Source organism: Dysidea avara, chromosome 7 (genome assembly GCF_963678975.1).
Source record: "Dysidea avara chromosome 7, odDysAvar1.4, whole genome shotgun sequence".
Taxonomy (NCBI): domain Eukaryota; kingdom Metazoa; phylum Porifera; class Demospongiae; order Dictyoceratida; family Dysideidae; genus Dysidea; species Dysidea avara.
In genome coordinates this window covers 14,565,048-14,809,138 of record NC_089278.1, presented here as the reverse complement: position 1 = coordinate 14,809,138, position 244,091 = coordinate 14,565,048, and the positions used below count along the sequence as shown (strand labels likewise).

General features: G+C 38.1%; 14 protein-coding genes, 2 long non-coding RNA genes and 1 pseudogene across 23 annotated transcripts; 9 read left to right on the top strand and 8 right to left on the bottom strand.

Moving 5' to 3' along the window:
* The first annotated feature begins 796 nt into the window (after positions 1–796).
* On the top strand, positions 797–2,732 carry LOC136260308 (inter-alpha-trypsin inhibitor heavy chain H5-like). The gene is made up of 6 exons (XM_066053994.1): positions 797–986; positions 1,044–1,154; positions 1,266–1,427; positions 1,483–1,686; positions 1,778–2,260; positions 2,316–2,732. The coding sequence occupies exons 1-6, from the start codon at positions 866–868 to the stop codon at positions 2,555–2,557; spliced, it is 1,323 nt and encodes a 440-aa protein (XP_065910066.1). The 5' UTR covers positions 797–865; the 3' UTR covers positions 2,558–2,732.
* Positions 2,733–20,740: 18,008 nt separating this feature from the next.
* Positions 20,741–24,059, top strand: LOC136260816 (collagen alpha-2(IX) chain-like). Its single transcript, XM_066054688.1, has 3 exons — positions 20,741–20,990; positions 21,461–22,385; positions 23,189–24,059. Exons 1-3 carry the CDS (start codon positions 20,817–20,819, stop codon positions 23,908–23,910), a joined length of 1,821 nt encoding a protein of 606 aa, XP_065910760.1. The 5' UTR covers positions 20,741–20,816; the 3' UTR covers positions 23,911–24,059.
* Positions 24,060–24,797: 738 nt separating this feature from the next.
* LOC136260378 (dual adapter for phosphotyrosine and 3-phosphotyrosine and 3-phosphoinositide-like) lies at positions 24,798–32,845 on the bottom strand. The gene is made up of 8 exons (XM_066054091.1): positions 32,680–32,845; positions 31,300–31,416; positions 30,825–30,961; positions 27,981–28,138; positions 27,473–27,520; positions 25,762–25,824; positions 25,296–25,381; positions 24,798–24,992 (listed from the first exon to the last, which is right to left on the bottom strand). Exons 1-8 carry the CDS (start codon positions 32,793–32,795, stop codon positions 24,863–24,865), a joined length of 855 nt encoding a protein of 284 aa, XP_065910163.1. The 5' UTR covers positions 32,796–32,845; the 3' UTR covers positions 24,798–24,862.
* A 2,612-nt stretch (positions 32,846–35,457) lies between these two features.
* On the bottom strand, positions 35,458–41,074 carry LOC136260377 (inner centromere protein B-like). 2 transcript variants are annotated; one of them, XM_066054089.1, is made up of 9 exons: positions 40,896–41,074; positions 40,320–40,417; positions 39,932–40,109; positions 39,650–39,741; positions 39,546–39,595; positions 39,059–39,235; positions 37,669–37,772; positions 35,914–36,636; positions 35,458–35,784 (listed from the first exon to the last, which is right to left on the bottom strand). In XM_066054089.1, exons 1-9 carry the CDS (start codon positions 41,010–41,012, stop codon positions 35,521–35,523), a joined length of 1,803 nt encoding a protein of 600 aa, XP_065910161.1. In that variant the 5' UTR covers positions 41,013–41,074; the 3' UTR covers positions 35,458–35,520. The 2 variants fall into 2 exon arrangements, with proteins under 2 accessions (XP_065910161.1, XP_065910162.1); XM_066054090.1 differs by having other exon boundaries at positions 37,669–37,769.
* A 1,743-nt stretch (positions 41,075–42,817) lies between these two features.
* LOC136261032 (protein rolling stone-like) lies at positions 42,818–49,382 on the bottom strand. Its single transcript, XM_066054996.1, has 2 exons — positions 49,158–49,382; positions 42,818–43,823 (listed from the first exon to the last, which is right to left on the bottom strand). The coding sequence occupies exons 1-2, from the start codon at positions 49,269–49,271 to the stop codon at positions 42,993–42,995; spliced, it is 945 nt and encodes a 314-aa protein (XP_065911068.1). The 5' UTR covers positions 49,272–49,382; the 3' UTR covers positions 42,818–42,992.
* LOC136261033 (uncharacterized) lies at positions 49,376–52,266 on the top strand. Its single transcript, XM_066054997.1, has 3 exons — positions 49,376–49,529; positions 51,795–51,960; positions 52,005–52,266. The coding sequence occupies exons 1-3, from the start codon at positions 49,454–49,456 to the stop codon at positions 52,219–52,221; spliced, it is 459 nt and encodes a 152-aa protein (XP_065911069.1). The 5' UTR covers positions 49,376–49,453; the 3' UTR covers positions 52,222–52,266.
* Positions 52,267–52,636: 370 nt separating this feature from the next.
* On the top strand, positions 52,637–67,628 carry LOC136260465 (protein sidekick-1-like). 2 transcript variants are annotated; one of them, XM_066054197.1, is made up of 21 exons: positions 52,637–52,762; positions 54,725–55,057; positions 55,113–55,496; positions 55,552–55,842; positions 57,703–57,987; positions 58,033–58,320; positions 58,374–58,652; positions 61,323–61,610; positions 61,923–62,222; positions 63,127–63,405; positions 63,450–63,731; positions 64,615–64,914; positions 65,004–65,297; positions 65,353–65,697; positions 65,775–65,881; positions 66,237–66,459; positions 66,518–66,614; positions 66,665–66,947; positions 67,003–67,039; positions 67,091–67,235; positions 67,292–67,628. In XM_066054197.1, exons 1-21 carry the CDS (start codon positions 52,711–52,713, stop codon positions 67,548–67,550), a joined length of 5,151 nt encoding a protein of 1,716 aa, XP_065910269.1. In that variant the 5' UTR covers positions 52,637–52,710; the 3' UTR covers positions 67,551–67,628. The 2 variants fall into 2 exon arrangements, with proteins under 2 accessions (XP_065910269.1, XP_065910270.1); XM_066054198.1 differs by lacking the exons at positions 63,127–63,405; positions 63,450–63,731; positions 64,615–64,914.
* A 1,727-nt stretch (positions 67,629–69,355) lies between these two features.
* Positions 69,356–95,313, top strand: LOC136260467 (protein sidekick-1-like). 2 transcript variants are annotated; one of them, XM_066054199.1, is made up of 21 exons: positions 69,356–69,475; positions 76,672–76,989; positions 77,035–77,418; positions 77,473–77,763; positions 77,978–78,262; positions 78,310–78,597; positions 78,654–78,932; positions 82,406–82,693; positions 85,453–85,752; positions 87,105–87,383; positions 87,437–87,718; positions 88,583–88,882; positions 88,955–89,248; positions 89,303–89,647; positions 89,713–89,819; positions 93,374–93,596; positions 93,655–93,751; positions 93,802–94,084; positions 94,140–94,176; positions 94,231–94,375; positions 94,715–95,313. In XM_066054199.1, the coding sequence occupies exons 1-21, from the start codon at positions 69,424–69,426 to the stop codon at positions 94,929–94,931; spliced, it is 5,094 nt and encodes a 1,697-aa protein (XP_065910271.1). In that variant the 5' UTR covers positions 69,356–69,423; the 3' UTR covers positions 94,932–95,313. The 2 variants fall into 2 exon arrangements, with proteins under 2 accessions (XP_065910271.1, XP_065910272.1); XM_066054200.1 differs by lacking the exons at positions 87,105–87,383; positions 87,437–87,718; positions 88,583–88,882 and having other exon boundaries at positions 94,715–95,307.
* A 3,931-nt stretch (positions 95,314–99,244) lies between these two features.
* On the top strand, positions 99,245–102,569 carry LOC136260471 (poly [ADP-ribose] polymerase tankyrase-2-like). 2 transcript variants are annotated; one of them, XM_066054206.1, is made up of 9 exons: positions 99,245–99,479; positions 99,537–99,644; positions 99,704–99,808; positions 99,862–99,960; positions 100,008–100,106; positions 100,159–100,201; positions 100,252–101,637; positions 101,695–102,254; positions 102,305–102,569. In XM_066054206.1, the coding sequence occupies exons 2-7, from the start codon at positions 99,588–99,590 to the stop codon at positions 100,608–100,610; spliced, it is 762 nt and encodes a 253-aa protein (XP_065910278.1). In that variant the 5' UTR covers positions 99,245–99,479; positions 99,537–99,587; the 3' UTR covers positions 100,611–101,637; positions 101,695–102,254; positions 102,305–102,569. The 2 variants fall into 2 exon arrangements, with proteins under 2 accessions (XP_065910278.1, XP_065910277.1); XM_066054205.1 differs by having other exon boundaries at positions 99,245–99,644.
* Positions 102,570–104,483: 1,914 nt separating this feature from the next.
* LOC136260470 (cytochrome P450 4B1-like) lies at positions 104,484–116,138 on the bottom strand. Of its 3 annotated transcripts, none has more exons than XR_010703552.1 (12): positions 115,921–116,138; positions 111,609–111,756; positions 109,463–109,507; positions 108,953–109,080; positions 108,778–108,899; positions 108,665–108,727; positions 106,991–107,186; positions 106,283–106,370; positions 105,781–105,883; positions 105,627–105,728; positions 104,608–104,672; positions 104,484–104,559 (listed from the first exon to the last, which is right to left on the bottom strand). XR_010703552.1 is itself a non-coding variant. In XM_066054204.1 (11 exons), exons 1-10 carry the CDS (start codon positions 116,116–116,118, stop codon positions 105,659–105,661), a joined length of 1,161 nt encoding a protein of 386 aa, XP_065910276.1. In that variant the 5' UTR covers positions 116,119–116,138; the 3' UTR covers positions 105,190–105,311; positions 105,627–105,658. The 3 variants fall into 3 exon arrangements, 1 of the variants encoding a protein (XP_065910276.1); XR_010703553.1 differs by lacking the exon at positions 115,921–116,138 and adding an exon at positions 113,113–113,246; XM_066054204.1 differs by lacking the exons at positions 104,484–104,559; positions 104,608–104,672 and adding an exon at positions 105,190–105,311.
* Positions 116,139–122,834: 6,696 nt separating this feature from the next.
* LOC136260468 (ultra-long-chain fatty acid omega-hydroxylase-like) lies at positions 122,835–172,923 on the bottom strand. The gene is made up of 15 exons (XM_066054201.1): positions 172,711–172,923; positions 158,878–159,025; positions 155,924–155,965; positions 155,754–155,881; positions 155,576–155,700; positions 149,505–149,567; positions 146,738–146,867; positions 139,987–140,043; positions 139,803–139,890; positions 127,484–127,586; positions 127,301–127,431; positions 125,950–126,014; positions 123,588–123,670; positions 123,080–123,145; positions 122,835–123,004 (listed from the first exon to the last, which is right to left on the bottom strand). The coding sequence occupies exons 1-15, from the start codon at positions 172,897–172,899 to the stop codon at positions 122,905–122,907; spliced, it is 1,518 nt and encodes a 505-aa protein (XP_065910273.1). The 5' UTR covers positions 172,900–172,923; the 3' UTR covers positions 122,835–122,904.
* A 10,356-nt stretch (positions 172,924–183,279) lies between these two features.
* Positions 183,280–236,998, bottom strand: LOC136260469 (ultra-long-chain fatty acid omega-hydroxylase-like). Its single transcript, XM_066054203.1, has 15 exons — positions 236,751–236,998; positions 228,772–228,919; positions 215,584–215,625; positions 215,407–215,534; positions 215,229–215,353; positions 214,514–214,576; positions 212,186–212,315; positions 209,349–209,405; positions 209,152–209,239; positions 191,889–191,991; positions 191,706–191,836; positions 191,439–191,503; positions 183,770–183,852; positions 183,506–183,571; positions 183,280–183,449 (listed from the first exon to the last, which is right to left on the bottom strand). Exons 1-15 carry the CDS (start codon positions 236,919–236,921, stop codon positions 183,350–183,352), a joined length of 1,500 nt encoding a protein of 499 aa, XP_065910275.1. The 5' UTR covers positions 236,922–236,998; the 3' UTR covers positions 183,280–183,349.
* Positions 197,213–201,374, top strand: LOC136260771 (uncharacterized). 2 transcript variants are annotated; one of them, XM_066054630.1, is made up of 12 exons: positions 197,214–197,763; positions 197,813–198,291; positions 198,340–198,501; positions 198,550–198,636; positions 198,684–198,960; positions 199,014–199,451; positions 199,503–199,646; positions 199,705–199,875; positions 199,926–200,107; positions 200,271–200,641; positions 200,694–200,895; positions 200,943–201,374. In XM_066054630.1, the coding sequence occupies exons 1-12, from the start codon at positions 197,400–197,402 to the stop codon at positions 201,264–201,266; spliced, it is 3,201 nt and encodes a 1,066-aa protein (XP_065910702.1). In that variant the 5' UTR covers positions 197,214–197,399; the 3' UTR covers positions 201,267–201,374. The 2 variants fall into 2 exon arrangements, with proteins under 2 accessions (XP_065910701.1, XP_065910702.1); XM_066054629.1 differs by having other exon boundaries at positions 197,213–197,763; positions 197,813–198,501.
* On the bottom strand, positions 201,238–202,271 carry LOC136260772 (uncharacterized). Its single transcript, XM_066054631.1, has 2 exons — positions 202,032–202,271; positions 201,238–201,859 (listed from the first exon to the last, which is right to left on the bottom strand). The coding sequence occupies exons 1-2, from the start codon at positions 202,254–202,256 to the stop codon at positions 201,284–201,286; spliced, it is 801 nt and encodes a 266-aa protein (XP_065910703.1). The 5' UTR covers positions 202,257–202,271; the 3' UTR covers positions 201,238–201,283.
* On the top strand, positions 217,932–222,510 carry LOC136259729 (KRAB-A domain-containing protein 2-like; annotated as a pseudogene).
* Positions 236,999–237,255: 257 nt separating the features above from the next.
* Positions 237,256–241,406, top strand: LOC136260472 (uncharacterized). The gene is made up of 3 exons (XR_010703554.1): positions 237,256–237,366; positions 239,935–239,984; positions 240,040–241,406. It is a non-coding gene; the product is annotated as an uncharacterized lncRNA (long non-coding RNA).
* Positions 239,867–242,479, bottom strand: LOC136260473 (uncharacterized). Its single transcript, XR_010703555.1, has 3 exons — positions 241,010–242,479; positions 240,879–240,943; positions 239,867–240,253 (listed from the first exon to the last, which is right to left on the bottom strand). It is a non-coding gene; the product is annotated as an uncharacterized lncRNA (long non-coding RNA).
* Positions 242,480–244,091: the final 1,612 nt, after the last annotated feature.

Below are 244,091 nucleotides of genomic sequence, written 5' to 3'. Positions count from 1 at the left end.
TCACTTAGAGTAACCATTACCTATTGCTCTCAACAGTTTTACCACTATGTACATAATTGTTTTGATCACTTTTCTACATCCTTTGTTAATGGTGGATTAAGGAAGTATTGTTATACCATAAACAGCCCCCCCACCTATAGCTAAAAGTTGGTGAACAATGTCAAGGGGATGAAAAGTTTGTCAAACTAATTATGCAATCAACAATAACTTGGTGATATTTGAATTCACCTTAATTTGCCAAACTTTAGCCGTCAGTATTATATATGTACTTCAGTAAACACTGTACCTGGGTGAAAGACTCCTGTTCTGCACCAATTAATGCATGCATTCTCAGATAAGGTTACATATGTCATAAGTATGCAGCAAAACCTGTCTCCCTATGTCACCACAACAAGGCCACTTGTCTAAACTGGCCATGCATTGTAAAATAAGTCATTTGTGCACAAGTGACCTACCTTATGCAGCCATCCAATAAGGTCAGCAAACTTTTGTTCTAAAGTGACCAGAGTATATATATATAGGCAGGTTTCCACTGAACTTTGTACTAGTGTTATCACTTCCAACCATTTTATCCTCTACCTACCTGTTCCATAGTACCACTGCATTATATCCGTCAACCAGCTGCTTCTGTTGATAATGTCTTTCCTTATTCCTCAAATTTCTTACAACCATACATGACTATTTTGTAAGGCTTACAAGAACTAACAAAGTTATTGCACTGAATACACTGGGTGTAGGAATAGCATGTCCTTAGCTGTAAGGTATCATCATGCACTATATATTGATGTGCTGTAACTGACATTATCAAAACTCTGTAGCAAACGTGTTAGTTGTTTTGGATGGTGATTTTGTAAATTTAAAGGAGATGAAACTTCTTCTATGTTTGATACTGGCGGTGTTTGTCACTGGGATCAATGCCATCAAGGAGGTGCATGCCATTGAGGAGGTCAATGTTCATCCTAGCCACCACCTTGCACATGAGCTATGTAAGGAACAGACAGAGATATAGTACTATATTCATTTTTTAAAATTGTAATATATAGTCAGGAGGCAGGCAGCAAGTGAAGAAGATTGCACTATCGATGACTGTATGGTAGATGATGGCTGTATCACAGAGGAGTCATACCTGGCTGGTACTGTTGACTGTTGTTATGGTAAGTTAGTCTTTAGTACCCTTTACCAAACTATCTGTTAAGTAGCAATTCTAGCAAAATATAGCTGAAATTTGCAAGTCAACACAATATTTTGCAAATTTTATTTTTTAGTTGAGACACTACAGATAGGATTCACTGAGTCCGAAATGAGTGTATGGGAAGATGATGGAATGGTGACGCTCACTATTCAACTCAATGAAGCTGCCTGGGTGACTGAACCAGTTACAGTAGTATACTCTACCTCACAAGCTGTTGGTGATCCAAACCAAGCTAGTAAGTGGCAACTGATGGAAATTGTTCAGATTATTTCACTTTGTGTGGTTTACAGCTAGTGGAGATGATTACACACCTGTGAATGGTGATGTTGTGTTTGCTATCGGAGAAACTAGCAAACAAATTATGATTCCAATTTTGGTGAATGAGCCAGAAGGTGAACCTGATGAACGTTTCCGAGTTGAGTTGAGTACTGACTGCTGTGCTGAAATAACTACTGGAATTGCCATGGTTATCATTAAAGAGCGTGATGCTGGTAGTAAGTACAAATATTGAGCTTTATCCCTGCATATTTGCTTGAACTGTATACATGATGAACCAAAGTAGATTGTATTTCGTTTTTGCTGCAGTGAAGGGAGATCCACATTTCACTGTTCCATTAATGTCACAACAGTTACTGTGTTACTCAGTACAAGGATATCCAGGACTAACATTTAACTTGATCAGCAACAGTCACATCACCATCAATGCCATGTTTATAGACAGTGTAGAAGATGAATCAGAGGCAACATGGATTGGAAAAATGGCAATAATCCCACGTGGTGGTGATGAGAAGTATCAGACTATTGTGCTTGATTCTGTTAGCCAGGATGTCATCATTCAGGAACAGGGTGAATTCAAGGCTGCTATGGTACAAGAGATACTGATTCATAGCCACAATAATATCACTGTTAAATGTACTAGAGGAATGGTGAAGCAAGTTGGTAACCCAGTTGTTCGTGTAGTTTACACCAAACCACTAGCCTCATTTGATGTCACCTTCCATCGTAACCACTTGGATGTTGACTGGAGGATACACGATGAAATGATCCAGAATTCTCATGGACTAATGGGTAAGTAGGAACATTACATTGTGTCTGTACTTTATTGCAATTAATGTGTATACAGGTCAGTTTATGGTGAAGGGAATTGAAGTAGACCCAGTGAAGGAGATGTTGATCAGGCCAGGCTTTGAGTCTGTGCCTGTGAAGAGTACCGCTACTTGGGTGTACAATGAGGGCCAGACTAGTAGTCCTTGTTGGAGGGCCATGAATGTTGGTCATCAAGGTGAAGGACTACTTGAAGGAAACATCTTGGATTACATTGTGGGTGACATCCTCGAGAAGGATTATGTTTTCAAGAAAAACTGAACACTGTGACCTTACCTGAATGCCTGAAATGGATTGTGGACTGGAACTATTTTATGTTTACTTTGCTTTTCATTTTTTATTTGTTTTAAATTTATTTAGGTTAGGTCTATGTGTGTTACTATTTACAGTTATTAAATTCATACAAAAAAATAGAGGATGTGCTTCACTTTGTGCATATATGTGCCTATTGCTTCCCTATACACATTCCAATCATAACACTGTTAACACATGTATTATTTTCAATGGTCTTGTTGAGTTATAAGCAACAGATCATTTGTGAAATCCTAGAGTGTCCAACTCAATTAATTATGTAGGTATGCAGACATTTTAGTCAGTGATGACTGATGTACATAGCATGATTCCAAGCCAGTCTATGCACATATTTCTGTACCCATACAAAGTGTGCCACCAGTTTGGGTTCAGGTGTTTCATCAATAGCTGTGAAAAGTTTGTTCTAACATACACAGGTCATACAAGATGCAGTCAAGTTTTGTATGTGTGTCTGTACACCACACACACACACACACACACACACACACACACACACACACACACACACACGCACGCACGCACGCACACACACGCACGCACACACACACACGCACGCACGCACACACACACGCACACACACACAAAGCAAAAGCAAAGCCTTCAGCTGCTACTAAGCAGTCACGCTGCCCAGTGGCCAGCACTGGAACACCGGCCTGTGCGCTACTCGGGTGCTATGAGTCAGTGCAGGCATGCCCTCCTGGGGCAGGACTAGTAACCCGTAGGAGGCTGTACCATGTCTCACAGTTGAAGGTGTGGGCACCCAAAGTCCCACCTGGACCTTCAACTGCTATATGAGACATGGACAGTTGAGCATCTGCTCAACACACACACGCACACATGCACGTACACACACGGCGCACACATACACAAACACGCATGGTGCACGCACGCATGCAGACACGCACACACACACACACACACGCACGCACATGCACACACGGTGCACATACATACACACGGCACACGCACACACACATGGCGCATACACACTAGTGTTGTTCCAGTATCAGCTAGTTATTACAGTTCTAGTTCCAGTTTTGGAACCATAATCTTTAAAATTACAGTTCTAGTTCTTGTTCTGGAACCATAACCTTTAGAATTACAGTTCTAGTTCCAGTTCTGGAACCATAATCTTTAGAATTACAGTTCTAGTTCCAGTTTAGGAACCATGACATTTACTTGATATTCTAGAACAACACTTATTTTAACTTAAGTATTACCAAAATCCCATAATGAAATATGGAGACTCACTATTAAGTTATATAAGCTAATATGCTACAGGTTTACTTGTTTCATATATGTAGCTAATACTGTATAGTATGTAGCCAATACTGTATAGTACGTACGTAGTTATCAGCAATATTACACTAACAACTATAACCCTAACACTCTATAGGGTGGTACTAAAAGACTTGTAGCTACATGTAATTATCAAACACTGAACCAGATATAACATGTGACTGAGCCAGCATTTTGCATTCTGTTCTAATATTATAGCTAATCAGTTGTTTCAGGCAGTTTTTAGCACATTGATGTATACATGGTTGTAATACATACATCTTTTATGAAGTTATATACTACATTAAGTGCTTTTGTCTGCAGATAAATTCTGGTCTTATAAGAACATAAAATCTCATTGGCAAAGCTGTATGGTTATGACCAATTCCAGTCCCAGTATTAGTTCCAGTACTTGATAAAATTTCTTTATAGTTCTAGTTCCAGTCTTGAAGAAAGTAAAATTATAGTTCTAGTTCCAGTTCCAGTTCCAGTTCTAGAACTGGAACTGGAATAAAAAGGGCAGAAACTGGAATTATTTTAGTTCCAGTACTGAGTACTGGAACAACACTAATACACACACAGAGTGCATGCGCGCATGCGCACACATATACACAGCACGAGCGCACACACATACGCACACACATATGCACACACGCACACACACACACACACACACACACACACACACACACACACACACACACACACACACACACACAAAGTGCACGCACGCACGCATGCGCGCACACACACAAAGCAAAAGCAAAGCCTTCTAGCATGGTCACTCCAGCTGTAACATCAATGGGTACCTAGGGGAGTAAATACCAACTGTACGTGTCTTGCATAGTGGGTGAAGGTCCAGATGGCACTTCAGGTGCCCACACCTTCACCTGTAGTCCTGTTCAGTTCCCCAGTTGACACCAAGTCCCCCATTTAGCAGTTGGGTAGACTGGACAACTTCATCAGTTGCAACACTTTAGTCATACTTGTTTGGGCATTGTTTTCTGCAGAGTTTTTTGTACTGATTCATGGTAATATATATACTATGGCAGCTTGTTACAATTGTCATGTATATAGCTCATACCTACGGTACATAGTACTCAGGATAGCATCCTTTATGTGTTGTCTGCAGGCAAATCAACCCTATATCCTCCACCTACCATTTCCTTAACACCACCACATAGTCATTTAGTGTCAGCCACTACTGTTGTTGGCATCTTTCCTTAGTTCCTTAAATTTCTCACATACATACATGACTCTCTAAGGCTTACAAGACCTAACAGGTTTCCACACTGAATACATAACTTGGCATGTCATTAATTATTATTTAGTACAACAGTATAGTAGAGATCACAAAAGCTCAGTTGTGTTTTCCTGCCAAATCAACCAGAAACTAACTTTACATTACCTTTGGAAAATATCTTATGCCTTCAAATGGCCCATGAATGGTTACTATGGAAAAAGTACTGACTACTGACTGACTGACCTAATAAATGACTGACTGAATGATAGGTTGACAGACAGACAGACAGACAGACAGACAGACTGACTGAATGACTGACTGACTGACTGACTGACTGACTGACTGACTGACTGACTGATTGACTGACTGACTGACTGAATGACTGACTGACTGACTGACTGACTGACTGACTGACTGACTGACTGACTGACTGACTGACTGACTGACTGACTGACTGACTGACTGACCTAGACAAGCATAACTCAAATCATAAACTAAGAGAAATGGTTATTTTGGATGCTAGTCATTTGTTAACTATGCGGAAGAAAACTTAGAGCAAAAGGCTGATGTAGTAAGTTCTTCTGCACAAGTTTGGAAGATGCATCACTTCTGGGCTGGCTGTGGTGTGATCAATGGTGGAAATACAATAAACTGATACATCAAAATATGCAGAATGACCATGCTGAAAAAACCAGAGCCAGTGTAAAAATCACTGGAGTAAATGGTCCACATTAGAAACACATTGCTCCTTTAAAGCTGGGCCTGCATTTCATTGTGCAATTCTATAGTCTAATAATCTACATCAGGCATCATGTTTGAATTAGGCATGTCCTCCTGGGGCAGGACTAGTAACCTGCAGGAGGCTGTACCATGTCTCTCAGTTGAAGGTGTGGGCACCCAAAGTCCTACCTGGACCTTCAACTGCTGAGTAATAGTTAATAAGTATTTAAAGTATATAGCCTTATATAGCCTTATGATCTAATAGCTTAAACAAAGGAGATCATCTCATTTAATTTGTGACCATCATGTGAGTGTTAATTGTTTTTTGTTTACTTTTATATCTACGAATTAAGTAGTTCTTGTTTACCACTGTGCTAAAAAAAATTAAAAAAATTAGGAAGAACTTGCAATGATGCTTGGTGTGCTTATGTTGCACACTCATGTTTACAGCTTATATAGTAAATTGCAAACTATATATATTATGTACATGGACTACCAGCGGCGGAGGAAGTAGTTGATATGAGGGGGGGCTCCGTTGAGCTGACCCAGACTTATTTCTATAGTTTGGTAAAGTGAGACCAAAAAAAAAAAAAAAAAAAAGGTCACAGCCAACTCAAAAGAGCTTTCCACCTCACCAGCTACCATTTCTAGCTGATAAACTACATAAAAATCCTTACATAGCTCGCTACACACTGACTACTTTATTAGAGTGACTGCTCTATTAGAGTATCTCGATCTTTATCACGGTTTTCAGCCCCACTCCAAGAAAGATAATTTCGGTGTGATATCATTCTGAGGGGGGGCTAAGCCCCCCCCTCAGCAGACCTAGGGGGGGCTTTAGCCCCCTAGCCCCCCCCTTTCCGCCGCCTATGTGGACTACCATGCATATATGTATGTACCATCTATCAGATGGGTTACTATCAGGTGAGTTACTATCAGGTGGGTTACTTTACCTTGCAGTTTAGCTTAATTGCAATTACAGATATCAGGGGGTATATCAATGGTACAGTAAGTGTATTGGGTATAATTGATCACCATCTTGTCAATAATGGGAACTTGATACTTCACATATATAATTCAATATGCTAGAGTCTTCAAACAGTCTATGTTATAGGTATTATTGAAATTCCTTAACTTCTGACTATTGATAACAGTGACAACAGCTATCTAGAAGTTCCAAGGGATGATGCTAAACTCTTTACAACATTAGCATCTTGAAGGTTCCAATAAGCTAGTAGGGGATGTATTTCAACCTATAGAAATAGTTACTTGAAATTATTCACTCTTGAACGAGCATTATTTTGTTCAGAATGTTGGCACAATAATAATTTGATATGATAATATGATATAAGGCATACAGAGGTCCGTTTACTATATTTATTTTTTTAAATTAATTTCCTCCCTAGGGATCTACAAGGGGGGTTACAGAAAGCCATGTGGTCTAAAACTTGCTACAAATCATATTTCCTAAAATAGCTATTGCTGTTTTTATATTTTACTTAATTACGCTTGCAGCTTTCACTAGTTACCTAGTGTTACCAAGTTACCTAGTTACCTAGTACCTAGTTAATACACTGCAGAAGGAGAGAGGGTGTACTTCAGCATCCTAAGCACCTTCTAAATCCATCCCTGATTGTTGCATACAGCTTTCATGAGTTAACATAATTCATCTTAGCACACATGAGTAAATAACTAAGAGAACTTTTCCAGGCGGATCCAGGATGGGGCATTTGAGGCAAGTGCTCCCCCCTTTGGATGAGCCATAATTCTTTTGATTGAAGTGTTAAATCAATTTATATAAATATGCATAGTCACCTGAAACCAAAGTCAAACTATCAAGGCAGCTGTCATATATATATATATATATATATCAAAGCAGCTGTCAAATTGTCACCCAGTACCTTCGTACATACTAAGTGCCTATAAACATAATTATCATGTTGCTGATGTGTAAGGCATTTACAGCCTTTTAAACAGCTTTTAATTCACCACCCCCAGCCACTGACATACAACTTAGCCTGTTTGTGCCCTTCCACTTGTATCCACCCCTGACCAGCTTGCACTAAGCATAGGATCAAAACTATATACATGCAGATATTAATTCCTCAACCATGTGTGGTCAAACTCCTTATAGATAACTATATCTGCACAAGCTGTGAAAAAAATGGTGCGGCTTCAAAAAGCCTGGGTGAAAAAAAGTTGTGAAATCAAAAGTGGTGGCCAAGAAATGGCTGCAATGATATTAATGCTTAATAATGCTCACAACCATTATTATATAGCATTAACATCATTGCAGCCATTTCTTTGCCACCACCTTTGATTTCACAACCTTTTTCACCCAGGATTTTTGAAGGCAACACCATTTTTTGTTACAGCTTGGCTGTTTTTGTGTGGGTTTCACTTCTTTTTGTACTTTGGTCCAAAACCAGCCTATGGCTGAGTTTGGGGTTTGCTTTTACTCACATTTCTTCTTATCTATACAGACACAATGATGATCATTGAAGATGGACTTACATATGTATTGTATTGCACATTTTCAATATTTGGTAATATAGCACACATTTTTGAGGACTTTTAATAGAACGTATGTAGAAGTTCTAGAACACTCTAGAACTTCCATTGGTAGATTTACTGTGTGTGTGTGTTTGCGTGTGGTTTACTTCAATATTTGGTAATATTATTCTACTACTCTAATAGAGTGCACATTTTTTGAGAACTAATAGAATACACATAGAATGTTCTATGAAATTATCCACACAAAACCAGCCAAGCTGAAAAAAATCCTTGGTGAAAAAGTTGTGAAATCAAAGGTAGGGATCGAACATTAACATCATTAAAAAGTGGCTGCCGCCTTTGATTTCACAACTTTTTCACCCAGGCTTTTTAAGGCTGTATCTTTTTTAGCTTGGCTGTTTTGTGGATTTTACTTCTTTTTGTACTTTGATCCCAAAACCAGCCTATGACTAACTGGGGTATTTCCCTGGGTACTGTAATTGTTTTGGAAAAAAATGTGTGTACGTATGTGTGTGTGTGTGTGTTGTGTGTGCAAGGGCGTAGGCAGGGGGGGTTCGGACGAACCCCCCTTTCAGAAGCAGATTTTTTTTTAAATTAAAAATCACACCACATCTTACAGCCCTGGAGCTCTCCGGTAGCTACTTTCCAACTGGCACTCTGTACTACTCTTGAGGGTCACATCACATTAATGCTGAACCATGCAAATCATATCTATTGCATCACGTGATCAATTGCGCACGTGATGAATGGCGGGGGTGAAATGGCGAAGGACTGTTCAGCAGACATGCCAACTCTCACGCATTAGGCGTGAGTCTCACTCTTTGGCTAGTAATCTCACGCTCTCACGCCTAACCCTCTGTTTCTCACTCTTTCAGCTTAGTTCTCACGCATTTCTCACGCCTGATCTGCTTCGTAATTAGCCCTGTGCTTAAAATTGGGCAGACCTGTGCTTAGAACATGCGACGACCTTTTTTTTTTTTTTTTTTTTTTTGGTCTTCACTACCAAAAATCCTGGAGCTGCACTTGAATCTGGTCCACACTGCTGGTAGTGTTTGAGGTCTCACTCCTAAAATTGTTCAGAGGTTGGCATCTCTGGTTCAGTGGTTGGTTGAGGCATATTACAAGCTTAAGGCAGCAGCTGCTAAACTTAGTGGTCGTGTTATACATGTGTCAGGTAAGCACGAACTATTGTTGATGTATATTTACCTGATGAAATGTTTTATTTATTACATGTTGTTGTCACGTGATGTCTCGAACATATTGGAGTACAAGCCAAGTCTGAAGTTATTGACCATCAACAGGAGGACCGGCCGAGAATAATGTATATAGCTGGAAAGAAGTATTGCCAACTAAGGGCCGGACTCGAGTGTGGAGGGCTTCCGTGTGCTAGGAAATTGAAGTTGGCTGTCAGTATGCTGTCTGGAAGTGAAGATTACAATAGGTTTATAGTTTCTATAAGCTGCATAAACAGCAGTGTGTAGGTTTTAGCTAGTTAGATGCACAAACACCTTTCTATGTTACTGCCTAAGGCTAAGGGCACATTTTGTGTATGCATCATTTTCGTTCAAACATGGTCGAGGGGAAGCACCCATGGCAGGCCTTCCCCTTAAGACATTCGGCCGCTCGCATTCGGCCACTTTAAATCCGAACCCCCTTCAAAATTATCCTGGCTACGCCCCTGTGTGTGTGTGTGCATGCATGTATGTACGTGTGTGTGTGCATGTGTGAGTGTGATGTTGTGAAGGCAAACCTTAAGATGACTGGGCTATTGGATACTTGCTTCGCAGAGATCAGTGGGACAATCTGTACAATGATAAACAGTCAACACCATTTGAGAGCAGCTTTGCCAATGGTGCAGTGTACGTTAAGTACAACAGGACCTTCTGTAGGGAGCAGAATATGGCCAGACACACTGCTAATTTTCAATGGTCATAAGACTATTATGATTCAAGAGAGAACAATGTATTGAAGACATGGGAATGTAAATATAAGGCAACACAGCACAGCAGTGAATAGACTTTTGCTGCTATATAATAGCATCAAAAGTTATCAGCCACCTAATATTAGCATAGATATTATCTATGAAAACCAGAATATGCTCAGTGCTGTTTACACCTGGCAATTTAATTTATAATTCCAATACAATTAGTATGGGTTGAAGCAATAATACCACATTGCATACAGGCAAAGGTATTTCAAGCTCTGAATCCATACTGTGGTCATTTAAACATTAAAATGATATCTGATTTGATATTGACATAAGCTGTTAAATTTTAGTTACCTATATTTTAAAGCCACAATTTACAAATAAAGTCTGGATAAGGCCACAAAGGATTACCACAGGAGCCATTTCAAGCTAAGGACAAGGTCGTAACCATCCGATACACTACATAATCAGGGGAATTCGCTACATTTAACCACACACACACACACAATAGCTAACTTTCTTGCTTGCTCACTCACTCCACACACACGCAACACGCACAGAGTAGCGCACTTGCTCGCTCACACACATACATACACACATGCATGCATACACACACAAACATGTACACACACAGTGCATAACATCACGGTACAGTACAGAGCAGCATGTACTACACAAGAAACACAGCAAACTTGTGTCAGTGTACAAACATGCATCCTGTCAATGCCCTTAATAAGTAAATTAAATCTATGGCTTATTGTACATGCCATCAGTGCTGAAGGCATCATACACGACAATAATACCAGCAAAGTTAGTAATGACCATAAAGAAATCTATACACAGGCAATCATTATGCCAATTAAGGCATATGCTATAAGGGTGTTTTGCAAGCCTTTAATCATGTCCCTCTCTATACACCCAAAGTTGGTAATTGAGGCCAAATATAAAGTGACTGAATTGTAACTACAACTCCCATGCAGTGAAATGCATTTAATTCATGCAATACATCTTTCCTGTCTCCAATGATCTCAGTGTTAATTCTGAGTTAGCTACCCATGCAGGGGGAGGTGGTACTACACATAACTCATTGATAAAAAAAAAATGTGTTTTACTTTATATCGAATTCAAAGTGTTGTGAGCCCATGTGACAGTAATAAAACCTTAAAATGTATTACAACATCAGCTCCTGGAAGACTCTGCTGGAAGACTATTTTTTTTTAAATGGACAACACTACATAGCTATGACATTTAGCAATACTGTATAGACCTTGTATATAGATGACTATAACACACTCATGAGTAGCAGCTTAGTTAATTAAAACGAACATGATAATATATTAAAATGTCTCTTCGATACATGCAATACAATGTCAGGTTAAAACAATTGTGCACCAGGCACAGCTTATATAGATAAAATACAATAAAACATGTTGAATGTTTGTTTAATCTAGTCACTTTAAGCCTGCTTGAAGGTGAACTCTCCGTTGGTGATTTCTTTGACATAGTAGTCAAGCACTGATCCTTGGATCAATCCTTCACCTTGGTTACCAGTATTCATTGCCCTCCAACATCTGGTTGTAGCCTTGTCTTCATTACCATCCAACCAGTTGACTGACTGCACAACTGGGACTGGCTCTTGTCCTGGACGGATCATGATATTTCTTGTTTTGTCTATCTCAACTCCCTTCACCATAAATTGACCTGTGTAGTGACATCATTGTATGGTAAATGTTGTTGTTATGCATCCAGTGACCAGGCAACACAAAATGCTCAATATGAGTTGTGTATACCACAAACAAACACCAAGCCTACTACCAAATATACCATTTTGTGTCTAGAATTGGCTTCTATACAATAACATTGTAAGTACTTTTGTGACTTCACTGTAACTATTTACATACCCATGAGGCCATGTGAGTTTTGGAGAGCACTCTCCTGCATTTGCCAGGCCACATCAAGATGATTGCTGAAGAAGGTCACATCAAAGATGGCTCTAGGCTCAGTAAAAATCACTTTTACAACAGCATTGCCAAACTGTTTGATCAAGCCCCTAGTGAACTTGACAGAAACGTCACTTCCATTGATGATGATCTGGTGAAGTGCAGATGCCTTGAACTGTCCCTGCATGTTTCCCTCCATCTTCACTTCCTGACTAACTGAATCGAAAATGATTGGTTGAGCCTTAACATTGCGTGGTATGATTGCTAGTTTTCCGATCCATGTAGCCTCAGTAGCATCATTGATGCTGTCAATAAAGAGAGCATTAATGGTGAGATGTTTGCTGGAGATCAGGTTAAAGGGAAGCCCAGCATATCCCTGAATGGAATAGCACAACTTTTCCCCAGCGAGGAGTGGAACTGAGAAGTGAGGGTCACCTTGAGAAACTGCAAGCAAATAATTATATTAAATATTGCTAATAGTGATAATGTTGGAGTCTTACTATATTCATCATCATAGATATAGATGGAGATGTGATCAGGTTTCAGGATAGGACAACAGATCAGGTTCTTCAACCAGAAACTGAAGAACTCACTGAACTCATGATATGGGTTGTCAATGAGGTAGATTGTGATGATGTACAATCTGACATATTTAGTGAACTTGATGGTCCCATACACTGGATGATAGTCTTCGCCAGCCTCTGAATAAAGGAAAATATTATGATTTATGCTATGCATGCCAACTAATAAGCACCTAATCAGCCATTGGGGTATCAGTCTATGGGTTAGCTAGCATGCATAAAATATTATACAACTGGAGGACCAACTAGATTGATTGATAACCCATGACTTACTGGCTGTTCCATCAGCAGTTGTGTAATTGATGGGGATTTCGTTTACTCCTTCTGGGAGCTCTGAGTCTAATCTAATGGTGACATTAACTACTTCTTCATTCTCTGCATACTTCTCTTTGGATGCAAACAGTGAGATTTCAACAGTAACTGTAAGTTTAAAAAACACTATGTGAACATTAGAAGTTACGTATATATGTCACAAGTGTATCTTGTGCAACAACTAAACCACACAATCATCCACAACAGTTAGTGACTCACAGTCTCGTTCTGTAATAGAAAAAAATATGCTCAAATTAACTGTACACAACAAGATATGCAGCAATGCTTTTATAAGCAATACTCACTTTCAATAGTGTGTTTCTCAGCAACTTCATTGCTAGGAGCTGCTACTATGACAGTAAATAGACACACAATAGCTAAAAGTCGCAGCATCTTTGGTTCTCTACAAGATATAGTTTCTGCTCCTTGGAGAAATTCACTCAACTGAGGTTGGAGGCTTGCAGCTGGTCTTTATATACACTGCAGAAGTAGTGAATGTGTGTGTTGAGCTATGATAATTGCAGATTTCAAATCACACAGAAACCAACAGTTTATTTAGTTCTCAGCACAAGCAAAAGCTATAATAAGTCAGAATCACCAAAACATCACCAATCAAATTGGAAGCCATGCACAGCTGCTTGCAGACTGGAAATTACTTGTTAATGTTATTGAAATAATTCGTGACTGTAGTACAAATACAGCATATAGCTATAATCACAGGTGTGTGTGATACGCTGAGTTGATAATAATAGTACATGTTCAAATGTGAAAGTTCTTAAAACTGATATTCTTATAAATTTGTAAACACAAACCTTATCTTTTCTATTTTTATTATTTGCAGATTGTCTATATGTTTGCCAGTTCAGCAAAACAATCATGCATAATGCAAGAGCTAGCTCACACACAGTAGTGAAATGTGTATATAGCCTAAGTGACATATCACAGAAAGGTACACTTTTCAGTAGACACATATTCACTAAACATCTCAGTACATACTCTAATACTGCATATAGTATTGGCATATGTACATATCACAGAGACACTGATCCTACTATTTGTACTGCTGTTAATAAATACTGAATCATTACTGAGTCATTGTTTTAATCCTTTCATAGTTAATTGGTGGTGATTGTCTGAGGACACACACACCTTTAATACAGTTATAGACCACACTCATGTCCTTGTCATCCCAGTGTATGTGCTAGCAACACAGTCTAGATTACCATCTAGTGCGATTTGTTATGCTACATGAATAGATAAAAGTACATGTGTATTGGTACATTTCCCTTAATAGGTATAGCTACATACTGTGCGAAATGTGAAGAAAAATTGATGCTGAATGTTAATCTATAAATACTGTTAGAGTAGTTTCATGTACATAATCCTAAACTTACTGATATTAATCACAATTTACTCAGAATCAATATGGTGAACTCAGTGCAGGACTTGCATGTAAGCCACATTGAAGACTAGTACCAGTTCAGGCCTAGTCCCTATAGCTAGTGGGAAACATGACAAAGCCTTTTGCTGATAAGAAGACAGAGCAGGAAAATTTGGGATCTTAGTGGCTGTGGCTCCTATGGTACATGCCTAGACTACATGTGGTCTCACCGCTAGCCTGGGATTTTTTCTATAACATTCAGATTAGATTTGATTGAAATTTAACTTGCTGTGCACATTTACAGGAATATCTTCCTCACAGGTCTTCATACTTATGACTGTATTACTGCATGGCAGTGTACTTGGCGTGGATATCCCTAAATATGCCATGTTACATAACCATGCATGTTCATTGTGGTTGTAGCTATGTACACTTGTACAGTGCACGCTAGGTAGCAGTGTGGACATCTAATGCAAAAGACAGGCATGTAAGTGTTTAATATGTACAGGTGTGCTACATATTTCCATTTGATATGGATGTGTGGCCATATTAAATCTAATGCAGATCTACAGTATGTATGTTAGTAGATACAACTGAGGCCTTTACAATACATAATTGATGGAACCTCTACATTACTGTACAGTGGACTATCAAGCCATGTCTGACAGATCTAATGTGGATGTATAGCTATTCAGCATTATGGAACTCAGTGACAAACTCGAGGCAGTTACTTCAAAGACTTCATTATGAACTCCACTGATTGTGTGAGCAAACATTATAGCTAGTGAGAATGTTGTGTACAGTCTTTTTTGGGGTATGTTTATGTTTGTTTACAGTCTGATGTGAATTACTCAGTTAAAATATTACTATTATAGGTGGTGTGTTATTTTGTTCTCATAGCACATACACAAACTAGTTTAAAGGGTGCAAATGAATTAATGAAGCTTAAGCTGATAATCTGTACACTATATATACATATAATATACTTCTCTGTATTTAGGCATATTTCTTACGGTGATAAGATTTGATGTAAAGAATTTATTAGACTGTTCACTACCCACTACAGCAAGTTCAGCTGGTTTCCTTGCAGTCATACTCAAGCCACAGTTTTAGTATAGGGCACTGAGTCACTACAGCAGCAGCTGAGGATATTTCAACTTGGCAAGAGCTAATGTCACTCATCACCAACCGTGGCTTCCAGATGAATGCTAGTAACTTGCGCAATACATACGAACATTTCCAATTCTACTACAAAAAACATTGTATTATTTTTGTTTTGCAACAACACCAACCATTATGATGTTACGCTTAAAGCAGAACACAACTCATCATCTTTTCAGTTATGTATTGACCTGATATATAGTCAGAGAATTAGTATGTATGTGTACTTTAATATTCTAATATGCATACCCAGGATTTATTATGGACACAAGTGGAATGTCTATGGCACTGACAATACCTCAATCAGCCACCCAGTTTATGTCCTGTTCAGTTGTAGGTTTTGTATACATATATCTGTGGTCAGTCAAGGTTTGTTCTCAGTGTTGTAATGACATAGAGCCAAGTGTGGTGCAAGAGTCGTATGTGTAGGGAGGCATGCCTATACCATAGAGATGTTTTATGAACTAGGAAGGTTTATAATCACAGCAAGAAGCATACCTCCAGACTTTATCCTCTATAACATCAAATTTTCAAAAACTTTTCTTAAAAATTCCATGGGTACATATGTATTTGTGTATGTGGTCATGTGTATACATACATGTGTCAGAGTTTACACGAGCTCATAAACATTGTGAAGTATTTGTAGGTCATAATTTATTTTCTTAATCTTATCCTGTCTTGTAAATTACATTAGGTCATCTGTCACAGCCTTAAAGACAACTCACATACAACACAAATTGTACACTCAATGAGTATAGCTATGTACATGTAGCTATCAGTGTCCACTATTGGGCTCTGTATAGAATGTGCAACTGGGTTCTGTTTCTGTACTACCAATACATGGCCTTTGTGGTCTTCCCACCTTAAACTGACTTCAACTATCAATCAGGAACTCATTGATTACTAATGTACCGGTAGTAACTACATATTATATAAGCTGTATTCAGTAGTTGTGCACTAATGTGAATGAAAATGTGCTGTTGTTTGGTCAGGATTATCAGCCTCATAGTATCACTTACAAAATTTATGGTATGTTATTATTTTTATATGCCCTAAGACATCTATTTAATTATGTGGCATGTTTTACTACTATAGCCATACTGTACTGTAAATTATTACTATATAAGTACACAAAAAATGGAATTAGCACATCAATAAAAAGTACTGAAGCAAGCTGGAGTATATAATATAGTGCATGATATTAAATCACAGTAAAACAATAAGAAGTGTTATATCCCTACTGTGCTCTTCTTATGGTATCTTGAGCACAGTAGGGATATAACACTTCTTATTGTTTTACTGTGATTTAATATCGTGCATTACTCCAGCTTGATTCAGTACTATTAAACGGTGTGCTATGGTCTCCATTCTAGTTGAAAATTCCATTTTTTGTGTACTTGTTTGTTAACTTTTTTTGTAAAATAAAATTATTATGACTGCAGGGTGAACCCATGCATACCGCATCAAAAGAAATGGCATCGTGCTCCCCAGCTACCAATTATTGTCTGAAAAGTGAAGTATCCATTATACTTCGTTATCAGCTGTGTTCAACTAACCCATTATACAGCATTATAAATCAAGAACTGTTCGAAAAGCACCTCTGCAATCAAAGTAGCCACTATGAAAAATACAGATGATTGCTGTTATGAAGGGAAGCCATCACGTGCTACTACCAAATCGACACCTTCCACTGTCAGCTAAGATGAATGGGGCACAAAAGAGGACACTGGTAAGTCCATGAAGAATGCATTGTATGTACTGCAGTATGCCACCTCTTGGGCCGAAGCGATGTCGAATGAAAAAATCAAGCCCGTAGCCTTAGCTGTTATTGAGTTACGCTTGTTTGAAGGCATCAGTCAGCCAGTCAGCCAGTCAGCCAGTCAGTCAGTAGAAAACTCTGTTTAATAATATTTTGTAAAAAAAAATTTCATAGCAGCTTGCTAAAAGCATTTTGTGTAGGTCTGATGGGCTTAGTTTTACCTAACCAATAGCTACTGCCTCATTGTCACCAAAAAAGGAAAATTGAGGCTGGTGTTTGGGTGATGTTTTTTTCGTGGGCCACGCCTACACCTTTGTGGTCCCTACTATACAGTACTATCGTACTGTATGATAGTCATCAATAGTGGATTCTTTTATCCACCTGTATCATATCAGATATATATATATATTATGGTGAAGGAAGATGGTAAAAGGTGTAGGTGTGTTTCATGTTGGCTTTGAGACCCAAGATAACAATAAACTATATTTCAGAGAATCCAATGCATTATACAGAGTGTGTATGGATAATGAATAGTACTGAGATATTTAAGGAGGACAATGTACTACTAAAGAAAAGGAAGAATTTTGGACCATTAGGTCAAGTCCATGCATGCATACATATTTTGCTATTTCTACTGGTTAATGGTGTAATTTGTCCGTGTGTGTGTGTGTGTGTGTGTGCGTGTACATATATGTGTGTGTGTGTGTGTCTGTGTGTGTCTGTGTATGTTTGTTACAGTGTATGCATAATATTATTTTTGTGTGCAAGTGTAGCTATGTGAGCATTACTGTATCACTGTGTATGTACATGTATGTTTGCCATCCAGCATCCATTGTACTGGTTTACAGATGTGCATATATTTTTGTAAGCATGTATGTATACTAGTGAAGTAGCTTAGCAAAATTGTTACAGGGTGGATAAAAGCACCATTTTTGGCACACAAGTTCTTTATGGTGTACTTATCAATTTTAGAAGGGGTAGCTACCCACCATACCTAACTATGTGTGGGCTTAACTTAAAAAAACAAAATGGCCAACAAGTGGCCCCATGAATATGGAGTGAAATGCACTTAGTTTTCCAATTGAATTATATTTGGCATCCATTGATTCTGTAACGATTTCAAAATTTGATGCTAAGCTACTTTACTATAAAATGCCATCTCTCTAGAGTCTATATGGAGACCCCCACTTCTCAGTTCCACTCCTTATATTATTCCATTTAGTTGGGGCTTTCCTTTATCTTCTACCAAATACTTCACCATTTCAGGGGCGTAGCCAGGATTTTTTGAAGGGGGGTTCCAGCAGCAGCATTGAATTACCAGAAGCAGGGGTCTGGGGCCAGCCGCTGAGAGACTTTCAATATTTTAATGAATCAAAACTCAGCAAATTGCTATATTTTATGCAAAAAGTACATTAATTATAATGCATATAAGTGCCCCTGGGATGAAGGTAGTACTAGATAAAGCCACCTAGTGGAAACAGACAGCATAACACATATATAGAGACACATAGTAATCTGTAAGTGATAGTTATCTCACTGTGGTATGAGCCATGAATCCACTGATATAAATGGAATAACTTACAATCAAAACAATATAACTATACAAATATGCATAGCATGAATTCATTTTGCATAACACAAGTGATAAATTACTGGAGCTCTATATCTTTAAACACTGCACACCAAAGCTATAGCAGTATAAGGTCATGCTAAGTTTTGCATTTAATGTTAGAATGTCTGAAAAATTCATATGGACATGGATATATTTACATGCATGTTCTATTAGAGTATATACCTGACTGCTCTATTAGACTATATCGATCTTTTTAACAAGTTTTGAAGAGGCCTAGGGCTCATGTTACCTCTGTAAATCCTTCTCTGAGAGATGAATGCAAGCTTTATCAATTGTTGTGCTGTGCTATACAGTGGCGGATTCTAGGATTTTTAAAAGGGGGTTTCTGTCGAACCCTCAGAAACCCCTCTAGATCCGCCACTGCTATATTACTCACTCATTTTGTCCTGCCACACTAAATGGTGTGTTAGGATCAAGTCTAAATTTTACAGGGGGGAGTTCCTGGACCCCCCGGAACCCCCCTCCCTACGCCCCTGCATTTAATACTCTCTTCAGCAATATGTCACTGTGTCATCCCATCACCATTCAATGGAGTTTCAGATCAACATAGCTACACTATATAATGTAAGGTAACTGCTGAGCATGTTCAATTGGATGTTCTGCATTAAAGCTTGTTCTACAGTACTGGCCAAACTTTCTGAATCGATTGTGATTGTTTTATTAGAGTACATAGCACTGTATGTCCTATTAGGATAGTTGGTAACAGAAACATGGTGGCCATCTAAAAAATGTAGCCATCCCTAAGATGTCTAGAACTTAACTCACTAGGGCACTAGGTTGAAATGATACATTGTAAGGCAATGTTCATAATGCATATAGCATACATACATTACAATTATCACTGTAAAATTATTTAAGCATGCTGATTACCTTCATAGACAGAGAGTGGATATAATGATTTTAATTATAAATTTTTTGGTAAAATATAAATAAAATTTCAAAAACGTTTTATTTTGTGTCTGCAAATTATGTTAATTATGCTGACAGTAATTTTTCAAATGATAGCTGATACCAATAATTATGACATAAACAAGTGTCTGAACCTGCTACCATTGCCCCAGGTATACAAAGAGAAGTTTTCTAATCCTGTATATTAAGACCACAGTTTAACTGAGCAGCTTAATTATATGTCTGCCAATGGTAACAATCACCCTCCTGCACTGCGAAAGCAGAAAACCACCAAAATGGTGCCAGGCATCGTCATTGTGATCTATGTGCAATTCCTAATACCTCAGTGAGGACTTGGCAGTTACTTTCCCACTGCCAAGGGCACAATCAGCTGTATATCCTAGATCTATACCAGGTGATGACTTAATCACTAGACAACTTGGTAATCTAGACAAGTGTCAATGGTGCCACACAGCCTGGGATCTGGAAGTCCCTTTGCATTCAACCTATACAACATGTGGGACTTCTTGTATGTTGTTGATTAACTACTATCTTTAGGCACCTGCAATTAGCACTGACTCAATTGACGCTCATCCTTCACCAGTACTACCAGTAACCTGAGCTCTTGCTGCATAAGTCCAGTGCCTAACTGGTAAAGTAGATAATAAGTTTTGAACTTTGAATTTAATCAAACTGGCTAACTATTTTACACAAATATTTTCTCAGAAATATCATGCACAGAAGCTCCACAAGTTAAACGGTTGCTACACAACACCCTCAAAGTAAACAGTACAATTATGTTGAACAAGAACATTTTCTGTGGTCTAACAGCTGTCCATTGTCACACAACCATTAGCAGTTAGTAGACACAATGTTAGCAGCTCCCAGCAAGGATGTTGTGTTGGGAACAAGTTTAGCACTGTCAATAGTTAGTCTAGTTCTACTGTTTGGTGTGACTTGGTACTTCCAATCATCACTGGATCTACTACAACAACAAGTAGAGCATGACAGGGAACTGTTGTTGAAGTTGCAAGAGAAAATTGAAGTAAGGAATAATATTAGACCTAGCAATTATAGCATTCACCTATACCAGCATACTATTGTGATCATTGATAGCCATATATGTCTGTAGAAGTAGACTAATTGATAAGTTTTATGTAAGTACATATGCAATGCTGCAATTACTTCAGTATATTGAAGAGATTATTAGAATTCTGCAAAGATTTTAATCTTATTATAGGCTGCATTGCATGTCTAGCCAATTTCAGGATGTGTCACAGTGAGCATGTATTCATATTACATGGGGTATGAAATGTATACTGATAAATTAAAATTTGAACATTGACCATGAAGTTTAAAAAACGTCCTTCTAAAGTTGTAGACATTTAAAATGGGAAAAGCATGCATATAGCTAGCTAACTTGACTAATGGTAGGGAAGTTGTAAAGCCATATATTTATGGAATGTACACACATTGATATTCATGACTGACATGTGCCCACTGGCTATCCTCTAGTCCCACACCCATACAAGCTACGAAGTTAGACATATTGCCAAGAAACAGGCTGACAATTGTACATGTCAAGATGGACTACCTGGACCCAGAGGTCCAAGGGGGCAAAGAGGAAGCAGTGGATCTAAAGGATCCAAGGGAAACATTGGGCGACGAGGAGAAAAGGGAACTATGGGAGAGTCTGGACCCAAAGGAGATATGGGGCAGACAGGAAATAATGGAACGATGGGAGAGACTGGTCCTAAAGGAGACGTGGGGCAAAAAGGAAACAATGGAATGATGGGAGATGTAGGACCAAAAGGAGATAAAGGTGAAATGGGAACTATGGGCATTAAAGGAGATAAAGGAAATAATGGAACAATGGGAGAGACTGGTCCCAAAGGGGACATGGGGCAGAAAGGAAACAATGGAACAATGGGAGATGTAGGACCAAAAGGAGATAAAGGTGAAATGGGAACTATGGGCATTAAAGGAGAAAAAGGAAATAATGGAACAACGGGAGAGACTGGGACAAAAGGAGACATGGGGCAGAAAGGAAACAATGGGACGATGGGAGAAGTTGGTCCCAAAGGAGACATGGGACAAAAGGGAAATAATGGCACATCAGGACTGATGGGTGAGAAAGGTGAAATGGGCATCCAGGGAGCATCAGGAGGTAATGGCAGAAGAGGACCAAAGGGTAATAAAGGAAGTAGAGGAGCTGGTTCAAGAGGTCGTCCTGGAATAAAAGGTGAAAAGGGAAATAATGGAACGATAGGGGAGACTGGACCCAAAGGTGACAAAGGAGAAATTGGAGCAATGGGAAATAAAGGAGAGAAGGGAGATAATGGAACAATGGGTGAGATGGGACAGAAGGGAAGTAACGGCACAACAGGACAGATGGGATTAAAAGGTGACATGGGAGAGAAAGGTGAAAATGGAACAATAGGTATGTAAGAGGTAGCTGTGACAGTGCATTGTGTTTGGTGCTGATATGAATGTGGTTGTGTACAGTCCATTTAGATGGGTATAAAACTTTTGTGACTTCATGAACTGTTATGTATGACATCACATTATTGATTGTGATTTACCCCATTCATATGAGTAATATTTCACATAAAAATTGTTGAGTAAAAGGGTTCACATACCATGCACATAGATGTAGGAACTAGATGGTAGCTCAGCCTCTTTTATCAACTACACATCATCGGGAAACTTTAGGAATTAATCGAGTTATACTTGTAAATAGTACAATACCTTTGATCATGAGCCATTGCCACATTCGTCCTGCCAGACATTAGCAGACTGATTAAAACATTGATGCATCCAGACTTTTACTTTTAATGTCCCTAAGCAATAGCTTTGATACTGTTCAGTATACAGAGTACAGTTGTGTAATATTACATTCACAATGTCATGGCAAGAAATTAGATTTATTAACAATGCACTAAAACAAATATATTATTCAGTCCTGAAATACAGACTCAATTAAGTGACAATGTACTCACCACGTCACTCTTACAAACTGTCACAAAATATCCATGGCTGCAGCTCAAAGGAGACAGCTGGTTTGGACAATAGAGCAAATCCATCCACATGTCTCATACTACTGATAATCCCCATACAACACCGCTCATTAGAACACCCAAAATTAGCATAACTCATGCAGTCAACAAGAGCATCAACTATGCAAATGTGATTGTCAGCTCTTATCAGTTCTGTGAATACACAGTTATTATAATTTTGCTGCAGGTGACCCAGGACCAACAGGGAGTGCTGGACCCAAAGGAGATATTGGACCTCCAGGGCCTAAAGGAGACTCGGGAGCTAAAGGGGAAGAGGGCATCAAAGGAGACAAGGGGGATATTGGACCAACAGGATTGACTGGCACCAAAGGACAGAAAGGTCAAAATGGTATTACCAATGGTGATCAAGCCTCCAGTGGTGGAGGAACTGTCTATGTAAGATGGGGGCACGATAGATGCCCACTAACTGCAGAAACGGTATACACCGGAAGAGCTGGTGGCTCATTTTACAACCACAGAGGTGGTGGCAGTGATCCACAATGCCTTCCTCAGGACCCCATTTATCTCCAGAGGATCAATGGAAGCCTTAGAGCATACATGTATGGAGCAGAGTACGAAACAATTGTGGACATTAGAAATGTTGATGACCTAGATGTACCCTGTGCTGTCTGCTATGTACCTCAGCGCTCCGCAGTCTACATGGTCCCAGCCAAGTATGTCTGTCCCAGTGGATGGACTAGAGAATACTACGGATATCTGATGGCCAATTACTATGACTTCTTCAGAACTCAGTACACTTGTGTTGACATCGAATTGAAGGCCATTGCTGGTTCAGCATTAAACTATGATGGATATCTGTTCTACCCTGTGGAGGGAAAATGTGGATCACTCCCATGTCCCCCTTATGACGACTACAGTGAGCTATCTTGTGCTGTCTGCACTAGGTGATTCTTCAGCTGCTGTAAACCTCATATTAGGTGATCTTGTCCACCATAAAAATAGTGACAATTGTATATTGTACTACGCAAGACATAGCACAAACAAGAGAACTCATAGAATTATGTCTGAAGTCTTTCTAGATTATTCAATGAATATTAGCAAGAGTTAATAATACAGTTATCCCATATTGCGTCATTCACTATTTTTTATAACTGAAAAGGAAGCCTTCTATCAGCACCAGCTGCTTACAACTCTACAAAACACAGTCCTCACAAAACCATATAATATTTCAAAACTGCATATCTACACTAAATTGAAAAATGAAACACTAAACACAGCAGGGTTTGTTATGCAGTCTTGTTAACTCATTCACATACACAATACTTAACAGGTATTCTTACTTGTCAATATTTTAAATGTATAAAAGTATTAATGCAGAAATGGCATAATGAGTGGCAGTGCTAGGAATACTATCATAGATGTTGTTTTCATCTCAATACCAGTCATTCTGGTTGGATTGATTACATCTGTTGCTAGGGAGTTCCTTGCCACAAATACACACAATGAAATATCTTGTAGTAATTACACAAATTCTTTACACTGGCATACTGGTGGGCCAATGGCACAGCCAAAACTAGAGTTAACCCAAATACAAGCCCTGGTAATTATGAAGAACCACATAAATCTTGTAATCTAATTCTGTTCCAGAACAAGCACAAGGCTAGATACATGAAATGTCTTTCATTATTTTTTTTACTGTGTAATAAAAATACGTGTCCACAACATTCACTAAGCAGTACAGAGTAAACTACACACCCCACAGCAAAGCAAGAGTACTATTGATAAAAGTACTTCACTGCTCGCCAGCCATAACTCAGACAGACTGTTAGACCATATTATCAGAGCAGTATGATATACAATATTGCAGTACATGTACATGAGATATATAACAGTAATAAATTTATACATTCTCTGAAAAAGTATCACCAATAGAAAGTCTTCTTGTTTTAGACATTATCAGTGATAGCCATTGGTCACAGTCCTCAGGTGTGTCCGCTATTAAGTAGAACGTCCTCCAGGGGAACGTGATACTAGTAGACAAGAACAAATACATCATTTATGAATACAATACATTACACTGTACACATGGGAGCTATATTTGAGGCATTCCTTTAAGTCCAAAAGTGCTACCATTAAAAAGTATTGAAATTCAGCTGAGTTGCCAAAATGTGTTGGCACACATGTCTGAAATCGCATACAGCCTGGCCATGGTGTTAAATGAAATAGTAAGAAGCAACTATACAAAAAATTAGTCTGCTCTGCCACATATCAAACACAAACTAGTGATTGTTCTATTAGAGAGTTTAAGAGTATACACACATCAGTCAACTTACCTGATACAATTTTGTTTGCCTTTAGTATGATCAATCTTCACATCAGTTGCTTCCTTCAAGTTTAGTTTTCTCACAGGCTCTGTAGCCTGTAACACATTCAATATGGCAGTAACTGATATAAAGTGTTGTATGGTAACTAGTAATACCAGTAGTTCATTTGCTATAAAGTAGTTATGCAAACATTAGTACTATAGGTGCTCCATTACAGAATTGGCTCCAATATTTAGTTTAGTTTAAAGAGTCAGCTTTAAAGTAAAAAAAATGGCCTAACTAAAGTTAACAAATGTAGGTAATTTAGGATAACAAGTGAACGTTACTAGTGCAGGTCACTGGTAGACCCTCAGAACTGTATGGCAAGTAGTCATTAAATGTATGCACTGACAATTAACTAGTGGAATACTATGGTGATATCATAGTCACACTGACAGCAATAGCTACTGATGTACCATATATGGCATACACTGACCTGTCGATTCTTGTAGTAAGAGAGATAGTCATTTCTCAGAACAAACCAACGAATTTTCCAAGTCTGTGTGAGAAAATGGTAAATTAAATGTAGCGAGCCCAGAGAACTGGTGGTTATTGCTATAATCAAATATACTATAAACGACGAAAGTAATTGGCATGACTTAAATTTGGTGAACCAGCAAGCAAAGCAGCTTGGAGGATAAAAGTTAGATGAATTTGTATGGAGAACAAATAGAGAAAATTGGCACATAAAGTTTGGCATATTTCCTTCGATTCATCAAATTTGTCAAACGTCACACCAAACTTTCATCATTTACGGCACTATAACTTAATAGTTCAAGAATATGACTTCATTGAATAACAGTCACATGTTTGTTACATGATTGAGAATAAATATTGCCATAATGAGCTGTGAGCTGATTAGAATTATGACTATCTAATTGAAAGCAACAATGGATGTTTCTTTATGAGGAATAATATATTGATACTCTACAAAACTACATCAACTAATTTTGACTGTAAGGCAACACGTTGTGATTGGTGGACTTTAAATAATGAGGTCTGCAAAAAAGCACTTAATGTAATGCACTTTGGCATAATTATACATCGTATAACGGGAATGATTCGCGGAAGAAAACATTTGCAAATGATCTACTATTTTCTCATTTGTGAGAAAACGTTCGCAACTTATTGAATAAAGTAATTAAATAATTGGGTGCGTGCCTACAACGGATAAGGGAACTCTCGACTACTGTTGATTTCAGTTCCGTTTGAACACTTCCGTCCGCATTACAAGTTCCATGTTACGTTAGAGGTAAAGCTAAAACCTTAGCTGTGGTATTGTAGTGTCACACTGATTTCTGGTGAGCGGTTGTTACGAATCTGTAAATATTCTTATGGCTTCTTATTTTTAAAAACTGTCACAGAATAACTCGCGGTGTGGACGGAATGTTCAAACAGAACTAAAATCAACAGTATATGACATGCTGCGTACTACGCATACTAGTAGCCATGCATGATTGCTACTTTGCTGGAGAAATAGGAATGATAATGAATGTGGACGATAGGCACCTAGCCTTGGGGGTGGCACTAAAACTGAGGCCAAGAAGACATGCCATTCTGGCACAGTGAATCGCTGGGCTGCAATTATATTTACCCCATTTCTCTTGCATGAGTAGCACTGACTTTTTCCACTGTCACTTAAGTTTGCATCTCTGCCATTCGAATTTGAATCAAATGGTCTTGTGCCTCACTGGCTATACTGTCACGCAGCTTAGCGAGTAGCACAGTGAGTAGCTACCCGCTTATGTACTCGTATGAATGCTGCATCAATTGATCCATGAAAAAAAAAAAGGTTTCTTAATTGTAGAAAAAATTTAGCAAGAAAACATTCGCAAATGCATCTAAAATTGTGAAATTTGCAAATGTTTTCTTCCGCGAAACATTCCTGTTATACAGTATGTGACTGGATTTGTGAAAAGGGGTCTTCCACACACATACAATTTACCAACTTTGACAACTTCAGGTTGGAAAATGTCACTGACTTGAAATTTGGTCAGTGGTAAATGTGAGTAACAACGTAGTTTAATGGGTGGAGAAAGTAACTTGTATGTTTCTTGAAATATAAGTTATGAGTTCATAGAATTGGATATGTGTGGAAGATCCTTTTTCTCTAATCAGTCACAATAGCTATATACTAAAGTCATTACCTTACGCATTCTGCCAACTTTAGTGAGATAGCCTTCTCTTGAGGAAATCTGAGTAAGAAAAGTGATAACCTTAACAGATGTGTATACCATACAGCATATGCAAGCGTGGATTGTTTAATCAAATGTACTTGAAGCTTGAGCAGTTTAACATAAAAAGGATGTTTACAAGCTCAATAAATGCAATAATTTGATTGACGACTGTGCGGTATAACAAACACATAGTTAACTTTTTGTGGCCTTACTCATTGTATGTAAATAAGTGTGTGTTGTGTGTGTGTGTGTGTGTGTGTGTGTGTGTGTGTGTGTGTGTGTGTGTGTGTGTGTGTGTGTGTGTGTGTGTGTGTGTGTGTGTGTAGTGGGTGTATCTTGTGTTTGTATTTTAGACTTATGCACTACTATAGAAATGTACCACATCAAAAGTAATAAGCCTGATGAATTTTGAGTTGTTAGGTGCAGAATAACTTTGAGTGGTATAACAAAACAACTCGTACAATGTAACATTACTAACCGGAAATGCAACAGACTGTGCAGGTTCAGGACGTTTCATTGAGGCATACTGAGCTCCTCTGTCTGTCAACCTTGTCACTGTGTGGGTGACAATGTCAAGGTATAAGTGTTCTTCATCACAATTCCGAGAGTAAGGAAACTTCAGGTGAACAGTAATACCTATAGGGAAGAGAGACCTGTTAGTGATTTCATATAATAATGACATACCATGTACAATTGTGCAGAACCAATTGCAACTGCAGTAAAAACATACATAGCCAGCAATCATTTTACAGCATCATGACCTCATTAATAAGACCACCTCATAAAAACGACTATGTCGAGTAGGTCTCAACCATAGCTAAGGTGTAGTGCTTCGATGACCTCATAATAAGATCACCTCATTATAGTGACCATATCAAGTTGGTCCCAAACATAACTACTGGTGTACTAAAGGTGTGGTCAGGTGGTAGAACAATAATCACGTTTATAGATCGTTGATCAGTATTAGAAAACAAGATAAAATTTAGAATTTGGAAAAGTCTTAATGGCTTCACTATTAAAAATGTGTTGGCTAAATGCATGTTGCCTGTTATTTCTAGCACTGCGGCTGGCTTGGTAATTGGACAACTACCTCTACTACAATTACTGTACTACTAGTAGGAAGACCTGTATACCAGCATTTCCTAAAAGGAGGCCTATCAGATCCTTCACAGGAAAAAGTACCAAAATCTCAGCAGGTATCCAGAAATACATACAACTACAAGGAAAATTTAGGAATTTCAAGTTTGATTAGGGATCAAAGAAAAAGTGGGAGGTCACTTACACCTGCAGATATACTAGTGGACATTTAATCCCTACTTCAGTCTATACCCATGACTGAATATATCTTCAGGTCTATAGGTGACCTCCCTTGTTTCACTACCGTAGACTCTGGTTATTAGGCGCATGCGCTTATAACTTTAGGAGGAATTATTTGTGAAATTTACTATGCTTGTTAAGTGCATGTGCTTATAAATTACGATAAGGAATTTCTGCTAGGAGGGCATTAGTTGTGCCCACTACATTTTTCAAGCGATTTGAACACCAGTAAATAGTCTGCTTCAGTCGTGGAAACAGAAATCCTTAGAAGTCAGGTAGCTACAGCTATAGTTATTACAGACGGTAGTATCTGCTAGACATGGGCCTGGCGAGGCATCAAGTGTACTGTGACATGTCTGATTCATTCTGACAATTTTTTTGCTACAATTCTATGTAGTACGAGGTTGCAGAGGCGATTTCAACCATAAGCGCTTAACAAACAGGTGTCTAGCACAAGTATACCATATGTACTTAACAGGCAATATGCACTCATAGATAATAGACAACCCTACCTGGATTGGAAGCACACATATAGTGCCCATACAAAACTATGGTTTTATCTGCGTTTTGCGCCTGAAGTTTTCAAACACTCTTTTTCATTCGAAGATTCTGTTTTACTGTCTGGATACAACTCGGTTGCTTTAACTAGTAAGTTTAGTAGATTGTTTCTTGGGTGGCGATTGGCCTACCACTGGTATAGGCACTTTCCGTATAAAAAGTATTTGAACATGTTTGTGAAAATGGCGGGGTGAACAAGTCTAGTTTAAGGCTGATGCTTATTACTAACTAATGCTACATGTACTGGTATGTGTTTCATGGTATATTCGCTCCAGTTTAGTCAAGTTCACAAATCCCGCCTCTCGTATCAACCTTTCGTGCTTGTCAAACTTCTAGCTAATACACATCAGTACACCCACTATGAATAGGCCAAACCTTATATTCCATATTCCAAGTTTACTACTCACCAGTAAGCAAAACATGTTCTTATAAAATCTACTCCCGGTACTGTGTACAGACAGTATAAGGGGCGCAAAGCGCGGATAGATTAGGTGGTGCTTAGAAGTTTCCAATCCAGTATGGGGTGTCTATTATCTATGATGCACTTGATAACCATGTGCGCCTAATAACCAGAGTCTACGGTATGTACCATGGTATTTGCTAAAAGGTACCTGTTGGGCGTCAAACAGTGAAAAAATCAAACCCGTAGCCTTAGTTGTGATTTACGCTTGTCTGAAGACATCAGTTAGTCAGACTGTTGGATTTGGATATACCTAACCAAGGTGCCATGAAGGTATTGTGAGGCTGGTTTTAAGGGGGCCAGAAAAGCCCAAACCTTCGTGATCCCTAATATACAGTACTATCGTACCATATGATAACATGCATTGTATAGGTGGTACCAACTTCTACTACAAATATGTACTAACACTTCTTAACTGGATATTGCATGCATTTTTAGTACAGTGACACCTGTCTAATCAGATCATTGTATAGTCACCTGGCTATTGCAATAATCCAAATGCGCCATTTCTACACAAGGTGACCTGGCTATAGCCACATTTTGGCCCAAAGGTGACTGGAATAGGGGAGATTCCATTGCATCATATAAAAATCGCAAGCAAAGACTCTGTAGTGAAGGATTATATGCTTTAGCTAATACACATGGTGATAAAATAAAGTAGTGCTACACAGTTACAATTTCAAAATTATTCAGACTTTGTTACTCAACCAATACAACTTCAATGGCTAAATACTACTATAATTATAAGACTCATCTAAGGCACATCACTATTATATCTACTACCAATCTCACTAGGGACATAAATCAGAATATTTTTGTTGAACACAGAAAAAATCTCAGACCCTAGTGGTGATTTGATTCTCTGGTAACATGCAGCCTAGAAGAATTAGGAGCCACAACAAGTGGAATACTTTCTATGCACTCAATCTAAAAATATTTAAGAATTCACAGGGCAAAAGATTGTTCCAAATACACAGCAAGTCATACCTGATTCTCCACCTATGACTGGTTTCTCCACTTCAAAATGTCTCCTTAGTTCTTTGACAGAGTTGAAAGCGCTCTGGCCAAACTTGTAGCCATCCTTGGTGTGGTGAAGATGAACATGCTGCACAGATGCTGACATCCTACGAAAATCGTGACATAAAATATTACCCTGGTCATTTCATTACCTAGCTATATAGTGGAACTGGTCCGTGTTTGACCATAAAAGAGATTGTCAGAGGTAAAAAGTGTATGAAGCCGAACCTGTTGGGATCAAAATAATTGACCTTATTACGGAGGGAGTATTTCCTCACTAAAGAAGTTTCACGCACTAATACACTGTTGTAACAGGATTAGCAAGGCCATGTACACTGCCTAGAATATTACATACCACAACAATAGAATTAGAAACCTGCTAACACACAGTAACTACATTGTCCAAATAGAAATGAAGTAACATCTGTCACTGCTAATAACTTACTTGACTGACAGAGCATATTCGCCATCATTTGAAGGACGAAGCAGATAGCTTCCCTCAGGAGCATTGTCAATCAACATACAGTCTGCAGCATGTCTTGATAAGTGAGGATGGAACCAACTATTATAAGAGATTATACGAATAGTAATAGATTTTTTGAAGGACAGAACCCTTGAGGTTTGACTTTGTTAACATGCAAGAAAAACTCTAGTAGTACCTTATAACAGCATGAAAACTATAATGATGTGTCCCCAAAGCTTATACAAAGACTATGGTAGGAAGACATAACATTTACCATGTTTTACGTGTAGAACTGAAAGGAATTTTTGGTGGTTATAAAATTGCTTAATAGAAATGTTCATATGGTATGGATATTGTAAAAAGTGTATGTATCATTGCTGCTACTTGGAAACATCAGTTTACTGAATGTGCATATAATAAAAATTCCAAGCATTACTGTAAGTCACCTAAAAGTATACCAGAGCAGTTCAGTCATTCTTAAATGCTGTGATGGCTTGCAGACATTTAACCAGTGAGTTTTAAGGACATAACATGCCCACTCTATACACACACATGGCCCAACCACTCCTCCATTTAAAGACAACTGACACCACATCAATTAGAAGGTGATCACATCACACGTGCCCATCCCAACTATCCATACATGGTAATCATTATGAGTAAATAGTCTGGTCAAGATTCTTGCATTATGATCTACACAAGAGATTTTACTGACTTCAACTCTTTCGAACACCTTTGATTGTCAACTATAAACACGTAGCACACAGTGACACTTGGCTACATAAGTAGCAAGTCCTTAGTTTTGGTTTGAGCTAACTTGGTCCCATTATTTTACAGTGCACGTCGTACGTAGTCAAGTGCCACAATATGAGTGATGTGACACCCATCATCTTGAACTTGTCTACACTGATTGCTGCATAGTGTGTTATTGTCTCCTGACATGTGACCAAATCACTTGCTTGTATGCACTAATTTATTACAGAACCTCAACACTGTCAACAACTTACAGTCTCCAGAAATTCAGACACACTATAGCTAGCTATGTACATGAGCACACTATCACAAGCCAACAAAATTTGCCACATTCACTTTGAGGCGTTCTAACCAGCCAAACCTTTTGACCTCCAGGAAGTCTTGTTAACTTGTTGCGCCCAGAGCCTCGCCCAATACAGTTTGTGGCGGCAGCGCGTGGAAATTTTACATAAACTACTATAATTATGCAAGGTCTGCTATTTGTCTTTTTTCAGCTTTTTAATATAAATCATAACGGCTGAACCAAATGTGCTAACGCGAGTGCTGACATGCCTCATACCATAAAGGATCTATGACCATATCAACACATGTTATAAACAACGTGCTCACTCTAAGTCCATCATCGGGTCAGCCATTTTGTCTTTTGAGTTAGATGGTGAGATGTTGAGATTGTCTACATCCTCAGAAAGTGGTTTAAGTATGATTTCGCCTCCCCCACTGGCCATAGGCCAAACGACACACCTTTATAGTTCAGTAAAATATTTCTATATGCGCGTGCACGAAACAAAAAGAAACAAACAATGCGTGTACGCCTCGGTGTACACGAAACAAAAAGAAACAATCTCGTGAATCTCCCCGTGAATCTCGTGCATATGTTTAGCACAATATCTCGGCACAACGCAGAACGTGTAGATAATTTATAGCAAAGTATGGTAGATATGTGTGTGCAGTTGTGTCAATGCTATGCTGTATAGGTGAATGCTAGTCTCGTGCCCAGACCGCTTTTTTTCCGTTTTGTGTGGGGGCGGAGAGGTCTGGGCACGAGAGCTATGTAATGAGTCGGGTAGGCAGAAGCAATGGCATAAAGAGCAGTATCGGTTACTGGGTTCACAGGTAATACGCCTATGTTGGGTTGAACCTGGAATATTATAATCACCAGGTCAATTGGGCCCTATACTATTTATAATCTACATGAATGATGTTGTTGACAATATAAAGCACAGTAAAATCCGCCTCTGCGGATGACATTATATTATATAAGGAGATCATGTCAGTAAGTGATGTACAACAACTCCAAGAAGACTTGCAATCCTTACAATTATGGGAAAGTACCTGGCTACTTAAATTTAGCATACCTAAATGTCATGTCTTAAAAGTCACTAGAGCCACAAAACACAAGGTAATATCTGACTATTACCTGCACGACACTCCGTTACAAATAGTTGAGAATTGTAAGTACCTGGGCATTACTATACAATCAGATCTTAAGTGGTCCAAACATATACACAATATTACTGTTAAAGCCAGCCGTACCTTGTCCTTCCTAAGAAGAAATCTTAAATAATCAACACCTTAAAGAAACTGCCTAGTTTTCCTTTGTCCGACCACAATTAGAATATGCAAGTATCATTTGGTTGCCATGGCAAAGAAGAGACTTAGAGAAGATTAATCGAAGAGCTACAAGGTTTGTTACAAACAATTTTTATCGTACTAGCAGTAACAACTAGATACTCATAGACATAACTCCCGTTTGTGCTTCCTTTTTAAGATCATTCATAACTTGACATGTAGTGACATCATTTCATCTAATACCACAACAACAGCAGAATCCACCATCACAAGAAGATCTCACGCGAATAATATATTAGTTCCATTTGCAAGAACAGACACTTATCAGCACTCGTTCTGACCTAATGCTTGTAATATCTGGAATAACTTACCTAATCACTTCAAAGAAATTAGTAATTAGTAAATTACCTCTATTGAACAATTTAAGAATCAAATTAATCAATTGTAATTGCATAAATCCCCCCCGTGTAAAGTCTTTGCTTGCGAAGTTGACAGTAATAATAATAAAATAAAAAGATTGAAATAGTAAAGACATGATATCTGAGTGTTAGTGCTAACATGGTGTGTCACTGCAATAACTATTTGGTGTTGAGTTGTTAGCAGTCACATGTCACTGATGACACATGTCACTGATGACACATGACCAAGTACTGCACATGGTGACCATAATCACTTAGTTGTCAACTAATGGAGCCCTGAAGCCATGACAGTGGCTATGTAGTTATCAACTTGAAACTGCATTAGGAAATTGTTCCCTAGTTTGGTAACTGAACCTGGTACAATAATGTCACTGTTAGTCTACCCAAAAATGACCAAAGTTTCAGTTGTTCCATCTTACTGCATGGAGCACTTTTTAAAGTTAATATAGTGCAAATTAGTAATTTAAAAATGAAGTTGGGCTCCAGTGATAAGATGTAAAGAAACAAGAAACCAGAATGATGGTAGCTACTCTAAACCTCTGGAGTGGGTGTACTGGCTGCACCCTTCTTTACCTTAGAATCCTAGTGCCATCCTAGATTGAAAATTTGAGATACTTTAGTCAAATACTCTGATAGAATGGTCACCACATGCAACATCGATAAAAGTAAGGTTTCTCTTATAGTGTTTTTCATTTTGCTATACAGCATGCCTATGACATGCTGACGTGACTAAGCTTTCAAGCTGAACCCTGATCGAATACCCTTTAGTTACCATAACAATACTGTTACATCTGCCAGTTTGTATTTGGATTATAAGAAAATTGCCACTCACTCCTAAACCAGAAAAAAAGCAGTTTAAACTAAAATTGTGGTACCCTTTTGTTGACAGGATCTGCCCCCCCCCCCCCCCCACTGCAATCAGTACCCTTTGATGTAACAGTGCTAGCCTTATTATATAATGAAGTTGTAGTTACTTTTGTCAGTGGTGGATCCAGAGGGAGGTGTGTTCCCCGCCAAAAGAATACAAAACAAAAATTTCTTACAAAAGAACAAGACTCTAATGGAGTAGTCTGTCAAAATAATCTAATAGAACAGTCACTGTATGTGGTATCATTAAGACTTGGCTTGCAAATTAAATGCACTTGGTCCCTTGTGTATGATTAGGCCCATAAATGCAGTCCACTTAGAAAGGATAATTTTTATTACATACCACTACATCACAAGTTTCAGTCCTGAAACACATAAAATACCTTTAGCTTCTTGGGGGAGGGGGGTACACTCCCCTTTTACCAACTCCCTGGATCTACCATTAGCAAGTGGCAGGTCTCACTATATCAATGTACAACCCTCCACACTTGTACCAACACTCTTTATGTACACTATTTGTTGCAGAGGTGGGTATATTTTTATTGTGTCTTAATAAAAATAGTGCTCTTTAAAAATATACACAAAATAGAGTCTTCTATTTTCTTTTAGTGCGAACTTTTTTCTTTGTGCTCTTTTTACTAGTGTCCTTAACTGGTACGTATTGAAAATAACTGTATGTCCAAGGCCGTGAGATGCCTTGTCCTATTCTGAAGCTTAGCAAGTCCATGTTCATCCTTCTGTTGTGTTCTTCTCTTTTCTTCTGTTCCTCCTCGAGGTGTCTTCGTAAGTCGTTCTCCATTTCACGTCTCCTTGCTTCTTCAGCTATCAATTCCTTTTCACGTCTCTTTCTCTCTTCCTCCTGAAAACAAAATCATTTGTTGTAATGACATGAACAAGGTGTGTTGCAAATACTGAAAAGCATAGTTTGAAGGTTTAGTTTCAAATTTAGTACAATAATTATCTATCAAAAGTACATATTGGGGGTTACCTCTTTTATTCTCATCCTTCTCTCCTTTTCTTCCTGTTCAATTGCGTATGTAGCTTCTAGTTCTTTTGCTCTCCTAATCATCTCTTGTAGTTCATCTTGTGATTTAGTCTCTTTGTTAACTAATGCTTCATCGTCTGCTGACAGTTCAAGTCCTCCCTGTCTCACTTGTAATCTCTCCAGCTCGCCCAACTGAGCTACTTGCCCAGGTGTGACGTATTTAAACTGCTGTCCATCCTGGTGACTGTCATTGTTCAGTCCTTCCATCAACTCTTGCTGCTGCTTTAGTTCTAGTTTTTGTCTTTCTATTTGTTCTTGAAGTAGCTGGTTTTCTTTCTCTTTGAGTAGTCGTTCCTCTTCAAGCCGTTTCTTTTCCAGTCGTTTTTGTTCCACCATCGCACGCCTACGGTCAGCATTTGCCGATGCTTCTCTCATTTTATGAGGACTTGTTGAAACCTTGTCTTGTTGCTGTAAGAAGCTGACAGGCTCACTGTACTGGTCAGTCTTTGTATCATTATTCATTGATTTAGTGACTTCGTCAGAAAGTTCAACTGCTTGTAGAACAGTACCTTTGTTCTTGTCTGTTGTTGAGGACTTGCGCTTCTGTGTTGGTGCCTTTTTAGTGGTTTTCTTTGGAGTCTTCTTCCTAGAGTCACTGATGTCTGGCTTCTTACTAGGAGACTTGCTAGTAGGTGGTTTGGTTAATGTAGGCTTTGATTTCTTTGTCTGCAAGTACACACACAAATGAGGTTAGTGACTTGGATAAGTGTATAACATTAAGATTGTCATCACTTGGCTAGTTCATAGCTTACCCATGGTCCCTTTTGTATTAGTACACACTTCTGATATCAGGACACCTCACTTATATTATAAGGACACAAGACACTTGTCTATGTCCCATTTTGTAATAGTGTATCGTATTCTGGGAGTCTGCTCGTGAACCAGCTGAAACATCTTGTTTGTCCTTGTAGCAGCTGCTGTTGACATCAGTTAAGACAAGTCACAAGTTTCATTAGTTGTAGTAAGCCATGTTCTACAAATTAAGCTATTGTAATCTACAAAACCTTGTTGAGGTAGTGTGCCCCCTGCCTTGTTAAGGTAGCGCATGCTCCCTGACCTTGTTGAGGTAGCGCGCCCCCTGACCTTCATTTAGGACCGGCGGTTTTTAACACGGATAAATGGATAAATACGGTACATACGTCAGTATTCTCTGCAGCTAATTTTCTTGGGCATTACTTTACACAAATTAGCTAGCTATTCCACACAACTGTTGAGTCTACAGCACACAGAACTAATGATCAGAACTTACATCATATCTCTCCAAAACTCTCTGCATTTCTAGAGTACTTGAGCTTGCTACACTAGCATACCTAACCAGCTAAAGTAATAGTGTGTGGTCGCTAGCTCTTGCTACACAGGCTATGTAGCACCACTCAAAAGGACAGTGCATGGTAGCACAATTCTAATGTGTTTAAAAGAGATCTGTGCACTGAGTGATTAGCACATATAGACAAGACCAACCACAGAAACTTTTCAATTTATATCATCAAAGGATGAAACAGCAACCTAAGAAATGTATCACTATATCCCACATTACTGACTAAAGAATTCAAAGACATTGAAACATACCACACATGAAGACGGACAATGTACATGCATGCAGTTTGTGTGCATGAGTGTGCACACACTATATTGCTACTTAAATTATTACAGTACATACTGTTGATCATATGTAACACACAAAGCTATTGTAATAACCTTTGATGTTTTATCCCTGCTGGCTGCAGTGTTTGTGATTTGTGTCTTCAACAAGTTCATAATATCATTAGTAGCAGTAGCAGGAGTGGCCACACTGCTGTCTGCTGTGAATAAATACCACATAACACTGCACATATTGGGACATCCCTGGAGGTTTCAACACTGGTCCTAAAGAGAAATTTAGCCTTTACTTTGTATTATTCTGTAGTGGCTTGTAAAGAGTTCATGGTCTCTACCGATATAGGAATGGTACCGACGCCCGGGTCACTGTGATCTTAATTTAAAAATGTCTTGAAGTAAACCTTATCTATGTTTGGGACCTACTTGATATGGTCACTATAATGAGGTGGTCCTATTAATGAGGTCACATACACGAAGCTATGTTTTGGATCTATTGTGGTCAGAAAGTAGCAAGAGCACATCAAGCATATAGAACATTTAACCAAAGAGTTCATACTTATGAACTCTTGATTTAACCACATGTAAAGTACAGGTGATGATATTATAAAATCTGATAGTTAAATATTTGTGGGCTAGCCCCCTACACCCACAAAAATATTTATTTCTCAAATGGTCAACAATTGCCTTCTTGAAATATTTTTTCTGTGACATCAGCCTTCATTGAACATTCCTTAAGTAAATACATTTAGATGCTCTGTACAATCTTTATAAACAGTGGGCAATCCTTAAAAGGTGAGATACAGTTGTTAACCTAATCAATTATTCATTGAGAAACAATAGTAATTTTGTTGAACTAAAATGGATTCTGGAGAATTATTTCGCTTCCAGTAGAGCTGCAGGTAGGCTCACTATATTACACACTGTATGGCTAACACAGAGGTTACGTCTTCGGCTGCATGTATCCAATCAAATTTACAAAAAAAACTTTTTTGATTAAGGAGGGAAGTGATGTATGTGAAGGTAGGGTTCTGGGTGTCCTCAAGTGTCTACAAGTTCCAAAATGTTTCAAAGCTGTGATGGCTCTTCTGGACTATATAGGTGTAACAATTACTCCTAGTGATGATGTTTGAGATTACTCACACTCCTCAAAGAGACAACATCAACAAGATCAACAATTGACAAGTTCTACTAACATTAAAAGGACAACAAATTAACACTTCTTTGACCTCCATCAATAACACACCAGCTTCATATTATCACCAGGTGATATTGATTGTAAACACATTTGACAACAACACCAGTCAACAGCTATAGTGATGGAAATAATCATCCAAATTTGGTCCATCATTCTAAAATGTTTTTTGTTGATAAAATGTACCAAACAATATGATTGTGTTTGGCCAAATATTTGTAACGATTTAAAGAAATTTGTCACCAAAACTACACTAGTCACTAACATATAAACACCTTATACAACAACATAAGCTACCTTCATTGTGTAGTTTAGACAGACCAGACTGCACACGACTGGTGGCCTCACTGGAAGAGTCAACCACAACAGAAGGAATACTGCTGCTAGCTGCTGACTGGCCAATTCCAGAGTCTCTACCATCAGTAGGTAGTTTATCTTCATCCACCATTACTACGTCTCTTGTCATGTCCACTGCTACAGTGTGTTAAATAAAAACCTGCTAATGTGGACACTATAGGACAACTATAGGATATGACAAACATAAGAAGTACTCTAAAACTGCTTAAAGATTTTGTAATTTCTTTCAACATGCAAACACGCATCCCTTACAGAATTTTATGTGATGCAATGTAATACATGCATGTACATTACACAGAGTATAGAGTCTGCAAATAATGATCAAAGTTTTTGCAAATCATGCACTGTTCTCACCCTACCGTATATGGGAGGAAATGGTAAAGCCCACCAATATGCCTCCTAATGTACTGTACACATGAACACTCACCAACTTCAATATCTTCAATTTCACAGTCCTGCATCTCCATCTTTGATCGCCTAAAGGACAGGCACAACTACTACAAACAGACAATGACAGGTGTCCATACATACCGAGTGGATCTTTGTAGGCTATCCAGGTAGACATTAGTGAAGTGACCAGGTTGAGTTATCAGTTCCATATCACTGGCTTCATCATGGTATTGCTGATGGGGTATACCGTATTCAATAAATTACAATAAAACACTAAACAAAATTATGGCTGATGCACACATTAATGTAGCACACTACCTTGCACTACACCACACACATACCTGCATGTATAAACACTACACATACTCATCACAGAGCAAATAACACAAGTAATGTTCAGTACATATTCACCATAGCAACAACCTTAGTAACATCGTAGTCAAGTACATCTTGCTTCAACGTTTTGGTGGTGCTCAATCTTGCTAACACCTCTTCTGGCATCTGATAATGTTGCTTGGGTGTGGCTTCTCTCTCTGATATTTTACAAGCCTGTCCAACCACCATGTCCTCAGGTGCCGTGAATAGCACCATAGCTCCCCTCCTATAAGCAGTTAACATGTACTACACTAAACCGATAGTGTCTTTTTTATGGTGAATCTCATACTCAACAACTAAATACATACTTACAAAGTGTCTTGATTTTCCATACTAAGAGATACTTTAGGACCTCAACTAAGTGTTTGGGATTTTGTAGATAATATTCCTCAAGTGTCCACATTAACAGGTTCTAGTGTACACCTAATTCACTCACCTCGTAACATATGTTTTAGGTAGTGCCAACTTCCGAGTCCGTAGTGGTTTACATGATCTCCCACTACCGGTTGGTGTTGACTCTAGAAATGGCTTACCCTGTACAAAATAGTATACAACATACATGATATAAGCATGTGGGCTAAATGATTTTCTCACAAGATGACAATTTCACAAATTTAAAATTCTGCATGTAACATCTTAAGAGATGACTGTACATGATATTATTTAAGCAAACAGAGCTCTTGTACTTGCTGCTCCATGAATGGTATACATGCAGCTAAAAACTAAATTTGATTGAAAACCAACTCAGTCACATGTGAACACTAAAACAGGGTTAGGATATCAACAGTTACATTTTGTCGATTAAAATTTTTGTGCTCAAGGGCTAGACTAGTGATTAAGTATTTTGCTAAACAATAAAGAAAAATTTTGAAACAGCGGGTTAGTACCTGCCCTGTCAACAAAGGGATTCTTAGCGATCAACTAGCAATAGGGTGGGGCTCTCAACACTAAATAACGTGCCAACACCAAGACCAAAACCATACAAAGGACAGTGGCGGCTATTTTCACTTACCGAAATGGAGAAAGCAGTTCCGGTATCGATACAGTCTAGTTCCACTCCACCTTCTAATAGTCCTCTACCCCTGGCGATCACAGACAACACTGGGGAGTCGTTCGAGTAGTCGTACATCTTCTCCGCTTGTTGCCAGGGGAAATAATAACGACATATCCAATTTAACGCGCATCAACCTACCGGATATATCCGGATACAGAAAAACTCCAGTTACTCTGCATCATGTGATCATTAAAAGATACACCTACTAGAATCACACTAGCAATCCAACACTATATCAGATGGGAAATTATCCAGTAAATGAGCTATATGCTGAAGGCCAGACTGAGAGTCCGCTTTGTCCTCACTGAGATACTGACTCCATAAACATTCTACCATACCAAGACACCTGTGACTGAGTGAATGAGATTCGGTTATCTGAGCTAGCTAAGTTTAGTGCATGACATAATCTGCACAGGAAAAAAATGTAATTTTTTCAGACGTACTGTGTTAGTTTTTTTTCCTGACCAGATTTGCGATTTGACCCTTTTTGAACTTTGAAGCTTCATACATTGCTTAATTTAAAGCTAATTGCCTGAAATTTTCTATAAGTGCAGGTACAGTATCTGGTTGCACTTGTTCTGATCTTGTGAACCAAGAGCTAGTTAATCAGTATAGCTAAGGAATATGGTGTTGTTTCACTAGTGCTGGCATGTAGAATGTGTGGAAAAGGCCGTACTTTTTTGCAAATCCTGTCACATTTATCAGTAACTTGTTGCTTCTCTCTGTGTCTAGCTATTAGAGCACTATACTTGGTCACACGAGAGGATTTTGCTATATGAATTGCAAGTGCACCATGTAAATTACAATTATAGCTAAGACCATGCATGCATGAATGAGATAACAAATGTGTCTCACACATAATGTGTGCATGAGTGTTGAGGTGTTTGCAGCCAGCATGCAGTGGCCACCCTGCACAAAGCAGAGGGGAAATGATAACAAGTTGAGTAGTGCTGTCTGCATTATGAAGGATGTCAACTATAGCAACATGATGACAGTTCTCATTAGACCATGGGAGCAGCCTATAATATTAATATTATATGATTACCAAAATCTAGGAAACAAAGTGACTCCTATACCTAGCTAGTCTATAATTTTATGATTTCATGGATGGTATAAACTATTTTCAATATAATTATGTCTTTATATGGCTGGCCAGACGTTGTAGCGATCCAAATTAAACCTCAAGATTTAGCTGACAGTATTACATTTCATTCATTATAAATTATATTATTCATTAATGCTAATTTTGAAATTGCGTTATGAATGTTCTAGTAAATCTGACTGCTCTATTAGAGTATCTCAATCTTTATGTATAGGATTTTAAAAATGCTCTCTCTTAATCCGTGTTTGAGCCAAAATAAATGTAAGCTTCCTATTATACTGTACGTAGCTGTACTATTCTGCGTGCATGGTGTTCCTGCTGCAAGCCCTCAAGTTAAAATTTCAGAGGGGTTTCTGAAATTTAAACATGCCCCTGTATTATTATTTAAAAGGCATATATACAGCCTGCACCTTACCTTACAAGTATAGTTATTACTTATAATGCATAATACGAGAATTTAGCCTATCAAAATTGTTCTTGAAATCATTTGTTGTAACTGCATTGACCTCCCCCCCCCCCCAGGAAATTATTGATATATTAAATGAATTCTTCCTAATATCTCATCTTGACCGTAATTTAAATAGTTTTAAATCGTGACCTCTAAGGGTTAGTTGAAAGGGTAAAGAAGTTATAAAAATCTACATCATGCTTGTTGTGCATTAAATTATATATGGGGTTATCATGCCACCTCTGCATCTTTGATATTTCAATGATGGAAACTTCAAAGCTTCTAGCCTTTCCTAGCTAACACTCTCCATCAGTTTATACTTGTGTAAATACAATGATGACATGTAAGTGAATATGAATCAATGACAGAATAATACAATTAAATGCAGGGATATGTACAAGTCTATAGTGGGATAATATGTATATACAGTAGTGACATATGAAGAAGCATATATACAAATACATTACATTACACTGAGTATAATCATGTGTGCAGTGTAGCCTAACTACAATGATGTCACTTCACTTCCACTGTGTGGGGATAAGGCTGAGGAATTGATGAAAGCCGATACTGAAGGATTACCTGTGGACCCCATTTCTACTTCATCTTCTCTTACCTGCCACACTGCACACTTATACCAACAACAGTTATACCTCAATGCTACGTAATCCCTTACTAATAGTATCAGAGTGAATATACAGTGAACTATAAATGTGAGTAAAACCAATAAGATAGCCCACCCAATGGAACTGCCCAATTCATTTCGATAATCTAATGCAGCATAGATATAGTCTCTTTCTTTGTGATCAGTGCCACCACTTGCTGCGTACACACCAGTAAACACAATGTAAACTAATGAGTACACCATTGGAGCATAAAAGTGTAATAACATAACGGGGATCCTAGCCATCACAAGGTCAATGATCACGATGATCAAATTGATCCCATGTATGTGCAGAGAGTACACATCAAAGTCATCAAAGTCAGGGTCAACTGTAGTATAGTACCCAACTGTGACCATGAAACTAGTAGTAATTGTGATGGTATAGAGTACCCACAAGATCTTTACCATGTAATCCATTATAGTAGATGTGTTAGTTGATGAGTCATTATTCCTACTACTCCACCACACTCCAATGTAATACTTGCAGGTAATTGTTGTGATCAGAATATGAGTAATGACAAATGTGATGTATGCCCACACAGACAAGAAAATGAAAGTTTTGCCACCTCTTTCTTTACTAATTGATCTGTTGATAACATATGCTATTAACCAAACAACTGCATAGGCTGTTGCCAGAATCCGACAGGACACAAAAATCCACCATCTTATCCACTATAAGTGACAGACAACACATGCCAACTAAACTGAGAAACAGAATGATGATGATTTATTACAGCATGCAGATACCATACAATACAAAATTTGGTGGGAGGCAAATTCGGTGAACATGATATTTGCTAAAACGTTCTTGTCTAATTTTTAGTGAGCTAAATGATACAAGCATTCACCAAATTATAATCTGCCAAGTTCTATCTAGAGTGACATTGCCAAAATAATTTCTCCCAAAATTTCGTATCATATGGTAGTTATTTCAATAGTACTTAATAAGTAATAACCAGAGCCTACGGTATACTCTCATAATTGTCTACTATAATAGAGTGAATGATCTATTGTTATAGGCAGAAACTTTTGAGGGATTCTTTGGTTTTAGGTTTGTTAAAATATTTTGAGGGTGTATGCATAAAAAATGCAGTACATTGAGTTTGTAACTTTGATATTTTGTGGATTTGATAAAACCATGAAAAGTGAATCTTTGTCTCTTCAAAATTTTTAGACCTTAAAGTAGCACTATCAGTCAATAGTATCTTAACCTCGCACTTGGGCTCCCAGGTTTAAGCCTAGGCTGAGTTTTGTGCTCAACAATTCAACCAACTCTGTGCTCAAACTTTCAAGTCTGCTCAGACTAGCAAACCCATTCATTGCAGACCTATTCAAGTGAGCTTTGTTATCCAAACACCTGAATGTAAAATGACTGTTCAATTAGAGTATTTCATTGTCTACCTTCACTTCTTTTGGAGCATAAATATGGGTGTATTTTATTACAGGATACAATGTAGATAGAGAACCATGACTGTACATGCACATGTGAGAATTGCATTGAGGTAAAACCCTTTACATTTGCTATTAGTGTTGTACTGATTCCACTTTTAGGCAAAATCGATATCCAATATATTTTACCGATAGCCAACACGTTACACTCGTGCATACTCCACTAAAAGTAACAACTAATAAAGCCAATGCTGTGAGGTTGTGCACTTACCTCAACTCAGTTGCTCGTCAGACAAGTGGGCTAGGGTTCCAACCATCATTGTTTGTTATTGTGGTTAGTACAAAACATAAACAAAACGTGCTAGAGCCTTTGACACCAGCCCTCCAGTGGTACTGCAGCTGCTGAAGCTGAATAGACTAATAATCTGCTGGCCACAGCCCATTACAACTGATTTCCAATTATGGTAAAAACAGCTACTTATCAGCTTCTATACTGATTACTGATCTGATAACCTGTACAACTCTATTATGCTTGTATTCTCCTGAATGATATACCTTCACTGCCTGTACCATATATATGATGTAAAAGGTACTTCTATGAAAGTAACAGTAACTGTCAACTAATATCTAGCTGGAATGTCAAGAACATAAGTAACACAACCAACAAAGACTTTACATTGGACCCTTTGTCAAATGTTTTACATTACGTCTTGCTGCATTCCAAATTAAATCCTTTATCTCTTAATTTGGCCAACTTTTCAAAAATCAAATCACTATAACAGTCTAACAGAAAAATGCAACATGAATCAATGACAAAAGGTCCAGCATAAAATGCTTGTTAGTCGCATCATTTATTCCTGGATAACAGCTCTTTCGGTTGCTAGTTAATTTCGTAGATATACATTTTTGAACAGCCAAGTTGTTTTTACATGCCCATTTCTGTGAATCAACGTAGTGTCACACTCAGATAGTAAGAGGAAAGGCAGGTAATCTATAAACAAAGACTCTAAGAGTGCTTAGCATTGATCTTGTGGTTAGTAAGGTATCTCATTTCTACTTGCCATATTTCTTTTAAACTTTATAGTGTAGTATCAATTGTGTCCAGGTAATGTTGTTCAAAGTTTTTAAGAGTTTGACTTGCCAACTTTATGGAAATTATGGTGAACTACAAAATACACTTTAATTTCCGTATCAATAAAAGGTTTGTTGTAGTATTATGTTAACAGTGAAATGAGAGATTGATAATTAAAACACAAAATTAACATCTAAGATTTTCATGAGCCACATTTAAGGTGAAAACAGTTACCTGGCTCAATAGTTACCGGATGCAGGGAGGATTTTTCAAGGTGGTTTACAACAGCAACAATAAGTTACCAGCAGTGGGTTTTTAGGGGTGTAGCACCCAGCCAATGAGATCTTGATGTACAAAATGCAACAGATTATGGATGAAGCAATATTGTGATAGTTCATATTTTGTATAACTTCCTGGGACACAGCTATGTGACTATAATCCTGGTCTAGAAATACAACAACAAAACAAATCTGTAAATACATGGATATTGATATGAATGAGGGTTTATGACCCATCTGTACATCATTCCCTGAAAGATAGCTTCACATTACTATAAATTGTTGTACTATACTGCATGCTGTTACTCATTGATTTTCGTGCAGTCAAGCTGTTCTTGCTGAAACCTGAGGAACCTAAAATTCAATAGGAGGGTTTCTAAAACCCTTGGAAACCACTCCTCCTCCCTACACCCCTGGAGAGTGTAAAAAAAATTGTCCAAGTTTATCAGCACTGATTCACATCTTATTAGGTGAGCAACTTACCAGTATAGAGACAAGAATTATTTGTCTGTAATATTGGCTTGTCGTGCTAAGAAAAGTGGTGACTGGTTGATACAATTAGTACAGCATACAAAGCACACTTGGCATGCTTTATCTAGGCCCCCTAATAAAGAAAAAACATTTAGCCTTCTGAGATGAAGGTTGATATTAATTTCGACTGAGTTTCATTGAATAAGTATATTGCAAGTCATTTCAAGTTGAAAGAAAGCATGGATGACTCCAGGAATTCGACGACTGGTTTCCACTCCAGACTTGGGCCTAGCTACATAGTTTTATAGTTGAAATTATGTAGAATGGAAAGCATACACTACACATTAGTGTAAGCACACTAGCATGCAAAACATGTAATATAAGGGAGTCTTGGGGCATGCTCCTCTAGGAAAATTTCATCATCTGAAGTTGAATTTGAGAGCATTTTCAGCAGTCCATCAAAATCATGTTAATAAATAACTGACTATTATATTAGGGTGATTGCTCTATTAGGGTATATCAATCTTTGCTTACCTGGCTTCTGGAAATCTTACCCCAAGAAAATTATTCATAAATAGTCTCTAGCAGTAGCAATAGTTCACAACATCACAGTATAAATGCCACAGTATGGTTTAAGTCTAAGTATATAAAAGGATGGGCTATTTTAGTTGCCTATACTGACTATTTACTCTAAAGTGCACTGCACTGTTTTATTAAAGTACAAGACTACTATACTAGAGTAGGTAACCAGCCAGTATATGAGAAATAAAGGCTGTACAGAGTCTATATTATGACTTCCACAATTTGTTCTGAGTGTCTTACTTGTGCTGGTTTGAAATGTGTGTAATGGGTTTCTGAAGGCACTATAAATGTCTCTCCAAATTTAACAACTGCAAAACAGTATAGCTGGCCTCCTAGGAAGAAATAGTGAATCCCTTCAAGACTTGGCCATACAAAAATGAAGAGCGGCCTTGAGGTTCTTTCTACATAATTCTCATAAGAAAACAAGATCAGCAGAAGATTGTTCAGTAGAGAAATATTCTACTATATATATATCAACCAAGTGGGACACACAAAAATGTCCTTTTCATTGTACTTTGCCTGTATTATATACTTGGATACATGCAACATACACACTGCACTGTAGCTAGCTATTTGCAGGCATTAAATTTGTATGAGAGGATTAGTTGTTGATTTGCAGATGTAGCTACACTATACACACATGTAGTATTTCTAATGAGTTACTGTTTCATTGTACTAATTGTTATATGTTGAAATCATAGTACACCAGAGACATTCACTCTCCCAGTCCTGGCATAAAATTCAGCTGTACTGTGCAATTGTAGTACCACAAGGAGCTTGCACATATACACACCATAATACATGTATATATAAAGGTGCAAATAGCCTCTGAAGTGACCATTGGAGAAAGTAGATTGCTTGTTGTTAATATTTGGTTGCTTGTAAAATGACTGCATGGTGTTACAAGTGTAGGTTGTAAGCCTTAACAATCAATTGAGTGTCTGCAGGAGTGAATAATAGTAACCAAACAGTGCTGCATCATGTAGCCTCTACAATACTTCTCAAGGCCATCAAGAATATAGATGGTGAGTCATGTATCAGCAATTTTTTTCTTCTTTTGGTTAAATATATCATTGTTGGCCACAAACTTAAGCCTGAGTCTTATGATTGGGTATATCAAATTTCCTCTTTATATACCTTAGTCTTAAAACAGTAACACAACTTGGCCAGCTGGTAACACAACTCAAACTAGCTTCTCAGTAAGCATCAGAAATCATCCCATATTTTAAGAGTGCCGGTGACTTATGCAACTTCAGTTAATTTTTGACATTTAAAAGAACTGATTTAGCTATGACATGCAGAGCAGCAATTTTCAGATTACAGTTACCACTGTGTAGTAGAGCTGTGATCTGGACCAAATGTACATAACCGATTATTGGCTCCCTATAACCGATTGATTAACCGATTAATTGGCTTAATGCTTATTTTTACATTTTCATTGTCATTTTGTACATTAACAGTGTTTTCTTAATCAAATGTGCTGTTTGACATAAGAAGTAAGGGGAAAGAGTGGCTTTGTGATGTGTAATTCCTAACAAACAAACAATAAACAGCCTCCTTGCTCACTTTAGTGCATTCTTCATGACCAAAATTGTAAACAATTCTGTGGTCATGTGATCCAATTGTATAATTGGTTGTTGTATACATAGCCCGATTATCAATCACCCTCAACAATATCCGATTGATTAACCGACTATTGCATAACCGATTCACAGGCCTACTGTACGTGTAGCACACGAGGCATTGATATAGAGCCAAGAGTGAATGACATCACTAGACACTGGCTACAGCGATATTATGAGTGGTGATGTAAAAAGTATGGCAACTTACAGTTCCTTATACAATGCAATATAATATACATAGTTCTACTACTGTTACTTTTGTACATCATTTATTGTTAGTGATTTGCCACTGATGTGGAGAATTCACAACTCTGTGCTGCCTGGATACATTACTCCCCCAGTAAAGAAAAATCTGTGTCCAGTGGCTGTGTTGCCTTTAGCTTTATTTTCAGAAGGGGGGAGGGGAGCTAAACAAAACTAAACAAAAAATCCTCTACTGGCCGGCCATGATCTACCATGATGCACTGCAAAACCGCTCAAGCCTAGTTTCCGCGCTTAAGCCAGCTGCTAAAGGATCCTACCTCCCAATTTTCAATGTCATAGTACAGAGTTGGTTTAATACAAATTCATACTGTACACGGAACTCACGTACTTTTCTAGGGGTTGCAAACACTGTAGCGTCGTTATATCTTAAGCTGAATCGGTGAAGACTGATTTGCTGTTTAAGCAGGTAATAAAGTGTTGAGTTGTGTGTATCGCGGCTCATTCTGGCATTCAGCAAGTACAGTCACTCGTCTTCCAGGCCATCCAAGGCTCGATCCAAGGTCAAAGAAACGCCTCACTGAACCCGGCGTGATTACCCATTTCCGGTTTCTTCATTTCCTGTTGATTTTTCTTCGAGCACGTGACCTTGTGAAGAAGGAGGCAACCTGGCAGGAGTACTTCGGAATGGGATACACAAACAGAAACTTGAATAGTAATCTTCTGATGATATTCGCACTTATACATATTTTCTCAGCACAAGGTACGTATGTATTTGGGTCTGTTTGTGCGTCACTGAGACGAGGCCGGAGGGCGTAGTTAGCGTATTGATCATTCAGCATTGAGGGATAAAAGAATCTTTCCTTCGGTTGTAAGGTTGTGCAAGGAAACGATTGATGATAATGATGCACGATACCACGATCTCGTACACAGTAGTGTGAGTGTGGCAACCGCCAGTGCAAATCAGTTGTGGAACAAAAAAAAAACAAACTTAAGTGGCATACTACTACAGTTGAAAAGTCACAAAGGCTAGTTATATCCTGAAAGAGATACTCTGTATTGTTCAGTTTCATTGGACGTACTACCTCGCTACATCTTTGAAGCGGAAAACACTGACATATTCAAATCTCTGCTACGTAACTATTATTTTGCAATCAATAGCTAACATTATTTATTATATTATATCTGTGTATATTCTTCTGTTTGTGAAGTTTTCACAGTAAAAACAAAGCAAACAAAAAAAACAAGCAGTCTAGATGGACTGCCCCTCCTATATACCATTTCAGGCAGCGAAATCAGTGGCACGTACTGAGGTAGCTAGTGGACAACTATTAGTTTTACAGTATGATAGTAGAGACCACTAAGGTTTGGGCGTGGTCCATGAAAAAACATCACCCAAAAATCAGCCTCAATTTTCCCTGACAACAATGCCAGTATTGTTTATAGGTAAAACTAAGCCCAAACAAGCCTTCAGATCGACGGAAATGCTTTCAACAAGTTGCTTGCTATGAATTTTTTTATTAAACTGAATTTTCTAGTGGCTGACTGACTGACTGATGCCTTAAGACAAGCATAACTTGATAATGGCCAAGGCTACGGGCTTGATTTTTTCACTGTTTGATGTCACTTCAGCCGGACATGTACCTTTTGGCATACCGCAGTACTTACAATGTATTCTTCATGGACTTACCAGTGTCCTCCTTTGTGTTCCATTCATCTTTGCTAACAGCAAAAGGTGTTAATTTGGCGGTAGTGCATGATGACTTCCTTTCGTAATGGAAATCGTCTGTATTTTTCATAGTGGCTACTTTGATTGCAGAGGTGCTTTTCGAACAGTTCTTGTTTCACAATGCTGTATAATGGATTTGTTAACAATGAAGTGTAATGGATACTTCACTTTTCAGACAATAATTGATAGTTGTGGCGTGTGGCGCCATTCTTTCCTTTGATGCGGTATGCGTGGGTTCACCAGTCACAATAATTTTTTTTTACAAAAAGATTAACAGACAAGTACACAAAAAAAAATTGGAATTTTCAACTAGAATAGGGACTATAGCATATCAATAAAAAGTACTGAAACAAGTTGGAGTAGTGCACGATATTAAATCACAGTAAACAATACCATAATGGAAATGCACAGTAGGGATATAACATTTCTTATTGCATTTAACATCATGCACTACTCCAACTTTTTTCAGTACTTTTTGTTATCTTTTATGGTCCCTACTCTAGTTGAAAATTCCTATTTTTTTTGCTACTTGTACCTTAGGTACTTGGCAACACTGCTTTATTGGCATTAGCTATGTATTCTCTTGTATACACTGTCAACCCTTTTATACCATTCAGGCATGCAGATGATATTAGCAATGTTTGTGTTGCAACCACAATTGCATTACCAATCAGGTCACAGCATTTTGTTTAAATAAATATTTAATGATGAGTGCAAAATGGCTGTTAAGTGTACAAAAAAGATTATGAAGCTGGTATAGATGTTGGATTAGAATTTTATATAGTATATGCATGACTGTATAGATGTATATGCTGTCCAGTTTGGTAACGCTTGTGCTGCTCAACTGTTACTCATTATCCCCACAGATCAAAAGGTATTTGACTCATCTCACACAGCTTGTGTACAGCCATACATTATCACGTGTATACAGGCCATGATATTTGTAAAGCTGTACAGTTGCACAATGTACTGACCCTCTTATAGCAAATCCTGCTAAATCTTCAAAGATTAAGACACATAAAATGTCAGCTGCATCAAACTACTCAATGTACACACTGCTTAGCTACTCCCTGACCAGCACCAAAAATCATAATCACTTTGAATTTCAACATCCATGGCTTAATTCAGAAATTGACATATGATTGTTAGAGATTGTAACTAAAAGGAAGCTAGTGATCCCTTCTGTCTAATATCAAACTACATGCTTGTTCTCAATAAAATGTTATAGTTAATAGCTATATGCATGGGCAACTTGTAGTGTGTTGTATAACTCACTTAAGGTGTGTTGTCCTCTCCTAGTGGCATTGACTGCTGAAACAAGCGGGGGTACACAATCTGGCGCAAGAAGTTGTTACGATGCAGTCATTGCTGTTGGCCTGTCAATGGTGCTTATTTTGTTCATCATCGGATTTGTCATCTCTTTTTCTATCAATATCTACTTTGCTTTCCAATGGAAAAAGATGAGGTAAGAATTAATAAAGTTGCTATTTATTTGGTTATCACTTATAGGTCAAGTGGTGATCAAGCTAAGGTGGTATATGATGGAAACCTAGCAGCAGTGAAGTGGTCATCAGACCCAATTTATGAGAGTGCAGATGGTGTTGCTATTGTACCTAACCCATCATATGGTGATAGCATAAAGGTCACCACTGCATACAGTAACCCTGAATTCTACATGAGCCATGAAAGCAAAGTGAACGATGACATTTATGAATATGAAAATTAACAATTGTTTGTAATTCAAGAATAATCTTTGCCTGCAGTAACTTAACTTGGTCTAGCTAGTTAACTTGTAGATGTATCCTTCAGCTGATGGTACCCTCCAGCTGTCCAGTACTTGACAGCCAGTGCTGTGGGTGGTAGGCAAGGGCAGTCCATCTAGCCTAGGAAAAAAATAATAGTTGTATTCTTCAGTTTATATTGCATGTGACTGAGAGCTATTTTATCTGACGTTGATGGATAAAAAAATAGCTAGCTACCTAATATGCCCACTGGTTTGGTTATGATCATCTCGTTCGTTGAAAAATTCGTAGATGATGCACATCTTGTGACTTCCTGTAAACAGTTTTCGTTTTGCAATTGATTGCATCATAAAACTCATGTCCCTCTGGTGCGGCCGCCCCTTCGATTAGAATCGAAGGGGCGGCTGCGCCAAAGTATCCGGAACAATGCTACGTGCTACATTGTAGCCACGTGACTTGTTGACCGGAAAAGAATGAGCAGTTGCAGAGGTTTTGTCGTCTTCGTTCTGTTGCTTATCAAGCAAGGTAAAAGAAGTAGCTTACCTGTCCTGAATAACTATTACACACCATGTAGCTACGTATGTGTTGATTGCGTGCTCAAGATAACGTACGTCATTAGAGGGAGTGGTTGATTAATGGAAAAGGAGGCTATGGCTTCATGGTGGGAACATTGTAGGACCGGTCCGGATCATCGATAAAACACGATCACAACAGCTTTCTTATCACACACTACACTGTATGTTTGATCGCGTTTTATCCATGATCCGTACGTCCTTAAAAGGATAGTTATAAAATTACCCTATTCGTGGCTGTGTGTGTCCTGTCACGGAGGTCCGGGTGAAATCGGTCCGGCCGGACCGATTTTGGTTGACCAAGGCCGAATATTTTTGGCATCCAAAATTGGTCTGGGCAAATGCGAACTGATTCTACGAGAAGACTCTTCTATTAGGATGGCTGACGGCTGTTCCATTGGAGCCCTTAGAATTCCCCTACTGATGACTATAGCACTTACTTGATTTGTTGACTGTTCTGTTAGAGCCTATACCACAGTCGAGGTCAGATCATAGGTGGCTCCAGGATATTGGTGACTGGTTTCTGATCAGGAGCATATAGCTATAGACTTTTGGTGAACTCGGACCAAAAAAAAAAAAAAGAAAGAAAAAAAGAGGTACTGAACTGCCTGCTGAGAATAACTGCCCTCCACTAACTATAATAAACTGATAAAGTACATAAAATCCTTATTTATAGCTATACCTTGCTACTCTACTTCTCAGTTCTCACTGTGACTGCTTTATTAGAGTGATTGACTGCTTTATTAGAGTATCTCGATTTGAACGTCTTATGCCTTTGCAAAATCAATGCTAAATATACTTTTAGCTGCTTAAATACACTTGACCGGTTTCTGGAAACATCAGAAATCCCTCTGGAGCTGCCCCTGCAGATTATCTTTAAATTATCAAAAAGTGAGCAATTTCACAGTTATTCCTATTTACTGGTTATCAAACCAACCTCTATTTTGCATCAGTAATTATTCAAAACTCTGCATATGTTTTTCAATGAAAGTTGATGCTGCAATTTTCCCTTAAACCTCTATTAAGTGCGTCTTATATGTTTTATTGTGATTTCGTAAGTCTGTGAAATGAGAAGGTGCATTACTTTGAGGACTTGTATTTTAGAGCAAATTTGGAATGTAGGTTACCAAAACTGGAAGGTGTTCGCACGTGTCCCATTTGAGCATGGATGAATGAAAGTTGTTAACTGGATGGTGTGGCATGCCACCTATTTTAGCACATTACTATGTGTCTCAATACTATATCAAATGCAACTTAGTATTTAATACATATATGGGTTAAAGCTGGTTAACTGACTTAGTTCTGTGTGACCATAGAGTTAGATCATCATACAGTACAGTAGTATCAAATGTACTTTCAATGTAACCCAAAATGTGTTCCAATAAGTTACTACAAAATTTTTAAGGTTTCTAATGACTGACTAACAGACTGTCTGATGCCTTCATAATAATGTAACTCAAATACTATATATGGTCTTGCTTTTTTCACCTGACATGTGTCTCCTGCAGTAGGCACAATGCACACATCATGGACATACCTTTGTCCTCCACTTCACAGTGCAAGGTATTCATTCACAGGTATCAGTGGCTTTATTGTTGCCTATTATAGCTAGCAGGTACATTATAGGTTTCTATGGTAATTATAAAACTTGTGTGGTGTAACAACATACTGTATGATGTATCCTAATAGTATGCCTGTATGAGTTGTAGTGTATAGTTTGTGCTATCTAGTTGTTTTACAAGATTCTAGTTATAGTGATGGAGCTAATGCTATTACATGCACTATGGATAAAGCAATTAGTACTTCAGATTGTGATCTTACTAACTTATAAAATTTCAAATTTTTCATTTTTTGTTATACTATACGTACACTATACATGTATAGCTAAGTTTTAAAGTAGGTTATGTATTTTTAGACACTGATGCTCAGTATACGGCCTATATTGAGAGAAACCCATCTTTGTCAACATACCCACTGTTTAGCAGTCTTACTCTTACATGTGTGGTGTCACCAAGTCCATCTGGTTCAGTTTCGTATAGCTGGATAACTGATGAATGTTTCCAGACTAGTGATTATAATGGTGGAAATCCTGCTTGTTTCCCACATGGTCAGGCATCACGGAGAGTCACTGGTACTAATCTTAGAGCAGAGGATGCTATTGATAGTCTGAGATGTAGAGCAAGGTTTACTGTTAACTTTTTTCAAACCATAACTGTAACAAGCAGTTCAATTACAATCACCATATCTGGTAAGAATTTGATTTCAAATTTGTGCATCATTAACTTTATTGCTTCATTCTCTAGGAACTGCACTGATTGGAGGTAGTAATGCACTTAATTCTGCAAATGTTATTCCAAACAATGGATATGTAATCGAGCCAGGCTCACCTGGTGTAATTGCTCGCTGTGTCACTGGAGAACCTCCTGGTACTGCTGGTATTAATTCATTTCTTGGTGGATGGTTTCGTGATGGCTCCCAACTACCTGTTGATCAAAGTTGTTCATCTGGTGCCCCAGTAGAGACACGTGGCTCCAGTGTTAGTGAAGGTTATATTGGATCTAATGACCTCTATCGATGTGGCAGCTCATTTACAACTTCTGAGGAAGGTGTTTATGAGTGTATGACTGTTGCAGGTGGCTCTGTTAATACACAGACTCTAACACTAAATGTCTATGCAAGTTCAAGAAGTGAGTTTAGTTTATTGTTGATTCACAGGTTTCAACCTGCCTGCTTATTTCTTAGCATCTCCAACAATAGACACTCCATCACCATCTCACATTAATACTGATGCTGGTGTTTCAGTGTCACTAACTTGTAGATCACGAGGTTCTGTCCCTGACTCATTCACTTGGGGACAAGATGGGTCTACGTATGGTAGTGGCACTACAACTGCTGAGACTTACACTTCTTCCAGTGCAGTATATCGTAGCACATATACTATCAGCAGTGCACAAAGCTACCATACTGGAACATGGACTTGTACTGTATCTAACCTGCTTGGTAGTGATAGTGCAAGTATAACACTTCAAGTAGGTAGGTATACACCATGTTGTGTGTATAATGCATTCTATCATGGTCATGTGTCATATGAGCATGCACTGACTTCAAACCTGTTATATAATACAATGATGAAATGAAGTAGTGTGTGAGTAGTGGGGTAAATAAAATTCTAGGAAAATGGGAACTGGGGAATGACCAAACTTTAAGTGTCTGTAGTGTTTTAACTTGTTAAGCAATTGCCACCTGATATTGTAAAACCTATGTTTTGGGTACAGTGTACATTCGCCGATAAATACTGTCATATGTGCTCACATTGGAGTAGAGGGTAGGAGCTGGGCACAGACTAGCTGGTTTTAAAATGGACTGGGGTAGTCTCAGATCAAACTGCATTCTCTCTAATAGTATAAGAGTACATACTACAGGTTTGCAAAGAAGGATAATCCCATAGCATTGACTCCAGTCTTATCAATACTGTAGAAGAATTATAGGATTTTACACAAATAGGATGATTGTTTCAGAAACAGAGTGATAAATCTAGTGTGAAATTGTTGGGCAAGTAATGTCGTTATACTAGTAGTAGGCTATGGAGGTATCTCTGTGAATATTTTGTGTTCGTGTTCATAACTTACCACCATCAACAAAACTGATTGCAACTAAACTTGGCTACAGGTAACATGTGTTTATGTAGTCTGTGCATGCCAAATTGTGAGTGATTTGACATAGCCACAGATTTTATATGGCACAAACTGATGTGGAATATTCTAGTGTTGTGTGGTCACCGTTTACGAATACAAACATTAATTTAGTTGAATCAGTGCAGCGTAGAGCTGCAAGATCTGTGACCGGTGATTATGGCTTTACGTCTAGCGTCACAGGGATGTTGAACTCACTTGGATAGACATCTTTGGAATGTAGGTGAGAAATCTCGCAGGTTATCATGCTATTTAAAATTTTGCATAATGAAATTTCCATTCCCAGCCACCACCTTCCTATGTCAATAACTACATGTACAAGAGGGAAAGATTCAGACAGGTGTCAGCTCACTTAAACGTTTATTCTCACTCATTTTTTCCTGCCACTATTAAAATATGGAACAGCCTCCCAGCTACTGCAATTGAAGCAAGCAATATAGATGACTTTAAGAAAAGAATTGTAGACTATTTTTGTATTAACCCAGCTATAGGCTAAAACGTTGTATACTTTGTGCTTATGTATGTTCTCTTGTGTGTATCTGTGCTTTATACTCCCTAGTGGAGGTCTGCAAAGTATCAATAATAAATAAATAAATAAATAAAAATATCTGGCAGTGTTAAAAAATCACATATGGGACAACATCATGAATTTCTGACAGCAACCCAGCAAGACCATCAATCTGCAAGAAAACAGTCTTACTTACCTAAATGGCTTGTTAGAAAACATGCTAGAGAAGCAGACAACTCCTTAATTTGGCTGCAAAACATTTTCCTCAGGTGGTTTCAAGACAATTTCAATGTGCAATCATTCAATTGTACTCGAGGAGGGCTTATTTATGCAATTGTTGATTGTTGATTATGAGAACTAAGATTACAAGTGTTGCACTTGAAGAAATGGCTAGAGATTCAGCTATAACAAAGTTTTGGTATGGAACTGAAGTTTTTCAAGCAAAGTCGTGCTATGCTACTTCAATCAAATCATGTTGTTGTAAAACCACAGAGTAGCTAGAAATTTCCAAATAATTTCATTAAACAGTTTAGGAGCTACAGCCCAACTAAGTTGGAATTCATGAAGTTACCCCAGTGACGAAGTTACCTCCATTTTACCCCTTATTGTTTTAAAATTTGTTTTTGTGCCAAAAGTGGTTGGGTTTCAAATCAGGTCACAATCATATACAGTACATGACTTGTGTCATTATAGGTCCAACGTTACCTTCTAATGTTGGAGCAACAACATTGGGGTCTCGTAGCATTCGAGTTACTTGGACACCATCCACATTTGGTGCCATTCGCTATCGTATACTCAGTTATTTGCTATCATTTGACTATGTCGGATATTTAGAGGTCAGTGGTGGTAGTCAATCCAGTGTGGACTTCACTGACTTAGAAGAGAACACTGGGTATAGATTTTCAGTCAGAGCTATAGGAAACAGTGATGTATATACTACTGCAGTTGGTGATGCAATGGCTACAACACTTACAGCTGGTAAGTATTATCAGTGTATTATTTTGTATATTGATATTTCCATAGCACCTAGTTCACCACCACAGAGTGTTACAGTTATGGCTGTTGACCCATCATCTCTCAGAGTAACATGGCAGCAGCCACCAGAGATTGACCACAATGGACCACTGACAGGTTATCAGATACGTTATGGACAAGTTGGAAGAAGCACATCAACTGTATCCACCAGCTCCACCTCATATACTCTAACTGGACTAACTACATATGTGCAATATACAGTACAAGTGGCTGCTGTAAACAGTGATGGAACTGGACCATTCAGTAGTTCATTAACATCACTATCTGGACAAGATAGTATGTTGTTTTACTCTGTTGTAAAATATTTAGTTGACTTTATTGTTTTATAGTACCGACTGTACCAAGATCACTGACAGTAGATGGTGTTAATGATAGTACAGTTAGTTTATCATGGATGTCGCCTAATCCATCCAATGGTATCATCACACAATACATGATGGAGTACAGGAGATCTGTTGACTCATCATACACTAGTGTAACATTATCTGCTACTACACTAATGTACACTGTAAGCGGATTAGATGTTGACACTGAGTATCAGTTCAGAGTGAGGGCATCTACCAGTGTTGGGGATGGACCATTTACTGATTTAGTTACTCAAGAAACAGGTATATTGTCTTATCACTTACAATGCTATAGAATTAAATTCCTAACAATGATGGATAAAATACTGTATATCGGCACCATGCAGGTTGTAAATACCAGCTCTATCCCCATTGTTTTGCTCAGCATGATAGTTTTCATCTGCTCCCAGCTAATGGAGGGTAATTTTGAGTGACAGTATTTGTCATACAAGTTAATGGATAATGCATTAGTTATCTCAAGAAATTAGAGCCACAAACACCTTGACTGATTGAAAAAGGCAATGTTGTACAGACTTTTCAGCTTCTATTTGAACACCTGAGTATTCAGTGAACCATACAAAGTCACTCCAGGAGTGCATCAAACTCTATGGACGAGGGAGCATGTAACTCTGTAAACAGCGAAATTCAAACATGGCTGCCATGTACTACTTAAAAAATATTTCAAATTAGGATATTATGCGGATGCGCATACTCAAGCATGTCACATTTCTGCTACAATGAAGTAAAGCTATGGAATGAAGTTCAGGCTTTCTACAGACTTTCTACAGTTGCACTAATCACACAAAATTACTCTGCTTGACCATTCCAAGCTTTACCTTCGACTCTACAATCTTCCAGCTTTGCTACCTTCACATAAGATGATGGAGTAGCAGCCCATTCAGTGTAAATCCCTGTTGTGTCAGTGTAAGAATGATGTAATCAATTATATACATAGTAACACTGGACGCCATGTTTGAATTTTGCCAGTAGTATTGGTAGTGTATGGAGTTACACACTATAGGATTCGATGAGCTCCTGGTCATGCCATAACCTCTGCAATATGCATGTGTTTAATAGAAGCTAAAATTTTGTATACTGACAACAAAAGAGGTCAGAAAACTAGCAACCCAGGCTAGTATGGTTAACATCCATATGTGGTAAAGCAATGCCATGATTATGCTTTGCTTGTGCTAGACCACTGGTGCTTGCAATTGGTTATGATTCTAATGCAGCCATTGGTTTTATCCAATCAAACAGTACGGTAAAGCTATTTAGTAGGGTTCTCCCTAAAATGATGCTAAAAATGCAGTGTCTAAAAGCCATCTTAGAAATATCTTAGATGACAAAAATCACTTTTACAGAATGGTCTTAAAAAAACCATATTTTGGTACTGCCTGATCACAGTCTCAGGCAATGAAGCAGCACATAGCCACCGTTTTACACCACAACCAATAGCAAACTCATGAGTGGGATATATCTTTTGTGGTTCTGGCAAATGTCTGTTTCCTGCACTTTGCTATTACTTTTATCTTTCATTAAATGGTTGTTTTCTTCATATCAGGAAACCATACCAAGGCATTAATTTTCCATATTGACACTGTCCTCAAAGGGGAACATCATGTTAGACACTATGAAATTATTTGAGGTGATGTGGTATATCTTGCAATATTGGGTAGAAGCTAAGCTGGGTTTATAAATGATTGCAATGAACCACACCTCTTAAACAATCAGAATATACCACCATACCTCTAATAATCAGTACTAAGGCCATGCCTCTAGCTCCGTATCAAACAGGGTACTGTACCACACCCCCTAGTTTAATCTGCTGCAGCGAGATCGAGATACTCTAATACAGCCACATGTATATTTTATAATTATACTAAACAAAAAAACTTGATAACTAGTGCAATAAAATTATTACTTTTTAAAAAAAATAGGGTTCCAGCGATAAAAAGTAGTGAAACAAGCAACAATGGGTTATGAAGGAAAATCCTGTGACAATGTGGTAAAATCTCTACTTTGGCATTGAAAAGGTGGTGAAAACATGCCAATTTAGGGATTTCTCACATTGCTACAATGGCAAGTTGGGATTTTCCCTCATAACTACTATCATCTCTTGTTTCACTACTTTTATCACTCGAATCATTTTAAATTAATAGTTTTATGCACTATTGAATAGACCAGAGGATCATATACCGTATATCAAATAAATTTGATGGTGAACTAAATTTGGCGAATTAGTGATTTGTCACTAAACCACCAAATTTAGATTTCGTCAAATATTATTTTCATACCTTATGTCCTAGCATAGTCCAAGCTTTTGATGGCAGTTGTTGAAACAGGTTTCACAAACCAAGTATGACTTCGTAGACACACCTTATTTAGTTGACACACCTTATTGGTAAGTTAGCACGGTTCTAGCATGCAAATGGGTGTGGCTTACGGACTAGACTAGACCTCATACTTGATTAGTGGGCGTGGCTCCACGTAAGCTTACAGATAGCAACAGACATGAATTCATGTGCAGACATTGATAAATGGGTGAGGCTCTACGTATGCCAAACAATCCTGATAAGTGGGTGTGTCCCACAAAAAATTTGCAGGATCCAGATGTTCTTTAAAGATCCAGACCCGGTTCAGTCATAAAAGCAACTAGACCAGACTGGTGCATGCAGTGATTGAATCCATAACATTTCAGCACAAAAGGATCATACACTACAACATGCACACTTTGTCCTTATACCACTCACGTGCACCTCCAATTTTTCAGTAAGAGCATTTTGCCAAATTAAAGTTTCGCCAACTGCAATTTTATAGCAAATCGCCAAATATTAGTTTCGCCAATATTAATTTTGTTGTTATACGGTAACTATATACCTTTACAATACACCATCACTTATCAGTCTTTACTAACTACTTCTTATACTATTTCAGAGGGTACAACACCTACAAATGTGATGGTGATGATACAACAGTCACCTAGTAGAGTAATGGTAACATGGGATCCACCACCAGTTGATGCTGACATGGTCACTAGTTATATTGTGTATTATGATGGTGTGGAGACTTTTGTGAATGATGGAAATGTGACAGTGACAATGAGAAGTGCTACAATAGACCTACCAGAAGAGTTTTCCACTTATCGTATAACAATACAAGCTATGTTTGGTGAAACATTGGGAGCCCCTAGTCAAGTAGTATCAATAATGACCTTATCATCTGGTAAGTCATGAGTTGTCAGAATTATAAAGTGTACGTTATATGTAAGTATATCGATTTCTCTGTATTGAAAAATTACAACTGTCTTGGTTAATTATAATAAGGCAATTTTCTTCTGCATACAGTCAATCTCAAGTTGGTTACAGTTTCTTTCATTTGTGAGATGATATCACAATTGCTAATAAGATACCAGTGTCTGCTTGCCTTTCATTGTTCATTGGTTGATTTTTATGTGAATTTTCTTGTACGACAACCAACATGACAACCTTATAGTTTAAGCTGTAGGCTTAACTGTTACATGCTTGTTGTTTTCAGTTCCTGATGGTCCCCCACAAGACATCAACCTAACTGGTGTTGATCCAGCAATGTTATCAGTGAGATACAGTAGACCACTAGTAGAACATGTTAATGGTGACCTCACTGGATATATGATCAGATACAGTAGAGTGGGTAGTGGTGAAGTAGAAGTGATGAGTGTAGTGAATGGTGACAACTTGTCATCACTGATATCAGGATTAGTGGCTTATGTTAACTACTCAATAGAAGTAGCTGCTAATAATATTAATGGAACTGGACCATTCAGTGATCCTGTGTTTGGATTATCAGGACAAGATGGTAAGGATTTGATTATGAATCATTATTACATTCAGTGTATTTGGTTGTACTAATATAGGCATGAAAGTATTTGTTATTTTGCAAAATAGTATATAGAAGTAAACAAAATTTAAGAATTTTAGGGAACGTAGAAATACAAAGTAGTGGAGCAAGGGAGGTTGCCTACACCTGTAGATATACCAATCTGCTTCAGTCATCAATACATGCTAAAGTAGTATATGGATTAAATGTCCAATAGTATATATCTGCAGGTGTAGGCATCCTCCTCTGCTTTATATTGATACTTTTTGTTTCTACGATACCTAATATTCCTTGTTCTAGTTTATTTGCTTTTTTGCAATATAATTAAACCCACACATACTGCATTAAAAAATGTTGTTCTACATGCATCAATTACTGAAAAGTGTTTTTGGCATGTTGCACAGCATTTCAAAAGAAGAATAAAAGTGCCTGTGCAATCAATCAAATCACTAATGGAAAATGTACATCAGTGAAAGGAAATGGGACACAAAGGAGGACACATACAGCGGAATGCCAAAAGGCACCTGTTGTGTTTACTAGTGACAAAATCAAGCCCATAGCTGTAGCTGTTATTGAGTAATGCTGATCTGAAGACATCAGTCAGTCAGTTGGTTGGTCTGTTGGTCAGTCAGTCAGTCAGTCAGTCAGTCAGTCAGTCAGTCGGTCATTCAGTCAGTCAGTTGGTCGGTCAGTCAGCAGAAAACTCAGTCATATAAACAAAAAAGCTAGTTTTTGGGAAATTTTTTGGTAGGACTCAACCCAAACTTTCATGGTCTCTACTATACAGTATAGTGTACTGTGTGATAACTGCCTAATTGTATAACACACACACACACACACACACACACATATATATATATATATAATATATATACCATTATAGTACCAAGTGTACCAAGATCATTGACAGTAGATGGTGTTAATGATAGTGCAGTTAGTTTATCATGGATGTCACCTGATCCAGCCAATGGTATCATCACACAATACATGATGGAGTACAGGAGATCTGTTGACTCATCATACACTAGTGTAACATTATCTGCTACTACACTAATGTACACTGTAAGTGGATTAGATGTTGACACTGAGTATCAGTTGAGAGTGAGGGCATCTACCAGAGTTGGGGATGGAAACTATTCTTCTGAAATCTCCCAACAAACATGTAAGAAATTTAATATGTGATTATTGGATATGAATCACCTACAGATGGTGCTCCTATAAATGTTGTTGTTGAGGTGACATCAGCTCGTATTGTTGTGGTGAGATGGGATCCACCCCCAGCTAATGCCGACTTGATAAGTGGTTACGTTTTATCTTATGATGCAGTGGAGGAGTTTGCCAGTGATGGTACTGCAACATCTTCAACAACTGTACACACCATTAATGATCTGGAAGAGTTTGTGAGTTATGACATCAGAGTACAAGCTGATTTTGGTGGAGTGGCTGGTCCTTTAAGTGTTCAAGTAAGAGTGATGACTTGGTCAGATGGTAAGCAATTGTGCATAAAGATAAGTACAGCGATCTTGGTGTAGCTACCATTGGCCGCTGCTTTGTTAACCAAGATACTGAGCTTGAATTAAGAGAATTTTAGTACTACATGATATCGTGATGCTGTGTGAAGGTCCTAATAGAGAAATCACATTTTATTTCAATCATGTGTGCCCAGTGTTGGGAGTAACATGTTACTTATGTAACGTGTTATGTAATGATATTGCTTTTGTGGTATCTAAGTAATATAACGAAATGTGCTGTAGAAACAAGTAATATAACTCAAGTTACTTTACTTACAAATGTAACGCGTTACCTAAGTAATATAGTTACTGTAACGAATCTAATATTATGTAATATTATTACTACGAGTAATGAAGTTACTAATCTCATTAATAATCCACTGAGTAATGCCAAGCCACAACGAAGTAATGTAGCCTACTGAATGAAGCTTATTCACCAGCTCCTTACTTATAACCAAGATTTGCACATTGTCCAACAATGCAATCATGTCACGTGATAAGGTGGTAGTTTCACACATGACAGCTTAAGGCTGTGGACACAAAGTAATATAATATGTAATATTATTATAGTTACTTTATTTTATGGGTAATGTGTAACTGTAACTAAATAGTTCAGTTGCAAGTAATATGTAATATGTAACTAGTTACTTTTAAAAAGTAACTTTCCCAACACTGTGTGTGCCTTACTACAGCTTTGCCTTTCCATACAACATGTTCAATGTTTGGCCTCATCCATTTTGAAGCCTAGCAGGTGCTCATCTGCCACTGTAAGCAGTCACAAAACTAATACCTAGTATGTTAGAATAATTTAAATGTACTATTGCATGCCGCACAATATGATGTGTTCTATATACATGTAGTTCCTGATGGTCCCCCACAAGACATCAACCTAACTGGTGTTGATCCAGCAATGTTATTAGTGAGATACAGTAGACCACTAGTAGAACATGTTAATGGTGACCTCACTGGATATATGATCAGATACAGTAGAGTGGGTAGTGGTGAAGTAGAAGTGACGAGTGTAGTGAATGGTGACAACTTGTCATCACTGATATCAGGATTAGTGGCTTATGTTAACTACTCAATAGAAGTAGCTGCTAGTAATATTAATGGAACTGGACCATTCAGTGATCCTGTGCTTGGATTATCAGGACAAGATGGTGAGAGTGTTTGACTATACCTTGTGAATACATATTATTTTTTTATTGCACAAATCATGGTGTATACTTATATATGTAATTACTTACAGTTCCCAGTTCAGCTCCTCAGTTGCTGACAGTTGATGATATCGGTGCTAGATATTTGGTGATATCATGGACAGTACCCAGTACTCCCAATGGTGTGATAACACAATATGAACTACAATATAGGGAAGCTAATGACACATCATATAGTGGACAAAATGTTAGTAGCAGTGACACATTGATAGTGGCTATTGAAAGTTTATCTCCCAACACCTTCTACACTCTTAACATAAGAGCATATACTTATTTGGGAGGAGGACCGTTTAGTGATTCTGTAAATGTGACCACACTTCCACAAGGTAAGCTGTTCAGTAAAGCAGTTTTACAAATTTTAATACTGTAAAAATTCCACAGCTCCTGATCCTGTTTCTAACGTCACAGTACAGTCAAGATTGTCATCTTCAATGTTAGCTGTTAGCTGGATGGAGCCCTATGTACCCAATGGAGTCATCAGTTATTACATTGTTTTCTATTTGCCAGTTAATAATACCTATGGTCCCATTATGGAGGGTACAAGGAAGAGACAACTTGTAGAAGATGGAGAATTTACAGCAAACTTTAATGAGTCTCCTGGTACACTAACTAACCTCAATGGATCAGTAACATACATGATTCAAGTATCAGCTGTGGCGATATTTAATGGAGTGGAATTGATTGGTGATCGATCAACAGCAACAGTTGGTACTACTGCTGAAGGAGGTAATGCTAGCTATAGTCTGTGTTGATGTGATAGGTTATTGTAATGCATGCCCCACTCTGTGTGTGTTCTTGTGTAGTTCCAAGTGCTCCTCGTGCCCTGAGCAGTTTGAATGTCACCAAATTTGATATTGGTGTCACATGGCAAAGACCTGATCCTCCCAATGGATTCATCATTGAATATACAGTAAGTAGAATGGAACTAGAACTAAGCAATCAAGGCCCATACCTTCAAAATTTTTATTGGGCTTTCTCTGGTGAACTTTGTGGGTTTGATGTGGTACAGTTATACTCTTTTGTGATATTTCAACACTTCTTAAAATTATGTCACATATGTAGTGCATTGGATAGAGTGATTGTTATATTAGAGTAGTTGACTACTCTATATGTGCAGAATTGTGGACCACTAAAAGTGGGTGACTTGTCTGATCCCACCAAACCTTCCAGACTATGGGGGCTTATGACAGCTAAGAATTAGAAGACATTTGTGTTTTGCACAGACCATCAAACTGTTAATTACTGTCCTCTGTTTCCCTACATAGGTATTTTATAATGTTAGCAAGACGTACCTGAACCAGTCTACTGGAGCAATGGAACTGTTTGATGACTATGACATAATGGATGTGACTGCTACCAATGATATCACTTACTCAATTGACTTCACTGAACTATTCCCAGGCACACAACATCAGTTTAGTGTGGTAGCCTATACCAGTGTGGGACCTGGTGACATAGCAGAGTTATCAATAACTACCTTGCCTGATGGTAATCACCTTTATATCTGTTTACCATCATTATTTTGTTGACTGTCTATAATATGTAGTTCCTCCGGATCCACCCACCCCACAAGTGACTGACACCACAGACACCACTGCTAGTTTGATAATATATGAGACATCAAACATTAATGGAGACATACAGTAAGGTACAGTGAGCTACAGGCCAGTTGTACATTGTACTGGCCACACAGGTACTATACTATAATTGTTCAAAGAGACTACATGGGTTTATTACTGTATAATGTGAGCTCCCAGTACAATGAAGAAGTTGCAGATGTAGCCAGTGATAATGGACAATCGTACGGGTACATTAGTGGTATAGTGGCAGTCAGTAATATTATCAGTTATCCATACTCTTATGAATTGGGGGATGGGAGTAGGTCAAGTTACGGAGGAGTAGATTACATTAGTGTTCCACTAACAGCTAACACTACACATGTTGTAGTGGTGAGAGCACACACTGCTGATGAACTGGTAACTACTGTGTTGTAGTATTTGTGTATCTCTGTTATATGTAATCTTTATGTAGTATGCCAACAGCATGGCTATTGAGTTCCATACCAATGGTGAGGTTCACATAGAGCTTACTGTACTGTGAATGTTTGTTTGTGTTTCAGTTACAATACATCGATTCCCTCAATATGGTGAGTGCGATAACAGTCCTGTCACTGCTGTGGCCACTCTACTAGCTGTGTTTGTCATTGGGTTTGTGATATCTGCATTGGTCAATGTATTCTGTATGATGCAGAGGAAGAAAGCTAGGTAAGGATCGAGTACTTGCACAATGATGTATATACTGCTCTATGATCTGTTGATAGATATGATTTTAACAACACTAAGAAAAGTGTGGATCAAGTGAGGTATTCTGTTACCACAAAACAAAACAATGATTGTGATGAAGCAATTTATGAAGATGTGAATGATAGCAGGCGTGTAGTACATGTTGCCACTGATGGAATAGGAAAAGACACGATCATACCTAATCCTGCCTATGGTACTATGAGTAAAATGGACATGAGTGACAACCCTTCATATGTTACGTCTGAACGTAACATGGAAGATAGTGAATATAGGTAGCTGTACTCTAATGTATTGCTGCATCGTAAATTGTACAGTTGAGTATAGTACGTATTTGTATTATACTTATACCTATAATCGGGTCACATACAACCAATTACATACACCAACATGACAACCTACCCATAGGGCATGTATAAACAGTGCCACTGCCAGTATTCAAAGCAGTGTGTATGCCATGGAAATGATACACATGCAAGGGTGTTTAACTGGTATCAGAAAATCACAATACTAAAACAAATAAAAAGCAGCTCAGTTACACAGAGCTATAGTGGTATATATATGTTGTAGGTGTGAGATGTTTCTGAAGATGATTCAGTCAAGAAGTGTGCATAATATGGTGTTTGTGAAGGCCAGCACAAACAGAACGTTATCCCAAATCAAGGCAATATGGGGCCACTGGTAGCTAAGTGTCAGTACATCAGTGGTGTGGTAATGTCACATTGATGTGTACACACTATGTGCATACACAAAATACTGAGCCATAGATGACATACTGGAGATAAACATTAAATCAGTAGTGTATGCAGCAATGTATCACTGATGGTGGAAAATCATTTCTATCAGCAAACCTGATGAATGATGAATCTGTCATGCAGCAACTTGGGACTTACTGTGCTACCTGGAAACAAGACTACATATAATTGTGAGGTAAAGAGACACCAGCCACAAACTATCCGTAGTCTGAATCAAAGTCAGTGTGGTTCCTAATTTCCTACTTTGCAGGACATGTGTACTTGAATAGGATACTCTGACTATCATTAAGATACTGTACAAATAGGTACATCAGTAAATGGTGAAGGCATTTCAGATAGACTCATGCTCTTGATTGCATATAGATAATGTGTAATGAGGACATGTTGAATTAACAGGACCAACTTCTATAATTCTGTTGAATGTTCTATTAGAGTAGTTAGGCGATTGCTCTATTACTACCGATCTTGTGCCCTTCCAGCACTGATTCATGCAGTATTCCATTCTTGCATAACCTTTAGCACAAATCCCAAGGCAAAGTAAGTTGTCCACAATGGCCATCATACAAAATAAACCAAACTAAAAGCATCAATTCCACAAACTAAAACCACTTCATCTGAGTGTGAGGTGGTACCTGGAAGCCTTTAAAATAGTCATGCTGTCTTATATGGTATCATCATCATGTTGACCCTGAGAAGACATATCATTCATGTATACCAAATTAAAAACAGTGACAGACCCAGTGAACTGGCCATGTATACCAGCCCCCAAGTAAAATAGACCATGAGTCTGGCAATATGTTCAGTAAATAAGCATGCACACTGATAACAACTAAGTTGATGGATTTCAACTTAATTGCTGAGTCACAAACTTCTCCAGAATCTTTGCAACTCAGGAACCATAGAGATTGGTACAAAATTGTTTGGATTATGTTTGGGGTTTGCAAACTACAATTTGGTTAGTAGTTTAGCAATTTTAGCAGCCAAAGAACCCTTGCTGATATATATCTCTATATAGTGCCATCTAGCTTTAGTCCAACTGATCAGTGAGTTTTCAACAGTGGATACACAGTAGCTATAACTATTCAAAGTTTAAAGCACCTTTGGCTGTTTTGGTAATGTATAGCAGAAATATTAAACCATGGTGACATTCGAATAGCTAAAGGTCACCACTTTCATACCATCAAAATAACAAAAAGATGATGTTAGCCATGCTGCCCATGCATGCAGGAGCTAGTTATGATAATTCTATTCATTCGTATCCTTTATTAAATATTTTGTGGAGTTTGTGGTTTCCTGTAAACAACTTTCGTTTTCATTTCTCGATTGCATCATAAATCCTATATACCTGTGTGCGGTAGTATCATGAAACGTCGTCGCGTGATCTCTCCCTTGGAAGGATGGGCGTTTGCAGTGCTTTCACAATCTTTGTTCTCTTTCTTCTCAAACAAGGTGCGTGTACACGATTTGTATAATCACTGTGCATACACTTTTTGTATAGCTATAGTAGTGGTTGAAATATGTGCCGGGTGAGGGTCGAAAAGGTGAGACCCTTCCAGCGATTTCACGTGACAACAGCTAGCTACCTTGTAGATGTTTCTGCTTCAGCATTCTGGGGATGTAAACATTAGAAGGCATTTTTTGCGGGACTCGTGCCTGTGGCAAATCACTCGTGGCCGCTCATGTTTAAGCTACAACTATATCCGGCTTCCCGTCGGTTACGCTAGTAGCTATCCAGGGGCGGTGTCACAGTGATATATGTTTCCCCGGGTAACGTGTTTCCCGCACACATATCCCTAGGGATCCGTGTTTCCCCGCACACATATCACTAACTCGCTAGCGACCTACAAGTCACAGTGATATGTGTTTCCCCGGGTAATATGTTTCCCCTTTATAAAGTCATGTGCATGCAACGTACGTATAGTGTTAGCATAGGCGCGCATGCACTTTTAATAATCATAGCTAGCCATATACCTCTATATACAACTAATACTATAATTATACATGTTGTTGGAGGAAATCAAGCCATGGCATTCAACTATTATTATTATTATTATTATTATTTTATTATTATTGATTAGCAAAACCCATTGGGTAAATCGCTAATGTACAAAAACAAAATTTTAGTGCTAACTATAACTGCTAAACTGTGCTGTGATTTGGCTATGTAGCTATAGCATCAGTTTAATAAAACAGTAGCTACAAGTACATGTATACAATAAAATACTATCTCTAGCTATATAGAGTAAATCATGTGATTGCAGCTATGTATAACTAACCAATGTAGCTATACAGCTTTGGCATGCAGTCAGTCATTATTTACCCCCTTGCCGGTTCTATCTGGGGTTCCCCAAGGAAGTATTTTGGGACCCCTACTCTTCATTATTTACATGAATGATTTTCCATCTTGTGTTACCATCAGTAAAACTTTACTATTCATTGACGACACCAAGATTTATAATACTGTTTGTAGTCCTGGAGATATTTCACTGTTTCAAAATGATTTAGACTCAGCAACTTTGTGGAGTACGAGATATAATATGTTCTTTAATCCAAAAAAGAGTGTCCACCTATATTAATGCAAAAGTCATCCGAGTCACTAATTACAAAATAGCTCAGTGACACACAGGTTTTAACAAATAGTTCACATAAAAATCTCAGTATTATAATATCATCAGACCTATCTTGGGATCAACACTACAAAACATAATCCCTAAGACCTACAGAATGCTAGGACTGCTCCATCTCAGCTTTAGCAAGCATCAAACAGTGACAGCCAAGAGAACTTTGTATATTTCCTTAGTGAGATCGCAAGTTATGTCCTGTTCAGTGATTTGGAAACCTAACCATATCAAGCAGGGGTGGATGCAGGGGGGGCTTCAGCCTTCATATTTAGGCTTTACTTGATCAACTTATATGATGCTGAGAATTATAATGAAATTTTGTCTTAGCATATTAGCTAAATTATATGATCACTAATAATACAAATACTCATAAAACCATCTTATAAACATCTTTCCAAGGTATTATCAGTGGATTTATGCTAAAGTTTATGCAACAAGGACCCGGATCAGTATTGGAGGTGTACAAGATCGAGATACTCTAATAGAGCAGTCAGCTAATTACTCTAATAGAACATTCATTGGAAACATGTAGTTGGTTCTGTTATGAAATTTTTCCAAATCTGCCTGCACCTATACATAGCTACAATGAAGTGCATTGGTCTGTTTAAAGGGCTTCATTCATCCACTTGTGTAGTTAATATGTATGGCAATACTTAATTCAGGTACACAATTTCCATTGAAAATGCTCTCAGATTCAATCTTGTATTGTTCAAATTTCAAAATTTTCCACTTTCAACATTATTATTCTAACATGCACCTATTCAGTGTTGTGCAATTGTGAGAGGGGTGCATCATGTACTTGGTTGTCTGTACCTACCCAAACTTTTCCATTAGCAAAATGCTTCAGAGAGCCATACCTATAATCTAAAGGCAGTACTGTATATATAATCTACAGGCAGAAAATATTATGAATTTTATGTGGGGATGTCTCCAAATTGCAGTATTTTAGCATCTATTTTTCAAAAATTTTTTTGGGGGGGCATGCCCCCAGACCACCTAGTTCCAGCATGCTCTCTACCCAAGAGATTAGTACCTTGAGTTAGCCCCCCCCTCCCCCCTTTTATAAATCCTAGATCCGCCCCTGTCAAGGACATCACACTTATTGAGCAGGTCCAGAGAAGAGCAACAAAGTTTATTGTATTAGCTTATATAGTAGCTATATAGCTAGTTAGCTAACTATAGCTATATACATGCAATATGCATGGGTGTCTATTAGCTAGATATAGCAATATATCTACTGAATGGTTGGATTGCGTACTGTTTGCAACTAGCCATAGGACCTTGGAGTTACTGCACGATGGCTATATCTTAGTGGGAAACACGGATCCCTGGTGATATATGTGCGGGGAAACACGAATCCCTAGGGATATGTGTGTGCGGTGAAATATTTAAAAATCGCTACGGGAAACACATATCACTGACAGCTTTTGGTGGGAAGCACGGATCCCTAGTGATATGTGTGCGGGGAAACACGGATCCCTAGGGATATGTGTGCGGGAAACACGTTACCCGGGGAAACATATATCACTGTGACAGCGGATCCAGGAACTGACAAGGGGACAAACAAATTCAGATCCGCACCACTGAAAAGAGGAAGCCACTCTGAGCAGCTCATAGCTAGCAGTCTGTTAGGGTTGATGCCATACACATGGCAGCAAGTAAACGATCTGGTACCTCTCAGTAATGTTTCACTGTTGAATTTACCATTTATAGGCCATTGCAGAAGGTTGTAAAGTCTTTACTGTTACAAAAGCTATGCATTAATGGCTTGAGTACCTGCCAAATGATTTAATTCAAGGGGTATAATTCTTTACTGCCTGCCAAGCTAATAGTTGCAAATGACCATTACACTTTCTTTTCAGCTATGTTCAGCCTGTTATATACAGCATTACAAGTGAAGAACATTTCAAGAAGCACCCCTGCAATCAATCTAGTTACTACAGAAATATGGCAATTTTCATTACAAAATGTATAAGTCCATAATGCATACATTGCATGATGTACTCTGGTATGCCAAAAGGCAGCTGTCAGGTTGAAGTGTTGTGGAACAACCTTAGCTATATTGTCTAAAGGCATCAGGCAGGCAGATAGACTGCTGTATCAGAGTGACTGCTCTATTAGAATGTCTATATAGTGTATTATTGATCTGGCTATACAACTGATGTTGTAATGAGATCTTAACAGCAAACTTAGCATTTTAAGTAACTGTAGACATTGTTAATTGCATGCTATGTATAGAGGTGCATAAATTTGTTGGCTTTAACTGAGAAGTGGCCCCCACTTGTGGGTTTTATATGTTGTGATATTTCATGCATATGTCTAACTGCATGAATGATATTAATGTGACTGTCTTTTAATTGCATTTCAGTAGCATGTTATGTACAGATATTACATTTTTCCAATTCATCTAAAAGACAGTATAGCATGCACCAAAGGTTTTCTTGTGCAATGGTGCTATTGCATACATGTGTACAAATTAAGGATTAAGCAAAATGTCACAAAGCAATAATACAAGACCAAGAAACAAGTCATACAAAAGATGAAAGCTTAATTGTAGATCTAAGTACTCTCCAATGCAAAAAGCAGCAACTTTATTAAAGCCATACAGTGTACAATGTTAAATGGTATTCTAATGCTACGTATGTTCACAAAGAATGAGCACTGATAAGCATTGTTGTGGAGTTTAATTGTTGTGTACAGTTAGAATTGAAACTGTAAAAGAACGTAAATTATGATAAATACTGTGAATTGTACAGCATTATCTATTTATATAGGGAAGATAGAGAATTCAGCTGTCTGTCTGTCTGTCTGTCCATCTGCATTCCATTTGAGTTCATGCACTCTTATCACTAACCGCTGCATGTATCAAAGTTTTTTTGTGCCAAGCAAAGTGCTCATCATCTAAGAGTGAAGTCACATTTAAATGATACTTATAACTGCCATCGTTTGTTGTGTACAGCACTTTGAATGCAAGGGTGTAGAGCAAAACTCACTGGGATTCTTTCTGTAAACTGCAAGTACACCTATTTTATTCAACTAATGCAGGTGGGGGACAGTTACTGTTGTTTCCTTGAGCATGAAACTTTGCCCCCATTGCTCCAGCATTCCCAGCTGTAAACTGGGAACATAGTGTCTATTGAATAATCAGGCCGCAGCTGAAAAGCAGCTTACTTGGCTGATGCTGTCATCCCTGACACAAAATCAAAGTGCACTTGTTTGGACATGAGAGTTCAAAGTTTTTTTTGGGGTGTTTGTCATCAGCAAGCCCTTTTTTTACCCCTAATTTTAACCTGCTGGTGTAGAGTCTGTAGACACAAATTGCTAGAATTGATACGAACTCCCAAGAGATTTCCGAGCTATTGGAGACTTGTTGATGCAGTAGGTAAGATCAAGAGTAAATAATAGAGGGAGGTAAGATGATGTGGTCTATGTTTCTAGTAATCATCATATTGCACCATATGGCATCATATGACATCACAATTCAGTGTAAGTTGCTACTTCACAGTTTACCTGCTGGGCACATATATAAATCATCTTGTTAATCTTCTGATGGTAGAGTGTCGGTGGTGGAATAATGGAATATCATGGAATATCATCTGATGGTAGAGTGTTGCACCACAGAGGACAAAGGGTAGAATCAGTGTAAAAGTATAAACTGGTCCTAGGACTGATAGTCTGATTCTTGAAGCACACCAGTTGTAAAAAATAGAATATTTCATTAATCAAACTTTAATATTTATCATGTTGCTGGCGTTTTTGCCATTAAAAGCTTTTGTAACAGTTCTTAAGACTTCAAAACCTTCTGCAAAGGTAAAATTAAACAGTGAAAAACAACAACAGCAACTATAATAAACTGTAGCTAGCTATGTACTGGTTACCATCAGACTGGATTCTGTTTTTTTAACGGTTAAAATATGAACTTGTTTGTGCCCCATCTTTGCTGGCTCCTAGATCCACCCCTATGTGGGAATAAAATCTTAATAGCTATAGTGATGGGGTATCACTGGTAATCTGTCAAATTAGCTGCAATCCTTTTGTAGAGGTACGTGCAGGTAACAGTCTGTCTTTAATTTCAAACTAGATGAGGTGATATAATAAAGGTCACCACTAAGGGAAAATTTAAGTTCTCAAACATTGTAGTCACTGCACAAAGCACTATAGCTCATAATCAGTATCATGGACAGTTTGCAGTACAGACAATCTGTATCGTGTACTGTTAACTGCTGTTACTGTTTGTGAGGGCTTCTTGTTGGTGCTGCTGCTGCTGTTGCTGACTGCTGGCTGCTGCTGCTGGCTGCTGCTGCTGCTGTTGCTGGCTGCTGCTGCTGCTGCTGCTGCTGCTGCTGCTGCTGCTGCTGCTGCTGCTGCTGCTGCTGCTGCTGCTGCTGCTGCTGCTGCTGCTGCTGCTGGCTGCTGCTGCTCACTGTTACTGCTACTGGTTTCACTCTAATTGGTACATGGATTACCAATGTTGGAAGAAAGAATTGTCCCATTTGGAAAATTGAGCACGAATGAAAAGAATTGTGTTACTGTTTTGTCTATTAGTAACACACTAGTATATCATGCCCACTTTTTTGTCAGCATGACATACTACTGTCTGTCTCGATAAACACATTAGTACATAACATTTAGCACTTAACGATGTTCGATTTAACTGACTTAGTACTGTTTGACCATGCAATTAGACAATATCAAGAGTTCATTAAACAGTACTGTTTTAGGTAGGGATCACTCCAAAAGTGATGCAAGTCGCCTATGTTGGAGGTTTAGTTAAGTGGTCACGATATGCACCTTATAAACACAAGATCATGGGTTCGATTTCAGCTGGTGACTTTTCTAGGCATTTTAGATGTACTTTATATGCACGCACATCCTCATTTTGAGGCTCATGCATAATTAATAATGAATAATAAAATAAATAATAATGCCGCCTTTAAAAATCATCCTAGAAGCATCTTATACAACAAAAATCACTTTTGTGCAATAATAGTAGTCCATCTAACATGGAATACAACATAAAAACAAGAAAACACTTACCGGTGACCGGATATAGAATTTTTTGAAAAATTGCCGAAACTTGTCTGCCTCACTGCCTGACGACGGTCACAAGCCTAGAGACCAAACAAAGCAGTGTACGGCCACCATTGTACGCCACAATAACAAACTCACCAGTGGAATGTGCCTTTTGGGGTTCCAACAAGTGTTTCCTCTGTGCCTTGTCTTTCCTTTTATCTTCAATCAGGTTAGTTGTCTTCTTCTTCAAGCATCGAAATCATATCGAGGTGTTAATTTTCTGTATCTAAACTTTCTTTTAGCAGAATATTTAGACGCAACAGAATTGTTTCAATTTCAGAAGCGCTTTAGTCCCAACGCTACTATAAGAGGTATACTAGCTAGATATCTGCAACTTCGTGATTGGGATTCCGTTTGCGATAGGTTCACGACCACACCCATAAAATAAAGATTTAGATGGACTAATAGCAATAGAGCACGGAGGCCACACCTCTTAACAATTTAGCTGTTTACTTAACAGTAAACAAGATGACCTTACTCCTTATTGGTCTAGCTAGCTACACACCCCTTGTCTGACTCAAGATACTCTAATACAACATTGCTCTAATACATTAACATATTCTAATAGAGCAGTCACAAGTTACAGTTAGCTGTGCTACAACAAAAAAACTACACAAACTAGTATTTTAAAAATTGTCAATTTAAAAATGAAGTAGCAATAAAAAGTAGTGAAACAAGAGATGAATGATGGTATTGCAGCATAGCTCAGTTAGAAAGTCCTTACTTTGGCATTTAACGAAATAGTTGTTATAGCTAGTGTGTCAGAGTAGGGACTTTCCCACCAAGCTATGCTGTAATACCATTATTCATCTCTTGTTTCTCTACTTTTATTGCGTAGATCCCTACTTCATTTTTAAATTGATAATTTTAGTAATATTTGTATAGTAAGAACTCTTGATTAAAATAGGTAGCTACTTTGTAAAGTAAGTTGTGAATATAGTGTACTTCCAGGAACTGATGCTCAATACACAGCCTACATTGAGAGAAACCCATCCTCGTCAACGTACCCACTGTTTAGCAGTCTTACTCTAACATGTGTGGTGTCACCAAGTCCATTTGGTTCAATTTCGTATAGTTGGATAACTACTGAATGTTTCCAGACTAGTGATTATAATGGTGGAAATCCTGCCTGTTTCCCTCATGGTCAGACATCACAGAGTGTCACTGGTAGTAATCTTAGAGCAGAGGATGCTGTTGATAGTCTAAGTTGTAGAGCAGTCTTTCAAGGCACAACTGTTACAAGCAGTTCAATTACAATCACCATATCTGGTAAGCAATTTGTGCATTAATTATTATTATTATTTTATTCCTTAGGAACTGCAATGATTGGAGGTAGTAATGCACTTAACGCTGCAAATGTTATTCCAAACAATGGACATGTAATCGAGCCAGGCTCACGTGGTGTAATTGCTCGCTGTGTTACTGGAGTACCTCCTGGTACTGCCGGTATTAATTCATTTCTTGGTGGATGGTTTCGTGATGGCTCCCAACTACCTGTTGATGAAAGTTGTTCATCTGGTGCACCAGTAGAGACACGTGGCTCCAGTGTTAGTGAAGGATATATTGGATCTAATGACCTCTATCGATGTGGTAGTTCATTTACAACTTTCGAAGAGGGTGTTTATGAGTGTGTGAGTGTTGTGGGTGGCCCTGGTGTCACACAGACTTTAACCCTGAATGTCTATGCAAGTTCTAGAAGTGAGTTTATTTATGTGTATATACGATGTTTTAATTCATATACTTATTTTTTAGCATCTCCAACAATAGATACTCCATCACCATCACACATTAATACTGATGCTGGTGTTTCAGTGTCACTAACTTGTAGATCACGAGGTTCTGTCCCTGACTCATTCACTTGGGGACAAGATGGGTCTACGTATGGTAGTGGCACTACAACTGCTGAGACTTACACTTCTTCCAGTGCAGTATATCGTAGCACATATACTATCAACAGAGCACAAAGCTACCATACTGGAACATGGACTTGTACTGTATCTAACCTGATTGGTAGTGATAGTGCAAGTATAACACTTCAAGTAGGTAAGTACACAATGTTGTGTCTATATGTGCTATTGTGCTTGTCATGCCAAAAGATGCGCTTGTGTTGATCCTCTAACAAAAAGCTTTACAACGTAATAATGAGTATAAAGTTGATCTGATCTTATGGCATCATAAAATACATGACCTATAAGCACATCTTGCAACATACTGATCACAAATGATAGTGTACTTGTTACATGATGTGTTATTCTAGGTCCTACGCTACCCTCTAATGTTAGAGCCACAACACTGGGTTCTCGTAGCATTCGAGTTACTTGGTCACCATCCTCATTTGGTGCTATTCGCTATCGTATACTCAGCTATTTGCTGTCATTTGACTATGTTGGATATTTAGAGGTCAGTGGTGGTAGTCAATCCAGTGTGGACTTCACTGACTTAGAAGAGAACACTGGGTATAGATTTTCAGTCAGAGCTATAGGAAACAGTGATGTATATACTACTGCAGTTGGTGATGCAATTGCCACAACACTTACAGCTGGTAGGTATTGTCAGTGTATTATTTGGTATATTGATATGTCTCCATAGCTCCTAGTTCACCACCACAGAGTGTTGCAGCTACAGCTGTTGACCCATCATCTCTCAGAGTAACATGGCAGCAGCCACCAGAGATTGACCACAATGGACCACTGACAGGTTATCAGATACGTTTTAGACAAGTTGGAAGAAGCACATCAACTGTATCAACCAGCTCCACCTCATATACTCTAACTGGACTAACTGCATATGTGCAATATACAGTACAAGTGGCTGCTGTAAACAGTGATGGAACTGGACCATTCAGTAGTTCATTAACATCACTATCTGGACAAGATAGTATGTTGTTTTATTCTGTTGTAAAATATTTAGTTGACACTTATTTCTTTTTACAGTACCAAGTGTACCAAGATCATTAACAGTAGATGGTGTTAATGATAGTGCAGTTAGTTTATCATGGATGTCACCTGATCCAGCCAATGGTATCATCACACAATACATGATGGAGTACAGGAGATCTGTTGACTCATCATACACTAGTGTAACATTATCTGCTACTACACTAATGTACACTGTAAGCGGATTAGATGTTGACACTGAGTATCAGTTCAGAGTGAGGGCATCTACCAGAGTTGGGAATGGACCATATACTGATGCAGTTACTCAAGAAACAGGTAATCCATACAAAAACAGCCGAGCTGTAAAAAGAGTGCAGCCTTCAAAAACTTGAATGACAAAGTAAAAAAGGTGGCGGCCAAGAAATGGCTGCAATGATGTTAACAAATTTTAATAATGCACACCCAGCCATAAACTGTGTTTTTTAATCTTATCTACAAATACATGAAGAGTGAAGTTTCGGTAGTATTGTATTCCAAACTTTGTTTGACTAATTGCTAATTATTTTTGTAATACTCTAATAAAGTGCACGTTTTTTCGAGGATTTCTAATAGTACAAACATAGATTGTTCTAGATGAAATTATAAACTTTTACTATTGAGCAGATTTAATCTAGTACTGTCATTAATAAGGTAAATTTAAATGAACTGTTTAGCTAACAACAGTGGCTCGGTGGTGAAGGGTTTCAGAGATAGGTATGAAGGTCTCTGGTTCGAACCCTGGACAAATTTTTTGACATTTTTTGTGGCCGTTTAAAAGTTATTGGTGACTGTACTATTGAAGCATTTTTACCCCACAATTTTACACCAGGTTGGTTTTCTTCTTGTAACTCTGTAGCTGTCGTTGCAATTTGTTTTAAGCTATGAGTTACGATACACAGGCCAATTTCTGGTTTATCCTGTAAATTATTGGTCTTTTAAAACATAAATAACTCTGTGAACATCTATCAGATTTGTACCAAATGTAGTGTGTAAATTAAGCCAAAATATGTCCATAAGGTAAACCAAATTTCAAGGTGATCAAGGTACTCTTGTGCATTTTATAATAGTTTTGTGAAGTGTGTGAAAAATCAGATAAATCTAAGCCCCTGAAAAAAATAATGTAGTACTTAAGCCAAACTTTGAAGGCTCATATTTCACAAATGCACAAGGCAAGTTTGCTCAAATTTATTATGTGGGGTACTAAAGGTGAAGGGCATTTGTATCATAAAAAGTATTCCATTTGGTGAAGGGAGAACAGAATTAGGTATGCATGAAAATTGTGTTTTCTTTCTTCCTGTCAATACACCCACAGTATAGCACACTGGATTTCTTGGCCGCATGATGCATTATTGTGTGTCTTAATGTATGTACAGACTACTAAGAGTTACATATTACTTTATTTCCATCTAATGGATAAGAATTCTTGGTCTGACAGTAGTGCATTCATTTGCCATTCAAAAGTGTACAAATTTCTTATTGCATGTGAAAAAATTAAGACTTACCAATAGGCTGAAAAACTAGTGACAACTTGCAGCCAGACTATGCTTTTATTGGCACAAATCCCTGATCAAGACACATGGTAGTGTGTCGTGTGGCCAAGAAAGCTGGCGACCACACCGTGAGTATATTAACAGGAAAAAAGAAAGCAGCTTTTTCATGCATGATAGCTCCATGGCCCCTTCTCCAAAGCACACCATTTTTGCCCCCCAGATAGGGTACGCCGCACAGCAAATTTGATTAAATTTGCAACAGCCATTTGAGAGATATGGGCGTTCAAAGTTTCATTTTAATTTTTTCTTTTTTTCTTCTTATGCCATACTGGGGCTATGAAGGCTTCAATTTCTTTTCACACACTTGTAAAAATTGCTATAAAATGCAAACATGTAACTTGATTGCCTCGATCTTTGGCACAAATGAAGAGCGTGTAATGGTGGATTCACGTACCAAGTTTGTTGTGAATCTGAGGAATATTCAAGGAGTTATGAGCATTTGTTTACGTAAAAAAGATCAAACTTCTGTCATGGCTACAGGGTAAATCGAGTATAGAAATAACTTGAAAATTGGTGTGTAGATAGGCTGATCATTGTAGCAGTACCTTTTGATAGTTTGAAAAGCAATAGAGTTACAGCGACAAAGTTATAAAGCAAAAACCAAGTAAGTGTAAGATCACAGGATCGGGATACTCTAATAGAGCAGTCACTGCGGGGTAAAAAGGATGTGCAAAAAAAATGTTGAAAATAAAGCTTACCAGAGTTCGAACCAGGGACCTCCATACCTAACACCTGCATCCTTAACCACTGAACCAATTGGTTGATCACCTCACTTAATTTCTGCTTTATAAATGAAATTTCTAGTTGAAGTCGGCTTATATTCAAAAATTTGTAATTTCATAGATCTACCAATAGAAGTATTAGATTGTTCTAGAACATTCTATGTATTTTCTATTAGAAGTCCTCAAAAAATGTGCACTCTATTAGAGTATTACAATAATATTATCAAATATTGAGTTAAATCATGCCTGTCTTCAGTAATCATCATTGGGGTAATTGGAAACGGAAACTGGAAACGGAAAGTGGAAATGGAATACGGAAATAGTCAAATCGTCATATAAATATACCCTAGAGTGAAACCCTTGTTTATTGGCCACCTCTTAAAGACCACCTTCTTATAAAGACCACCTCTGTACAAAGACCACATTGTAATTAGATCTCAAAGATGGCTAAGGACCACTTTGTGGTCACCTTTGATAACTAAGACCACGTGCACCCTCACTACATGGTAATATTTGGCATGACTCAAATCAATGTCATCTCTTTGTCCACACTTCACTCAAGTCATATACCATCATCGCTTAGTTTGTACCAGCATAGATAATACTATGGCACCGAATGTGTCATACAAAAATATTCCACGCAAGTGAAATGTGGCTGGTACACTGTATTAACAAAGATCTTTTTACCTGTTTTGATAAAGTGGTCTGATATATGATGTTTGGAACCTAGCTATTATTGAAGAGGTGGTCTTTGCAAAGAGGTGATCTTTATAAAAGGTGACAATATCTAATTATAAAGTGGTCTCTGTACAGAGGTGGTCTTTATAAGAAGGTGGTCTTTAAGAAGTGGCCGCTAAACAAGGGTTTCACTCTAGGGTACATTTATATGACAATTTGACCATTTCCGTTTTCCATTTCCACTTTCCGTTTCTGGTTTCCATTTCCACTGTTTCCAATTGCCCTCATCATTGTATCTACATAGAAAAGAAGAATTGTGAGTAAAAACAAACCTCAAAGTCAGCCATAGGCTGGTTTTGGGGCCTTATAAAGTACAAAAAGAAGTGAAATCCACACAAAAACAGCCAAGCTATGAAAAAATGGTTCGGCCTAAAAAGCCTGGGTGAAAAAAGTTGTGAAATCAAAGTGGCTGCAATGATGTTAATGCTAATAATGGCTGTGTGCATTGTTAAAATTTATTAGCATTAACATCATTGCAGCCATTTCTTGGCCGCCACCTTTGATTTCACAACTTTTTTCACCCAGGCCTTATAGGCCGCACCATTTTTTCATAGCGTGGCTGTTTTTGTGTGGATTTATTTATGGGCTATAGACTGAGTCAGGGATTAAATGTCCACTAGTGTACCTGCAGGTGTAGGTGACCTCCCTTGGTTTGCTACTTTTTATTTCTTATCAAACATAAAATTGTTCCAAATTTTTCATTATTTTATAACTGACGTGTGTGGTTACAGTCTATATTATGTATTTTGTATTATTTCAGAGGGTACGGCACCTACAAATGTGATGGTAACAATACAACAGTCACCTAGTAGAGTAATGGTAACATGGGATCCACCACCAGCTGATGCTGACATGGTCACTAGTTATATTGTGTATTATGATGGTGTGGAGAGTTTTGTGAATGATGGAAATGTGACAGTGACAATGAGAAGTGCTACAATTGACCTGCCAGAAGAGTTTGTCACTTATCGTATAACAATACAAGCTATGTTTGGTGGAACATTGGGAGTCCCTAGTCAAGCAGTATCAATAATGACCTTATCATCTGGTAAGTCATTGGCTTTCAGTACTACTGATTCCTGTATTGATTTGTAACCAAAGCACCAATGAGGCTAGCTTCTATGTGAATAATTTATGGGTTCTATATAACAAAGTTCATATACTTTATAGCTTAGTCAAGTGTTGATGAGAACAGTTAAATATGTGCATGGGTGGTTAACTATTAATTTTCAAGCAGATTCACACTTTTAAAAGTATTCTTGGCCATGTATCTTAGATAGTTCCACTTTTGTGGTGCTTATACATTAAGTTTTGAGAAAGCTGTTTCTAAATCCAATACTATAGTTTTTGTATAAAATTCAAAGCCATTTTGATTTCCCTACTGCTACCACAGATATACGAAGTAGACATGTCATCTTTTAAAGAATTTTCTCTGCTATTAACTGGCTGTTGAGTTTAGAATCCTCCCACTGGGTAGAAGGAGTCTTATTTATTTATTTATTAAGGCTTCAATAGTAAGCACTGAAGGTCTCTGGTCCTATAGCCTGGTTTAAGATGTTATAAGTAGCTATGTTTTAAAAGTTGCAGAAAGGAAAAAGAATCCTTGACTGGATCTGGGTAGCCTCAATGCTGCAGCCATCCAATTTATGCTGAATGGTTACAGGAGTTTGCCAGCTAGTGGTCAGGATATTTAGTCCCTGTTATTTTCATATATTTGTATCCATAAGAACCTTAGAGAATGACTTGGACAAGGAAAGGTTTAAAAGTGCTGCAATTAGCTATATCTAAATTTGCTGTATATCGTCATATCCCTATAGACAATATCAGAGTTATTCAAGGTTATCACCATCCTTGGAAATGCTGAGATTTATTCTCTATAGTTTGACAATGTAGCTACCCAGTGGGGGTGTTGGTTGTGTAAATTTTGGAATGGTTTTGCAAGAGTCCTTGATACTGCTTAAATACAAGTTCACCATCGAGTGTGAGCCTTTGTGTAAGTGATGCTGTTGAGATCCCTCACTGTCTCATCATGTCTACATTGAAGTATCATTGAACAGTAACGTCTCCGGATGTTTATTCTCTTAATCAAACAAGTACAATGGGTTCTCTACATGCATAAAGGTGCAAATCCAATACCAGTAACCTCTAGCAATCATCACTTCATGATGAAACTATATGTCACATGATATTCCATACATTGAAATTATGAGAGAAATTAATAATTGGCAAGACAAGTCCAGTATAGAAAACTGCCATAGAGTAGTAGGAATTGTGTGAACAGTAATATGCCTCTGTGTCTCCATACACAAGTTGTCTCCTTGTCCTAAGGGTGGGTGTACATTAATTGCATCAATGACTATGGTACTGCTTAAGTGAAAGTTCACAGTGCTCTCATGCACAAGCACTCAACTTGTCTGTAATATGCAAACAAGCATTTCAGTGTTCTTATACATAATCTACTACTGCAAAGGTTGTAAAACAAGAAGTCAGTATAGTTGGTATTTAATCCCAGTTAATAGAACTGGAACCCACAATTGTTAATACTTAACACCATTGCACATGCAAACGGTAATCATGCAATCTCTACTCATGGCAGAAGAGGCACTATTTGGAATTGCTCATACTGAATTCATGTCATAAAGATAGAAGCTGTTACAATAATGCCAAGAATAGTTACCCCTCCACTAGGCTTGCACCAATTATACCGGCATAATTCTAATAAATAAACTAGTGTCCATTTGGTTCTACTTCGGGTACTTAGAGATAATGAGTTACTCTCTAGAATTCCTATGGATATAATTACATGAAAATAACAAGGAGAAAACATCCTGACCACCTGGTAGACTCTTGTAAGCATTCGAGCGTAAATCGGATGGCTGCAGGTTCGAGGCTACCTAGGTCCAGTCATGGATTTTTTCTCTTTTCTCCAACTTTTCAAACACACCTTAAGTAGTTAAAGTCTAAGTAGCTAAAGTCTTTGAGCAGGCTGTAGAACCAGGTGTCTTACAGACCTTCAGCACTTGTGCTGTAAAGCATTAATAAATAAATAATTTCAAGCATAGTATGTTAGCAAAAGCATCAAGCATTATGCCAGCATAATAGGATGATTTTCAAGATTTTAAATTAAATGTGCAATGCGCGTGCCAAAAATACAGTAAAACATGAGCACGCTACACCTTAATACTGCATTTCATATCAAGAAAAGGTGCAATGTTATTATTTTTATTGTTTCTTGGCTGATTATTTACACTTCATGAAAAAAAAAGATCAAGATACTCTAATAGAGCAGTCATTTACTCTAATACAACAATCAGGAAAGACTGATATACTCTAATAAAACAACCAATTCTAGAGCTTTTGAAAGCATAATGTAGCATAGTAGGCTGGATTTTTGAGCACTGCTCTAAAGCATAATAGGCTATTTTCAAAGCATAATTGGCTCAAGCCTACCCTCCACCTGCTCTTGACTAATCACTGGCATCCATCCTCGCTCAACCAATGTAATCATGTGTGCTAGCACACTTGGTATTATTTCACATGTACATTAATTAGTTCACATTTTGGGCACCCAGGGCATCAAGTTGCTTGATAAGATTATGTACTACTATAGCAATAGAAATACAGCAGCTAACTTCCTCACTACAGGTGCATTTAGCACCTAGCATTTGGCAATGTCCTTGGCTGCCCCATTTATCCCCAAACTATACACAGCTCTAATGCATACCATATAGCAGTAGTGCATGCAACGTAGGATGTTAATACGTATTGGTTAATATGTATATTCATTTATATCATTTATTGCTTCAGTTCCTGATGGTCCCCCACAAGACATCAACCTAGCTGGTGTTGATCCAGCAATGTTATCAGTGAGATATAGTAGACCACTAGTAGAACATGTTAATGGTGACCTCACTGGATATATGATCAGATACAGTAGAGTGGGTAGTGGTGAAGTAGAAGTGATGAGTGTAGTGAATGGTGACAACTTGTCATCACTGATATCAGGATTAGTGGCTTATGTTAACTACTCAATAGAAGTAGCTGCTAGTAATATTAATGGAACTGGACCATTCAGTGATCCTGTGTTTGGATTATCAGGACAAGATGGTGAGTGTTTGATTATGAATCATTATTACATTCAGTGTATTTGGTTGTAATAATATAGGCATGAAAGTACTTGTTATTTTGCAAAATAAACAAAATTTAAGGATTTTAGGGAACGTAGAGATACAAAGTAAGGGAGGTTGCCTACACCTGTAGTATATAAATGTAATCTCCACTTCAGTCATCAATACAGGCTAAAGTAGTACCGTATAGCGGAAATTTTTGGCGGGAGAAAATTTATGTGAATTTGGCGAGTATGCATAGATTTGCCAAAATTTTACTTGCCATTATTCTAAACACTGAAGGTGTAGTAAACGCTGTTCATCAGTGAGTGAATATTGTTACAGCGGTGAGTGGTTAGTCTTCCACAGGTATCCCATTGAATACAGTATGGTTTCAGACTAATAGCTCAGGAAGATGGGAAATTCAGTTTGACTCGAGCAATTCAGCTCAGTGCCCATGCACATGCCTTGCCTAGCTTTCCACACGTGTTCCAGTCTTGATTACTGACTTAGCGAGCTAGTGCATATTGTTTTTATTACAGCTAGCTATTTGCATAAGAGTGCATCGATTCGAATGAGAGACATTGAATTGTGGTACTTTGTCCGTAGACATAGTAAAACTTCGTTGCCAACGCTCTCAGATTTAATAAAATTACATAGGCAAAGTAACGTCATGCATTCGCTAAAATATTATTTGCCAATTTCTGCCAATGATCAATTTGCCAAAATTTTCTGTCGCCTAAATTTTCCGCTATACGGTATATGGATTAAATGTCCAATAGTATACCTGCAGGTGTAGGCATCTTTCTTTACTTTATATTGCTACTTTTTGTCTCTACGATACCTAATATTCCTTGTACTAGTTTGTTTGCTTTTTTGCAATATAATTAAACCCACACATACTGCATTAAAAAATGTTGTTTTACGTGCATCAATTACTGAAAAGTGAAATGGTCATTACACTTTGTTTTTGGAATGTTGCACAGCATTTCAAAAGAAGAATAGAAGTACCTGTGCAATCAATCAAATCACTAATAGAAAATGTACATCAGTGAAAAGAAATGGGACACAAAGGAGGACACATACAGCGGTATGCCAAAAGGCTCCTGTTGTGTTTACCAGTGACAAAATCAAGCCCATAGCTGTAGCTGTTATTGAATAATGCTGATCTGAAGACATCAGTTAGTTGGGCAGTCAGTTAGTCAGTCAGTCATCTCGATCCCATAAACAAAAAAGCTAGTTTATGGAAGAAATTTTTTGGCAGGAAAACCCAAACCTTCATGGTCTCTACTATACAGTATAGTGTACTGTGTGATAACTGCCTAATTGTATAACTTATATATACCATTACAGTACCAAGTGTACCAAGATCACTGACAGTAGATGGTGTTAATGATAGTGCAGTTAGTTTATCATGGATGTCACCTGATCCAGCCAATGGTATCATCACACAATACATGATGGAGTACAGGAGATCTGTTGACTCATCATATACTAGTGTTACATTATCTGCTACTACACTAATGTACACTGTAAGTGGATTGGATGTTGACACTGAGTATCAGTTCAGAGTGAGGGCATCTACCAGATTTGGGGATGGAAACTATTCTTCTGAAATCTCCCAACAGACATGTAAGAAATTTAACATGTGACAAAGTAGATTATTAGATATGAACCACCTACAGATGGTGCTCCTATAAATGTTGTTGTTGAAGTGACATCAGCTCGTAGTGTTGTGGTGAGATGGGATCCACCCCCAGCTAATGCCGACATGATAAGTAGTTACGTTTTATCTTATGATGCAGTGGAGGAGTTTGCCAGCGATGGTACTGCAACATCTTCAACAACTGTACACACCATCAGTGATCTGGAAGAGTTTGTGAGTTATGACATCAGATTACAAGCTGATTTTGGTGGAGTGGCTGGTCCTCTAAGCGTTCCAGTAAGAGTGATGACTTGGTCTGATGGTAAGCAATTGTGCATAAAGATGAGTACAGCAATCTTGGTGTAGCCGCTGCTTTGTTAAACAAGATACTGAGCTTGAATGAAGAGAATTTATAGTACCGCATGATATCATAATACTGGGTGAAGGTCCTAATAGAGAAATCACATTTTTATGTGTTACGGCTTTGCCTTTGCGTACAACATGTTCAATGTTTGGCCTCATCCAGGTGCTCATCTAGTCTCGCGTGCCAGACGGTTTGTGTGGGGGCGGCAAATAAACCGTCTGGTCACTGTTGTACACTTTCCGTGAACTCACTGGAATGCAATTAGATTACATCACGGCATTGTTTTGCGCCAAGGATGATGCAATAATCGTTCCAATCACCTCTTTGAGCAGACTAAGACAATAATTGTACTGGTAATGTCCTGGTGACGTATTCGAAACATTGCTGAATGTCTTCCTCGACAATTCTGTCGTTTCACAAATCCGTAGCGAACCACGATCGTTCTTATACGAACGCTTTTAAGAGCCCTGTACTAGGGAAACAAAGATCCTAAGCCCATGGCGTTGTTAAACTTTTGAAAAAGTGATCTGTAGCCGAGATTCAGTTCTTTATTACACTAAGAATTTGAATTATTAGTGGTTGTTTCGTCACAGAGTGCGCGAAGCGATCTGATTGGCTCTGCCAACATTCCGGCAGTGGTCCCAGAATGTGTGCAACAGTGACCAGACGGTTTATTTACCGCCCCCACACAAACCGTCTGGCACGCGAGACTAGTGCTCATCTACCTTTGTAAGCAGTCACAAAACTAATACCTAGTATGTTAGAATAATTTAAATGCACTATTACATGCCGCATAATATGATGTGTTCTATATACATGCAGTTCCCGATGGTCCCCCACAAGACATCAACCTAACTGGTGTTGATCCAGCAGTGTTATCAGTAAGATATAGTAGACCACTAGTAGAACATGTTAATGGTGACCTCACTGGATATATGATCAGATACAGTAGAGTGGGTAGTGGTGAAGTAGAAGTGATGAGTGTAGTGAATGGTGACAACCTGTCATCACTGATATCAGGATTAGTGGCTTACGTTAACTACTCAATAGAAGTAGCTGCTAATAATATTAATGGAACTGGACCATTCAGTGATCCTGTGTTTGGATTATCAGGACAAGATGGTGAGTATTTGACCATACCTTGTGAATGCATATTTTCTCTTGCATATATATTTATGCAATCATTACCTACAGTTCCCAGTTCAGCTCCTCGGTCACTGACAGTTGATGATATTGGTGCTAGATATTTGGTGATATCATGGACAGTACCCAGTACTCCCAATGGTGTGATAACACAATATGAACTACAATATAGGGAAGCTAATGACACATCATATAGTGGACAAAATGTTAGTAATAGTGACACATTAATAGTGACTATTGGGAGTTTATCTCCCAACACCTTCTACACTCTTAACATAAGAGCATATACTTATTTGGGAAGAGGACCATTTAGTGATTCTGTAAATGTGACCACACTTCCACAAGGTAAGCTGTTCAGTAAAGCAGTTTTACAAATTTAATACTGTAAAAATTCCACAGCTCCTGATCCTGTTTCTACCGTCACAGTACAGTCAAGATTGTCATCTTCAATGTTAACTGTTAGCTGGATGGAGCCCTATGTACCCAATGGAGTCATCAGTTATTACATTGTTTTCTATTTGCCAGTTAATAATACCTATGGTGCCATTATGGAGGGTACAAGGAAGAGACAACTTGTAGAAGATGGAGAGTTTACAGCAAACTTTAATGAGTCTCCTGGTACACTAACTAACCTCAATGGATCAGTAACATACATGATTCAAGTATCAGCTGTGGCGATATTTAATGGAGTGGAACTGATTGGTGATCGATCAACAGCAACAGTTGGTACTACTGCTGAAGGAGGTAATGTCTGTGTTTATGTGATGGTAGTCTGGTGCATAACGCACTTTATGTGTGTTCTTGTGTAGCTCCTAGTGCTCCTCGTGCCCTGAGCAGTTTCAATGTCACTAAAACTGATATTGGTGTCAGGTGGCAAAGACCTGATCCTCCCAATGGACTCATCATAGAATATACAGTAAGTAGAATAGAACTAGAACAATTGTTACATGGCTAAGCAGTCAAGGCAGAATTGTTAGTGGGATTCTTTTCAAGGAAAAAGTGGGCTATGATATTTAATGTGGTCCAGATATGTTTGTGGCCGGTTTAAGACCATGCCATTTTTTCTACAAACATTGTTCCAAAGATCGTGCTTTTATTGAAGTGCTGTAATCATGTTGTGCATTGGAATAAGGAACTGATAATATAGTTGACTACTTTATTTTTAGTATCTTGATTCTTGATGTCTTGTTAAGTATCGTACACTAGTAAATGGTGGATGGTTAATAGAGAGTTGTTTGTTTGTCGGGCCTAGAGAACATACCATATAAGCAGAAATTTTGGCGAGCAGAATATTTGGCGTTTGCTTAATAATTTGTATTTGGCGTTTGCTTAATAATTTGTATTTGACGTTTGCTTAATAATTTGTATTTGGCGAGAGTTTAATTTGCCGAAATGCAATGTGGAGTCCCGTGTGTGAGCCCGCGTGGTAGCAAATTGTATAGCTGGCCTCTCGTTTACAAAGATGTATGTACATTTACTTCGTTGGCCCGCACACTGGAGAGAGTTTCATGTGAGACGGAGAATCCATGACAATGTAGCAAAAGGAAACAAAGTGATTGGGAACATTCTCCATGCCAGTAGCTAGTTACGATCCGGCTCTGCTGCACGGTTCTTGAGGAGTATCTTCCTCAAGCGGTATCTTTGTTCGGCGAAATAGTATAGGACCTCCTTAATTTGTGATATTTATACAGACAATCGTAAAATTGTTTGATTAACTGCTGGCTGACCTCCAGCAGTATGTTGATCTAGATACACCACCTTGCTTCTTGTTTGATCTTTCACCTGTTCAATCGGTTAAAATATTAGAAACAATAATGTTCAGATTTTAATTTGGTAATTTTGTGAGTGAGTGTCTGCCAATTTTAATTCTACGCCAAGATTTCTGCTCATACAGTATGTTGCTGATCTAAGGGGGGGATGGATGGGGTGGCTAAACAGCCACCATGCATGACCTTGCAGCAACATGCAATATTTTACTGAAATGATCCCATAATGCTTATCACATATAACAATCTTTCGTTATTACGTTATTATGTTTAGCTATATTTACATATTATTTGTAATGTGAAAGAAATCACAATCAGATTCCAATGCTACCTATTCTTACAAGTATACCAAAAAAAATTGGAATTTTCATCTAGAGTAGAGACTATAACCTTGAGCACACTAGGGATATAACACTTCTTATGGTTTTACTGTGATTTAATATCATGGACTACTCCAGCTTGTTTCAATACTTTTTATCGATGTGCTATGGTAGTTGAAAATTCCAAATTTTTTGGTGTATTGCTTGTTAACTTTTTTTGTACAATAGAATTATTATTACTGGTAAACTCATGTATACCACATCAAAAGAAAGAAATGGCGCTGCATGCCCCAACTATCAATTATCGTCTGAAAAGTGAAGTGTCCATTATGCTTCATTGTCAGCTATGTTCAACCCATTTCACAGCGTTACGAATCAAGAACTGTTCGAAAAATACCTCTGCAACGAAAGTAGCCACTATGATAAATACGGACAATTTCCATTACGAAGGAAAACCATCATGCACCACCGCCAAATCAACACCTTTTGCTGTCAGCTACGATGAATGGGACATGAAGAATGCATTGTGCGTACTGCAGTATGCCAAAAGGTGGCTGAAGCAATGTCAAACAGTGAAAAAATCAAGTCCATAGCCTTAGCCGTTATTGAGTTATGCTTGTCTGAAGGCATCAGTTACTCAGTCAGTCAGTCAGTCAGTCAGTCAGTCAGTCAGTCAGTTGGTCGGTCGGTTGGTTGGTCAGTCACTAGAAATTTCTATTTAATATTTTTTTTAAATTCCATAGCGACTTGTTGAAAGCATTTTGGGTCAATCTGAAGATTGTTTGGGCTTAGTTTTACCTAACCAATACTGCCTCATTGTCATCAGGGAAATGGTTTTTGGGTGATGTTTTTCATGGGTCATGCCCAAACCTTTGTGGTCCCTACTACACAGTACTATCATACTGTATAATAGTAGCTAGTAGCATTATGCATTCAACTTTAAATGAATTTATGAAATACAATGGGCAGTTCTGCAGCAGTGTACCACTATGTGGAAGAGTTCTTAGGGGTCTGCTTTTGGGTTGAGTCAATTTGCTTTATATACCCATAGCAAAACACCTTAGGCTTGATGCTATGTAGTGGTGTAACTTTAAAAGACTGCACTAATCAGAAGGGTAATCTGTAGCAATAAATACCAAGTGATAACACAATTTGAGATCCGTCAGATTCAGAACTCTAACATCGTTGTTAGTGAGGGTAATTGTGAAATAAAGCACACTTTGATGGGAAATATAGCACACTTTGGCACAGTATGGAAAATAAAGCACTCCTTTCCCCTCTGAACTTAGATGGTATCATACATTGATATAACTTAGCTCTAATAATCTTTAAGGTGATATTTCTTCCTGTAGGGTATGTGATTAGTAGGAGATGATAGTCCTTCAGTTATTTAAAGGAGCAAACCTAAACTATCATCTACTACATATCACATGCAACAGAGGAATGTAGTATGTGCACAGGTGTTACATCATACAGAAGCTGTGCTATTGCTAACCATAGCATTATCCCTTTTATCTTATCTATTGTGCCAGCATGATTGACTCAGGCCTACTATCAGATGAGTTATAAATCATTGTAAGATCTTCAGTTACAGGCAGCAAGAGCTGCATTTTTTCAACTGCATCAACTTCTATCAAAAGTCCATCTATTTAATCCCAGGAGCACCCTGGCTTTATCCCCTTACCCCTTACTTCTAGGTTACAAGTGTTACAGAATAATCATAAGTAGCTATATCCTTATTACAATATTTGAAATTTCCATTTCATCACAGTACAGAAGAACCCATAAGGAAGGGATACATGTGATTTATTTGTTTTTAACCACTGCTGTTAACTCATGATTACCCTGTATTAGGATTACAAAATAAAAATGATAGGTGCCAAAGAGCATATCATATGCTACTCATATTGTGCTGCACACTGCACAAGCTAGATAATAGCACTGTCATGATCAAGCTCTTCAGTTCTCCTCAGCTGAAGCACTGCAAATTCAGAACAGTATGAGAAACACCTCTGCAACCGGTCCATTGATTTCATGATAGTCAGCACATTTCAAATTGCTACCCAACTTATGTGGTATTAGCATTAACATCACTGCAGCCATTTCTTGGCCGCCGCTTTTGATTTCACAACTTTTCACCCAGGCTTATTAAGGTCGCACCTTTTTCACAGCTTGGCTGTTTTTGTGCAGATAAATAATTACATAGGAAGTGTTTGGGGTCACTCTTACATTTGGGTTTGATTATGCCCTAACCAATATTGGCTGGCTGTCATGAAGAAAAAGAGTGAAGCTGGTTTATATGGGCAGGAAAGCCTGACCAAACCTTCATGACCCTTACTATACAGTACTACAGTATAATTGCTATCTTCTGTTTCCCTACATAGGTATCCTATAATGTTAGCAAGACGTACCTGAACCAGTCTACTGGAGCAATGGAACTGTTTGATGACTATGACATAATGGATGTGACTGCTACCAATGATATCACTTACTCAATAGACTTCACTGAACTATTCCCGGGCACACAACATCAGTTTAGTGTGGTAGCCTATACCAGTGTGGGACCTGGTGACATAGCTGAGTTATCAATAACTACCTTGCCTGATGGTAATCACCTTTATATCTGTTTACCTTCATTATTTTGTTGACTGTGTATAATATGTAGTTCCTCCTGATCCACCCACCCCACAAGTGACTGACACCACAGACACTACTGCTAGTTTGATGATATATGAGACATCAAACATTAATGGAGACATACAGTAAGGTACAGTGAGCTACAGGCCAGTTGTACATTGTACTGGCCACACAGGTACTATACTATAATTGTTCAAAGAGACTACATGGGTTTATTACTGTATAATGTGAGCTCCCAGTACAATGAAGAAGCTGCAGATGTAGCCAGTGATAATGGACAATCATACGGGTACATTAGTGGTATAGTGGCAGTCAGTAATATTATCAGTTATCCATACTCTTACGAATTGGGGGATGGGAGAAGGTCAAATTATGGAGAAGTGGAGTATGTAAATGTTCCACTAACAGCTAACACTACACATGTTGTAGTGGTGAGAGCATACACTGCTGATGAACTGGTAACTACTGTGTTGTAGTATTTGTGTATCTCTGTTATATGTAATCTTTATGTAGTATGCCAACAGCATGGCTATTGAGTTCCATACCAATGGTGAGGTTGTGTATAGTGTTTGCATTATATGATGTTCTGTATGATATGCTTCAGTTACAATAATTCGATTCCCACAATATGGTGAGTGTGACAACGGAGCTGTTGTTGCTGTGGCCACTCTACTAGCTGTGTTCGTCATTGGGTTTGCAATATCTGCAATGGTCAATGTGTTCTGTGTGATGCAGAGGAAAAAATCTAGGTAAACGCAGCATTTGATGATTTGGTACTAGTACAATATTATTATTGTCTGTTTGCATGCACTAAATAAAAAGCCAGGTACCAATGAAATAAACGCGTATTCTACCATGTTTTAAACATAGTTATTCACTTTAAATCCATGCCCAGGTTCACTGAATACTAAAGATATTTGGTTAGTAAACTCACTTGGTCTGGCTCATGTCTTTGCACTTTTGATAAACAGTTTTCAGTGCTAATTAAAATTGTGGTAGCTAGGTGGTCTGTTTAACAAGATTAAAATATGCGGGCTCACATGAACATAAACAGATTATAATTTACTTTAACACGTTGTATTTGACAGATATCATGTTGAAGTTAAATCACCACAAGCAAAGAGTTCAAGCAGTGTACAAAACGATGAAGCCATATATGAAGATGTAACATATGATATCAATGGTACAACAAAAGACACCATCATACCAAACCCAGCCTATGGTACTATGAGCCGAGTAGACATTAGCCAAAATCCTTCATATGTTATGTCTGAACAAAACACAGAAGATGGTGAATATTTGTAATTGTGTGCTACTATAATGCTACATCCATACATTGTTGTGTTGTACACATGCACAGGCTGGTGTATTCATTATTCTATTTCAGGTGTGCTAAATGGTAAAGTATTTTGAACAAATATACACACCAGATAGCAGCTAGACATAACAATATAGAGGTATATTTTCAAGTGGTGTAATGCATTCTGATATATGATCAGTTCATGATTTCTGAATACTGTAAATCTAGCTATATGGCTGCCTATTATTGCTGCTTAATGTGTTAATGTAATCTCTTCCTTGAAACAAGGAAACAAGCCAAACTGCTCCTTGTTAAACTGCTTCTTGGAAGCGCAAAGAGCTTGACTAACCCATATAGACATGTGCTGTAAACTAAATATACAAGGGCATACAGTAAGAAAAAGAGCATGTTTATCTGATTAAGATAATTGGATGCCTTTCAATCTAAGTCACTCTTTACACCATCAACTGTACTATACTATATGATGTAAATACAAGAGTACCTTGCATATACAGCAGTGATTGTTACATTATAGTTTTAATGGTAGAGTTACAATATCCGGGTATAATCATACTATCTCCTTCCTTTCAGTTTGTATGGAAGTCTAGATTGTGTATATACACAGGTTTATTCAGTAGTAGTATCAGTAACTATTGACTCATATTGAGATAGGGTTCAGTCGTTTATCAAGTTTCAGTATTCCAGTTTACTAAAATCTGGGACAGTGATGCTGCCACTAGTAATTGTCTTTTTCCAGATGTGATCATGAACCACACAACTTTCCTCCTCTAGATCTTTTGTTGTTACTCACTGAGCTGGTATTGTCTGTGTTACATGTAGCTATGAGAATTCTGTGTGACTATACTATTGGTACTGGTATTAATTTAGAGAGCATTTCTTAAGAAGTATTTCCTGTTTAAACCTAATCAGGAACTTACACATTCTCAGCTAGACACATCCCATGTAAACGGATAACCTTATAAACTCATGAGTGTTTATCCATCTATAAGGAAAATAAGGTTTTTGTCATTACAATAACATTTAGCCACACATCATGACCACCAGAGAGAGATGACTGAATGTACTGGGTCACAATGATGATGTATGTGAAGTGTCAAGTGAGGTCATGATGACACTGTATGACTCATTGTTAATGCATCGTGTTGTATTTTTACTGCCATCCTATTAATTAGTGGTTCAGTTAAAATGTGTCATATGACATTCTAAACTCAGCTAATATAAGCCATGTATAGTCAGTCTATTGATGTAAAGTTTTGTGAACCTATACTACAAATATAAATTACTAAATTCATGAATTTAGACTGATTAAATGACCTTCAGTACATCCAGATACATGTAGAAGCACAGTTAAAGTGATCATTAGCACAAGCACTTTGTCATTTGTGGAATGTATACTTTGTGGGCTCAGTTTCTATGTTACCACATTTTAACACTAGCTATCAAATGTCTGAACTCACTGGTGCTTCCCAAAGAAACCTTACAGCAAATAAACAATAAAGGGTGATGTTACTATCTATAGACTTATAACAGCTTCCTGATAGCATTCCTACCTGAGACAGGTTGCTGTTGGCACAATAGGCCTGAAGCCTCATAAAAGTTTAGTGGGTTTTTATAAAAGGAGTCACACACAGAGCACTTCAGGTTAGTGGTGTTTGTGTTGCTTACAAGATGGAGTGTGTAGTGGATGTACAACTGATCTATGCTGCCAAAGGTCGTGAGGCTAAAGTACCAGCAGGGTATACTAAATTAGATACTGAACTAACCAAAGGTTCTAAAGATAAGCATGTGTATCTCTGTTACAAGAAAAGTTGTACTGGAAGACAAATAACAGGCTTGAAGGTATTATCATCCAATGACAAAAAGGTAACTCCTCCTACTGGATACACTCTACTAAAGGACAAGCTCACCAAGAATGACAAGACCAACCTTCATGTAGCTTACACTAAGGAGGATTCTCTACCCCCAATTACTGACATTATGGTGCTGATAACAGGCAGTTCCTTCATCTACCCACAAGACAGTTGGGTACGGATTGACCAAAATTGTAATCTGACTGCTGATGGTAGATACGTTTATGTTTGCTTTCGTCGACATAAGGATGTCTGAACACTTGTATATATAACTGCTGCTGTATATAATTATGCTGTTATAAATTCTGCTTCACTGGTGTGTATATGTGGTGATGTATGTCTTAGTGCTGTAAATTAAAACTGTGAAGAATTTTATTAATAATAATATTTAACAATTAATTATTGTAACAGCTGTAATATTTTGTGTGCACATACTGGATTGTACAGTGTACTTGCAATCTCGTACTTCTAGAGTAACTTGCGTTGTTACTTTATACATGGTGTGTACTGTGTAGCTAGTTATGGCTAGCTGGTTATGGCGTTTTGCTTTATGTCAGAATAATGGGCTGCATAGTTCAGTACAGCAGGTTGTTGCAAATAGCCTGTTGGTTTAGCTTGTAGGTTGTTAAACATTGCAAACTAGCTAGGTTTGCTCACAAAAACTTTTGCTGGACAACTAAAATTGTTATATTTTGAGTGAAGAGTTTTACCAAAACTATTCTTGTCATATTGTCCCAGTATACAAAGAAATACACAAAATTATTACTCAAGAGTCTTGCAGATTTTAGCAATCACAGAAATTTATGCTAGAGGTTGTTTTGACTAGCTGCTTCCTTGTCAAGACACATAACCCATTGTACCACCATTATAACCTATCATCTTGATCTGGTGTCCTAACAAATGGGAGGTCTATTCCAATGGCCATAATTAGATGATAGATCCCAGGTATAGATAGATATCCATGGTGATCTATAGATTTGGTTGTTGATTTGTAACTTTAATATACTACTGATTACATGTGGGAAAAATCTGTTGCTACAGACTGCGAACTTTACTTAGTGTATAGGATTGCTGGACTAATAAATGTCACCTTCCTTTTGAGATATCACTCACATCATGTTGATGTGGTTACCATAATGCAATAAATTGTTAATCGTTTACCATGAGATTCTTGTAAAGTGATCACAAGTTTACTATGGTAGTAAAGTGAAGTCACACTGCACCATACAAAAAGTCAATGGAGAGACTAATTAGGAAGCCACTGTTGTGAAAGGTGCAACAGTGCATTTTGGTGACTATGGAATGAGGAAATAAGAACAAGGAAAACAGGATAATACTGTGGGTTACATACTCAGCACATAATATAAGTGTTGTGTTGAATTTGTCAGGTGGTAAATCAAGTGAGATTAACTGTGAAATATGTATTGTGGTTGAAAACATTTAAAGTACTATTTGTTATAATAGTCAAGTGGTATTTGTTATGCAAGTGGTAAACCTTAAATTGTGTTCAAAGTTTCATTCAATCCTGAGCCTGTGAGACACTTTGAAATACATGCATATTTGCAATTACAAGTTTAGAAAATATGTTCTCCAGACGTTGCCAATCCTCCACAAGCCTTAAATAAAGTGGTCTATACCATCATCAAGAGTTCATAATAATTTTATTTAAGGCTTGTGGAGAATGTCTGGAGCACATATTTTCTTAATAGTTCATAATATTATTATGAACTCTTATAATATTATTATGAACTCTTGCCATCATGTACTAGCTAGGATGTCATCTTTGTGTCAATTTTAAAGCAGTTATGTGATTCCTATATTGTGCATTAGGAGTCTTCAAAATGAAGCAGCACTCACTAGCTCAATTTTTGGAAAAAATAATCTTAAAATATCTGCTAGCTGTGTTGTTGTTGTTGTCAGTAAGGAATGTAAATTTCCTATGGAAGGTTTAATTGCTGATGCCCACGACAAATATATAGTAGCTTTATACAGAATCCCCAACAGGGAAATTCTTTCTGTTGTATAACTACAAATTTGCACAAAGTGAAAATAGCAAGTTCATATGTGAAGATATGGCTTCAATGATAATGATTTAATGATTTCAAGTGTATAGCATCAAGAGTTATCACTTTTATTAACTCTTGGTAGGATGATACAGTGCTTTATTACCCTGTTACAGTATTCTGGGCTGTCACTAAGGCAAACCATTAAATGCATTGTAGCAGTATAGTCATAATGCTCACTATGCTGTAATCATTTTGATCTGAAATGAGTCATTGGGAACATGTGGTTCATCTTACATAGCCATGACTTTTGAATAACCATTCAAGCATTGCCACAGAGCATAGCAGTTCAAACTGAAGTCAATTGTAACAATAAGTTATAGACCGCCATCAAACTATCTACAGTAGTAATAGAATCAGAGTATAGCACTTTAATACATTCTCATTAAGGCTCAGTTGTAGGACTGGATTATGATACATTGGGATTATTATTATTATCAATTTTGTCAAAATGACAGGGCCGTACAGAAGGACAAGCCTGCAAACGTACTCCCTACAATTAAACATACATACAGTAACATTAAATGCACACGAATACAATAACTAAGATGAGACAGATAGCTAGTAACAGAGCAATATTGGGACGGATCAAGTATACTCCCTTCTAAAGGTTGACAAGGTATGCATTTACTGTTTAAGTTTCATGTCTTGCACTATCTGGTTGTCATGGTTATAGAATGAATGGGATTTAGCATGTCATGCTTGTGCACAAGATGACGTGAAAGTGATGGAATGGTTGTTGAGGAATATGCCACGGCATGCTGATGTTAACCACTCTAATAAGGTAACAGTGCTCGCTTAATATTTTAGTGCTACACCTTGTAATTGTGTTGTGTTATGCAGAAAGGATATACTCCATTGCTAATAGCCTGTTATTACCAGAAGATGGAGCTACTTAAGTTTTTGCTAGATCATGATCAAGTCAGTGTACTAGCTGCAGTTACTTCTGTAAGTTTCGTCTGTACCATGTTGCCCACTATTTTAAAAAGTATGCACTGTAGGATGGTAAAACTGCACTCCACTTAGCAGCTATGCGTGACTCAGTGGAGATTGCTGAATTACTAATTAACAAAGAGTTCCCCATAGATGAAGATGACGAGGTACATAAAGTGTAACTAAAGCTTTTGTCACATACCCTCACACACAGAATGGTGAGACTGCTCTCCATGTTGCCTATAAAAAAGGAAGTTATCAAGTGTGGAAGTTGCTGCTTGAGGAAGGTGCTGACTCAAGCAAGAAAAACAAGGTTAGAGTTAACTGGTGAAATGATGATTTAAAAAAAAAAAAAAAACGCATAGGATGGAAAATGTCCTGAAAACTTGAAACACCAAGATTTGAGAGGTATAGTATGTAAGAATCTGTTATATATGATACTACTGCTTTGACATTAGTTCCTGTTGAGATTGTGAAGAGAGGAGAGAAAGCTGTTGAAAGATACCTTACAGCACTGAGGAAGGGCAAGAAAAAGATACCACGTTGCAAGTTGATGATTGTAGGAGAGGCTGGAGTAGGCAAAACCAACTTCCTGAATTTACTCACTAGAGAAAAATTTGTAGCAAAACATGAAGAGACTAACGGAGTTGATATTGACCTTGTCAGTACCAGTGACATTAGTACTGAGACATGGAAGAAGAGTACAATCGAGACAAATGAAGAGTATAGAAATATTGCTGCGGGTCTGGTAGCTGACCAACTGCACAATTCTGTACCACCAAAATCAAGGGAAAAAAAGAAATGCATCTTTTGTTGATGATTCAAACTATAGGTCACTTCAAGAACAAATTGATAAGTTAATACAAAAATACACAAGGCAACCAAGCAAGAGTAGATACAAACATGCAAGTTCCTATTCAGTGAAACTACAGCCATCTGCTCCACTAGTTGCAGCTCCCATAATTACTCCACCCTCGGCTCCATCACAAGCAATTCATTTTGAGGTCACAGAGCAACCACCACAAGAAGCAGTACCTGTTGTAGTACCCAGCCAACAAGCACTCCACCTCCTCATGCTGCTCCTGATGCTTCTTCTGGTGACCATACTACCATCTTTGACATAAGCGTCATTCGTGAGGCATCCAAAAAATCTAAGCAGGCAAAATCAACGCACTCAGTGCTACCATTAAAGTTGACATCTTTTTTAACTTAGCTGGCCAAAAACACTACAAGCCAATGCACCATTGCTTCATTACTTCAAGAGCTATTTATGTTGTTGCCTTTAATACTTGTCAACTGCTGTCTGGTGACCAAACAGTTGTCATACAGGAATTAAAATTTTGGACCAATGTCCACACTAATGCCAAAGTAGTGTTAGTAGGCACTCATAAGGGTCCTTACCATGGTGCTTCTGGTACCGATCTCTCTGAGAAAGAGAAAAAACCATTTCCTCCACTAAAGCCACAAGAAATGCAGGCAATAAATAATATATCTTTTGAAAATACATTTTAACAAATATCATTATAATTTGGAGCCTTTCAAAGGTAACAGATTTATGGCATTGGTGGAAAGTTCAATCAGGAGTGAAAATGGTGATGATGAATCTGGAGCTGATGTGGTTTGTGAAAAATTGTGTTACCTTGGTGACAACCATCCTGGGAACAGAGATGATCTGCCAATTTCTTACCTTCGTCTTGAAGCAATGATCACTGAGAAAAGAAACTATGAACAGTCTATTTTGGTTCCTCATGAAGATATGAAACAGAGTGCGAAGGATTGTGGTATAGATGAGTGCCAGGTTGCTTTAGATTTCTTTCATGACATTGGAATGATTATTGACCCTAGTAAGTACAAAAACATTACTGCATCAACAATCACATAATTATTGATTTCTTTACTAGGGAACCTTCCTACTTTGTTCCTGTCCAAAGAGCAGATGGAGCCACTACATGATGTGGTGTTGATCAAGCCTCAGTGGCTAGCTGATGTGATGAAGGAATTGATGAACATTGATCAAGGTGATGATAAACTTAAACCTGAAGGGGATGATATGAAAAAAGCTTTACATAAATTTGAGAAAGAAGGAAAGGCTGACAAGACTGTTTCCACTATGGAAAGAGTACCACAATGTATCTGGGGAAGTGTTCCAGCAGATTTGTCTTCTACTAGAGGCATATGGGCTGATAGTTCCAGTTCAACAGTCTCAATGTTACTATGTCCCTTGTAAGTTGCCCCAAACTGTGAAGGATATCCCTGATGTAACCGAAAGCTGTCACAAAATTTCTCTCATATTTAAAGATGGTCCATTTCTCCTACATCATCTGATGCTCCTAATGTATCGAGAGCAAACTCCTTCATATTATCTATTCTCTGACAGGGAGTGTTTCATGGAGTATGAAAGAGACTGCCAGTGGTGGCTTAAACAAAACGAACATTGTGATAGTATTGACGTCACCATCAGGTTAGTACCATCTTAGACGGTATAGTCATGTATGCAGTCTTCTTCCATAGGACTAAAAAACAAGTTCATACGATACTGCCTGCTATGCTCTTGCTACACAGATTGCTATTGAAGATAGGTAAAAATTTGAAGGAAATCTGTTACATGATAGGAATGATGCCGGGCTACCTGCTCTGCATGTAAACAAGAACAATTCTTTACTTATATCACACACAATACTAGCCACAAGGTAGATAATCAGAATGAATGTTTGCAATGTGGCAAGTGTCAAAATGTAGAGCATATTTCACCCAATACAACATTGATTAAATCAAAGATAAGGTAAAATTCTTAAATTAGTATAGTATCATGTTGCATTTAGAATTACAAGTATGAAGAAACCTTCAGTATTTTGAAAGAGGACTTGAAGTTAGAGCAAATGGAGGTGAATGTCAAACATCATCTCGTCAAAGATTTTAAAAAGAATGTTCGATCTGATGAAACTTCTGACTTGAGTTCTGAGAGTAATGAAAGCATAGTTCAACTTTGGTTTGAGGATAATCATGATGACCCATGGCCTTTTGTTATTACATCTTTGTCAAACTACAAGGACAGCAAAGTTACTGAATACATTATTGACAAGCTGAAACATGACATGTGTCATATATAGTATATTATTGGCAATTACCTGTACTTTGTTTGCACACAGATCTGCTCATTAAGTTAGAATACCATGTTTGTGTGACTTACCGAAAAGCTTGTTCATTTCATTAGACTGTGTATACAATTGTATCGATTGTATGTGTGTATAACTGGAGCAGTAGTATGTACTTAACACTTTCTAATGGGCCTTGTTTCAGTTTGATGCAGTAATGTCTATCAGGCTTATTCTTCACTGCAACATGTGTTACATTTTATTCCTAGACCATAACCGCATTAATGAAACTAGTTTCATAGACTTGTGGCAAAGCATAGACATTTTCAAGAAGGTAATCTACTGCCATAGTACTCCAGTAGTGGTATCAGTGCCAGTTTATTATTCAGTGAACATTCTATGGTTTCTGGTAAAGTGGTCATTGGGGAATATACTATATAAATAGTCGGCATAATGCTACCTTGTCTTCTCACATATTGCAATACTTAAAACAAACCATTATCTGTTCTGACACACAATTATGCCAGTGTGCAGAAATTGTGACTTATCAAAATGTCTATTACCCTAGTTTGAGCAGGAAGACAGCTCTACAGTGTTTAATTATTGTAAACTTGTAATTTATTGTTCCTCATTTACAAATATCAAACAAGAAGAAAGCATTTAGATAAATGTGTGATTTAATACATAAACTATAATAGAACGATTAGTTAGTAGCTGTTGACATTTAGCAACATAAACACGTGACATCTCAGACTATACATAAGTTATCTCAGACTGCATAATTAAGTTTCATCTTAATTCCATCCTTTGGCTTATAAACTAAACTAAAGAACAGTTCCAAAATAAAATCTTTGTCTATTTCCAGTTCAAACCTGTACATACAAGATGACATAGAGTATCCAGTAAATAGTGTATTACCAACTATAAACTATATGTACAGCTAATGGAACACAATAAATAGAAGAGATGAGCAGGCTATAGCACCTATACAGTAGCAGAAGGAAGCACAAAGGAGGACAAAGGTACGTCCATGATACATGCATTGTAGCTGAAGTGGTTGGCAAAAAGGTATGTCTTGGGTTGAAGCAACATTATATTGAACAGTGAAGAAATCAAGCTGGCTAGAAGTATCAGTTGGTTAGTGTCAGTGAGTCAGTTAGCAGAAATAAATAATTTTTAAAAGTCCATAAAAACTTGTTGGAAGGGTTTGGGAAGCATTTTTGGGCTTGATATACTTAACCAATACCACCAAGCTATCTTGAAGACAAACTACGGCTGGTAAATTTTTTTTGGCAAGAAAAGTTCAAACATTCATTATATCCCTACTATATAGTACTACCGTACTGTATGATATATACAAGAATCAAAGTATTATATAATCTATAGTTTGTGTATGCACACTGAGACATGGTGTGGAAAGACAGCTTGAAAGTAGTGGGATTTATCCCAATAATTATGTAAACTGTCAACTTACTTATTTAAAATATGTGCAATTGTGACCTTCATCTCATTAAGAGCAAAACGTAGACCAATACAATTTCTATAGAGCATAAGATTTTACATGGACATGCCATTAAAAACATGTTACCTTGGTCCAGCAGAAAAAGCAAGGAAAGCAAAGGGATCTATTTTCTTAATGTTCTCAGTTGTAAACCTCAGTGGGTCATATTTCTGTTGACATGTAATATATAGTAGCACACAACACACCCACATACTAACCTCTGGATCATGCCAGACAGTTGGATCATGATGCATAGCGTGAATGCCTATACCTACCCATGTTCCTAGATGTACATAACGTGCAGATAATAGCGTATAAGACAAAGACAGTAGGAGGTATAAAATTGTAATGGTAGAGATCTATAGGGACTCCAGAAACTGTTCTTTATAGAGAGGTTAAATGTACAGTGTCCTTTATACTGAGGTTCCACTGCAAAGCAACACCACAGACTACATAATTATGTGTACAGAGATACAGCATGAGGAGGTGTGTCAAGAGGCTAATATAGCACAAGGCAAAGCCAAGTGTCTTGAGACACCCTTGAGCGCTATACTTTTCAAAAAACGATGCATGCCCTGCCATCCGCAAAAGCCACAATAGAAACATCTTATGCGACAATACGACTATCCAAATTTTATAGAGAGATAGTATGTCTTGCGGTGTAATGGTGATGCAGGGCACAGAGACTATGATACTGGATATGAACTGTACTCGTAACTGCATGCTAGGATTGACCACACCCCTTATGATCTAATAATTGAGCAACAAGACATGCCTTTTAATCATCTAGCTGTACTTACTGTGATAGATCATATCAACTCCACGCCTTTTACTGGTAGCACAGTGAAAAGGAGGCATGAAATGTCCCTCGAAAATATTGTGTAGGCCTGCCTTCCTGAGGTCCACTCAAGATACAGATACTCTAATAAAGCAGTCACACTAATACAACAGTATTCTAATCCTGAAAACAGTCACACGTCTATATGCTATAGCGTGTATGTAATACAGTAATTAGGATCCAAGCAATAAAAACTAGTGAAACAAGAGAAACAAAGCCCTGTGGGAAAATCCCTACTTTGGCACATTGAACAAAATTATGACGTGCCAATGAATGTAGGTATTTTCCCACAGGACTATGTTTTAACATCATCATTCATATATTTATTTCACTAGTTGATAATTATGATACACTTTGATCCCTACTTTATTTTAAAATTAATTATTAAATACACTATACCTTTAGGAACTTTGTATCTTCCTCCCACAACATCATCTGATAATTTCTTTCCAAAGAATGGTGCTACTGGGTATAGTATAGGAGAGTTTTGACAGGTCTTCCCTGACAGTATACACATCAACTAATAACAGTATAGTGGTAGTTAATAGCTCACCATGTGATGTAGTCCCTACCAGCTAACACCTCTCTGATCTCTTTCCTACACATTTCCTGGTGTTCCTTGTACATTGCCAGACAGTACAGGGCCCAACCTAGTGCTAGAAAACAAGCATGACTTGCAGTAAAGTTCATGTGAATACAATTCCATCTAATCTTTCGTCTAAGGCTAACAATACATACATGATACAATAGTCTAGGCACTATGTTTGCTTAATAGTCATGACATGTTGTTTGTTGTGGCGTAAAACTAAATGATACAATAATAGCCCAATAAAATGCATAAAAATTGCTGACAACACAAAAGGAAAAAAATGATAGACATTACGCTGCATACATTATGTAGTTTCAATGGAACAAAATGTCATTGTATCAGATTTATATATTCACCAATATAACTGTAAGGCTCTACATTCGATTATTGCTACAAACAGAGGTCCTAGCACAAGCAAAGTTTGTGGAGGACTACATTTCTCAAATCTGGTACACATACAGCTAACCTGTAGCTGTGGTTTCATAGCCTGCAAGCATAAAGGTATCCACTTCCTTTCTGATTTCTGTGTCTGTCAACCCCTCACCATTTTCATCCTGTGAAGTGCAGCCCAGTTATACTGATATCAACAAACATTGCACACGTGCACACATACACACACACACACACACACACACACGCATGCACACACAGAATCTGTCAACCCCTCACCATTTTCATCCTGTGAAGTGCAGCCCAGTTATACTGATATCAACAAACATTGCACATGTGCACACACACACACACACACTCACACGCACGCACGCACACACACAGAGTCACACAGACACAATCACACACACACAATCACACACACACAATCACACACACACACACACACACACACACACACACACACACACACACACACACACACACACACACACACACACACACACACACACACAATCACACACACACAATCACACACACACAATCACACACACACACACACACACACACACACACACACACACACACACACACACACACACACACACACACACACACACACACACACACACACACACACACACACACACACACACACACACACACACACACACATACACACACACACAGAGCCACACACACGCATGCATGCACGCACGCACACATGTATGAATGCATACATGCAATGTACATACACATGTGCATAAACATAGCATGCTCACACCTTTGCAGATAGTAGAATATCAAGAAAATCCTGATATCTCCTAGTTGGTTGTGATAATTGTGTCTCCTTCAACAATTCTTCTCTTCTTTGTACTATCACACCTTCTGAGAATTTGTGAACAACATCACAATAGTGGAGGAACTGGCGACCAGCAGTGGTGTTGAAGTATATCCAGTCAATAGCATAATGAGGAGTACTATTAAAAAGTAACACACACTAAAACGATAGTGGTCACACTATCAAGACAGATGGTAATGTGTTATGCAGCCACAAAAGGTGACACACCTTACCAGGAACAATGATACAATACGCATACCTTACTTGTGCTTACTTCCTTGTCCAAATGTAACATTTTGAAAGTATAATTCACTATCACGTTCGGTACCAAATTTATGCGAAATTGCCTTGTGCATGCATGTTAATGAATAATCCAATTACGGCACACTTAAATGGGGTATGATCTGGGTAATATTGGGGAATGAGTTGACAATTGGTCTGTCAGTATCATAAAAGTATTGTTATTTGTTTAAAAATCAGAAGATGTGACATGAAAACCTAACATGTGCAAAAGTGCATGTGACTGGGTGAAAAAAGTGGTGAAATCAAAGGTGGTGGCTGCAATAATGTTAATGCTAATAACGGCATTATTAAATTTATTAACATCATTGCAGCTATTTGTGGCTGCCACCTTTAATTTCATAACTTTTTTCAACCAGGTGTTTGAAGGATGCACCCTTTTTGTGTGGATTTTTGTAATATATATGGTCCCAAAGTCAGCCTATGATTGGCTTTGTGGTCTGCTTTAACCTACACATTTCTTCTTATCTACAGACACAATGATTATTGAAGGCAGAAGTTATAATTGTATGTTTTATTTGACTATTAATTTTGTTAATATTATTGTAATACTCTAATAGAATGCTCATTTTTTTGTAATATTTTGTAATAGGATGCACATAGAATGTTCTAGAGCAATCTAGAATTTCCGTTGGTAGATATAAAACGTGAGGTGGACAGCATGTGATAGCAGTGTTAAGGATTTAGAAGATCAGTATGGAGGTCTCTGGTAAGACTTTTTGTTGTTGACATTTTTCATCACCCCATAGTGACTATTCTATTAGAGTAACTTGACCCCACAATTTTGGTTTTTGCTTGGTAACTCTGTAGCTGTTACTCCTTAACTATCAAAAGGCACTGCTATGATGGCTGGCCTATGTACACACCAAATTTCAAGTTATTTCCACAAGCAGTTTACAATATTGCTGTGACAAAGTTCTATAAAATGAAGTGATGGCTATACATGCAAGAACGGCTTAACTGTGAAAAGGTGTGAACTCCAAAACAAGTTAAAATAGTTAGAAAAATTAAGGTGGTGGTAGCCAAGAAATGGCTGCAGTGCATATCAATTTAATGATGCTGTCACTAGTAAAATTTATAGACAACGACTTATAATCACAAAATTGTTACATGGTGGTGTTATATACTATGTTCTTCTTATGCTGTGAGTCCTGTACCTTGAATTTTCAACCTCAATAATACAGCTAGTACACAATAATAATAAAATTACTGAGATATGATCGTGTTTAGTGACCATGCACTAAAACTCTTACCAGCCACTACCACTACTTAGTATCACTTGACTAGGCTATACATGCAGGGAAATGCATCACTCACAAAACTCTTTCTATCATAAGTTTAGCAAGTTCATTGTTTGCCATCACATACGGAACTTCCTCCCTGTAATGCATAAAATATTTGAAATGTTGTCACCTCACAAGATTATTCACTTCTCCAGACAGTTACTATTACTGGAGTACATACACCTCAACAATACATCTAGTGTATATGAGTGTAGGTATTCAGTGATCTCCACTGACTCTCCACTATCAGCTAATCCACTCCATATCTCCTATTGGTTCACACTATACACACTCTACCATTATACACAGTATATTAACACACCACCAACTTGTGGGACACTTCATTGTATACTGGTATGTACTGTTTGAGTATGTCAAAGTGAAAAGCTGGAGTGAGCATTTTACGATGTCTTCTCCACTTTGCTCCACTACTAGTAAACAATCCATCACCTGAGTTAAATAACACATAAAGAAAACAAGTTGTCAAAATAATAACAGCTAAAGATATTGAACACATGTTACAGTGTGGCTCAGTTACCAAAACACTAGTTACTGAACTTGGTTAGCCAAATGGCAACACGATTGTACTAATAGAGTAGTGAATACTTAATTAAAGTAGTTAAAACACATGAATATTTGCAAAGGGTTAAATACATTCTTTAAGAATTTTACATACAACATCAAAGTTGAGGGTGGACTTGATTACCAGGGTTACACTATACTATACTGGGCTTTTGATTGCACCCATTCTGCTCGTTTTCACATATGACATTTTGCTCATATGTGGGTAGTACAATTATATATATCCCACAGTAACTGTTTGATCACTTACCAAGCCACTTGTAAAAGAATCTATAACTTGGTGGCCTTGGTGACTCTGTAACATATATATATATAAATACACCATGAAACCAGTTAAAAACTTACTGACATGCTAATAACAGACCTGAGTACGGCAGTATCATACATACAGTACAGTAATACTGAAAGGTTTGCACCACAGATATACTAGTGGACAGTAATAGCCTCTTAATTCAATCATGGTTATAGACTAAGTAAGGGATTTAATGCCCACTAGTATATCTGCAAGTAGCTACAGGCAGCTTTCTTGTTCTTTCCCACAAAAAGTATTTACTAGAAACCAGTCCCACAATACCTTCCAGTGCGTTGGCAGTATTGGTGAGGCATAATCAAACTCAAAAGTGCAACCAGCTGAAATGCTTCCAACAAATTGCTGAGATTTTAATTTTGGAATTTTCTACTGATTAGCTGATGCTTTCAGACAAGCGTAAGGCTAAGGCTGCAAAGCAAGGTGTCAATTCATGGTACGTAGTACACCCATGACTTTGATGAAAAATCATTTGTAATTTTTTACCACATGATGGCTACCTTTCACATATCGTGATCGGTTTCTGTGTGTACGCTGTGTAACAGGCAGAGAATATGCAAAGTGGCTACAGTATAGGAGCATACATTTTGTTGTAAAATTAACTTCATCCATCTGGCACCTTTCTTTTCTTCAATGTGGTGTTACAGAATGTTCACTAATCAAACCATGTTAGGAAAAATTAACATGAAAGGTTGCTTATGGCATTAATAGGACATGCGCATGCCCAGGCAGGGACTAATTGTAATCATAAAATGGTTTGGTGGGTTCATTGGCTCAAGTGAGTTGCGGCCGGCTGAATTAACTGTATAATCCATAACATGTGTCATCAACTGCGCAGCCAAATAAATTAAGTAATTCTGCCCAATGATTTCTCAGTTGCCTTTGTCACTCCAAAGTTGGCATAGCAGGCTAGCAAACACCAGGCAGCATCACCTGAGTATAAGTAAGCATGCTGGTAATTAATAATTAAGCCATGCAAATACATAAATAAATGTAAGGATGGTATGTATGGTTATGCAGATATAAATGTACATGTGCTCGTGGTAGAGAAAAAAAACACCTTTAGGGCCTGACATGCCTGCATTAAGAGCTTGGGGGCAGTTGGGTGACATATGAGCAAGCAAGCTTACGTAGCTCCCTTTATTGTGCTGAAGTTAGAAGTTTTTATTGCACTGAAGTTAGAAGTTTTACAATCAAGTAGGGTTCAGTTATATTAATGCACATTTAATTCTTGTCACAAAGGAAAGAGTGGTACCAGACACATTAACTGTACAACTGAATGCATGTACTACTATCAATTTTACTGAAAAGCAATGTGTTCATTTTGTTTATGACCTTATATAGCATTATAAATGGAGAATTTGCATTTAATCCACTCACTTTGGAAAGTATGCATGATTCTTGTGATACAGCAGAAGCCATAACGCACCAACCACATGTGGTAGTGAAGAAAGCAGTGGGACACAAAGGAAGAGAAAACTGAGTCCATGATGCATAATTTGTAGCTGTTGCAGTTAGCAAACAGGCACGTTATGGGGATGAAGTGACATCAAGAGTTCGTAACAAAAATAGTACTATGTTTTATTATGAAATCTTGCATGGCAGTAAAGAAATCAAGTCCACATCATTAAACATAGCCAAGTTATGCTTGGCTGAATTAAGGCATCATTATAGTCAGTCAGTCAGTTAGTCAGTTAATAGCAAAAGAATCCAGTAAAAAAATTACAGAAATTTGTCGGAAGCTTTTGGGGTTGTTACATTTGGATACTGTCATACTGCCAAACTGTCATGAAGGAATAGGGAGGTTCTATGGTGACATTTCTGGGCAGGAAAGTCCAAACCTTCTACAATGCAGTACTACCATACTGTATATAGTTTAAGCACAAGTGACTTCATGAAAAATATAATTTTTAAAACTCATTTCTTTACAATTGGATCAGCAAATCTTCAGTTTTCAATTTTTTCTTATAATCCCATACATTTATAATTCTCATACAGTATGGAGATAATAGGGAACACATCAGTGAGATGTCAAGGCAGTAAAACTGACTTTAGTTGCTGGTACTATTTATGCTGACAATGAACACACCTCCTGGTTGTTGCAAAATGATCTTCATAATTTCCACATCAGCAGTAAACACAAAAGGAATAAATGGTCCAATCCAGTACACACACCACTTAGGATATTTCTTATGATTTTCCTGAATATACAACATTGTCTTAAGGGTGGGTCCAATCTGTGAGGTAACAAGACAAATGAGTTGAAGATACAAGTAATGACAACTATGGCAGGTGTAGCATGGGTATTAGAGCAAAACTATAGAATGCACAAAGTGGTTATGGTATGGGAAATTCAGAAACAACATTTGTACTCTAATAGAGCAGTCCATGGCATTAAAAGTAATATATTTCATCACTTAGACAGTCTATGTGTCTTTATCAAGAAGGCATCACTCAGCATCAAAGTATTGAGTAGTGCCATAGCTTTGGCATGACACAATCACAATGTGCACTCTCCCTAACATTTAACACACTTTAACACACAATTATGTCATAATGGGCATTAGCGACAAAACCTTTAGTGCAGCATTGTGTAATTGCAAAAATTAAATTGGTTATCAATTAATTATGACAATCGCATACAGTAGCAATTTCCTATTTACTTCCTGTACCATTATGGTGAGAGATCATTGCAATTGGTTCGGACTATGTGAGTTAGAAATTCACTGATGATGGGGTCTGAGCTGACAGTGGGACATGGACCCCAGTGTAGCTATGCTGCTGTTTCACATTTGTAAAGTGGCAGGCTTGATGCTACACAGCATGCAAACGTGATACAAACCTATCTAATCCAGTCACTACAGAAAATATAGATGATTCCCGTAACATCATTGGAAAGCCATCACATGCTACCACAAATCAACTTGAGCTGTCAGTGAAGAGAAATTGGACAGAAAGGAAGACAAAGGCATTGCATGATGCGTGCATTGTATATACTGCAATATGCCAAAAAGGCACCTGTAGGGCAGAAACAATGTCTAACAGTGAAAAATCAAGCCGATAGCTTTAGTTATTGTTGAGGCAGGTGGACGGGCAGGCAGGCAGGCAGGGTGGGGCAGTTAGTCGGTCAGTAGAAAATTCCACTGAACAAAAAAAAAAAATTTTAATAAATAAAAATTGTAGCAACCTACTGAAAGTGTTTCAGATCATACTGAAGGGCTTAGTTATACCTAACCAATACTGCGAAGGCACGATGAAGCTATTGTAAGGCTGGTTTCTGGTCAATTTTTTTTGAAAAACTTATGATCCCTAATATATGGTGCTACTGTATACTGTATGCTAGCATGTGTCATTAAATTTGAGTAGGGATTATAGAAATAAAATAAGTTGTTGATGTTGTGCTACTCCTAAAACATGAGGAATAAGTGTACAAATCCAGGTATCTTCGCTATTTTAGAGACCTGAGGAATGGCACAACAATCACCAAGGGCAAAGGGATTTGGGCAATAACCAATTTAGACTGTGGCTTGTGGAGCTCAGGTCAGTGCCAATAATGGCAGCTTCCTGATCGAATTAGTGTTAAAACAACTCACTGGTAGGCTTCCTAGATGAATACAATCACCTCTATTATCCAGCAATGTTTTCTTCGCACTCTAGCATGATTACTGATGGCTGTTGTGACTGGAATCCAGCAAACACGTGATGCACGTGACAAAAATTTTGTCACGGGTATCTAACCAGTTTAGATACCTACCCGCTGGTATCTATTGGATTTTAAATACCTCATTAATGACCAAATTTCAAAGCCATAGTCTAAATCAACAAAGTAATGTGCTGTAATATTTATTATAGTTAGTGATGTGCAATATATCAATAAAATTATGTATCATGATAAATTTCTTTATTGTGATTAAAAAAATAGACTATAATTTTTATTATTGACACATAATGCTGTGGTACTTTTACTGCACAAAGTTTACTAGAAAATGATGTTTAAGACAGTATTGTAAAACTCATTTTCTTTAATAGAGACTTTCAGTAGGCTAGGTGGTGCTATATTGGTACTTTTTGTATAAGTCTTACTGGCATTTGCATTTATTACTATGATTTCATACTGATTTATATATTGCATTATCGTATCATGATAAAAAATGTATGCAATAATCGTGATAGCGTAACTCAAACAAACCTACAAATACTACACAGAAGTATCTTCTTGATTGTTTTACACTTTGTTGATACCATTTTCTTACGTAAATTCCCCAGGTAATAAGGCCCCATAAACTTAATTATTAGTTTCTCATCCCCGCCTGCATCGCCGTTTTCTTACCTCATCAAGGATTTTTAGCACCACTGGTGGCTAAGGGAGGCCAATTAGCACCTTTTATAGTTGGTACCTAGCTAGAGCAGTCTAAGAAAATTGCATTTTGAGTTATTTTAGCTAGCTAATTCAGCTATCTAGTTAGTAAATAAAAATCCACTCTCCCGCACTGCTATTTTGAGTACAGGAGGATGAGAAACTAATAACTAAGTTTAAGTGGCCTAACTCGACTATGGTTAATGCAATGAGTTCACTGTTTGATTGTATGTGCTTTACCACAGTAGCTGCAATGGTTGCATCATGGACTTCCCTCCTTTGTGTTCATATTGTCTTCAGTAATTGGATTGACTACAGAGGCATTTCTTGTACTGTTCTTCATTTTCTATAGTGATGGAACATAGCAGCTGAAAACAGAGCAGAATGGCTACCTCACTATCAGTAATTAAATAGTCTGGACGTACATTCAGACACAAAATTAGTTTTACAATATGTAATAAATATTATTATGCCTGCAGTATATATCACCGCTGATGGCTGATGCCCAATCTCTTCATCTTGTATGCATGGATACTATCACAGGATGTTAGCATACCTCCAACCATGCAACTGACTTACTAACCACTTGAGCAACTTGCAACTGATATCCATTGTCAGCAAGTTTCATAAAACCCTATGCAGCACACATTTTTAAATACAGGAGTGAACAATTCGTCTGGACCACTGCATTGACATCAGATTCACAGTTTTCTTGCATGCACAAAATGTTATAAGACTATCTATTAGGTGATGCCAAAATGTTATAAGATTATCTATGTGCAGTGCTCAGATATATTGTTTGATCATAGATTATTAATCCGACATCACATGCTATAGTTGTCTTGCAATTAGTTGTTTAAATGGTTGCTATACCACCAATTGCAAGACATGTTTGATCAAACAATATCAATATACCTGCATGCATGATTGAGATACCCTAATAGATAGTTTTATAACATTTTGGCATCACCGTGCATACAAGAAAACTGTAAATCCGATGTCAATGCAGTGTTCCAGATAAATTGTTCACTCCTGTATAAAAATTGTGTGCTGCATACGGCTTTATGAAACTTGCTGACAATGGATATCAGTTGCAAGTTGCTCAAGTGGGTAGTAAGTTAGTTGCATGGTTGGAGGTATGTGATACTATCATCCATACATCAAATTAAAGATGAAGAGATTGGGTATCAGCTATCAGTGGTGATAGAATGATGCCAGATATAATAACATATCGTAAATTGTGAGATGTAGGTAGTGACTCAGTGGTCTGTCTAGAACAGTATGAGGAGTCCTAGCAATGGCTTGTTATATGCACGTGAACCCAAACTTAGTAAACCGATCATATTTCTACCCTGAACTGATTAAAATTGATCAGGCTGGACCACTTTTTGTTCTGTTCTAAAATTTCTTTACAGATCATGTCTATCACAATATGAGAGAGAGCCATCATAAGATATGTAATGATATAGTACTCAGACAGAATTAGTGTATCATGTACATGTCCCAGTTTTAGTATTTTCAATAAATGTTCGGAAAAATAAATAAATCACTTGGGCATGGGACAAGAATCTCAAACATTTGACAGTCAGTATATACCATATAGAGGGAAACTTTGGTGAATTTGGCAATATGATATGAATTCGCCAAAGTTTTAACCCACCATTTACTTGTAGCACCTCAGATAAGTATCTTTATTATTGTATAACTGAGCTTGAATTCGCCAATGCCATATGCAATTTAGCTTGCTATTTGCCAAAGTTTACCTCTATATCGTTGCCGTAACTACCCAGAGCTATCTTCCAGTTTTTTATTTGCTCATTAAATTACAGTTCCTTTACAGCTACATTCATTTGCACCTGTCGTGAACGGACAGAAAAGAAAATATCTGATTTTGAGGTGGCTCCAGATTTAGGATTTCTAATAATTAATTAACTTCTAATTATATTTCTCAGATAGTATATTCGAAGTTTAAATACTTATCCAGCCATTTCATCAGTTAGAATAATTGGAGAACGTAGCTACATACAAACAGAACAACACATACTTCTAATGCATGTCCCCAAAGCCAGTGTCTTGGAGTTGGCGACGGTAGTGATCGAAGATGCTTGACATCTCGGTACCACGTGATCCATACACCTATAGCACGGGTAATTGTTGAGAGATACACCCTGGGATACACCAACGCCAGTAGTAGTATAGTAACGAGCAGGCCAATGAGAAGGGAATAACTCAGGTCCATCATATATGTGATAGGAAACTTTAGCGGTATGTAACTTTGGCGAAAAAAACTTTGGCGAGTTGCTGCATTTCGTCCCTTCTTTTAAAAAAAATCTAAATGGGTAGGCAGCACTGCTGATACACCCAGGAAAAAAAAGAGATCATAATTTACAATTAGATTAGTTAATTAGATGTTAGATTGAAATATTGCTCTAACTAAAGCTTTCGATAGGGTACCACATAATAGACTCAGCAACAAACTGTCTTACTACGGCCACTTACGCCACTTTTGCTATGGATAAAACATTATCTTTCTAACAGACAACAAAAAGTAATCATTATTATTATATTTATATTTATTATATTTATTACTGTGCAGCAATCAAAAGATTATAATGCACAGGTGTGATCATAAAAGTTACTTAAGTTATTACAAAACTCATTAGGGGTAGAGGAATTAATTACATCAGCAGGGGAGTTGGTTCCATAATTTGATGGTTGATGGGAAAAAGGAAAATTTGTATGCATCAATTAGAGTCATTGGTTGGTGATAGTAGCCACTCCTTAAACTTGAAAGTTTAGGGGTAAGATCATCTGTAGGCACAATCAAATATCCATTAATTATTTTGTAAAAAGTACTTAATTTAGCTTGGGTTCTTCTTGCCTGTAACAATGGTAGATTAAGAGAAGACAACATGTTAGTAACACTTGAATATCTTGAAAAGTCATTAAAGCAAAATCTAGCAGCAGTTCTCTGGATTGATTCTAGCTTGTTTATATTCAACAAGGTGTGGGGATCCCAAGCAGACGCAGCATATTCAATGATTGCACGAACCATAATCTTGAAACAATTACATTTAATGTGAGTAGGACATTCGCGTAAGTTACGATACAAAAAGTTGTTTACTTGTTTGGCCTTGTTGGTAATCCTTTGGACATGCTCATTCCATGAAAGGTTGCTTGAAATTGTTACGCCAAGGTATTTGGTATGAGCAACTTGGGCAATAGGTACAGCTTCAATGCAGTAATTAAAGACAATGGGGTTTTTCTTATTGGTAACTCTCAAGAATTCACATTTGCTGGGGTTAAACTCCATCTGCCAAATACGTGCCCATTGTGCGAGAGCATCTAGGTCTTCTTGTAATGCATGACAATCAGATTCAGATTTAATGTAGGAGTAGAGTAATACATCATCGGCATACAACTTTACTTTAGAGCGTACTCGAGAAGGTAAATCATTTATATACAATAGAAAGAGCAGTGGGGCTACTTGAGGAACTCCCGATGATACTGGGGTTGGATGGCTCTTTTGGTTATCATAGATGGAACTAGCAGCTACCTTTCAAATGTGACACTCAGGTGTACCCCAAGGAACTGTACTAGCCCCCCTTCTTTTTCTATGTTTTGTAAATGATATACTCCTAAATGTTACCTCAAAGATTAGATTATATGCTGATGACATTTTACTGTACTGCAGAATAATTTCTCATGAAGATTGTACCCTCTTGCAAAATGACATAAACAATCTCATAAAATGGTCCAAAGATTGGCAACTTCTTTTTAACTTTGACAAATGTGAATTTTTACGGATAACAAATAAACTCTCCCCTACAGTCACCACCTACAATATGGAATCAAAGATTATAAAACAGGTATCGTCAGTAAAATATTTAGGGATAAGTATAAATGAAAAATTGCAGTGGGCAGAGCATATTTCAAATATTACTAAAGAGGCAAGCAATACACTGGGCTTTTTACACAGAAATTAAAAAAACTGCCCTCCTCATATCAAAAGCTCATGTTATAAATCTTTAGTGGTACCAGTTACAGGGGCGGATCCAGGGGGGGTTCCAAGGGTTCCATGAACCCCCCTTTTGAAAGAGCTTCTCTTACTCGAGATACTCTAATAGAGCAGTCAAATCGATATACTCTAATAGAGCAGTCACAGTAGTCTTTTGAGTAGTGTAGCAAGTTATGTATCTAGATAGAAATAAGGAAATATAGTTGGTAAGGGTATCTATGGTGAGGGGTAGCTGTTAGTGATTAACTTTTTTTTTTTTTTTGGTCATCAACTTACAGCTAGGCTGAAGTTGCAATTCCAAAAATGGAACCCCCCTTTTTAATAGTCTGGATCCGCCCCTGAGTTATAGAATATGGATGTACAGTATGGGATCCGTATACTCATAAAGACATCGACAAGATTGAAAAAGTTCAAAGACGTGTAGCTAGATTTGTTTAAAATGACTATTCATACAAGTGTAACTGGTCTTATAAATGATTTAGAATGGCAGAGTTTACAGTCAAGAAGATCCACCGTAAAAGTGACGATGATGTACAAAATAATTCATTTTTAGGCCCCTATTCGGTGATTATTAGTTTCTCATCCAGCCTTTCTAATTATTATGATCCGGGCGGGAGGGTATTACCATTATACCATTATTTTATAATATTAACACACTGATGTACAGACTTTGTCCAAATTGTCTTTCTTTCTTACTACAAACATTTCCTTCACCAGCTGATTCTACTTTTCGTGATCGCCAACTGATTTTCGACAGTCAGCTGAAAGCCTGCTTTGACGAAGTCGATAGAGCACGATTGCAACTGGCACTGCAGCAATTTGCTAAGGAAAACAACAGTTCTCCTGGTGATATATAGCGAATTGTAGCGTTCATCAACAAAAATTATAACAGTTTGGTATCACGTGTTCTTCTGAGCATGCGCAGAGTAAATAATGGCTTACCATGCGGTAGCTTAAGAAGGATGCGGGCGGTGGATGAGAAACTAATAATCACCAAATAAGGGCCTCAGTATCTATTCCCAGCCATTACCTCGTCCCACTTGAAGTACTCTAACACACGACATCACAATTTCACCTATCAACTACCCTACTCCAGAATAAACAGCCATCTGCACTCATTTTTTCCATCTTTGGAACAGCTTAGATCATGAATTAGTTAATAAATCTTCTTTACAACAGTTTAGGACTACGCTACATAATCATGCAATCACACACCACACTTTTGTATTTTTGCACTCACCATGCACTGCATCATTGTAATTTGTGTTGTGCACTCACACTCTTTAGAGGTTCTGTACACTATTTAATTTAATAATTTAATAACTAACTATCCCCACCAATACCCAGCAACATCTTTTGGCTGCTATAAAACTTGGAAGGAAGATAGGTATAGCGGTTTACAATATGACCTTCAGCTTCCTGGCTTATCTGTTAGTCTTATTTCCATCAAGATTGGTTGTTTAGGCCATTTTATGTCAGACACAATTGTCCAAGTGGCCAAGCAGGCTGCTCACACTGCTATCTCCTGCTCATACAGGATTTCTAGAGCCTCCCCAGACTGGGATCTATCGGTTTGTCTAAACTGAAATTTTCTGATTATTTTTGTATATATTATAATTTAATGGTGTACTGAAGTCTTGCCGGGGCTCCTGTACTGTCCACCCAGTGCATGGTACCCCTGTACTTTATATGTTGTATATTGTCTTAACAAAATAAACCATCTCTCCTCTCTCCTGGTTAATGAGTTGGATGTTATGTGGTTGGTGGTAATGTGTTCCATTCCTAAATTGTTCGGGGAAGGAACTGTTCTTATATGAAGATGTTCTGGTAAACAGATGTATAAAAGAGGATTGGTGATGAAGTCTTGATTGAATAGGATGTGTCTGGTAGAAGTGCAATAAGGGTAGCTATTGTTAGCTTTGTAGAACAGGGCTTTCTTGCGTCTCTCTTCCCAAGGTGGGTCATTGCAATTGCTGGAGCATTGATGTCACACTGCTGTATCTACTGTCGTCATTTAGTACCCAGCGGGCAGCCCTTTGAACCTTGGTAATGTAAACAGCTTGATAGGGATCCCATACAGTGCTGGCATATATTCTAAGGTAGGCCAAACAAGACAGAGATATGCAGCTTCTTTAATTGATTGGAGGCAGTTGGAAGATTTCTCTTGATGAAATTAAGTACTTTAGATGGCTTAGACACTCATAGTATCCATGATTTAACATATTAATCTAAAATCTATATCTCTTGTGTTACTCATAGATTGTGCTGAGCCCAACATCAGTATTATTGTCATTTATTACTATTGTTTAAACACAATACACAATTTTTAAAGGCAATACACAATTTTTAAAGGCAATACACAATTAGCCAAGCAATTAACTACAAGGCAACCCAAGTAAAACAATACACAATATAGCTAGTGCTATTACAAAACTAAACGACCACTAGAATAAAAACTGTTCAGCGTGCATACGTTCAGTTGACCTGCTAAAATATCTCTTGGAATAGTGTGCCACTGAAAAAAAAAAGGAGTGACGGAAAGTGCTGATAGTGAGAAAAGACCAAGGGGGTGGGAGAAGACGACTGTTAATGAGTGTGATCTTGTACATAGTTTATTGAACTCAAAGTAGTTACTAAAATTTATGCGCTGTACTGATATAATTTCTGATGTTAGCAGTAGCAAATGGAGACCAAACAGGACATAATTCGATGAAAATGGTTAAGGCAAACTGTTGCCTTGTTTGCAGTGGTCAGATGAAAACACAAAGGTACTTCACTTTCTGGACCCAAGATATCAAATGAGATGAGTTAAAAATGTGAAGGATAAGTTTGTTGGTAAACTAAGGCTTCACACTTAAGCACTTTAGTTGTAACAAGTCAGTGCCCATTCATATGTCCTCCTAAGATCACATTGTAACAGCTCACGATCATTAACTTGTAGATAATAAAGTAAGATCATCTGCACTCTTCAATGAGGAGTTAGGAGTATAGAATGACATGCAGGTTTAACATCATTACAGATAGGATGAACAATAATGGCCTCAAGATTGAGTCTTGGGGTACTCCTGAAATAACTGGCAACTAGCTGAAATGGAAACCATTGACAATAACTTGCTGAGATCGAGTAGTTGAAAGAGGGCCAGTTATTCCCAAACTTTCCAACTTGAATAAAAAGTGTGAATGAGGCATGGTGTCCAAAGCCTTGGAAACTTAAGTCAAGGAACAAACAATGACAACTCTGATGTAATTCTAGCCCAATCATAAGAAATAAATGAGTTGTTGAACAATGTTTATGAAAGCCATATTGATGATTTAGAATATAACCATGAAGTAAATTGTAAATGGATAATATATTTATACACTTGATGGTTTCAATAACAACTGAGGTAAGACTGATTGGGCGGTAAATTGAAACAACACATGTACATTTATCACCCTTCTTGTACACTGGAACAATGTGACCCAGTCATGTGGTAGAGTATCAGTCTCAGTGTACAAATATGATATTGGTACAGATAGACTTTCAGCACACACTTAAAGTAAAAATCCAGTAATCAGATCGTCCACAAGCTTAACTAGCATCAATAGCACACAAATAGTCACATACAACAGTAGGACCAAACTCTACTGATGAAATAAGTGAAGGTACAAAATTCAATGATTGATCAGTAATGGAAACATTATCTTTTGTAAAAAAAAAAAAAAAAAATTAAATATCAGATTTAAAAGAGTCCTCCAAGACAGGTACATTATCATTTTGCAATAAAGAAATAGGATCCCTCTTACAATTAAGCCAACTCCCTTGGGATGAAGAGTACTGCTTAGAAAGTGACTCAGCATAAATACGAGAGAACTGTGTTACTGAGTTCCTGTAGGCAGTATGACAAGCTGCTTGCTTCATCCAACACAGTGCAGCTCTTTCTCACTTATCTAGTGCTAGTAGTGGGTGGCTCAAGACTATTCCCCAAGTTTCCCTTGCTCTGTACCTGAGTTTGTTGTTGGCCTTTGTTTGTGGCTTGGAATTCCACTTTTTCCACTATCCCCACTACTATGTCAACTAGAGCATCATGGCAACAAATTCTCATAGAGCCATGGGAACAGTCCCGAAGCTAGGTGATCACCACAATAGTCAATATACGTTGTAGCAAGATTGTCCATCATGCTCTGTTAAAGGAACGTGTTTCTTGTGAGGATCATTCAGTGTGTATACCTGCACCCTAATTTTCAGTATGGCCATTTGGCATATTTTGATTTATTAGATTCTTCCTCTTCTTCTTGTGCTGGGGTAGCTGCCGCAGCTGGGATCAAAGACATTAAGATGCTCTATAGGAGTCAGGGTGCAACTTTATCCCACTTGCAGTAGAAATCTTGGCCACCATTTGTTCTTCAAACTCTCCCTGGTTGTACCACAACCAGAAGTGGTGCATCAACCAAACAAGCTCAGAAAAATTTATTGCTACAACTTTTGATTTCGCTATGGACAAACAATTCCCATAAATCTTCATGATACCTACATGCACTTCGCAATACAGCCTTGAAAGTAAAACAAGAGTACAAATTACAAACTAATACAGTTAGTGTGTTCTGTGATCCAAGTTGAGGATAGTACAAAGCTATGAGATAACTACTTTATTGCTACCAGGAAAACAATCACAAAGACAACATTTACTTATAATATTATGTCAAGTTGGTATCTTGCTGTGCATATGACCTTGAGGTGAACACTGTAAATAAAATTATGATCACTCAAATTTGAGACACTGCATCCTCACAAGCAAGTAGCATTTCTAGTAACAATTCATACTAGCCTTGTAGTTACCAGTGGTTTATATTGTAGTCCATGTGAATATATCGATACCCTTAGAAATTTAACATTTTATTAAGTGGTATACCCAACATGAAAGTTTACCATGAAAACACTATATCACAATACACCAAACTGTTGTAAGCAATTGTATAGCTTTACTCACTAGTTGTACAATAGTCAGAATTGTGTGATTACAGTAAATGTTACACAAGACTCAGTGTCAGTTTAATTCCTGCTTGTGCATTAAGCACTGCAACAGCATAACGTTCAACATTGTGTTCTTTATCTACTTCCAAGTGAAATCTGAGGAGTTAAAAACACAACAATCAGCAAATATTCATATGTTGTGTGTGAACATATTCCTGTCAACAAACTCACTTGTTCAGAACATGTGCTACTGCCACTCTTAGTTCATCCATGGCAAAATGCTGGCCGATGCAATTCCTATGAAATACATCTCATTTTGTTATGTTTATGAAAGTGATCTAATGATAAAATGCTTGTGAACACTTATCAGCCAAATTCTTTGCAACTATATTGTGTATCATTACATACAAACTTGTTACATACAAATAAGCTCTAATTTTTGATTATAGGTTGGAGTCTTGCCTAGTCTCAAACAAAGCTAGGTCACTTATTGTTTGACCAGCTGAAAAAGCACCCAGTCTTAAAACTTAAATAAAGACCTTCTGTTAGTTGTAAAAAAGCTATGTCTAAACTTCATAAACACGCATTCAAGCTTTTATACAAGGGAATATGGTAGCTGCATGCCTTAGTAATATCTACTGTTTTGTTGGAATGTGATTCACTGCCTATACAGATCCAGTGAGCTTGAATTTCAAGTCAGTGTGTATACTGCATATCTATTAACACATGTAGTACATGCCTTGGTCCAGCAGAAAAAGGAAGATAGGTAAAAGGATCTCTTTTCTTTAAGTTGTCAGCATTGAACCTTGTTGGATCAAATTTCTAGTGTGACACATACATTTATAATAAGCGTTGCTTTTATGTGAGAAACTATTATTTAACTCAGATAAAGGTTTAAAATGTGTCCTGTTTCACGGTAGATTCTGGAAACCTAAAGTTTTAATTTCTTAATGTTTCAAGTAGTGCGTAAAATTCAAAGAGTTTCCTGAAACCCCCTGAAAATGCCCCTACTGTATGCTGTATATTGAACTACTTAAAACTGATCCTCAACATTTTTTGGTATTAGATTTGTTTTATAATTCACCTAGCTACTAGATAGTTTATAGTTACATATGTAAGAAATTGTTGTTGTTTAAAGTTTATACAATAACACAATACAATTTAGAATATATAATCAATGCATTAGTCAACTCCAATGTCCTGTTCTGAACAATAATGTTGGTGAAAAGATCGAGATACTCTAATAAAGTAGTCAGACAATATAAACTACTCTAATATAACAGTCACTTAGCTGTAACGGAAACCTCTGGGAAACCCCTTTTCAAAATTCCTGCATATGCCCCTGATACAAGCAGCTAGGGTCTGCTATTCTCTGTTTGGAAAGTATGGCAGTAGAAATTGGCCTGATCTGCAAAATTAATGCTATCCCACTATAGAGGGACCTGTGAAAAGGCTGAGTTGTATGTAAGTGTTGTACTCTTTGTAGTGTCTAGTGTGATTACCTGAGAAGTGGACGCAACAGTTACAGTTGTGGAGGATCAGATCACTTCATTTGTTCTGATGATTTGTATTTCTATAAGGCAAATTACTTCCTCATTCACCTGGCTTTGCTCTGCATGGCCACTAACATGTATAAACTCTTCAATTCATTTGAACCACCCCAGTATGCTTGGCATGCACTATATCTGGTGTTTGTCCTCTGCATGCAGTATATAGTTCATTTGGGTGTTTGGGTGAAGTGTAAGGTTGGGATTTGAGCACTCATTTTAGGATAACCAGTTTCAAAGAATCTGTATCTTAACATTTAATGCATGATGATGACTTCTTTGTTTTGGTAGACTTGTTTTGACTATGTAATTTTAGCAAATCAATTCAGTTCTCACTCACCTGATGTAATTTGTTTAAAATCAACTGTAAAAGGGACTCATTAAAAACGTAATTTCAACAGTGACATTGTACACCCGGGCACTTTGTATGTTAAATGTAGGGCTAAAACGAATATACCGAATATTCGAATTCGTATTCGATTCGACTTCGTTCGAAGGAATTATTGAATTTGAAACATCGAAATTTACAGTAAAGATGGCGGACACTAGTAATGAGGAATCTTTGTAAGTCTCTACAACATCAGACACTGGACTAGAGATGTACCAATAATCGGATTGGTGATCGCGAGGGTGATCAGATCGCGATCGGTTGCTGATTTGCCTTCTATATTCAGTAATAATGGGCACAAACGCTCTATGAATCTATTAGTTTGCATGGCCAGCTATCAAAAGCCTTTTTGCTCGCTACAAACAAACAGAAAGCCTCTCTACACTATTCTATAAAACGCTAAGTTACGAGAAGCCATACGACTGCGCGTGTGAGTACTGCTATTAGTGTTAAAGTATTCTTACCCAGAACAGTAGCTGTTAGCTGCACTTCAAGAATAAAAAACTGCACTACAGGAAAACTAAAGTGATCACCTGTGTATTACAGCCATCTTGGAACTAATCAAAATACGGAGTAATCCAGACAAGGGAGCATGTATCATAGTAAAATATTTGTGATGCCTAATTTGTAATAGAGGCCACACCACCATAAGTAGTTGTGCAATATAGTAAAGTTACATCACTTCTCTTTTCTCAATGCTACAAATCATTAGAATATACATCATGTAGTAGCTACACCTGTAGTTCTATTTGATTTACGAATATACAATAATTTAATCGGTATATAATCAGTATCAGCTCTTTTAGGTACAAATTAATCAGATATCAATACAGCTGAAAAATCTTTATCGGTACACCTCTAGTAGCTACATCATCAGACACTTTTACTTCATTTCAAAAGCTGCCTATATACTGTATCAAATTTTAATGATGTTTTACAATTGAATACAAATAATAAGAAATAACACATATACACTGTATAAGAGTATAACACTATATATAGAATATTCTATTATTCGTTCTTGACTAAAAATATTCATTCTCTTTCATTTAGAATATTCGTTTTAGCCCTAGTTAAATGGATGCTAGACCTTCACATACAAACTTCCTTTCCAAGAAATTTTCAAACTTCAAAATTACAGTCCTAACATAACAACAAAGCATTACCTCTGCATTGTCCCAAACCAATGGATCACGGTGCATTACAATTATACAGAGTGTGATCCATGTTCCTATGTGTAAGACGCACACATAAATAAAACTGAAACGTGTCTACAAACTTATTGATAAAGACCATATAGCATATTATTTTCAAGGGGGTAGTTTTTATGATCACAATTGATGCACTTGTAAAAACGTTATTCATAAGCTGGTAGCTAGCTAATTTGGTACATGCCACTGGTAAAATCCATGAATTATTTGCAAACAATTAACCCCTCAAAAAAAATTAGCTATATGATACTGTTGACATTCTAACAATTATAAATTTCATCCATGAAATCACTTCATATTATACTGGGCACAAAAGATGTGATGTGTCACTTCCAGGGATCATGATAAGCATGTGATATGATAATGCATCCTCAGGCACGTCACAGGCAGTAGCTCTAGCAAGGTATATGTACTGTGACAGTATAGGGTAGCTCAAAAACATCTTCATAGTAACCCACGTATGAACTGAATGGAACTTGAAAAATGTGTCTGCAGGGGTGTTGATGCACAAAATTAGTTTTGGCTGTGGCCTCTCCAACCTGTTACAATGCCTCTGATTTGCCTTGCTTAATTAAGCACCCCTATTAGCTTTTTATGCTCCTTACACTTTTATATTGCGTAAAGGTACATATATATGTCACAGATAAGACATTCTTTGTACTGTTTCTACTGTAGCCACAAGGGTAGTGACAGTAAGGCTTCTTGCATGGCTTTTTTGTGTTTACAAAGCTGGTATTTTTCACTGTCACTTGGTCACAAAATGTGGAAGCCAAAATTCACTTTAAATAGTGTACCCCCCTCTCCTCTTGATTCCCACACACCTGAGGGAGATCATCACCTGATGTACAAATTTTAATCCCTATAGTATATTTATTGCTATTTATAGAGGCTAAAGTAGGGAATAAATATGCAAAAGTAGTATCACTTAAATTTACAAGTCAGGTAATGATCTCTGTTGCTTAACATCATTAATTGTAGTAGTCCCTACTTGCAGCCATAAAAGAAACTAAGCTCCAAACTGGCTTATTGCTGGCTTTGTGGTCTCAGCCTTGTCTAAAAGTGAAAATCTCAAGCCTTTTAGCATTAGCTTTTATTAAGCTCTGCTTGACTAAAGGCATGCAAGAGTCAGTCAGTAAGTAAAAAATTCCACAAAACTGCAGCAACTTATTGGAAGCACTTTGGGTCATGCTAAAGGCACGTTTGGAAAGACAGTGTCACTCTGCAGGTCCACGCTTCATGATCCCCACTACTGACTGTACTGTATGATATGGTCTCCCAACTTCTGTCAAATTGCTAACAAATATACCTTTAGGTATTCTGTCTCCATCTATTATCATATCTTCTGATAATTGTTTTCCAATGTATGGTACAGGTGGGTATAGCCTCAATGACTCCTTAATACACATTGTAGTATAGGAGAGTTTGGACAGGTCTTCCCTGACAGTGTACACATCAACCAATAACAGTGTAGTGGTAGTTAATAGCTCACCACGTGATGTAGTCCCTACCAGCTAATGCCTCTCTGATCTCTTTCCTACACATTTCCTGGTGTTCCTTGTACATTGCCAGACAGTACAGCACCCAGCTGAGACCTGCACAAGAACATTGAAATAATAATTAAATCACTAATCAAAACCTGTGAATTAAAGGTACAGTAAAAGCATATATGCATTAGGCTTAAACTTACACATATAAGACCAGGGAGGTGATGACAATTAGTAACTGTACTTTCTTTGTACAAAACAACATGCATGAGAGTGCATCTGAAAAAATTGTAACACTATGTGCACCTCCTCTTGGGCTAGAGTGCTCAGCTGGCAGAGTGCTTGTCACTGCATTATCAGTTCTGTCATTTGCAATGATGTATTTTAGCACCAAAACAATCAACTTTGAGTCAAAAACAGGTATAGTCAAATTCCAAAATCGGATGCTTTTTGACCTCACATTTTCATCCAAATATGGATGATGCTTCACTAAATCATCCATTTTGGATGATTATTACTCATCTCTCTTATAGTTACATAAGCAAACATCATCCAAAAGTGGATGATTATTGCTTGATTCTCTATATAGTGAGTGCTTATGTAAGCAAATATCATCCAAAAGTGGATGATATTTGCTTGATTCACTATATAGTGAGAGATGTATGCAAGAAGCATCCAAAATCGGATGTTTCTAACCATCCAATATTGGAATGTAAACTTAGCCTTCCAAAATCGGATGTTTCTAACCATCCAATATTGGAATGTAAACTTTGCCTTCCAAAATCGGATGTTTCTTGCCATCCAATATTGGAATGTAATTTCTGTCGTCCAAAATTGGATGTTTCTTGCCATCCAATATTGGAATGTAACTTCAGCCTTCCAAAATTGGATGTTTCTTGCCATCCAATATTGGAATGCAATTTCTGTCGTCCAAAATCGGATGTTTCTTGCCATCCTATATTGGAATGTAATTTCTGTCGTCTAAAATTGGATGTTTCTTGCCATCCTATATTGGAATGTAATTTCTGCCTTCCAAAATTGGATGTTTCTTGCCATCCAATATTGGAATGTAATTTCTGTCGTCCAAAATTGGATGTTTCTTGCAATCCAATATTGGAATGTAACTTCCGCCTTCCAAAATCGCATGGTTTTTGCCATCCAATATTGAAATATAAGTTTTGCTTTCCAAAAATGGATGTTTCTTACTATCCATTATTGGAATGTAAGTTTTGCTTTCCAAAATTAGATGGTTCTTGCCATCCAATATAGACTATTTCCGAAATGACGTCTTGCAAACTCTATTTAGGGGACTCTTACGTTTTCGAGTACAGCTTCCCACGAAGAATACTTCTAAGGACCTATCATGCGACTTCTAGAGATAATTTCGAAATGAAATCACCAGGTATTGTTAAAGAAATGCTAATTTACCTCTACTCGGAAAAACAGGCGAAAAATTTAAACCCGAGTAAAAAAAATTGTGTTATTGCCTTATAGCTGTACCTGTTAGTTTTAGCTCGATATCTTCTTCCTGTAGTACACTAACAAGTCGACCTCCATTTACGGCCCATAGAAACAGTACTCAAAAACATTGGAGTCCCCCAAATAGAGGTTATTGAAACCTCAATTATTTTAAGTGAGATTGGTAGCATACAGCTGCAGATGATCAGTTTCTGTGGAATTTTCAGTATGTGTAGGGATCACAATAATAAAAGCACTGAAACAAGAAGATAGCAACACAGTGCCACTGAGTGCATTCTACTTCAAAATGGCCCAAAAAGCATCCTATGAGTTTCTCCAACTTTTTGGATTAGAAATTTTTCACCATGAGTAGGGATCACAATAATGAAACAAGAAGATACTGGTAGTAGCACAATGCCACTGAGTGCATACATTTTAGTTCCCATTATAGCCACACACACATGTACACAAAATATGGGCGGAATCGTGCTTAACTTTAGTCATACAATGCTGCTGAATCTATTTATTTTAATGCTTTACAGCACTTAACAAGTGCTGAAGGTCTGTAAGACACCTGGCTCCACAGCCTGGTTAAAGATGTTTTGAAAAAGTACAGAAAGGTGAAAAAGTCCATGATTAGGCCTAGACAGGCAATCAAGATGTCTTTCTCCCTGCTAATTTCATGTATTTACATTCAGAAGAGTGACTTACTATCTTTTAGAACTACATAATGGAATGACGCAATGAGTTTGCAAGTCTGTTTTTGATGCGTATTTTTGGCAAGAATCATGAACCTTGACAATCACTGCCATGAACCTACCGCACTTAATAAACCTACATGAAAAAAGACAATTTTGTGTTTCATATCAAGCTGTTTCTTGCATTAACAAACAGTAGAAAGCAACGAAAACAGCAAAATTACTATCCATGACCCTACCACACTTAATGATATTGCTTCTTATTCTACTAGTAGAATATAAACACTTGAGAAATGGTTTTGTGGTGACAAAAACTAAAACGCTCCTCTAAGGAAGGTGTCGATACAGAAAATTAGTGCATGAATATGGTTTCCTTGCTTGAAGAAGACAACCATGTGATTGAAGAGGAGAAGAGAAGCAAAGTGCAGAAGGTGGATATTCTTTGTAACCAGAAAAGGCACATGCTACCGGTGAGCTAACTGTTGTGAAATAAAATGTATTCCATTATTGGATGGCAAGAAACATCCAAATTTGGATGGCAAGGAATGTATTCCAATATTGGATGGCAAGAAACATCCAAATTTGGATGGCAACAAATGTATTCCAATATTGGATGGCAAGAAACATCCAAATTTGGATGGCAACAAATGTATTCCAATATTGGATGGCAAGAAACATCCAAATTCGGATGACCAGAAATGTATTCCAATATTGGATGGCAAGAAACATCCGAATTTGGATGACCAGAAATGTATTCCAATATTGGATGGCTAGAAACATCCAAATTTGGATGGCGACAAATGTATTCCAATATTGGAGGGCAAGAAACATCCAAATTTGGATAGCGACAAATGTATTCCAATATTGGATGGCAAGAAACATCCAAATTTGGATGATTGTTGCATAAATCTCTCACTATATAGAGATATGAGCAATAATCATCCACTTTTGGATGATTTTGTTCCTTTGCAATAATCATCCAATTGTGGATGAAAATGTGAGGTCAATAAACATCCAAAAATGGAAACGAACCATACCTCGTCAAAAACCTCCTTCTAATACAGGATTGAAATCATTAATAAGAAAAAGTAGCAATTGTTAGAGGTATAAGAAACTTTCATGGTCATTTTATTTCAGTTACCGATATGAAAGTGGGGATGATGATGGATGAATTTGGAGAGCAGATTCCACAGTCTACCTTATTTTCAATGGGATATTTTGAAGCTGCCAGTCAACTAAGTATCGGATTTATTAATAGTAAGATTTGTGTGAGACGTATGATCACTGCAGTAATGAAATAATGTTGTGGCCCAACTGGCACAAGTGAACCAAGTGCTAAACATCCAAAAATATGGCAAAGGTTGAAGAGTTAGCAAAAGAGTTGCAGCTAGTTGAATGAAACATAGTATTATCTCTGGACTTATTTGATAACAACAGGGGTTCATTCTGCAATTGAAGAAAGCCCACAACTAATTACCAATAGGTCTGGGCATGTATTACTGTATAGCCTAAATATTTCGAGGGGTAAATTTTTCGAGGGTAAGCCAGATTTCCTTTAAAAAGAATTGTTCGCGATAAAATGTTCGCTGATACCGTACCTGTACTAAGCATCTATACATTTATTTATGTTATGTGCGTCTCTAACAAAACAGTACCGGGGATACAGGTATTACCTGTTTTGGTATGTGGTAGATTACTACCATGCACGAACGTGACAGCCGAGGTGACAGCTGCAATGAGTGAAGCTCGGAGTGACGTCACCCATACCGGTAGTTGTATCTATTATTCGAAAATAAGAGGATATCACATTTATCAGGAAATATGGACAGCAACCGTAGGGGAGATCCTGGAATGCTGTAGGGAGGCAGGCAATTTGATAGATCCCTATGCGGTCGCAGTAGTGAGAGGTACTGGTACCTGTAGATGAGTTGTTGGCCATCTTCCATGGACCATTTCAACACTCTGTTCAACTTTTATTGAACTAGGAGGAAGTATTACTTGCGAGGTCACAGGCAGTAGGGAACATTCTCGTGATTTACGCCAAGGAGGGCTACAACTGCCTTGCAAACTTACTTTTTGTGGACCTAATAAAGAAACTGATGAAGTGAAACGGCTTCTTAGGTTTGCTCCGTCTGAATCTCCATGTGATATTGCCACTGCCAACAGAAGTCAACAATCTGTGAACTGTGCGGTATCTCCAACAGAGGTTTCAAATTCTGCCGCTTCCTTGTCATCCACATGGTCATCCAAGAACTCAGTACCAATACTACCAGTACATTCTGCATCAACTTCACCCATCAAATTGGTTACCTTTGCTCAGACTACTGGTGGGAATACTCTTAATTGTGTTACCAAGTCCTGCAACCACAATGCTGATTTGTCATTGAACAGCCCATTTAATTCAATCATATCGCCATCTATTGACTCTAAAAATTCTGTCACACAGTATAACAGTACTACTACTAGTTCCATTACCATTTCACCCCCTGCAAATCCTGTTTCGGCATCAAACAGACCTACTAATTTCATCACAGTACAATCAAGTAATCATGCTACGCTATCCAACAGTGCCACTATTTCATCCCCTGCAAATCCTGTTTTGGTATCCAATAGCCCTACTAATATCATTACAGTGCTGTCAAGTAGCACTGGCAACTCTGTTACACTATCTAACAGTGTCACCAATTCCATCACTATTTCATCCCCTGCAAATCCTGTGTCTGTAGCAAACAGTCCAACTAATTTCATCACAGTACCATCAAGTGACTCTGTTACACTATCTAACAGTGCCACCAATTCCATCACTATTTCATCCCCTGCAAATCCTGTGTCCATAGCAAACAGTCCAACTAATTTCATCACAGTACCGTCAAGTGACTCCGTTACACTGTCCAACAGTGCCACCAATTCCATCACTATTTCACCCCCCACCACAGTATCAAACAGTCCAACTAATTTCATCACAATACCGTCAGGTAACTCTGTTATGCTATCTAACAGTGCTACCAATTCCATCACTATTTCATCCCCTGAAAATCCTGTTTCAGTATCAAATAGTCCAACTAATTTCACCATAGTACCATTGAGTAACTCTGGAAACTCTGTTATGATGTCTAACAGTGCCACCAATTCCATCACTGTTTCATCCCCTGCAAATCCTGTTTCAGTATCAAACAGCCCAACTAATTTCATCAAAAGTAACTTTGTTACACTGTCCAACAGTGCCACCAATTCCATTACTATTTCATCTCCTGCAAATCCTGTTTCAGTATCAAACAGTCCAACTAATTTCATTGCAGTACCATCCAGTGACTCTAGAAACTCTGTTACGCTGTCTATCGATGCTACCTGTCAGAAACACAAAGAGAGTGGTCGTCATCGTGATGCTATGGTGGTAACATCAGCAAACAAAATTTGGCTGCAAGCAGGTAGCCACAAGTTAACATTGTATGATCAGATGACTTTGACAAATGGAAGTGAGTTGAATGATCACCATATAAATTTTGCCCAATACCTACTGCTTAACCAGTTTCCCTCTGTAAAGGGTTTCAGACTGACCCTTTTGCAGGAGAAGCCTCTTATTGTGAAATTACCAACCGGCAGTGTGCAAATTATTCATAACAGTATGTTGCAACAACAATGAATTGCTATAGGGGTGAAGTAAAGATTTACAATTCGTTGTTTACTTTTCCTGATGCTGAAGTTTGTTGGATTGTGAAGAATATTTTTCAAACTGCTAGAAATCCATCTTTTGTAATGGTTAAAATGCAAAAACAGAATGGTAGCTCTGACTGTGGAGTATTTGTGATTGCTGCTGCTACATCTCTTGCTTATGGTATTGACCGAGCAAACTGTAATTTCCAGCAAGGCATGATGAGACATCTATCTCAATGCCTAGAAAATAAGTCCATGATTTTATTTCCAACTGCGGACACTATTAATTAAGCATTTACGCACATGTTATTTGAAAATTCTATACAGTTTCTTGTTCCTACAGTTTACACTGTAGCAACAGCCACGCTGAGGTCCCACCATGTAGGGAGGTGTAGAGGGCTTGTTTCTAGTAATTAGCCATACATTTCTCGTTTACAAGCAGCTGTCAACTCAAGGTACAATAACGAGTTGTAGTCTAAATAAGTTAGACGTCAAGAACCACTGGGTTCTACGGGATTTAGAAAACCCTCAGAAAACCCGCATGGTAGCAATGTCTTCTATCAAGTCCCAAGCATAAACCAATTGTTGGGCAAGAAACTTCCATTCATTGTCGCACCAAATACAGCTGTAATTTGCCTTTTATCTTGACTACCTGCAATCTCTATATGCTTCATGCCTTCCCTCTCCATTGTCCACTGTGATACAGGGACATACTGGATTCCTGTCTGGTCCCAATTTATGACTAATGAATCAGGAATTTCCATCATATCAATTAGAACTCTAGCATCGTAAGTAAACTGTTCTTGTAGTCGAGCAAAATTTGATGCTGTAACTTTGGCTTTTGTACTACATCGCCTCTTGACAAATCCCAAGCGTTGCAGTAGATACTTTGCCCAGGACTTTGTTAGAGTTATGTGTCCCCCATTCTCTAATAGTAAGTTCTATTGCAATTAATGACAATGCCTTGAACCACAGCAATTGCGATAGAAGAATTGATAACTGCACCATTGCAACGAAGATCTAGCAAATACGATTGTACTTGCCTATCAAGCTCTTCACCTAGCATTAATTTTCTTCCCTTCTTTTTGTCTGATAGTTCATTGATGTCTATGTCCTCCTCACCTACTCACCTTCTTTTACCAAGTTCATTCAAGTATTTAGTTTTCCATGTGCGCACGCTACTCTCCTTCAATTTGCGGTCTTTAAAAGTTTTCTTGTTGCTGAAGTGTCGGACAGTCAACGCTATGCCACACTCAGCACCCCGCTTTCCAATTCTTGCTTTCTCTTCCGGGGTAAACTGTACATATTGGCCACGTCCCTTCAAACTCCTCTTCAATGTGTCACCACAATTGAAAGTAATAGCATTCTTTACTGCTTCATTTGCAGCAATGATACTTGAGCAAGGCATTACTTTGGACAGAGAGCCATTGGGGTTAGGCAAAATAGGTCTCTTTACCTTAAAATACTGTAACAGCGACATCGTGGGAACACATGTACAAGGCTTGGAACCGCCAAAACACAGGTGAACTAAAAAAATTAAGCGTCACAAGTAATAAATTTCAGTCTAAGATAAAATTTTCGCTGGCAGGAAAAAAACCGTGAAATCAGCGAAAATTTCCCCCCTCGAAATATTTAGGCTATACGGTACCATACGACAGGAAATTTTTGATGAACATTATTTAATTGATAAAGTGTGGATTGTCAAACTTCAAAATTTCCTGTAGCATGGTAGCAATGTCTTCTATTAAGATGGCTGAAGTTCAAGGAAAGTTGTTTAAACAGTGAATCACCCTTAAAAGATCAGTTTTGTTGAGTTAGAAAGAAAAAAAAGTTGCTATACTATGCAGACTCAAAAAGCTTATTGAGTAACTCACAGTGACTAGGTTTGTCAAGTAATGGTTGTGCTATATACGTAAGCTTGTTTATTTTTAAAATTTTGGTTTTGTAACAATAACAGCTAGTACTACTTATCCAGTTTTCACAGTCACTTGTCGCAATGACAGAAAAGCATGCAGTATAATAACAGTACCAATGTCATCTAATGCCATCATCTCTGTCTCCATTACCTTTATCATATAATTGATCTTAGAAAAACTGGTTCAATAGGATGTGGTAGTGAGTACTTCATCAATTGAACACTAATCCATCACATTGTTTATTGAAGCCATTGTATGGCATCATGTGTAGAAGTATTATTGACATATAAAGTCATCACCATTAATTTTATTTTCACTATTAGTTTATGTGCATTTAGTGATTTACCTTTTAGTATACTATGTGTTTACAGTTTGTGTTTATAACACAAAAATGATTCTCTTGTGTACAAGGACACGTCAGCTTTGAATTGTTCTCATAATGAATCATTTCATTGAAGTGCACATATATAGTTGTATAGCTTGTGATGTATCTTTGCTAAGCACCTTATAGACAGCACTTTCAATTACAGTTACCTCCAAAGTTGCACTGAGTTGAAATATAATCAACTTAATGGGTTCATTTATAATTCTAAACGTGTTCTTAGTAGGATATGTTATAGTGCCTGCATGTTATAGTGCAGCAGAAAATGAACATAATATAATTCTCTCCACTATCAATATACTAATGTTCAAATTGCTACGTAGCTATCTGTGAAGATGGTAAAATGATAGCTTTGCACCACACCACTCACTATCTCAGATCACCAAACACTAGATGGGTTTACATGTCATCATATTGTAGATATGTAGACTAGCTAACTTAGAACCATACAATAAACTAATGTTTTAAATTCAAACAGCATGTGTATTAGTGCATGACACTTTGTAAAAATGAGAAAAAATATAGTATTGTTGCTATTGAAGTGAGGTGTATCATACATATAGTAGTAGTACAACGTATTTGTACTAAGTAGCCACGCAGCATCACAAAGTCAACTATAACACGTACAAACTTCATTGTACATATACCTACAAACCATAACTGGCCATGCTACATTTGTCTACACAGACAGTAGTGTTTCATTATCCTTACCAAGAGCAGATTTAGGGGAGTGGGGTGCATGGGAGGCTAAAACACCCCCTTCCAAAATTTAACAGTGCAAGCTAGAAAGCTACCACTAAGCTGTAGTACAGGTGTGATTGTACCTTATGCATGCATGGGCAATGAAAAGATGGAAAGAGCAAAAGGAATAACTAATCTACTCTAAGAATAAGTAAGAGGGCTTCAGGCTTCAAAATTATACTTTAGGAGTAGACTTAATCTAAAGCTGCTAAAAATCGAAATACTCTAATGGAACAGTCAATCACTGTAATAGAACATTCATCATTAAACTTTCTTAAAAGACCAATGTGTAAGCTGAAATTAAACCTGACCTGTGCACTGCTTTCTCACCATTGTGCCAATCAATCATTCTGCCATATTCCAATAGCTTAAAAATAATATAGTTATCTTTTATGTACTAACTCGTCATATAAAACATCATTTCAATTATTCTTCTTGAAAATCAATTCTGAAAACAACTTCTGTTTACTATAGAGTGGGTATTTTCAGTTGTAGCTACAAACTTGATGCTTGGGTTGAAATGCTTCTTTTTGCAAGTAAAACAGTAATTACCGTAGATTCCCTAAAATTTCGGCATCTCTAAATATTCGGCACTCCCAGTGCTTTGAACGCAATGTGCTCTAAATTTCAGCAAGCGCAGGAAAGTTTCTAATTATAAGCGTGCTAATTTTTTGGCACTTGGAGCACTAGTTGACGAAGGTCTCTGGACTGAGTACTGAGGATTCCCAGTGATCTCACACAATATGCTACCTCAATGCTGGATGAAGCACCAAGTGTGAAATTGTTCAGGGAGCGTGCCCAACGATATCATCGTGTGACATGGCTACCGCAAAACGATCTTCGTTTCTGTTCACAGAATAAAATCTCTCCTAGCCCCACTGCATCTCCTTGTAACATGATACACCCTCAGATAATGCTTTGTTAAGCCATGGAACACTTCAAGCAGCATCGTGACTTATCACGAGATGGTTTAGTATTGATTGCGGTTTCTATTTTTATTACTTGTTGAATTCCTTAACTGATATTACGTCTGAGTGGTTGTATTCAAAAGCGATGTAGTAATGACATTGACCATCTCTCCTGGATAATGTAGGCAATCATAGTATATAGTGCTGCGGCCAAGTGTGCATTGTGGTATCGTCAGCTCCGCCTCAAGGCATTCCTGTGGTCCCTGTAGAGAGAAATTCAGAATCGCAAATAACATAGCCATGAAGCGTGCAGACTGTATTAGGAATAGATCCCTAAAAATTCGACAATATCACCGTGTCGGTGCATTTTTTCCTAATTGTTCGGACAGACACGAACGGAATTAATTTATTTCTGCCGAATTTTTAAGGAATCTACGGTATAATAAATTTTTTGGGCATCTACATAAAGTTGCTACAACTATATTTACTTTAAATAGGGAGATTTAGATAAAAATAGCTTCCAGATTCAATCTTATTCCCTGGGAAAGCATGCCCCCAGAGTCCCTAGCTGGAATATGCTACACATCCTGAAGTATACATGTGCTTGAGCCAACCTGCCCCCTCCACTGACACATACTACACAAGACTTCTGTGTTTGGACAATATACGTAGTGTGAGCCATGAGACTGTAAAGCATATACTATACTTCAGAACACAATGGCAAATTTGTTTAGTATTGATCACGTTTAGCTGATCATTTCTCTTCCTCCTTTCTTTTCTTTAAGATGTAAAAAAACAGATTTTAAGCTACTGCATGGCTGTGTTAAGCTACTGGCTGTGCATGCCTACATATGACAGCTAGTATTACAACTGCTAGGGAATAATGATGTCACTTTGGTTACTGTAAGCATTGTGAGTCACTTAAAGTGACATATAGTGTTTCAGTCAAAATTATTACCAAATTTAATCTCAGAAGGCTAAATTTGCAAAAAAAATTCCTGTGGGGGCATGCCCCCAGACCCCCTCTAGATAGAGCATGCTTCACATGCTGAGTGTACTACTGTGTAGCTAGTTGCATCAACCAGTTAACATTTTCTTACCCATCCATTCTAAAAGGCTCCTGGTAGCACCCCTTTCTTGAAATCCTAAGTTTGCCCCAGCTTACTGCTTTGTGGGTCTGGAAGCTAGTGCTACACATGTAGCTCTATCACAAGTGTTTCAGTATACTGTATGAACAGAAATTTGGCATGGAATTAAAATTGGCAAATTGGCGGATGCTCACAAAATTGCCAAATTTAAATTTCACCATTAGTGTTTCTAATATTTTAACCAATTGAACAAGCGAAAGATCAAGCACTGAAGAAGTAAGGTGGTGTATCTAGATCGACGTACTACTGGAAGTCAGCCAGCGGTTAATCAAACAAATCTACGATTGTCTGTATAAATATCACAGATTAAGGAGGTCCTATACTATTTCGCCGAACAAAGATACCGCTCGAGAAAGATACACCTTGAGAAATATGCAGCGGAGCCGAATTGTAACTAGCTACTTGGCATGGAGAATGTTCCCAATCACCTCATTTCCTTTGCCTACACTGTCATGGGTTCTCCGTCTCACATGAAACTCTCTCCAGTATGCAGGCCAACGAAGTAAACGTACATACATCTTTTGTAAATGAGAGGCCAGTTATACAATTTGCTTCCATGCGGGCTTGCATGTGGGGCTCCACATTACATTTCGTCAAATTAAACTCTCACCAAATACAAATTATTAAGCAAACGCCTGTTCGCCAAAATTTCTGCTTATACAGTACATTATTCAAATATTCCATGTGGATACTACACCCACTTTAATGACAAGATAACTACCCTAAAAGAAAAATTACACCACTACAGGTGTTTAATAAACACAATAAGATTTATCTGAAACTACTCGCTGTTGAACCAAAATCAGTAATTTCAATTGGGTAAATTAACTTTGGAGGAAAATCGCTCAGGCACATAATACAACTACTTACTACATATGCTCTATACAAAATTGTGTACTGTAATAATTTTCAAAGCAGAAAATTTTGCAGATGATGCAAAATCTGAATTATAGAGGTTTTAAATTTTGAAGAATATATATTTTGAAGTCCGGTAGATTTCAAATAAATGGAAATTCGTGTCACGAATAACAAAAGATACGCACGCATTCTTGCCAACAACTGACTTACTGATGGAATAATTACTATCCCTATGCATTGGAGAGAAGGCTGGGGAGTCTCGAGTGAAGGAAATTCTAATCAGCCACTGGCTCAATCATGCCTCAGCACTGGCTCGATCATGTCTATGCTAGAATTGCAGCAGATGGCGTCAAAATCCAACAATGGCAAATCTGGATCAGCTGTTTACTGGCTATTGATGCAGTAATGATACTGTTTTAACCATTACAATCACTACACCGAGCTAAAAAAGAGGATGACATGTCTACGCCAAAAATGTGTGATCACATGAAAGCAAGTTACTTTTAATTATGGGAGTTTATTTTTGAAGAACAGCAGGTCTTGGGAAAATTTCAACTCTACCTGATGCAGTAGTGTCATGTCCTTCAAACATGAAAGTATCCACTTCCTCTCTAATTTCTGTATCTGTCAACCCCTCACCATTTTCATCCTACAGTTATGATTGGACAAAAATTGCACTAACACAGCAAAGCTACTTCAAACTAACATTCAACAAGTGTACACGATACTTGTAATTATACTGTACCTTTGCTGATAGAAGAATATCCAAAAAATCCAGATGTTTCTTTGCTGATTTTGAAGTCTAAAGGAGATATAAGCAATAGTAACTTCATGGTGGTTTTAGTCACACAAGCAAAAGGAAAAATTTAAGTTTGATTAGGGATCATAATAAAAGTAGGGAAACAAGGGAGGTCACCTACACCTGCAGATATACTAGTGAACATTTAATCCCTAATTCAGTTATGGTCTTTGGTATAGACTGAATTAGGGATTAATTGTTCACTAGTATATATGCAGGTGTAGGCGACCTCCCTTTTCCCCCCTATTTACTGTGGTATGCCAAAGGCCCGTCTTGGGATGAAGCGATGTCAAAGAGTGAAAAAACCAAGCCTGTATAGCCTTAGCTGTTATCGAGTTACACTTGTCTGCCTGGGCAGGCAGTTAGTCAGTATAAAATTCCATAAAATTGTAAAAATCTATTGAAAGCATTTAGGGTCGTACTGAAGGCACTTTTGGGCTTGGTAGCCAATACTGCCAAGGCACCAGGATGGTATTGTGAAGCTGGTTTTTGGGTGATATTTTTGGCCAGAAAAACCTAAACTTCCATGATCCCTAGTATACAGTACTACCGTACTGTATGATGATTTTGTGCCTAAAAGTTAGTGAAATGAAAACATTTTGAAAGGTGTGTGAAGAATTCAATACAAAAGTGGAAGGGTAAAAAGTAATGAAACTAGCTAAGGAGATTATCACTTGACATGCAAATTTAATTAGCGATACAAAACAGCAAAGCTATTAAACTTGTGCATCAAATGGTCTCCTTTGTTTCAACACCTTCATTTAAATTATTCCTAGTACCTGACACTAAGTCTTGTAGTAACTATTGGTCAGATAATATTGATATGACATGATGTTAATGTAATCTAATCCAAAACAGCCAAGCTGTAAAAAAGTGTGCGGCCCTCAAAAAGGCTATGGTGAAAAAAGATGTGAAATCCAAGGTGGCGGTTAAGAAATGGCTGTGATGGTAGGTTAATGGTAAAAGTTTTAATAACAACAATTCAGGTGAATTTTGGTGCCGTTTGGTCAATTGGCACAAAATTAAATTGAATTGTCGTTATTAAAATTTTTACCATTAACCTACCATCACAGCCATTTCTTGGCCGCCACCTTGGATTTCACATCTTTTTTCACCATAGCCTTTTTGAGGGTCGCACACTTTTTTTACAGCTTGGCTGTTTTGGATTAGATTTCACTTCTTTTCGTATTTGTACATAGGCCTGCTTTGGGACTTTTTTAACCTATCTTTTTTTCTTTACCACAGGAAGAAGAAAAGATGAAGCAGATGTACCTTAAATATTTCTGATTTTATCAGTAAATGTACAAATTATATATATAATACATATATTTATTACAGAACTGTCCATGGTGGTTTCTTTGTAACTGAACACTCTTCAAAGTAACTTCTTCTAGCTGATCTCTCTACAGGGTGATTTGTTTGTAGCTGAACTATCAACAAGGTAACTTCTTCTAGCTGTTCTCTCTACAGGGTGATTTATTTGTACCTGAACTCTCTACAGGTGATTTGTTTGCAGCTGAACTATCTAGATGATGATTTGTTTGTAGCTGAACTCTCTACAAGGTAATTTCTTCTAGCTGAACTCTCTACATGGTGGTTTCTTTGTAGCTGAACTCTCTACAAGATAACTTCTTCTAACTGATCTTTCTACAGGGCAATTTGTTTGTGGCAGAATTTTCTACAGGGTGATTTCTTTGCAGCTGAACTCTCTACATGGTGGTTTCTTTGTACTGTAGCTGAACTCTCTACAAGGTAATTTCTTCTAGCTGATCTCTCTACAGGGTGATTTGTTTGTAGCTGAATTCTATATAGGTGATTTGTTTGCAGCTGAGCTCTTTACAGAATGGTTTCTTTGTAGCTGAACTCTCTACAAGGTAACTTCTTCTAAATGAACTCTCTACAGGGAGATTTGTTTGCAGCTGAACTCTCTTCATGATGGTTTCTCTGTAGCTGAACTCTCTACAAGGTAACTTCTTCTAGCTGATCTTTCTACAGGGTGATTTGTTTGTAGCTGAATTCTGTACAGGTGATTTGTTTGCAACTGAGCTCTTTACAGAATGGTTTCTTTGTAGCTGAACTCTCTACAAGGTAACTTCTTCTAGCTGAACTCCCTACATGGTGGTTTCTTTGTAGCTGAACTCTCTAAAAGGTGACTTCTTCTAGCTGATCTTTCTACAGAGTAATTTGTTTGTAGCTGATTTTTTTACAGGGTGATTTGTTTGCAGCTGAACTCTCTATATGGTGGTTTCTTTGTAGCTGAACTCTCTACAAGGTGACTTCTTCTAGCTGATCTCTCTACAGGGTGATTTGTTTGTAGCTGAACTCTCTTCATGATGGTTTCTTTGTAGCTGAACTCTCTACAAGGTAACTTCTTCTAACTGAACTTTCTTCAGGGAGATTTGTTTGCAGCTGAACTCTCTTCATGATAGTTTCTTTGTAGCTGAACTCTCTACAAGGTAACTTCTTCTAGATGAACTCTCTACATGGTGGTTTCTTTGTAGCTGAACTCTCTACAGGTGATTTGTTTGCAGCTGAACTCTCCACACGATGGTTTCTTTAAATTTGTAGCTGAACTCTCTACAAGGTAACTTCTTCTAGCTGATCTCTCTACAGGGTGATTTGTTTGTAGCTGAACTATCTACAAGATAACTTCTTCTAGCTGATCTCTCTACAGGGTGATTTGTTTGTAGCTGAATTCTGTACAGGTGATTTGTTTGCAGCTGAGCTCTTTACAGAATGGTTTCTTTGTAGCTGAACTCTCTACAGGTGATTTGTTTGCAGCTGAACTCTCCACACGATGGTTTCTTTAAATTTGTAGCTGAACTCTCTACAAGGTAACTTCTTCTAGCTGATCTCTCTACAGGGTGATTTGTTTGTAGCTGAACTATCTACAAGATAACTTCTTCTAGCTGATCTCTCTACAGGGTGATTTGTTTGTAGCTGAATTCTGTACAGGTGATTTGTTTGCAGCTGAGCTCTTTACAGAATGGTTTCTTTGTAGCTGAACTCTCTACAAGGTAACTTCTTCTAACTGAACTCTCTACAGGGAGATTTGTTTGCAGCTGAACTCTCTTCATGATGGTTTCTTTGTAGCTGAACTCTCTACAAGAAAACTTCTTCTAGCTGAACTCCCTAGAATGTGGTTTCTTTGTAGCTGAACTCTCTGCAAGGTGACTTCTTCTAGCTGATCTTTCTACAGGGTGATTTGTTTGTAGCTGAATTCTGTACAGGTGATTTGTTTGCAGCTGAGCTCTTTACAGAATGGTTTCTTTGTAGCTGAACTCTCTACAAGGTAACTTCTTCTAACTGAACTCTCTACAGGGAGATTTGTTTGCAGCTGAACTCTCTTCATGATGGTTTCTTTGTAGCTGAACTCTCTACAAGGTAACTTCTTCTAACTGAACTTTCTTCAGGGAGATTTGTTTGCAGCTGAACTCTCTTCATGATGGTTTCTTTGTAGCTGAACTCTCTACAAGGTAACTTCTTCTAGATGAACTCTCTACATGGTGGTTTCTTTGTAGCTGAACTCTCTACAGGTGATTTGTTTGCAGCTGAACTCTCCACATGATGGTTTCTTTAAATTTGTAGCTGAACTCTCTACAAGGTAACTTCTTCTAGCTGATTTCTCTACAGGGTGATTTGTTTGTAGCTGAACTATCTACAAGATAACTTCTTCTAGCTGATCTCTCTACAGGGTGATTTGGTTTGTAGCTGAATTCTGTACAGGTGATTTGTTTGCAGCTGAGCTCTTTACAGAATGGTTTCTTTGTAGCTGAACTCTCTACAAGGTAACTTCTTCTAACTGAACTCTCTACAGGGAGATTTGTTTGCAGCTGAACTCTCTTCATGATGGTTTCTTTGTAGCTGAACTCTCTACAAGAAAACTTCTTCTAGCTGAACTCCCTACAATGTGGTTTCTTTGTAGCTGAACTCTCTGCAAGGTGACTTCTTCTAGCTGATCTTTCTACAGGGTGATTTGTTTGTAGCTGAATTCTCTACAGGTGATTTGTTTGCAGCTGAGCTCTTTACAGAATGGTTTCTTTGTAGCTGAACTCTCTACAAGGTAGCTTCTTCTAGCTGATGTCTCCACAAGGTCACTAGTTTGTAGCTGAACTTTCTACATGGTGGTTTCTTTATAACTGAACTCTCTACAAGGTAACGTCTTCTAGCTGATCTTTCAACAGGGTGATTTGTTTGTGGCTGAACTCTCTACAAGGAAACTTCTTCTAGCTGATCTCTCTACAGGGAGATTGGTTTGTAGCTGAATTCTCTACAGGTGATTTGTTTGCAGCTGAACTCTCCACATGATGGTTTCTTTGTAGCTGAACTCTCTACAAGGTAACTTCTTCTAGCTGATGTCTTTACAGGGTCACTAGTTTGTAAATGAATTCTCTATATGGTGGTTTCTTTGTAACTGAACTCTCTACGAGGTAATTTCTTCTAGCTGATCTTTCTATAGGGTGATTTGTTTGTAGTGGAATTCTGTATAGGTGATTGTTTTTGCAGCTGAGCTCTTTACAGAATGGTTTCTTTGTAGCTGAACTCTTTACAAGGTAACTTCTTCTATCTTATGTCTCTACAGGGTCACTAGTTTGTAAACGAATTCTCTACATGGTGGTTTCTTTGTAACTGAACTCTCTACAAGGAAACTTCTCCTAGCTGATCTCTCTACAGGGAGATTCGTTTGTAGCTGAACTCTCTACAGGTGATCTGTTTGCAGCTGAACTCTCTACATGATGGTTTCTTTGTAGCTGAACTCTCTACAAGGTAACTCCTTCTAGCTGATCTCTCTACAGGGCGATTTGTTTGTAGCTGAACTCTCTACATTGTGGTTTCTTTGCAGTTGAACTCTACAAGGTGATTTCTTCTAGCTGAATTATCTCTTTCTATAGTTGCATGAATTTCCTATAAGGTAACTCTTCTAGCTGATCTCTCTACAGGGTGAATTGTTTGTGGCTGATTTCTCTACAGGGTGACTTGTTTGTAGCTGATCTCTATACAGGTTACTTGTTTCTAGCTGATCTCTTGAATTCTCTTCAGGTGACTGCTCTATTAGGATGACTGCTCTATTAGAGTATCTCGATCTCGCACTTGCTACACCAAGTTGGATCTTGTGTTATAACTCCGTGGCTTTAAGTCTGATTCTTCTACACCATTGAAGAGCCTTTCTAAGATGATAACTCCATCTGTACAGCGATTTTTAAAGCATTACCCCAAGCGGTTTATCTGGTAGGCGTGGCAAGCAGTCGTTTTTTATTAGCTAATCTCGATTGCATAATTGTTACACACTGTTGGTTTTTTCGTTGTATCTTCCTGGTTTTTAGCTCGATTTCTTTCAAACCACAAAAGGTTTGAGGTTCAATAGTTAACCTATTCATCCACCGATTTTCAGCTTCTTCCCATACGCGGTTTACCCTGTAGGCGTGACAACATATTGGTGTTATTTTTCGTGAATAATCGCTCATAACTCTTTGCCTGTTTATCGTATTCCAGCCAAAGTTGGTACAGAGATGCGCCATTATACCCTCCTTCTGTGTGCCACATTTCAAGGCGATCAGATATGACGTTCGCGTTTTATAGCAGTTTTTGTAAGTGTGCGAAAAGAGGAAGAAAAATAAGAAGAAAAAAAAATGAAGAAACTAAGCCAATTTTTGAAGTCGCATATCTCGGGAACGCTTGAAGCGATTTCACTCAAATTTGGAATGTGGGGTGCTGAAGTTGGAGGGAGTGTCCACAGCAAAAATTGTCTTGTTTCATCAAGGCAGCACAGAGCTACGGAGGTGCGAAAATTGCGTTTTCTTTCTTCCTGTCAATATACTCACGGGTGTTACGCGCCGGCTTCTTGGGCCGCACAACACACTACCGTGTGTCTTGATATGTGACTGGATCAGCAAATATGTCCATGTATATATACAGAACATTGTCAGATACCAGAAAGTAAGTATTCAATTATGGGAAATACAAATCAAAAAAGAAATAATAGTCAAACGAGTTTAGCCGTTCAAACTACAACTAAGCATGTCAAACACTTTAAAGCCTAATACTTGAAATTGTCATACACGATGGTGATACATATACCATAGGATAAGTAGAAAAGCGTGATGAATGTACTGAGATTGCTCCTATACAATCCCATATTTTTGCTGTTTTTGTCGTGTTTAAAATGTGGTCACACTTAATAGTTGTAACATGGGCATGAGGGCATACATATCAGGCAAAAGCCCAAATGCCATATGTTACAGCTAATACGTAACACTTCCTGATCTGTAGCAGGCTAATAGTCCGTGCTGAGCGATCAATCACTTAAGCCAGGAAGAGTGCAACCACTGGATACGTTAGATATACATGCCTGAAAGATTTGATTTTGGGTCAGCAGTTGATACGTTCTGGCTACATTTGGCTATGATAAATGGACAAATCCTAGAGATATCACAGAGAATTTCATTTACACAAGTTTAATGTTTTAATCAGTACTGTTGAATCATTTATGGCATAATTAGGAGATTACTAAAGGCCTAGATGGGTAAGTCTAGTCATTCATTAATACAAGTTCTAAATCATTGAAGACTATAAACGCCAGACTTGTGATAGCCTCATGCAAAAGTAGTACTGGAAGCTTCAGGGTATTTGCATATCCAGTCACATAATTATATTTTGATCTCTGTGATGTGATAACATATTCACATACACCATCTACCTTCAACAATTCTTCTCTTCTTTGTACTATTATACTTTCTGAGAATTTATGAACAACATCAGAATAGTGGAGGAACTGGCGACCAGCAGTGGTGTTGAAGTATATCCAGTCAAATATGTGGAGTGGATTACTATGACCAATAATAAAAAGATGTAACGCAACATACCTTGTAATTCTAAAAACATAATATGTTATACACTACAGTAGTAGTACTCAGTACCATGGTGAATTGTTCTCCTCTCCCTCATTTAATTATTAAAAGTACAAAAGAGTGTGTGGAGTCTGTGGACACTTGATGAAATTTGGCACAGTGATAAGATTCACAAGTTATAGATTGAGATGTGATAAAACTTTCAATACTTCATCATACAATACAATAGTACTGTATAGCAGGGACCACAAAGGAGTGGGCATGGCCCACGAAATAACATCACCCAAAAACCAGTCTCAATTTTCCCTGACGACGATGAGGCAGCATTGGTTATGTAAAACTAAGCCCAAACAAGCTTTCAGATCGGCCCTAGAGACTTTCAACAAGTTGCTATGGAATTTAAAAAAAATGGAATTTTCTACTGACTAACTGATTCCTTCAGACAAGCGTAACTCGATAACAGCTAAGGCTACAGGCTTGCTGTTCGGCATTGCTTTGGCCTGAGAGGTGCCTTTTGGCATACCGCAGTACATACAATAAATTCGTCCGTATTTTTTGTAGTGGCTATTTTGATTGCAGAGGTGCTTTTCAAGTTCTTTATTCATAATGCTGTGAAATGGGTTGAACATAACCGACAACAAAGCGTAATGGATACTTCACTTTTCAGATGATAATTGATATAACTGGGGTGTGCAGCACCATTTCTTCCTTTTGGTATGCAGGGATTGCAGAGGTGCTGTTCTTGATTTGAAATGCTGTGGAATGGGTTGAACATAGCTGACAACAAAGCGTAATGGATACTTCACTTTTCAGACGATAATGCGCGGCACCATTTCAGATGTGGTATGCGTTGGTTCACCAGTCATAATAAGTATAATTTACAAATAAAATTTAACAAACAACTGCACAAAAATTTTGGGATTTTTAACTAGAGTAGGGACATAGATAAAAAGTACTGAAACAAGTTGGAGTAGTCCATGATATTAAATAGTAAAACAATTAAGTGTTATATACTCCCATGCGCATTTCTATCTTGAGCACAGTAGGGATATAACACTTCTTATTGTTTTATTGTGATTTAATATCATGCACTACTCCAACTTGTTTCAGTACTTTTCATCAATGTGTTATGGTCCCTACTCTAGTTGAAAATTTCAATTTTTTTTGTGTACTTTAAACTATGCAACAAAAAAGAATAGATAATTGTTCTCCATAGTAGGATCAAACTCAAACAAAGTATATTAATCTTGTGTCTTATCTTGTGGTTTTTAGTTCCACTCCTAGAAATATAATTCAGGCCAGATCTTACTCTGAAAAGACTTAGCATCAGCCAACCAATGGGAGACTTCAGCCCCTTAGTCTCCCATGCCTTCTACTATATAGGAATGGTATTCAAAGTGGAATTTTAAAAATAAACAAGTTTTAACATACCATATAGCCTAAATACTTTGAGGGCAAAATTTTCGAGGTTGAGCAACAATGTAACCTAATTTATGTATGGCTTCAGTGGGATAGAAAGGAAAAGGTGAACTGGCACACTTAACCATATAAAATAGTTGGAAAAGGTGGATATGGTCGGATGAGGACACGGACATTTTCAAAAAGCATTTTTACATTTATATAACAGCTATTTTTCATACCTAATGCTGTTTTTACACCAGCATTCACTTCCAGACCCAGGAGTCAATCTTGTCATAGTGCTTATCCATATATAAGCGCATGTGCGAAAGATACACTAGCATGAAACCCTCCACACTTGGTATAAGTGCCTGCGCTTTATACTAAAAGGTGTAAGATTGTGGATTTGGCCTGCTAAGCTAAGTTGCATGGGGCATATAAGCTAATCTCTACAACTATATAACTCTGTATTAGACTTTAGAGCATGTGTACAACACTATATGGTCTTTGGCATTCTGTGGAGTGCTGGTCTAGTCCTTCGCACGTGCGCTATAAATGGATAAGCTCTTTCACAAAATCGATGCCTGGGTCCGGAAGCGAAGACTGCTGTAAAAACAGCGTTAGGTATAAAAAATAACTGTTATATAAATGTAAAATGCTTTTTGAAAATGTCCGTGTCCGCGTCAGACCATATCCGCCTTTTCCAACTACCCATATAAGTACACTGTAATCAGTAGACCTATTAATTATTATAGACATGCAATAACACTTTAAATAAAGCATTTGCTTTTTGTGATGCTTCAACGTTCATGCAAGGTTTGATAAAACACAATGCTTCAAATTATGTACACCCAATCATTGATTCTGACTATAACTTTATTGTAGTTGTTCCGCCAAAAACTTAATCAGTGATTTAACAAATAGTAGAGGTATATCGTAACCACAATGATCTATCAGCTGACCTCAGTGAGGGTTGATATGAGGGAGGAAGAGTTAACTAGGGTATAGAATCTACGGCAGCAGGAGATCTGATATTAGAAGTTGTCACCGTTTTAGTGTTTATGGTGTCTCAAAGATGACACATCATTTTCTAAAACAGGTGTAAACCTCATTCATTGTGGATTCCTACCATATTCTACTATTTGATACATTGATGCATAGGCTCTTAATGTAGTGGTACCACTGTTCTGTGACTATATGTATGCACAATTAACTTACGTTGCTCTAGCCATAAATAAATCTGTCAATTGTTTAACTGCCTTCAAGTAATCCATCCCATCCCTATAATACACAAAGTGATGACACAGTAGCAACTTGTACAGTTGGTGCTTATGTACACACATTCTTCTGCTAAACTGGTACGGTAACACATGCTATTTGATTAGCTATATTTTATACAAGATGGCTTGTTGTGCCATGTAAAAAGACAACCACCATTAATTTTGCATATATTTCAGAGAGAAAGTGGCCAAGTATGTGGCAACACATAGCTAAATTCTAGTACTTTTTCACTAATCAAAATGTTATGCAATAGTTTGATATTTGTTCGTTAAAATATTGGATACTAAATTTGACATTTGTTGCAGCCCTATAATGCATTTTGCTTCTTAATAGATTCATGTGGGTATTTACATACAATATGTGCATAGCTGTTCTGTTACCTCTCATTTTATCCCACACAGCCAGTTCTATGTCCTTTGCCATTCATGCATCATCCCACTAGGGAAGCTTCTTAGGGCTGTTTCAAGCTTTAAACCACTGAGACTTTCAACATCTCTTTGTGCTATTTGTATAATACAGCATTGCTGGTGCTTGGAAAAATTCTACACTTGCTAAATAATACAAAACATGTACTATGTATTAAGTCAGTTCTTAATTGCTAACATCAGAGTGGTTGAATTTTCAGAATCATTTCAGACTATAAAGCTGAGATTTCTAACTGATACGTGATACCCCTAACTTAGAATCACATATAGTGATTTAATGTTGACCAGAAAATTTTGCCACAAGCAATACAAACCTGACTATCCATGATTTCAATAATTAACAGACATTGGAATGATGGAGGTGAAAAGCAGCTACAAGTATTAAAAGAACAATAACCCCCAATAGGATGGTACAGCAATGGCACGAAGGCCTTAGAATCAGTGGCACAGGAATTAATAGAACATCATTGGACTGAGGTATACCTTTTGAAGCACAGAGACTCTGGAAGAGTTGCTCCAGGTACAAAAATGGCTCCAAGGCCTTATGATATGGTAAGATGTGATGCAGGTAGTTGAGAGGCACATGGTGAACAAAGGCCATAAAATGATATGAGGTTTGTCAGATGAGTGGTAGATTTGTTTTCTGCAACAATGGTCAAATCAAGTCTTTCACTATCGCAGCCAAACAAGCTACCAATCATGAAGTTTCTGATAGATAATTTAGTCTTCTTGATGATGATGATTGAAGACAAGCTATAGTTGTGATGACTCCTGAGACTGCCATTTCAACATAAAATAGAAAATTTGTCAAGATAAATCTGGAAACAAAACACAGATCACTATTTTCAGTTGTGCTAGTGCCACTGGCCACTGACGGTTGTAAGCATTTTAATTATATGTTGTCTAGAGGAAAGCATTTTGTATCCTGTAAATGTACATAAAATGGTTGGATGAACAAGGAATGATTCTGCATGTTCCTATGTTTTTAAGTAACGAATTTGTTTCATTGTGAAGCCATTCAAGATCGCATAAACAAGACCACGTTTGTGTCAGTGGGTGGGAGAACAATCTTAAAACTATCTTAAAAACTATCCACAGATTTTATTCTACGGCTGTTAAAGGAATAAACAAGCAGCTGGGAGTAATTTACACTACACAACAACCTGTGTTCACATATCACTACCAGTCCAGTTGTAACAGCAATGTTATTGTATAACATCTTACAATTGTCGAACAGATATACAAAGACTGCCACTTTAATGGCACACTTGCTCCTTAACAATGACATGATTTGTTTATGATTACACAATAAATCTGAATGGCTTCAATATAAACAGTTTACAACACATTGTGTGTCTATATGTGTCCATGGATGTTAATGTTTGATGGTTGCTCTTCTCATTGTACATTATTATAGGTTTACACAGTTAAAACAGCCATAGCAAAAAAGAGGTATTGTTTTACTTGCCTCTACACTCTACACTGCTGATGACCCACCATTGAATATTAGGTGCCAAGCAATGTAGCAGTAAGCACACCTACCCATGATTGTTGAATCCAAAACACCCCAGCTGTGAAAAAGGGTGCAGCCTTCCAAATATGAAAAAGAAGTGATATCAAAGGTGGTGGTATCTATTGCAGCCACTACCTTCGATATCACATCGTTTTTCTATTTTTCACAGCTGGGCTGTTTTGGATTAGATATTGTTTTTTTTTGTATTTGTATAGCTAAGGTAAACAGAAGAACTAACTAGATTTAAAAGACATTTGTACTATAGCTTGAAATACTGTATTTCATATTAGCTAGCTAGTTGCTAAACATTGCATGTATAAAGAGACCTTGAAATGCAATCATGTATGGTTGGTTTTTATGTTGATAATTAAACAGATTACCTGACATGTGCAGAAAATTCAACTAGTTCGTATAAGTGGAATGTAGTACTCTATAGTATGTATGCGTTGAGCTGGATCCTCAAAAACATTTAAATGCAATTACAAGCGATCTTGCTCTTTTGTAGCACTGCTTGACCCACTAAACATACTTCAAAATCTTTTTGTTCAAATGCCAGACACAATATTTACGGTCTATTTAAATTTTCACCATACATTTCCTATGGGAAGCCATAAAAGTCTAGTGTATATTGCAACCCTCTCCTGAACTTGTAATGGAGTCAAGCCACATGTGTCTGTTGTCAACACCTTTACTGTCACCTTTAATCAGCTGCAGCTGGTTGGCTGAAATGTTTAAATTCTCTTGAGAAAAAAATCCACTTTTCATTTTTAGCTGTTTTTCAGGATCCAACTCAACTTGCACACTTCTAATACAATGCACATAGAATGGACTAGATTTTCCATGGATAGATTTACAAAATTACCTTCTGGTGTAGTAAGCTGAACTTCCATTTATAAGGTAGAAATTAAGTGAGATGAGAAACTGACAGTATAGTGGCAGAATGGTAAATAGTCTGGCGGCACCCATCCCTTCGCAAAAAAGAGGAAGGGTCTGGTCACTCTAGCATTCAAAATTTGTAGTGTGTTACAGAAAACAGGTAAAACCAATCAGATTGCGTTGTTGGTAATTACTAAACTTTTGTGATGTTTGTTTTGGAGTTAGCTACCAAAGATACTATAGAATTATAAAATAGTTTGTCACGAAGATGTGTTATGATTAAGGCTGCTTGTAGTTGACAATAGGGTATTCTGTAAAAGAACAAAAGATGGAGGTAGCAAAAAGCCTTGCAGTTGGAACTGATGTACTCATGATGCTGCATAATCGGTATGGAAAGTATATTTGGGTGTGTTAGCAGCCATTTGTTAACTTATGTCTAGAACTACTTACTTAGTATGGTTGTTAGACATGCCATTCTTGCTACCATTATTGTGACATCACCATACAGTAAAGTAGTACTGTATAGTAGGGATCATGCAGAACTGGGCTTTTCCAGCCAAAAATATCACCCTACAACCAGCCTCAATTTCCCTTCATGACAACTTGGCGGTATTGGTTAGGCACAGCCAAGCCCAAAATTGTCTTTAGACCAACCCTAAACCCTTCCAAAAAGTTTCTATGGAATTTTTAAATTTTCGATTTAACAGAATTTTATCCTGACTAACTGATGCCTTCAGCCAAGTGCATAACTCGACAATGGATATAGCTATGGGCTTGATTTTTCACTGTTCGATGTTGATTTGTCCCGAGATGTGCCTTTTCACCAACCACAGTATGTACAACACACTCATGGACTTTTTTTTGTCCCTAGTTCTTTTTGCTGACAACGCAAGGTGTAAATTTATTAGCGATAGCACATTTGTGGCTTCCTGGCAAAAATTTAGTTGGTTTGTGCTACTCGATTTTCTGTGCTGGCTGCTCTGCTGGCCGGTGCATTTGTTTCTCATGTGTTTGAGTGCATCTGACTGTTCCAGATGAAGGGTGTAGGATAAGAACTCACTTTTAGCAAAGTAGAACAGGCACATGCTGATTAGTTGGCACAGTTTAATCGCTTGCATTTCTTAACGCGCTGCTTTGCTGTGTATGGTTGTACTAAGGTATTTTATTCTGTGAACACTGTTAATTGTTTGTTTCTTGTGTGTTTGACTATTCAGACAATGGAAGGATAAGAACTCATTCTTAGCAAAGTAAACAGAGACGTGCTGGTTAGTTGGCACGGTTTCGGACTGCTTTGCTGTGTACGTTCTTTGTACTAAGGTATTTCATTCTATGAACACTGATGTACTAGCCTGTATGCCCATGCAGCTTGTTTATATACAATTGAAATTGGTTGTGTAGCTATAGGGCACTTTACACCTGCGACGTTGACCAATGTATCTCGTGCACACAAGGTACCATCCAGAGCTATTAAGCCATTTCTTGATCAAGCTGCCAGAATCACAATATCTTGCTCATACAGAATTTTCAGTGCTTGGCTCCTCAGAACTGTAGGATCTGTCAGATCTGTTAAACTAATTAATTTTAATCGATGTGGGTGTTTTGCTTCTTTTGTGTGTGTGTGTGTGTGTGTGTGTGTGTGTGTGTGTGTGTGTGTGTGTGTGTGTTTGCCTTGTCAGGGCTACAGCAGCTGCTTTAAAACTTCCTGTGTCTAGGCCCCTTATTTATTTCCTGTACACTTGTCTTAAACCATAAGACAATAAATAAATCAATTAAACCAATTGTTGTAGAATATCAGTACACCAATCTATGTGTAAAATTACAGTTTATGTTCAATGAAAATATTGATGGCGTCTTCTTTGATTGACTTTCCATAACTACATCAATTCATCTTTATGAAACAAAACTATTTACGTAGATTGATCACCAGTTCTATAAAAAGGACAGAAACAAGTATAGGAATTTCAAACTAGAATAGGGATCAACTAGAATATAATGCACCAATAAAAAGTACTGAAACAAGCTTGAGTTAGTATATTATGACAGCAAATTACGGTAAAACAAAAAGAAGTGAATATCCATACTGTGTATTTCAATTATGCAAACTCCACAGCACAGTATGAATATTCACTTCTTTTGAGTTACAGTAATTTGCTGTCATAATATACTAACTCAAGCTTGTTTCTACATTACGGCTCTGTAACACTAGAGTGACAAGACCCTTCCTCTTTTTACAAAGGGGCAGGCACTGCCTGGCTAAGTGGTGTATAGCTTGGGTGTATAGGTGTAGAGGTCCCTAGTTTGAACCCTGGACAATTTTTAGACATTTTCATGTACTAATTTCTTAGTGACTGTTCTATTAGAGTATCTTGATCGTGCTTGTTTCACATGTTCAGTTTTTACTTTATATCTCCTTAGATAATACTTTCAGTACTTTCAAATCATAGAAGGTCTGTGTTATGATGGTTAGCCTATCTACTTACTGATTCTTAAGTTGCTTCTGTCAGCAGTTTACTCTGCAGCATGACAAAAATCGCACTTGCAATTTTGGAAAATCACTAATAACTTCGCTCTACTTCTACCAATCTGTACAAAAACGAAAGATAAATGTACTACAATACACTCTTTACACATTCCTGCACTCTTGTCTGTCACACACTCAAACACATTGGCTTTTCTTGGCAGCACATCACACCATCATGTGTCCTGCCTGATAGTTTAAAGGACAATAAACTTCAAACCCAATTTTATAACTGAATTATATGAAGAAGACTAATTACAATATTTTTGCTGATAAACTATATTGCTTGAAATGAGCAACCCCATGTCTTGGTGTATTGCTGACTTTTCAAAGTCAAAATGCCGACAACAAGTGAAGGAGGATTGTGAGAATTTTACAAAATGAATTTCACAAAAATATAATGACTCTGCAGATTGTCTTGGCCATTGGGAAGATGACAACATAAGACTGTGTGGTGTTTTATGCTGTAAAGTAAACTTAAAGGCCTTAAATATGTAAGTGTAATAATAACATTGAATTTGATGCTTGATACACAAAGACTTCTCCTTTAAGCTGCCTAACATTACACATGGTATTTCTATGATGGTTGTTAATGACAACATTTTTGGTGGGTGCTGTTCATGTTAGGGGAAACCCTACAAAACAGCACAGATTTCAGAAAGCATAAGTGACTTACTTCTTCTCCAGACAGTTACTATTACTGGAGTACATACACCTCAACAATACATCTAGTGTATATGAGTGTAGGTATTCAGTGATCTCCACTGACTCTCCACTATCAGCTAATCCACTCCATATCTCCTATTGGTTCACACTATACACACTCTACCATTATACACAGTATATTAACACACCACCAACTTGTGGGACACTTCATTGTATACTGGTATGTACTGTTTGAGTATGTCAAAGTGAAAAGCTGGAGTGAGCATTTTACGATGTCTTCTCCACTTTGCTCCACTAGTGGTCAACAGTCCATCACCTAAAACAACTGTATCAGTAGTTCATATGAAGTAAGACTTACCAATCCACTTGTGTAAAAATCCATAAACGGTTGGTTTAGGGTCTGTTGAAGAACAATTATGCTGTTTATAATAAAACAGTACAGTAGTACAGGTTAGTATGATTCCCCTTCCTAAAGTGACATCATACGTGATGATATTAAACCGCTTTAAGGGATCGTCTTATTTAAAATCAAAGAAAACACGGCTGGATATTGAATTTTATAATAAATTAAAATTTTAGTCTGCCTGCCTGCCTGCCTGCCTGCCTGCCTTTGGGAAAGCGTAACTCGATAATGGCTAAGGCTATGAGCTTGATTTTGCACTGTTTGACGTCACTTTGTCCTGAGACATGCCTTTTGGCATACCGCAGTACATACAATGCATGCATAATGGACTTACCTTTGTCTTCCTTTGCATCCTATTTCTTTTTGCTAACTACCAAAGGTGTCAATTTGCGGTAGCATGATGCAAGGGTTCTGCACATTTGTAACAGAAACCATCCGTATTTCTGTGGTGACTGGATTGATTGCAGAGGTGCTTCTCCTACTGTTCTTTGTTTGTAGCACTGTGTAATGGGCTGAAAGTGAAGTGTAATGACTACTTAGCCATTATTGAGTTACACTTGCATGAAGGTATCAGGCAGGCAGGCAGGCGGGTGGGCGGGCGGGCAGGCAGGCAGGCAAGGCAGCTATAGTCAGTAGAAAATTCCACTGAATAAATTTTATTAAAAATTCATAACAATCTTATGGAGGCATTTAGGAATTTAGGATTGTACTGAAGGCACTTTTGGGCTTGGTTATACCTAACCAATACTGTCAAGGTAGTATTCTGAAGCTGGTATTTAGGTGATATTTTTGGCCAGAAAAACCCAAATCTCCATGATCCCTAGTATACAGTACTATTGTACTGTATGATTGTAATACTCTAATAGAGCACATATGTTTGAAGAATTCTAATAGAATGCACATGAATCTATGAAATTAAAAGTATAAGGAAAAATTAGGAATTTTAAGGATCATGCGAAAAAAGGCAAGTCACCTACACCTGCAGATATACTAGTGAATATTTAATCCCTAATTTAGTACCAAGACTGAATTAGGGATTAAATGTTCACTAATATTTCTGTAGGTGTAGGTGACCTTCCTTGTTTCCCTACCTTTTTGTCCATGATCCCTAATCAAACTTAAAATTCCTAATTTTCCTTATACTTTATGTCTACCTTTTTGTAACACTATTATGACTGGTGAACTGCATCAAAGAAAAGGATGGCGCCAGAGTTAATGTTTTCATCTGAATGTATGCCCCAGCTATCAATTAGCTTCTGACTCGAAAGTGAAAGCTACGGGCTTGATTTTTTCACTGTGGGATGTTGCTTCGTCCGGAGATGTGCCTTTTGGCATAGCACAGTATGTACAATGCATTCATCATGGACTTATCTTTGTCCTCCATTGTATCCCATTTCTTTTTACTGACAGCCCAAGATATCAATTTGTGGTAGCGCAATGCATGGCTTCCCTATGTTTGTAAATGGGAATTGTCTGTATTTTTCATGGTGACTGGATTGATTGCAGAGGCACTTTTAATACTGTCCATTGTTCGTACTACTGTGTAACAGGTTGAATATAGGTGAAAGCAAAGCGTATTAACCACTTTACTTGTGAGGCAGTAATTGATAGTTGGGGCACGTGCCGCCGGAATTGTCCATATTACTGGATTGATTGCAGAGGTGCTTCTCCTACTGTTCTTCATTTGTAGCGTTGTACAACGGGCTGAAAATAGCTGAAAGTGAAGTGTAATGGACACTCCACTTTTGAGTCAGCAATTAATAACCGGGAAGCAGAAAAGTTTATCTCTGGAGCCATCCTTTCTTTTGATGCGGTATGCGTGGGTTCACCAGTCATAATGTTACAAAAAAAGTGAACAAACAAGTATAAGGAAAAATTAAGAATTAGTTCAATCAGGGATCATAGAAAAAAAAAGTAGGGAAACAAGGGAGGTCGCCTACACCTGCAGATATACTAGTGAGCATTTAATCCCTTATTCAGTCATGGGTTTAGGGATTAAATGCTCACTAGTATATCTGCAGGTGTAGGCGACCTCCCTTGTTTCCCAACTTTTTTCTATGATCCCTAATTGAACTTAAAATCCTAATTTTTCTTTAACCTTGTAACATATACAAATAGACATGCGATACAATACCATTATAACTTCTGTCTTCAGCAATCATCATTGCATGTGTTCACAGATAGGAAGGAATGTGGGTAAAAAGTCAGTCAATGGCTGGTTTGGGAGCAGTGAAAAAAGGGCGTGGCCTTCAAAAGCCTGTGGTGAAAAGAGTTGTGAAATCTAAGGTGGCTGCAATTAACATCATTGCAGCCATTTCTTGGCCGCCACCTTTGATTTCTCACCCCTTGTTTCATAGGTTGGCTGTTTTTGCATGGATACTATTGGCATGTTCAATGCCAAAGTAGGGCACTTAGCAATGTTGTACATCCATATTTCTTGTTCCAGTTTGGATCCCTAGCTACTTCATAATTACATTAACAACTTGAATACAGTTACTATTAGTTTGTCTGCATTGGTTTGACATTCTTCATGGGCAATCATGGCTACTGTTAAAATCATCACATGTGACTACAGTTTTATTACGTCATGATTGCTTAGAAGTTGATGTATTCTATTGCGGACATTGAAGTTGACACTGTAATGAAGATTTGTGACCGGCAAACATAAAAGTAATTAGTGGTGGAGTAATCTTCAATCCACTAGTCTGTTATACATACCCCTTGATTACAGTGAACAGTGGACAAATAAAAAATGTAGCAACTTCAAGTGAAAGAATAAGAACTGTGAATACATTATTCTTTGTCCATTAATCGTTTAGTTGTCATGTGTTTTGGGCTCAATTTACTACTAAGTTACATATTTGAAACGGTTGCTAATTTACAGCTTTTACCAAACATGTAACACTCACCTCCAGGTCGTAGCAATAGTCTCCTCATTGTCTCCACATCTCCAGTTATCACTTCAAAAAGAAGTGGTCCAAGCCAGTATACACAATACTTGGGGAACTCCTTGTGATTCTTCTGAACATATTGCAATGAGTGTTCCCTGGGACCAAGCTAACAGTAAAAATAATCATTACACTTGTCATTGTTATCAGGCCAATGATATTGGCTACTAGCCGATTAATCGGTTTTGATTAATCTCCACTGTGCTGTGTAGTATAATGTATTATTACATAACGACAGAAGCCAGTTTTGTACTGTTTTATCAGGGGTGCCGCAAGGCTCAGTATTAGGTCCTTATGTGGGGGAGGCTAGACATAAGTTATTTGGCATTTTAATTAAGTTATGTGTTGATGGTTTAGTGGTGACTACAAGCCATGCCCATAATAAACTGTCAGGTTTTAGGCCATGCCCAACAGTAAACTGAGGTTTAGGTTTCTATGTACCACTCTGCGTGGGCAGTTCAAAGGCACCGCCGGTGCCATAATTTGTATATTGCACTGCTGCAGACCGCAGCGAGTGCATTATAACTTATAACGCACTGGTTGTGGTTTTGTAGACCACAACGAGTGCATTATAAGTTATAATGCACCGACCGCAGTGCAATATACAGATATTGCACTGGCTGCGGTTTTGTGCAGCATAGCACAAGTGCCGGTGGCGAAGACCACTACGACACCTCACCTAATAGGTGGAAGGACACTTCACAGATCACTCGAATTCTTTTATAGCCTGACATGTAAAGGTTGATTGTGGGCCATAACGTCACCAATACGTATAATGTTTACAAGCAGCCAATGGCGATCGAAAAAGCCAACACGGGTGGTCACAACTCTAGTCTACATATATATAAACGTACTTATACACCTTACTAGTCTGGTGCCATCTTAGCCCAGATTAAACTGTAGTCCACTTCGACAATGACTCAATAAAACAAATTATATTCTAAATAATACTAACCTTTACGTTCGATTGTGGTAACCAGTTTTGTCATGCCACCAGATTCGAGTTTAGCCAGTGTGAATAGTAAGAATTAGACTAGTATCGTTCAGTAGTTTGGTTTTGTTTACTTAAAACGTCTATTTAGCTACTTTTTTTCGCTCGGGGGAATCACTATGGCGATTGGTCTGGCGCTTGGTCTATATGGCGATTGAGTGATCACGCTGGCATGTTGGGCACTACATAATGAGAGTCGAACAGCGAATGCAGGTTAGTGATATAACCCATAGCGTACTGGCTTTCAATATCTCAGGTGGCTGCAGTACTGCAGGGGGAACGTCATCGCAACATCCGGCTTGGTTACCCACAATCGATGTTAGAAATTAAACCTGGCCTTTATAAGTGTTACAGCTGTCTTGTGAGACTCTCCCCACCTATTAGGTGAGTGGTACATAACAGTTATACAACGTGCACTCGTGCTCTGCCTGATATAAACGCACTTGCCTTAGGCCCTCAGGCTCGTACGTTTATATCAGGCAGAGCACTCGTGGCCGTTGTATAACTATATAATGTAGTACCAGCCATTTGTCTCAATCATATAGCAGTAGTAAAATGTACTTAAAACCTTGTCAACATGAGTAGCTTTTGCTTGTGGTATACATCTAACTTTATATTTTAGTCTAGAATGAGCTGTATATCAATGCTCATGTCACTAACGTGAGTCATTTAATGATGAGGTTGAGAGATAGTGTTATTAGTGTATATCGGATCAGTTATCAGTATTAGCTGCTTAATATCGGTTATCGGAATAATCGGCTAATTTGGTTATCGGTGCAACACTAATTGTTACTAGTGTAACACATCAAGACACTTGGTGTTGTGTATGTTCTTGTGCTTCTAGTGTACCGGCCACATTGTAACATGTGTAGGTGAACAGTTGGCTGTTCTATTGTGATATCAGAAAGTAGACTAATTATGAGGTTGTGCTTTTAGTATGTTACCCATGCATGCATGGCCACTACCATACCATCTGATGGAAGGAACTATTCTGCCATAGATCCTGGCATACAAAGGGATATATAATTTAGGCTGTTGCTATTTGTACGGCAGTTACAAGATCAAAATAAAACTTGGACAAAAAAGGGTCCTAAACAAAAAAAAGTGTATACTGAACACTTTCGCAGATAAACCCAGGACCTCCTACTTACGTACTCTACCGCTATGCTACACTGCTACTAATTACCCATATCCCTTAATTTGTACCTTATAAATGTCAACCAATAACAACCTATGTATAAGAATTAGATAGCTAGCTATATACACCTGGGTCCAAAAAAACCAAAGCTGAACCAGACCCTAACCCGAACTTTGCTAAGCATAATGATGTCTTTTCACTGTCTGTATGAAAGTTGGTGAGTTTGATTGGCCTGGCTTTGCCAGTACGCTCTTCACTTGCTCCAACTCTAGGTCACCTCAGTCTCACCCTTCATACAACTAGTGTGCTTGATTCAAGAGTTATGAATGACTGCTGTACAAATAGTAAAAATAATATTCGTATGGAAGTGCTACACAAATAGCTACTTCATATTGTTTATCATTTCATCCTAAATAGAGCTTTTCCATCTCCATAGTAATGAAATTGGTTGGCCATATTGTTGAACAACTCGTCTTAGCACTCGTGCAAGGGCATCGTTTGAGACAAAGTTTCAGTAAAAAAACAAACTGAAGAATGGTTATTTGTGGTGTAATAAATTGCTCCGATCAATCTGAAAGAGATAAAATGAATTTTCTTAAGCTTCCAAAGGTGGCAATGCGAACTTACATGAGAAAAGACATAGACCCTTTGAGTGAAGAGGGTAGGAACATCATTTAGAAAAGTACATACAACAAAATCTGCAAACTTCATACGACAAATCACAATTTGTGTCTGGATTGGTAATAATACTGGTGCAATCTTTGTATGGAGTCATCTTTTTCAAGGAAATCAGTTGTATTATAGGATTACAATCTAGTAAAAGGACACTGTATTTTGAGGACTCCATCACCACAACAATCAAGCATTGGGTGTGACAGCAAAGGAAATGGACTCCTTACCAACAAATAATCCAAGAACAAAACAATCAAAGTTTGTGTGACGCCATTTTGTGTGTTCTACATAGATTTCCCTTGCAGTGGTTTCATGGTCACACCTCCAATCAATCGTTTGAATAGAACATTTAAATAGATATCTCTTTAATTAAGCTAATGTAGGAGAAGCTGAATCAGTATGACAAGGACCTCTCATCTTAGAAGCCATAATTCTTCCTGCTCCTTGAGCAAACTATTCATCACAATGATGCAGTGTTCTTTTGGCTTCTTCTATATCAAATATCTGCTGTTTGGACAAGTTGCCTTGCACAAATAAAGCAATTCTTTGTAAGTCAATTCTTCATTTTGAGGAGAATACAAAAAATTTAATGGTGGAACTACTGATGGAATCACACAAGTGGGCATAACTTTTGGGATAAAAGAATGTTGGGGATATTAATGACAAAATTTGACTTGTGCTTTGCTACTTTAATTGTACTTTATAATTGTCAGTTGGTATCGTCATGTTGGCATTGAAATTCATGCTAACTGATGACTTTGAGGTGTTTTGAGAGACATGTGGCTTCTTGATAGCAGATGGTTCAGAAAGCATCAGGCAGCCACTGCTCAAGTGTCCACCTCTCCTGGTGGTATGATAAAATATTTTGGCTTTGAAAATCTAAATCAGCAATCCCAGCCATGTGTATACTATAGATGACTAAAGACATCCTCCATTTATAAGGCGTCTCCGTGTAGCTTTTGATCCAGTGCAATGCTTCATTGTAAGTTGCTACATGCGAGAATACTTCACCCAAGCCTACCATACAAGTGCAATGGGCACACTCCACAACTCCAGCTTGAGCTGCTTTCACCCAGACATTTAACAGTGGCTCATTCACTTGCTGAGGGTGCCTACCCTATAAGCATACATGCATAAAATAGTAAAATTAGAATAGCTACTTATACTAACCTCACCTTTCCAAAAACAACACACAAGTTTCCTTTCGTTTAGCTGCTACTGATGACACATACCCACAAATAAAATATTTGTAAGTGTCTAAACTCTTATGAGCCTTAAATCATACATTCATGCAAAAGCTGGTAGTATGTCAGTTGAAGTCACTGATCCGGGTCAAGCATACTAGCATTGTAGCAATAAGAGTTTCCAATATCTCCTCTGTTCTCCAGGTATCTTCTTTTATTAGCAATGGAGAGTTTCTGAACATTGTCCACACCCACATCTGCTCTGATACAAGAAGCCACACTTGGACGTGAAGCCATTTATTATGCACTTGTTCAACAGTATGGTTGGCCATGGAGATGAAAAAGCTCTATAGTACGTATGTGTTTACTTGAACCCTTTTAAATTGCCAACAACTCACCAACACAATAAGTTATGAATTTCAAATTTGCACCATTAGGAAGCACATGAAAATCTACACAAATGGACACCGTTATTGTGCAACAAGACAAAACAAGCTATGAAACTTCTCCTGTATATTGTTATTGGACATCTGGTTTGACCTAATGGTACTGTGAACATATTAGTGCAAAAATTGGGTCTGCAATCTGAAAATCAACTTTTACACTATATTATGGGATCCCCATTGTTAAATCCACCATGAAACTGGAGGCATGATTGTTGTCTTCATAAAAATATTGATGCTAGTATCTCACGAGATGCAAAATTTATTTTAAAAAATTTCATATTTCACATGAAGGATCGGATGAAACTTGCTACCTAGCCAGATCTTATTAAGAGTTACTGTAGTTAAAAGTATGCATAACAATAAGCATATGATTTGATGGATGTACTTTCTTTTAAAATTGAGAAACACAAAAAACGAATTCAAATTGAAGCTGCCCTACTAGCTAAGACAAGAAAAGCCAATTACTCTACTTCATGCACAGTATTGTAATAAGGAGGTTGGATGCTTAGTTTGTCTACAGTGTTAGTCTGGAAAGGGTCTGAGACTTCTCACCATCTAGGTGATGGGTATCAAATTTTTCTAAGGAATTACATTGTACCTTCTTGCCATTTCCAGTGCTTCTACAGCCGCAATAGTCAAACTAACTAGGCTGATGGCAAAAGTTGTCCCTGGATGGTTGGCACCAGTGGTAGTTTCATCCATAACCTTCATGCATTGTTCAAGTTCTACACCACTGGAGGCAGCTAAATCATTCAAATTTGACTTCACTTCTCATGTTCCACAGTGGCTTCAGAACATCCTACAACACCATCATGTTGCAACATATCCAAAACTAAGCCAAAAAAGTATAAACAATTTCCATTTTTATCAAGCTGGGTGGAGCTCCTGGTGGGCTGCTGGTCATAAGAAATCACAGAAACACCAACTGCTACTATTGCCTAAAGGTTTGGACCATCATTTTTCATTATTCTAAACAAAATTGGCATCAGAAGTATTGGAGAAGTATTAGAAACGACTTTATTGTCATTGAGAGAATTTTGTGCAACAAAGTGTGAAAATTTTGACACTCCTCACCCAGATGGTGAGAAGTTTCAGAATTCAGATCCTTTCCATACTAACAGCATAGACAGATTATACACAGAAAATAGTTGGTTTTTCTTGTCTTGGCTGGTAGGACACTTTTAATTCAAAAAACTTCATGTTTTGTTTCTCAATTTGTGAAAGAAAGCATCTTTGTCCTGGGAATTCAGCAAATCGTTTGCTTACTGTATAGCTGGTAATTTTTGAAAGGTTTTTATTTTTGGATATTTCAAAGAGGTCCTTCTCTTCGAAAATAAATTCCCACATCCGTTTGTTCTTCGAAAATAAATTCCCACAAGTGAAAGCAACGATCCAACTTTCGGTGATTCACTTGTGTATTCCTTGAGTTTTAGCTCAATATTACTGATGATAATGGATAAACTATATCATTACTGTGCCAATAACCAGAAAACAGGTGATCCAGAATGGGCGCCGTCTGCTCTAGAATCTATGCTAGCTATGATCGAGCCAGTGAATTTACTCCACTTGAAACTCCCTCAGTCTTCTCTCCAGTGCACAGGGATGGGCGTTATTCCATCAGTACGTCAGTTTTTGGCAAAAATTCACGCATCTTCATAATTTGTGGTACAAATTTTTGTTTATTTGAAATCCATACGGACTTTGAAATATACACTCTTCGAAATTCAGATTTTGCTTCTTGTGCGAAATTTTCTGTTTCGAAAATAACCCGCTATACGGTATTACTGTGTGTGCTTTTACTCATTTCGTTTTTTGATTTGTATAAGAAAGCACTGGAATTCAGCAAATTGCTTGCTCATACAATAACTTGCAATATATAAGCTCTGGCTAATTAGCAAGTTTCATCTGGTCCTTTGTGTAGAGCATGAAATTTTAAAATAATTTTTGCATCTTATGATTATACTAGCATTGGTACCTGCCCTACGTGCAGGACCATCTCCACATTAAACATTGTAATGCCAGGAAGAGGGACAAAGCATTAAACACCAGCAGTGCTCATGTAGCTATCTAGAGCACATGGTGATGTCACATTTTTTAAAGAGTATGAGATTTCCTTATGTCATTAATGGTGCAAAACACTAAAGTTTATTGTTTGTGGTTTTGACAGGAATGTAGTTTAATTATTCAATGCATCTTTCCTACCAGTGACTTCAACGTGCTGTATAGAACAAACGAAACCTTTGCTGCTTTACATGACAACTATTGCAACAATAATTAATATATTCGGAACCAAGCATAAATATTAGTGTCCTATATTTGCTGTGTAGCATGCATGTCGATAGTACTTTAAAGTACATGATCCTTATGCAGTACATAATAATTTGTAGTGAAATAATGAGCATGCAAGGCTAATTAGTTAAACTGCATGCAAGCTAAGGCAATTGTATACAGTATATACCCTACATTACATACAGGTTGTGTACACATGGTACAGTTTCAGTTTCTACATTATGATGTTTACCTTACCAATTGTCACAAAGAGAAATGAACTTAGGCATAATTTAAAGCCAACACAATTTGCAGTTATAGTTACTGCATGGCAAGCAAAGGTTCAGAACTTGTCCTATGCTATGTACTTTCAGTTCTGATGTTGTCATATACCTCTTGCCATACAAAAACCCAGTTTTGAAATACCTGCAGTGTAATTGGCCATTAAGGTAATGTATGAATCATTAGAGTGAAAGCATGTAAGCAGGATTATGATGAAACAGTTGTGCCAGGTCTGATGCAGTTCCTCGGTGTAAACTATAGATCTGCATGGTTCCAGTATTATCATTTTTCATATGCACAGTAGTATTTGTCCAATCATGCAAGCTGCCTATTTACTACAGCAGTAATGAGGTAAATCTGAACAAACAGTTTTGCATGTCAGTGCACACCTATGTGCTTAAAACAAAGATGTAGATATTCTGGATACTGGTGAAAGAAGCTTTTACCTACTCTAATACAACACACTGGACCAACACACAGATGGACAAATATGTTGGCAATTTGCCTGCCCTATCCCAAAAGTGCTATAAGAGTCCCTATGATGTGAGGCAGTTAAGTGCCAGTGTTGAAAAACTGAGTATAAGAGTTTGTAGATGAAGACTTGCATGGAACAGATAGAACAAAAAGGTCCCTAAAGTGAAAAAAAAAGTTATGTGAACCCTGGCTGGTTATAATAACTTGGGGTTAAGGGAGGTGCACATTGGTACCTACCCTATGTGCAGGACCATCTCCACATTAAACATTTTAATGCCACGAAGAGGGACTAAGCATTAAACACCAGCACTGCTAATGTAGCTATGTAGGGTACATGGTGATGTCACATTTTTTAAAGAGCATGAGGTTTTCTTATGTCATTAATGATGCAAAACACTAAAGTTTATTGTTTGTTGTTTTGACAGGAATGTAGTTTTATTATTCAGTGCATCTTCCCTACCAGTGACTTCAACGTGCTGTATAGAACAAACGGAACCTTTTCTGCTTTACATGAGAACTAATGCAACAATAATTAATATATTGGGAACCAAGCATAAATATTAGTGTCCTATACTTGCTGTGTAGCATGTATGTCGATAGTGCTTTAAAGTACATGATCCTTATGCAGTACATAATAATTTATAGTGAAGCATGCATGCAAGGCTAGCTAATTAGTTAAACTGCATGCGAGCTAAGGCAATTGTATACAGTATACTCTACATTACATACAGGTTGTGTACACACGGTACAGTTTCAGTTTCTACATTTTGATGTTTACCTTACCGACTGTCACAAAGAGAAATGAACTTGAGCATAATTTAAAGTCAACACAATTTGCAGTTATAGTTACTGCATGGCAAGCAAAAGTTCAGAACTTGTCCTATGCACTTTCAGTTCTGATGTTGCAGTGACACATATACCTCTTGCCATACAAAAACCCAGTTTTGAAACACCTGCAGTATAATTGACCAATAAGGTAATGTATGAATCTTTAGAGTGAAAGCATGTAAGCAGGATAGTGAAACAGTTGTGCCAGGTCAGATGCAGTTCCTCGGTGTAAACTATGGATCTGCATGGTTCCAGTGTTATCATTTTTCAGATGCACAGTAGTATTTGTTCAATCATGCAAGCTGCCTATTACTACAGCAGCATTGAGGTAAGTCTGAACAAACAGTTTTTCATGTCAGTGCACACCTATGTGCTTAAAACAAAGATGTAGATATTCTGGATACTGGTGAAAGAAGCTTTTACCTACTCTAATACAACACACTGGACCGACACACAGATGGACAAATATGTTGGCAATTTGTCTGCCCTGTCCCAAAAGTGCTATAAGAGTCCCTATTATGTGAGGTAATTCAGTGCCAGTGCTGAAAAACTGATCATAAGAGTTTGTAGATGAAGACTTGCATGGAACAGATAGAGCAAAAAGGTGTATCAAAAAGGTCCCAAAAGTGAAAAAAAAAGTTATGATCTAGGCGGGGATTGAACCCTGGCTGGTTATAATAACTTGGGGTTAAGGGGGGTGCACAAATCGCCACAGTTGTTTATCAGTGGTTTTGACAGGAATGTAGCTCAACTTTTCAGTGATCCTTCCCTACACCAGTGCCTTCATCGCCCTATAAAGAGCGAACAAAAGCACGTATTGATTTGCTACAACAACACTCGAGTTGCCAGATGATGGGCGTTTAATTTCGCTAAAGTCCCGCCTCGATACGTGCTTTGCATGCCAAGATATGATGAGCTAAAAGTCGTGTTTTAAAAAAAGGTGTTCACAAAAAGGTACTGAGTAGAAAGAAAAAATCTGTCAACACGTGGATTTGAACCCACGACCTCTTACACGCTAGTCAGGCGTTCTACCACTTGAACAGTATGTGCTGTGGTTTTCAAAGGAATGTTGCTCAAGTTTTCTCTACACCTTGGCCTTCTACACGCTGTAGAGACCGAACGGAAGCACGCGTGAACTCGTGATAACAATCTTAGAGTAGGCGGATGATGAGCGCTTCATTATCAGCACAGACTATGTCGATTCGCGCCAAGTCTGGTGAGTAAGTAGCGTGACCGTCAGACAGACAGACAGACAGACATTTTCAGCTTTATATATATATATATATAATATAATATAAATAAATATAAATAAATAGATAAATAGATAGATAGATAGATAGATAGATAGATAGATTGTGAAGACAATGATCATGTCTCCGGTTTCATGGTGGATCTAATAATGGAGTACTACGCTGAACATTCCGCAATGGTAGGGGGATTGATTTGTAAAAGTTGATTGTTGGATTGCATATCCTAGCTACAACCAAAGAAGCCAGATCATAGTTTCCAATAGAGCAGTAATACCTGACGTCCCAGTATGTAGTTGCATAATCACTTCTGCAGGGAAGAAAATAATATATGCTAAATGCTATTGGAGCACATTACTTCACCTCGGTTTATTAAATCTGTCTTTCTAAATGTGACCATGTTATCAGGAACAAGGAAGAGAATAGTATAAGAGACATTTCAGTAGTGTTTGATCCATGCTGGTCAAGTTATGGCTGACAATTGGCAAAAAATGTGTGGGCACTAGGATTTTGACACTTTGAAAAGAGCCCCACAACATTCATATCAGCAAGTCGATGTACAATAGTTCATTCTTTCTTTTACTGAGGTGTTGTTTCTTTCTGAAGTTGAGCCCCAAACAGCCGTTTTATCCTTGTAACTGGGTAAAACCAACCTGATTCCCAAATAATGGTTGTCTTTGTCTTTCCCAACTTCTGCTCTATGCCCTGTGTTCATGTGGAATGATTCACCAGAAGCCAAGTTGCAGCCTCCTTAAGGAGCCCCACCACCCCACTTCTTGTGCGGTGGAAGTTGTAGTTACACATTTTAACATAATTTTGGGGTACCCTAAATTTGTGACGTAACAGTTATCATTCTATGGTCTACCCTAGTCTGGTGACTCTAGCATACGGACTCGTGCAGCTGGAATGCAATTATGTTTAAGCTAATAATATTCACGTGTCAAAAATCCTGATGCATGCTCATCATAGGATTGCGAATAAATCTAAGAATCCTGACGAATACTTAATAAACAAATGCTGCAATCTGATTGGTGTTGCACGTATAGAGGCAGCCGCACAAGTCCTGTATGATAAAGTGACCAGACTCACCTTATGCCGAGGGTGTGGCTCCGCCAGACTAGTCTACCCACTGGTTGATCTACCTTTGATTTCTATTCAGCGCTATAGGAAGTCCAAGTGAACAAGAACATACTCTATCAGTACTATCGTCTGCATAGTAGGGACCACAAAGGTGTGGGTGTGGCCCATGAAAAACATCACCCAAAAACCAGCCTCAGTTTTCCCTGACGACAATACGGTAGTATTGGTTAGATAAAACTAAGCCCAAACAAGCTTTCAGATTGACCTGAAATGCTTCTAACAAGTTGCTACGGAATTAAAAATAATAAATTATTAAATGGAATTTTCTACTGACTGACTGAGTAACTGACTGACTGATGCAAGTGTAACTTGATAATGTCTAAGGATATGGGCTTGATTTTTTTACTGTTTGATGTTGCTTCAGCTGGACACGTGTCTTTTGGCATACCGCAGTACGTACAATACATTTTTCTAACGGAACTTGTTTTCATAGTAGCTACAGTGTACTTTGATTGCAGAGGTGCTTTTTGAACAGTTCTTGATTCATATTGCTGTGTAACGGGTTGAACATAGCTGACAACGAAGTGTAATGGACATGGACAAAAGCGGTGGATAAGAGAGGTGGGTGGGTAGGGGGCTGAAGCCACCCCCACCCCCCAGTCTGCTCAGAATGATATCACGTTGAATATTATCCTTCTTGTGGTAGGGCTGAAAACTGATAAAAGATTGTATAGGAATGCTCAAATATCCTAATAGAGCAGTCAAGGCCTTAATAAAAATGTGTCCCTAAAAGTAGTAGTAAAAAAAATATATTGCCTACAGGTTGGTGCTTTAGTTCAGTGTACAATATAAGGGAAAATAATTGCTCGGACAGAATGGCCAATCAAAAGTAAATTTGATTGGCCATTTTTGAAATTGCATGGCCATAAGATAGAGGTGTACTATCCTAGTGTGCGAAGCACACCCTACAGTGCAAAGCACAAGCTTTCTAGGGGGTCTGGGGGCATTCCCCCCCCCCCCCCCCCCCCCCCCCCAGGAAATTTTTGAAAAAGGATCACTCTGAGATTGAATCTGAGACCACTTTCAGCTACTTATCACTGAACTTTATGCACATGCATTTTACAGAGAATTAATTGTTTATTAGTAATACATGTACAAAATTTGTGTTGCTGCATACATATTTTACAAAAAAAACAACTATGAATCAATGTATTGTACAGCCAGTTTGTAGATTTAGCTAGGCTAAATGCTTTGTTACAAGTGGTGTTGAGTCAGCACAGATTGAATTATCAACTAGCTATTGCTAAAGTTTCTCTTGTGAATAGCAATAGATCAAAACTTACTCTCGAACTTTCCGTATGCAGAACACTTTTATCACGTGACTTTCATTCCACTTTCTCCAGCCACTGCATCTTTACAGATTATAACCACGAAATGGCCATCTTATACTTAATATCGTACCTCCTTTCGCAAACATTACTTTCTTTTCTTCTCTTGGAAGGCGCCACTCGTGTAGTCAGTGTAGTGATCGCTTCTTCACAATATTGACAGTAACCCACAATCGATAATTTGGGTAAATACGAGGTGCAGTACTTTAGCCTACGCATGCGCATCGAGTCGATGCTTCGACGGGATCGAGACTTCACGTAGCGATTAAATAGCTTCGGTAAGGAAAGGTAACGATACGACGATAATAATAACTATAATAATGCGTGATATAAAGACTAGTAATAAAGAATTACAGTTGTAAAAAATTTGATCGGCACAAATGGCCGACCAACAGCTACATTGATCGGTCAACAGCATCACTTGGTCGGAAAATGGCCGAGGGCCGACCGTTATATTGTACTCTGTTAGTTTAAATTAAATTTTGGTGAACTTAGTGACATTGTGAAAGTTAAAATTGCTACAGTGTCTGGGGAGCTGCACCCCCCAGACCCCCTGCTGCCAGAGATTCTATACTCTGGTCACATCAACTGCCACTGGTAATGGTAACTTCACTTTTCAGATGATAATTGATACACGGCATCAATTCTTGTGGTATGTGTGGGTTCACCAGTCATAATAACTTACAGGTGTTTGCAATTGAATTCGTCGCCTTTGCAATTGAATTCGTCCCGTTTGCAATTGAATTCGTCGGTATTGCAATTGAATTCGTCGGTATTGCAATTGAATTTGTCCCGTTTGCAATTGAATTCGTCGGTTTTGCAATTGATTTCGTTGCTTTTGCAGTTGAATTAGTCGGTTATGCAATAGAATTCGTCGTGTTTGCATTACAATTCGTCATAAACAAAACGGCTCCAAGAAACCAACCCGTTCATTAAGAGATGAACTATTTATGCCTTGGAGAGTTACACTTGAGACACTAGAAGGTAATTGAAGCTGGTAGTACGCGAAGTTGATAGCTGTCTGACAGCGAGTGACCACACCCATTGCGAATGGCGTAGTAGAGTTTGGAATGTTGTTGGAGAGGCTGTAGAGGAAGAATTATTGCCTTATAAAGAGTTGTTTACTACAGTTGTACTTGAACAAGTTCTTGTAGCAGCTACTACATCATGTTTTCATGTTTGCTCCAGCTGCCATTCTTGTTATGGACGAATTTAACTGCAAAAGCGACGAATTCAATTGCAAAAGCGACAAATTCAATTGCAAACGGGACGAATTCAATTGCAAACGGGACGAATTCAATTGCAAAAGCGACGAACTCAATTGCAAACGGGACGAATTCAATTGCAAAGTCGCCGAATTCAATTGCAAAAACCTGTAACTTTATTTTACTAAAATAGGTTGATGTGCTACTTCTAAAAATCAGGTGCCATGCAGCTAGCTAACTCATCTGGAATTAACCATAGTATATGCTATTATGAATTAACCAACTATGTATTATTATTATTGTAGTTTTGGGTTGTGCAATAATATTATTAGCTAATTCTCGTATTTTGTAATTTATGAAATTTCCATAATTCGTTAAATTACGTTGCTATGCACTGCTAAAGAAGCGCTTGGTAAACAAACCGCTTTTACCAACATATTACGCACAGAAGTATCTTCTAAACTGTTTTATAGTTTCACATGCAGTGTTAAGAAATATGTATCACAATGTTGGGACCTTGTGAGACTATATTCAAGTTTGCCTACATGATTAAGACTTAATTGCTAGCTAATACAACACACTAATACAAACCTCTAACATGTGTCCCACTATCCATCGCTTAGCCTTAGGGGGAGACGGTAGAGATCGAATATACTTAACGTCAACACACCACGTGATCCACGCACAAGCTTCACGTATAATAAAGGAGAGACGGGTCAACACCAGTAGTAGTAGTAGAGTAACCAAAGCTCCAGCAAACAGAGAATAAGCGACATCCATTCTGCGCGCATAACACTAAAATATACAGGATGTTATACGGAGGTCTTCATTTTAATTACAACGGTTGCGCTGAAGTCTCGCCAGCCAGCCTGTAGTTTTCTTTTGTTAGTTGTTCCTAAAAAATACAGGCTGGTTGGCGAGACTAATGATTGTATTGCAGCCTTCCATCTGATCCAGGATCTGATTACTGCACACATCCAACTTTGAAGCTTATGTCAAGCCATCATGTCCAATTTTAACAGCAATTCCTTAACTCACCCCCTTATTAATTAGCTGGACATAGCTAGAAACTAATTGGCCAACTTAAATTCAGACAAGTGATCTTCAATGCTGCAAATGTATAGCTAAATCCAAAACCTGCTAAATGCCTACAATTTGTGAGTGCCTATATAGCTAGCCAGCATAGCTACCACTCGTTAAAACACAATCACTGAAGAAATTAGCTAGAGTGGCTCACACCAGTTACCAGAACAATCTTTTCAACAGAAACATTGATACACATCACAAAATGTTTTGGAGGTATGGAAGGATCATATAGGAGTCACAACACTTCACATTCAAGTGCTCACTAACAGAGTAACAGTATGGATAAAGCCTGAAGCACTTAATAAACATTTTTTATTCTGACAAAGACCTAACCAACATCCCTGAGTGCAGTGGCCATCCTCTCCCCAAAATGCCTATCTCCTTTTCTTCTGATAGCTAGTATGTATTCAGAAACTGCTAGACAACCTTGATTTGCTACTATAACAAAGTAACTGGACCTGATAATATTTCTGCATGCATTTTAAAACAATTTATGTTCCATGGGAAAAGCTCCTGTCTGCTATTCACTCAGTCCCTTATACCTCTGGTCAAATCCCTAGTGATTGACTCAATTAGCTAATGTCAAGTAACACTAAGAAGGGTGGCTGATCCAACCCCTCCAACTATCGCTCAAAATAATGGACATGTCACTACATTATACCTGTTGTATAGACTGACATTTATGAGTTTAATTACTGTAACTATATAATGTATGGTGTGTATTGTTTAGAATAAAACAGTTGATCATGTGTTCATGCAAGTTATACCACATGGTGTCAGAAGTCGTCTCCTACAATGACTACCATGAATCTTACTCCATAAACCACCTTTTCAGAAAACTTAAGTGTAATAGTATTTGCTCTATCACTATAACTAGATTCTCATAAAATAACTAGAGAGCACAAACTACACAGCAACTCCTAAAAGCCTACTACAACAACTCTAAGGATGCATCATACATTATGTGGTTACATCACACCAATTACATAATTACCATAGAAACCTAATGTGTCTACTACATGAAGAATGGCCAAAGTGAAAAATGCCGACTTGAACAGTATCGTCAAGTGGCAGGTTTGGTAGGTGAATCAGATGAACAGCAAGTCAGTACTCTTATAGATATAGCACATTCTACGTACCCGTACATAGAATATACTGTCTATGGTACTCACTTGTATTGTCTTGGTGAGGATGCCGAAGACGTGCTGGATACTCCCAGAATATTAGCAGAAGACAAGAAGAAATATGCTAAAGTGGTAGAAGCTTTTGATGCTTACTTCAAGATGGAGAAAGCATTATTTTCAAATGTGCATGCTTCAATAAATGTTAAGGTGAATCTGTTGAACAATTCATAACTGAGGTGCACAGATTAGCTGAGCATTGTGAATTTGGGACGATGAAGATGAACTTATTTGAGATCGCCTCATGGTAGGGATCCATGACAATTCTTTGTCAGAGCATTTACAAATGGAGGCGGAGCTTACCCTAGATAAAGCAAAACGCCTAGTACGTCAACGAGAGGCTGTCAGAGAACAGCAAGAGGCCCTCAGAGAGCCAAACCAAAGAGAATTTTTCACTGGATGCAGTAAGGAAGCCACCTCCCAGAAGAAAGTTACCACCCCTTCTCCCAACATCAAACTGACCACTACCTCCTCGAACTTTTCAAGTGTGTAGACAATGTGGGTATCACACCCCTGTCAATCCTGCCCAGCAAGGGATGCCACCTGTTTCTGCTGTAACCGGAGAGGACACTTTAGTTCCCAATGCCTGTCATCCACAGCTACCAAACGTCCACAAGGATTGAATAAAATTATAACTGAGGAACCTTTAAATCCCACACATGATCTATACCTTGATACTGTTAATAGTACAGAGAGCAACACATGGGAAATCACGAATTGAGATTCAGAGCAAGCCAATTACACACAGGGGCAGAGGTTACAGCAGTGTCAACTTCAACCTGGAAGTCCTTGAACCTCAGCACACAACTGATGAAGCCAGACATTTACTTGTATGGACCAGATCGTTCTCAGTTGAAGTTACTTGGTATGCTGCCAGTCTCACTCTGCTACAGAGACAACTCTTGTACACAGATTATTTATGTAATTGATGAACTCAAGAATAATCTTCTTGGACTACCAGCTATAAAAGAACTCAAATTGTTAGCGAATGTATGTTCAAAAGAGTATAATGTCACAGTATCCTTATTTGTTCACTGGGCTGGGAACTTTCACACAAGATACAAAATCAAACTCAATCCAAATGCCAAACTTTTGCCCTTAGTGCTCCTAGAAACATTCCACTACCATTGAGAGAAAAGGTACAAGCAGAGTTACAACACATGCAGAGCCTGGGGGTTATATCACCAGTGGAAGCAACGACCCCTTGGTGTGCAGCAATGGTGGTTGTTCCCAAAGATGGAGGAGCTGTGCGCATATGTGTTGATCTCAAACCACCAATGAAAGTGCATTAAGGGAAGTACATCTTATGTCCAAAGTGGACACAACATTAGCAGAACTTTCTGGATCTACAGTTTTTAGCAAACTTGATGCCAACAGTGGGTTCTGGCAGACCCCACTAGCAGCTGAATCAAAGCTGTTATAATAATAATAATGGCTTTATGATGTAATCAAAGGATACAAGGACAAGATAATATAGTACAAGGAAAAAAAATTATTACATCAAAGGTCTGTTGGTATCTAGTACCAACAGCCGAATTACTTACTTACACTACAAATTATATACAATCAAAGTAAAATAAATTACACATAGTTTACAGGTGGTTAAAATTTGTTACAGAAGGTTCCTTAGATGGCATGATGAACATAAACATAAATAATGTAATGCATGTGCATGGATTAGAGTCATCAAAATTTTCAACAAAATGATTCCAGCAATGTTTCTTTAATTTTGATTTAATAACTTGAAAAGATTGATTAAGGTCAATTATAGGGAGTGCATTCCAGAGATTAGGTAGACGGTGAAAGTACGAGTGTCTTTACATATTATTTAGATGACAGGGGCGGATCCAGAGTTTCGCATGCATTACATTATTTATGTTTATGTTCATCATGCCATCTAAGGAACCTTCTGTAACAAATTTTAACCACCTGTAAACTATGTGTAATTTATTTTACTTTGATTGTATATAATTTGTAAAAACAGTTGAAGACCAAAAAAAAAAAAAAAAAAACAAAGGTCACAACAATAATAGCTAGTTATCCTTACCAACTATATCACGTCTGTTATGTAAAATAAAATTCTATTTGTAGCTTCATAGGTAAGCTACACTGCCTCATGAACATTGTGACTGCTTTATTAGAGTAATTGACTGCTCTATTAGAGTATCTCGATCTTGTATGCAATTTCTTGAAGGGGGGGGGGGGGGGGCATTTGCCCCAAATGCCCCATCCTGGATCCGCCACTGGATGAGGCTAGTGAATTAGTTTGTTACTAGATCCTGATCTTGTGCTGGCAGAGTTAAAAGTGATGAAGTTTGTTATAGTGAACTGGTTCGTTGGAGACTTGATAGATTGATGGCGAACAAAATATCCTGCAATTCAAATAGATACATCAGAGGGAGAAGCTTCAGCTTGAGAAGACTTGTCTTATAATTGCTAGCATAATCACCTAACATATATTTGGTAGCACGGCGTTGTACTCTTTCAATGTTTAAACTGTCTTTTAGCAGGTAAGGTCGCCAAACCTGTGTGCAATATAATAGCTGTGATCGAACCAAAGATATGTAAAGTTTAACCATAAGATGGGCAATGGGGGAAAACTGATTGTACGGCGAATTATGCACCTATCATGTATCCCCCCCCCCCCCCTCGGGCGTAAGTGGGGCTTTACAGGGGGAATTGACACGAAACTGCTGCCCCACTATGGGGCATTTGACGATCGTTCAGTAAGCACCAAAATATTTTTTTGTTGTAACTTCCTTCGCTATGTCAAATCCCGCGTTGCAACTGGGGCCAACGGTGGGGATTTGACACGATAGGTTTGCCCTCATTCGGCTGTGTCAAATCCCCTCTATAGCCCCATATATGCCCGAGGGGGGGGGGGGGGGGGGGGGGGCAATACATTGATAGGTGCATTAATCCTAGAATTTTTTAAGCACAGGAAATAATAAAGCTATAATGTTTATTCCAACTCAAATCTTCAGATATTATAATGCTGAGGTCTTTATGGCTATCTTGATGAGAGATAACTGCAATGGCGGATCCAGCATGGGGCATTTGGGGCAAATGCCCCCCCCCCCCCCCGCCTTGTGGAGGAGCCATGCCACTTGAGCCATGCTTCTGATTAAAATAGCTACTAAACTTTGTGTCAGGCCAAGATCAGTTTATTAACTCATGAAAATGTGCACATTTTACTAGCATAAATTACAAATTCACCTGAAACCAAAGCAAACCAGTCAAACTAGCTGTAAAATTGTCACCCAGCACCTTCGTGCGTACTAAGCGCCTCTAAAAGTAATTATCGTATTGTTGTTAAAAGATGTTCAGAGCCTTTTAAATAGCTTTTAAGACTTCACAACCATCCAAAAAGGCCAGAATGGCAAAAATCAACTGTGAGACACTACTAAGAGGTGATTATTTGCTGCTTCAAAATGCAGCAACTAACAAGAGAATCTGCATGGCTCTCCCCAACCAACTACAACTTAGCCTGTTTGTGCCCCTCCCACAGCTCCTGGATCCGCCCGTGGTAACTGTGTCAAACATGTAATATGAGGTAGCAGCCTTACATTTGAAAGATAGATGTACTGTTTTCTTTAGGTTAAAGTTCATGTCAGTGGTACTGGACCAGGTAACCAAAGCATTAACATCTTCTTGTAAAGTAATCTGATCAAGTTCAGTAATAATGTGCATGAAACACTCTTCATCTGCAAATTTTAGAAGGTCGCTATGGTGAATAAATGATGTAATATTGTTTATGTACATTATGAACAACAAGGGGCCAAGAATGCTACCTTGTGGTACACCAGAAGGTAGCATTCTGAAGCTGTTGACTACCTTTATTACGAGATTTTGTTTCAACAAACTTTCGTTTGGGATCTCCAGTGCACCTGAAATATTTCAGCATAGAATGAATGAGGTCCTCTCAGATCTCCCGGGTGTACTCTGTCACATTGATGACATACTTGTTTATGGCAAGGACACAGCAGAACACAACACCAGACTACATGCTACCCTTCAAAGGATCAAGACAGCTGGCATCACACTGAATGACAACAAATGTCACTTTAACCAGTTACGGATAATATTCTTGGGTCATGTTATTAATCAAAATGGTATTTCACCTGATCCAAAGAAGACAACTGCCATACAAAAATGGCTGCTCCCACATCAGTCACTGAACTTAGACGGTTAATGGGGATGGCGAATCAAATGAGCAAATTTTCCCTTAACATTGCACAGATCTCCAAACCACTAAGAGAGCTTTTGAGTTCCAAAGTGACATGGAGATGGACACTTCTTCAGGATGATGCCTTTCACAAACTGAAGGAGGAAATTTCCTCACTGCATGTCCTGGCCTTGTATGATCAAGAGTATATAATGGAGAGGGCTCCCCATTATATATTCTTGGTATGATGTAGAGGCAAAAACAAAAGTATGTGCAGATGCCTCATGCCATGGTCTGGGAGCTGTCTTATTGCAGCAACAACAGCAACAAAACTCCTGGCGGCCAGTTGCGTTTGCCTCACGGGTTCTGTCAGAAACAGAGAGATGTTATGCCCAGATAGAAAAAGAAGCCTTGGCATTGACATGGGCTGTGGAGAAGTTTTCAGAATACATTCTGGGGAAATACATTACATTGGAAACTGACCACAAACCCTTGGTACCAATTTTAGGAAGCAAGAGTCTAGACACACTGTGACCTTTGATTCAGACTTAGATTAATGAGGTTCCACTATACAATCCACCATGTACCAGGAAAACCTCTATACAGCAGATACATTGTCTAAAGTCCCTATTAATGAACTATCCAGTGATACAGCTTCCTGCTCACCAAAAGAAATTGAGAAATTTTTACAAGGAGTCACAGCCACATTGCCAGTGGGACCAGACCATTTAAATAGCTATTGCACTGCCCAGGCAGAAGACAGCATTTGTTCAAAGTTAATTGAATACTGCAAGTCCGGATGGCCAGCACAAAACCAATTACCAAGAGAGATGAAAGAGTACTGGAGGTATCGAGGTGAGTTGACTTTGAGTGGTAACCCATTGTTTTTTCAGTCCAGAATTGTGGTGCCAACAGCAATAAGACAAATGACATTAGAGAAGATCCACGAGGGGCACGAAGGAATTCAGCGATGTCGAATGTGAGCTTCATGCTCAGTATGGTAGCCTGAAGTATTCAAAAAAGTCAAAGTGTTCGTGCAAGCATGTCTCACATGTAAGAAAACTACGATACCTGCTTAGGAGCCACTGCTGACCACACCTTTACCCTCATACCCATGGGAACGTGTAGCAGCAGATTTATTTAAACTAAATGGTTCTACTTATCTATTAGAAGTGGACGATTATTCTCAATTTATAGAAATACAGAAGCTGAACTCCACTACATCTGCTAGCATAATTAATCACCTCAAGGCTATCTGCATGATTAGGAATCCCGACTGAGATGATATCAGATAATGGACCACAATTTGCTTCTGAGGAGATCCATGAATTCTCTGCTTATGGCTTCAGGCATACCACAAGTCCCTACTACCCTCAAGCAAATGGGTTGGCTGAAAGGGCAGTGAGGACTGTGAAACGTTTATTACAATATTCTGCTGACCCATATAAAGCACTCCTTAACTACAGAGCAACCCCACTGCCCTGGTGTTCACTCAGCCCAGCAGAACTGTTGATCAGGAGAAAGATAAGGATGGAGATAACAAAGAACCTTATACCTAGATGGTTGCACATTGAAAACTTCAGAACTTTAGATGAGCAGTGCAAGAGATCCCAGAAGGATCAGTATGACAAACATCACAGACAAGAACATTGCCAAGTCTGCCTGATGACCAGCCTGTATGGATTGAGACAGACAAGAGGACAGCACATTCCAGGAACAGTTCTACATCCAGCCAACACCCCAAGATCATATGTTGTAGAAACTCCTTCTGGTGAAGTGCGAAGGAATCGCACCCATTTAAGATTTAGAACTGATACTCCGGATATTCATGGTGTAACTTTGGCTGATGAAAGATCCTCTACAGTCTCTCATAGACCTGTGACATGTTCCCAAATTGGAACTAACATACGCCCTCTAGACTGCCTGAGATTTTGACTTACAGGGGGATATGTTGTATAGACTGACTTTTATGAGATTATTTAATTACTGTAACTATTTAATGTATGGTGTGGATTGTTTAGAATAGAACAGTTGATCACGTGTTCACACAGGTAATACCATACAATACCAATTTCAGTATGGTTTTCAACCTGGTCATTCTTGTCAAAGCCAACTCATCTTGTTTGTATAGAGTAGATCCAACTATAGCACTAAACCATTAACATCAAATTGACTTATAGTTATGCTTGATTTCTCCAAGGCTTTTGATACAGTTCTCCACCAGAGATTACTGAACAAAGGCTGCACTCTCGATTGGGTGCCTGGCTGACCCAGCGGTCTCAAAGAGTTGTACTGAATGGTGATTACTCAGAATTTCTTTCTGTTGAATCTAGTTCCCTCCAGGGGACAGTTCTGGGTCCCATTTTATTTTATATTAACGAATAGTCAAATCTGCATGATGACAGATCACTGTATTCTACAATCACACTTTAACACCATACTTTCCTGGTCACAATATTCATCCCTGGTATGTGACCCATACTTAATTAAGGACATTCAAACCTAAGGTACTGTACAAAGGAGGACTATAAGCTGTACATCGGGTTTTATCTGACCATAGTTGGACTAGCAGTGTAACTGCGCCATGCCATGCTGCATACTATTATAGGTATGTACCATTAGGCAATACTATTTTGATATTGTACAAATTGTATGTATCTTTTAGGCTGTGCACCTGTGCCTCTCAGCATCTTGCTGCCTACCCAGTATCCAAATTTATAGTAATGCCATTTTGAATATATCTTCAGATGTCAGCTTATATATAGTGGCTCATTGGACCACTTAATTATTATTGATTTTATGTTTCAGATCTCCTGCCCATATTGTCATATCTCACCACTTCATTATTCAGCATGACATCATGAAAGTTTTCATTCAATCATCTCAACCTTTGAGTGAGGTTTAAAGATTGCATGGGAGTAATAAACTATATATAACTTGCTTACATAGCTAGCTAGTCATAGAGGAAGGCAGGCTAGATGAGCCCTCAATGTAAGGAGGGAGCTTCAACCTTTGATTATAAAGATAGCTGGATAGCTAATAAAGATCAGTTGAAATTGAAATACTCTTATGATAGAGCACTCAGCTAACTATTGATCTAATAAAACAGTCAGATTTGCAATGAATACTGATCTGCTGCCCACAGTTAACTTTCCTGATCTGAAACATAAAAATTAACAAGAAGTTAATTGCCTTATATAAAATATAGGCATTTCCCTGGCCAGTCACCACTTCAGTATTTCTGTACTTTTAATTAATCACGCTGATCACTGCAAATGCTGATCAGTTAACTAGAACATTGGTATCAGTTTGAGGTATATAGATAGGTCTACCCGAAGGCATAGACTATATTGATCAGCCAATCATAAATTGCTATAATTAAAAAAAATAATATTGTTATAATTTAAAAAAAATAATAACAGTGTGTCATGCCCACAGATTGAGCCATAGCCATGCTAGATAGCTAGCTAGATAGGAAACCTAATAGACTGTGTAGTAATTCCTAAAATGGATGCTCCTATTGATGCATACTCAACTAGCTATGCCTACTCAGTTTTACAATCTCACGTAGAGTCATATTCTCAGTCTAGCATAGCTACCTACTACTAAACTTACCCTTCACACTCCATGTACAAAACTAAAATCTAATGGACCTCACCTTACATTGTATATTGAAAACCCTATTCTACATTCTTAGTACAGGCTCATTACCATCTGATTGGCTACAATTGATCCTGTACTCCAGTTTAATACCAATTCATCATGGTTATTCATTGTGGGGGAACTCTGTCAAAGCCTTAACTTGAAATATAGGCAAACCTTTGAATTTCATAGACAAGTTTGTATTTTACCTATACCCATTGAGGGATTCTTTTGAGCTAAGGGTTTTCTTTTGGAATGAGCAATGGATACCATTTCTTAATTGAAATAATAAAAATAAACTTCGGTGTAACAAAAATCATTTTATCCCTTATGGAAATACAATAGTGCCAAAGCACTCTTTCTTTAACTAATGCATTAAAGTATCAGACATTTAAATTACCATCTAGCACTGCCTTTAAAAATAATTGAAGGTGCCAGTGGCAAAAGGGGACAAGTGCCATTTGAAAATTTAGATGACCACGACGTAGTGGGCATTAAACACAATTTTGGGACAACATTGAAATATTGTAACATTTGCTAAAACTGATTTGAGACTGCCATAAACTTTTAAATTCGTTGTTTACTTAGTGACAACATTATTCACATGGCTAAAACAAGCCATTCTAATTTTTAGAAAATGGAAAATTTAAAAATGGCACATGACCCCTTTTTCCACTGACCCCTTCAATTATAATTTGGTTGAATTTGGACTCCTAATGTATTTATAAAACTTTAAATCCTTCTGCAAAGGTCTAAATGGCAATATCAGTGTAAAACCTTCTATGAACTGGGCAGGGATCTGAACCCCCTCTCCTTCACTATGAGCTGGTAGAAAATTGCATTTTAAGCATAGATAAATGAAAAGATAGAAAGAGCAAGAGGACTGCTAAGAATCTAAAAGGTGGTCAAAATTAAACTTTAGGAGTGAGGTTTAAATTAAAGCTGAATTCTGTTATAGAACAGTCAACTACCCAAATAGAGACATCCCCAAAATGATTTTATCCTAAACTATAAGGATAAAAGACCACTGAGTGTGAGCTGAAATTGAAACTGTCCTTCTTAACTTGCATATAAGGGATTTACGTGTTCTCTTAGCTACTGCAATTATTATAATAGGTATAGCTTTAGCACTAAAAAACTTTACAGTATAACTGCATCACACAAGACTCAGTTTTATTTTAATTCCTGCTCGTGCATCGAGCACAGCAATGGTATAACGTTCAACATTGTGCTCTTTGTCAACTTCCAAATGAAACCTGAAAAGTTATGAATTACTTGACCATAACAGATCCCTGTCAGTGAATTAACTTACTTGTTCAGGATGTGTGTTACTGTTACTTTGAGTTCATCCATGGCAAAATGCTGGCCAATACAATTCCTATGAAAACATAGTTCAGCATTTAACATACATAAAGGACTTGTTAACTACATTGGTTGTGTATGTTACATAGCAGATCATACAGAATTGTATATGTTTTAGTATAGCTAGTTCATGCAAGTGTATTTTATAGGTTTAAAAGTCAGTTTATACTACTGGCATGCATATAATATAGTATGATACATATATGGTACATGCCTTGGTCCAGCAGAAAAAGGAAGATACATAAAAGGATCTCTGTTCTTGGAGTTCTCAGCATTAAATCTTGTTGGATCAAATTCCTAAAGTGATGAAAAGTACACATCACATGCGGCCCTGCCATCAAATTCTGTTAATACATTGTGGATACTGGAACTGACAAATATTCATTGAAAATAGTTGCATAACATTAATCCTATGATCTGATCTTGCAAAATTATCTTTTTTGAGACACGATGCATACTTGTAATGTACATAGACAAACAGTGATGATTCAAAATTCTTGACAGTGTGGGTAAAAGTTTTCACTGAACATGGTGTTATTCATGGTCTGTCAAAGTATCTAGGGTTCTGACTTGAATGTGACTATGTCTGGATGTATACTACCCTGCAATGGCATATAAATATAAAGTATTTAACATATTTGTCTATTTTTGGCAGGAAAAATATTGCTTCCAGTTACTTGAGCACCTAAAATAGTGCTCTTGAAAAGTAATATAGTGGAATATATTATGGGATTATAGTAATCAAAACAAGGTGGTTGCCTACACCTGCAGCTATACTGGTGCATATTTAATCATTTAATTCCAACTATAGTTGATGGTACATATATCCATGCACGACTGAGAAGGGATTAAATGTTTACTAGTACAGCTGCAGGTTGTAGGTGGCCTCTCTTGTTTCATTGCTTTTATTGCTGTGATCGCTAAAATTCCTGAATGTTGTTTGGAATGGCATAGATTGTTCAGCTGAATGCTTGCCCTGGCTATCGATTATAGAAAAGCAGCATGGCAATTTCACTTTATTTTCAGCCCATAACAGTATGAGAAGTGCCTCTGCAATCAATCCACTCACTATCAAAACTATGATTCCAGTTATTGATGCACTATCTTACGAATCTACACAGTAGCAAAGAGAGAAATGAGACACAAAAGAGGACAAAAATAAGTCCATGATGCATGTATTATAACTGTTGTGGTAGGTGAAAGGCCAAGGAAAGTGTCAATACAAAAAATTAATGCCTTGACATGGTAATGTTTCATGAAGACGACAAGAAGCATAATGGAAGATAAAAGAAAAGGCATAGAGGACAGACACCCATTGAAACCTCAAAAGGAATACTACAGATGTGAGTTGGTATATAATGGTGGCTGTATACAATGAGTCATTTAGCCCCTATTTATTTACTTATTTATTTATTTAGCATTGGTACCTGCCCTACATGCAGGACCATTTCAAATTCCACATTAACCACAATAACATATATCAATGCATTGGGAATGAAGCATTAAGGATCATGTCCTAAAGTAGCATGCATGGTGATACCTTTTGCATGAACCTTATTCCACCATCATGCAACCCTAATAGTTAAAGTGATGTGAACATGTGGGTTAACTAAACAGCAGAACTGCATGTAAGCTAAACCAATAATTATCAAGACATGTGCAAATTGTGTAGTGCTATCCTATTATGCAGGCACTGTAATAACATGGTCAGCAAAGAGTATTAAAAGCAGTACTATCTACTGTAGCTATACTGCAAGCAAAAGTTTGAGCAAAACACTTCCTGGCTAATTTTTTTAGGCAATTAGTTAATGTCACGAAGAATTGAAGTTACAAAGAGAAGGCACTTACTCTAATAGAACACACAGGACAAACATGCAAACAAATGAACACACACCCAATTGGCCTGCCCTATACCCATCAAATGTGCTACTATATACTTTTCCAACAGTCCATATGCTATGAAGCTATACCAGGATGCTATGAAGATGAGAAAAAAGCTGAGTTATAAAAATATGCACCAAAAAGGGTAAATAAAAAAAAAGTTTTGTCACAGGCAGGATTCAAACCTTCACCCTACACAGCAGTAACCACAACAACTGGTGCTTTACCAGCAGAGCTGTAGTTAGAAATGGAATGCAGGTGAAATTTTCTCTATATGATGGCCTTCAATGTGCTGTAGCTGACGAAGGAATGCATGTAGAAGCTTGCAATAAGATTTGCGACGTAGCCAGATAGTGAGTATGTCATTTTGCATGTGAATTGTGTCGATACGTACACAGATTGTCGAGTAAGCATTGTCAATAGCTGACATATGAAAAAGTGTGTCACAAAAAATTGGCACTGAGAAGAAAAAAATTGTCATTGGGCAGGAATCAAACCCTGGACCTTTCTATGTGCTGCTGTTTTTTCATGGTTTTGACAGGAACGTAGTAGCTCAAGTTTTCCTCTACACCAAACGTCTTCAAAGCTATGTAGATAGCAAATAAAAGCATGTAGCGATTTGTAACAACAAACTTGGAGTTGCTAGATGATGAGCGCTTAATTTCGTTAATCCCGTGTCAATATGTGCTTTAGTTGTCAAGTCAGTGGTGTCACAAAGAAAGAATGCAGACAGACAGACAGACAGCTTTTCAGCATTATATATATATATATATACTAGCATTGGTACCTGCCTGCAGCACATTTTACAATAACATAGTGGTCTATTAACTTGAAACATCACCATCATTCATGTATGCAGCATGCATGGTGATGTCTTTTTCAAAGTACATGAGTGTTGAAACCATGTGAGTGTGCAAGTAAAACTAGTATATTAAAAATTATAAATTTAAAAATGAAGTAGGAATCCAAGCAATTTAAAGTTGTGAAACAAGAGATGAACAATGGTAGCTATTACAGTATAGCTCAGTGGGAAATCCCTACTTTGGCATGGTATAACAATTATTTTGTGTTCAATGCCAAAGTAGGATTACCCACTGAGCTAAAAGACTGGGGAAAATAAGGACTTGTTGTGGTATGTTGAAGTCATAAGCTTGAGCAAATTCCTTCATTTCATGGGAGTCGAATTGCGGTCCATTGTCTGTGACCATAGTAGCAGGAATCCCAAATCTGGCAAAAATGGTTTTCAGTTGTGTTACAATGTTGGAAGATGTTGTGGTTGTTAGTTTTTGCACCTCTACAAATCTTGAGTAATAGTCTGCTACCAGCAAATATTGAGAGCCTTTTAGTTTGAAGAGGTCCGCAGCTATACGCTCCCATGGATAATTTGGTAAGGGTGTTGTCATTAACGGCTCTCTGGACAGAACTGTCAATTTTTGACAAGTTGGGCAGGACTGTACAAAGTGTTCTATGGCCATAGAAACTCCTGGCCACCATACTGAAAAAGCAATTCGTAATATGCATCGCTGTATGCCTTGATGACCATGATGGATTTTTTTCAAGAGTTTCCTGTCTCATCTCTGAGGGTACCACGATTCGTGTTTGATACAGTAGTAGGTTTTTGCTGAGTGTAAAACAACCTCAGTATCTCCAGTATTCTTTAAGCTCTCTGCTAAGTTGGTTCCTGGATGGCCACCCAGATGTGCAAAATTCAATCAGTTTAGAGCAGATTCTATCATTTGCTTGTTTCTTTGCATAAGTCTCTAAACGGTCTGCACTGGCTGGGAGCACTGTCCTTATGGCTTGGATGAACTGCTCTGTTTCTTTGGAGCTAACAACAGTTGCATCACAGGATTCCCTTAGTGGTGCTCTAGACAGGGTGTCTGCAGTATATAAGGATTTCCCTGGTACATGCTGGATTGTATACTGGAATCGCATAAGGCGAAGTCTAAACCGTAACGCTCTGGGAGGTAACAGATCCAAGCTCTTCTGTCCTAAGAGTGGTACAAGAGGCTTGTGATCAGTTTCCAACTGGATGACTTTGCCAAGGGTGTATATACTCAGAGAACTTCTCCAAGACCCATGTCAAAGCAAGAGCCTCCTTTTCAATTTGGGCAAATCCAAGTTCTGTCACCGAAGAAGGTGGTTTCATTGCTGAGATAACTGTCGTTTTTCGTGGGTCTGGCGAAATGCCGTGGTGGTCAATGACATGGCCAAGAAACATGATTCGGGTTTGAGAGAACTGGAATTTCTCTGCATTTATTGTAACTCCTGCATCTTTAATTCGTTCAAGCACTGCCCAAAGTCTATCATCATGCTCACTAGGGGTGGCCCCAAACACTAGAATGTCATCAACGTGGCATAACACCCCAGGAAGGCCAGATAAGATGTCGTTCATGTGGCACTGAAAAACTTCTGGTGCACTTGATATTCCAAATGGCAGTCTGTTAAAACAGAACCGGCCATATGGTGTAATAAGGTTGTAAGCAATCTGGATTCCAGTTATCTGCTAATTTGTGTATTTCCGTGATGAAATGGTCAGCTGACTCATCCAGAAGCTGGCTACACTGATTAAATTGAGCGCGCTCATAGATCACATTTTTCTTTACTTTAAAATATTTGTCAAATTCGTCTATAACCTTCTCGTATTTCTTCCTGTCATCTCCTGATATGCGGGTAGTGTCCAACACTTCCTCTCCCACGCAGTACAAGAGGGTGCTGACTTGGCGTTGTTCTCCTTTCTCAGCTAACCTGCGGTACTGCTTGAAACGGCACTTCCACTTCGGCCTTTGCAAACGAAAAGGGGGTCGGAGGCTGTAGGTTCATCATTCTAACACCATGTGGCGTACGGCGTGGTCAATCACGTGAACAACAACATTCCAACTAAAGCACACCATACAATACATACATATACGCATACACTGCTACAATATTACATACAAGTGTCTGTCCCATATATGCTACAGCTAATACTCAATGATATTTATTGCAAGTACAAAAGAAACACTAAAAAATGTGTTAGTGTTTTTTTTGAAAATGATATAAGTGCACCAGCAATGAGAAAGAATGGTACATGCATAACATGAAAGTTATATACAGTGGAAAGCAAGTCATACAGTACCTGCCTTAAATGTGCAGAACTTTACTGCTCCGTATGTACTCTATCAGTATAATTGATTAACTTCAGTGACAAAAAGTTAACCATGTGCTGAGGTGTTTGGTATAGCCATATATAAAGTGGTTATGGGAATATGGGTGCAGATAGTGATAGTGAAATTCCTTTAAACAATACATCATATGTATTTGAAGTGAGCTTATATTCTACTCAACTAATGCTCTCCTGCTCTATATCCATCTTACCTATACAGCTGCACAGTGAAACCAACAGTTAACATATATAGGAGAGGTATTATCAAGAGTTCATAATATTACTAAGGGGGGATTGCAAATTTAAACAAGTAGAATAGGGATTGAAGTTGTGATTCTGAAAAAAACTCCGTAAACAAGAAGTAATAGGGATAGCGATTCACAATACTGCTTAATACATCAATACAAGCCATGAAGCTTGATTTGTGTACATTGAATTTAACATTCCTATTTCAACTGTTCTAAAAAGCTGAAATAGGGATCTTAAATTCAATGTACACAAATCAATCACCATCCATCCATCCCTATTACTTCTTGTTTATGCAGTTTTTTTTAGAATCACAACTTCGATCCCTTTTCTACTTGTTTAAATTTACAATTTTTTGTCCCTCTAGTTTCTGAAATTTTTTCATGTCCATGCACATGGACAACATAATTTTATGGCTGGTGTGCACTGCATGCAGTAATATAGCACTGAGTAGTATATATGTAGTATGTGAAGGCTTGCTCCATGATGCTCAAGCTTCTGTACAGGTAGAGTGTGTACTCATGATCAGTCTTATGGAATAGCCATAGACTCTGAAAAGGCATGATCAGTCTATGGCTATTCCATAAGACTGATCATGAGTACACACTCTACCTGTACAGAAGCTTGAGCATCATGGAGCAAGCCTTCAGGCTGTATTCACCCAATGTGTTAAATGCTTTGATCCACAACAATAAACGCATTAATGGCATTGAAATTGAAAATCCTATCAATCTGTAAAAAGTAGCTATCTGTAGCTATTATTTAGTCTTCTCTCGTGCAGATCCTTCAGGCAACTGCTCTCAATCTTTCGATCATGTACGAAGGAAACACGCCCTCTTTTTGATTCTGTTTTTTTATGATAGAATTTTTTTTGTTTAATACAAAAGATGATAATAATAAACAAAAAGGTTTTCACACTCAAACAGTGGCAGAGAGGCAAACTCTTCCCAATCCTGTGATGATAGCCATTATACAGAAGCAGCATTGCCACGTTGATCATCAATAGCAACATTCTGAATTAAATTTCCGGTAGCTTATAAGGAATGATACATATACTGGAAGGCGATACTGTTTTCTTACGTAAATTCTTCACCCAAAGCCTCGGAGCTGCCCTTAATTGTTGATCGCATACAAAGGGGATACACACCTTTTTGATTCAAAGGGTTACACTATTTCTGATAGCTTATGATCGAGGCTTGTTATGTCGATTCTTGACTGATAAATGGCTATAGCAGCCCTTAGGACAGTGCCTGAATGCAGTTTCAGTGACGTGCTATGGGCCACACACCCTTCACTGATGTGAGTTGAAGAACTATAAAACGTTCAGAAACAATTTTCAGTGAGTAGTATTTATGTTTAATGTTTAGTTTAATACATCTTGATGCGTTTTAGTCCCATGTGTTGCTTCAAATGGCATTTTTTAAACTACTGTATTTATGTTTTGATGGCTTTGCGAGTGACTGGCGTCTCAAAGCCATCACCCTTGCTCTATATCTTGCAATTGCCTTAGAAAGCAAAGATTTTAATACCACACAGACCTGGGTATAGGAATGATTTTAAAATACACCATACATTTTTAGTGCTGATATCTACTTCCTGTGGGCTGTACAATCATAACAGGGTGAAAAACGTGTAACAAAAAGATTCTGAAAAACGATGCTCAAAAAAGGTTGGCTATACGAAAAAAAAGAAATAGAATGTATGTGGATTTGACCCCACACCAACACACACCATTGAAATTATGAAGCGTGTGATTTGATCACTAATCCAACTGCACAAACTGGGTGGAGTGAACTAAAAAGTGTTTATAAACGGGCAGGTTGAATGGCATAGGTGTTTACTTGCAATCATGCAAGCGGCTTATAGAAAAATTTTACTGGCTTAGGCTCAACACTGTTGTCTTCACGGCACCATAGAGAACAAACAAAAGCACGTAGTGATTCGTAACAACAAACTTGGAGTTGTTAGATAATGTGTGCTTAATTTTGTGGAAGTGTCATGTTGATACGTGTTTGGGTTTTTGAGTTAGCGGTATTGTGAGGAAGGAATGCAGACAGACAGACAGCATTTCAGCTTTATATATATATATTTATTTATTTATTTATTTACAGTAATATGGCTTTACAACACAAGGGCTGAAGGTCTGTAGGACACCTAGTCCTACAGCCTGTTTAAAGATGAAAAGGTGCAGAAAGGAAAAAAATCTGACTGGACCTGGGCGGCTTCAAACTTGCAGCCAACCGATTTACGCTTGAACACTAACAGGAGTCTGCCAGGTGGTCAGGATGTTTTCTCCTTGTCAATTTCATGCACCCTAGTGTTGCGAATGTGGTCAGTGAAGCAGGAAAAAACTGAATTTGACAATTTAAAAAATAATTGATTTTGTTTTACTGCAATGGTTTTCTTGTTTTTAACGCTAAATTGGATTTTCATAGAGAAGCTTTTTACTCTGTGTGATATTTTTATGATACTTTTTAACAGCAGCATTTTTGTGGGAGTCCTACATAACTTTTTTCTGGGGGAGACGAATCCTAACTTAACATTACTACTGCTTGACCATCCCAGTACACCCTGTAGATTGTTAGTTTGCACTACTGTAACAGCACCGTACCTCTGCATTGTCCCATACCAATGGATCATGGTGCATTGTTATTATGTCCATTGTAAACCACGTTCCTAATGAGAAAAGCAAGCAAAAATATAATGTGTATACAAATTTGGAAAGATACTATTTGCAGTAACCTGCCACTTAAAATTTCACCCTTGAATATTAAAGAAACACTCTATATGTATATAACCTCTATGTGATGTACTACTTTGGAAACTCCGGCTATTTTGCTCTAACTCACATCTCATTAACAAGTACCTGCTAACATACCTTTGGGTATTCTGTCTCCATCTATTATCATATCTTCTGATAATTCTTTTGCAATGTATGGTACAGGTGGGTAGAGCCTCCATGACTCCTTAATACACATTGTAGTATAGGAGAGTTTGGACAGGTCTTCCCTGACAGTATACACATCAACCAATAACAGTGTAGTGGTAGTTAATAGCTCACCATGTGATGTAGTCCCTACCAGCTAACACCTCTCTGATCTCTTTCCTACACATTTCCTGGTGTTCCTTGTACATTGCCAAACAATACAGTACCCAGCTGAGACCTACATGAATATAGATTATTGAAAAGATGACATCACTAGACAAGATCTGTGAAACAAAGTGTAAAAAGAACGCATATACCGTATAGTAAAAAAACTTTGGCGGTAAAAAAGTTTGGGGAAAAACCCACTGTTGCAAAATTGACGAAAAAAACTTTGGTGAATGGGGCTTCACTTAAATTTTGTTTAGCTACCACGTTCTGTACCTGCTCGGATGCAATATCGCTACACGCAAGTGATTAATAAACAACTCACAAATTAAGGGGTGTGGCAGCCATTTCGATCGCGAGTCTTAATCCCTCACATTGAGGGATGATGACTCACGATCGAAACAGCTGTCACACCCCTTAATTAGCAAGTCTTTTAATCACTTGCACTTGCATGTAGTGGCATTGCATTCAAGTGTAAGCATCATTTACTGGTTCTTGTAATGTCAAGAGCAATGTTTGGATTTTCGTGAACTCTTGTGGGATGATGAACCTTGCAACAATCGAAGGAAATACCCACGATACCTCACACGATACTTCGATACCTATCCTTTCAACATGGCTAATCTGTTCATGTGATTGCTAAAAATAATTGGCAGATAAAACTTTGGTGACTGTAATGCTATTTGCCAAATTCACCAAAGTTTTATCGCCAAAGGTTTTTACTATCACACATGACGATAGTAGTGTATAGTAGGGACCACAAAGGAGTAAGCGTGGCCCATGAAATAACATCACCAAAAAAAACAGCCTCAATTTTCCCAGACGACAATGAGGCAGTATTGGTTAGGTAAAACTAAGCCCAAACAAGCTTTCAGATCGACTCGAAATGTTTTCAACAAGTTGATACAGAATTTTAAAAAAAATTATTTAACAGAATTTTCTAGTGACTGACTGACTGACTGAATAACTGACTGATGCTTTCAGACAAGCGTAACTTGATAACGGCTAAGGCTATGGGCTTGATTTTTTCACTGTTCGACGTCGCTTTGGCCCGACAGGTGCCTTTTGGCATACTGCAGTACATACAATGCATTCTTCACGGACTTACCAGTGTTCTCCTTTGTGTCCCGTTCATCTTTGCTGATAGCAAAAGTGTCGATTTGACGATGGCACATGGTGGCTTCTCTTCGTATATAACGGAAATTGTTCATATTTGTCATAGTGGCTATTCTAATAGCAGAGGTGCTTTTCAAACAGTTCTTGATTTGTACCGCTGTGTAACGGGTTGAACATAGCCAACAATGAAGCGTAATGGATACTTCCCTTTTCAGACAATAATTATTGATATAACTGGGGCATGCAGCACCATTTCTTTCTTTCGGTATGCGTGGATTGCAGAGGTGCTTTTCGAACAGTTCTTGATTCGAAATGCTGTGTAACGGGTTGAACATAGCTGACAACAAGCGTCATGGTCACTTCACTTTTCAGACGATAATTGGGGCATGTGGCGCCATTTCAGATGCGGTATGCGTGGGTTCACCAGTCATAATAATTATTTACAAAAAAAGTTAACAAACAAGTACACAGAAAAATTTGGAATTTTCAACTAGAGTAGGGACCATAACACATCGATAAAAAGTACTGAAACAAGCTGGAGTAGTGCACGATATTAAATTAAGAAGTGTTATATCTCTACTGTGCTCAAGACACCATAATGGAAACTGATGCACAGTAGGAATATAACACTTCTTATTGTTTTACTGTGATTTAACATTGTGCACTACTTCAACTTGTTTCAGTACTTTTTATCGAGCTATGTATGGTCTCTACTCTAGTTGAAGATTCCAAATTTTTCTGTGTATATGGTAACAATTAGGAAATTTTTACATCCAGAAAGTGCAAGACAGTTTGATGTCAACTATTATGGACTATGACACATGGTAGTGTGTCATGCGGCCAAGAAAGCCGTTGCGCCACACTGTAAGTTATTTACAGGAAGAAGAAAACATGATTTTCATACATATGTATAGCTCGGTGCACATGCTCCCTTCTCAAATTGGAATCAAGACAGGGGTCCACTACTAGTATAGCTGCAGGTATATATGACCACCCTTATAGGTTTTTATTTCTATGATCACTACTCAAATGCAAAATTGCTAATTTTTCTTACACTTTTAAATTACTTTTTGTAACTTAATTTATGACTAGTGAACCAGTGCATACCGCATCAAAGGAAAGAATGGTACCATAAAAACTACTTCAGCAACTGAATATACATCCTGACTGTCAATTACTCAATAGCAGAGTGGCCACTCTGTTTCATTTTCAGCCATGTTCGACCCAATTCACAGCAGTACAACATTATCATTATTTTAAAAATTTATCTAGGACTGCGTCAAATACAACCAAGTACATACACCAACGTGACAGCCCCCTGGTGAGGCTATTAGGTAGTGAAGGCACGATCCCCAAATCAACTCAATAAGCCACAGTAGTGACAGATACAACACAATAGTGGCATCGTAACTAAAGGCCACCAGTAGCTAAGTGCCAGTACATTGTTGGTGTGGTAATGGCACAGTGATGTGTACACAGTATATGCATACACAACCTGCAGGAGATGCACAATACTGTAGGAGTATACAAGCCAGGTGAACCAGATAAGGAAGACAGCCAAGCCAGCCAGAGCCTGTAAGCTAGGTAAAGGGAAAATGTACAATAATACAAGAAAACATACCACACTCTTTACAATACATTAGTACAAACAGACAATCAAACCAACCAGAGCCTAGCAAACCAGAAAAAATATAAAATACAAGACATATGTACATTTCAATACAAACAATACCTGTCCTTGTGCAGCTGGCATGTCAAATATAAAAACAGGTGTCCTGCAGCCATAGATACACGGAGCGCATCCACTAGCAGCCGCATGGCGACTTGAGACTTAGTGTGCCAGCTGGCAACACTTTCAAACACAATTGAACAGCAATTCGCTCCTCTAAATAGCCATTTGAATCTGCTCGATTGGTGGTGGGTATATCACGTGCTGTTTTGATCGGCATTAAATAGAATTGTCGTACGTTTCTATCACCTCCACGGAAACATTCACCCATTATGCAATTGTCTCTTCATACAACATGGATTCTATTCCTGGTGAGTGCGAAGCCTTAGGCCTTGTAGTTTTCTCAAACATTATTATTTATTTATTCATTTATTTATTCATTCATTATTAATGACATAATTTTAACCATGTTTCGTATTATTCTTAGTACTTGGTTGTATAATAATGCTTTACAGCACAAGTGCTGAAGGTCTGTAGGACACCTGGTCCTACAGCCTGCTCAAAGACCTTAGCTACATAAGGTGTGTTTGAAAAGTTGGAGAAAGGAGAAAAAATCCATGACTGGACCTAGTGTAGTGGAGTAACAGAACATGCACACACTGACAAACATAGCTAAGTAATTCTTTGTATAGGTATCAACACATATAGTGAAAACAGTGTACATGTATGTCTTCTTGACCATTGAGTCAGTTGTGATATTGAGAAGTATTGTGCGTGCTCTTATATTGCTGTTATCATCCTATCCTGTGTAATTGCTGTAACGACCCATCCTCTGGGCCAGAGTTGCTGGCGGTCAACCTCACTACAACTGGCGTAGTCGGCAGGCGTAGTCCTGGCAGTTTATAACTTGAACCAAAGGTGAAAACGCTGTTGTACCGTGGTATAGATTTGGATTAACGGTACCAGGAAAGGTTAGCTGACCAGAGTTGTGTTCTTTCGTTCTCCTGACATCGTCTAGACACACCGACACGTGCGACAATTAGAAGCGTGGTGATCACGTGGTCTACTGTTCGCAGCAGACATGTCACTACAGCCTCAGGGATCTGGAGACAGCCATGAAGGTACTCGTAGTGTTACAATTAATCGTCCTGTGATAACGCCAGAACCATATAACGGAGAGGCGAGTAGTAGGTGGGACCAGTGGATTGTCCACTTTGATAGTGTGGCTCAGATTAATGGATGGGATGAATCCGCTCGTCTTTTATGGCTCCAAGTAAGGCTGATAGGAAAGGCGCAGACAGCATGGGAATGCCTGAGTCAAGAGGCGAAATCAACATATGAGAAAGCCACGTGCGCATTACGTCAACGTTTTGAGCCTAGTAGCAAGAAGGACTTATACGCAGCGGAATTTCAGGCTAGGAAACGACGGGAGAAGGAATCATGGGGAGACCTAGCCGATGATCTTCGAGCTATCTCAGACCGCGCGTTCCCTGATTTAGAAGATAAGGCCAGAGAGCAGTTATCTCTAGATCGTTTCCTGGGATTGATAGAGAAGCCCACGATTGCGTTAACCGTTCGTCAACGACATCCAAAGAATTTAGACGAAGCCGTGATGTATACACTGGAGGTAGAAACACACTTATCCCTGACGTCCGGACCTACTAACTCAGTAGCAGCTGCTATAACTACTACAAATGGCTGTCATGTCTCAGAAGAAAACCCCGCTACTATAGCAGCAATCCAGATGAGACAAGATAACATGGTGGAGATGTTAAAGTCCCTCACCATACGAATGAAGCAGATGGAGCACACCCTTTCTCAACTGATGGAACGTAGGCCAGTTCCACCCAAGCAGAATCAGACAGCTATGAACCGGCCCCAGGAGCCTATTATTTGCCGGAAGTGTGGCAAAGAGGGCCATTTTGCCAAGGGTTGCGCTGCCACCTATGGTCAGCGTAAGCAGGGAAAATAGAAGCCCCCAGTGCCGAGGGTCAGGCACGTGGGGGCGATCACCACCAACAGACCCAATCATCAACAAGTGAACTTAATTCTAATGACTGTAACTCACATATGCAAGTTGTAAACAATGTGTCAAATAATTGTAAAATTAATGCTATTGATCTGTTGGCAGTAAATCCTGCCAAAGCATACCATGTGATTGGGGTGGTTTCAGGGGTAAGAGTGCAGTTTATGCTAGACACAGGGGCATCAGTAAGCCTGCTCAGCAGGGATGCGTGGGAACAGGTATCTAAGGGTATAGACATAAATGCAAATACTCTAGAACCATGGACTGGTCCACAGTTGACAGGTGTTGAAGGTAGCCCTATCATAATCCATGGTGCTGCAGCAATAGACATCACACTAGCCGGTGAGGTGCTTAGGGCAGATATTTTAGTGGCCAGTGGATTAAGCACTCAAGCCATACTAGGGTTAGATTTTTTACAGAGTGTCAAGTGTGTGATTAACACTGAGCAAAAGGTGCTGCACAGAGGAGGCTGGACACGGCACACGTGAGCGCATCTGTTTCAATGTAAAAAGCAATCGAGCTTCTAATGAAGTTTCTAAGTACACCACTCGAAAATGCAATCAATTTCTTCTCCGTTCGAACAATCTACCCCAATCTACCCCACCCTTTAAAGTAGTAAATTCCTCGTTCAACTTAAGTGTATCACGTGAGAAAGCAGCGCGGGAATGTAATGGATGGTCAGGATTGCGCGAGAGCATGTACTCCGGAAAATTCTACTCAGAAGCGTGCAAGAAGTTCCCCAACGCTGCAAACACCTCATAGAGAGCCAAAGCGGATTCCTCTTAGACAGCAGGACCAGAATAGGAACAGTTTGTCGCCACGTGTTTTATCACAAACCTTTAGAAACAGGTCGAATCATATTCATAATCCTAAACCAAAGGAGAGATGGACTGATTCCGAATTAAGAGCACTGACTGATTTTGTGCTGTTTCATTGTGAAGGTAATGCATGGCCAGCTCACAAGCGTGAAGATTTCTGGGGAAGTGCCAGTGAATTTGTGCAAGCTAGATCAGGCCTGAGCACGTGCAGAACTGGTAAGTATATATTAGCCGTGTTAAAATTTTAAGTACAGTTACTTTTTAGCACAAGCTTGCCGATTCCAAGTAGTTGGAGGCTTATCCAAAAAGTACAAGACGCCAAAAGAGGCAGAGGCCGACTTTTGTGGACAGGATTCTACTGCACGTGTGACACCTGTGAATGAGCCCATGCGTAGTGCACAAAATTCACCTGCACCTGATACAGGAAATGAAAATCCACCCACATTTGCTGATCTGTTTAGCAGCCTACCAGAGGATACTCAACTACAAACACTCTCTGGGCTTTTCTCTTCATATCTGTTATCTTGTCATGACCTGCAAGTTCCTGATGATTTCCTGTGCCATTCAGCAAATGCCATGTTACAGTTAAGGCTAAATAAATGTACAAACGTTTTGTACAACTTAGCTAAAGGAATGGGGACACTAAGGGAAGATAACACCGACTCGAAATTTCCCATGAAACGTATGCCTATGGGCTTAGTTGAGTATGCTGCCAGCTTTTTTGCTTGCGATGACCTACGAGAGGTAATTTTCTGTAAGGAAATAAGGCTGTTAATCTCTTTTCACACCCAGATATCTTGTCCTCCTGATTACCGGTCATGGCAGCAAAGCATGTACTGCCAATTTGGACAGAAGTGGACAAAATTACTCCGGGGGCCCATGTGGAGTGTAGTGTTTTCTGGACAATCATCAGAAGAGGCAGAAAACAACTCACATAGTCAAAGCACTATGAAAGTAAAGAGCTGGATTTGATTGCACAAATTAAAAATTATTATGCTGTAGGCATTAGTCAACATTCCAGCCCTGTCGGATAGAACAATGCGCCGTGACATCGAATCAAGTAACATACATTTGAATTCACAAATCCAGGTAATTTTTCTTAACATTGTTTATCATCTCTCATCCCAACATTATAGATTTCTGTTCTTGATGAAGCTGCCAGGTCGAGCCCTGAGGCATGGTGGTGGCTAAAAGCTGATGGGTGTGACATCACCAAAGGCCTTAAAGAATCTGTGAAGCAACAGTGGAGTGGTGATGTTGATCTAAATGATGGCTGTTTGCAGCAGCAGTTTAAGGGTTATAAGCAACGATTGGAGGAGGCCGATAAGGTTGGTCTACAAAAGGATAGAGCTGGGGAAGATCTAGATCGCACCTTGCAAGATTTAGTGAAGGACTTGGACTTCATTTATTCAGGTATACATACACTACATTTATACATGCATAGTGAACTAAATGGATTGTTTTAGAATTGAAGCAGTCAAATGATACTTACTCAGAGAAGTTGCAGTCCAATAAGTACATTGAAAAAGACCTCATCAACTTGAGCTGGAAGATAAAGGAACTTGGGGACTTAAATGAAATGGGAAGATCCTTGCATACAGAAGTTAATTTATTGTATAGCAGATTGGAAGCTGGTCAGTGCTTTTGGGAGCAAGAAAACATTCCTAGACTCTTGACAGATATTCGGAAGAAGTTACGTTCCTTTATTAAAGGAATAACACGCCACCAAAGTACTGCAGCAACCCATATTTTGGTTTTCATGATTAGCCAAGAGATGCGAAGAACAAAACCATATGCGATACCAGTTCAGTGTATACCATACAAGGGCTTGTCTGATTTAAAAGTTCGTGAGCTCTCCAACAGGATTATTGAAGAAATGACTAAGAGGAAGATGAAGGTGGCAGGTGAACTACAGTGTGGGTATTTCTTCATGCCACTTATTTTAAATTTATTAGGATTCACTACAGATGGCGAGTGGAATTCTCTACGGAGTAAAGGGAATACTCGTCCATTGTCTGTGTTTCAAGTCCTTAGTGATGCCAGAAGAAAGTATTCGCGTACAGGGCTACAGACAATGATTGGAATGTTGAGTCCATTGTGTAAGCTAAATTTAATTCAATTATTTAGTATATCTTTGTATGTTGATTTTACAATTAGGTAATGCTGACGGAGTTGTTACAGCACGTGTTCATAATGATGCTGTGCATACAGACCTACTCAATCAAATTCATGGGTGGATTACGGCAGGTGCAAAACAAGATGATGTAATTGAGCGACTCAGGTTAAAGACCGTGCCTACAGGCTATAATGTTCATACCTGGATACAAGGTATGTACATCTTAAAATCTATATGCTTGAAATGGTATTTACTGTTGCAGGTAAAGATGAGACGCAAGTAGACAAGTTGAGATCCATTTTGGCCCAGTTGGAATATAAGCACCAAATAGATCTGTGGCACTCCAAAGGAATTCCTTTCAAAGATTATTTGTATGTTCCGGAAGTACATCCAATCACGGGACTTCAGTTTTGTGAACGAGAGGATGAAGCTCACATATTGAAGGTACGTGATAGTTCCACAATTTCTAATGTGCTAAAGCACCTATGTATAGGATTGTCAATAATAGCTCCTTAGGGTTAGTGTTTGGCTGAGAAATTTATATGCTTTATAATGAGCAGCCAGCTTTTGTTATTGAGATAATGCATATATTTTTAAATCCATGTAGCGCATTGGACACAGTCTTAGAACCGGAGGACATGCTGACATAGAGTTAGAAAGGTTTCAGGAAGCTTTACATGACTCGTCTGCTGGGCTGACTTACACAGCTCTATCAGGTGTCCGTAAACAATCTGTAGAGGACGTAGAGAGACTGTTTAGCAAGTCTTTAGTGAAATGGATGGAGGAGAAGGAATACAATGCAGAGGCCCAACATCTTAGGATTGTCTGTAACTGGAGACGTGCTTGTGATGAAAGGGGGCTTACAAGGGTACAACGTAGTGAATTTAACAACGATTTTCTGAATTACCTGCTTGATGATTTAATGCCTTGGCACAAAGAAGAGAAACTAAGAGATTTTAGTTTACTGGAAGTTAACAGGTATATTACATGCAGCTTGGTATGTTTATGACAATGTATTTCTGGTGTTTAGAAGCATTGCGGGTGTGAGAGGGTTCAGTAGGGAGACAATAATTGCACTTGCTGCTAACATTGAATCTCGTGAGTGGAGGTGTAAATACCTTGCTGCTAACAATGAACCACCCGAGCACCCCAGGGCAAGTACAACCGATGACGTGGAGTGTTTCTTTAGTGTTTTGCGGGATAGTGTGGGAAAAGATTTCACACTGAAAGAGGTGAATAGCATTGCATCTTATACACTAACTCATGCTTTATCATGCAGGTTCAATTTGGCTGGAGAAGAGTTGTACATGAGTTTGCTAAAAGGCTTGATCCAGAATTGCCTTTTTATTACTACACGTCATCTCGAAGTCGTTTTTATGAGGGAGAAATGCCTGATTTTGATACGAAAGGAAACAAAAGTTCCAAGCCAAAGCGTATACCTCAGTATGAATTGCTCGGATCTAACAATAGAGTTACACTTTCTGTCCGTAAATCTACTTCAATCAGAACCTCCTTTCACAATTTACCAGTCAAGCTACCACCACCACCTGGCACGGTTTATCAATTAACAGATGAGCATTCATATTCAATTCATAAGAAATAACTCAGAAATAATTACAATTATTGACTAGCACTACTACATTGTACAACAACTCGGGACCATGTTCCATTTTTTGTAATAATAATTCCAGCATACAAGCCTGGAGTTTTATACAGTTTGAATCTAATCCAATCAAAGTATATCTTAAGAATTTTATTGTGATCCATAGCGTGGTGCACATCAGGAAGAGCTTCTGACACAACATATCCAATCCGTTCCCAATCCTTATCAACCTTGCACATAAATGCAATGGAACGGGAATCAATATTATTGCTGGGCTCCTTTTGAAGCTTAACAGGAACTGTGTGACCATCCTTTAACTTCTGCTTGGCCAATCCCAGTAACTCTTGGTAACGATGTTCTTTTGTTGCCCCTATGCACTTGAACACCACTGAATGGGTAATAAAGGAATTAGTGAGATCCTCTTCATCACTGAGAGAGTCTAATCCTTGATCCTCGACAACAATATCTGACCCTTCATCACTGGGTTCTTCGCGATCAAAATCAAACCACTCCCAATTCCACATCACGAAAATCTTATTATCACAGAACAATGTGTATTGAGACAGATCAACAGCTTTACTAAAATCTTCTTCCTGTGAAATTAAAAAAAAACAAACAATAAACTGAACAAATTTTTATTAATTTCAACTATTAAGCTATTTGAATATTGTAATACAACATTCAGTTCAAGTTAAGCTGCACATGTGGCGTTCTCACATACATACACAATCATAAACATACGCAATTACAGCCACAATCGCGTACGTCTATTAAGAAGGCGTTATCAAAGCTAACAGGGAGCCGGGCCACTGCAGGGAGAGGGTGATCCAACAAATCAGTGTCGTGAGCAAAACCGTCGAAGTAGTGTACAGTACCATCATCCTGATCCTCCCAACATAATTTGATTTCCCTTAATACAGGAAAGTTGGGAACAACGTATTGAAACGAGTTCCCCTTCGCGAGTACATCGACGTAGGCGTACTGCGCCATTTTGGTATGCAAACTATGCAATTAAAGGGATTATTTTTGGTAGCGCTTATATCGTGTCCAACCTCCTCTGGGTGCTGCACATAGCAGGGAAAGCCATACCACTGTTACAGGGCACTGATCAACATGATGCACTTGTGTCTACTGTTAGAGTCCAAGAGACCATCAACATCCCACCGTTTAGCAAGCTACAATTGCAGGTAGCCACCACAGACATTATCAGTAGCTCTGCCGACTGGTTACTAGAAGCTTTGCCACTTAAGGATACTGTCATGGTTGCTACAGCCGTGGTAACACCCCATAATGATGGCCACAATACCACAGTCCCACTGTGATTAGCCAACTTATCAGGAGAAGTTGTCAACATCTACAAAGATTCTAGAATAGGCCAGATTACTCAATTAGATGACTCTATTAAGATTGCTAGTGTGTCACAGAACCTACATACCTCTAGCCTAACTCAAATACCTGAAGCCCCTCCCCACAAACAAGAGCTCTTGTGGAAGATGGTAACTGACAGTGGAGACACACTTACCAGTGCACAACAGACAACACTGTACAGTACCCTACTGGCATTTGCAGATGTGTTCACAGCAGGTGATGATGACCTGGGCCACAGTGATCTGCTTCCACACACAATCCCCACAGGGACAGCCCAACCAATTCGTCAGCCACCAAGAAGGGCGCCACTTTGCCATAGGGAGACTGTACGCAAATTGCTTAATGATATGCTATCCAAAGATGTAATTACACCATCCAAGAGCCCATGGGCTTCACCAGTGGTGTTAGTCCAAAAGAAAGATGGTTCTGTTAGGTTTTGCATAGACTACCGCAAACTGAATGCAGTAACACAGCGAGATGCCTACCCTTTACCTCGCATAGATGAAACACTGGATACTCTGAATGGCTCAAAGTGGTTCAGCACGTTAGACCTCTTAAGCGGATACTGGCAAGTTGAGATGGATCCAAGAGACAGAGAGAGAGAAGACGGCCTTTGCCACACATGAAGGACTATTTGAATTTAAAGTTATGCCCTTTGGCCTTTGCAACGCACCAGCAACATTCCAACGGTTGATGGATTTAGTCCTTGCAGGTATTCAGTGGTCAAAGTGCCTAGTGTATTTGGATGACATCATTGTGCTTGGAAAATCATTTGAGGAGCACCTTCAGCACCTGGTATTAGTCTTGCAGAGATTGCGAGAAGCCAATTTACACCTCAAGCCAGCAAAATGTGTACTTTTTCGAGAGGAGGTTTTGTATTTAGGGCATGTGGTGTCCAGACAAGGCATTGCCACAGATCCAGCTAAAACCAAGAAGGTCTCAGGATGGCCAACACCTACCACCATAAAGGAAGTGCAGCAGTTTTTAGGGCTGGCTTCTTATTACCGCCGTTTTGTCTGCAATTTTGCATCACTAGCCAAACCACTATATAAGTTGACTGAACGAGGACGAACATTTAAGTGGACCAAAGAATGTGCAGAAGCTTTTGCAGCTTTGAAGAATCGCCTGACCACTGCTCCTATCCTTTCCTATCCTGACCACAAAAAGGAATTCATATTGGACACAGATGCCAGCCAAGAAGGCATTGGGGCTGTGCTATCACAGAGACAGGGAGACCAGGAAGTGGTTATTGCTTATGCCAGCCGCTCTCTATCAAAGAGTGAACGGAAGTACTGCGTGACGAGGAAGGAGCTACTCTCAGCTGTGACTTTCATTCACCACTTCCGACCCTATTTGCTAGGGCACCAGTTTATACTTCGTACTGATCATGGATCACTAATATGGTTGCAAAACTTTAAAGAGCCTGAAGGTCAGCTGGCTAGATGGGTGAAACAATTGCAAGAGTACAATTTTGAAATAGTACACCGCCCAGGCAGGAGACATACTAATGCAGACGCCATGTCACGCCATCCATGTAGTCAGTGCCAACGGCCAGAATCAGAGTGCACTACTAGTGAGCCTGAGATACAAGTTGCAACAACATTATTAACACCTGAGAGAGAACTGTCCACCACCGATCTTGAGTTAAGATACAGGATGAAATCATTGGCCCTGTTTTAACAGCAAAAGAAAAAGGAGATAAATTGCTTCCTGATGAGTTGAAGCGCCTCCCCAGAGAAGTCACAACGCTCTCACAACAGTGGGAGCAGCTTACTATCCAGCATGGAGTGCTCTACAGGAAATATGAGAATACACAGGGCAGCCAGTTACACCTGCAATTGGTAGTTCCTACTGAGCAGCAGAGCTCAATACTGGATGAAATACATGGAGGAAGGATGGCAGGACACTTGGGTGAAGATAGAACTTTTAAGAAGCTTCAAGAGCGTTTCTACTGGCCAGGGTATTCTCAAAGTGTCAAAGAGTGGTGTCAAATTGCCCTCACTGAGCAGCCAGGAAAAAGCCAAACCAGAAGCAAAGACCACCACTACAAAAGGTGGAGAGAGGATACCCACTCCAAATGATTGCTGCAGACATTGTGGGCCCCCTACCTAAAAGTAGCACAGGTAATAAATATATCCTGGTAGTATCCGATTATTTTACTAAATGAGCAGAGGCTTATGGAATCCCAAATCAGGAGGCTAAAACCGTTGCGAATAAACTTATCGACAACATGTTCTGCCGCTTTGGAGTACCAGAACAATTTCACACTGATATGGGGGCACAATTTGAGTCCATTTTAGTAAAGGAAATCAGTAAACTACTAGACATCAAGAAAACCCATACAACAGCCTATCATCCACAAGGTGATGGCCAGGTGGAGAGACTTAACAGGACCATAATTGCGATGCTAGCCACGATGATTGATGAATATGGAGATGACTGGGAAACTCACCTAGCAAAAGTGTGTTTTGCATACAATACATCAGAACATGCCACCACTGGGTTTTCCCCATTCTATTTAATGTTTGGGCGAAAAGCAAAAATCCCACTAGACATCATCTATGGCGACCCTGCCTCAGCAACCACAACACCTCCAGAGTACATACAAAACCTTCGATCTTCACTAGAACACAGCTACATAAATGTGCGAAAGCATTCACTGGGAGCTGCTTGCCGACAGAAAGAAAATTATGACAGCAGAGTTCATGGGAGAGCTTATGAAAAAGGAGATTTGGTATGGCTTTGTACACCGATGGTAGGCAAAAAGAAGTCAAAAAAGTTACATTGTCCGTGGACTGGTCCTTACAAAGTGGTTAAGAAACTTTCAGATCAGGTGTACAGGATACAACACACACAAAACAGGAAGCGACAAGTGGTACACTTTGAGCGGCTAAAACCCTGCTCACCAGACATGAGACCAAGGCCTCAAACCAGTACCAGCAACAATTTCCAAGACAATGCCCAAATGAATGAGGACACAGCATTGGAAAATTCTACTGTTGTACCACCGGGAACTGTACTGCAACTAGTTGACCAAGATGATGATGTGACAGAACAGAACAATGCTCCTATTGTGTTAAACAACCAGGCAGATAATTCAGTTCAGCAATCTAATAAAATGAGACATCGGTATCCACAGAGAGAGAATCGTCAAAGACCACTTCAATACCGAGATGACTGACATGAGACATGTCCTTATAAAGAAGGGGCATGTGTAGTGGAGTAACAGAACGTGCACACACTGACAAACATAGCTAAGTAATTCTTTGTATAGGTATCAACACATATAGTGAAAACAGTGTACATGTATGTCTTCTTGACCTTTGAGTCAGTTGTGATATTGAGAAGTATTGTGCGTGCTCTTATATTGCTGTTATCATCCTATCCTGTGTAATCGCTGTAACAACCCATCCTCCGGGCCAGAGTTGCTGGCGGTCAACCTCACTACACTAGGTAGCCTCGAACCTGCAGCCATCCAATTTACACTCGAACGTTTACAGGAGTCTACCAGGTGGTCAGGATGTTTTCTCCTTGTTATTTTCATTTAATTATATCCATAGGAATTCTAGAGAGTAACTTATTATCTCTAAGTACCCCAAGTAGAACCAAATGGACACTAGTTTATTTATTAATGCTTTACAGCACAATTAAAACAATACAAGAAACACTTCTACAATCAATTCAGTCACTATATATATATACAGAAATTGCAGACAATTCTAATGGTAGTCAGTACCAGCAAGAGTTAATAATAGTAGGGAGGGGGAGTATCCAATGCTGAATAGGTCTGTGTTAAATGAGCGCGTAGAGCAGCCCGGATATCACTGTACTTTTTCATATTATTTTCTCAAAGTGTTAATGTGAAAATATTATTTTAGCTGACTGCACGGATCCGATATTTAACGTTATTGGTACTACACAAGCCATACTTGTAGCACATGTCTACTCAGGTACGCGTATCCAATAGCCTCTTGAGTAGTGCGGACGAGAGAAGTGAAAGCGGTCCTTCTCGAGAAGAGCGAAGAGAAGAGTTATTGGCGTGTCCATGAAGATAGTTGAGGGGAGCCTTGCTTTCAACCAACATCGTCAGTAGAAGCATCTCAATAAACGCCTACCATGATGTGGGGAAGAAATACTTGAGTGCGCCTTTACTTGAAACGAGTCACTGTGCTGTCGAAGAACTGACCGAATTTCGAAGCAGTTCATCTAGAGTTGCAGTTCTCCAGTGGATAGTTACATGCTCAACAACAAACAAATACTCATTGTTACCCAGCGAGACACGCACAGACGTCAAGACTTGATAGCTTTCTATTCTGTGATGGGGTGGATCCGGTGCTGCTTGTCTTTCTCACTTCTGAGGTCAGCAATTAGATGTCTGAGGGGTTCTAGATCTTCAAAGGGCTCCTTTGGCCACTCTTTAGGATCAGCACCAATTGACCTCATTCAAGTAGAGTCAAGACTTGAGTCTGGATGATCGTAAACAAGTTGATGTGTTATTTTTGGATTTTGCTAAGGCTTTTGACACTGTGCCCCACCAATGTCTGCTTTTAAAGTTACAGTCTTATGGTATTACTGGTAGAACTCACCACTGGGTATCTCAGTGGCTAACAAAACGAACTCAAAGAGTAGTGATTAATGGAACTGAATCTGACTATGTCCGTGTTAAGGAGTCCCCCAAGGAACCATACTAGGTCCCCTAATGTTTTTGTTATATATATAAATGACATCAGTGAAAACATCTCATCATCCATTTGTCTATTTGTAGATGACTGTATTGTATACCATTCAATCAGTAACAATGACGATACCACTTTATTGCAGAAAGATCTTGATAAAATTTCAAACTGGGCACATGTATGGCAGATGAAATTCATTGTTAGCAAGTGCATGTTACTAAGAGTTACAAGGAATCATTCACCGTTTACAAGTACATATATTTTAAACAATAAAACAATTCAGTTAAGTGACACATATAAGTACCTCAGAGTTCTACTCAACAGTACACTTTCATGGAATGCTCACATAACAAATATCACCAACCAAGCCACTAGAATGCTAAATTTCATCAAAAGAAACCTAGGAAAATGTACCAACAAGGTTAAATCCAAAGCTTATACGTCACTTGTCCGTCCAATCCTGGAATATGCCACCCAAGTTTGGGACCCACACCAGAAATCTTTAATTTACAAAATTGAAATGATACAGAGACGAGCAGCAAGGTGGGTTTTTTCCAACTATGATTTCCATAGTAGTGTTTCATCCATGTTGAAAGATCCTAATTGGTCTACACTTGAAGAAAGATGGAAAGCCAGCAGATTGACACTCTTATCTAGAATTGTTCACTATCAAGAGCCAGCCATACAAATGCTACAATAGTTTTTGCCACAGACCTCCACCACCAGACAATTCCACCAACTACATTTTATATTACCACCATCACACACCCAACATTATCAACAATGCTTTTTTTTTTTTACAGAACTACTAAAGAATGGAATGAGCTGCCACCATCTGGTTATGACAAACTCCTGGACCAACTTTTATAAGTCAATTTATACTATTGAATGTATATCAGCACATTACTGTCTTTCCAATATAATATAATCATAATCAAGACTCCCATTAATTAAGCAGTAACTCTTATTGCACTTTTTTTTCCTCCTTTCTTTGTACGTTTAATTTGTTGTTTCTTTCTTGTAATAATATCATTTGCTGGGCTATCAAACAAAAAAATATATAAAATTCTGTGTATCGATTACTTGTCGGTGGCGGCCTCGTAAAAGCTCTCTTACTCTTTGTTTGTTAACACGTCTGACCAAGAAGCCATTCGTTCTACGCGCTCATTTTACACAGGCCTATTGAGCGTTGGATACTCTCCCTCCCTACTATTATTAACTCTTGGTACCAGTCATGAGGCATTATCAACACCAATGTGGTAGTGGAGAATGAAATGGGACACAAAAGAGCATGCGCAGTTAGCAAAAAGGCATGTCTCAGATGTAAGTGACATCAAACAGTGAAGAAATCAAGTCAATAGCTTAAATCACAGTTAAGATATGCTTGACTGAAGGCATCACTTGTTGGAAGGGTTTGGAGTCACTCTTGGGTTTGATTATGGCTAATCAATACTGCCAAGCTGGCATGAAGGAAAAGCGAGGCTGGGTTTTGTATGATTTTTGGAAAGGAAAATCCAACCCTACTATACAGTACTACCATATAGTATGATAAATATGGCCAGGAGTTGATGCCGTACCGTGCAACCACAGGTTTCTCATGCAGAAATTCAAACCAAAACTGATTATGCATAAATGTTCAGGTTTAGGATGCATGATCTTTTTATTACACTCACCACAAAGAGCATTCAGCCAAAGTATCTGGTGAGAACATTTGAAAGTGTAAGTTCAACCACAAGCATTTTGGCATGTTTTTCAAACCCCACTTATTTAGTTAACTGCCACACCTAGTTGTCACAATTGAAAACTGGCCTCCCTAACAACATTTGACAAACTGACTCTACCTGATGCAGTAGTGTCATGTCCTTCAAACATGAAAGTATCCACTTCTTCTCTAATTTCTGTATCTGTCAATCCCTCACCATTTTCATCCTACATTTTATGAGGAGATATAATGGCAGTCTGGACACACAGAGTATTAACAAAATAAAACTGAGACAACAACAGCAATATTCAAATAATACTGGCAACTATATAGTACCTTTGCTGATAAAAGAATGTCTAAAAAATCCACATATTTCTTCGCTGGTTTTGAAGTCTAAAGTGATAGAAAACAATTAGTAACATTACTGCAACTTGCGCTTAGTCACTAGCGGTCAATAGTACAATGCTTTCTAAATTTTTTTTTGTGGTGAAAAATGCTTTAAACGATGCATAACAGATTCAGTACATAAAACATTTCACCAGCCAGCTCAATCTTGAGGACAAATCTCTTGTAAGCACAAATATATCAAAAATTTGTCCCTTGTAAAGTTTCCAATGCCATAGTACCTGGTATTTAAAGTTTCTGTCTCTAACTTCTAAGATTTCAACTTAATTACTGCACATTAACAGCTGATTGTAACATGTCAAAATTTGTAGAAATGCATCTGCTGTATTACCTATCAACAATAAAAACCCAAAAAGCATACTTTGCTAATGATACAGGTAAGGCTTACACTGTTTATATGGCCTCAGAGCAAGGTCTCCATATATAGAGCATTTAATTATTTCTGGTTATTGTATCATACAGTACTATCGTACTGTATAGTAGCGACCACAAAGGTGTGGGCATGGTCCACGAAAAAAATCACCCAAAACCAGCCTCACTTTTCCCAGACAACAATGAGGAAGCATTGGTTAGGTAACAACTAAGCCCAAACAAGCCTTCAGATTGACCTGAAATGTTTCCAAGTTGCTATGGAATTTAAAAAAAATATTATTTAACGGAATTTTCTACTGACTGACTAATGACTCGTTGAGTAACTGACTGATGTCTTCATAACTTGATAACAACTAAGGCTACGGGCTTGATGTTTTCACTGTTCGATGTTGCTTCAGCCTGAGAGGTGCCTTTTGGCATACCCCAGTACGTACAATGCTTCTTCATGGACTTACTCCTGCTTTGTGTCCCATTCATCTTTGCTAACAGTGAAAAGTGTCAATTTAGCAGTAGCACGTGATGGCTTTCCTTCATAATGGAATTTTTTATAGTGGCTACTTTGATTGCAGAAGTGCTTTTCGAACAGTTCTTGATTCATAATTCTGTGAAATGGGTTGCATGAACATAGCTGACAATGAAGCATAATGGATACTTCACTTTTCAGACGATAATTGATATAGCTGGGGCGCATGGCACCATGTCTTTTGATGTGGTATGCATGGGTTTACCAGTCATAATAATTTTATTTTACAAAAAGTTAACAAACAAGTACACAAATTTTTTTGAAATTTTCGACTAGAATAGGGACCATAGCACATCAATAAAAGTACTGAAACAAGCTGGAGTAGAGCACAATATTAAAACAATAAGAAATGTTATAACCCTACTGTGCTCTGGAATGTACAGTAGGGATACAATACTTCTTATTGTTACTGTGGTTTAATATTGTGCACTACTCCAGCTTGTTTCAGTAATTTTTATCAATGTGCTATGGTCCTTACTCTAGTTTAAAATTACAAATTTTTGTGTACTTGTATATCTCACACAACACACACACACACACACACACACACACACACACACACACACACACACACACACACACACACACACACACACACACACGTTTTAGAAGTGGTGGGTGGGCCAAACTAAAAGTATGACAAAGCAGAACAACAACATCATACAGTACAGTGGTACTGTGTAGTACGGATCATGGAGGTTTGTATTTTCTTGCTGCAAGAATATCACCGAAAACCAGCCTCACTTTTCTTTCATAACAGCTTGATAATATTTATTAGGCAAAACCAAGCCCAAAAATGTCTTCAGAGTGACCCCAAACCCTTTCAACAAGTTCTATGAAATTTTAAATTTTTTAAAACTGCCTGACTAACTGACTGACTGACGGACTGATGCCTCCAGCCATGTATAACTTGACTATGTATATAAAGCTACGTACAGTCTTGATCTCTTCACTGCTTGACATCACTTCGGCCCAAGATGAATCTTTTCACCAATTGTAACAGCTACAATACATGTATCATGGACAGGATATTTGATAAGGCAATATGGCGCTCCATTGGTCCAGTGTGTACACAAAACGACCCACACAACTCATGGCTTCTGCTCCAATTTTCTCAGAACTAGTTCAGCTTTGTGACTAATACACATTAAACTCAAGCTGACTGTCCCAGCGGTATACTACTGGTGGAGCAGTAGATGTCAGGGTTGGGCCAGTTTGGCTCAGAGTAAAATACTTATCAAAAATGCTGATTGTGGACCTCCTTCTGTCCTCCTTTATGATCCCATTTCTTTCTTCCCCACCACATAGGTGTTGATTGATAAGCATGACTTCAGTGGTTCATTTTCTGTAGTGTGACTGGATCAATTCCAAAGGTGCTTCTCATGCAGTTCTTTGCTTGTAATGCTGTATAACAGGTGGAACATAGCTGAACTAAAGTGAAATGGCCAGTTTACAATTAATAGTCAGGGCACGTGTTCCGTAATTTCCATAATGACAACAAGTTTTTCATGAACCATTTAGTTGTTAATAAAGGATGATAATGAAGCCAAGTTACCAGGTATGGTTACAACATATATAAAGGAATGTTATTTCTACTCAACCTTCAAAACCAGCCAAAACTTTCAAAACTCACGTAAACGATTGTATTCCGCTGCATTATACCCATACTTGTTAGTTTTAGCTCGATATCTTCTTCCTGAATCACACAAACAATCAATCTTTATTTGTCACCCAATATCACCTGTACTTGAAAACATTAGAGTCCCCCAAACAGAGGTCGCCATTTTTTGCTTTGACGTCATTATGGAAAAGGCTTATTTAGTTGTGATGTTATAACATTATGTACATGCAGTAACACAAATAAATCATCTACCTTCAACAATTCTTCTCTTCTCTGTACTATCACTCCTTCTGAGAATTTATGAACAACATCAGAATAGTGGAGGAACTGACGACCAGCAGGAGTATTGAAGTACATCCAGTCAAAGACATACAGTGGATTACTACATGTGTCCAATATTAAAGAGGTATTAACACAACATATTCTGTACTTTCACATTTTCAAGACATTGTCTGCATTACAGGGCTGTGTACATAGTAAAGCAAATTGGCGTGTAAACCCTATTAACAAGTGATAAGGGGTACTCATATTGATGTGTAACTGCTGCAATGAGACTATTATCTATTACTTTAAATGGGAGGATCAAGTGCTGAAGTGTGCTTTATTTATCAACACAGTAGCAAGGATTCTGCACAGAATACAATTATGTGAAAGATACAGTACAGTTATGAATAACCCCACTTGGGCACACAAGAGACTAGTTCCATCAGCATATTCTACAGCATCGCTCTAATTGCTTGCACTCCACGAGACGATGTTGCATTTGAGTGGTAGTGTACATTCAGTGTAGCAATATCTACAACCATTCGCATAAATTTTACGTGCAGAAAGAAAAACTTAAGACCAGTCCTGTACAACTAACCTGTTTGTCTAAAACTATAGTTATATGTGTGATAGTTTAAACTGAAGCAGTTTGAGTAGAGTATTCAAAACAAATTCCAGAAAGAAGACAATATAATTATCACTTGAAGCATAGCCTTTGCATGTGTGCATGAAAAACAAAGCACTTGTATATCTCAAGACTAACACAGCAACCAGATTCTGTATTTCCCCCTTGTGCTGTATTATACACATATGTGGTAGTGGTGCAATAAGCCCAATGCAGTGTATCACATGATTAATTTGGTCTTAAAGTAGCTAGAAAGTCTAGGATTCTTCAGCTGATAAATAACCCCTCAGGAATGATGTAATAATTACTGAGGCAGAGCTGAGATGATTACTACATCAATCCTAAGGGATGTTTATCCATTGAAGAATCCTAGTACCACATGTCTTAGATATTTAGACAACGACATGTTTGACTGGAATTTTGTTAGGCAGTAGCGTAGCTACCATTGAGGCAACCGAGGCAGCTACCTCAGTAAAAATTCTCAACAACAGGCTGAGCAGACCTGAGTTTAGGCACTCCTGATTTTCTACTCAAACATTTATACTAGACGACATTACTGTAATTCAAGTAGCTGAAAAGTGGTCCAGCACTGTGTCACCATAGGTGTAGGCTCTGGCCCTACTTAGTACTACCTATAAATTGTAGATACTCTAATAGAGCAGTCGTCGTAATATACTCTAATAGAGCATTCAGCACAGATTAGCGACCGTACTCATTACATTGCTTGGTCTGAATCATTTACATTTATTATTGAATTACTTTTCAAAAATTCCAATGAGTCAACTACATGGCATTGCATTGAACTAATTGATCATGCAAATCAGTAACAATAAAAAATAGCCTCCACATGTCAATTTAAAGCATATATTTTCAAAATTTTCCTTGAAGGAGCATGCCCCCAGCGTTCCTAGCTTGACATGCTTAGCACATGCAGTTGAGCATCGCATGAAAGAGATAATCTCTGACTTAAACATCACATCAGATCATTAACAAATATAATGTGCATGACTATGACCTTCTTCGCAGTCCATGGATGGCCTGACCACTCAAACTATCTCTGGAGTAATTCAGTTTTTGTGCCAGTTGAATGCAATTAAACTAGTTTAATAATTGAAGCATGTTATACTGTAACATTAACTAAGCTGGAGCATTACTTATGACATGTAAAAAAATGCTCAGAGTCTTCTGAAACAGTTTCTTCCATCCAACCAGAGAGTCAACTTGCAAATGTTGTACCACCCATACTTGAAAGTATTTGTGAATAATTTGAGTCAGAAGCAGGCCCTTTCAATTAGGTCAATGTATAAACTTAGCTACGCCACTGTTAGGAACGCACAAAAGTATGCAATTTTATTTGTCAAAATTTGTGGCTAGGTGTCTTACCCAGCAAGACACCTTCGTACAGGTCTCTTACAAGAATAAAACCCCTGCATACTTTGCAAATATTACATATGCTGTTGTCCAAATATATATATACATAAATATATATATACATATATATATATATATATATATATATATATATATATGCATGTACTTAGGAACCTTTGTCCAAAGTACCCATGTATCATACATATTTCAGGGTGTACTTTTCAAGAGTTCTACTGTACTAAAGGATTTCTCCTAACATTAAAATACAAGTGATAAGGACACATCACCATTCTGTGACTATAAATGTACGATTAACTTACTACGCTCTAGCAAGAAATAAATCTGTTAATCGTTTAACAGCCTTCAAGTAATCCATTCCATCCCTGTAATACACAATGTGATGTAGTCAGTCATTACACTAAACAATACATACAATATAATACATAGTGGTAAGAACTAGTACAGGTTCTGCTGCATATTCCTGAACCAAGTTAGGCATATTAGAAGCCATTCTGAGTTACAATGGTTGTTTTTGATGCTTGACTGAAATGTGCAGTCAGTAGCTTTAAATGCATACACAATTATATTTTATTATTCATGAATGGCTGAAACCAATGCTCAGACACCTGTTAAGGATTTTAATGTACACATAATACTCAAATACTAGTTAAGACCATCAATGTCAGTCGCTGTCATCCCAACTGTCACTAAAAATACAACAATGAAGACCGGAGTTTGGTTTAAGGTATGTATTGTACTTTGAAAATGTACATGGTATGTGTGTTCATCATTACTGTCACTTGGAAATATTGCATACAACTTACTGTCAACATAAAACATGTCACATATGAAACTATAGGTATGGATATTTCTGAAAACCAGATTATTATCACTAAAGAGTATCAGCCCTAGTATTTAAATAAGAGTATTTGAATTTTTTACTCCTAATTTTTAGAGACTATAATTACACTCATAATGTGATATTCTAACTATTAGCATCAAACTTAATAAGTGATAAATTTCAGAAAGACTTACTTCTTCTCCAGACAGTTACTATTACTGGAGTACATACACCTCAACAATACATCTAGTGTATATGAGTGTAGGTATTCAGTGATCTCCACTGACTCTCCACTATCAGCTAATCCACTCCATATCTCCTATTGGTTCACACTATACACACTCTACCATTATACAAAGTATATTAACACACCACCAACTTGTAGGACACTTCATTGTATACTGGTATGTACTGTTTGAGTATGTCAAAGTGAAAAGCTGGAGTGAGCATTTTACGATGTCTTATCCACTTTGCTCCACTAGTGGTCAACAGTCCATCACCTAAAATAACTGTATCAGTAGTTCACATGAAGTAAGAAGTAAGACTTACCAATCCACTTGTATAAAAATCCATAAATGGTTGGTTTAGGGTCTGTTGAAGAACAATAATATTATGCTGTTTATAAAACATTACAGTAGTACTGGTTAGTAGGATTCCCCCTCCTAAAGTGACATCATATGTGATGAAAATCATTTTAAGGGATAGCCTTATTTTATAATCATTGAAAACAAGAAAACATGGCTGGATATTCAATTTTAAAATAAAATTGAATTTAGTCTGCCTGCCGGACCATAGTCGCAAGACTAGAGGCAATGCATGGCTACCATTTTACAGCACAATAATAACAACACCAGTGGCACATGCCTTTTCTGGTTCTGACAAGGCCTTTTCTCTTTTTAAATACACGGTGTCTTTTTCATGCAAGGAAACCATACCAACACTTTCCTTAAAGGAGTGCATTTAGAAGCCACAAAACTATTTGAAGCACATTAGCAACTGAAAGTGGAGTAGATACATGTAGCTGCACTTATAAAACGATCACATGGACAGACCACACCACACAAATGATCAGTATATGCCGCCACAGTCTCAACAATCAGAGCATATCATGATCATATACCTTTAAGATTTAGCTGCAGTAAGGTGCTATGTAGTGTTGTTGTAGAGAACTAGACATGGTATACCATGCCCCTCAAATATAATTGCATAACTCAATCAGGTAAATCAAGATACTCTAATAAAGCAGTCACAGCCACACATGTACGGTCAGTGTATTAAGAACACCTTGGGATTAACCAAAAGTGTCTTGATTATATTTCGGAAGGCTCCGTTTCCATATCAATATGGAATGAACATAGTTACACACTATTACAGCAATTTGAAGTGTTCATGTGACAAAATAATTAAAATGAAGTCACTTCTGGGATCTAGAGTATATACAGTAAGCTGCCACGTGTTTGTTCAATCTGGCTCTTTATATTGCTGTGACAGTACTTTGACTATCGTCTCCTTGCTCAAGTCATGACCGATTCAACGGAGAAGACGACAACACAATGCTACTTCAAGATCTGTTACAGAAGGTGGCATCATTTCAACAGGATGTTTTCAACCTATAGAAGAATGACAGCAAGAAGCAACAACAGTCTTGCAAGAGGTCTCATGATGGTGACAGTCTAGACAGTCAACCAATCAGTCGTGATGACAATGGCAATAATGATCCCAATCTCGATGAGGGGAGTGAAGCAACCCAAAGCCGGAGATAGAGGATCCCAGCCTGCCTTCCAACACTGGCACACCAGAAAGCTTCTCACTTTCTGAGGAGGGGGAAGCCTTCTTTGAAACCATCTTCACCAAAATGATGGAGTATGCAACTCTGAAGGAAAAAGTGGCAAGATACAGCCTACCAGATTCTAGATGGACCACATTTTGGTCCACAGCTGGATCCAGTGGTAGAGGGTATACTCTCCCAGTGTGTGAAATAACTTTTCAAACTTGTTCTGACATACTATCAGGACATGGTGAAAGTTGAGTGGACATCAAGCAATTTGACTGGACATTTTAACTTTTATTGTTTCTCCTTTCCTGTGTTTCTACTAAGTTACAGTAGATGTTTGCTTCTGGAGCCACCCATATACTGTAGAGCTGATTACTACTCAACCACTCACACTGATGCTACAGTATTTTAAGGGTAACTACTGGTCACATAAAAGAGCTTCTATGGAATTGATTCTATTACAAGGTAAGGAGTCATAAGGACTCCCTTCTACATAGCTATATGTGGTCAAACTTTGCTTATGCTACCATTGTTTAGAATATATTTGTACTGGCTTTATCCCTAATACAGTGTATAAACATACTGGTGTCTAGCTTAAAATATAAACTGGTTGTACAGGTGATCATGAACACCACAAGTAAAAGTACAACTGGCAATCAGGTTATAAGTGTATGTTAGATACCCACTGGAGGTTTTTTAGTAGGGTTGACAATCCGAGGGCGCGGTTAGGTCACCGAGGCGTGGCATTAATTAGTGACCGAGGCGCAGCCGAGGTCACTAATTAATGCCCGTCGAGGTGCCAAACCAAGCATGAGGGTTTCAATCCTACTAAAAACGACAGTGGGTATCTAACCTATTTAGAAAGCAGCTCGTTACCAGCACTGACAAAAGAAGCACAGAGTCACGCTAGGTAAGGTCCTTTACAGCGTGTTTGCTTGTTCCACCGGCTTAGTGGCCAGGTTAGTGTTGTTTTAGTAGCTGTTATTTAGGTCCAAGGCTTGTTTACTAGCTAATACAAACTGGTCACGAAGCGACAAGCTTTATAACAACTGGAAGCGCCAAGCTTTATTACAACGCGACAAGCTGTATTACAACAGGCCAGGAAGCGACAAGCTTTATTACTGTTAGGCGCAATCTGTGAATTTGCGCAGTTTATAAATTACGCTGCGCATTTTGTGAATTCATAAAATGCGCAACAATTTATAAATTGCGCAGCTCGAATGAGGACACGGTGCGGTGCGATCAAGTGTGCAATTTACGACCTACTATCGTTTCACACCTGGTAGTTCACGCAATTTAAGACCTAATTTCGTTTCACACCTGGTGGTTCACGAGACCTCCTCATGGTTCTTATAGTGCTTGCGAGGTGTGAGCTTCAACGAGTTAGCTAGCTAGTCAGTATGTCGAAAGAAGGTCACAGAGAGCTGTTCGAAAAGTTCTGCAGAACGAAGTATTTTGATCACACCACTACAAGCAAGACAGTATCAGAGGAGAAGGCTAAGAAAATCATAGACGTTTTGAATGGAATTGAAAGAAGCGATGTTTCAAACTCCTTCAAATTCTGGGTTATTAAAACGAAGAAGTTTGCTTTATTAAACTGTCCAGAGTTGAAGTTAGAAAATGTCCTATGTCTGCCAGCCAAGCAAAGAGTAAGAAATGATGGTTTTTTTGTGCCTCTCTTCACAAAACTATATTACAGAATGATAATGACAAAACTGTCTTTGGTCATCATCGCATAGTGGCAACAGCTGAGAAGTTTTATGATATATTAGAGCGTGTGCACTCAACGGAAAATGGGCATGTAGGCTACAAGAAAACGCTTGCAGAGGTATGGGAATTGTGTATGCTGTCATATTATTAAAGTGTCACCAAGTTTTATGGTCACTGAGACTGCATAATATAGTGAAGATGGGGTGGTCCTATGTTTATATTAAAGCCACGCTTAATTTAATTTTGTAACTAAACATGTGAGCCCATTCCTTGGAGTACTGAGTTGGAAATAATACTGAGATAATAAAAGAAATCATTACGTGCGTGCAATGCAGGCTTTTGCTGAGATGATCAACTAATGTTTTAGCCTATTGTGGAAGTAGTTTTGGGAATATAGTGCTACACAGTAGAAAATTGAGCAAAGAAATCAATTTGAACAGTGAATATACTGACTACAAGTGCTTATATTCACAGCCATAACTTTAGAAGAGTTTGAAAATTTGGTTTGGATGTTGACCATAATATATTGGCATATATCTATCAGGGATATAATGAATTGGTTAAAATAGTAAAATAGTAATGGTTAATTCCAGATGAGTTAGCTAGCTGCATGGTGCTTGGTTTTTAGAAGTAGCACAACATCAACTTGTTTCTGATTGCACTAGTGTGTTAACTGTTCTTGTTATGGCATAGCTATGTTATACACATTTGGCTATGACTGCTTTATTAGTGTCTTGATTTCAATACTTAAAGCAATGGCGGATCCAGGATGGGGCATTTGGGGCAAATGCCCCCCCCAACCCTTCAAGAAATTGCATGCAAGATCGAGATACTCTAATAGAGCAGTCAATTACTCTAATAAAGCAGTCACAATGTTAATGAGGCAGTGTAGCTTACCTATGAAGCTATATATATAGGATTTTATTTTACATAACAGACGTGATATATTTGGTAAAGGATAACTAGCGATTACTGTTGTGACCTTTTTTTTTTTTTTTTTTTTTTTTTTGGTCTTCAACTGTTTTTCAGCAAGGTGCCCCCCCTCTTTTAAAACTCTGGATCCGCCCCTGTAAAGGTATAGGAGTGCAGTTCCCATTGTTTTGTTTTCAACAGCAGCTGACTGCAATTAAAGGACATAATTGTGTGGCTCTGAAGTGTGGCATGTATGTGTTCTGATTGTTTAAGAGTGTGGTCCAGTCATGTCATTGTATCATTGAAGCTACATGTCAGTAGTTTAAATGTCAAATAGTTGTTTGACTTGTTCTTCTAAGGAAAGTGTCTATACAGAAATTTAACACCTTATTATTATGGTTTCCTTGCACGAAGGAGATGATCATGTAATATAACAGAAAACAGACACTTGTCAGAACCAGAAAGGTTTATCCGTGGGTTTGTTATTGTGGTGGCCATGTACTGCTTGCTTTGGTTTGGCCTCTGACGTTGTGAAAAGTCAGACAGACAGTCAGGCAGACAAAAAATGGGTTTTGACGATTTAAAAAAATACAGGATTGATGTTTGATACACTAAGACTATTCAAAACTCATTTTCATCTCATATTTGTATGGTTTTCAACTACAACATTCTGAGAGGCGCCATTTATTTTCTTTAGTATTTGATAGCAGTACCTATTCCTGGCATTCTTAAGTAGGCGCCATTTATTTCCCGGCATTCTTAAGTATGTGTATTTAACAAACTTGCCCACAATTATCATAATTTCTAATTGTGTTACTATTGTAGGTCCAAAGAATGTATGAAGGTTTGCCAAGGGAGGCAGCTCAATATTTTTGTAGCACATGCCATATTTGCCAGCTGAAGCAGCCACAGAATTGTACTGCTCCTTTAAAGCCAATCATTTCATCAGGATTTTTAACACGTTGTCAGGTTTGTTGTGGGAGAGAGTATAATTTACATAGAGGATTATTCACTCTTGCTTATTTTAGATTGATTTGATAGATATGAGGCACATGCCAGATGATTCTTATCGCTACATTGCACATTACATGGACCACTGGTCAAAGTTTCACGTGCTATGGCCACTGATAAACAAGAGTGCCATTGAAGTAGCTAGTGGGCTTGTGCACAAGGTTTTCCCATATTTTGGGCTCCCCAAAATATTGCAGTCAGATAATGGAAGGGAATTTGTTAATGAAGTTATTAGAGAGATATTGAAGTCGTGGCCAGGAGAAGTGACAAATAATCAATGGTAGACCTCGCCATTCACAGTCACAAGGTTTAGTTGAACAGGGCAACCATCTTGTAGAAATGCAGTTGAAAGCATTTAAATGTGAGCACAAGGATTCCAACTGTGTATCTTGGACTGACTGGCTGCCATGTATTCACTGTAAGTACTAGTATGAGCCCAACTAATATGTAATGTGCCCTTGCAGATAATTTAAATGTTCAAGTGTGTCGCACTTTAAAACAAAGCCCATATGAAGTGGTGTTTGGCCAGCCACCAAGGTTAGCCCCATTTGCTGAACTTCCCGAAGGAGTTGACCATTGTATAATGGAAGAGGATTTAACTGATCTTATCAAAGATGGTTAGTGGTTCAATAGTGATGTAAAAAAATCATGTGGCGCTTTCAACTAGATGATGTGTCACTGCTATTTGATGAATTACCACCAGCTGTGTTTCCACCAACATCTAGTTCAAGGATGTCACCACAACAACCGAGTAGAAGTACATCACCACCATCTAGCTTAATGATGTCACCACGGCGACTAAGTAGAAGTTAATCACCCCCATCTAGTTCAAGGATGTCACCACAGCGACCAAGTAGTAGTGCATCACCACCATCTAGCTCAAGGATGTCACCACGGCGACCAAGTAGAAGTACATCACCATCTAGCTCAAAGATGTCACCACAGTGACCAAGTAGAAGTGCATCACCACTATCTAGCTCAAGGATGTCACCACAGCAAACATGTCTAAGTGTGCCACCACTGTTACCTGACAAACCATTGTCAAATCAAATTGTATCTCCTATAGCATCTCCTACAGATGATACGTCATCACCACCTGATCACATGGAGTCGGAGTCTCAGAGGTACAAATCATTACCAATTTTGTGTATATAGACTGCTATAGCTTTTTTGACCAGTGAAACCTCCTAGTTATAACTACACAAGCCATGTATAAATACATTCTGTGGGATCAAGGTTTTTTCATATCAAGAAGTGAAAATGTTTAGTTTCAGTGAAAATCTTTGTCCTTATTGTGTGAGGCCAATATTTCTTTTATCAAGTTGTTTAAGCATGGAGGTTTTGTTATAACTGTAGTGTTTGGTGTTCTGTCTATGTGATTTCAGCAATGCCCTTATGTTTATAGCAATATGTTATTATTCTGTTAGCAAAAACACAGTGAAAAATCATATGATCACCTCACTACTTGTGATCGCCATAAGGCAATTCGGGAGGCAGCAGACTTAGAGTACCGAAAGAATGCTGAAAGAATGAAATTTCAGTATACAAAAGTTAAACATTGTTAAGTTAAACATTGTAGACAAAACTTATGTGCATGCATTGGTTTGACATCCAGGTCAATAGTATGGTGTTCACATGCATTTACGTAGTATAGTGCATCAATAGAAGTCAATGCCTTGTGATAATTATAATCCTGTGGAGAAAATATTTTTGTTTATTTAGAACCATTGAATGACTATTGCCATTCCTGTGGAATGATTGGTTTGGTGGATGATGATACAACTCCCTTGGTGAGCTTTAGTTACATTAACGAATCTTGTATTTATGTGTGTGAACTCTGTAGGTCAGGTGCAATAGTTGCTCATGGGGGTACCACAGACAGTGCTTAAGAAGGCATGAAGTGACAATCTCACAGGACGAAAACAGTTTTAACTTTGTAGGGCCATGCTGTTCAAAGAATTGGGCCTGTGTTTGTGTATAGCTAACTGCTGTATTGGAGCTAATTCCAAGTTAAAATTGTAACTTTGTCACAAGCTGAATTTGAATATTAAAAAATCAATTAGATCTATACTGAATAGTTCTAGCTAGTACATCAGGGGCGTGGTGTTGGATGTGTGCTCCATGCAGGAACTTGATCAGACAGAATGCACCTTATCCAATCCAACTGCAGAGTACGCAAAGGAACCTTGGAGGGAGAGATAGTCAATACAGAGAAAGCGGAACCGTTTTGACCCATGTTCCTTGTAGTAAACATATAGCTATCAACATAGGCAGCGGAAAGGGGGGGCTAGGAGGCTAAAGCCCCCCCTCAGAATGATATCACACCGAAATTATCTTTCTTGGAGTGGGGCTGAAAACCGTGATAAAGATCGAGATACTCTAATAGAGCAGTCACTCTAATAAAGTAGTCAGTGTGTAGCGAGCTATGAAAGGATTTTTATGTAGTTTATCAGCTAGAAATGGTAGCTGGTGAGGTGGAAAGCTCTTGTCAGTTGGTTGCGACCTTTTTTGGTCTCACCTTACCAAACTATAGAAATAAGTCTGGGTCAGCCCAGCCCCCCCCTCATATCAACTACTTCCTCCGCCGCTGGCTATCAAGGGGCTTATTAAAGTTATATAAAAGAAAATGAAAAAATTGGATCACATTAGACCATTAGAATCATTAATAACCAGGCGTAAACACAATAATTATTGGTAGCATCATTTGCAATCCATGCCATCTACCAATCTGTGGGGCTTATTACACCTCTCTGAAAGCAGCCATAATACGCACTTGATCAGCCAAGAACGTAACGGCGGTACACTGAATGGACCAGAATCCAAAGAGTTCATAAAATGCGCAGCTCTTACGGTAGTTCACAAATTGCGCAGCGCAATTTATAAACTGCGCAAATTCACAGATTGCGCCTAACAATTACAACGCGATAAGCTGTGTTACAACTGGCCACGAAGCGACAAGCTGTATTACAACTGGCCACGAAGCGACAAGCTTTATAACAACTGGCCACGAAGTGCCAAGCTTTATTACAACTGGCCACGAAGCGACAAGCTTTATAACAACTGGCCACGAAGCGCCAAGCTTTATTACAACTGGCCACGAAGCGACAAGCTTTATTACAACACAACAAGCTGTATTACAACTGGCCACGAAGGGACAAGCTTTATAACAACTGGCCACGAAACGCCAAGCATTATTACAACGCGACAAGTTGCATTACAACTGGCCACGAAGCGACAAGCTTTATAACAGCTGGCCACGAAGCGACAAGCTTTATAACAGCTGGGCACGAAACTACAGGCTTTATAACTGGCCACAGAGTGACAAATGTTACAAACAGGTGCAATAGCATAGCTGAAGTGTGTTGATGGTATAATGGCGACAGTGCTGACAAGCAGACGAACGCAAATGTGCTTGCTGCAAACTCGCAACACCAGTAGTTTCACGGATGGCTAGCTAGTTGTGAATGTGAACATTGTTGGGGGGTAACTGTGATATGCATCGAGCAGCTGGCTCTTTCGGTTGATGGCTAGATTGGTCAAGTGCTGGTATAGCTGATGAAGGTAAAAACCCAACTCTCATGCACTAACCATAGACCAGATATTGTTATCCATAATACCGTCACTTCTAGTATACTTTTATTTGAACTGACATGTCCATTGGACAGTGCCCACCATCTTGAGCAGGCTAGATCTCGCAAACAAAATAAGGCTGAATACCACCAAATTCTATCAGAGCTAGATCGGTTAAATGTTACCAACTTTTATGAGATTCTTGAGATCAGCGATTTAGGTCACTTCCAGCAATTTTCAGTCACTAACACTTACAATGTACTACATTTTATTGATAAGGACATCAATATCACAAGGTCACTGGTTCGACGGATGCTGGATGATGCCTCAAAGGTTTGTATGACTGCATCCCAGAGGATTTTTATGGCAAGGGATTGCCGAGAGTGGTTGTGATAATGTACTTGTAATTTAATATTTTTGTTTTGTTTTGTAATTGTTGTTTTTGTTTGTAATTGTAATTACTTTTCTCCCTTGCCATGCCCACGTTGGTATCACTTGATCACCAGCCTTGTGGTCGCATGTGACCGAGGGTTACTGAATTTGTAAATGTATATACATGTCTCATTTATTATGATGGTTTCAACAACTAATTAGATCAGTGACATAGAGAACTCTTTGAAGTGTTGCTGAATTTACCATAACAGTCTCACGTGACAAGAGGTCTCTAAATGAAACTTAGAGCCCTCACCTCAGGTCTCTAAGTGGTATTAATAACCTCATTAACTATGTCAACATCAAAGAGAATTATCCATGCTGCTTTCTAAATACATTTTACTACTGCAATACTGGTGACTCTGCAGGTGACTGAGACAAGTAGGCTGGCACAGCTTAGTGAACTGTTAACCTCAGAGTACATCTTGGGCATACCTTTGTGGTTACCACAGACCAAAAACAAATAACTTAATTACATGTCAATACCTTTGGCCTCCCTCCTAGCCCAACAAAAACTCTGTTACACTTTGAAAGGACACAGGCAAATTCAATTATGGCCTGACAACTGATGTAATTGACCAGAAATTGTCCAGTGCCTGGATGTTATTTTGCGCTCTCCCCAGAGGCCCCCAAGCAGGACAAAGTGGCCCATAGGTCACAAGGAATGTGGCTGGAACATCCTAGAAGTAGCCAGTGAAGGCAACCTGAGACCATCCCTATGATATAAGCCTCCCAGTCCATGGCAACAAGTTCCCCTGCAGCACCTCAATCCCCAGCTGAATAAGCTCATGAATGAACAGGACTCAAGAACATCCAGCCCTACCTGTTCAGAGAAAACTTTGGTCAGAAAGCCAAAGAGAAGCTCAAGTCAGTTGCAGCCCTACAGAAGGTGGTGTACCCCCAGACATCTAAGGGTTTTCAAAGAGGCCACTCCCTCAAACAACACTGGAGCAGCCGCTGAACAACCCAGGCCCAAGAAGAGGAGCCATCAAGGAAAGAGCCAAAGAAGTGACTATAAACTATAAACAGTGTGTTAACACAGGTAAATAGAATTTGAAGAAAACAGGATGGGAACAGAAAGCGGGAACGACCTACGGAAAATGCCTGATAAAGGTAATTACGCAATATACAAGTTGGATATAGGTTATATTTACAGCACGATATTTCTTTGCAACATTGTTTGGATTTGGGTCCTTTTGCTAAAACGATTGAAACACTCTAATAGAGTAGTCACCTGCATTAATAGAACAGTCAAGAATGTTTTGCTAATTATCCCACCTGGGGCCCACATAGATAGCCTGTGAATTGATGGAACATAGCTGTCATAGAATAGGTGCTAAGTCATCAAGTTAGCTATACTCTCTTGAAACCATAAAAATTAATCATTACAGCATGAATAAGTTTACAAAGGATTCTAATTAACTGACAATGCCTGCAAATAGATGTGGGAAGTTGTACCTATAACCTCAGGAAAAAGTCACATGATAAGTATGTGATAGCTGCAGGATTTGTAGGTGCATGGCTTCATTGAGATGACTAAGGACAACATGAGCAGTCATACATGGGAACTCCTTTGGTGCCATTTCAGCTTGACAAGCATACCAGTGCTGGATGCATACTCCCATCATGTGACATCTTTTCTGCTAGCAGGTTTCTAACCATTTAAAGAACCTGCTAGCAGGTCTCTTAGTGGATTTTAAAGAACTCATTATCCTCCAAAGATCAAAGAATATTATGCATACCATTTTCTAAGAAATAATCTAAATCCCTCTAGCCCTCTAAGCAAAGAAAAAAAGAAAAGAAATTAAACTGAATTTTGAAGGCTTTTATTTCATGACTGCACTACGCAATCTTGCTTAAATTTGGTACGTGGGGTGCTGAAGGTGGGGGGCGCTTGCAGCATAAAAATGATTCCAATTCGAGAAGGGAGCATGGAGCTACATATGTGTGAATACTGCATTTTCTTTCTTCCTGTAAATATACTGATGATGTGGTATGCCAGCTTTCTTGGCCGCATGAGTCACTACCATGTGTCTTGATTCCATAAAGGTTGTTTTCATCATGTAAGATGTCTCTAGGGTGATTTTTAGAGGCGGAATTTTGGACAGCACCCATTACTTTAGGGGCAATCTCTACTAACCAGTACTACTATACTGTTTGATAGTGTATTAACATTTAATCTTGGTTGCTTCGATTCAGATTCTGCTCCTTCAGTTGCCAGTTACATTTACTTTCATGAAAATGTGTTCTTTATACAGCCAAGCTGTTTTAACAAGAAGGATTTCACTTATTTTGTGAATCAAATGTAATTGATACACATTGTATCATGGGTATGTGACTACAATTCTCTTGCTGCAAAAATACAACTTATGGAAGCCAGGTAACTGACAAAGCATCCCATTGATGCAATTACACAACAGCAGCACTTCAAGATTATTGAGCTTCATAGAAGTTTCAGATTTATTGAGAAATCCTGTGAATAATCAAAGTCAGTCACAATATGCATGGCAATTATAATAATTATAATGTAGCCTGCACATGGACCTTAATTTTAAATATTAGTATACTTTTAGCTAGAAATATCATACAGTAAGATAAATATAAGGAAAACTTGAAACTTTACAAGCTTGTAGGGATCATCAACTACAATAAAAAGAGCTTAAACAATGGGATCATCACCTGAAGTACAAAATCTTAGCCCATATAACTAGGAACAAAATAACATGGAATTAAAAATGCACTTCATGGTCAGTCAATTGTTTAAGCACATTTAATTGTAATCTCCTACTTGTTTAAAATTTATTATAGTATATGACAACAGTGGCATAGCCAGGAAAAAAGTTTTATGATTTTTCTAGGGGGGGGGGGGGGGGGGGGGGCAAAGGGGGCATTTTGCCCCTCCAGAAAATGATCCTGCCCCCCTGAACTCTGCCTCAACCAGCCTGAGTAAACAGGTGATTTAGCCAAATTTAAGTCCTTCCCCCACTCAATTTCTGAAAAACTCAGATTGCCCCCCCTCAATTTATTTTCTAGAAAAATCCCTGTTTTACCAAGGCAAAGTTGAGAGGGTCTGCTTCTGGCTCAACTGATTCACAAAAACTTTCAAGTATGGGTGGTACAGCATTTGCAGGTTGACACTCTGGTTGGATGGAAGAAATTGTTTCAGAGTGTTTTTCTACATGTCATAAGTAAAGCTCCAGCTTAGTTAATTAATGCTATGCTTCAATTATTACTCAACACAAAAAAAAACTGACTTACTCCGCCAAAGATATTTTGAGTGGTCAGGCCATCGCCATCGATGGACTGCAATGGAGGTCATTGTCATGCACACTATACTTTCATTGATCTGATGTGATATTTAAGTCAGAAATTATGTAGCTATCTCTTTCATGTGATACTCAACTACATGTGCTAAGCACGTCAAGCTAGGGAGTATGGGGGCATGCTCCCTCAAGGAAAATTTTGAAAATATATGCTTTGAAATGGCATGTGGAGGCAATTTTTTTAATTGTAACTGCTAATGCATGATATGCATGATCAAGTAGCTCAATGCAATGCCATGCAGTTGTCTCACTGGAACTCAGCTTGAAAAATAATTTAAAGACAACTAACATATAAAATGTAAATGATTTAGACCAAGCACTGTAATGGGAGCAGTGGTTATAATCTGTACTGAATGCTCTATTAGAGTATATTACGGTGACTGCTCTATTAGAGTATCTCAATCTTTTCATGCAAATCCAAGTAGCTGAAAAGTAGTCCAGCCAATGCTGGACTGTGTCACTGTGGGCTCTGGCCCTGCTTACTACAGCCATAAACTCTATTATGTGTGGTACAGTAATGCTGTCTAGTAGTAACGTTTGAGTAGAAAATTCAGGGTGCCAAACTCAGCTTGAAGTGTTAAGCATTTTTTACCAAAGCAGCTGCCTTGGTTGCCTCAATGGTAGCTACACCACTGGACAGGGCTGTGTAACTTCCATTCTGTTTCTCACACCTTAATAAAAGCATCACTATTTTCCCTAAACAGATTATAAGCCATAGCAGACCTCTTGTATTGCCATTACCACATTGGTATGAATATAAGAATTGTTTGTCTCTTAGTATCAAGTAAAAAGCTTGTTCTATATACTGACAAAAATTGAGAAGCAAAGATCACATAAATTGTGGTGAGGATTACAAACTGGTGTTTGTGGAGACAACTTGCAGTAGCAATCACACTTGTTTGCATAGGCCATTCACTTTTATCTCCTTGGCTGTGTGACTCACTATTGTAAGTACATGTAAAACTGTTTTCAGGGTGCAGTTTTTACCAAACTTGTCACACTCACCTCCAGGTCGTAGCATAAGTCTCTTCATTGTCTCCACATTTGCAGTTCTTACTTCAGCCAAAACTGGTCCTATCCAGTATACACAATACTTGGGGAACTCCTTGTGAAACTTCTGAAGGAAGCTTAATGTATGCTCCGTGGGACCAAGCTGTGTGTAACAAGTATACATTCATCAACTTGTCAATAATTGTCATGATACAACATTTATTAGTACATTTACCACACGTACTATACAAAAGCACAGAAACAAGGGATGTGGAGGTTTATTTATAGTTTTTATACTAGTAGATAGATAGATTGTGGGTTGAGTATAGCACCATGATGTCATCATATCTTGCACAAATGTAAACCCACAATCACTTTCCATCAGTACACATGACAGTGTGTGTCATGTAGGCAAGGAAAGCCAATGTGGCTGGGCAAGTGTGTATTTATACAAAGAAAACATGATTTTCATCCATTCATACTTCAGTAATGGCTGAACAGAAATAGCTGTTTTTTTTTCTGTGCAACATGCCTCAGGGTGGGACATCTTCCACACCAAATATAAATCAATCCATCCTTTGAAGTTTGTCCTATTTTCTTTGTATTTTTCTTCATATCCCATGTTAATTTTTCTTTTTGCACCAGTAACAAAAATTGCGATAACTTAAGCAAGCTTTATTGGATTCTTTTCAAATTTGGAGGGCATAATTAGCATATTACAGTACATTTATGTTGAACAGATTGGTAAAAATAGCAATAAGTATAAATCTTCAAAAATTACAAGTGTTACTCCTGCAGGGTAAACTACCAGCAGAAAAAAAGTTAAAAACTCAGTACACAGATAGGCTGACCATTGTAACCATTTGTGATTTGAAAGCACTGAGAGTATTAACTAAGGGGACATAAAGCAAAAACCAAACATGTGTGAAACAAGCGTGTGTGAAACAAGCGTGATTAAGGTACTCTAATAGAACACTCACTGATAAGTAAGAAACATGTGCGTTGGATTAGAAATGTTCAGAAAAACATGTGCTCTATTGGAGTAGTATTACAAATTTTTTTATTAAATGATAAAGTAAAATAGGCTATATACCAAACATACATAAGTCACACGTTAGAGATACTCTAATAGAGCAGTCGGCCTTGCTGCAATTTGTTGTCACGTCTACTAGCTAAACCACTTATGTAAACTATAGTTGAATTCTTGCATATGTCAGGTAACTATCAAGTTACTAATGTAATTTAATTTATAATGTGAAAACCAACCATACATGCATGTACCAAGTGCGTTTTGAGATCTCTTTATAGAGCAGTCATGCGATGTTCAGCAACTAATATGAAGTAAAACGTGTTTTAAAATCTAGTTCTTCTGTATACCTGTAGGAAAATAAAAAAGATAGACAAAAGCCAGCATATACAAATACAAAAAGAAATTATATCTAATCCAAAACAGCCGAACTGTGAAAAAGGATGCGGCCTTCCAAAAATAGGGATATCAAAGGTGAAACGGCTGCTATTATGTCAATTAATTTGTAATGTTACAAATTAAGTGACAGTTTGAAAGCTGCACCCTTTTTCACAGCTTGGCTGTTTTGAATTAGTATTGTTATCTGTAAAAGAAAGGTACTGTACACTGGCTATGCCTCCCTAAGAAGGATAGCAGATCAGCCACCCTAAAAAAGTATAGCAGATCAGATCTGCGACATCTGCAATGCTACTCAACACATCAGTGATCATTAGCAAGGTGTGCTGCATGTTGACTCCCTCAACTGGAGATGTGCAGATAGATACTTATCTACTAGATAATCTAACCATTTTAGAAAACCTCTCTCATTGGATTTTAAAGACCTCATTATCTCCTAAAGATCAAAGGATTTTATACATACTATTTTCTAATTCTAAGTTTTAAGATGGTGGCTACCCATTACCCACGTATACAGTTTAAAATATTGGATCACATTTTCACAGAGTAGGAAATTGTGTTTGCTTTACTGTACCGTTGTATTATAGTAAGTGGAAGTTATCAAACAAAATCTAGGTGTCAGTATCCTGTGATACCAGGGTCACGTGTTCACTATTCTACTAAAATAATAGGCCAACCGTGCTAATTAGACCTTTGAAACTTTTCCTACCGTCTAGTTTCATCACTCTTACCAGCTGTATGGATTAACTATCAATGATCCAACAGTGTAAAAATGTGGTCTTGCACTTTGCTGAATCATATTTCTAATCAAGGACAACACTCCAAAAATAACTAATTCATTGGTATTTATTACTTGCCATCAGTTAAAAACTAATTCTAAGATGTTGTTTTGGAGAGTTCTTGCTTTAATAGGATCTATCAAGTAAAATACATAGTTGATAACCGCTAATTACAAATGCCATAGCAAATCATTGCAAGCGTAAAACACACATAGATTTGTCACAGGTACTTCATAAACACTAAATTGCCATAGCAGAAAGCTAGTTTTGTCACTTCCAATAAATTATTCATAGGAAGCCACAAACCTGTTTTGCAGTTTTCTTTAAAAGATTAATGTGGGCTATTAGGTAGCTGTTACCTTACCTTAACACTAGTCTGTTGTTAGCTACAACACTCTTCCCTTAGACACACAGAATGCTTCTATGACAATTTTTGATAGCAACAATTTTAGGATCCTTACTATACTGTATGAGATGTTCTTAGCCACCCACACATTTTATGCATGTGAAGGGGTCAGTGGAAAAAGGGGACTTGTGTCATTTCAGATTTTTCAATTTTAAAAGATTGGAATGACTTGTCTTAGCCATATGAATAATGCTGTCACTAAGTAAACAACAGAATTTAAAAGTTCGTGGCAGTCTCAAATATTTTTTAAACCAAATATTACAGTAATTCAATTATTTCTCAAACTTCTGTTTAATGCCCACCATGTGGTCACCTAATTTTCAAATAGCACTTGTCCCCTTTTGCTGCTGACCACTTCATATATTAAGCTCCATACACCAATGTGTGAAAGAGATCATCATCAAGATGTTCAAAACACACAATTACAAATACCTCGGACACATGTGACTGTATGTGCAAAATGCACAGTACAAATATGGCAAGGAAGAGTACAAAAATAAACCAAAACATGTATGTAAAGATTTGTGGGAGTTGTGTGTGAATGAGAGGCCACACGAATCAAGAAATTAATTAATCTAACTCATAGCTAGCACCCTGAAGCTAATTAAATGACTGATGTCATACGTATAGAGAGAGAGAGAGAACCATCATTAGTATTAAGACTAGTGGTACCCGCGCAAAATGCGCGTGATACTAAGACAATTGTTATGTCCTATTGTGTGAATACATTTAAATTTGAACATTACTAATGATCAAGGAGTAATCACATCATTACACACCAAGCTACTGATGTGCATACATAATTTCCTCAATTGTGTGTGGCACTAACATCTAGTTATAATGTTGGTGGCTTTGTGTAATGGAATTTCTGCACATCTGTACAGTACTCATGCAGAACACAGTTCTCATGAAGGTGGCGTATCAAGATGTGTCCCATTACAACCATGCACATACATGAAAAAGATTAGTTATGAATGGCAGGGATGTACTCAACTTTGATGATGTTGCATGAACTAACAAAGTCTTTGAGTGTGGTATGAGGATCAATTTACCAATAGTTGGTGCATCACCACAATGAGCTATGTTCTAATTCAACTTGCATTTGTCACATTCATTTTGTATATTTATGTAGTCAATTTGAGTAACTGAATTGTAGTTTTATTTCTACATCCTAGTCATGTTAGTGTAATGTTTACTTATCACATGACCAATTACAAATGAGATATCATAACCTGCTGTTGCTGTGCCTGAGAGGTGCAACACCTTTGCAAATCATTTCGTGATTTGAAACTTGATTTGTGATTTGAAATTGGATTTGTGATTAGAAACTTGATTTGAAATGTCATGCGCGATTGCCATAGTGTGATTTGTAAGGTTATTATGCACCTATCAATGTCACACCCCACCTGCCCCAGGTTGGGCAGCAGGTGGGGATTTGTCACGCCAAACTTGTCCCCAGGGTAGGGGCATTTGCAACAAGAATAGCTATATTTCGCCATATTGTTAGTGATTTCCGGGATAAACAATACGAATTAGTAGGGGATTCGTAACTCGAAGTTGTCCACAGGGGCAAGGAATTTGTCATCTAGCATTTGGGTCATTCCATGTCAAATCAACAAGGAATTTAGGGTTACCTCTCAGATTTTTATGAAACTTGGTGTGTTTGTAGTACCTGTGGTGCTTATCACTCATGCAAATTGTTAGCTCCATACATCCTGTAGTTTCTGATTTATGACCACAAATATTTTGAATATTTCATGAAAAGTTGGTCCATCTTTAGTTACAAAATTGACTGTAACTTCACACTGGGTACATATGTTTAAACACAACTTTCACTGATGGAAGATTCCAGTGATCTCTAAATTATGGGATATCTACTTAATTATGGTTCAAAAATACTTTATTGAAAACTTTAATCCCTTACATTTCAAAAAAGGATGTTTGAAATTCTTCGAATTTTTGTAGGAATAATGATTGGGTCATGGTCCATGTTTGATAAAATTTTTGTGGTGGGACCACAATGGGCTCAAGAGATATAGTAAATTATGTTGTAGTGTGTAGTGGAATTTTTGTTAGCATGTAGCGCTAGCGGATGGCTCAAAAGTTTAAACAACACAAAATAATTCAAGTAACTGCACTAAATTTTACAAGCACACATCTGTTTATATAGTACTACAGGGAGAAAGTTCTAGACCTACTAAAAATAGCTAAAAAACTAAAACTCTAAATAAGTACAACCTATGAATAAAATTACACACCAAAGATATCATAGTTTAAGTTAATTGTCTGTCCAGAGTGCATATTTCTCAACAATTTTGTAGTCTATTATTTCTGTATGGGAGTGTACACCTCCAATAACCACTCATAACAAGGCATGCACCAAGTTTGTCTTACAGAGTGAAGATGTCTAGGTATAGTGCAACCTGTATTAGTGACCACCTGCATTAAAAGATCACCTATGTGCTGCAGTTAATTTATATTTAGGACATTAATGTATAACACCAAAGCATCAACCCTTCTAGCAAATCCAAAAATGGTCCTTATTAGACAGGTTGACTTTAAATTACAAATCTGACTACCATGTGTCCATAAACATATCATGTGAATGTTGTACCATCCCTTCAGAAATATCTTCTTTATCAAGTTGAATCACACTGTAGTGGACTTAGTCTTATTTATGTTGCGTATGTGACTGTATAGTTATGTATATCAGAACTCCTCAAAAGGGATACCTGCATATCTTGATAGCCAGGATGTATATTTATACTCCCACTCTAGTGGTGCACATACCTTTAAACCAAGATACTTCTGTGACCTCTGTAATATGAGCACTTTATTATGGTCTAAGAAATGGCATATGCATGCATTACTTGCACCTCAATATGTGAAATTAATTTATAATTACTTTATAGTTGTGACCACTTTGAAGATCGAGACAAAAATTCATGTACATGCTCCAGCAATAGGTGTAAACATGTTGACCATATTTTCACGTGTATTTAACATTTGCCTGTACTGATCTTCAAAGCATAAATGCAAAATACTTTGAAAACCATTTAGTAATTACAGTACTATAAATCACACATGAGGTGCAAGTAAGTGTTAATAATAATAAAAACTCTTGGTACAAGTAATGCATCTACTGTGACTCTTCCTATTCCCTGGACCATTGATAAAGTGTTCATTATTAAGAAACCACAGACTTCTTAGGTCCAAATGTACGTACTTTTATAAAGTGAGATCATGAATGGTTATCAACAGCCCGGGTATATCCTCTTTGAGGAGGTTTGTTGTACTTAATGGTACGTAACTTGAATTGTGTAGAGTAGGGCTATATATGTAAGTACAATATGGCAGGATTAGATTTAATAAATAAGGTATTTCTGAAGAGATGGTACCATGTTTACATGTTTATGGATACATGGTGATCTCATTTAAAGTCCACCTTCCAATAAGGACCGTTTTTGGATTTGCTAGAAAGAGTTGCTGCTTTGGTGTTATACATTGATATCCAATTAAAGAAGTATAAATTAACTGCAGTGGTCTTTCAATACAGGTGGTCACTAATACAGGTTGCACTGTACCTAGACACCTTCACTCTGTAAGACAAACTTGGCATGGCCTTGTTGTGAGTGGTTATTGGAGGTGTACACTCTCATACAGCAATAATAGACTACAAATTCCACTGCACACCACAACATAATTCATTATATCTCTTGAGCCCATTGTGGTCCCACTACAAAAATTTTATCAAACATAGATCATGACACAATCATTATTCCTACAAAAATTTGAAGAATTTCAAACAGCATTTTTTGAAATATAAGGGATTAAAGTTTTCAATAAAGCATTTTTGAACCATAATTAAATAGATATCCCATAATTTAGAGATCATTGGAAAGGTTGATCAACAGTCTTCTATCAGTGAAAGTTGTGTTTAAAAACATTTACACAGCGTGAAGTTACAGTCAATTTTGTAACTAGAGATGGACCAATTTTTCATGAAATATTCAAAATATTTGTGGTAATAAATCAGAAACTATGGGAAGTATGGAGCTCAAAATATGCATGAGTGATAAGTACCACTGGTACTACAAACATACCAAGTTTCGTCAAATCTGAGAGGTGACCCTAAATTCCTTGTTGATTTGACATGGAATGACCCATTTGCAAATCCTCACCATTGCTCTGCCCGACCTGGGCTTGACATTGATAGGTGCATTACTGGGTTTTGAAGGACATCAGTTCATGATTAAGAACTAGTATTGTATCACTGTGAGCTTGTATTGTTTTTAAATATGTTTTTGAGACTAGTTTTGAAACAGTATTAATTACTTGCGTGGGCGAATTGCTCGAGATTTGTGATTTGGTAGCTGAAGTGCGTATGTGATTTGTAGAGGTGCCATGCCAGTCCCCCCCCCCCCCCCCCCCCCTAGTCTCGCGGCACCCAACCCTAAAAAGAGGGTCTGTGTACAAAAAGTTTGGCACTGCCGGAATGTTGGAAGCTCCAATCAGATCGTTTCATTTCAAATTGATTATGTAATGCATACATTTCAAAAGATTCGCGGCTTACGGTTAATTATATCCGGTGACTCTGCCGCTTAAACTCATTGAGAAAACAGCCATACAATTCTGTTGGGTTCGTTTTAATGAATAAATAAAGTAGCGCTATTAGTTTGGTGATGCTGTAAGCGGATCTGGTTGAATGAATGTTGTGACGTAAACAGTGCACTTACGTAACACGTAAAACGTCATCCAATAAACATTCCAGAGTTCAAACTTTTTGTACAGAGTTTCACCAGACCCTCTTTTTAGGGTCGGGCACCGCGAGACTACCCCCCAGGTCGTGCCTAGTCTCGCATAGCCAGACCCTTTTCTTTCTTTTGTGTGGGGGCAGGAAAGAAAAGAGTCTGGTGAATATAGTATAGCATCGTCGTTGGCCTATTCCGAGATTGTGGGGATTCTACTGCGCAGCTTCCGGATTGTTTGTGGGTGCGAATGACATGATTTGCTAACCATTGAACCGTTTGCATCCTGTTGCCATAGATATAAAGCAGTAGCTATGGTAATAGAACGCAAATGATGCTGATCACGCTTTATATCTATGGCAACCGGACGCGAATTGACGCAACGTAACAACACACGTCATTCGCACCCACAAACAATCCGGAAGCTGCGCAGTTGAATCCCCACAATCTCGGGATAGGCCAACGACGATATATGTTCACCAGACCCTTTCTTTCCCCGCCCCCACGCTAAAGAAAGAAAAGGGCCTGGCTACGCGAGACTAGGTCGTGCCACTGGTTTGGAGTACAACGAGTTGCCTGGCCAATTGTTTAAACCAAAACTTCAGCAACTAGCTACTACAACACGCACATATACAAACCTCCAACATGTGTCCCAATATCCATCGCTTAGGGGGAGACGGTAGAGATCGAAGATGCTTAACGTCAGCACACCACGTGATCCACGCACGAACTTTACGTATAATAAAGGAGAGACGGGTCAACACTAGTAGTAGTAAAACTCCACCAAACAGAGAATAAGCGACGTCCATTACATGCCGACACCAACACTAGTATATCTAGGAAAATGATCTTGTGACCTATCGTGATGTTGTGACCTATCGTGATCTTGATTTTATTTATTTATTTATTTATTTATTTTTAAATTCTAATGAAGATATAAGTTAAAGAAAATAAGATTAGAACATACTGTTGGGCGCAATCTGTGAATTTGCGCAGTTCATAAATTGCGCTGCGAATTTTGTGAATTCATAAAATGCGCAACAATTTATAAGTGGGTTTCGTTACTTTCACATCGTTTGATGCCCTACGTAAAATTACGTAACAACACTGCGCTATAGGCGCTATAAAGTAATAATTATTAAGCATAGATTATCTATGCTGACACGCTTTATCAAACCTCGATTCTGGGGAGAGGTGACAGCAGCCAGTGGCCTGTGATGACGTGCTACTAAGGGGTCTGCCAGGATAACAGAAGTGAGTTATGTATGCATGAGTATGTATCACATCACCACCAAGATCACCACTGTTTGCCTGGTTGTAATGTTTTATGCTACAATGCTATGAACAGAATTCTTAACGTAGACATGGTGATAATTCCTTTAGTCCAGATATATTTCAACTTGCCTTGGTCAATTATGGTAGAGGGGCAGAGGCTTAGATCGTCCCATGCAGTTGCAGTGTTACACTGGAGTGATTCAATTATATCTAATCACGAGCAAGAGTTGAACTTGCACACGCTGGATAACAAATGGCAGAAATGATAAACCTCTTGAGTTTACTTAATATTGGGACAGTCTGTACTAATATATTGTAATTGTAATTGTAATTGTAATTGTAATTTTTAAGCAGGGAGTCCACTCAGTAAAACTGATTTTCAGTGGAGCCCTGAACAAACATACAATAGACACATACAATAACGCAGGTCCCTATGGTGCAGGTCCCTATGGTGAATGGGGACCTGCACCATATTGCAGGTCCACCATATTGCAGGTCCCCATTATTGCAGGTCCCCATTATATGGGGACCTGCACCATATTGCAGGAATATTGCAGGTCCCTATGGTGAATGGGTGAATCCCCCAATTCCCTGTATCCCACCAGTCCCAACATAAGCAGTCCATTGTGTTTATGTTATGAAGTAACAGCTGCTTATGCCTAATTGTATAAAATAACAAAGGTTATCTGCACGCACAACATGGGGCAGGATACAAAACCTTGCACGAGACTGTACTATCAGCAAAGATTGCAAACGTAATTTAATGCCAATATTTCTGTATTAACAATTCAATGAAATATTAAAAATTAATTTAAGGTGTTTAATCAAGCAATACAGCTACTCAACCTATACAGCACTGTGCATGACAATAAATTGATTTCAGTGGCTGCTTTGAGCTTCAGTAATGGTGGAGTAATGTATAACATACACTTGTAGAATGGCATGATCCACACACTATAGCTAACTGTCACAAATGAAAGGCAGACAGCGCTGTACAGATGATTAGGTATGCAGATATTTAACAAAGTTTTACAGATACAACAGGAAGTACTGACGAAAGAAGAATTTGAAGAATTCACAATATTATTAATCAGCTTTGACGAAAAGCAAAAAATAACAGGTCTAAACAGTGACTTTTGAGGTGCTTATTGGACAAATTGTCAAATTTTACTTTTGTAAAAATTTTCCTGTTGTAAATTTACAGTTAATATTGTTTCAGAAATTGTACTATAGTATTATCCATTAGCTACGTAGTTATGCTCACAGGCAATTCTAAGGGGAAGGGGGGGGGGGGGGGGGCGATTCTGTAGGTCTAGTTCAACTACCAACACTGCAAAACCATCAACACCAGTTAAATTTCAAGTACATTTACTGCAAAATGGTGTTACACTGCACACAATCAGTAGAGTCTGAGTTAAAAGACAAACCAAGTGAATCGCCTCAGTTGGTAGGCATCAAATCATCCTCCATAATCAGTAGCAAACAAATTAAGGTACAGCAACATGTGTGTGCCTTCAAAATACCAACTATACTGTTACAGTATGTACTAAATTGAAATTGTTTACAAGAACTTTGTCCTGTACACTGTCATTGTAAGGCATACCCACAGAATGTGGACCATGTCAGCGTGTCCAAGTGTGAAGTAATTTATTTAGCAGGTCTGCACTATATTGAACAGCGACAATTCAGCATGTGCACTATTCTCTTTCCCTACATCAGGACCCTTTCCTTACATCAGGACCCTTTCCTTACATCAGGACCCTTTCCTTACATCAGGACCCTTTCCTCCTTCACTAAGGCTTGAAACATGCTATTTCTATGTAAAGCTGCTCCTGTAACTACTGTATTTATTAGACTGAAATGTTGTTTAAAAATCCATTGCTTTCGTATCATGTACAGCATAGCGTGTTTTGCACTGCTAGGGACATTAAGTACGTATAGGCTTCAGATGAAGTGATCCAATTCATGTATGGTAACCCAGGGGTTTAAATCAAGGTAAAGTGCAGTTGTGATTCTGTGTACAGTGAATATGTATGGGATTTGTTGGAGAGTCAACTATGGAAAGGTTGTGAATAATACTTAATGGTGAAATCGTACTAAGAACAAGTAATGTCCCCTCTGTTGGAGAAGCGATAAGTTCCTGGTGATAACAATCTGACTGAGTGTACAAATGATAATTATGAAGTTGTAGATAATGACACTCTTGAACTGTCTAAACTTACATGAACATTATTGTTAGTGTCTCTATTGATTATGCATTCCCCCTCCCCCCACTGGATGCATCAATAATTACAGACTGTCCAGTATAATAAATAAATAAAGACATAATGGTTTGGTTCCAAATTCAGAAAAGAAGACCAAATGGTGTGTTTCCTAGTGCATATAAAACAGTGAAATTGTCAGACCACATAGGACATTTGAAATAAAAGCTTCAGGGTGTTTTAGCAGGTCAAGCATTACTACGAATAAGCCACATTCCATTCATAAATTATTAGGGCTACCATCTGAATGTAATAGAGGTAACATACTGTACATGTTCTGTTACAGAAAGAAGTTACGGTAATATTGGATCTACTATAAAGATGTGATAACAAAGGGTTAGTTATTTGTACATAAAAAGATGTGATATTTAAACAACAATAATATGATCAGTTACAGCATGTACATAAAACTTGGAACAAAAAGTTATTGAGCAAAGTACCACAGTCTAGCATCACACTATTGCAAATGCTGCAGCTCTTCAGCAAAAAAAAAGTCACCCTTGATGATAGAGTTCTATGTACAATATGAGGAGATACTGGCCAATTTCACCTGCTGTGCGAGTAGTCATGACTGACCCACAATTAGATGATGACATCATTGCTACCTGCATTAACAAAAACAAACAAAATAATTACTATTGTATTTCATTTTACAGAGTATGTCTAAAAAAACTTTGCAAAATGACATTTGTATTAGGAGAACGGCAGAATTCTACATGGAAAGTCACTACTGTCATCAAAATGAAGAAGTGAACACATACATAGCTACAGAAAGAAGCTCAGTCATTACTGATGTGCGTAACATGCGTATGTGGGTAAAACCCAGTGGGTTTTTCCCTGAATCATCTTGGTGATGGATGGTTCAAAATTTTTACGTTTTGATTTCTTGTTGCTAGCCCTCACTCTCCATTGTTGTATTTAGTCTTTCATTATATTCTATTCACTTATGAATGTAAGTTTTCAGGTAGTCGTGCTCCTGGACTTACGTATGGTTATTGTCTTGTATCTATGGTTACTAAGTATGTTGTTGGTTGTTTGGTAACAATGATAGATAGCCTGCTACAGTTGCTAGTGGTGCAAAACCCAGATGTTGTAGATTACAATGGGCAAACAGGGTATGGGTTATTTGGAGTATGGTGGAGGGGGTTAGACTGTGACTTCAGAATCACCTGTTTAATTGTAGTGCTAGGCTTATAAAACAAAACACTAGGGGTATCACGTATCACTTACTAAGTCAATCTCAATCTGTGATTGTGGTCAAACTCACAGTCAACAGTCAAGACTACAAAATATCACTACAGTGGGAGATGGGAAGAAGTGTTAAAACACACAGTTACCTATAAATAAATATTAAAACTTACGAGATAGAAAAACTTAAAATGTTTCAAAGCTCTGTAACAATTTCACTGTGATTTCAATGATGTATCTTTCACAGTTGTAGATCAGAGGGGTAAGACAAGATCACGTGCACTACAAAGCACTAACAAAAATATTTTATTAAACCATAGTCATACTACCTGTTGAAAGTAATAGATCATACAACAACGATTGTATTGTAATCATTGATGCCTACTGTTACTGTTGACATGAAAGTCATGAGACAAAGTGGCAGTAAAGAGGGATTTCTAGGGGTCTGGACATACTCCCCAAGAATTTTGAAACATAAGTGTGCCATGATTGAACCTGGAAATGATTTTAGAGAATGAGTGAGATCTGGAAATAATTAGCAAGCTGAAGGGACAAAATAACTATGTATATAATTATGTGCATGAAAGCAATGATTTGATGAATGTGTTGATTTTCAGTTTATAGTGAACTGTAAGAAAGAAATTAAAACTAGTAAGGTTTTTAATCAGAGTAGTAGACCATGAAATAGAAAATTTTTGAAAATGGCTATCTCAAGATGTATCTTTAGACTTTTAGTCAAATCCCTGTGGTAAATTGTAAAAGAGTTAAGAGGTACAGTACGCAAGTATACTTTCCTGTAGTAAACCTATTTTGTCTAAATTTTAGAACTAGCCCGGCCAATCGCCATTTGCAACTAGCCAAAAGTCATTTACAACTAGCTTTTTGGCCACAACTAGCCCCCCCTTTTTAGACCTTGCCATAACAGCAGCATCTTTCCAATCATGAATCACACTATTACAAGCAACAAACTAAATAGAGCAAAATATGTATCAAGCCTCTTCCTCTACTTTTTGTACAGGGTCTATTCAGTTCACATGAAATACTTTAAGTACTTGTGCAACATTATTACGCATTCACGTGGTCTTGTCCTACTCCCCTGGTTATATAGATAGGATGTATTAAGAAATTTTAAAGCACATGACTGGTGTGTTTGGTAAATGGATATAATAAACCTAAATAGCTTCAACACTTAAAGTAACAATGAAGGTATACGGATTTATATCTAGCTGGCTCACATGGCCCAGACAGCAGCTTTCTTGGTTTACTATAGCTAGTTATACTAACTTTTAAAAATGCTAAATGGCCACATTGGGTGTGGCCAGGGATGAAAACCTAACAATTAAGCCTAAAACAGCAGACAAAATTTTAGGAAGATGCATTCAAGTCAGGTCAAAAGCTGTAAGCCAAAGGCTAAGGTAAATTTTGTCTTTGACGCAGATCATCCAATAGTGAGTGCTTGTGTGACACCCCAGTGAAACAAACGTACACTATACTAGGTCCCTATTAAAAGATGGTCACCAGTAGGTTGAAATATCCCTGAAGTAAATTATCACCATGCTTGTGCTAAGAATTCTGTTCATAGCATTTTTAAAACAGTACACTCAAGGATAATGGAAGGTAACAGAGGTGATGTGATACATAATGCATACATATCTCTGTTATCCTGGCAGACCAATTAGTCGCACATCATCTTCAGTCATCACAAGACTGGCTGCTGTCACCTATTGAGTTTGACGTGTCTCAGTGCTTTATCAATGTGCCTATAATGTAGTGTTGTTACATAATGGTATGTAGAGGTGCATCAAACAATGTGAAAGTAACAAAAACTGTTTCAGAAATTGTAAGATTATGTGAGTTTCAGACCCTTGGGAAAGAGGCTACAGTATTATCCATTAGCTACAGTTACGCTATTCCTCTAGTAAAGAATACTTCAACTACGAACACTGCAGCAAAACCATCAACACCACTGCAACTGCATGGGACAATCTGAACCTCTGGCCTTACTATAATTGACCAAGGCAAGTTGAAATATATCTGGAGTGAAGGAAATTGTTACCATGTCTGTGTTGAGTTCTGTTCTTAGCATTAATAGCGGTATTGCAGCATAAAACATTACAACCAGGCACATTAAAGTGATCTTGGTGGTGATTAGTCTGGCGCCGCCCGCCCCTTCGCAAAAAGTAAGGGTCTGGTGAAATACAAATACCTAATCATTTCAAAAGGAATTCAATTAGACAGTGCACGTAATGCTTGTTACGTCAGATGATTGCATTTCAATTCGAACAAAAGCATTGTGTTGCCAAGGCGATTTCTGTGTGAACGTCATTGGCATGTACTAATTGGCTAGCGCCGAATCTGGGCGCTAGAAATGATTTAGTATCTGTATTTCACCAGACCCTTATTTTCTGCGAAGGGGCGGGCGGCGCCAGACTAGGTGGTGATGTGATACATACTGCTGCATACATTACTTACCTCTGTTATTCTGGCAGACCCCTTAGACACAGAACACTAGCTGGCTGCTGTTACCTCTCCCCATTAGATTCTATGTATCTGGTTTCAGTTTGATAAAGCGTGTCCTCGCGCGTCTCAGTCAGTGCTTAATAATTATTTTATTAAAGCGCCTCTAACGCAATGTTACGTAATTTTACGTGGGGCATCAAACGATGTGAAAGTAACGAAACCCATTTATAAATTGTTGCGCATTTTATGAATTCACAAAATGCGCAGCGCAATTTATAAACTGCACAAATTCACAGATTGCGCCAATATACTCACGGTGTGGCGCGCCGGCTTCTTGGGCCGCACGACACACTATCGTGTGTCTTGATGCAGGTATAAGTATTGTAATGTAAACATGATATTTAATGCTCTGTTGTTTCAGACAAAGTGCGGCTTGGCCAAGTAATGGCAGGTGGTGTATACTTGTTTCTGCCATCTTCTTTGTCAGATAAGAATCAGTCGTGATCAATCACGTGATGCGCGCGCGTAGCGCTATTCCCCCCTGGCAATGTGCCACTTCTCCTGACTGGACTATTATTGATGAACAACTTCGCCAAAGGTTGAATGATCTTCACTTTAACCTTAGCAACGAGATTTGTGATTCTGGAACTGCAGCATTAAGATTTTCTGAGATACTGAGTGAGCTCTTATTAGAATTTGATGTTTTACGCTCCCACGGCCATCATGGAAAGCATCGTGTAAGGAAAATTGAGTCTACCGTTTCTGATCACACAGTTGAAATTGGTTGCCTTGGCC

Excerpts from the sequence above, each read along its gene's own strand:
- LOC136260308 (XM_066053994.1), top strand. The coding sequence starts at position 866 with ATGAAACTTCTTCTATGTTTGATACTGGCGGTGTTTGTCACTGGGATC. Across the intron at positions 1,428-1,482 it reads TGGTGATCCAAACCAAGCTA|CTAGTGGAGATGATTACACA; the intron begins GTAAGTGGCAAC and ends TGTGGTTTACAG. Across the intron at positions 1,687-1,777 it reads TAAAGAGCGTGATGCTGGTA|TGAAGGGAGATCCACATTTC; the intron begins GTAAGTACAAAT and ends TTTTTGCTGCAG.
- LOC136260816 (XM_066054688.1), top strand. The coding sequence starts at position 20,817 with ATGTTAGCAGCTCCCAGCAAGGATGTTGTGTTGGGAACAAGTTTAGCA. Across the intron at positions 20,991-21,460 it reads AGTTGCAAGAGAAAATTGAA|TCCCACACCCATACAAGCTA; the intron begins GTAAGGAATAAT and ends GCTATCCTCTAG. Across the intron at positions 22,386-23,188 it reads AGGTGAAAATGGAACAATAG|GTGACCCAGGACCAACAGGG; the intron begins GTATGTAAGAGG and ends ATTTTGCTGCAG.
- LOC136260378 (XM_066054091.1), bottom strand. The coding sequence starts at position 32,795 with ATGGCCAGTGGGGGAGGCGAAATCATACTTAAACCACTTTCTGAGGAT. Across the intron at positions 25,825-27,472 it reads AAGTTGGCAGAATGCGTAAG|ACTTGGAAAATTCGTTGGTT; the intron begins GTAATGACTTTA and ends TTTCTCACACAG. Across the intron at positions 25,382-25,761 it reads CTTACTACAAGAATCGACAG|GCTACAGAGCCTGTGAGAAA; the intron begins GTCAGTGTATGC and ends AATGTGTTACAG.
- LOC136260377 (XM_066054089.1), bottom strand. The coding sequence starts at position 41,012 with ATGTACGACTACTCGAACGACTCCCCAGTGTTGTCTGTGATCGCCAGG. Across the intron at positions 40,110-40,319 it reads CCTAAAACATATGTTACGAG|GAGGGGAGCTATGGTGCTAT; the intron begins GTGAGTGAATTA and ends AACTGCTTATAG. Across the intron at positions 39,596-39,649 it reads AGCCTACAAAGATCCACTCG|GCGATCAAAGATGGAGATGC; the intron begins GTATGTATGGAC and ends CCTGTCCTTTAG.
- LOC136261032 (XM_066054996.1), bottom strand. The coding sequence starts at position 49,271 with ATGAGCCGCGATACACACAACTCAACACTTTATTACCTGCTTAAACAG. Across the intron at positions 43,824-49,157 it reads TGTTTGCAACCCCTAGAAAA|TGGATAAGATGGTGGATTTT; the intron begins GTACGTGAGTTC and ends TGTCACTTATAG.
- LOC136261033 (XM_066054997.1), top strand. The coding sequence starts at position 49,454 with ATGGGATACACAAACAGAAACTTGAATAGTAATCTTCTGATGATATTC. Across the intron at positions 49,530-51,794 it reads ACATATTTTCTCAGCACAAG|TGGCATTGACTGCTGAAACA; the intron begins GTACGTATGTAT and ends GTCCTCTCCTAG. Across the intron at positions 51,961-52,004 it reads TTCCAATGGAAAAAGATGAG|GTCAAGTGGTGATCAAGCTA; the intron begins GTAAGAATTAAT and ends TATCACTTATAG.
- LOC136260465 (XM_066054197.1), top strand. The coding sequence starts at position 52,711 with ATGAGCAGTTGCAGAGGTTTTGTCGTCTTCGTTCTGTTGCTTATCAAG. Across the intron at positions 64,915-65,003 it reads TGGATTATCAGGACAAGATG|TTCCCAGTTCAGCTCCTCAG; the intron begins GTGAGAGTGTTT and ends AATTACTTACAG. Across the intron at positions 65,298-65,352 it reads TGTGACCACACTTCCACAAG|CTCCTGATCCTGTTTCTAAC; the intron begins GTAAGCTGTTCA and ends AAAATTCCACAG.
- LOC136260467 (XM_066054199.1), top strand. The coding sequence starts at position 69,424 with ATGGGCGTTTGCAGTGCTTTCACAATCTTTGTTCTCTTTCTTCTCAAA. Across the intron at positions 78,598-78,653 it reads ATCACTATCTGGACAAGATA|TACCAAGTGTACCAAGATCA; the intron begins GTATGTTGTTTT and ends TTCTTTTTACAG. Across the intron at positions 88,883-88,954 it reads TGGATTATCAGGACAAGATG|TTCCCAGTTCAGCTCCTCGG; the intron begins GTGAGTATTTGA and ends CATTACCTACAG.
- LOC136260471 (XM_066054206.1), top strand. The coding sequence starts at position 99,588 with ATGGAATGGTTGTTGAGGAATATGCCACGGCATGCTGATGTTAACCAC. Across the intron at positions 99,809-99,861 it reads TACTAGCTGCAGTTACTTCT|GATGGTAAAACTGCACTCCA; the intron begins GTAAGTTTCGTC and ends TATGCACTGTAG. Across the intron at positions 100,202-100,251 it reads GAAACACCAAGATTTGAGAG|TTCCTGTTGAGATTGTGAAG; the intron begins GTATAGTATGTA and ends CTTTGACATTAG.
- LOC136260470 (XM_066054204.1), bottom strand. The coding sequence starts at position 116,118 with ATGATGGACCTGAGTTATTCCCTTCTCATTGGCCTGCTCGTTACTATA. Across the intron at positions 108,900-108,952 it reads AAGTGTCCCACAAGTTGGTG|GAGATATGGAGTGGATTAGC; the intron begins GTGTGTTAATAT and ends GTGAACCAATAG. Across the intron at positions 105,729-105,780 it reads GGTAGGGACTACATCACATG|GGAAGACCTGTCAAAACTCT; the intron begins GTGAGCTATTAA and ends GTATACTGTCAG.
- LOC136260468 (XM_066054201.1), bottom strand. The coding sequence starts at position 172,899 with ATGGATGTCGCTTATTCTCTGTTTGCTGGAGCTTTGGTTACTCTACTA. Across the intron at positions 139,891-139,986 it reads ATATTCTTCTATCAGCAAAG|GATGAAAATGGTGAGGGGTT; the intron begins GTACAGTATAAT and ends TCATAACTGTAG. Across the intron at positions 127,432-127,483 it reads GGTAGGGACTACATCACGTG|GGAAGACCTGTCCAAACTCT; the intron begins GTGAGCTATTAA and ends GTACACTGTCAG.
- LOC136260771 (XM_066054629.1), top strand. The coding sequence starts at position 197,400 with ATGGATGGTCAGGATTGCGCGAGAGCATGTACTCCGGAAAATTCTACT. Across the intron at positions 199,452-199,502 it reads GAGGAAGATGAAGGTGGCAG|GATTCACTACAGATGGCGAG; the intron begins GTGAACTACAGT and ends TAAATTTATTAG. Across the intron at positions 199,647-199,704 it reads TGGAATGTTGAGTCCATTGT|GTAATGCTGACGGAGTTGTT; the intron begins GTAAGCTAAATT and ends TTTTACAATTAG.
- LOC136260772 (XM_066054631.1), bottom strand. The coding sequence starts at position 202,256 with ATGGCGCAGTACGCCTACGTCGATGTACTCGCGAAGGGGAACTCGTTT. Across the intron at positions 201,860-202,031 it reads ATAACGCCTTCTTAATAGAC|GAAGAAGATTTTAGTAAAGC; the intron begins GTACGCGATTGT and ends TTAATTTCACAG.
- LOC136260469 (XM_066054203.1), bottom strand. The coding sequence starts at position 236,921 with ATGGACGTCGCTTATTCTCTGTTTGGTGGAGTTTTACTACTACTAGTG. Across the intron at positions 228,920-236,750 it reads TATTGGGACACATGTTGGAG|CTTGGTCCCACGGAGCATAC; the intron begins GTTTGTATATGT and ends TGTTACACACAG. Across the intron at positions 214,577-215,228 it reads AGTAACTGTCTGGAGAAGAA|GGATGGAATGGATTACTTGA; the intron begins GTAAGTCTTTCT and ends TGTGTATTACAG.